Source organism: Candoia aspera, chromosome 2, assembly GCF_035149785.1.
Source record: "Candoia aspera isolate rCanAsp1 chromosome 2, rCanAsp1.hap2, whole genome shotgun sequence".
NCBI classification, from domain to species: Eukaryota; Metazoa; Chordata; class Lepidosauria; order Squamata; family Boidae; genus Candoia; species Candoia aspera.
The window spans coordinates 111,954,046-112,219,803 of NC_086154.1; the positions used below are offsets into that span (position 1 = coordinate 111,954,046).

Here is a 265,758-nt window from a genome sequence, read left to right on the forward strand (position 1 = left end):
AATTGTTCATCTAAGCTCACCCTAAATGTCCCTCATGGAGAAATTTCAGTGAAGGACAGTGTGAAATGGGTAATACCTCTCCATGGAAGGAAGGTCTACATACTGCTGGGTAGAGCTATTTAACTGCTTGCCTGGAAGGCTTTGTTGCAATTCTTCCCTTCAACTTTACTCTCACACTCTTTTATGTAATTTTAAAGTCATCTCAGCTTCTTACAACCTATTATTATTTACCATTAATGGAAAGAATATGCAAGAGGAAAGAGGAAATATGCATTTGCTTAGGAATCTTGTAATTCAAAATGGATTTTACAGAGAGAAGAAGGGGGTGTCTTTGCCACTATGCAATTAAGGAGGAGAAAGGGGAAGGGAAGGGAAGGGAAGGGAAGGGAAAGGAAAGGAAGGGAAGGAGAAATCCCTAGCAATCACTTGAATTCCTAGAGAGTTCCTCCCTCCCTCCCTCCGTTCCTTCCTTCCTACAGCTTTGTCTACCTTCCTCTCCACCTGCTTGTTCATCACAAGTTTTCCATACCATGGAGTTATGGTGAACTATTCTAGACTCCTGTTTCAAACTTCAAGCAGCCTTGGCTACTACAGCTGTCATATATGCTAAAACACTGAGATATTTTCCGGGCTCCAGCTGGCTCCTTAGGAACTGGGCCAGGGGCCTTATCTGCATGTAAATACATGGAGATCTGCTTTTGACACACACACATATTCCTCGTGGCAGAGGAAGACCAGGAATCTATAACACGGTGGCTAGGAAGGATCAGAAAGTAACAAGACTTTCCCCTTGTTCTCATTGCTGCATGGTTTCCTGTTAACTGTGGGAAAATACCTATTGGCTTATGATCAGCCATCAAATCAACAGGTCAGCAAGGAAAAATGGCTGGAGGTTTTGGTAGGTTTGTGGGGTTGATAGGAAATTGACTTCTGTCTCTCCCAGTAATTCCTCTGCACGCCACTGGTTTCCATTGCTAAAAACATCAGGGGCTGCTCCAGACTGCTCCCACTGCTCCTTCGTTGACTGGTGGAGAAAGTGAATTAAGCTCTCAGTACATGACAACCGAAGTCAAGGCCCAGCTTTGCCCTGTAGTTTGCCTCTAAAAGTATAGAAAGAATAAGAGATTTCAGGAAACAGACTGTTCAACTGCAAGCCAGATTTCTGCTCAGTGTCTCCCAGATGGGACGCTTGATGATCAAATCTTCCACTGTTTTTCTGTTTGTTCAAGCAGCCATGGAGAGACCCCAGCTTGGCATTGCAGGAATATCTAACCATTTCTCCTCATGCTATTGTAATTTTCTAAATCAGCCCTGTAAGCTGCTATTTATCCTATGAAAGGAAACTTACCAACTTCATACAAGTATGTTTGTATTTTTTCCAACAAACAACAAAAACCTTAGTAGAATTTATCGCTGTAACGTTTTGCCTAAACCTCACATTAAACACTGGCAGATGAAGAAAATCCATAACAATGCCACTCAGATTGCATTATACAGATGATGCCTGCAATATAGCAAAGGGCCTAGAGGGAAAAGTGCAGTCATGATCCTGAGTTGACAAAAAGGAAGCTCAACACAATGATTGTCCTTCGTGGAAGGGCCCCTTTTTGTGATCCTTAGGCTGGCAGTTGAGATTCCGATTAGCAGTAGCTCATAGGTTCATTGCAGAACATCATCCGGGAAGATTATCTCCTATTCATCTCCAGAAATTCAGGTTGAAAACACTTGCATTGCACAGTGCTGTCCCAGGCTTCTGCAGCTGTAGCAACAGGCTGTTCTTCAAATGCTACCATCCGACTAATAATCCACAGTAAAGGTTTTTTGTTTTGTTCTGTGATAATCTTGGAAGATTTGGGACAATTTTTTTAATGGGGGGCACCTGGGTCATTGTTGTGTGATGGTACCGAACCCCTGGAAACTTTACCACATTTACTAAGAGAAAAATAATACCGTAGCCACTAATCAGCAAATCTCTAAAGAACATTTTATTGCTGCTTGTGTTGCAAGCCATGCACAAGTTAAATGCTAAGCCAAAAAAGAAGTTCGTGGAAGTGTCGATGCAAACATGCACCAAAGTTTCTCACCAAAGTTCTACAAAGAATCAGCTTCCAGTTACTGCCTGAAATACAGAGTTCTGCTATAAGCAACTCAGGATTCACAGACGTCTCTCCTGGTATGGAATTCTTTGCACATTTATAAGTGCTTAGAATTGGAACCTGTGAGGTTGATAGGTTTTGACGGTTGGTCCCTAAAAGTTGGTTGGTTTTTATAATATAGACTGCTATTACATTCTGTGATGATGCTGGTGTTTAATGCTTTTTATTTCAAAGAAAAGTTGACACATTTTGAGAACAGGGATAGGTTTTGTTCAGTAGCTTCCGACTTTTCGTGACTTCATGGACCAGCCCACGCCAGAGCTTCCTGTCGGTCATCAACACCCCCAGCTCCCCCATGGACAAGTCCGTCACCTCTAGAATATCATCCATCCACCTTGCCCTTGGTCAGCCCCTCTTCCTTTTGCCCTCCACTCTCCCTAGCATCAGCATCTTCTCCAGGGTGTCCTGTCTTCTCATTGTGTGGCCAAAGTATTTCAGTTTTGCCTTTAATATCATTCCCTCCAGGGAGCAGTCTGGCTTTATGGAGGCAGACAGACTGAGCAACAGAGAGAAAGCAGTAGCATTGTTTTGGAAAGTATAGTTCCATTCGTTTGATGTAGTTTGGATGGCATCAATCACTTGAGCCATTGGCTTTCACACCTTTGCCACCAATGAGCTGCAAAGTCTTTAATAAAATAAAGTCTCACAGCATAAGCAGTTGGGCGATCCAGATCGATGACATAAGTAATGTGTCAGAAAAGTGAGTAAATGTGTTCAATATCTAGCACAGATTGAAAAGGACAGAATCAACCTGTTTAGAACTCTGTGCCGAGTTTTACTGTGTCTTGCTACAAAAGTAAATCAACTTTTATTCCTGTTTGATGGTAGTCTTTTCAACAGGAAGGAAACAGGAAGAAATAATCCTACAAACCAAGAATGGGGACATTTTACAGCCTCACAGCCATACCTCTCCAGTTCCAGAGCATAAAGTAAAAAGGCCTTCAGTGTTGAGAGTGTCTGCTTTCAGTGCAGCCAACAGAAGTGACAGGCCTAATTCCTCAGGTGTCTTGAGGGAGACTTTTGTAGTATGGTGTGACACAGCCCTGGCCTAGCCTCCCCCTCACAGCTCTTCAGCCTTGTTACATTGGTATATGCATGACTGGCATCAAGCCTGACATCATTGCATGGCAACCTTGGGCAGTTGCCAAGACCTAGTCACCAAGTTTGTCTTTGACAATGTCCAGGATTTCAGCTGACTCAGAGATGCCTGGAAGAAAGAGGTGGCCTGCCAACATGAGTTCTCAGCCTGGTCAGTGTAAGGCTCCCAGGGTCAGAACTCCCAAGGCTCAAACTCAGCAGAAGCTGCCCAGGCACCCAACATGGCACAGCTAGTTCAGAATCTTTCTTACGGACTAGAATGAAGCTATTTGAAGCAGCTGGTGTAATGGAATGTGAGAATGACCTTGGAAGATGGGGTGGGGGAAGATATGCTGCCAAGGGAACAATCTGATAAAAGAGGGGGGAGTCTGCAACTGAGTTACGGGCAGAGAAAGGAACTTAGAAGGGACCTGCCATAACTGGTTAGGCAGTAAATAGGGAGAGTGGGAGATTTGTACTTTCAGACTTGCAAGATTCTGTTAATGTAGCCTAACAATAAAGTAGAAGTAGCTCATCTGGTTGTGTTTCCTGTCTGGTTTACCTGGGGGGTGCTGACATCTGGTTCTCTGTCAACATGGAGCAAATGCTGTTTCTTTCTCCTGCCTTTCTCATGATTGAATTGCTGTTTGGCCCAACACTTTCAGCCTTGGAGCTAGGCAACTCTTAGTTGTTGACCTAACCATCGTTTCTACTCTGAGCAACTCTAGCTCCCAGAGTAATCCTCTGCCCCTGGAACTGCACAGTCTAGCTTACCCATTCTAGTATCTTGCTGAAGGCCACCCAAAAACTTCTTGGCAAGCATATGTGCAACTTTTTTTCTTGGTCCATCAGTATTATGTGCCCCTACATATCAATGCTTACGAGTAGCAACAGTCCATAGCTGGAAAGATAGATAAGACTTAAGTATTTGCCTCTGATTGGATTGCTCATAAAATTATCAGAGATGGTTACAGCTAAGTTTCTACCAAATGTAGGTCCAAAACAAACCATGTTCCAAGACAGATAGTTGCCTTTACCATCATCCAAGATTGTCCTGACTCTTGTGTCCTGGATTATATTCTTGTGGCACTGTTTCTGTTTCAGACTATGGGACCTGGATAGCAGTAGGTGGAAGAGAGAGACAGTGGGAACTGAATGAATGTACTATAACACTTGCAAAAGTTTGTGAGAGGGAAAAATGTCACCGAACACAGATGCTGCTTAATGCATCAGCCTGTGCTCCATCTGCTCAGTACCTCTGGGATCATGTGATTGTACAAGTTTAGAGAGGACATAGTATTTGTGCCAGAATGTGAAGTTCTAGATCCTAATGGCATCTTTTAGCTCAAGTTTCTCTGAACTTTGACAATTTCTGTGGCTGAGCTTGCCTAGGTGAAGAGTACCATGCTTTGCTCCCCTTTCACCATGGAGTGCTTCTGTCAGGCCCAGCCCAAGAACAATGCAGAGCCAGTCCATTCAAACTCCAGTTCTTTATTTGCTCTTACTGTACAGACAGAACCTTGCCAGACTGAAGCTGCTCTACCTAACCTAAGGGGAAATAACCTGGGAGACTCTAGGGTGGGGCTATCCTGCACCTCTTCGTTTCCCCACCATTGCCTCCCAGACTGTGCCTCCTCTTATCTCCTCCACCTCCTTGGAATGTGCTCCCGCCTTCCTGACAACTGGCGGCACTGCTGAAATCCACCACATCTTCTCCCCCCATATTCCTTAGTGTAGAGCCTCATAACACATCAACAGCCACAGTGCTGGCCTCTCACTGACTCATCATTACCTCAAGCACTTAAATAATTTCAGAATTCCATTCAACCACTTCTGGTGGAATTGTTCAAAACAAGGAAGGCAGGATGTGTTGTAAAATTCCATCTGTTGTAACAGTGATAGGGGTTTGTACTAACAGGCTAGTTTCCAAATCACAGAGCATAGTTAATATGAAAAACAGTACAAATGTAATAGCCCTTGGTATAAACTTGATCATGTAGCTTTTTCATATATACAGTAAATAAACTTACAGAATGTTATGAAGTACAGCAAATTATATTATCAAAAATTTATATTGGACTCTAGGTATGTTGGAACTATTATGATCTGTATTACAAAAGAGAGAAGCAGAAGTGGCCACAGCAGACCATAATGTGCAGTGATATCATGATGCAAATGCCTTGATTATGTACTTGCATCCTAATATTTGATTCATGTATGTAAGTTACATCTGGAAGATGACATCCACATGCATATTTTGTCATCACACATACACCCCCAGATGCTCATAGAGTGAAGGTTTTTTGGTACAAATTTATAAGGATTGAATGAAAAGTAATGCCTCCAATAATATAAGTCAACAACAGATGCAGTACTGACATGTTAGAAGCCTTGACATGTCCTTTAGCATCTGTTATTTCACTTCGGTTGGCAGAAAGTTGCTATGAGAAAAGGGTGTGTTGCTATTGTTCATGAAATGGAAGCCTTCAGTGAATACTCATCAGTGCACTTTAAGCAGTGTGCCATGATTCAGTTTTTGACTATCAAAGGTGTCCTTCCAACTGAAATACACCATTGAATGCAGGTTGTTTATGGTGATGACTGTGTTGATATGAATTCTGTGCATCATTGGGCCAAAAAATGTAAAGATGGTAAACCGGGAAGAGCTGATTTTCTATGATCAAGGACAAAGTGGATGACCTATGACAGCAACCAATGAGTTTCATATGAGATAGGTTGATGAACTGATTAAAGACAATCAGCCGATCACTCAAAGGCAAATTACTGTCAAACTTGGCCTTTCACAGGAGTGCATGGGTCAGTTTATTGATCAGATTATTGATCTTCATTATTGTTGTTCAATATCAGAAGGTTTGTGCAAGATGGGTTCCTTGCATGCTATGGGCAAAGATAAAAGTTTTAAGAGTTGAAATTTTGCAATAATTGTTGTCACACTATGAAAATGAAGGTGAGAAATTTCTTCACAGAATCATGACAGGCAATGAAACAGGCTTACCATTATGACCCAGAAATGAAGCATCAGTGTATGAAATATCATCATGAATACCACTGGATACCTTCACCACTGGAAAAAAATTCAAAATTCAGACTTCAGCAGGAAAACTCATGGTTTGGGGGATGCAGATGGTGTTATTCTTGAACCTGGCACTAATATCAACTCAGAGCACTACACTGCAATACTCAAAAGTCTGAAACAATGATTAAGCAGAGTTTGGAAGCACAAGAAGGAAATTTTGATACAACATAACAGTGCTTGGCCTCACACATCATGAGCCACCCAAGAGGCAAATGTGAAGTTGGATGTTCCCATTTTACCTTATCTGCCATATAGTCCAGCCTTGGTGTTTCCACTTTTTCCCAAAATTGAAGGAAGACATTTGTGGGCATCTGTTTAACTCAAAAGAAGAGGTGGAAAGGATTGTCTTGACCTGGTTGAAGAGACGAAGTGTGGAGTTCTTTCATGACGGCATTATTTAGCTTTCCCATTGTTGGCAGAAGTGTGTAGTAAATGGTGATATATGGAGAAGTAAATACAAGTAACAAAAGAGCTCCTTTCAAAGATTATTTTCCTAATTCATTTATTAAAATATTCCAATTTAGTTTAAAGTTGTAGAGGTGGAGGCATTATTTTTCATTTAACCCTTGTATATTCCCCAAGATTTGCTGGCAAAGACAGGAAGCAGGAGATAAAACGTCTGTTTTACAAAACTGCAATACAAACTGAGGTGGATATGGGTGTGACTGGTTGGTAGGAGCAAGATGTATGACTTGCTTGCTGGAGAAGGTCAGTTATGAAGAAACAGAAAGACATTGGCACTCAAACCCACCGGGAACATGTTTTTAGCTACTCTTTTCTGTAATTCCTTAACTAAAATATGCATAAAAATACATTCCTTATACTTACTTAGTTCTTTCTGAAATATCACTGGAGTCTTCTAATTTTCAGTTTTTATATGATCTCCATGTCTTGCTACTGGAATACATGTTTAATTTTAAAGTCATTTTCTGAACTTGGTTCTTTTCCTTAACTGATTCCCTTTGCACCTGGTTTGAAAGAATGAGTATGCTGGTAATTCTGCTGAACTGTGTCACTTTGGGTATGTTCCACCCTTGTGAAGACATGGGCTGTGACTCCCCACGCTGCAAGATTCTTCAGGTAAAGCTTGTTTTCTTTATCTTTTTGCCAGTTTGTCAAAGCATGATACAAGAGAGAGGCCTTGGCTTAGTGGGAAGAGGAGCGCATGCTTTGTTTGCAACAGGCTTCAAGTTCAATCTCTAACATCTCTAGCTTTCTTTTTCTTTTTTTTTTCTTAAAGGACCAAATAGGACATGATATGAGGGACTGAGACACTAGCAATTGCAAGTCTGAGTGAGAATGGCTCTCATGGCAAATGTTTTGACCTGGTTTAAGACCTTATATCCCTTGTCCTACATTCCATGAATGTAGGCAAGTTCCTATTAGAGGCAATTCTTTCTGGTCTGTTTGCCATATGAGTAAATGAACTAAGATGAGTTTCTTACTTACCATTTCTTGAGCTATCCATATGCATAGTTTTCATGATATATATCTAGGCAAAGATGTAAATGCTAAATTTACTGCAGAAACGATCAGGAATTAGAATATTCAGAGCCAAACATTCATTTGGGATCGGGGGATCCACCTCAGATCCAAACATTACTTGGGGTGAGGGATCCACTGAGAACTGAAATTTGAATTCTAAAGAAGAAGCAAAACCCCCAATTCCCATTGTTAAAAAAATAGGGGAGTTGTTTTTGGCATAAAGTGGGGCAAACAATCTGTCAGATGAGGATAATTTGTAGTCTAGTTTGTTCAGATTTTCGCTTCTTACCCAAATAAATCTGACTGTGACTGGGGACTCACTTCATTCACTTTTGGCCCTGGAGAGGAAGAAATGTCCAGCCACTTTTTAATATAGCTGTGCACTTTCATCCCACTTCTGTTCTGGGAATGAAATAATTTCCTTGCCCGTCATTCTTTTACAGTTCAGCAATGTGAGAAGTCTTATCTTCAGGAGCATGTATGAGTGTGAGGGATGATGGCCTTAGAACAGATTCGGTCAGATCTCTTGGAAAATGAACTGCCACCAACTGAAGTCTCAGGTTTTTGTCACACATCCTGCTTCTTTATCTTCCAGGGTTTTGATGATTTTATCTTTGCCTTCTTTGCGGTGGAAATGATAATCAAGATGATTGCCTTGGGGATTTTTGGGAAGAAGTGCTACCTGGGAGACACATGGAATCGTCTGGACTTTTTTATAGTTCTAGCTGGGTAAGTCAGAAATTAATTCTCAAACAAAATGCAGGAACAGCTGAGAAACAGATGATTATGTACATATTGCTTAGTTATTAAATGTAACCAAACAGGATAAATGTAGAAAGTTTCAGCATAATATTGTGCCTATCAAAAGCTGTATAGAGTTTGAGTTGCTTAGTTCTACTTTTTAATGTTTCAAGCTATACTCTGGCAACCTTTCTTTACCAGGCCCCCTCCAGATGTGTTGGGAATTGCAGTTCCCCGAGTGCAGCCAACAGCAGTATTGGCTGAAACTTCTCAGTGCTACAATCCTCATACACACAGAGGAAGATTATACCATGCAAAGAGCAAAAAATGCGACAGAGGTCTATTATTTATTTTGCCCCTATTCAGAATTACATGATAGATGTCAGTGAACATTTCCATAGCATTTGGAGTACTTTCTTTCAGCTACTGAAAGACATTAAAGACACTATAAATAATCTCATTAGTGATTTATGGAGTGTTTTATAAATCCCAGCCAAGAGGTGCTATGTTACATTATTTTATTTCTTGTGTGCAAAGTTGGAATTTTCAGGGGCTCCTGCACAAGTAGCCTTGGAGTCATTCTCCTCTCCTTTTGATGCAAAAGGCTCAGGAGATACTGATACAGACATGTGAAGGTGGAAGATGGAAGGTGAGGGCACTGTTAGGGTTCACGGGGAAAACGAGGAGAGTTCTAGCTCCGTACCAGGTCAGTTTCCTTCTATGCTGTACTCATATCCTTCTCCAGGAGTATTTTCACACCTGCAAAGAGCATTAATGAAAAGGTGGTGCGTTTAGGTACGTGTTCTGTCCCTCCCATAATGATCCACATACCCATGGAAAAAATAAACAAAGTTTGCAAACTGCAGAGGCAGATGTACTAGGAGACAAAAAGGGTCAGAAGGTTTGGATGTCCAGTTCAGGCCCCACTTGTCTGAAAGCAGAAGGATTAGGCAGGGGTCCATGTTTGTTAGCTCAGGGCCTGCTCCTGACTTTGTGTGCCATGTTTAAAGCTGCCTTCCAAAAGTGGGAGGACCAGACACATTCAGAGAAGGGTTTCTGGAGTGAATGGAATGCTTTAAGCAGCAATAAGGCTCGAAGCTCCTATTTTACCCCTTAAAATGTCTCAACCCTCCGCCATGCAAAAAAGAAAAAGGACTAGAGTTTTGACCTCACTGCTCAGAGGGGGGGGGGCACAGAAGGAGTCCTGGTGGACCTTAGCCTTTCATTCCCGGTACAGGGGGTGAGCCGGTCATGCTAGTCCAGAAGTTTTAAAAGGTCTCATTCATCCAGTCTGTTGCAATTCATTGTTACTGCTCCTTTGGGTTCCTGTAGAGGACTTTCCAATGACTTGTGCTCCATGATGTTTACTTGGGAGAGGACATTATTTGGTGACTTGATTTGCCAGTATAAAGTTCCAGATGTGATTCCAAGTAGCAATTGATGGGAGAGGTTTTGCCCGAGATCCCCCAAATCTGCTGCCAGAGGAGATTATTCTGCTCTAAAGGATAGGCCAGTGATCTTTCTATGTAATGTTTCTGATGGCCTAGAGTTAACCCTGAATTTTCTGCAGGAAATCCCATGGGGCCAGCCCCATTAAAACACAGAGCGATGCCATTCCCTTCTTTATATTCACAGAGACCACCTTGTGTATCCTGAAATCTCCAGGAATCTGTATGTAGGGAGCATCGTCCCTGGGCAGCCATTCTCCATTATCCCACCCCCAGTCTAGAAGAGCAAGCGAATAAGGATTGTAGGCAAAGGAATGAAAGCAGCAACAGATTCCCCCAGCTCCTCCCTGCCCCCACTGTGCCCCTCGCATGCAGCGAACAGGCACTGGGAATGGTGCCCCTTGCCATCTTCTGTGGGCCTCCTGGCTTCCCATGGCACTCACAGCGTTAACATTTGCAGACGGCAGCAGCCGAGGAAGGCCACTGTGAAGGCTGACAGCCGCAAACCCTGCTTTCCTTTGTTCTCTGCCAGCCTGTACGCTGCTTTCCATACTGTAAGGCCTCTGCAACTTTGGGCGGACTTAGCTGGCATCCTGCTCGAGCCTTTGCTCTGGCTCCAGAAATATGGGTAGTCTCAGTTTCATGCCGATTGTCCAAATGGATGAGGTTTCAGCAAGTTTGTTTAAAGCATGAAGGCTGCATTCCAAAAAGGGGATATTTCAATCAAAATGTGCGTGATTGCCCTTTTGTTTTGAGGGAACACAACCAAGTTTTTGCCTTTCATGAAGTGTTTTTTTTTCTTCTTCCTTCCAGAGGCACCTGGTTTAAATTAAAGGCTCTTTCTTTCTAGCGCCCGAGAATCTCCTGGCTGAGGTTTCCAATCCATATGAAAAGTTCCTGGCCTTCAGCCAAGAGGGTTAAATTTCCTTGACACATAAAGGGCTTGGAGGCACTCTCTCTTCACCTTCCTATTCACAAAGAATGCCTGGAGTCTCTTAGACTTCTGCCCCTACTCCCACCCACACCCTCTTGTATATAATTAACTGGAATTTCCTGAAATGGACTAAAGGGTTCTAGAAATAAACCACAATGGCCACATTTTTCGGGTTAGGAAGTCAGCAGCAAAAGTTCACCCTGCTCATAGAAGCAGCCGCTGCAGTTTTTTAGGGGAATGCTGGGTTCTTATTAAATCCTCATGACGGTCATCCTCCTCCTCCACCTCCTCCTCCTCCTCAGCAGCACTTAGCCTTTCTTTAATTTCAGCTCTAGAGTTCAAAGCAGTGAACAAATGCATAGGGGGCACAACATTGTGGTTGCGAGGATTCCTCCCAAATCCTCAGAGATGGCCTTCTGAGTCCCCCCCAAACTGTGTTTCATGTGGCAGAAGAGGAAAACTGTAGAATACATGGGGTCACAGCAATCGTATTAGCTGTAAAACTGTTTTAAGTCAAACAAAATTTTGGTTTCATATGAATTCAATGATTTGTCGCTTTTTAAAATGGCTGGCTTGCCTTTGAACAGTCCATTATAGCCCTCAGCTCCCCAGAGTTGCACAACTTTGCTTTAGGGAGGAAGATTTAAGTCCAATGAGACTTGCTTACAGCCATGTGGAGTGATGGGTGGGTGTGGGTGTGAAGAAGTCTCAGCTCAGACTTGTAACCATCCTGGTATATAAGGTCTAGCGGCACCTTAGCCAGCTCCATTATTCCAGCTCTCCAACATCTGGAAGCTTTCTCTAACTTGATGCTGTCCAGAAGTATTGAAGATGTAGCCAGCCTAGCAGAAGTACAGCTGGGGTTCTGGGACTTGCTGTCTCCACAACCTGGAGGCTACCAGGTTGGAGAAGGCTGATGGATGATACAAAAATCTGCATTGGGTTTGCTCCTGGCTGCTGGTTTGAGGAAGCCCTTGGCATGCAATCCAATCTCAGTTATTTTCACTAGTTGCAAGGAACTTTGGACAGGATTTACTGAGAAAGGGACTACATCAAGGACAAGGAACAATCATAGTTTAACTCTTAAGTTATATAGATAATTATAGTCATCCAGTTTTCATCGGAAGAGTATCAGAGAAGGGGGTCCAGCAGTGATGATGGCAGCAGTGGTGACCCTTGATAGCTGCTAGAGGATGCTTCTTTGTGATTTCAAGCCTGCTGGGGATTCAGAGTTTCACTATAGGACTCAGCTGAACAAACAAAGTCTTGAAAAGTTCCTGTTAGGTAAATGTGGATTTTGAACCAGTTGTATCTAAGTTGGTCTTCTTCATCAGCCAAGGGCTTCTAGTAATAGCAGATAATCTGATCTTACTTTTCCTACTCTTCCTAGAAACTCTGGATATTGGCACAGTACAGTCAAGTCCACGTTTAAAATCTGTGATTCTTCTGGCATAAGTGTGTAACTCAAATTTAGTTAAATCCTTACACACTCAAAATGTAAATTTTACATCTGCATAATACCATTCACCTAGAACTGACTGTCAAACTGGAAGTATAGGAAGAAAAATAAATCAAAGTCCTTAAATACATCTGGCATTTGTTTATGGTTTGGGAGGAGAGGGGATCGCACTTTATTCTACAAGGATTTTTAAAAAGATCATCCTAATGTGATGAACTGTCAGTCCCAGGATATAGAGCTGGCGTGGCTGTTGGCTATTCTACAACCTGGACTCCAACACATCAGATGTGCACCAGATTAAGGATAGCCATATTCTTGTCCCCTCCCTTTTTTTCCCCAAGATATGTAGTTCTACATCTCCCTCCAGAGAGTGATTTTCTGGCTTTTTTCGGGAAAGGAGTTGCTGCATCTTCATCCATTGGTGTTACCTTTTCGAGGTAGTCCAGACAAGAAACACAACTACGAGTACTAGCTCTATCTTTACTGTAAGGTTACATTAACAGAATCTTGCAAGACTGAAAGTATTTCTCCCCTCCTTTCCTTTTACTCTCTAGGAAACTAGGGAGGGTCCCTTCTGAAGTGCTTCCCACACCCCTTTTCCTCCTGTGGGCTCAAATACCTTTAGCCTGTAGCTCTTCTTCCTGTCTCCCAAGGTCATTCCCACATGCCATTACAGTTGGCTCGGAGATGGGCAGAATATGTACCAACAAAACCGAGTGCCCCTTAACATCCTTGTAAAAGAAAAATAATCATTTGTTTAGCAGGGCAAACCCTGATCAGAATTTGGGAAGGAATCTACTTCTGCTGAGCCCAAACCCAATTAAATAGTAGTTACTATTCAGAGATGATTCTGTATTTCAGGGCCAACATTCACTGGACACAAATAGAATGTGAACAACAGAGCTATCAATTCAGTCACACATTACCCCCAAGGGCTCAGTTATTACATCATGGTAACTATGAGAATCCTGTTTAACAACCCTGCATTGTCCTTGGGGGAACTCTGAGGAACGTGGAGCAGGGTTTTGTGCATCAGATTCCTCTCTGGTATCTAGGCTGCATTGCCCTTTTTCTCACCAGCACGTTCTGAGAGTCGCGTGCAAAGAAGACAGCATGTAATTCTGAACATGTGTGAAGCTTGCTGAATTGAAACCTAGCCTAGGCTTCCCTCCTAGGCTTTTGCTTGGCCAATTTAGCACAGTCTAATAACATCTGTAATGCTTTGTTCATGCCACGCTTTGGGGGCCTATTCAGATGTGTTGAAACCCCCTTCTGAACATGCCTTTCAGAGGCCAGTCTGGACAAGATCTTCCACAAAGTGATCCTTGGTTTACGCTGCAGAGGGATTTTAACTTGCAGTAGGAAAGCATATGCCAATTGCTAGCCATAGCTGAAAATTTCAGTGAACAGCCAGTGGGAGAGGAACAGAGTGTGGTGCTGTCTGGATATGCTGGCAATGTTGGAAAATGAAGTCAGGAGGGACTTGGAGCAAGGGAAAAAGGGCTGAAGCTTTTAGAGTTGTCATTATACCATATGGCTTAAGTTGCTTCCCCCAAAAGCTAGAGGCATTTTTTTTCGTTCTTCTGCTTCAGATTGTTTCTGTATGGAACTGTTTCTCCTTTCTCCATGTATATGTTTGAAGGACTAGTGGCAAGTCTCCCCTCTCCATTGTTAAAGCAGAGAGATTTAAGGATAATCAGTCTGGAGTGTGCACACATTCATTCTGCTTTTGTTTTAGCCAAAGGGGTTGCAAGAATGTGTATTGTTTCAAAAACTTATAAAAATTATCTAAGCAGAGATTTACCAAAGATAAGCAATGTAATCTTGCAGACACTGATAGATTTAGACATTTTTATTGATTTATTTTTATTTATTTGTCAAATTTATATGGCCGCCCATCTCACACGAAATGACTCTGGGCAACGTACAATAAAACCAGCAATTAAAATGTTCTACAGAACCAATTAAAACAATAAATATAGAGGAAACAAAAAATAAAATAAAGACATTTCCCTTAGTGCCATTTAACTCCCTGTCCTACCTAACTTTAATTTAAAAGAAAAAAGAAAATTTTAGGAAGGTGTGCTTGGACTGGTAGCGAGCACCCTGAAATGCTAGAGGGATGGACGGGAGGTATTTTGCAGGGTGGCACATGTGGTTTTGGTGATTGGCTATGCCTCACCATGACAGTCATTTTAGGACCCAGTACATATGCTCAGAATTCCAAATATTTCTTTATTCATTAGATTTATCCCCATTTTCCTCTAGGAGCTCAAGGCAATGCACATACTTCCAATATTTTTTCCCCATAACAACCCCATGAGGTAAGTTGGGCTAAGAGAGTGTGAGTGGCTCAAAGTCGATCAATAAGCTTCCATGGCTGAAAGCAGACTGAACTTGGTTCTCCCTGGTCCTAATCCAGCACCTTAACCACCATGCTGGCTGTCATCATTCTCAAATGGTTGCTTGCCCCTGGTAGATACTATGGGAGGATAGGCTATCTGAAATCACATATATAATGAAATATTGATGGAGGGCTTAACAAATCTGCTCTCTGAACCTGCTGCTTGGTGGGTCATAATGGTCATGTCTTTTGAAGGCATGTGTGTGCCTGCAGAAAAGACATTTCTACCAGGGGGCAATCCCGTTGTCTGGATAGTGCCTGGAAAGAGCCTTGAAATGGCCGTGCTGAACCTCTGAGAGACAGGGCTACCTCAGCCTTTCAGCCATGGACACCAAGGGACATGCATGGAGGAGCAGAACCTCTTCAGATCATTTGGAAAATGTTAATGCTAATCACTGAAACTGTACAACATTGCCCTAAGCAATGTTATGCTAGTTACATAACAATAACTAATGACTGTTCATGCGTTTTTTTGGGAAGGCTTCCTTACTTTGAGCACATGGGTAGTGTTTCTGTTTTAAAGGTGCCACTACTTTGGAATTTGATCAGCAAGTCAGGATTACAACCACATCAGCATTTGTTATGAACCTTTTCTCTCTCATTGAATGTCTGCATTATTCCCATTGGGACCCAGTATAAAGCAATCTAGCTAACAAAGATTAACATTTTCAATATGAAATGAAATATCCTCTCCTACTCCCCAAGCTCATTGACTTTCTCTTTTGTTTCATTACTGAGGAAGACATACAGTATGTCCCTTTTCCCTTCATTAGGTTGCATAGCTTTCCTTTCTACAAAGAGAGCTGAATGATGTTCAGCTCTCTCTGTAGAAAGGTTCTACTTTTTATCTATCTATCTATCTATCTATCTATCTATCTATCTATCTATCTATCTATCTATCTATCTATCTATCTATCTATGAAACAAGGCTATTTAATGGGGTGAAAGTGGTAGTAAATTGCTTTAAAAATGGCCTCTAATAGGTCTGGGTGAGGATGGGGGCAGTCCTTTGGCAGCACCATCCATTATGATGTTCTGCTTATCCTTTCAGAGGACATCTGGTTCCTTCTACACAAGTCTCCTGGACAAGGCCTTACCTTTACATTTCCCTCTGCTACTTTTGAGGAACCTCAAGATTCACTGTAATTGTATGATGCAAGTACTAACACCCTGCCCAAAAGCGTTATTTTGCCATTTGCCCTTCTGATTACAGTTGGGCTTATGGGAGCTGAAAAAGAAGAGCCTCATACTATCTTTCTGAAACTACAGCTCAGCCTAGAACAGGGCTGGACATAGATATGAGAAGTTTTAATGACTCATGTAATTATGGGTCATTATTTCAATGGGCATTCTTGAAAATTGATACTGAAGGGGTAATTGAGGGTTAACCAGGGGTTAGGTGACAGATCTTTGTCACCCCAAAAATAATATAAGTGAGGCATTTCAAAATGTAAGAACCTGAGATATTTAGGGCAAATACGCTTGTCTCAAGATACCAAAAATGAAGGAAAGAAAGGTTCATCTTACATTTGATAGATAATGATGCATTCTGATGAAATTCCTCTTTGCAGTGTTAAATGTTGCTTCTCCAACCAGTACTGATTTTATCCCTTCCCATGAAGAAAGACATACTCACAGATACACACAGTTGTAGAAGAAAGGATATGTTCTGGATAAGTGATTGAATGAAGGCACAAAGCAGTAGTCCCCTTCTCACTAAATTCTGGGGGAGCTAGGTATTCCTGATGGGAGGATCACATATAAGGACATTCAAATTGGACAAGATCCGATACCAATAATTTCCGCACTATTACCTGGGCAGAGCAATCTTCAGTACATCCTAGAGCAGTCATATGAGGTGATTTTTGGCCAGTAATCTGAGTGTTTATGTTACACCTTGGTGCACATGCATATGCTCGCACACCAACTGCAGAATATGCAGAGGAGTTCTTTGGCAGACGTATTAATGAAGCAAGTGTGTCCAAAAGGAATGGATCTGAAAAGGAGCTGGTATAAAGTTCTGCTGCATCAAAAAGAAATCCAACAATAGTAAGGAAATTAACAAAAAGTCAATCATGGGTGCTTAAGAAACTGTCTAGTTTTTGAATCACGTTGTGCTGCTATGACCATTTCAAACCTCAACCCAGAAAGAAGAAGATGCTTCAGCAAACCATTGATTAAATTAGTTGCAAGTTCTACTTCTGTACCTACTTACTCTAAAAAACAACAACAACAACTCTGGATGTTCATTTCTTAAGGCAAAGATGGGCCACCTGTGGCCCTAGAACCTCCTCCAATTGGGCCATTAAATTTTGTTAGCATGATAATAGTTGAAAATCTGCAGCCAAGGTATCCTAAAGGGGGCCAATCTCTGTCCCTCATTTTGAGGAAGACACACCCTGAATCCCAATAACGTTATAACTTTATTAATCAGCTATAGCCTTTCAAAATAAGGACCATGTGCTACAAATGTCTGCTCTTTCTATGGGCTTTTGACTTTCTCACCTTGTGACATATTACATGTATTTATTTGAAGGATTTTTATACCATTTCTCACCATTGAAAAGAATCTCAAAGTGGTTTGCAAGTCCAATGAAAAACGCTGAAAAACAGTCCTTTAAAAATTGGATGTTGAAGTGAGTTAATGCCCGGGAAGGGCCAGTCTAAACAGGGGACTTTAAAAAGACATCTAAAGGACATCAGTGATGGGACCCTCAGAGGGCATGCCACAGGTAGGACAGATGTGACCTCTTCATGTTGAGACTTAGAGATGGAGCAGGACATTTCCCAAAGAACATGGGTGTTTGGGCGGCTAATATACTTGGAGTAATCTTAATATGTTTAGGGCTTTGTAAACCAATATTGACACCTTCAATTTGGTAGTTTTTCACCGTAGGTAAACAGTTTAGCACTCCATTCAGTAGCTTCTTTGCTGTCTTCTGCATTAACTGTAGCCATTGGAGCACTCCCAAGGACAGCACTGCATAGGATATATTGCGCTACTCCAGTACTGATGTTACCAGAGAATGAATCATTGTGGCTGAGGGATCCCTGCCCAGGAATGAATGCAGTTAACCTATCAGTCTAAGCTGATGATTGTGTCAACCCTATAAGGTAGACCAGACTAAGAACAGACACTGTGTAGACCTAAAGCTACTTTTCTTAGAATAGCTATAGTAACAGAATCTTGAGAGTCTGAATGTGCTTCCCTTCCTCCCTCTTTTATCTTAATGTGAATTGGGGTGGGGAGGGGAGGCTGTCTGAGTTATTTTCATAAACCACTTTCTTGGTCTGAGTTCAAACCTTGTTTATCTGATTGTTGCCTTGGTAATGGATCTTCCCTCTATCCTTCAAGGCCATCCTCTACACTCACTACTGATAGATATTCCTACCACAGAGATCACCTGGGCTTCCACAGTTAACAATAATGGATGCTGGAGCAGCCCCAAATGGTGAGCCTCTTTCTTTAGGGAAAGCATAAGCAGCCAATTCTCATTCCAGATGTAGGAATCACTTTCCCACAGGACTTCTGTCCTATCAGGATTCACCTTCAGCTTATTAGCCTTTTTCTATTCCACTAATGTGCTCAGGCACTGCTTGAAGTTGTACCTAACCTTCTCTTGATTCAGAAGTTAAGAAATAGAGCTGGGTATCATCAGCATACAGATAATCCTTGAGTTACAACCACTTCTTCAGTGACCATTCAAAATTATGACAGTGCTGAATGAGGGGAATTTATGATCAGTCTGTGAAGTTGTGGCTATCGCAGCATCCCTGTAGTCACATGATTGTGATTCAGGCACTTGGCAACCAGCTCGCACTTACAGTGGTTGCAGTGTCCTGCAGTCACATGATCGCCATTTCTGACTTTCCCTGCTGGCTTCCTACAAGCAAAGTCAATGGGGAAGCCAGCAGGGAAGGTCACAGATCACTCCTGCTCCTGCCACTTTTTCTCCCAGGGAGCCCTGCTACAGAGTATGAGATCCCCCCACCCACCTACACTCACTCTGTACCACACCGCAGCACCCCCCTACCCACCCACACTTGCACCATACTGCAGCACATGCACACACACACACACTCCATAGCATTCACCCACCCACTGGTTGTTTGTGAGCCACCTAAGGAAAGGCTTGACATGACTAGGACTTGCAACTTTTTAAATCTCTTGTTATTTTAATTAAATTGTAAACTGCCCAGAGTTGCTTGCGAGATGGGCAATGTAGAAATATGAGAAATAAATAAATAAATAAATTTCCTTACAGCTTCCCCATTGACTTTGCTTGTTGGAAGCTGGCAGGAAGTTGCAAGTCCCAGTCATGTGAAGTCCTTGCTTAATGACCCGCAATCCTCACTTAACATTGGCAACAGGGACTGCCGGGATTGCTATCACTAAACGATGCGGTCGCTTGATGTCACGCTTTAAGGCCACATTGCTTAGTGATGGAAATTCCAGTCCCAATTGCCATCATAACCCAAGGACTGTTTGTACTGATGAAAGTCCTTTCTAAATTCCAGAATAAACACACCCAGCAGCTTAATGCCAATTTTAAACAGCATTGTAGACAAAATGGTACATTGAGTTGAGCAGGACTGCCAAGGAACCAACCTCCAGTGTCCTAATCCTATTCTCTAGAATCCACCTTACAGATAAGAGTGGAATCATGTGATAGTTCCTCCAGTCCCAAAATCATGAAGCCAGTTCAAAGGAAACCATGATCAAGAGTATTAAAAGCTGCTGTGAGATCAAGTAAGGGTCCCAGAATCAGATTCCTTTTGGCCCTGCTCCTCATTAAGGTCATCCATCATGGTGGCCAAGGCTCATCCAGTAACCAGACTGGAATGTACATTGGAGCAGATTTAGCTAATATCTTTCTTACTGTTGGATAGTTTTTTGTTGGATTTGTTTTTAATCTATTTTACTGTTGTTGCTTTGGCAACTGAGATGGTCAAGACATTGATTAAAAATTCTTAGAAATAATGGCTATACGTTGCAGCTACCTAGATTGCATTTTAAAATAAAGAAAAAAATCCTAATTGTAAGATTGGTACAACAGTGGAACAGTCTACCTATAGCAATTGTGGGTTCTCTATCTCTGGAGTTTTCACGAAGGGGCTGGACAGCCACTTCTTGAGGATGGATTAATTGGGTTTCCTGGACATTACTGAAGGTTTAACAAGATGATCTTCATAGTCCCTTCCAACACCTTGATTGTATGATTCTGTGATGACAACAATCCCCAAGAACATCGGTAGTTGAACAGCCATCACTATCTTATTTGCCATGTCCCAAAAGCAATAGCAGTCTTTTGACCCTCTCCCTTTACCTCCTTGTCCATGTTATCTGCTTCATATCACCTCTTCCCATTCTTCTCTATGCTCATCACTCACTATTTTCAGTGATTGGTGTTCTAGTAAGTGGGAGGTTTAAACATATTAGCCAAGAGAAGCTCGATTGAAAATAATGGATTACGGAATGATGGAACTAGGTAATTAAGTTTTTGGTGCATCAGACTTTGTGTGTCCTGTGGCTGGTTAATTACCTGTGCAAATATCTCTGGCCAACTACTTACACAGTTACCCAGCATGTAATGGTAGGTGTGCTAATTTTGCATGCAAATTGCATAAGTGCATTCATTTTTCTGTTATTTCTGGAACTCTGTTCTTCAGTGCAAGCCAATGAGTCTGAGCTGGCCAACTGTTTGATGAGATGTGCAACAACTGAGATAGAAAGAAGAATGAGCAAACAAGCAAACTGTATGTGTAAATAACAATTGTAACTCAGTTTCCCAGATTACTGTGAGCCCCAATGTAACTGAAGCATACAATATGTTCCCTTTACCCATTCTGATTCTTAATACAGAGCTACTAGTTGTAATTTGGTGGTGCCTGATTGTTTTTCAGGTTTTTTTTTAATTGTATGGCATAGCAGTTCAGTGTTCATGTTGCTTTTTCTTGCTGGGAGATCCTTGTGAGGTCCAGCAGCCAGATGTGTAGACAAGTGTGACAAGTAGCTGTGACAAGTCATGTTGCCACGGGTGCACCACGAGGAGGCCAGTCTACATTGCACTGAGTTGGGCTGAGAGAATGTGACTGACCCAAGGTCACCCAGCTGGCTTTCATGCCTAAGGCAGGACTAGAACTCCCAGGCTCCTGGTTTCTAGCCCAGAACCTTAACCACTAGACCAAACTGGTCAGTTTTCTGTGCATTTAGCTTTGAATCATCATTTCAACAGTTCACCTGAGTCTAGACTTTAATGCTGGTTAGCATTAGAAGCTTCAGCAAAACACTGGTTAATATTGGATGCTTCAGTGAAAGGATGGGAGCAATTGGGCAGAGAATGATTTCCTTTGATTTCTGCCTTTCTGCCTTCCCATCCTGTGCTTCTCATGTGCAAAGATGTGTTCCTGAATGTCAGAAGAGTCACAGTTGCATTTTAGCTCATGGCTACTGTTCACTAGAACATTCATGTGAAGCATTAGGAGATTATGGAATTTCATTTGTCTTTGGAGATGTCTATAATTAGTTTTAAAATATAGTGTCCAAAGCAAAATATACTATACAATATCTTAAATTGGATTTATAGAGGATTGTTCCATGCAATGTCCATTCTGAAAATATATATACACAGCAGCCCAATTTTTCATGCCTCTAAAGGTTGTTTATAGCAGAACTGAACTGGAAAATCTGGAGCACATCTTAATTCCAGAAGGGGACATCACAGCATAGCATAGCTTAATGCTCTGTATGATGAAGATCCCCTGGATTCAGGATTGAGCTGGAGAACAGCCTTGCCTGAGACCCTGAATGGCCTCTGCCAGTCAGTGTAGAAACCATCAAGCTGGACCGGCTGGATATAACACAGATTCGGATATGCTATCTTTGCTTGGTTGTAAACCTCTTGTGTTTGGTAAGCCTTATTCACAATTAAAGACATCTGATGGTATTCTCTGAAAACATGGGATTATAGCATTGACCTTTCTAGAAGGGGAGACCAAAATATACCCCAGAAAACTAAATAAAAAAATAAATAAATTCATATGCTCAGAAAATGGATTGCTGAAAGTCAGCTGCTCTGAGGAAGGTATCTCATTTATAACCTGTACGGGGAAATCTCCAGCCTCTCTTTCATGACGGTTTAAACTGGACTTTTCCAAGCAGCATCCCCAGCACCTGCCACTGCCTCAACAGAAAAGGAGGCCTATGGGTTTGCATCCAAAGCACTCTGAAGGAATAAATCAGTGCTAGGCTTAGATTCCAGTCCAATTTCTTCCCATTTTATCACTCATACCCTACAAGGGTATAAATGATACTTCAGCTCAGGGAGCCATCTTGTGGCTAATTCACACAAAACAAGTCAATGTATATTCAGCATTAGCCTCTCCCACTTTAATCGATATAGAGCAGTGTTTCTCAACTTCAGCAACTTTCAGATGAGTGGACTTCAACTCCCAGAATCCCCCAGCCAGAATGGCTGGCTAGGGAATTCTGGGAGTTGAAGTCCACTCACCTGGAAATTGCTGAGGTTGAGAAACACTGGTACAGAGTGACTACTTTGCCTAGGGGAAAGAAAGAGGCCAGGGTCACAGGATTCCAGCTAGTGGGAGTGCTAAATATTTGTTAAAGGGCCGTTACTCCTTCTTACTTTGTATCTTCTTGATGCATCTTCTCAGTCTGAAAAATGCAGGTATGTACTGTTAATAATTGAAAAATAATGTTAAATAGGTATGGAAATAATCAAGAATGGGGATTGCAACTAGAGTTTTTTAAGAGTCCCCCAATACCCCAGTCCTTCCAAATCCTTTCAGTCTCCCTATAGAGATATATCCCCCTCTTTTGGGGGGGGGCAGCTTTGCCAACTGCCAGAGGCCACTGCAGGAAGATTTGGGGGTTACAGGATTATAGTGGCAACTTTTTCATCAGTGTGGAGGTATCAAACCCTCTTCTGGGTTCACATCTTTTTACCTTCTCCCTAGAGCAGTTATTGTACACACTTCCACTCACTTCCACTGAGTCGCTTCCACTCAGCACAAAGTGAACTGTTCTAATTCGCCTTTGTGTGCGACTTTTTAGCGATGCTTTCAGAGTTTTCTTGGCAAGATTTCAGAAATGGTTTGCCATGGCCTCCTTCCTAGGGTTGAGAGAGAGGGAATGACCCAAGGTGACCCAGCTGGCTTTGTGCCTAAGGGGGAACTAGAACTCACGGTCTCCCGGTTTCTAGCCTGGTGCCTTCGCCACTACACCAAATGTGCTGTTCTGAAATCTTGCCAAAAAACCCTGCAGGGACTAGTCCAGCATTCGCCAGGAGTCAACACTGAATTGAAGGCACATCGTCATCATCATTGCAGAGTTTACATCTTCCTTTGGACTCTCTAAGAAGGGAGTCTACAGCTCATGGGTTGCTTTTACTTGCTGCAAACTTCCTGCATTTGGTGTTCTGGCCTATGTTCAAAGCGGGGGCAGGGGGGAGAACAGTATTTCCCTTGCCTCCCTCAAAGATTATGTGCTATGATAAGCAAATAATTAGGAGGAGTCTGGTAGTACCTTTTCTGACTAACACGTTTTATTAAAAGGCTTAAGCTTTTGTGAGCTGCAGCACACTTCATCAGATGCCTAGGGTGACTAGACTGATGCAGGATTTAAACTGGGGTGAAGCTGGGGGCAGAGGGAAGACAGAAGGTGGGATGCTTGTGCAGATGCAGGTTGTATGTGAGACAGATAATAAATACCTTATTAATGAACAATTGCAATGTGTTAAAAACCCATTGGGTTCGTTGAGACCTTCAGAGATAATCTGAAAACTTTTGATGCCTGAGTCTCGATGAGTTGAGAAATCTCTTGCTCAGTTGTGCTGATAAAAGTGAACTCTTACAAGTAACAAGAATAAAAGGATGTTCACATAGGAATCAGACCTATGACAACCCAGATGTTTACTTTGCCCCCAGATTTATACCATCACAGGCCCCAACAACTTTACACACAAGATTAGAGCCACCTTGACATGCTCTTCCTCCAATATGATATATGTCATAATCTGCCAGTAATGCTTCTTTGGATTCTACATAGGACAAACAGGTCAAACTTTGTGCAAAAGAATGGAGAGAAGTTTGACATAAAGACTCAAAACAGGGAGCTTCTCAACCTCCCCGGCCACTCAGTTGCAGACCCCAAAGTGGCAAAATACCTCAAAGGTAGTTGTGATCTCTGTCATGTGCAATTTACACCTGCATAACCACCCAGTCTTCCTGTCTTTCCACCTTTCCCATCCTAATTTAAATTCTACATTAGTCTAGCCACTCCATTGCACTTGACGAAGTAAGCTGTACTCACAAAAACATACCCCTTTTAATAAAATGTGCTAGTTAGAAAATCTGCCACTAAACTCCTCCTGATTTGGGGCCACCATAGACTAATATGGTTCTCCTCCTACAATACTATAACAGAATGTTTGCCATGCCATGATTTTCCTTTGATTCTTTTATTATACGTTGCTGTTCTTCATCAAGCACTGGTATGTGCTTGATGGTATAATACATAGAAATGGGACATCCCTGAGCCCTGAATATGAGTGGTGGCTGTCCTGTGGCTTTCTGATGAACCCCTTTCAACCTCCCTTCTGCCATGCACAGGTGCCAGGTCCTTGTCATGAAAAGATTCTGATTTTCCTGGAGCTTGACAGACGTTTACTGGGCTGTTATAGAAAAGTGGGAACATAGGAAGCCACATTATTCCAAGTCATGCTATTGGTCCATCTAGTTCAGCATTGCCTACACTGACTGGCAGCAGCTCTTCAGGCGCCTTTCTCAGCTCTACTTGGAGATCCTGGAGAATAAACATGGGGCTTTCTTTATGCTAAGCAGATACTTTTGCACTAAGCTATGGTAGCTTTAATCTACTAGTTGTGTTTGTAGCTATGCTCTTTAATAGTGCATGCATTGTTGGCTGAATTTTTAAAGCAGGATTTGGGTGTTAGAAGAATACAGCTTCGGTGCTTCAGATGTTAGAAGACTGCAGCTTCCATCAACCTGGCCCTGTTAGCTGGAACTGTTGAGAGACCATCAGACCATCTCAGGGCAGTCTTTGGCGTGAGATCCATTTCTCATTGCAGTGGTCCAGAACTGCTATTAAATTTAATAGCACAGCTCTATCTTCACATAACTTTTAAAATATCCTTACTACGTACTAGATAGCAGGAACTATGCTTGAGCAGAGGAAGCATGGTAAATTACACAGAGTTTTTGGGTATATTTCATGAGGTAAAATGGAGATTATGATATGAAGGCAGATATAGTTGTGCCTTCTGACAGATTCTAGGACTACAAGGTGAAAGTGGTTCAGATGGTCCTCAGGGCTGCACCATAAATTACATTTTCACTTACATGGCAGTAAGAAAAATTATACGCCATCATATCTAAAGTACTGTGCAAATGTATGTGCAATTTTTAAGTTCTCCTAAGAAATGATTTCATAAACCATTTTCCTTACTGGAGCACCAGAAAAAAATATCAGCAATTACATCTGTACAGCTTTTCCAACTAAAATGTACTCTGATATATAGCTTATTCTAGTCATTATAGATCCTTGAATGCTTGTTGCTAATGTAGGCAGGCAGGTGGGCAGCCGCTGAACTGAATGAGAAGGAGAAAGGAAGGAATAGTCTCCCCAAGTGGCTTCTTTCTTTGAGTTTGTACAGTTGGAAGGTCAGGACACTCTTTACAGTGCTGCAGAAGTTTCACTGTTCTCAGTCCTTAGCTTTCCAAGAGGCTTGAAAAAGAATGATAGGAGCTGGAAGGTGATTAAACTGCTAGATTGGTACTGTGAAGATCCAGGTTTAAGTCCCCACTCAGCCATTGAATTCGTGTCTTTGGACTAGTGACTTTGTTTTGAGGATAAAATTAGGGAAGACCTCCCTGTGAGATGCTTGGAGCTCTCAGAGAAATTACAAAACATAAATGATATTATTGTTATTGTTATTTCATTCTGCATTATCAGTGCACTTGGAGCTTTATAGAAGAGCTTTAGTATACCCTTTTAAGACAGGGAGTGGGCCACATAATCACAGGAGTGAGAGGAGGGGTGGAAAGAATGGAGACAAATGAAGCCCATGGACTGTGGCGTGAACCATCAGACACCCACATTGGGGGACCATGAGAATGGATCTGAGGAAAGGAAGAGAAATGGTACCACCTGCACATCCAGGAAGGGTGTTCTCTGGAGCCAGAAGAAAGGAAAGGAGTGTTGAATTGAGCAGGAGATTTTTGTTTTGTGGGTGGCTGAGTTGGAAGGAAAGGAGGTCACAAGGAAAGAAAGAAGTAGTAATCACGAACAAGAGCTAAAAGATGGAAAACTGTGGATCATTTTGCAGAGGAGGACAGAACACCAGATGGAGAAGGGAATGAGAAGCCAGGAAAAGGATCTGAAGCAAGGAGGGAAACTAAGTGGTTTGGACAGTGGAATTTTGGACAGAAGTGCAGATGTATGCAAACTGAGTAGTGAAAGGGTGCCCCACTGAACTGCATCACGAGAATCTCTGCTGCAGGCTGACGGCAAAGAGCGGCTATGTGAAAATGACTCCATGGCATAATTCGTATTTCTACAAATACCTTGCCCCAATAGAGTCCCATAAGTAGAGACTTGTTTATGTAGATCGTATGCCTTGGATCTCCTCTGAATAGGTACAAATCTGAAAGTTTTAGTTAGTTTATATTGTTTTTATGCTATGTGGACAAGTTCCTCCATTCTGAGAAGTACAATACACGCTGGGAAAATTCTCTCCTTGCCTACAGAATAACCAAAATAAAGATGACGGAACACTTTACAGAATAGCTTTGATTCACAAATTTTAATCTGGTATTCAAATGACTCATAAATGAATTCCTCCAGGAATGTTCCTTGATGGAAAGAAATCCAACAGTGTTTTGTTTTATTTTATTTTTTAAATATCACCATATATATATTTGATTTGGATGTTTCATCTATTTTTTTCCTGCAGAATTCTGATATGTTTCCTTTATTTATGATATATACACATATATATATATATATGCATGTATACATATTTTGCAGCATGCTGGAATACTCTCTGGACTTGCAGAATGTCAGTTTCTCAGCTGTTCGGACTGTCAGGGTACTCCGGCCCTTGAGAGCCATTAACAGAGTTCCTAGTAAGTTGAATTTCTTTTCTCCTTTTCCCCCCTCCCTTTGCTACTAGTTCATTATTTCTGATAATGAGGAATCAGGAGAACAAATTGGACATATGACATATTTTCCAAAATCCCACTGAACATGCTGCCCTCTGTCTCTTCACTACATCAATTGTCAGGGTATCTGCCAGATCATTATGAATGAATAATCCAGTTTGCTCTCTTTTAATGAACTATCCCTCCATTTGAGCCATCTCCTCAAAAATGAGGGAATTATTGATCAGGCAGATGAAGAGTTCGTATTTTGTCTTGAAAAGTGTTTGCCTTTCTTGTGCTTTGCTTCTCTTGCTGAACTGTTTTTCTGGTAATATGTTCCACATGAATCAATTAATGAGATTGTTTAACTTTTGCCATTCGTTCTCTTGATCTGGAGACATTAGTGGCATGTGATAGAGAAGAGTGGATGCGTTATTAGACACAATATAGGTATGAGGACATGGATGGATATAGTTATGGAAGCGTGCTTTCTTCCACTAGCATGAAATAACTTATAGAGTATGATAAACAAATCCTCTTCCTTGAGTTGCCAGATGCTCCTTGCTTTAAGGCAGTGGGTCTTCCTTCCAACATCACAGATCGTTGGACATTACATTCTATCCATTTCAGAACCAGTTGTTTTTCTCTGCATCTGGCTTCTAATTCCTGTCTTCAGCTATGCACTGACAGCTTTTTACCTCATCCCCAGCCATTGTTTTTAATGTGATCCTTTTCATCTTTGACCTTCTGGGAAGAATAGGTTCTCCAGAAATAATGAAGAGGATCACGTGATTTGCTTTCCACTTAACCCTATCAAAATAGCACGCAAAAGAATGGAATACAGTTATTTGTTTTAGGGAATTGGTTTATCGGGGAAGAAAAGGAGAGACTTGCAAATTGTTGGCCGCCTTCTCCTGGCCTATAGATTAAGTGTTCATCCTACGGCCTCTTACTAGCATTTGTTCTTTTTCCTTAGCGATGGAAGATTTTACTCCCAGTTCTAGATTTGAATGGCTAAACATCACACACACACACACACACACACACACACACACACAGAGGAGTGTTTCAATTAGGAAAAATATTTTTCAAGGGCAGATACCCATTTAATAATAAATAATGATAGTAGAGCCAGCAGTACGGAAACAGGGTAGTCAGATTAGGACTGGGGAGACACAGGTTCTACTGTAGCCTTGGCCACAGGACCTCGCTGGATGACTTTGGGCTGATCATACAGTCTCAGCCCAAGCTATCTCACAAAGTTGCTGTTGTGGGGAAAAATTGCAAGAGCAAGTGCTATGCATGCCTTCCTGAACTGCTGGAGAGAAGGTGGATAATGAAAATAAACAAACCTGAATGTATTGTACCCCTATAATGCCCATGCCTATAAGAGAACTCCACAGGCTTTTGATTTAATATATGCATTATGATGGCTTGTGTTTTGGACTCCTTTGTATCTCCGAAAGTTAAAAGTTGATTATAGCACCTTGGTTGCAAACTACTGGTCAGAAGTTTTAGGAAATTAGTTTCTATTTTCTATTTCAGGGATTCTCCAATTGTGGGTTCTTAACCCCCCACCTCCACCCCTACCCCTGCCCCCCCAGAGGGATCATGAGCAACTTGGCAGGGATCACAGATTTGTGTTTGTTTGTTTTTTGTTTAGCTGATCACAGTGGAAGTGCTGTCAGAACTTGCTCCTCCTTTGACTGGGCAAGCTCGAAGTGAGCTCACCTGGGTAAAGCAGGTAGCAAAGCCTGGAGTGAGTCTTCAGGGATGCCTCACTTGTGGGTCTGTCAGAATCGCTGCCGAGCACAGTATAACTGTGGGTGGCAAATGGCTTCTTGCCAGCCGGTGACTCCCAAAGTGGCATGTAGCAGCACTTCTGTAGTCCTTTGAGTCTCTGCACAAGTGTCTGGTTAGTGAGGTTCACTCATTTGTCATAAATCTCTAGATTTTCAAAATGCACCTGCTGTTTAAAAAAATCAGTTTAAAAAATGGACATCTTTTTTGGGTGGTAAATGGTAAGTTAAATATGACCAATCTGATCAAAGTAATGTTAAATCAAGAAAGTACGATGAATGTTACATATCTTCTACTAAGCTGTATATTATTTCTTACACCACCCTAAACCCAATGAAATCATTCGTTTTGAGAGGTCACAATAATTTATTTATTGTTGTAGTGGAGAACCCCTGCTCTATGTCATATACCTTAGGGTTTTGTTTTGTTTTTTCTTTTTCCTAAACAAAAGCAAGAAGCGGTTGTTTGTGTTAGTTATGTCAGTGCAATCATACTAGCTGAAAAGTCCAAAGCATCTGAAATCTGATGCATCCGATTGAGCAGAGTGCCTAAATAAAATTTAGGCACTCTAAATTTTCATCCTGCCCCTGAATTTAATAGCACATGTAGGTGCAAAGCTCTGTAGCACAGAAGAAGACCCATCTGGTTGAATTAGTCTGTTACCTTGACAACATGAGAAATTCTGACCTGGATCCATCTGTCAGAACCTGGAAGTTCCTGGGCTGTATTTGTTTTTCTAATCTTGTTAAATTAAACTTAATCTACCAGGATGTTCCCTGTTATTGTTGCAGCTTCTTTTATTGTTTTATGACACAAGAACCACAGCTGAATTCCCCCCCTCCACACTATCAAGCAGAATAGATACATGGCTGAATTTATCTGCCTCTGCATAATGGGGGATATAATTTGCTTCATACATTCGCAAATCCTGGGTAATTGATCTTTGATCCCACAGGGCAAAGCTGAGACTGCCCTGAAAACAAAGAAGTAAGGTGAGGAAAAGTCTGAAATGTAGAGACTTAATGCAGGTCATTGAGCGATGTGTGTGAGAGGCTGTTTTGTTACCGGGTGGAGGAAGTAGAAAAAAGAAATGATCTTAAAAAAAGTTGCTGCACATGGAATAGAATCAGGATGGGTTAGGAAATGTTAATGTATTGCGGAAGAAGGAGATAAAGAGGTTGTGTGAGCGCACAGGTGGGGGAGCATGGAACTTTTAAGACTGCTCCTTTGTCAGGACCCCATAATTCTTACTGATTTATGGGCAGTAGGAATACGAAGACTGAGCTTCCCAGCATAAAGATAGGCAGTGAGGTAGAACCTGTTGAAGTTTTGTCTGTAAATGCTCAAGGACCAAGATGTTGACAAGAAGCCAAGCAAGTAGGCAGGCAATGGTGGCTGAGTTAAAAGACTGGACAGAATGCAGAAGGAAAAGCTGGAAGAAAGACCTTATTCACATATACATGTTTGTGTACACAGACAGATACAGTAGTTTCCTTACTAGGGTAAAACAGAATGAAAAAAACATGATGTAATGTACACACACACACACACACACAAATAGAAATATACCTGCACAAACACACATACTTGTGAAGAGCCCAGCCTAATGGCACTGGATCTGCTTTCTATACTTTGGTGCTGGCCTGAAGGTGGCTGAGACTGAGAGTCATGTGCGTAGAGCAATGTTCCATGTCATTTTTATACTGTCTGAAGTATGACTTTTAATGACTGGACAGCCTGTAAAGTCAGCATATAAAAGAAGTCCACCAGGGAGAAGATTGGGCACTATGTCTACAGAAGAATCCATGATGAGCTGAATGCAAAGACCACTGATGCATGGTTTTCCCAAGAAGAAAGCAAATCTGGAGGTTAATTTGGGGATGGAGGCACTTTTCTTAAATGTTTGAAGTGAGGAAGGTGTCTGTTCTGCTTTTGTTTAAGCTATGGAAAGCCCTGGAAACTTAACAGCAGTGCTGATCCCTTTACTAACCACAAAGTGTTCCCAGAATAACTCTATGATGAAATGACACTGTATGGTTTAATGGTAATTCCACAAAGTGCCAATAAAGGGAAGAAGGGGATTCTACAAATTAAAAAAAACTTAGAAGAAGATGCCAAATTAGAATGAAATAAATTGTTGAAAATCTACACACCCATAGTACAAAGCTTCCAAATAATTAGAACAAGGCGTTTGGACATAATCATGGGTACAGCAACTTCTGTAGGCCTCTAACTTACCTTTGAACTGCAAACTCTGGTCTAATGGGAGAGAGGACATAAAATAATATGCTACCATCTTTTAGGAGCAGGGATGATTATGTCATCTGATGAATGTCCAGGATGATCAATGAGCTTTGGTTACAGATGGGTCAGAATGCCATGAATTCTCATTTCGATAGGAACTTGCCAAGTCTGCATCTTCTGAATGAATATATGGACCTGAATGTAATATCTACATTTCTCAGAACTTTGCATTCATATGAAATGCATATATTAAGTGTGCACAAAAATATGTGAAATGGGTTTTTTAAAGTACATGAAAAATCTTTATATTAAGGAAATCTGCTTACTAAAAATACAATATGAGACAATGTTGCATACAAAATGTGTAATTTATAGACAGACCTTCCTAGAAAAGGTAGGATACTGATGGAGAAGGTTGAATTGATTTAAAAGTGGAAAAATTAAAAACTGAAGAAACTGAACTTGATTGATCTATCCTTAAGTGAAAAATGAATGAGAAGTTAACAAAATGTTTGCAATAAGCAAACAAAGTCAAAAACAAATAACATTATAAAACGAAGTCAGGTTCCCTTGCATTACAGCTAGTTAAAGATTTGTGTCAAAGCTCAATAGGTTTACAGGTTGAATTCAGTGGAGTTTTCTGCCAATAAATGCACAGAACTGCAGTCATGCTCCATAAATTTAAGTATGACATTAATTGGTGGTTTGCTTGTTTCAGATATCTTTGTTTTATACTATAGCTATTAATCAAGTGTAAGAAGATTTTTTTTTTTAAGAAACAGCAATAAAGCTTTATTTTAATATATAAAAAAGGATACTTCTATCAGAGTTCATCTATTTTGAGGTGTAACTGGATTTCCTTGAGTCTTTGACTGGGAGGGGGCGGGGGGGCTAGTCATGGTAAGCTCCTGCACTTCAGAACTCTCCACCATGCTGGTTGTACACTTTCCTTTTTAAGAGGTAAGGAAGATGGGTTGTTTTCCTACCTGTTTTAGGGTGATATCTCTCCATATGTGTCCAGTGGCTGATATCAGTTGCTGAGCCCACAGGACCACACCAACTGTGATTCTGTGACTTTTACGATCACCATGCCTGATTAGACTAATGTTGCTTAATTAGAATATGCTGTGGACACACTAGGATGGAGGAAAAACTCCAGAGGGATTTCTTCTGCCTTTCCATCTTGACATCTTCAAGTTATGCAACTCCCAGAACTCCCAGCCTGCTCTGGGAACTGCTGCCCTGACACATCTAGAAGAGCCCAGATTGGAGAAAACTCCTGTGGCATATATGGTTATCAGATCTAATGTCCTTCTCTTAGAACCAGGATGAGCTAACTCAGTGGGACTTCTTACCCTAAAACACAGCTTTTCTTTGCTTCCTTAGGTATGCGCATCCTGGTTACCCTGCTTTTGGACACGCTTCCTATGTTGGGGAATGTCCTCCTTCTCTGCTTCTTTGTCTTCTTCATCTTTGGTATTGTTGGAGTCCAGCTTTGGGCAGGGCTGCTTAGGAACCGCTGCTTTCTACCCGAAAACTTCAGTCTGTAAGTATGAATGAGGTATGCTTGCACAGGTTTTTTGTACATGCTGAGTGGTTTCACTGAATTAAAATACTGGTTCCCGTAAGTATTGCAGTACTCATACATACTGTACGGTATGAGTATATCTGCCAGCTTTTATGACAAAAGTAGAAATTCTCAAGTTGTGTACTAGGAAAGTCATAACAAGCAACATGAACATCTAAAATCCTCAGCAACATCACACTTTTTTCCAGAGTGTGTCCTGTTGCCATGGCTGACAGCTACCCAGTAGCAGTGATGGAAATGTCCTCTTTCAGATATCTCCATCAGCAGTCACAGTACACCAAGGAGGGAGAATCAGTTACTGAATTGCAACTCTCAGCAGCCAAAGCAATGACAGCCATTGTGTCCTATCCTCCCAATGGAATAAGGGGAATTTCCAGCCACTGACTAAGTGGAGGAGGGATAGCTGGAGAGCAGCAGAGGATGAGATTTGGGGCAGGAAAGGACTTGACACAATTCAACCAGAGATAACAGGGGTGGGGTCCAGATCTTATGCAGATTCAGTTCCTCGTCCCTGCTATGGAGTAAGAATAATCCAAGAAAAATAAGAATAAGTAATCATTAATAATGCTGGCACCAAATAATGAAACCCAGCTTTGAAGTAATACAGACCTCTCCCTTGATTTATGATTGCATATATTATGTCATGCCTGCTCAACATAGCTAAAACTGTGTATACAGACAAAATGTTTAATACACATATAGCTATGCATTCAAAATGTATTTGTGTAGTGTTTTTGGAGAACTCAGAGTTTTACTTACATTGGTCCTGATCCAGAAAAATCAATCATGTTTATGTTGCATTGGGGTCAGTGCTACTTATATGTAACTGCTAGTCATGCAGTAGGGTTGTTATGGTTATCATAACTTTCAAGACTGAATGTGGGGGTACCCAATATATAGAATATCTTGTTAATATCTGAACAGTCTAATCAGATTTCAGAATAGAAACGTACATTCGAGGCTTGTGAAGATTCTTCAAGTGCCCCTCTAATTCTTGGGTTATGAACACCGCTTAATCAGAAACTGATAATAAAGTAGTAAAGTTTGTAAGACCTTTCTTCAAATGTTTGGACATTTTCTCCCCTTTAAGTTTGCTTGCTCGGAAGAGATAGTTAAATTTCAATAACGTAAAAATCACTCTAAATAAACTGGCAACAAAGTAAACCAAATTCTGATCAATTCCACACATGCCCAATGCAGTTACTGGTCTGAGTGAAAGATCAGGAGGAGTCTGACAGCACCTTTTCTGACTAACAAATTCTATCAAAAGGCACAAGCTTCTTTGAGCTGCTGCTCAGATGCACAGAGTGGCTTAACCTATGTAGGATTTCACTTGGGATGAAGCAGGCGGAAGGGAGGGGAAGACAGGTTGATTATGCAGATGCAAATTAAGATGAGACAGATTACAAGTAACTAATCAATTAACCATTGTAATGTGTTAAACATCGATCGTGTTTGTTGAGACCTTTTGAGATCGCCTAAAACCTTTCCATGTACTGTATGGGAGTTCAGAAGTCTCTCACTCAATCATGCTGTTAGTCTCATTTTTATAAAATGGTCACTTTGAGGTCTGCAATAGAGTGCCCTGGTTGATATTATCTGATATTACTTTCTCCTTGTTTTGAGTCCTGATGTCCATTAATTTTTTGGACAAAGATCCTCCCATTTGTCCTAACTATCTGTTTGGGGCTATAATAGACTAACGTGGCCCTCCTTGTACATGGTCTGAATGAAGAGTTTAACTGACTGGAGGGTGAGGGGTGGCTAAGCTTCAAAAGGCATTCAAAGCAATTCTTCAGGAATGAACCCGGCTAAGCTTGTCCTATATTTAGCTTTGCAAATTTCTCTATGAGCCTGAGTGCATTAGGAAAGTGGAACATGGCTTTTTTCCCCCTAACTAAAATAACAGTGTGAAAGCATCTTCAAGATGAATTAATTTATTATGGCATTAACTTTGGTGAACCATAGTCCGCTTTATATTGGCCATGTAGCCCATCAGTTTCCATGAAATACGAAGTTGGGGAAGCAGCAGAAATGGGCCCCTGGGCTGCCAAGCAGTTTGAAATTGCAAGTTGTCCACCCCTGACTTCAAGCCAGTTTATTTAAGGGTATGACTGTTTCTACTTTTTCTTTCCTCACTGACGTACTCTAGTAATTATGCAAATAATAAGGTGGGTTGTTTTTAGATTCTGCCTCCCTCTAAAGTGCTGTATGTTTTTCATAATTCACAAAGAAATAACAGCTGCTATATGGAACTGAACCTGTACATTTATCCTATCTAGTGCCATATCCTACCTCAGATGACAACCGGCACAAATTGTTTGTGGTGAAGAGATACCTTGGAGTGGTGTATTATCTGACATCATTTTTGAACTTCTAAACATCAGTAGTTTAGAGAAATTAAAAAAAACTGCACTTCCAGGCAATCAGAGTGCTCCCATCTACAATTAATTTCTCTGACTGCTTGCTTTGAACTCAATTATTCTATTGGCCCCTGTAACATCTCTGAGCCATTAGTTCCTTGTGTGGCTCTGTTGACTCCATGAATGCCATCTTTGCTCTGTTCCGGTTTCATATTGTTGTTTTCTAAGAATAGCACTGCGATTTCCCACTTTCTTTTAGCATTGTGAAAACAACACTCCATCTTTACTTCATCCCTGGCTGGTGTGATTTTGGTTCTGTAAGCAGCCCTGTGTCTCTTTCTTCCAGGCCTTACATGGTGGAACTGGAATCCTATTATCAGACAGAGAATGAAGATGAAAGCCCTTTCATCTGCTCACAGCCCCGAGAAAACGGAATGCGGTATTGCCGCAGTATTCCAACCCGGAGGGAGGAAGGCCTGGAGTGCACCCTGGACTATTATTCCTACAATGACACCACTAACACCTCTTGTGTCAACTGGAACCAATATTACACAAACTGTTCTGCCGGGGAGCACAACCCTTTCAAAGGAGCTATCAATTTTGATAACATTGGATATGCCTGGATTGCAATATTTCAGGTGAATCAAAAGGACTCAAATGGTGGTCTTGTGCAGCTGCAGTAACCAGTAAAATGAAGTTGGTGTTTGTTTTTGTTCATAAATAACTTAATTCTTAAATCTGAACCGAATAATAATTGAGTAGTTGAGAATCTGTGATTCTTGTTTTTCCTATAGTAAATATAGGCTCTGTGGGCACCAAATGTGCATGTGGTTTTCTGTTCTTCTCCACTGAATTATGTCAATTTATTGTCATTGTGTGTGTGTGTTTTTTTTAATGCAAAGGTGGGCAACTGGGAGCCATAGATTAGTCAGTGCATCCCTTGGTCTTGTTTAATGTGGCCCTTTGCAAGTTATCCGTTTAGACCTTGGGTAAGAAGTTTAGACCCTTCCCCATGGCTGCTACTTTGGAGAAGAAGGAAAAGAAGCAAGGAAGGAAAAGGGGAAAGAATAAGAAAGAAAGGGATGGTACTTATAGGCATTCCATCTTCCTTTGGCCCTGGCCCATTCTACTACTTGATTCAGCCTTGCCTGCCAAGTAGTACTGAACAGATTATATCTGAGGGAGTGTGACCCTCAATAGACAAAATATCTTGTGGGTGACCTAGAAGTTTCATAGATATCTTCTTAGATGTCTACAGTTCCTTGTCCTTCACAGCCCTACATCCATCCAGATGAGCTAACCAATGGCTTCCTTTTCTTTTGCCTTATCACAGGTCATCACCCTGGAGGGCTGGGTAGATATCATGTACTTCGTCATGGATGCTCATTCCTTCTACAACTTCATATATTTCATTCTCCTGATCATTGTGAGTTCTGTCTCCAGTTGTGTCACTCAGAGGCATTAAACTCAGATTTCCACTGAGGAAGAGCCATGTTGGTGTGCATGGAAGGACTGATAAGACAGGATATATTATTAGAACCTGCAAAACACAGTAGCCAGACAGAAAAGGAAACCATATTCCATGTGCTTCTTGTATTTATAAGATGGCAGTGAAATCAGTTAGAGGAAGACCTTGTCAGTGATACTGACTTCCTCACTATTTACTACTCATGCTCTCTGTTCTACATTTTTCTTTTAATAAGCAAATGCTGAAAAAAAGAACCAACTTTAAAAGTTAACATATAACTGGCATTAGATGATGCTTGAATTTTATCTACCACGACAAAGACAAATGCAAATAATTTGATCTTATATTGGCTCTTATGTTAAAGAAACCTGCTGACCATGATATTGTTCTTGTTCTTGTTTTGTTCTTGTTCTTGTTTCTACTCTTTCCTTGTAATATACATAACAGACTTAATAACAGCTGCTTATATTTTGTCTCTTTCTGCCTTGCCCCAGTATATGTCAAGATTATACGAAACTTGTACGTATGTCAGGGGGAAAGGTGGGGAACAGAGTTATGGCAACTAACATTCAGGTAGGCTAGGAGAAAGTTTTTTTTAAACAAAAAACTCCCAGATACACTCACATTAAGCTACATGGGTAGTGACTATTTAGGATCTGTTTAGAATTGTAGTTTTTTAATCACTCCAACAATAGTAAATTGTTAAGATCATCTGTGGTTCTCTAAGTAGACATGGATTAGAATATATAGTTGAAGCTGTGGGGCCCCATGTGATCTCTTTCGGCATCTGGAAACCACCAAAAGTTGTTACCAAGGGGAACATTATTAAATGCATGACTTTACATATAAATCAAATGAAATCACATTTAATGTTTGTTGTATCCCACCAATTAACATTTTGGAGTATGGCCCCAGCAAAGATGCAGATATAAATGATGGTGGGTATGATGGTGGGTAAAAATACAAACTGTAAATAAAACAACAGAAAAATTAATAATTTTTAAAATACTGGCTTGAGGACTTTGAGATAATTATTTACAGAGCATTAGAGAACATTGCAATAATTTGTACTCTGTAATGAGGAAGAGTAAATGTGAAACAGGTGTCAAGAATGTAGATGCTTTGCTTTGTTTCAAGCCATGATTAAGGCCACTGAAAGTCTGCTTTCAGAAAGCAGAGTTTAGGTAAATGCTGCCAGGGAGGGAAAGCCAGTGTCCAGGACTAGAGGTAATACTAGATTAAATCTGGGGACCTTGGATTCAACTCTTTCGTAGCTATGTTGAGCTATGTCAAATTCAGAGAGTGTGTGATGAGCCACAGGAGTAAGGCAGAAACTGTAATGTTTAAGCAAACTGAAATCCTAAAGCCAATCTTTTTTCAGGGTCTGGATCATATTTATTTAATATTTATAAGAAGTATACTTTCCAGTAACCTTCAATGGTATTCTACAAAAAAGCCATTTAGACATAAGCAAACAAACTCAGTCCCCCCAAATCAGAAGCAAATAGGATTAAAACTGTGTTTCAGAAAGCTCGGCGAAATAAAGAAGATTCTGGTCAGAGACCGAAAGACCACAACATTGGTGCCAGGTGAAGCATGATGTAGAGAGTGTTCCATAGCTCCACCACTGAGACAGGGTTGTATTGTTTTGTTTTGGTAGCCATCTGCTGGTTCTTAGCTGGCAAAGGCTCCATCAGAGGCCCTCAGCTGAAGATCTTAAGGTATAAGCAGTTACATATGAAGATAAAGGTTCCTTCATACCTCTGGGTCCTAAACCATGAATGCTATAAGGCCGAAAGTAGTACTTGGAACCTGAGCAAAGAAATGGAGTGAAGGCCAGGAGCAGTTGGTCCAACACAGACATAATATCGTCATGTCCAGGCTGAATTAAAAATGCAGAACTTACACTCTGCACTAACTGTAGTTTCAGTAGTCTTCAATATGCTTCAAAGGGTTAGTGCATTATAGTAGTCTTACCTAGGGTTTACCAGAGTACGAATAAGTGAAGCTGGTCTTATATACGTCAGAGTAGCCAACTGAACTTTAACAGCCTTGAAGCTGGTGGATCTTTGGTAGCTGATTGAATTGAAGGTTATTTTTTTCCAAGCACAAATCTTCCAAAGTCCTCTTTAGCAAGTTTATTAAGATGAAAGCAGGAACATTCCGACCATTTCAGCAACTGAGCTCTTTTGAATTAGGAATTAATGTACGGTGCTTATGTCTACATTAGGTGGGGATATTTTGAATCTTTTTCTCACCGCCTCATAATATACTAGAGAAGAGGTGGCTCTTTTCTCTGATAAAAGGGAAGTCTGCAGTTGTGAATGAGGTACACAATGGTTGCTTGAATCCTTATCAGTCCAAGAACCCATTTTTACACCAATACTGCCTGGCCATGCAGTCCTAAGGAAAAGTAACCTAGGCTCTTGTTCCTTTTTTTGCCACCAAAAGGTTTTTGTCTGCCAATGAGTTTTGCACACCAATCGATTATGTCCACTTACTTTGTCTCAGTTACCTCTGCTAATGTGTGTCCCCATGCTATAATCACAACAAGAATATTGCACCAATTGATTACGTCTGCAGTGGGCAAAATCTTTTCAGACATGAGATTTTGACACAAGTAGCAGGCACAAAAGGAACAAGAGCTGCAACTTCCATGAATGGGCAACCCCCTGGCATCCTCTGAGTTAAGCAGAACAGGGCATCCCTGCGGGGGCAAGACAAGGCAAACAATGAAATGAGCATGATGATATAAGCTCTGTCCCTTTTCTATACATGCTTTGTGACATTTGTTTTGTCATTCTGACAAAACTGGTGGATTCTGCAGATGCTTCTGAAAAGCCTCAGAAAGGAGGAGAAAGATGCCTTCCCCCTCTCCAACCCCAGTGGAACATCTCTGAGGTCATCCAGAAAGAAGGCCATATAATGGTAGATGAATCAGCAACTTCTGCCTTCTGAGATGGCTTGAGCAAACCCTCAGTTTGCAGAGTTAAGGTAGCCAAGAGAAAAGAATCAGGTATTGGCTGCTTTTTGAGAACTTCAGACTGAACAGCCGTCATGATCTACATAAAATGCAGCCTAATGAAGAGCCCATTTCAGGGTAAAATTCTGTATCTTCAACTGCAGGCAGCTGCTGCGTGCTGAGTGCCAGCTAACCAAGGAAAAGATTTCTTCTGAAAGCAGCCAGTGACTCCATAAGGGAAATATCTGCCTTGAAAACACTTCAAGTGAATATATTTAGGGGAGAAAAAAACCCTGCTTAATTGTGATCATTACAAGCACAGACTACCAGGAAACCTTTTAAAGTTAAAATGATATTTTTTTGAGCTGCAGGGTCATTGGTGGAGCTGAGGAAGGGGGGTCCCTGAGGTGAGGAAGCGTGAATGTCATGATGTGGAAGGAAGGAACGAAGGGAGGGAGGGAGGGAGGGAATGTCCCCGGGTGCCTCATGTAGACAGTGATGGCTGTCATCTTGCAGTGAGTTTGCAGCTTGTTTTAAACTGCACAAAGTTGGTCTTTGTTGAGAGCCATTTCTGTATTATAATTTTTAGGCGTAGATGTGCTCCCCACATGACTCCTGAGCTTGAGAAGTTCATGACAAACTCAGAATGTGTAAAGCATAAATTATTGAGGAATCACTGCAACACTTACTAAGATCCAGGGGGAAGATTGCTAATCACTGAGTCCTCTAGGCTTGCTGTGTCTCCTTCTTGTCACTGCCAGTTCATCTGTAAATTCCACATTGGAGGTCATTAGGAAAGAAATTGAAGCTGACATTAATCCCTGTATTGTCATTGCACAGCCACAGTTGGACCGCTGTGCCTGGTTCTATTCCCAGTGGCTCAGAAAGAAGCATGAAGAGCTAGAAAAGGTGCAGATAAGGGCAACCAAAATTGTCTTGGGGCTGGAGTTAATTCTTTTATGTGAAAGGGTTACAACAAATGGGGGACAGGATTAGTATATTAAAAAGGCAAATCCATGGAGACATGTACAAAGTTATGGAGGGTATGAGATTAGTGGCCAAGTAATTTTTCTCACCCTCTCAAAATATAAGAACCAATGGTCATTCAGTGAAATTAAAAGATCATAGATTTAGGAGGACATCTTCAGCCACCACATGGTTAAACTATGTCCTGGGTGGGGTGGCACTGTCCCAGACAGACCCCATATGCGATCTGGAGGTCCTCTTCAACTCATGGCTCCTGCTGGAAGAGCAAGTAGCAGCCATGGCTAAGAGGGTCTTTGCACACCTTGGGTTGTGTGCCAGTTGTGCCCACTCCTGGACTGGGAGGCTCTGCTCACTGTTACTCATGCCCTCGTGACCTCCCACTTGGACTACTACAACACAACTGGTTGTGTGCCAGTTGTGTTTCCGGGTGCAATTCAAGGTGCTGCTTGTCACCTTTAAAGCCCTTCATGGCTTGGGACCGGGTTACCCGAGGGACCATCTTCTCTCAGTTGTTTCTAGCTGTCCAATCTGGTCCAGCAGGATGGGCATGCTCCGGGTCCCATCAGCCAAGGAATGTCAGCTGGCGGGGACCAGGAGACGAGCCTTTTCTGCCATAGTGCCTACCCCCTGGAACATCCTCCCTCCTGAGATTAGGACAGCCCCAACCCTGCTGGCCTTTCAGAAGGCCTTGAAGACCTGGCTATGTGCCCAGGCCCGGGGCCCCGAGTGTATGAAGGGCCCCATTTCCTGGTTGTGCTGACACCGACGGATAATAATATCTCTTGGCTGCTATTTGTATTTAATTTCTTTTGTACTGTGTTTAACTGTTTTAATTTTTTTTTTTGATTGCTCACTGCCCAGAGTCACTGGTTTGAGATGGGTGGCTATACAAATTGAATGAATGAATGAATGAATGAATGAATGAATGAATGAATAAATGTAAAAAAAAAATTTAAATGCTATCTTAGGAAGGAATGTAGTGGCAGTATGTCTCTCAATACTAGCTGTTGGAAACGCCTGAGAAAGTATTGCTACAGGCTCGGGGATAGGCAATCTGATGTCGTTCAGAACATCTGGATTTCAGGTTTGTTTGCCAGTAGTAAAAGTCTGTAGGAACGATAGCCTCAAACATCTTCTTTATTTTTTATTTTTTTATTTATTCAATTTCTATAGCCGCCCATCTCAACCAGTGACTCTGGGCGGCTCAGAGTCTTGAAACCACCAAATCGCCTACCAATGAAATAGTCCTTTGGCCTGATCCAGCAGGACTCTTAACTTCATTCTTGCAATCTAGGAGAAAATCTGCCTGGATTGATGTGGCAGAATGAGGGAATGACACCCAGAGCCATAGAACTATAGAAATATAGGCCAGTATAACTATTTCTGATTAGAGGCTTCTCTGCTGTGACAAGAGCAAGATGTCTATAATATGATATATTTAAGGAACAAAGCATCTTTGCCATATGCCTTTTACTGCTTCTTGCCTTCTCCCACATTGCCCAAGCCTTTAAAATGGCACAAAAACCCAAGGAACTTTTTCATGTCCAGCACATTTATCCTTCTCTTGCTATAACCATCTCCTTCATGCGGTATTTTATTCTTTTTACATCTCCTTAAATTGTAAAGGCAATTTGTCATGTGGCTCAGAGGAACTGCTGTTTAAGAAATATGAGCCAAAACAATGTTTGCTTGGAGGCATGCAGAACTAGTTATTCAGTTCTTTGGATTCCAGCCAATTTTTGAAAATATAATTTAGAGGATGTGTTTAGATTTCAAAACTGGCATTTGTTTAATATAGGTTGGGGTTTCTGGAAGCAGGGTATGCATAATCTGCTCTTTATCCTTAGAGGAGTCTATGGGAGCTTTTTTCAAGCCTAACTGTGGCATAGGGTTGGAGGGGGTGATTCAAAGGCTCAGTTACTCCTTCAAGCACTGCAGACCTTCCCAATTCCCCTCTTCCAATGTGTAAAGTTGTGTGAAAATATTGGTCAGGTATATCCATGCGCTTCTGAAAATCTTGCCAAGAAAACTACAGGGACTAGTCCAGGCAGTTGCCAGGAGTCAAGACTGACTTGAAGGCACCCAAATAAATGAATAAATAAATGGAATATGAAAACATGTATAAATATCGATATTTAGCATCATGTATCATTCGAATGAGTGTGCAACACACACATGCCCTGCTACCAAATTTCCCCAGGGGAAATGCAGCAGCCAGGATGGAAAAGGCTGCCTATTCTTTTCTTTTTTTTAAAGGATTTACTTATCTATTTCCATTCCATAAGTTGAAATTAGAGTCGATTGAACTCAGTAGGACAACCTGGCCATGTTGCAAACCTGCATTCATTTACTTGGAAGCTAGCCCTACTGAATTCAAGATCTCCCAAATAAATGTGTAGAATTGCACCATTATTTGGGAGTTTCTCCACACTTTTATCCCAAAAGAGTGATCTCAGGTGGTCTTCCATCCAGCTCCTGACCATATCCAGGCCAGCTTAGTAGCTTCAATGTTTGTTGCATGATAGGCCTTCAGACCTTTGTCCCTGGGATGAAATGTCAAGGTGTTTGGTGCCAGATTCTTTTCCCCCCTTGTGCCATAAAATAATATGACATTGGTTTGGGGTCTACATTTGTTTTGAAAATAAAATGTTTTTTTTTCCATCTCTACATATTTTCTGTCAGATAGGGTTCTCTGTGTTAATAGGGCTAATCACACACCTACTTCCCTTTTAGGTGGGCTCTTTCTTCATGATAAATCTCTGCCTTGTGGTCATAGCAACCCAGTTCTCAGAGACCAAGCAGCGAGAGAGCCAGCTAATGAAGGAGCAGCGAATCCGCTACCTCTCCAATGCAAGTACGTTGGCCAGCTTTTCGGAGCCAGGAAGCTGTTATGATGAACTTCTCAAATATCTCGTCTATGTCCTTCGTAAGGCCAGCAAGCAAGTGATGGAAGCCTGTCAGACCACAGGGGTAAAGATGGGCTTTCTCGCCAGCCCAGGCAGTAAGAACAGTGCAGAGAGACAACCGTGCAAACATCGTCCACGGAAAAGGTCGTCAGTGCATCACCTCATTCACCACCACCACCACCACCACCACCACTATCACCTGGGCAATGGAAGCCTACGGGCACCACGAGCCAGTCCTGAAATCAGTGATGTTGAAACCAGCTCCCTTCACAATGGTGCCAACCGACTGATGCTTCCTTCAGTAGTCAATCCTTCTCACGTGGCGTCTGGCAACACGGAATCTGTTCACAGTATCTACCATGCAGATTGTCATTTTGAGCCAATTCATTGCCAGTCATCTCTCTCTCAGCCTGGTCTCAGTCTGCCAGGACCCGAGGTGCTTCCCAGGACTGTTGTTGGCAGCAAGGTTTACCCAACTGTACACCCAAGTAGCTCCCACGAGCTCCTCAAAGATAAGGGTTTAGCGGAGTCCACATTGAACCCTGGGGTTAGCACACTGATGAACCTTAACATCCCTCCAGGGCCTTATAGTCCAATGCAGAAGCTACTGGAAACACAGAGCACTGGTAAGTATTAAGTCTGGATGTTGGCATTCAGTCAAGCTTGGGTGGGAGGCAGAGGGGTCATCCTTGTGTCTCCTTTTTCTCTATCTTGTCCTTAGCAATTCCACTGAGCTATATGTCAGTGACAACAGATGTGATTTGCTTGTGGAATCCCAGGGTTAAGAGTTGTAAGAATTCCTGCCTGAAACTTTGGAAAGCCATTGTCAATCAGTGTTGACAGCATGGAATCTGATGGACAGACATTTTGAAACAAGGGTCTAATGTAGTGACTGAGCTCACACCTCACATTACACCATGGTTTTTCACTTAGGTTTGTTGGAGCCACTCTGGCTGGGATATTTGAAACCAGTGAGAAATTAACATAAAAAGCATTAAAGGCATATACTTTTGGCCTGCCCAGATCTGGAAGATCAAGTGTTGCTTTCAAATGTTGTCTATCAAGTGGGCAAGTCTACAGGCTTCCTGTTTCCACCTTCTTTCCTATTTGTATCCATATCCCTTCGAAACAATTGAAAGGCGTGCCAGTAGTTGACCCTTTTGGGAGGCCATGGGCTTCTTCCTGTGCAGGTTGACTTGGGATCACCCTGATCCAGTCCTGTTGACTATCAGGGGCAATTCTGAGTAAACATGCACAGGACCAGCCTGCATCTTCTGTAAGCTGTAAGAGGCTCCCATCTGGAAATGGGGAGTTTCAGTCGTCATCTGAACTCCTGCAAATACTTATCTATTCAGAAGCGTGAACGTTCCCCTGTAACAACACTGTTACTGTAACCTAAGGGTGGCCTCTAGAGAGTCCACATTTCACTTTCCGAGATTGCTTGGTGTGCTTGCAGTGCTTTTTGAAATGCTCTCGGCATGAGAAACTTTCTGGGAATCATGCAGGGCCAGCTTGCCAAAACCTTACGGTTTGTGTCCAAGAGAAGGTCAGGCTAGGTGATCCAAGGTTCCCTGCTGGCTTTAGAATGAGATAGGAGCTCTGGCCAGATTTGGAATGAGTTCTGAGGACAGACTCCTCACCTCACCATAGCCAACTTCACTGGAGACCCTTCTTGTTGTATTGGAAAGCCCATCTGTCAGCTGGGATCAGTTATCGCAAGAAATCATTTCAGGATGGTGAGTTGGAAGGGAAGCTGTTAGCGCTGAAGTGTCAGCAAGCAGCAAGAGCACTTCGGCTGTGGCGCTGTCTCTAATTACAACTCCTAATATTACGTGTGCCAGAGAGTTGATTGCTTTCTCTTTCACCTTAATGGCCAAAGGGGTAATGAAGCAGCTGCAAATGCTGGCCAGTGGGCAGCGCTCACTGGTGAGTTCTAGGTGTGCATGTGTGTGTGCGCGTGTGTGTCTGGCTCAACCTCAGATTTATACATCCGTAGAGTTTTCAACAAATCAAGGTAGGGAACTTAGCAACGATCAAGTACTTTCTTCCCTGAAAAAAGTTGCTGCTGACATGAAGTGAAAAAACAAAACCTGAGGCTATTTGAGCAACCGCGAGAAGAATTGTTCTTTTCTTTTGCATGGGATTAAAGGGATGGAGCTAAATAGTACTGATGGTGATTTCCCTGAATAAATATTTGGGGTGTCCCCCTTCCCCACCCCAGCTTGTTCTGTCAAAGGTCATCTTCAATTGGTATGGCACAAGGCACAACATTGTGTTGTTTTGAAAGTCTTTTATATTGTCTGACAAGGGATGTTAATTCTGATCTTGCTCAATGGAAAACTCCTTGTGTAGTTATATAGCACTGACGCTTCTGCTTGAATGAAAGGTGGTGTAAATTAAGCTGTGCAGCCTTTTAGGCTTTAATATTTTGTGGGGACATTGCAACTCACATGCCAATCCTCTAACAGATGCAAATGTTTCCCAAGGAGTGGTTTGAATGACGTCACTGAAAACCTAACTGTATTTTGTAATATTTACAGTCACTTACAAATGTATACTTTGATCATAGATGGAGATTTACAGTTTACACTGTTTTGGCAGCTTTTCCCATTGGTTTCTAGGCGTGCTCTTGAAAGTTTCCAAGAATTCCTATGCAGGTTTGCATTTTCCCAGGTAGAATTCAGGGGTGTCTGCAGAGGTATGGCCAGAACAGTCAAGATGACAGCCACAATGGTGCAATCAAAGCTCTGCCTGTTTTTTATGTGTGCCACACCATTGTGGCTGCCATCTTGACTGTTTTTGACACACCCTGCAGATACCCCTGGCACAATAGATAAGGAAGAGAGAAGGGCTCCTAAATCATGCCTTGCCTATCCGAGTCAAGAATCTCCTTGACCCATATTACTTGGAGAGGAAGCAGAGAAGAACCCCATTCAGACATTTGTTTAACAACAGATTGATCAGTCCAGATCAGTACAATAAATTTGACCAACCTTAATTGGTTAACTCTTTACTTGGTAAAATCAGAGACCTCAAATTTCAAAATAAAACCTCATTTTCTGAAGGACTTGTGCCCTTCAATTCTCCTCTCATTAGATTGGACGGACCTTAGATTAGTTCTCCTCTCATTAGATTGGACGGGAATGGTGCCGCAGAACAAAAAACATGTTAATATTTTAAAAATGGTCCACTTTTATCTATCTAATCATGATTCTAGCTCTATTTTGCCTAGCCTTGAGAAAGGTTTTGAGTCAGGTTCAGGAGATATTTCTTTCTGTCTTTATTATGCATTCATTACATTTATGTACTCCAAAACAGCCTCTCTGCTCCATTCTCAGTACAGACCTTAAAAGCATAAAATATTAGAACGTAGTTATTGCATGGTATTCATAAATTTTTGATCCTGCATTTTCACTGCTAAAACTGTTCCAAAGTGTGAAAAACTTTTAGAATAGCAATAAAAACTTTAAAAATGGAAAGCAACTAGAGAATGAAAGCAAAGTAAAATCCACAGTGGCAGAAAGCTCTAAAAGGTAGGATCACAGCTTTCAAAAACTGAAGGACTGAATATTAGGGAGGATATTAACAGTCTTCACATGGTTCCGAAAAGAACACAGTGGAGACAGCCGATGCTTTCTGGAATTCCAGAGTTCAGATTATGGGCTGGCAAAATTGTTGCAGCCACTATCGTGCTTGATAACACCACCACCACCACCACTGTGCTGCTGCTGTTACTGCAGCAAGAAAAGGGGGTTGAGCTGCAAGCAAGCTATAGGCCATCCACCCTGCACTCTGTGTCACCAGTATTAGGGTTCAAATGTAGCGCTTGCCAAAGTTAAATATCCTTGTACAAAGTATGGATGAGTACATCTATCTGACTGGATCTCAGTCAGTTTCTGATACTGAAAATCTTTCATTCATTTTTTCCCGTTTCAGTATCTTTGCCCTTGATTTCAAAAGTGTCTGTGAAGATTCAGAAATGTTTTCAAGCATACGTCTACTACATGCATTTTTGTACTAATTGTTAGATTGATATCCTGGCCTTTCTCTCAAGATGGCATACATAGCACACAAACACACACACACACACACACACACACCTATTTTTCCCCAGAACAACAATCCTGTGGAGGAGATTGTGCTTAGAAAGAATAACCGGCCCACAGCTGCCCAGTCAGCTCCCATGGTTTGTAGTTGGGTTTCTAAGGCCCAGGTCTAACATTTTAATCACCATATCACACTGGATCTTGCATATGGCTCCATTCTTTTCCTATGCTCTCTTTTTTCTTTGCACTGTTTTGTTCTCAAAAGTATTGCACATAATCTGAAGAAGAGTAAATACTGATGGCAAATTACATTTCAGTTTGTGTGGAGTAGCCTTCCCTAACCTGATGGTCTTTGGAGGTGTTAGGTCAGTGTTTCACAACCTCAGCAACTTTAAGATGTGGGGACTACAACTCCCATGCTGGCTGGGGAATTCTGGGGGTTGGAGTTCCCACACCTTCTGCTGAGAGAGAAACCCTATGTTAGACTTCAGCTACCATAAGCTGTCATAAAAGTGTGAACCAAAGTAATATTTCCCCATTCTCAAAGAAAAGCCACATCTGGGTCTTGTCAATATCACATTGTTTATCTGCTCCAAAATGGGAACTCCAAGATGCTGATCAACTAAGATTGAATATTTGTCCTCATTTTAGGTCCCTGTCAAAGTTCCTGCAAGATTTCCAACAAGGGGGGGAAACCTGATAATATTTGCAACCCAGAAAGTTGTCCCTATTGCACAAAAACTTTGGCTAACCATCTAGAGCAGAAGGATCACGAAGCAGGAGACTCGGACAGTGATGGAGTGTATGAATTCACCCAGGACGCTCACTACGGTGACCAGAGAGACCCTCAGTGCTGGAAAGCTCAGGGAAGAAACACAGTAAAACTTCTAGCCTTCTGGAAGGTGGTTTGTGAGACGTTTCGGAAGATTGTGGATAGCAAATACTTTGGCCGCGGGATCATGATCGCTATCTTGATCAATACCCTCAGCATGGGGATTGAATATCACGAGCAGGTAAGCGGAACCTTATCTCTATTTTAGTCCTTTCGGCTCAATTTTCCCTACGGCCAAATGGCCCAGCAGCTGGCCTTGTTAGCTCCATCTTGCTTCTGCTCTTAGCCCCTTGAAGATTCATTTGGCATTGATTAATGTTGACCCCTCGCTTTGTGCCTTGCTCTGCTTAGCTAGGTTGATCCTGCTTGTCATTAGATGAAACTGCAATGCATTTCAAGGGCAGCAACGGTGGCAGGTCTTCAGGAAACACTTCTCAGTGTGCCGGCTAATGTGGAGAGCCGCACCCGAGTATGGAGCTCGTTTGTTGGTTTGAAACCGAGTAAAGTACAGAAGCTTGGAACTTTAAAGTTAAGGAGGGGGTTAACTTGGAGGTTGGCAGGGCTGGCCCTACCATTGGTCATGTGGTGGCAACCATCTCAGGCAGCAGAAACTCTGGGGCGGCAACCCAGTGGAACAGGGAGCTACCCAGCCCCCTAAATTAGCCTGCTTCTCTCAGCTGCAGTAGATGTTTTTTTTTTTTAATAGCTGCTCTATAAATGGGTATTTATGTTAAATCATTTGATATTTCTTTTTGTGATAGCTACTTTATAAATAAAATACCATGAAATAGGCAAACTATAGGCAAACTGTATCATGAAATAAGTACTGTACCAGCATGCTTTTTACAAAACCAAATGCCATCTTTTTCTTGCAGTTGGGATGATGTTATCCTTTATGTAGACATGCTGGTTGCTCAGATCAGCCCTGTTAAGGAGGGAGGGTCTGTGTTTAGGAGTATGTTTTAAAAAGAGTTAACGGGATTAAAAGAGCATCAGAACAGTTCCCAGTGTTTAGTTGACCTTGGCAGATTTCTTAGATCTGGCTAGGATTTGAATGGGAGGCCACCAGAAAATCCCAGGACTGTAATCTAGATTGGAAAATTGAAAGAAGATCCTGGAATAAGGCTCTAGCAAGCTAGTTCTGTACTGAGATAAGATAGATGAGGTGAGATGAGATGAGATGAGGTGAGGTGAGATGAGCAACATAGATATATCTGAAAGTCAAGTGCAACTCAAGAGAGACTAACAGGATTGGAACCAAAAAACACCCGCACCCTGCTTGCACTGAATTGCCAAGTGATCCATGGTCAGCATATATGATTGCAGATTTGAGGCTTGGCATAATGTTTCAACTGTCAGAGTCCTGTGTTATTTCAGCTTCTGATGATGAATCAATAATTTTGCTTCCAGTTCAATCAAGTCTGACCTTCTCTTCCCTTTCGTTCCTACCTTTCTTCCTCGACTGTCAAATTTATTTTGACTCCAATTTCCTGTTTAGAACCTGACAATAATTACATTTAATTGTAGAGAGGCTGATGCAAAGTTTAAATGCATGTTTCTATTGGTCCCAGTATAGAAAATAAATAGAGGTCCATAAGATGGCTAGAGGTATCACCAAAATGGTAATCTTTTCCTAAAGAACTCATGTGAGTATATATCCTACCTGCTCAAACAAGTCAGGTACGTGTTAGAAAGAGGTTTTACCTGTAGAGTTGGTTAAAGATCATCAAGTCAATCAGAGTGGACATCTGGCCTCACACCACGATATGTGCTGGAGTCCTCGTTGACATGCCTGGGAGCATCTCCTGATCTCGGGCTGACAACTACTGTACCCCATTCACTGTTCACAGGAACAGCTTGAGAAAGCCACAGATCCCCACAGTTTTGCGAGGGAAGAACCTAAGGCATTTCAGACTTTAGTTAACAGCAAGCAAGCAATATTACACTCAATACTGAGGTGCAGACAATCCTGGCTGCTGAAGAAATAAGCCTGGTTAGGTTAGGTATTGGTTGCAAACACGGGCATTTACCCTTAGATTGTATGGCATATGTTTAAACTAACTTTGATGTAACCTAAGCAAGTAAGAGAGTCAGTCTGATGTAGTGGTTAAAGCACCAGGCTAGAAACCAGGAGACTCTGAGTTCTAGTCCTGCTTGAGACACAAAGCCAGCTGGGTGACCTTTGGCCAGTTGCTCTCTCTCAGACCTAGGAAGCAGGCAAGGGCAAACAACTTCTGAAATCTTGCCAAGAAAACTGCAGGGACTTGCCCAGGCAGTCGCCGGGAGTCAACACCAACTCAAAGGCTCCCCCCTCCAAAGCAAATAAGCATGGACGAAGCAGCCCAAAGGGGCAAAATGTATGGTGTCTGTAAATGGGTGTAATTCAACCCTGCCTTTGTGTGTGTGTTTGTGGGTGTGTTTTGAACAATTTTCTTGGGCCATTGGAATCTGATTGGAAGACTGGTATGGAGGTGGGCCCAACTCTTTCAGGGTTAATCACTTTTCCATTCAAAATCTCTCCCCTAGAACTTGTATGCAAGGATGTATGTATCTATCTTTTCTTCTGTGGGGAGTAGAAGAGCAGTTTGGGGAGGGGGACAACAATGGAGATTAAATAGGAAAAAGGCTGGTTGTGAAAAGGTTGTGTGCTTTGCCACATGCTCTTCATAGCCAGTCCTCCACCCAAATTCACATTTTCCTGATACGGTATTCTCCCCATTAAAATACACACACACTCACCCACTCCTGCATGTAATTACATAGCTTGCTCCCATATTGCTATGCTTTGTTACTACAGACAACACTTCATAGACTGTTGGAGCTTCTGCCTTTTAAATCACTTCCTTGCTCTATAATTTCCAGAGAATTTTCCAGCTGTAAATCTCTGGGCATCTCACTGGGAACAAGAGACACTGAAAATGTTGAGACTACTTTGCATTGAACATACAGTATATAGCTAGCTAACAGATGTGTTGGATGATGGCACCCAGCACAAAGTGGAGCAGTTTAGGAAAGGCTGATGTATGGGACCAAGCTACCTTGAAAGCCTCACTGTTGCTGCTTTTCTACCTTGGCTTTGTTTCTTTTTGCTGTTGAGTACGCTTCCTTTTCTTTTTGTATTCAGCCCTTAGCAGCACAGTAGCAGCTGCAAACTCAATTTGGCAGCTGTTAATGCAGGTTACAGTGTCATCCCAGTGTATTAATATATCAGTGGCTATACATTATGAGATCAAGGCTCGTTTGTATGCTCAGTGTGTCCCTTCAAGCCTGTGTGCTTCTGAAAACTACATGCAATGGGACTGACCAGCTTTTGTTTTTTGTTATGACCTTAAAACAGAGTGACACTGTTCAACTCATCCGGGTTGGATCTATGGCATGTTGTTTGACCTCCATATGTTCCTCTTACTCAAAATATGTCTCCAGAGCCAAAAGAAGGATGAATTGGGTGCTTTTGAAATTCACTGTCCTTCTAAGAGAGACACTAAGCAGATCATTTCTCTGGAACCTGGGGGAAAATGAGGAAACTTTAAGTAAAGTTCACTTTTGACATTTTTGACCATTTGAAGTCCAGGTGGCAATGTCATTCCTGTATACAGTATGCTAGATTTGGGGAGACATGCTGGCATGTTCCAAAGTGAGGCAGCAGTCTCTATAGATGTATTTGCCTCAGGGTCCCACTGAGGTTCCACTGAGATAGGTTGGAAGCATCCTGAAGGACTAATTTGCCTTCTGGTCAATGAATGTTTGGAGCTGAGCTGTGCCCACTGTGGCACCATTTTGTGAATAAGTAAGTTTTCATAGCATCATTTTATCAGTATGTTCACAACATACTCTTAGGATCCCCCCAAGTGTTGCGTATGTTCTAAGTGGTGGAACTTTTAGTACTTCTGTCCTTAGGAATGTAGGCAAAAGAGGATCACATGGCCAGCACAAAGGTCTTGAAAGATTTCATATCTGGAATTATGCAAGAAGGCGATGTTAACTGAGGACTGTATGGGTGCTATCTTTCTTTTAAAAAAATAATCAGTCTAGAGAATGCATGTCCCAGTTCTTTTCCGGACTCTCAGAATGAATAGTGATTGAATCCTGCTTTTATTAATTCATGTAACAAAGGGGCAGTAAAGCATAAGGAAATGTTTTCTGGTAAACTCCTGGAGCTTACAATATGTTGTCTCCTAATCTGAGTGTTAGGGTATTCGAGCTAAGAATTGTTGGTTCTGGCTTTTTTGCTGAGATTATCTGTTGTGAATGTGACCTTCCCACCTACCCACCTTACCACAGTGTAAGAAGAAACAAATCAACTTAACTAACTGTATCTTCAGTGACAGAATACTTTAAAAGCAATAAACTCAAAAAGATGTTATTAACTGTTGTATTAGTGAATCTTGCCTCTTTAATGCGTGTTTACAGACTTAGCATTTCCAAACAGACTGAAACTTGGTTTTCAGCTACACTAAGCTAAAGAATTCACTGTTGGAAATTTTAACAGTATCCCACAACATTTATAAAATCAAACAGTAGAAAGGAAACCAAACAGGACAGCTTACAAAAAAATAAAGGAAGGATACATTTTTCAACTGTGTCATTTGGAATTTCTCTCATCTTTCTCTATGATTACTGGAGTGGTTAATGGGATTTACATCATAAGGCCAGGAGATTTCTCACCACCAGCAACTCATGTGCATTGTGGAATAAAAGCAGGACTTCTAAGCTGTGGGATGAGGATTGATGGGTTGAATGAGGTGCTCATTCTTGATATGGCATGGATGGAAATATAGATGGTCACCATGAATAATACTTATAAACCCCTTTTCCTATGTGGTTCATTTCTTCATGGATTTATGAAGTCCAGTTCTGATTCTGAATTAATCTTTTAAATACGTTTAATTCATAGGAAAATTTTTCATTTTAGAAGATATTTTATTTTCAGAGCTATATTTCCAGTTGTATTATTTGCTCAAACAATATGTTTTAAATGTGTTTTCAAGTATATCTGAAGATGAAAACATCTTCAGAAAGCATCAGAATATTCAGGAACTTTTAAAAACTAGTAGATAGTTGGATTTTGATCTGCCAGATAACCAGATCAGCACTAGATAAGGAATTCAGATGGTTGTTCCTGTAGACTTCATTTCTCAAACCTGTTTTCTTTTTATCAACCAGTCACCTTAGCATGAAGTTATTTTTTTTAAAAATGTGAAATTATTACTATAAGTTCTAGGATTTTATTAGGGAACAGGCAGGGATGCATAAAAGCTCTAAAACTACATCCAGAGTGATCGTAAATAATATATGAATGCCAATATAAGGCGAGTGAGGTAGTCCAGGACATGCTGTAGGAAATACTCCAAGTCAAGGGAAGCCTAGTGATTTTTGCACCTCAGACCGAAAGTAGTCCTGGCAATAAAAATAGAACAATAAATTGAATACCTGACAGTTTCCTGGCATTTCATAGTACCCCAAATCATCTTGAGATATCTCTAGCATTCTGGCTAATGGCTGGTTTAACCCTGATACTAATCTTTATACCCTGAACATCTTGATATACTTTTCCAACTTTCATTCCTGAGAACAAAAAGGAGAATGTTGTACATTTTTAGGAGATTCATTACATCCTCATGACAACCAACCATTAAATACTTTGCCCATTATTTCTGAATATGTGTCACTAATGAGTCATTCTCACGAACATCCTTGTTATAAAAAAATAAAATAAGGAAATCTCAGCATATTCGTTTTTTAGGAAGATCAGCTATTCTTTCAAAAGAAGAAGCTGTCATAATTATTTAAGGCATCATATGAGCTGCCTTAGCCTGCCTTCCATAATAACGAGCAATTGGAATTTTTGTTATTAATAGAACTCAGTGGCCTATTCTCCCCATCATTTCAGATGTGGTGCCTTTTTTAAAAAATGAGGAGCTAACTTGCTGAGAAATTTCAAGAAACCTGTTAGCAGAAGAGATATAAATATACTTGGTTTTCAGCCATATTGAACCATCATGCCCAAGCCTACCTTGTGAAGAGTAAAGCTGTTCTCCCTTTCACACATCACCTTGTAAAGAGAATCAGTCTCAGTGCTATCCCAGCGCTAACATTTTAGCCTACAAAATGTTCAGCTGCCCTGCTTCCCTCGGGGGCAAAGGATTTTGGCCTCACCAATTATTTTGAGTAGAGGGCCTCCTAGCATGCTGAAAATCAATAGATCTGAAGACACAATTATCTCAACTAGAGCTAAAATTGGCCTCCAGGAGCAGATGAAACACTGGAGAAGTAGAAGAGTTCCCACATAGTAATGGAAAGAAACTGTAAAAGCAGCAAATAAACCAAGCCCTTCCAAATAAATTTCAAATAAGGAAGCAAAGAAATAATTAGGGCTGTGATGGAATGGCCTGCAGTGGAGTCCTGTGTAAATAGCCAAGGGGAATAAAAACAACAGTGATCTGATTTTAGGAGAGGGGAGACAGAAGATACAAATGTAGGGTCTAAAGAAAGCCATGGTGTGAGAAGGTCTTGTTAAAAAACAGAGTAAATAAAGATTGATCAATCAATAGACAGACATAGTGATATTCATTCTGAAAGAACCTGTGCACGAGAAAGAATTTTTAAGAGATTTCTAAATGTATGTTGAAGAAAATGTCTTTTTGCTACAGTTAGAAGCAAGTGCTGGTTCCCTAGCTCCAGTTTCCTATAATAAAGAAAAAATGTATTTTCATTAGCTCTCATTGAGACTTTCATTTGTAATTCATATCAGTTCCCTCTTGTGCTGTTATACTGACAAACACACAATCGACTAAGATAGGAATCTCAAACATGAGTATGCAGTCAAGGTAAATTCATTATTTTCTCATGAAGGAGCATTAGTTCTACACTACTAAGTATGTCCAGTTTGTGCTGTCCCCAAGCATGAAGAAGACAGAAATGGATAAGAATAAGGACATTTGGATGTGGCAGAAGCTATGGAATGGCCTGCTCTGGTGGGACCATTGGAAGACAGGTACTGAAAATCTAGAAGAGGAAGTAATTCGGGAGGAGAATTAAAGAAAAAAACCTACCCAGATTGAATGAACCTCTCAGATGGTAGTTAATGTGTATGCTCTGTTTGCAAAATTACAGGTGTAACCTTTTCAGCCACTTTTTAAACTCATTTAAGAATGTCAAAACTTAATCCTTGATGCATTGAATGGTAGGGGTCCTGAGCAGGTGACTGTACCAAATGTTGTAAAGTTTTTACTAAGTAACATTTAAACTTAATGACCACTGCAGCATGAAAATACCAACATCTGTGCCATAGTGTGTAAGGAAAATGTGCTTGCAAAATAAATTGGAAGCAAGAATGTCAACAAGAGAATTCAAAAGAATGTTTTATATGAAAGAGCAAGATGTCCTTGTGGATGAAGTACTTCAAGGATAGGAAAGTGGATTATGGGGTAAGAGTTTTTAGACTGTAGTGGAGCAGATGTGAGAACTTACTGGCTCCTTTGATCTAATCACTTCCTCTGATTGGTTGTTTTATTTGTGCCTCTACTTCCTGTGAAGCTAGCAGTTAACTGGAGAAGAAGGAAGGTTACTTTGTCTAAGGCAATGTTTCTTGACCTTGGCAACTTTAAGATGTGTGGACTTCAACTCCCTGAATTCCCCAGCCAGACTCTTCCTCCTGCCTCCCAAGGTCATTCCCACAAACCATTACAGCACAGCTGTAGTACAGCTTAAGAACGGCATGCTGTAGGCAGTTCAGGTTGTAGTCCATACAAAGCACTGAAGCAGACTGCTTGTCATTACCTCTTAAATAGAATGTGGATTAATCTGAAAAAGGTCAACCTGTAGACCTTTTGGAATCTTCTGGACCATGGTTTCTAAAATTCACTAAACTGACTGGTTCAGAGATGAAGGCAAATGTAGATCTTGATGAAGAGGCATGCTACAGAGGACTTCCTTTTTTCTCATTGTGCCTAGCACATTTACTTAATGTAGATAACTTTGGGTGTGTCCAAGATTTCCATGCTCGCAATAATTCTGGAACATGGCTTTTCTGGAAGGCCTTTGGGAATTAATTATCACTAGCAACCCCATACTCAACAAATTTTAGCTTATTACGTTTAATGTTTACATTTAAACTGGAGAATTAGGTGTGGGATTCACTATTTTAATTATTGTTTTTATTGATTTTGAATCATGTTTCATATAATCATGTTGTCGTCATTAGTTCTGGATGGGGTGGCACTGCCCCATTCAAATCTAGTGCAGAACCTGGGGGTCCTCCTGGACTCACGACTCCTGCTCAAAGAGCAGGTGGCAGTCGTGGCCAGGAGGGCCTTTGCACAACTTTGTGTTGTGTGCCAGTTACGCCCTTTCCTGGATCGAGATGCCATCCGAACAGTCACTCATGCCCTGGTCATCTCCCACATAGACTGCTGCAATGCGTTTTACATGGGGCTACCCTTGAAGTGTATCTGGAAGCTTCAGCTGGTCCAGAATGTGGACGCACGGGCAGTTATGGGTGCCCCAAGATCAGCACATGTGACACCACTCCTGCGCGAGCTGCATTGGGTGCCAGTTTGCTTCCGGGTCCAATTCAAGGTGTTGGTTATGACCTTTAAAGCCCTACATGGCATGGGGCCAGGCTACCTGAGAGACCGTCTCATCCCCGTAACATTGACCCGTCCCACCCGGTCACACAGATAAGGCATGCTACGGACCCCGCCGGTAAGGGAATTCCACTTGGCAGGGTCCAGGAGGCAGGCCTTTGGAACATTCTGCCCCCAGAGGTGAGGCAGGCACCTTTGCTCCCAGCATTCTGGAAATATTTGAAGACCTGGCTCTGCTGCCTTGCCTGGGATGGGAAGGGCAATAGCTCTTCCTGGGGGTGGCTGGTGTTGTAGAGTCCTCCATACTGAATGTAATCTTCATCACTTAGATTTTATATTTATATTTATTATTTTTATTATGTTGGTTGTTCATTTTGTAATTTATGGGCTGATGGTTTTAAATGGTCAATTTTATTGTAAACTGCCCAGAGTCCCCCTTTTTGGGGGGAGATGGGCGGTGATAGAAATTTGAATAATAAATAAATAAATAAATAAATAAGTCTTTTAAGATACCTACAGACTGCTTGGGGCAATTCCCATAAATAAAAAATAAATAAATTCACCAACCATTGGTTCATGTGGAGCTCTGTTGTCATGAAGGTCATTCCAGAATTTAAGCTGGAGCTATAAATCAGTATTTATAGTTAATATTTCATAGGACATGATATCTTTATGAAAATTCGAATGCATAGGTACTGTTTATATGCAGATTCAGTGGTCTTGCAGACTGCAAACTACTTTCTGCTTGCCTCTTCTCTACTTTTATCTTGCCCTTTCATGAACCTTTGTGAGGTTCATGGGACACAGGACGGATAACATATGGACATGTGAACTCTCTTCCCCTGGAGATACCTGCAGCCCCTACCTTGTGCATTTCTGTAAGTAAGCGAAGACTGAATTGTTTCAAGGAGCCTTTGGTCCCTTAGTAGTCTACTAATGGGACCATTCCTCCTCTATATTTAATACTGGGGTTTTAGGATTATGCATTTTTATTTTGTGTATGGTTGTACATCTCCTAAAGTCCTCTAGTATCGGGGCGGATTGTAAGAATTGTGAATAAATAAATAAATAAATAAGTTAACAAACCATCTTCTAGAAGAAGGCCTAATTTTCAGTGTATGAATTTGAGGTCATTCTTTTAATATAGGGCAATGTTCTTCTGCAAATTGATCAAACATTTGACATAATTTTTGTATCTTCCCTGTCTTCCTGACTAATTCATGGTGGCATTTATGTGAATTAGGTCAGATAGATAGATTAAGCTGATACAGGAGAGAGCGAGCACAGAAGCCTCACAACATTTAATTTGTTTGTTGTATAAACAGAGATAATTCTTATTAAAGATATGCTGTTGGAGCCTAATAGAATGAAATCAGTGTTAATGTGGTAGCTGTGGTAATGATTGCCCATGATGTTGGCTAACTTTCAAAACCCCACTTCCTGTTTTGTTTTGGAAAATTAGTTTAATGAATACGAATCTAATGAGGGCATGTCAGCACATTTCAAAAGCAGTTCTTCCAAATTAATGACATTTGAAATTTAAGAGACATAAAGCATGCTTGTAATAGCAAAAGATCAGAGGGGATATCTGTATGGATGATACCCAGATTAAGTGAGGGGGCTTTTCCATTAAGGGAAAACTGGAATTCATCCTTTGGAAAAGAGATTAGGTATTCCTAACAAAGAATTTGTAGTATCAGTATGTGTGATATTAATGGAACTAAACCACAACTATCTTGGGAAATGGGAGTTATACTTCTTAAAAATGTGTATGTTATGTTATGGTGAGCATTTTTAGCCAAAATACATATATTCTAGCGTAGCCTTGTCAAGCTTTAGTTGAAGTTTGGATGTCCTCACATTTGGTGGGTGTACCTCTGGGTAAACATACAAAGTGTTTGTAGAGAATAATTTGTCACAATCCATGCTGTGAATGAGCTGTGCACTGAGACATACACAGTAGCTTGTTCCTCTTCTTTTGTTCTTCCCCCCAGAATAGGGGAGGCATTCTAATGCCCTCAGGCATCTTTAACTATAATTTCCATCTGCCCCAAGGATCATAACTATAACTATGGAAATTATAGTCCAAAACATCTGATTGCTTCTCCCTAGAAGAGCAACCAAGAACAATTTCTGTAACATAACTTCTGAACCAAGGATTCCAGCTTGATGGTTGTTTCACAAGTCATGGCTTGTTCTTGGGTTGTGATCCCTGCTTGTAGTTCATAGTTTATTTTGGCCCAGAGCCCCAGTATTTCCAGTTCCAATAACCTGCAAAACAAAATATTGGAAATATAGCTGCTTTTCAAATTCTCACTCCCATATTTAAGAGACATGTTGCATAAAATCAGCCTCCCTTGGCCACCTCGCTACTTCCGTTGCCACCTCTCATAGACGGATTGGCAGCTAAGAGGCTGGTGGTCTGATTCTCTCTTGCAAGCAATTTGTCCTGTCTCCTCTTCCCCACTGTCTGTCACCCCACATTTTCTACTTTGTTCCATAGCTCCCTGTTGATCTTTTCTAGAGAGAAAGAGCACCATGGAACAGATCTTAAAAAGTACATAATAGCTGTGTCATGCGCTGCCTACCTCTGAATAACGTTCAGACACTGGTTTGCGAATCAGGCTCTGGTTTATTGCAGGGCAGGTACAGCGTTGGTAGAAAAAAGCTGAGAGTGACAGGAGCGCGCCGGTGCGGGGTTTAAATACCCCGCGCCGGTCAGCGCCCCCTCGCTCACGGTCACGTCACCCCCCTTTGTCCCATGCGTTGCCCTGCCGGTGGGTGAGGGTTTCCGGGGTCGCCCATCATCAGGTTTCCATTCTTCTGCTGATTGCTTTCAGCTGGGCGATCCCCGTTGTATTGCCGCTGATGGCTTGGGTGGCTCCGTGATCCGTTTAGCTATTGTTTGTTGGCCGTTAGTCGTTGTGGGTTGATGGCTGCTTAACTTGTACCCCTTCACCTATTTCCTTGTCATTGTCATGTGTGCCATTGCGCTGATGACTTTAGCTCAACGGCACTCATGACATACTGCCCCCTTTTCGAATAGTGTTCTCCCCCGGTTTTCTGGGTTTTCCCCGTGGAGCTGTCAAAACGCCACATTTTTTTTTTTTTTTTTCAAAGTTCCCGCCGGAGTAGTTGTCGCCCCTCCCTTTGCTCCTCCCTCTACCACGTGCCTTCCCAGGGTGTGTCCATGGTGCGCATGCTCGGGTCCTGACCTGGCGTGCGCATGCTCCAGCCACACCCTGTTTGTTTGGCTCAGTTCGGCGAGGCGAGAGGCGTGGCTGGTCGGGTGCTTCTCAGCTCCAGGTAGGGCCCTTCTTTTCTTATTTAGAGTGCGTCGCCTTTGTTGTGTCTCCTGGGCGTTGCCCCCAGGTTGCCCTGTTGACTTGCTTGCCACTCCCCCGCGGCCGGGGGGCGGGGGGAGGGTGCTGGCGATCGTTTGTCACCACCCCGTGGGCCCGGGGCGGGGGGAGTGAGTCCCGGGGGGGGGAAGGTCCACCCAAGTCGCGGGCTTGGGGGGGGCCCTTTCCCTTGGGGCACGGGAGGCGGGGGGGGGCCTGCGGGGGGGGGTTTGGTTTTGCTGACCTTGGTTGCGGTTTGTCGGGGTATGCCCGGTGAAATGCTCTGGTCAGGTCAGGCGCGTTAACGTTGTGCGCCGCCACCCATTCCGGGTGGGGGAAGTGTTTCCACCTGACCAGATAGTGTAGAGTTCCTCGTTGCTTGCGGGAGTCGAGAATGTCCCTTATCTCGAAGTGGTGTTGCCCGTCGATCATTAGCGGTGCGGGCTGTGGCGTGCTTGGGTGCCATCGGGAGGTGGTTGCCGGTTTTAGGAGGCTGGTGTGGAACACCGGGTGGAGTCTCCGGAGGTTGTGTGGCAGGTCCAGGCGTATTGCTACCGGGTTCACTATTTGCGTGACTCGGAACGGCCCGATGTACTTAGGCCCCAGTTTTTTCGAGGGTTGGGTTGACTTTAGGAACTTGGTGGATAGATAGGCCATATCCCCCGCCTGGAACGTCGGTTGTTGGCGCCGGTGCTTGTCGGCCTGCTCTTTGTAGGCAGCCTGTGCCTCCTTCAGCGCCGCCGTGATTACTGGCCATGCTTCCGCGATCTTCCGTCCCCAGTCGCTAGCGTCCACCTGGGGTTCCGGGGGTTGAGGTAGCTCCGGTATGGGGACGAAGTCGCGCCCCGAGACTACTTCGAACGGAGTTTTCCCCGTGCTCGTGTGGACGGCGTTGTTGTATGCGACTTCGGCGAATGGGAGCAGTTCAGCCCAGTCGTCTTGGTGGTAGTTAGTATATGATCGTATAAATTGCTCTAAGGTGGCATTACCTCAGTGGCTCCGTCCGTCTGAGGGTGCCAAGCCGTAGATAGGGCCTGTTGGGTCCCCGTCAGCTTCAGGAAGGCCCGCCAGAATTTGGAGGTGAACTGTGTGCCCCTGTCGGTCACCACACGTGCGGGACATCCGTGTAGCCTGTACACGTGGATGAGGAAGAGTTTGGCTAGCTGTTGTGAGGATGGGACCGACGTGCAGGGGATGAAGTGGGCCTGCTTTGAGAAGTAGTCCTTCACCACCCAAATGGCCGTTTTCTTCTGGCTGGGTGGGAGGTCCACTATAAAATCCATAGAGATTTCCTCCCATGGGCGGGAGGGTTCTGCCACCCGTTGCAATAGCCCCGCGGGTTTGCCTGGTGCCCGTTTGACCCTAGCGCACGTTGGGCAGGACGCCACGTAGGTTTTTACGTCTCGCCTGAGCGCGGGCCACCAGAATTGACGCCGTGTTAGGTGTAGGGTCTTGAGGAACCCAAAGTGTCCCGCTTGCTTGGCGTCGTGTGACCTATGCAAGATCGCCTGGCGTTGCGAGTCCGGGACGTAGATTCTGCCTTCCCCCCATGCCAGGTCTTGCGCCATCGTTACCTTGTCGGGGTTTGCCAGGAACCAGGGGTCGGTTTTGAGGGCGGCGGCGAGGTCCGTGCGCATTCCCCCTGGTAGTTGCGGTTGGCTTCTTTCCGTCGCCGGTTGTCCCGCCGTCGGCTGCGCCGTAGAGTCGAGCTGCCTCCGTGCGCCGCTTCGGGTGGTCACGGCCATCCCCAGTTGCGAGGCGGATAGGACCGTCCCAATGGTGTCTGGGGCGGGCTCTTCGTCTTGAGGCAGTCGGGAGAGGGCGTCGGCCAGGAAGTTCTTCTTGCCCGGCATGAACTTCAGCTGGAAATCAAAGCGGCTGAAGAATTGGGCCCATCGGACCTGTTTTGGGCTAAGGCGTCTAGGCGTTCGTAGGGCCTCGAGGTTCCGGTGGTCCGTCCAGACCTCGAATGGTTGGGTGGCTCCCTCGAGTAGGTGTCGCCATGTCTCTAGTGCCGATTTCACCGCGAAGGCTTCTTTCTCCCAGACGTGCCATCGCCTCTCTGTCTCGGAGAACTTCCTTGACAGGTAGGCGCATGGTTTCAGGAGTCCCGTGGGGTCTTTCTGTAGCAGGATGGCTCCCAGGGAGAAGTCTGAGGCGTCGGCTTGGACCACGAACGGCCGTTCTGGGTCCGGGTGCGCGAGGATTGGCTCCGTAGTGAACAGCGCTTTCAGCTTGTCGAATGCGGTCTGGCACGCGGGAGTCCAATTCAGCACTGTGCCTGGGTTCTTGGCGCGTCGGGTGTCCCCCACCCCTTTGGTTTTGAGGAGGTCCGTTAAGGGGAGGGCTATCTCAGCGAACCCCCGGGCGAATGACCTGTAGAAATTCGCGAATCCCAGGAAGCTCTGTAGTTGCCGTCTGTTGCGGGGCCGCTCCCAGTTTAGCACCGCTTCGACTTTTGCGGGGTCCATTTCGATGCCGTCCCCGGAGATTCGATACCCCAGATAGTCTAGGCGCTCTTTGTGAAACTCGCACTTTGTAGGCTCTGCATAGAGCTGCGCCCTTCTGAGCTTGTCGAGGACTTGCCTGACTAGGGTTACATGTTCCTCGTGCGTTTTTGTGTAAATAAGGACGTCGTCGATGTAGACCAGGACCCCTTTAAACAGATGTTCATGCAGTACCTCATTGATGAGCTGCATGAACACCCCAGGGGCCCCCGCGAGTCCGAAGGGCAGTACCTTGTACTGGAAAGCGCCTAGGGGGCAGTTGAACGCCGTCTTCCATTCGTCCCCCTCCCTGATTCGGATGCGATAGTACGCCTCACGAAGGTCCAATTTGGAAAAGACTTTGCCCGTGGACAGGTGGGCGAGCATGTCCTTCACCAGGGGTAAGGGGTATTTGTTGGACAGGGAAGCCGCGTTTAGGCCCCGGTAGTCGGTGCAGAGCCGTAGGGTCCCGTCTTTCTTCTCCCGGAATAAGACGGGGGCTCCGACCGGTGAGCATGCTGGCTCTATGAATCCCCTGTCTAGGTTTTTATCGATGAACTCCCGGAGGGTTGCCATCTCCTTCGGGGTCATCGAATAGATCTTTGGTCTAGGTAAGGGGACGTCGGGCAGTAGGTCGATCCGGCAATCCGTCTTGCGGTGGGGGGGTAGTTGGTCAGCCTCTGCCTCTCCGAAGACCTCGGAGAAGTCGGCGTATTGTTCTGGTAGGTCTGCTGTGGTAGCGGCGTTGTCTTGTGTGGTCGCCTCCGCTCGTCCTACCGTGGGGTTGCTTTTGCCAGCTGGTACTGGTGCTCGATACTCGCCGTCGCCGAATGTGAAGGTGCGGGTCGCCCAGTTGATCCGCGGGTTGTTTGTCGCGAGCCATGGCATCCCCAGGACTGCAATGGGCCGTCCGATGTGCGTGACTACGAACGATGTGCGCTCGGTGTGAGTGCCCATTTGCAGGGTGACCGGCTCGGTTTGTAGCGTGGCTGGTTTCCCTCCCGCTGTAGAGCCGTCCAGCTGGTGGAATGCCAGCGGCGTGGGGAGGGGGAAGCAGCGGAGGTCGAGTTTGGCGACTAGGTCGGGGTGGATGAGGTTTTTTGAGCACCCCGAGTCCACTAGTGCCGCGGCCGTGGTGGCTCCGTTGCCGGCAGAGAGTTGAATTGCTGCCAATATTACGGAGCTTTTGTCGTTTCGTTGAGGTGGTCCGCGTTGCTGTCCCACCGCCTGCCTCGCCACGCGTCTCAGAGCAAGCGGGGCGCATTTCCCACCGGCTGGTCGGGGTCGGTATTGTCCTCTTCCCCCCAGTAAGCGTCCCAGCCCTCTTCCGGTGTCGCTGTGGCCACGGTCATTCGGCGGTGAGGAGGCGGCCCCGGGTTGGGTGGTTTGGGGCTAATTTTCGGGGTGGGCTTGGGCGCGCTGGTCGGCGGTCGGTTGGCGAAGCAATCCGCCGTCTTGTGCCCTAATTTGCCACACCTCCCGCAGGGCTCCCGGTTGAACTTCTTTTTTGGGTATATGGGGCCGGCCATCCCCCCGTGTGGTGCGGGTACCTTTTTCCCGGCATAGTTTGTGTCTTCCGTGGTTGTCATGAGGAAGGTGCGGTGCGCGTGTTCGGCTTTCCCCGCGAGGTGGATCCACCCGTGTAACGTTTCTGGGTCGTCGCGGTAGAGGGCCCATTGGAGAACGTCGCGGTTGAGCCCCCTTTTGAAGATTTCCAGCAGGGTGGTCTCGGACCAGTCGCTGACCTTCCCCGCGAGGGCTTTGAACTCCAGGGCGTAGTCAGGGACCGTGCGTGTGCCCTGTTTAAGTCTTTGGAGTGTGCTTTTCGCCCGTACTTTGGCTAGGGGGTCTTCGAAGTAGTTTTTCATCTCTTTGATGAAAGCAGGGAAGGTGGCGAGGGCGGGGGAGCTGGACTCGTACAGTTGGACGTACCAGTCCGCCGCCCTGTCTTGGAGTTTGATCGCCACGGCGGCGATCTTGTCGGCCTCGGAGTCATAGGAGTGTCCGTGCCTCCCCATGAACTCCCTAGCGTTGGTCACGAAAAACGAGAGTTTTGTGGGGGTCCCATCGAAGAAGATGGGGAAGTCCTTTGGGGCCCGGGCGTTTTGTGCGGCCCCGCCTCTCGCTTCCCGGGGTGTGGTGTTGGCCGCCTGTGCCGTCTGCTGGCTCTCCGCTGGCCCGTGTGGGTTCGGTGCTTCGCTCGGGGTGTGGGCTTGTGCGGGGACGTCGTTGGGTGGCGCGGGGGGCATAAGCGCCTGGAGCATGGTCCGGAGTTCCGTCGGTTGAGCCCGCATGGCCGCGAGTTCAGCTCGTGCCTCCTCGTCCACAGCCCGCGCCGCCGCTGGGGCCGGTTCCGTTGGCGCGTCCTCGGGGGTGGGTTGCCGGCGGGGTTCATCGTCCCTCTGCCGCGGGTCCGCTTCCTCCGCCGTCTGATGGGTGTCTCCGTCGTCCTCCTCCGTGTTGAGCGCCGTGGGGCTGTCGCTCCACGCCCGTTGCTGGGGTGCGATGTGGAGCGCGGGGTCCTCCGCTGGTTTCGGAAGTCGTGCTGCTCCCTCCCGCGGTCGGGTTGCCTCCGTCGCCATCTCCCCTTGGGGTTGGAGCTGAGGCTCGGGTCGGGTGGGGTGGGCGTCCATGGCTCCGGGAGTCCGCGGTGCCTCTGGCCTTGGTCGGTCCTCCTCTGTCTCTTGCCGCGCGGCTCGCCCTCCTTGCCCGCGCCGTTCCGGCCTCATCTTGCTGGTCTTCTCGCCGTCTACTCCTCCCGCGGCTCGTTGTCGTCCGGTGGGGCTCGGCGAGGCTGAGTTTATGACTCTCAGCTTTATGTCATGCGCTGCCTACCTCTGAATAACGTTCAGACACTGGTTTGCGAATCAGGCTCTGGTTTATTGCAGGGCAGGTACAGCGTTGGTAGAAAAAAGCTGAGAGTGACAGGAGCGCGCCGGTGCGGGGTTTAAATACCCCGCGCCGGTCAGCGCCCCCTCGCTCACGGTCACGTCACCCCCCTTTGTCCCATGCGTTGCCCTGCCGGTGGGTGAGGGTTTCCGGGGTCGCCCATCATCAGGTTTCCATTCTTCTGCTGATTGCTTTCAGCTGGGCGATCCCCGTTGTATTGCCGCTGATGGCTTGGGTGGCTCCGTGATCCGTTTAGCTATTGTTTGTTGGCCGTTAGTCGTTGTGGGTTGATGGCTGCTTAACTTGTACCCCTTCACCTATTTCCTTGTCATTGTCATGTGTGCCATTGCGCTGATGACTTTAGCTCAACGGCACTCATGACAAGCTGGGCTTCATAGCTATCATGTTGTTTCTTGATGACCGTAGACCTTTCTTGCACTGAAGTCACTCAGCATTTAGAATAGCTTTATATGCATAAGAAGTTCAGTTTCACCAGAATTCACCCAGGAGGCTACACTGAAGGGGAAACGGGGGAGGGGGGAGAATCTGATTTCTTCTCAGATATATTTTCAATGATTAATGAGGAGATAAGTCTAATATAGTTTAGATTAACTAGACCCAGATGGCACTAAAGATCAAGTACTTACTAAGTGTGACCAAATGGAAATGTACCGTTTTGTTCAGCTTAAGCGACTTCCAGCTCTACAAAAAGGAACAGGAGTGAGGGGTGGGAGCTGGTGCTGCAGTTTTGTTATTTTGCTAGGCTATTATTATCAGTTGTGAGGAAAGCTCAAGAACTGAAGCTCTTAAATCCCTGCTGCTGCTTTCAAGAGCTGCTGTAGTGCAGAATGGCACAGCCCTGGAGAGACAAGACATGTCACCTGCCTCTTAGCAATGGAAATGCCTACAATAGTGGTGCACATTGATCAAGTTACTGCGGGCACAGTTAAAAACAAAACTGAACAGGAACTGGACCGACTTTTCACTCTGTTCCTGCAGAATAAGGAGCACACACATAAGCACTGGTCTGAGCTGACATAAAAGAAGTATGCCCAAGCCAGGAGGACAAATAGATGCCATAGGCATAAATGAAACTTGAGACAAGATTGAAACATGACCCTGCAAGTCACAATAGACTCCACAGGAAGGGAGGGAGTGCTAAACTGTACATAAAGCATGTGTCTGCGCAAAAATTCATGAACTGGAACATGAAAATCCTGCTGAGAGTGTTTGGCTAAGAATAAAGTGGAATGAAACAAAAATACCCGGTAGGCGTTTACTCTAAACCACCTGGATAGGCAGAAGAGAGATGAGGCCTTTGTGTTTCAGAGGACCAAACTTTCAAAGAGGCACACAACCGTGACAGTGGGAGATTTCGGTACCCTGATGGAAATGTAACTCACCTTGTCCTCTCTTGCTGACAACTTCATTAGTCAGAACATACAAGAGGGATTAGGCATGGGGGGTGGGGAGTGGGGTTTGTCTGCTGTCCCAGGCCTAATCCTTTCCAAGAAGGAAGGCTTGGTTGAAGAAGCAAAAGGGACTGGAACCATGGGGGAAAGTGACCACGTTGTCCTTTCTGATGTCAAAGGTGGAATAGAAAAGCAGCACATTTGTATATTGGTTTTCAGAAGGGGATGGGGATGGGGGTGGGGGTGGGGGTTTGGATGAACTCAGATGGAAGTTAGATCAGATGTAATGGCTTAAAATCCTGAAGGGGAAAAAAAACCTCTGGGAAGGTTGGGAATTCCTACAAAATAAGATATGAAAGGCACGGGAGCATCCATTGAGAGAGGGCAAAAGGCCAAGATGGTGAGGATGACTGCACAATCAAAGCATTGCCCCTTTATACATTGGGGATGTTGCATGCATATACAAAGGGGTGGGGCTTTGTGCAATCATGCCTGCCATCTTGGCCTCTTGCCCCCCCACCACCCCTCTGCCAGACACCCCTATAAAGGCGCAAGTGAACAATTCCTACTCAAAGGAAAAATGGGAAGCATCTGAAGAGACCAATGTGGAGATAGACAGAGATTCCTATAATGATGAAAAGGAAAGGGGATGTGTATAGGCAATCAAAGGAGGTATGCATAACCAAGGAAGGATACAAGGCAATTGCCAAGATTTGTAGGGATTGTGCCAAAAAGGCTAAAGCTCGAGCTAAACCTGAGGCTTGCAAGAAATTCCCAAAAGAACAACCAAAGTCTTTCTTTAGAAAGATCAGAAGCCAAAGGAAAGCGAAGCAAAAAGGCTGTAATTCTGTTGTAAGGGAAAGGGGGTGAATCAGTAATGAATTATGGCAAAAAGACAGAAGTGCTTAACTCATATTTTTTTGTCTGTTTTATCTCCTAAAGGAAATGAAGCTCTAACCAGTAGTGGAAGAGGGAGCTATAGCTCAGGACAGACAAGGAGCGGGTAAAAGAACACATAGCTGATTTAAATGAATTCATCTCTAGGGCCAAAAAAATTACACCCGAGGCCACTGAAGTGGTGACTGCAGAACCCTGTGAGAACTCTTGGGGGAGTGGTGAGGTCTCAGACGACTGGAGGAGAGCAAATGTTGTTCCCATCTTCAAAAAGGGAAGAAGGACCTGGGATATTGCAGATGTCTCAGGTTGCTGTCTATACTGGGCAAGGTTCTCAAGATGATTAAACTGAATGGGGTAGCACTTCTCTATTCAGGACAGTTTTAGAATTTGAGGTGTGCTTGGACTCCCAGCATCTGCTTGAAGAGCAGGTGACAGTTATGGCCAGGAGGGCTTTTATACCAGTTGCACCTGTTTTTAGATTGGAGGCCCTCCAGTCAGTCACTCCTGCTTTTTACATATAAGTATTGCAATGCACTCTATATGGGGCTGCCCTCGGAGACCACTCAGAAGTTGCAGCTGGTCCCGAACGCAGTGGCACTGGCAGTTACAGGCATGCCACAGTAGGCCCATGTAACACTTCTGCTTCATGTGCTGTACTGGTGACCAATATGCTTCATGGTGCTGGTTCTTGCGTATAAAGCCTTTCATGCCTGGTTATCTGAGGGACCATCTTTCTTCCATAGTTTCTGCCCATCCTGTACAATCAGCCAGAGCTGGCATGCTTCTGGAACAGCCTCCTTCAGAGATCCCTGAGTAAGAGTATGTTGTTTTGCTACTCTTAAACTAAGCCCTGTGAGGAACAGTTAAAGAACTGGGTATGTTTAGTCTTCCGAAGAATGATTGGTATGATAACAATCTTCAGATGTCTAAAAGGTTATCATATAGAGGAGGAAGTGGGCTTGTTCCCTGTGGCCCCAGAGGGCAGGACCAGGACCAGTGGGCTGAAACTACAAGAAAGTAGATATTAAGAATAATTTTCTGATGGTAAGAGCTATCAGCTAGTGGAATAGGCTCCCTCGTGAAATTATATGTTCTCCTTCACTAGAGATCTTGAGGCTGGATACTCATCTATTTGAAATGCTTTAGCAGATCCTGCATTGTGCAGGAGGTTAGACTAGATCTCTGAGGCCCTTCTGGGGTTATGATTCTATGATTCTAGAATTCAGTGGAAACAACCTAATAGGATCCCCCAAATGGGTTCAGTTGGGGCATAGAAGGGTCTGCTCAACAATTCCCTTAAAGAATGTCAAAGAAATTTACACAAACAACAACAACAACAACAAAAACAATGTATGCTTAAGAAAAAAAGCGTATATTGGGGTAGTTACATTTGTTTTAATATTTGTTTAGGAAAAGTTGTGTACAAATGGAATACGGCCTATAAATCTATATATGTTAAAGTAATTTGTGATAAAGCTCTGTAGCCTTGGAAGGTGGTGAACAAGGATGGGATTTTGCAAACTGATGTTCAAAATGGATGGGATGGAATCATACATGAAAACCTGTGATAGGGACATGAAGTCTACCTGCCTTGGCTGTGGCTTTTCTAAAGAAGGGTAAAGAAAGTTAGTCAATTCTGCAAAGGAGAAAAGTGTGCATATTTTAAAAATAAGCTGAAATGGCAGGTGTATAAACGGCCACTCCTTGTCAACAGCAGCTCCTGTTAACACAACTCGCTGGTACTGAGCAACAGGAGCCTCAGATCCTCCCTTCTTTCCCCATCTGCTCAGGAAGAAATTTGGTGGCCCATTTTAAATGTGGTTGCTTCCTCTGAGGACTTTGGGAGGAGATATCCAGAGCTGAGCTTGGAAAGGTTTTATTTCATTTCAGAGCAGATTATTGTCAAAACACATCCTGTCATTTTCAGAGATTGTATTCTAAAAAAAGGGTTGAAAAATGAAAGAAATCAGAGGGGTCAGCACCAGAGAGAGAAAGAAGATGAAAGAAAGGCCCTAGTGGAAATCCTCTGAAAGCATGAATAATTATGCTTTTTAAAAGGGCATCTTTAACTGATTCTGTTAAAAGGAAAAACAGAACCATAGAGAAGATTGTCTACGTAATTAGATAGAGTAAGCCTTTCACGAGACATGCTTGCCCCTCTAGAAGAGTTGAGATTTCAACTCCCAGAATTCTCAGTCAACACATCTTGAGGATACCAGATTAGGGAAGACAGCAAGAGGCCTATTAGTAGAAATCCATTACCTCACAGAGAGGGAATTTAGAGAGAGTAAGTGCGGGAACTGTGGATTTGGTTTCTATTTATAAAAAGGCAAGACTCATTTTATAGCACCTACAGTGTTCCATATATTGAAGAAAAGACAAGCTTTTCTACAAATGCTCGGCCATTTGCCTGAACCTTTTCGTAGGACAGCGAAGAATCTGGCAGAGCTCCCAAACCTTCTGAAGAGGGCTGAAGTACAGCAGGAATGACAATGCGCACAGGGTTTGTGGTAATCTGAAGAGGAAAACATATTTAGCAGTTGCTTGGTGGGAGAAAAATAGCCACAGCAAAGGAAAAAATGGCAAATAAAACAAAATAATAACAATAGATGATGGTATGGATAATGATGATTAAGGCTACCAGACCAAATCCAGACAGTCACTAGAGTTGGCTACAAAATACTCTGTATTACCTTCTAACGGTTGTCCAAATGTGTGCAACCCAAATAGCATAATAGATTTCATCGGGGGGTGTGTGTGTGTGTTTCGCAATGGGGAATAAAATAGAAGTAAAACAATAAACTTCTTATTTGTCCCAGTTTGGGTAGGAAAAAAAATGAAGAAAATAGTTAAAGCTCAGTTGCAACATCCTGTTGTAAACAGAAACTTGCATAGTGGTAAGTGGTAGCTCCTTCTTCCCTCACTCCCAGTGGTTGGATGACTACTCCCTCAGCATGGAAACTGCTCCAACCAGCTATGGCCAGGTCTGGCATCTGGAGATGCAGGATTGCTTCCCTTCAACGTAATGGCTAGACATGGCTTTTTATCACACAGTCCTGATTGAAGGAACAGATGATTAATTTAATGCCAGCAACCCAACAGTAACAGGCTATCAGGATCCTTTAAGGAGTGTAGATGAGAACAGCTATAGTGTTATTGCACCCCGTGCAGCTTTGCATTCAGGTGGGAACATTAAGCAAGCTTAGCATGATCAGAAGAGGCCAGATGGACAGCTGCAAAGACTGAGGTTTATTCTGTTTAACCTTACAGCTGTAATAGATATTTTCATAATAATTTGCCACACTGCTATAGCCTAAATACTGTATTGATGCTTGTTTGTTTTAAAAGTTGATATGGCCATTCAATTCACAAAAATGCAACTTTGAGCAGTGTACAACCATAAAAGCAAATCAAAATGCACCCACCCCACCAGTCAATAACAAGAACAATCAGACCATAACAACATGTACTCCGTCTCCCAGGGCAAGCTAATCATCTAACAACCTCTCTCCAACACCTGAGGGAACATCCAGGTTTTCAAAGCCTTTTCGAAGACTAACAGGGTTGGGGTCAATTGAATCTTGGTGGGGGTAAGAGATCCTTCCACAGGGGAGGTGCCACAACCAAAACGGCATGTCTCCTAGGTCCCATCAGATGGCATTGTTTCAGGGAAGGGAAATGGAGTGTGCCTGTTCTGTTGGAGCTTGTTGGATGGGTACAAACAACTGGGGACAGGCTGTCCTGAAAATAACCTAGTTTGGTACCATGAAAGGCTTTATAAGTTATAACCAGCACCTTAAATTGCACCTGGAAGCTTATTGGGAGCCAGTGCAGCTCACAAAGGAGAAGTGATACATGGGTGTACTGAGGGGCACCTATAGCTGCCTGCACTGCTGCATTCTAAATCATTTGCAGCTTCCAGATGATCTTCAAGGGCAGCCCCATGTAGAGCACATTACAATAGTCCAACTGAAAGGTAATCAAGATGTTAGTGACCACAAGCAGGGCCTCCCAACTCAGGTACCGACACAATTGGTGCATTAGACTGAGTTGTGCAAAGGATCTTATGGCCATGTTGCCTCTCCAGTCCTCTTTCTGCAGCCCTGATTCTATATAGAAGCCCGGCTGCAATTTTTCTAAGATTTGAGATTTCTGGTTCTAACTCTAGTAAAAGATTCATTCTTAATTTACTTCACTGAAACAAAGCAAAGCATAGCAAAATAAAAATAAAACAGAACAGCAGCGGCAAATTTCTTGAAGGTCAGGAAGTGGGGAAGGTCAGGAAGCTCTCTGCGTGGGGAAAAATACTTGAATTATTTTTGCACTGGGCTGGGTTTTTTTATGAGGGCTTGAATTATGTCTGTAGGAGAACAGCTTTTTCCTTTGGCACATTTATTTAAAAACCAAATCAGGATCCTCCAGCATTCTTCTATTTCCATGGACTTGACTCACATACTCCACCAATTCTCCTTGGTGCTCTTACTCAACATCTGCAGGACTGCCTGTCTCTGAACTTCTCTGCTCAGCCCACAAGATCCAGCAGAGTGGGCATGCTCCAGGTTCCTTCCATGAAACAATGTCACCTAGCAGGCCCTATGCAAAGCACCTGCCCTTTAGAACAGGATTCTCTCCCCACCCCCGCAGCAAGGATTCAGATGGCCCCAACCTTGTTGGCATTCTGTAAGGCCTTGAAAACCTGGTTTTTATTCTGGGCATTGGGCCAGAGTATTGGATAAGCCCATCCTGCAATGACTTTAGTATTGGGACACGTTGTGGCTTGGCCTGGGTTATGCTGCTTAGTGTGTTTGGTTATCGGATTTTCTGTTTTTACCTATAGGTAAGTCACCCAGAGTAATTATTTGCGAGTTGGGTGACTGTATAAATAATTTAAATAAATAAATGATTTTGTTTCAATTGTTTCAATAGTTTATCCAGAACATTTTCATGGATTGGCAACAAGTCTAGTAGCAGAGAAAGAGAAGACTGTGTTCTTTCTTTTCTTTATTGGTACTGTTAACTTTTTTGAATTCATTTTTAAATCAAGTATCTTTAAATGATGAGTCAGTAAATGCTGTTTGGTGATTGCTGAGGAATAGCTGAAGTCACCCTTTTTTCCCTCCCCATTCCTTCTTTTCTATATTTTCCCCGGAATCCTTTGTTACCATGGAAATGGTTTCATATCCACTTGGGGTTTTTCACTTTAAAAAAAAAAAAGAATAACTAGGAAGTTTTGGATGCAGAGCAGGCATCACCATTTGGGCCTCTGGGGGCTTTCTGTCTCATCTCTTGGATCATGATGGGTGTAGTTTTGTTAATGTTAAAGGGATAAGAAGCTAAAACATTTGGGGATTTTTCACTCTTCGTTGAAGCATATTGGGAAGAAAGGAAGATCTGGAGCTTTGTAATAAAGACAGTTTAGGCTGCCTGATTCCAGTCATTCTCATCTATATGCTATGTAAATAGAAATGTTAAATAGTGGAGGAATTCATAAATCCCCAGATGTACATTTATTATGTGACCATTCAGTTCTAGAAAGCATTTGGATTTTTTTTTTTAAAAGATGCCACCTCAGATAACATCAAAACATCAAGAAAGAGGTCTTAGTTAAGATTACAGTACCTTTTTCTTGCCAACCTTGGTTGATCTTGACAATAGCTAAGCAGAGCTGGATCTGGTTAGCATTTGGAAGTGAAATCACCTGAATATCCCAGAATTGTAGGCTAAACTAGGAAGTAGGAAAAAAAAATGTGAAAAAGTAGCAGTGGCAAAACACTTCTGTAACATAGCCAACAAAGTTATACTGACACTTCCCTGAAGACTTCAAGAGTCAAATTCAACAGAAACAAGAATTTCTCTTTACCCCTTTTTCGAAGTTAAGCATGGGTGGCATGATACCATAATAGTGATACCGATATCGAATATCAGTCTTACATAAGCTGGTGAGGCCCTGATGTGTTAGGATCAAAACCCAGAATGGTAAAGGAAATCATGGAAATTAGGGTTCCAATGCATCTAGAAACTGCACCCTGCATTACAGCCATGCTAGCACTTTTAGGACCAGCTGTTAAGCCCTTGTAGTCCATTTATAAAGCTGCCTCCTTAGAAAAGGAAAAGTTTTTTTAACCAATTCGTATCCAATTGCATCTCTGTCTAATGCTATGTGTAGGAATGCTGGCTATTCCTAACATCACAGTGCCAGCTCTCATCCGAGGCCTATGGACAGTGCTGGTATAAAGATACATTTTGATATCATTGTAAAGTAGTTGCATCCCACCCTGTTTCAGTATATGCAGTAGTGCATATGATGGGTCTGTAGTGATTTAAATTAGTTCTATATTCTCAGAAGTAAATATGCTAGTGGAGTGTAGAGGCTGTCCCTTTATTATTATGCAGTTTTTTAAAATTTATCTGTGCTACCAGATATCTGTGGGAATTCCAGGGAACATCTCAGATATTCTTGCATGCTCAAATAAAGTATGTGAACTAGTTTCTCCTGCCCCCCCAAGAAAAAAATCAGTTGCTTCAACGGATGTGTATTATAGAAGTAGGCTGGGATGTAAGTGTTGAGTTGTATTAATTGTAGAGAACAGCATTCCACTGAGTGTAATGCAATGCAGACAGACATCTGCAGTAGAAGGCAAAATCAGATGCTTATTCTCTCTCCGCTCCCCCACTGCCCAGCGTGCACATGAGTTTTCTGTTTCGCTGCCAATTTCTAATTTTCCTTGGAAAGAAAACAAATAGGATAGAATTGGACGTAAAGATGGCATGGAATAATAGTTCACAATAACAGCACGGTAATATCTTCTTTGCATCTGAAATAGAGCCAAGTGGATTACGGCAGCACCTCAACCATGCACACGTAACAGAATATGAGTGGGAAGAGTGTCTCTCTCTGGTGAGGAAAAAATATCTTTTGGCAATCTCGATTTTCTCTTTTTAAAAGTTCCTTCGTTTGAGTGACTATGTCGACAGAAAAGCCTGACAATCAAATGCAGCAATTCTTGAAGACATCTGCACTTTAATTTGGCATGAGCCAGAAGCAATGGCTTTATGGATGAGCTATGCCATTAGTTTCAATTGAGTCTAATTTAGAAGCCAGAAGTGGTGGATTTAATTTTATGTTTAATTTAGTCATCTACTGTGAGGCTGCTAAAAGGAGGTTCTTGAAATGGGGCAATACATGAGATCACGGTGTTGGCTAAAATCAGGAATACTGTGGTATTGATCCAGAATTATTCCAGGTGATTTCATTGTTCTGTGTTAAAGCCATGGTAAAATTGAGGAATAAATTAAAAGAAACATATTGGATACAAATATTGGGGAAGACAATGCTAATTCACTCAGAGTGCCAATCATAATGAAAAGTCTGTTCAACTAATAAAAAGCTGTGTCAATTTTTTTTAAAAAAATTATTGATTCTGTGAGGCTTGACCAATGTTATGAGTTTCCTGTGGTTCACTGTGTGTTTCAACCAGGAGTTCACCTGCTATGTGTAAACAGAAGACATCTGAAAATTACTGCAGCTGCTGTAAGAAGAGCCAGTTTAGTCTAGTGGTTAAGGCGCTGGGCTGGAATCCAGGAGTCTGTGAGTTCTAGTCCCACCTTAGGCATGAGAGCCGGTTGGGTGACCTTGGGCCAGTCTCTCCCTCTCAGCCCAACTCACCTCATAGGGTTGCTGTTGTGGGGAAAATAGGAGGACTGAGTATTCGGTATGTTCCCCACCTTGAGTTATTTACAAAAATAATAAAGGCAGGATAAAAAAAAATCTAAAAAAAAAAGGTTGTGGTCGCATGATTCAGAGAAGTAAGGGCTCTTGGGCAAACATCAGCCCCAAACAAGTCAAACAATGGGGAGGTAAATGGGTGCCAACAACTTGTCCCTGGGGGTAGAAAGATCTATGCTGGTGAGAAACATCCTCAGCTCTAGCTACTTCATTGGCTGCTGTATTCATGCCCTAATGTCCTGTATAGTTTTTCAATGATCTAATATCAGACAAGGATGAGGAGAGAAACCATATGGCAGCCTTCACTTTATTTCCCTCAAATATATCAGCTGTGTCTAAATAAGGTACCAACACTCAAAAAACTACAAGAGCTTTGTTAATCTCCCCCCCTCCCCCCGCCTGAAACCGCTAGGCAGAATTATGCAGTTTGGCTTTATATATGTTTTACTTACTACTCCTGAATTGCTCCCTGTTTCAATTATTTAATGATTGAAAAATAGCTTTAATTCTGTTCTCCATATTGTCTCGTAGCAGACAAAACAGGGGCAGGACAGAGGCTTCTGTGTGTTCAGAACTGAGATGGGCAGCCATTATTCTTTGCCCTGGATGGGTGGCTATAACTGAGATCAGAAACTCTTATCAGAGACTCCTGCATTCAGGCTGTTATCGCCATCTTGACGATCTTGGCAAATTAAGCGCATCCTTCCTGGCTGAAAATTTAGCCTAGTTTTTGGACTCTGCATGTTCATAACATTTTGCTAATGAAGAGTTCTGGAAAATGTATTTACTCTTTTGCTTGGTTCTTTTAAATGCCTAAAGCAGTATATACAATTGTGAATAATAAATAAATGCAGCTAGATTCATTTTTGGCACTTAAATTTGAGTTACCTGCCAGCAGAGCAGAAACCAGAAAGCTAATGAATTTTAGGTCAAAGTAAGACCATTTGAGGGGCTGAATTTTGACCAAAGAGTTTTCCACCCCAAAGGAGCCTTCTGCAGAGCACTCATTTTCTTATGGGTCATTTTTCATAGTAAAAGCAACAGAGGGCAATAATGAGTGAACCAAAGGGGGAACACCTTTGAAATCTTCTCCTTTTTGGGTTTAAGACAAGCAAGGGAAAATTAAAGGGTTTCTAACTGTTGCTTCTCCTTTGAGATGAGTATTATTAAAACCCCTGGCTTGTTTCTGGATTTGAGCACAGTAAACTTCACTGATGTCTCTAATTTGAACCTCAGGACAACATTTACTTGTGAATCTGGAAAGGCCATTCTGTAAACTGTAAGGTCCCCTTTGTTCACAGAGGGCCCTGGGATCTTCTTACTGACAAAAGGAGGTGGGGCAATAATGCAACCCCACTCCCCCATCACTTTTCATGCTACTCCAGAGTTTCTTAACTCTCCAAGGCAATTTCTCAGGAAGTTACAAGGGGAAGAGAGTGTCCTGTTCACATCATGCACCAAACCAGTTCTCAATAAAACTCTTCATTAAGAACTATTTGCAATCAATACGTCCTTAGAATAAGGAGACGGGAGTAATCAAGATCAAGCAATGTAGCAAGGCCACTCTAGGTATTAACTGGGAAGAAGGCTGGAACCAATTGGAACACGAATATTGGAGACAGCAGATCTCAAACTGGAATCAAGCTGGAACAACACAACACCGGAAGGCTGGCTCAAGGGAACTGGAGGCCAGGCTACGATCAACAAACAGGAATACACTGAATCTCGGGCATGAAATTCAAACTCTTTTTTTTTGTTAACTGTATTGATTAGTCAAAGGACCATATGAGAAAGTTGGGCATCAGCCACTATAAGATATAAAATATAAAATATGATGCCATAAAACAACTAAAATACAATAAAACTAGCTAAAATATACTATGGTGTGATAAAATACGATAAAATACAGTAGGGTAAAATGGAGATAAAATTGTAAGATAAAAATGCAAGATGTAATAAAACAGGTAATAAAATACAGAAACAATGTGAGTTTAAATGAATTCATCACCTTTACATGCTACCCCAACGCATTCTATAAATTGTGTTCTCAGTTGTACAGCCCTAACTATAAACTTAACAGTTCTATTGACCACATACGTATTTGTGCCCTGGAGGAAGTAGCATAATCTTTTGTTACAGTCCCAATATGTGGTTCTATCAATTAATGTCTGAACGTATTGAACCCTTACTGGGGCATATAGTTGGCAGTTAAATAGGACATGTGCAATATCTTCTACTTCAGATGCTCCACAAACACATGTCCTCTCAAGGTAAGGCACTTGGTGGAATCGTCCGTATTTGACCATAGAATCTAGTTGCTCAAATCTTGCTCTAGTTAGAGCTATCCTATGGTATTGAGTCAGACCCATTGTCAGGTATTTTTCTATTTGAAAGGACAGTTTATTCTTGGCCAGCCATTTCGATGACCTATTGTGTGCAAGTGACTCAATGTGTTTGGGCATTAACATCCAAGACTCTTTGTTTGAATATTGCCTTGGCCTGGTCTCCGGCTGAAAGTAGGTATTGTGATGAAAAGCCGAGGAATGCAATGGTTTGGAGGAGTTGATTGATCCATGTGGTGGGTTGAGGTGTGCCCATCTGTTCTTCAAGGCACATTTTTGGTAGTCTATCATGTTCCATTGGGAGAATCCGCCACCATTAGTTGAAAACTTTGGTTACTGATAGACTATAAATGGAATGGGTGCCTGTTTCAGCTCTTACTGCTCTTGGTCCCCAGAATGGTTCCTAAAAAGCATGCTTGATTTTGTTCAAGTAAGGAGGCCTTTGATAGGCCCCACAATTTGGCTCCATATGTTAGCACGGGTACAAGTTTTGCCTTGTGGACCTTCAGAATGGAGAGCAGAGAGCAAGGGTGGTTGTAGCTAAGTAGTTTGATTAGTGTTTTAGAACTTGCTGTGGCCTTTGCAGAACTTTGTTTGTAATGATTAACCCAAGGCCCTGTGTCTATAAAAACCACCCCTAGATATGAAAAAGAGTCTATTTGTTTTATAGGCTCCCCATCCAAGTGCCAATTGTATTTGGCCCGTCTTTTCCCAAAAATCACCACTTTGGATTTGGACTTATTAATATTCAAAAAGTTTGCGGCTCAGTAAGCACCAAATTTCCCCATCAATCTTCTCAGGCCTACTTGGGAATGTGCCATCAAAACCATGTCATCTGCATACAAGAGGATATTGATATTGCTGAGGATCTTTGGCATGTGAACATTCGTAGAACGAAGGAATCCTGGAATGTCGTTAACATAGAGATTAAACAACATCGGGGCCAAGATACTTCCTTGTCTGACACCTTTGTGGGTGGGTATGCTCTGTGTAAGAGAGCCATTGACTCCAGTATGGACTTTCAGGTGTGTATTTATATAGAGGGCCTTTATCAAATATAAAAGTCTGGGTTCCATATTTAACCTGGCCAGCTTTTTCCATAAGGTATCTCTATTTATGGAATCAAATGCCGCACTAAGATCAATAAAAGATGTAAACAGGTGCCTTCCATCAGTTGTATATTTAGTGATGAGATGGTGTAAAATGAAGCAATTGTCTATTGTGGAGTGCCCATGTCTAAACCCAGCCTGTTCTTCCACTAGTATATTTTTCTCGATTGCCCAGTCCTCTACTTTTCTCAGGAGGTGTTTTGCATAGATCTTAGCTGTTATGTCAATAAGGCTTATGGGTCTGTAATTTTTAGGGTCTTCCTTGTCTCCTTTTTTGTGTATGGGAACTATGATGGAAAGTTCCCATCCTGCTGGAATATGGCCAGTGTTGTCTATGTATGTAAAGAGTCCTGCCAGTAGTGGGGCCCACCAGTCAGTCTGTGTCCTGAAAAGTTCTGGTGGTAGGAAGTCTTCGCCAGGTGCCTTACAGGATTTCAGCGACTGAATGATGTGTTTAATTTCTATCACTGTCACTGGTAGTCAAGGAGGAAGATTATCAAGGGTCAGAGGCTCAGTGGTCATCTTTTCTGGATAGTCCTGCTTGGAACTGGCAAATAGTGTAGTGTAGAAATCCTCCCAGACTGAAGCTGAAATGGGGATATCAAGTAGGAGCTTACGCTCCTTCAACATGCCAGATACGGTATTCCAAAATATGACTGGGTTAGACCCTTTCGCTGACTCTTCTAGCTCAGACCAAACTTTAGCTGTATATTGAGCCTTCTTAGTGGCTGTTAGTTTCTTATAATTGCGTCTGAGCTTTAGCATCTTGGCGTGGTTGTTTGGTGTGGGCTTTCTTTGAACCAAACGCATGGCTGCTCTTAGGGTCTTCCTTGAGCGAGAGCAATCAAGGTCGAACCAGTTAGATCTTACGGGCTGTCAGTTCCTAACTGGCAGTTTGTCTATTAAGAAGTTTCTTAATGTGCTGCACAAATTGGCATATCCAGGAAGGATTCTATTTGGGTCTTGAGTAGGTGTAACAACCATTTTCACCCAAGACTGGGCCCTCTCGGATATCATAAAATTGGAAATTGCCTTAGTATCCACCTTAGACCATTTAAGCCTCCTTTTCTTGCCTCACTTCAAGGTTAGCGAGTAACCTCTTGTCGTGTGTTATTGACGATCGTAAATCGGAATTGCCGTAGAATTTAACTGCAATCGGTTGATGATCGCTGTCCTCCCTCACGTGAACTTGAATGTCTGAGAATAAGTTCGTTTTGTCTGTTGAGACATATATATTCATAGTCTGAACAGGACATTCACTAAGAAGATCTTCCCATACTCTTGTAAAATTATGACACCTAAGTAAATTATAGATGCCACCTATGACAAAATGTTGCAATGTAGGTAGCTCCAGCTAACCATGACTTCTATCAGGTTATTGCATTCCATTTCTCTCTCCCACTCTCCATTCCCATCTTTCCAGGTTTCTTTCCCCAAGAAGGTTTTTTTTTTAATTTGGTGATCACTGAGCAGGTGGTCCAGCAAGATTCTGAGAGGTCTAAAAGGACCAAGAGAAGCATACTACCCCCATTCAGGTTCCAACACAGGTCATTCAAGACAGTGCCCAATGCTGTCTCAATTTCAAAGCCAGACCTGAACCTTGACTGAAAAGAGTCCAGATAATACAAGCGTGGTGCAAGTTGGTCTGCCACCACTTTTTCAACAAACTTCCCCTAAAAGGGAGGTTGGAAACCTGACAATAATTATTTAAGACCATAGATCCAGGGATGCGCTTTTCGGATGAGGGTGCACCATAGTCTCTTTCAAGACTTCTGTTAACTGCTCCTCCCACAAAGAATAATTTCCCAAATTCCATGACAGCAAAACCATATAAGACAAGACAATTATTCTTTCTTAGCGTAGGAACATTTTCTGTGTTCTTGTTTATGCAAATATCTCAAGTCTGAATACATCTCAGGACTAAGCTATTTATAGAAAGAGACTCTTGAAGTCAAGAATTCAAAGTGATACTGATAGGAAACTGCATTGTTCTGTATAATATGGATGGAACATACCTCACAGACAAAATAATTGTAGTGCTTCATTTCTATAGTGAATTGGTATGCAAATTTTTCCCTTTCCTTTCCTTTCCTTTCCTTTCCTTTCCTTTCCTTTCCTTTCCTTTCCTTTCGTACTATCTCATGCTGTTGCATTACTCTAGCACTAAATATATATATATCAGCTTTACTAGCTAAAAACTGTCTTTCTTGAAACTCCCTTTTCTTTTGTTACATTCCTTTTGAGTTTCACTTGAACCTTGTTCTAACCTTCAGTTGCTTATAAAAAAGTGGCATGAAATATTTTCAAGACAGAAGTTCAACATCTGAATCAAGTCAATTCAGTGATAAAAGGCAAAAGCTCGATTTGAACCATGCCTTATTTATTTATTTGGCCACTCTAATCACCAAAGCAATTCTAGGCAGCATGCAACAATGTAATAAAAGTAGATTAAAAATGAATCCAGCAAAAAAAATGAAGAAAAGAATATTGATGAATATGTTGAAGAAAGCTCAGCAACAGGTTAGTGTAACACATGAATGGGTAAAGTATGGCTTAAGATTTTTAGCAAAACAAAATCAAAAATAGTGGGCTGAAGTAAAGAGTCATGGAAAAGTAAAGGTAATGATGCCCTCAAATGGAGCTCCTCTCTTGGTGTCTTTGTGGACATAGTATCAGTAACAATAAAAGCAGCATCTGAATGGATAGGAGTCTAGTGGCTGAATGTATGTTTGCATATAAAAAGCTCCCATGTTCTGTCAGTAGCTGAAAGTATTTGATAGCAGAGGATGCAAGAGATGATTTCTTCAGACACTGAAGAGCCAGTATCAGACACAGTCTGCAGTGGGACTGATTTTGTTTCCAAGGCACTGCTGTGCCAATATTTTTCCCAGATGCAACTGCTGCTTGGTGGGCACAAGTTAATCAGTTCAACATGAGAAATAATGTGTTTATTTGGAAAGACTGCCTTTGTTTTATTAGTTGTGTTTATAGTGTGATCATGTCACAAGCCATCTATAGAACTGCAGTTGAAGGAGAAATAGAATCACTGTCAATCATTTCAGGTTGCTGGGCTTTTGTTTTATTCTTTCAAAAAAGTTTGTTGACTACCCAGCACCATTACAGCTCTGTGGATTACTCTGTGCCAGCAGTTCACTGTGCAGTGGAATTCAGCAAGTTTCGAGTTTTGGATTCCTCTCCATTTTTGCTGCCATTTCATAACTGAAAAAGCTACCATCAGTGTAGGGAAAGCTGTAATATACAGGTGGAAATAACATTAGGTAGTTTGATGAGTATGCTCTGTTCTCATCCTGGCAAAAAGAAAAGAAAAGAAAAGAGGAAATTGGAAAGGCAGTGAAAGCCTTCCAGACATCTTTCCACTGGCTGGTAGGACTGAAAAAGAAGGTTGATGGATGACTGATTGACTAATCCTGGCTCATGGCTCCTGCCCTGCTGGTACACAGGGGAAGCCAATTGGTTGGGAGAGGGGTTGATCCAGTACTGTCATGCAAACATGGCCTTTGGGAATGTATAGAAGTTACATTATTGTTCTTATGATATATATTTTTCTTGGCTAGTCAGATTGTGTTTGTCAACTCCTGAGCATCACAGTTGGAGGAGAATGTAGGCAATGAGAGTAAGTCTAGAGAAAGGTATTCAAGATGACAATGCATTTGGAAACCTAGTGGTATATGTAACAGTGGAATATTTTAAGACTGGAGTGGAGAGGATCGTTTTCAAATATCTGAAGGGCTATTACGCTGTGTTGTTTCTGAGGGCAGGACTGGAACTGATGGGTAGAAATTGCATTTCGGCTTATCCTTAGGAAGCCCCTGCTAAGAGTATGAGGTTTTCAAAAGCAGAACTGGTGGACTGAAAGAATGGTGGGTTGTTTTTCACTGAAAGTATTTAAGAAAAAAACTGTAGGCATATTACAATCACATCACACATTGTTGATTTTGCATTGGGAAGCAGGTTTGACTAGATTACTTCCAAGGACTTTTCCAACTCTTTGGTCTCATTAATTCCTTCAGTAGGTGATAGCATCTGATCTAGAGTCAGAAGTCCCTAGATTGCTCAGGGGATTACATTTATTTAAAACACCTATCAGGTGAGGAGGGAGGGAGGGGATTGAGTGGTAGTGGGCTTCCAGACCCTAAAGGTATCTTGCTTTTTGAATAGTTAAAAATTGGTCCAATTTGCAGTAATTGTAGGGCAGTGTAACTGTAAAATAGACTTAGAGGATTAGGAGAAAATGAATTTGTCATGAGTTGCCCAAAGAATAGCAGTTAACATGGTTTCACTGTTCAAATTTAATTTCCTTGAATTTGAAGCTATCCCAATTAAGAAATTTTTGATTTGACAAAGCAGAAATAATAGTAGGCATTTCCAGATGATTATATTCAAAAGATTAAGATTAACATTGCTATTCTCTATAGACCTGCCAGTAAGGTAGGCAACTATAGACATACTCATATTTCCTTTTTCAGAATTATTGAACTGATCAAGGTGAAGGCTTTGTTGGTCAGCATGTGTTTCTTAGTTTTTTCTGGCTATTCTCTGCAACTCCATTAAGTGTTTAAAATTTCAAATGTAAAGTTTTTATTCTTGAAGTTTGACCTATTTTCCTTCCAAAATGAAGTATAGGAATTATCTTAATCCTGGAGCCTTTATCAACACTTCAGAATTTCCTGATGCAAGAGCCATCAGCCAATGGAAAACAGTGCCATATGAAGGGGTTTGTTCTCTTTCCCTGGAGGTCTTCACACAGAAGCTGAATAGTCATCTATAACAATGCTTTAGGAGATAATGCACTGAGCAGATAATTGGACTGGATGACCTTTGAGGTTCCTTCCAGCTGTATCATTCTATAATTCTTTATACTTTGGTAGTTATTTCCCAGTCCAAATCCAAGTGGGTTATTCATTGCCTTTTTGAGTCTTAGATTTCTATTAGTGCAAGTTTCTAGAAGTATAATCTACCATGCTGGTCCAATGCAGGTTGGTAGATAGATGTTTTTCAACTTCCCAGTCTAGGCTGAGAGAGAGTCACTAGCCCAAAGTCACTCAGTTGGCTTCCGTGGCTAAGTCAGGACTAGAACCATGGGTCTCCCCACTCCTAGTCCAGTACCTTAAACTACCATACTGGCTATCAGGAAAACTTTACAGTAATCTAAATAATCCAAATAAGATATTATCAATTATTATTCTTTTGTATTATTCTAGACACAGAGTTTTTATTTAGTTCTCAGATCAAATCGGGGGAGGGGGACATGGAAATGTTCCACATCAGGGCTGGACAACCATTGAAGGATCAGCAAGCACAACTCAGCTCCTGAGCTGCAGAGGATACTGGGTGACATCCTTGAAAGCAAAATAGCAATGAAGCAATACTTCAGCCCAGTTTTTGGCACAGGGTTGTGTTGGTTTAAGGTAGGAATGACTGCAGGAAAACCAGAAAAATAAGCCAAAGTAATTTCAGCAATATGTCAGGGACCTGGGGACTAAATACTGTATGTCCCACAAGCTAGGATATGTGCCCATCTCTGCTGTGCATGCTGACATAATGCAGTGGGACTGTTCTTCAGCTTTTGCATTCTGGAAGAAGGTTCTGACCTTTGTTAGAAGAATTAAAGTTGCACGTTATCAATTAATCCAGCTCAGATACCTTTACATTATATTGCCCACTGTTCTATTTCGGATAGTCTAGAAAGCTATTATTTTACTGCCTGCTGGTGTGTGCTAAATTCATGGAAGCTTCAAAATGGCAGATGGCACTTATTGTTTTCCTCTGAGGAGGAAAAAAACCAGCAATGTTGCTGGTGACAATTTTAAATGAAAAGTGTTGCTGAGAGAAAGGTCAATCCCACTTACTTCAGCAGCACCATTTGGAATGAAATTCCTTCTCATATCCTATATCCCCTCCTGCCATCAACCAGTTGGACTTAAGGAAATACATGGATTTCTGTTATTTGATGAATTATTCAGTAATTAATTCCCAAACTGATTGGAATAAAATCATGGGAAGAGGCTGTGGCCCTGTTCTTTCTGTTTTGTCTTGGTTCCCAAGATAAAACAGAAGCCTCCACAAGTCTCCAGTGATAACCCGTGCAGTTTCTTCAACCAGATGGCCTTCTACCTGGCTAACTTCTTCCCACACAATTTGGATTTTTCTGCAGGGTAAACTATGGATTAGGTTTATTGTCACATTTAATTTAGGCCTCCAATCTCCAACTTGAACATTAAAAGCTGCTTACAAGTTTTGCTTACCTGAAGCTCCTTTAGCCAAGTGGTCAGGAAAGTAAAAACTCACTTTTCAACCATAAAAGTATGTAGCTGTTTTTGTCTGCTAATCACAATTCTGCATTTATGTCTTGTGTATTTTCTTTATTTTCATTATCTTTTGCTCTTGTTAACCCGTAACTCAAGGTCAAAATATAGACGTATGATTTCCATTATAAAATTTAAACAAAAAAACAAAAGAAGTCGACTTGGCAGAAGAGTTCTGTTTGAAATTGAGATTTATTACCAGATATTGAATTATGGAGGACTTTTTCCTGAAGTTGAACAGGATTGACCCAGTCTGCTTTTTCCACTTAATCGTCTCACGATGTCTGCCGTGTAAATAGCTTCTTGAAGTTGCTTGCTCTTTCTTTGTGATCTGTTCCACTGAAATCTGCAGTGCAGAGATGAATGTTTTAGAGGATGGACAGGCTTACCTTATAGTGATTATTGTTCACTTACATTTCTAGATTGTCTCTATAATGTGTGCAGCTGTCTTGTAGTTCAGGCTCTGTGTTTCTCAGGTTCCAATTCTGGATTTCAGGCTGAGTCAGGGGTGGTACCTGAACTGGTTGCCAGGAAGCAGAGGAGTCAGTACTCCTGTGGGCTGTTAGCCAAGATTTTGAAGATGGGAGGGTCTCAGGAATCTGTACTTATTTTTCTCAAGGAATTTTTTTCTCTGGGATGTATAAACACAGCATGGCCCTTATTGTCTGCTCAGATCACCTGATCCAGTAGGGTTATTAGCATATGTAATCAGAGCAGTGAGAAGAAGCCAAAAAATTACTCATGAATTGCTCCTACCCTTGGTACAGAGGCTGGCATGTTTTCCCTTACTTGAGCCTTAGCAAATTTGGGAATGAGGACAAATTTAGAACTTAAATCCATCCCAACCTGTATTATATCTGCTCATTTGCTTCATCACAGTTAACTGCAGTTTGGGGGGAGAGATTGATTGGGGAATTATTATGTGGGAGGGACAAATAAACTTTTCTCCACTGGCCTTCCTGTCTAGTCCAACTGGCTCTTTGCATAACATAGTCTTTGAGTCTCAGTGTCAGATCTGATCTCTGATCTCAGACATGGTACACATCCATCTTACTCAGTTATTTATTTGAAGCACCACTTGAACATACCTGAGTGTTTTCCACAATTTTTGGAACAAACCTTTCAGCATACAGCAGTTGCATTTATTGCAGGCAAATGGGTGAATAAAATTACATAAATTCATTTTCTCAGAGGGACAAATCATTATTTGTTGATTTAAAAAATCTGAATCCCACAATTCCACAAGGTGGAAATGTGTATGAATAGGAAGAACCCAACAGCAAATAATACTGGGCAAAATGTAATGAAATATGATGTGCAGGTACTGCCTGTGGCTACAGTAAAGGTGAACCACCATTCCCATATTATGAGCCAGATCAAGACAAAGAAATCATTGGGGATAAAAAATAAATCTTATTTCATTTCATTTAAATGCAAATAAACTGATTATATATAGGTATTATAAGGATGTTGGATATTTAATAACTTCCCCATTAATTTAACCCATTAAAAGCTCCAGTTTAGCTGCAACTTTAGAAGGCTTTTGGGGAGCAATTTGCTATATACCTTTGGGCTACGAGATTAGGCCTTGTAAATTAATATGCATCTGGGCTTTGGAGTTCCACTATATTATTGGTAAGGCTTCAGTCAGGAGAGCTGAAGTACTGGGACAAAAGGTTTCACCTACAAAGGCGACAACTTGAGCTCTGAAGGGAATAAGGTTAGACTTTTGTCCAAGAACTAGAAAGCGCTGTGTTCCACCTCGCTTTGCACTTCTCTTTATTTTTCCCCCTCCTCCCCATCCTTAGTGATAGAAGCTTAAAGGGATTGTCCAGGAGTAGGATTAGGGTGGGATGTCTTTCTATGATCACAGTGACGGACTGTGCTACTGAATTGAGGTTCAATAAATCTCTGCTACTGAACTAAGGTGGGTACTGCAAGTGTGCAATCTGCCTTTCCCAACCTTTTGACCCTGGAGGAACCCCTGAGATATTTTTCAGGCCTTGGGGAACCCCTGCGCATTCAGGCTCAAATATAGGCCACAAGTTACAAAATTATTATATTTGTTTCATGTGTTGGCCTGTCTATATGCATTAACATTGTTCTTAAACTGAAAACAAAGAATGAAACTTACCTATTTAATGTGAAGTAGCCCGAATTTGAAATAATTTTTTAAATAAATTGTGATCTCCCAGGGAACTCCTAGGGACCTCTTGCGGAACCCTAGGGCTCTGTGAAACCCTGATTGAGAAACCTTGCTGTACAGTATTTTCATCCTCCCTAAAAGTTTTATTGTTCTTGAGGTTAGGGACCTAACGAACTGTGCACCTGCAAAGGTCAGATTGTATAATGTAAGGCTGTAGTTTATTTTTTTTAAAAGAGCCAGTTTGGTGTAGTGGTTAAGTCCAGGCCTAGAAACCGGGAGACTGAGAGTTCTAGTCCCGCCTGAGGCATGAAAGCCGGCTGGGTGACCTTGGACCAGCCACTCTCTCTCAGCCCAACTCACCTCACAGGGTTGCTGTTGTGGGGAAAACAGGAGGAGGAAGGGGTATTTGGTATGTTCCCTGCCTTGAGTTACATATAAAAATAATCTAAAAAAAAAATCTCTGTAACCAAGGCCCAGCTAGATGGCAGCACATAGCCAAAGTTGGGTGATCTAAAAAAAAAAAATAGCCTTGGAACTGGTTACTATTGGATGGAGACCACCAGTAAATCACAGGACTGTAAGGACCAGGCTTTTTTTTTTTAATCCATGTAAATTAATCTACAAAGTAATTTAAAAAATCTTACTGGCAAACCACATCTGTATTGTTTCCAAGAGAATTAAATGATTGTGCCCATATAGCCACCAGTCGTCAAGGTCAATGCAAAGGAGAGACTAACTTACTTTTTACATCTGGAACAAATGGCTTTCTTACAAACCACCACCAGTCTGGAAGATAATTCTTTTGGAATCTCAAAAATCATCTGTAAAATTAGTACCAATACCGGTTAATACCAGTTGTAGATTAGTGTTCTCCAAATGTCATAAATTCAAAGAGTTCTATCGTGTTTCTGAGAAGCTCTTCTGAAAATGGAAGTGTCATTATTATAGAATTATATTATTGTGATTTTTGCTGAAGAGTTTGCTGCAGTGTCTGGGCTTTGCACAGGCTGGAGTACAAGCAAAGAAATGCCCATGTCTTAAGAATGACACAGCCCATAGCAGGTACCTCTGTTTGTGTATTGTCTGTTTCATAAATAAAGGGTTGCTTTCCAATCATGCCATCTACACTCTGGAGCAGTCTCCCTCAGCCTTTCCCAACCTTTTGACCCTGGAGGAACCCTTGAAATATTTTTCAGGCCTCGGGGAACCCCTGCACATTTGGGCTCAAATATAGGCCAGAAGTTACAAAATTATTATATTTGTTTCATGGGTAGGCCTGTCTATATGCATTAACAGTGTTCTTAAACTGAAAATAAAGAATGAAACTTACCTCTTTAATGTGAAGTTGCCCAACTTTGAAATAATGTTTTAAATAAACTGTGATCTCCCAGGGAACCCCTAATGACCTCTCGCAGAGCCCTAGGGCTCCATGCAACCCTGGCTGAAGAACTCTGCAGTAGAAGGTGGGCTGGCTCCCTTGGTGATGGCCTTCCAGAAATCAGCCAAGACTGAATGTTGCCAGAGGGCCTTTGCTTGCCATCTGTAATTTATACTGTTTTATCTTGCATTGGAATGGCTATTTTGGTTTGGATATATTAGAAATGATGTTGCTTGAAGCTATGGGTTAATTTTTTCTTATGATGGACATTTTATCGCATTTATGTTAATTTTTCTTACATAGATAGTGCAATTATGTGATGTTGAACCCAGTGTGACTCAAGGTGATTCTGCAGCAATAATAATAATACTAACGTAAACGACTGTGAAAAATATCTCATCAGCTAACTTGTGGGGCAAGGGAGGGAAAGGTGAGATCTTCTGATGATGTTAACTTATTTCATAATCAAACTCCAAGATGTGTGAAGGCAAAATAGAAAAGGGAATATTTTGAGCACCATTTTTTCAATAGAAAGGAAGGATACAAATTTAATAAATAAATTCATGAAATGCTCTCCAGCCATCACCACAATAGCACTCATAGTGAGGAACGGTTGGTGTCAGCTGACTGACAAGCCTGTTTTCTCTCTCTGTATTTCCTCAGAAGTCAACCTTACTCATCTGTATAGGACCTGTCCCTAGAGAAGCATGTATATAGAGGATTGCAGCCTTCTGTTAAGAATCTTGATATGAAAGCAGCTGAATCCGAACACTAATAGAAAACTGTCATTTTCCAGGATGCTGCAAGTATCACAGCTTGGGTGTTTGCAAGCCATACAATTTATTTCATTAGTGCCAAAGTGGAGGTTGAGCATAAGAGATTTGGAATATGAAATGAGACAGAACCTAATGGGAGAGGGGGAGAAAGTAAGGCAATCCATGTATAATGGGATGAAAATAAAGCTAGACCAAATTTCACCTGGCAGTTGTTTCCAGAAAAAAGCTACAGTGGCATAATTACAAGCTCTAAATAGAAATGGTCATATTTTTTAAAAAAAATATCTATTCTGTTTTATTGTTAAATATAATTTCTTCCCACCCATCCTCCTCAGAGCATTCTTATTTCATTTTAGTAGTTAATTACATGCATCTTTTCAGTTTTATGAATAGCATGAAACTCATGCTGAATTCCAGGTTGGAAAGCATATTAATAAAGATTTATAGCTGACAGATAGAAAATGCATGTCAGATTTCTCCTGGTCCAGCCCTTGTGGCCTTGTGTACTTTGCATTTGAATCTGCTGAAAAGGTTGCTGCTTGAGGTAGGCAGGCTCCCAGAAAATCCTGTTGACAGGGTAAGATACGAATGCTGCTGCCCTTCTCTGGTTTTGATGAGGCACAGAGACCACCATGGGATGAGAAAAGGGTTTTTCCTTAAATATGTTCTCATGTAAATAAGTAAGATGAACAGGAACTGGAGCATAGCGTCAGATGCACACCAGTGGCAAATCTTTTTGTCCAAACAGAATCAGAGCTACTGAACACTGTCATATGTTTATTGGAGTTGGATAAAGCTTTGTACATAGATTAACTGAGGTCAGAATTTAGGTTATAAACTAGAAATTACCATAGATTGTTTCTGAGGGGAAGAGGGCTCTTTCACCATTTTCTGGACACTGATAGCTAGAAATAACTGATCTGATTTTACTTTCAAATTAAGGGGGGAAAAGTCTTGATTTCTGGAGGTTAAGCAACTGTGCCATAAATAAAGATGATTTGCCAATAGACTCTGGGAGGGGAGTGAGTTCTGTAAGATTCCTACATACCAAAGTAGCTAAAGGAAGAAGAAAATTCAGAGTATTTCCTTGGGTTTGGTTATTTTGATTTCTCAGCAAATGCAATTAAATTGATTCCCCTGCAAAATATCTGTTAGACTGGGACAATTGAATTGATGCAGCCTGGAAACTTGCAGTAAGGTAACTGCATTTTGAATCTAACTGGTTGTAGATCACACTTTTCTCCTGCTGAAATGAAAAGATTATTATTACCTGGGGATTTAAAATACGTGTGGATATGCATACACTTTGACATTTTGCCATTACCCTTTGTGGGCTAGAGGAAAAGGGACAGAACAGTATGATAGCAAATACATTGGCCTAGTTTAGCCTCACTGAATATACTTTTGGATGCAAGTTAGCATAATTTAGTCCTAGGAATTATGTAAATCACAGCTATTCTGTAGTTGCTATAAAGTATTGTTTCATCTAGAAGGCAAAGCAGGCACTGTAGTTGCATGTGGCCCTTTAGATAATTCTGTTGTGCTGTTTCTTCTGAACATTTTGTTCTGAGACATTGGTTTCAAAGCATGTACTGCAGTGAAAATAGGGTAATGAGGAGCATGGTGAAGCAGCAGCATTATCCCAGCACTTTGTTGCTATAGTTTATCTCAAATCTTTTATAAAGTCTGTACTATTAAACAGAATCACATAATGGGAAAAAACCAGCAGTGATGGAAGCTTTGGGTGTTTAGAATCAGGGTTTCCAACAAAGTACCTGCAGGCACTAATATGCTTGCAGACATTCTGCTAACCCCCACCAGGGCCCGTGCCTGTTCTTCCTTTTTCCCTTTTCAGATTACTTTAACTAAAAAAAAAAAAAAAAGGAAGCTAGCCTGCTACATAAATGGATGACCCTTGAATCAAACCTTTATTTCTAAGAATGCTTTTGAGCCCTGTACATATGGCCGTGGCATAGGTGTTGTGGGGGAGGGCAAGGTGTGGCTAATGACAAAAATGTGTATTGTGATGTCATGACACAACTCCGCCCTTATATACTTGCATGTGATGATGTAACGCAATTTTAAAAGGCCAGAGCTCATATTTCATCATTTTGGCATCATTATGGTTTAGAAACAAGTACATATGCTCAGGGACATTCTCAGAAAACAGCTTAGAGTTTTGGCTAGAAGTGTGCCCTCCTGTCTGGAAAAAGAATGAGGTAAGCCTAGGTGGTAACGGGAAGAAAACTTGCTTGTTACTATATAAATGTTTTATAAGCGGTCATACCCACAATAACAGAATACACTTTCAAAATCCCTAAGGTGCCCATTGGACCCAAACCATTGGGTTGCACTAACTTAGAATGTGTACTTTTATTGCAGTGAAGAGTTATTTAGTGAAGCAAAACAGAGTAACATTCAGCACCACAATATATTCAGAAATTTATGTCATTCTTAGCATCAATATAATCACAGAACCATAGAACATATAAACTGCCTCTATGAATTGAGCTTGACCAGTGCAAAAATGATTTCTCTCCAGGAATTAAAAAAAATGGCATGTGCCAGTCTGAGTGGCATTTCAAACAGAAACTGCATGATAAATTAGTGGGATACTAGATTAAAAGGAAGATTTGCATTTCTATTGTATGAACTTTCTGTATTTGCTTCAGAAATAATATGGGCTCCAGGTTGAAAATAGCTACAAGCCAACTCCCTTGGTGTCAGCAAGATTATAAATAAGATACTTTCTCTTTCAAAGTACATGTTTTAATAAGGCCATTTGAAATTGTGCTTCTGTGCAGCTTGCCTGCTGCATGGATGTGCAAGAAAAAATAAATATTTGTCCTAATAAAGGCTACCTTCCTTCTTACTTCCAAGCCCCAGAGGAGATCATAATCACAGAGAATTGAACAGGAAGATGCTTAGAGTCTGTTTCCAAACTGCACCATCTGCAGTTTTGTCAGAAAACTGTACAAACAAAAAAGCCTAGCTTAGGGCTTGTGTCACGTTTTGTTCTTCTCCTGAGCAGCCTTCTGCTTAAGAAACACTTATGTAGCTCCCCCACATATGCATATCTGCCTATGGTAACAGTGAGAATGGTTTGCCTAGAGGCTGGGAAACCCATGCGGGCACTTGGAGTTGAGAAAAACACAGGAGAGAGACAGCCAGGAGTGCGGTACTGTAACCCAAAAGTGATGTGGAAATAGGGCTTTTAGGAACACGTGGTGTTCCTTTCCAGTCTCCCAAGTCCAAAGAGGCAAGGGACAGGGACAGGTGTTCTGAATATGAATGAATGAAGCAAAATCTAGCTGGGCAGCAGAGAACCATGCTTCTCTAGCTCACGAAACACTTCCAAAACCTGCCACTCACCCAGCCCTTCTGGAATATTTGATGGGGCTCAGAATTTGAGAGAAACTATCTAACATAAGGCTCTACATCCAACTGCAAACAAGTAGCCAGATTCCAGCATATCAAGGTTACTGCTGGCTTTGTCTGAACTGGAGGGAGGAAAATAAAATATTCACACGTCCCCCAGATCTGCATTATATAACTGTGCATCTTTTGCCCAGACCTTTATTAAAGAGCCAGGAAATCATCTGTAGCCCTTTGCCTTGTCGTACTTCAGGGCTTTTGCTCTTAGATGCAAAATAAGCCACCAAGAGTCATTTAGGTTCAATATATAAATAAAACAAACTCTCCTGAGAAATGGGAAATAATCTTGCACTCAGTCTTCTGGCTTAAACTCCATTGGTAGCATTTAAGCAACCTGATTTAATGCCCAGAAAAGGATTGTAGCTCTGATAGGGACTTGCAATAGCTAAATGCTGTTTGCCTCTGCCTTCCCTTCCTGGCATAGGAAGTGGTGCTCACTGCTGTGGCATGTGCATTTCCAGCTGCAGCAACAGCTGAAATAGCACTACTGGCTCAACCCTCCAAGGCATGGCAGCATCATAGGGTTACAGTGGCCTTGAAGGTCCTCTGCTCTTACCGTTCACTTGATGACCAGGTTTTCAATATCAAGTCATTCCCAACAGGAAGAACTGACGTACCTGAAAAATGCAGGATGATCCTCCAGAGTAGAGATAGCTGAGGAGCCCAGACCCAGAGTAACCCAGGTTTAAGTGATGCCAGCCCATATAGCATACAAGGCAGACAAACCCTATTCAAATGAACTAAGAGGCCTCAAGTATATTGAGAAGATCCTGACTATGAGTTCAGACTTACCTTTATCTAGGGTGTGCTTTGATGTTGCCTTTGCTCCAGTGAACTTTAGGAGGACTTTGACACAACAGCCTCTGACAAATGTCAGCTTCATTCACTGTCAGTTACATTCCAGGGGTACAAAGAGGGCAGAAGGTTTGGCTGTCCAGCTTTTTGTGGTGAAATGTTGCACCTGAGGCAAGCAGGTGAAAGGTATAGTTTATAGGAACACTTGAAAACCAACCAAGAGATGCAGATGTGCACAGAAGGTGTTTTGAAGCTGGACTTCGCTGTCTAATGTTCCTGTTCCCCAAAGCTCTGCAGCAACCTGGAGTGCTGAAACGCCATCAGTAAAGTTGACCCAGTTCAGCATTATGAATTATGTTCAAATAAATTCAGTAGGACTCAAGCCTCATACTAACATAGGGTATTTTTCTTTTTAAAAAGTGTGTTGGTAAGAACCTAAATGCAACTGGAAAGCTGCAAATCTGAACCATTTAAACTATAAAACATCAACTAAACCCAACGGGAATAGGCAATTTGCGGTCTGTTGATGTCAGCTTTCCTCTGTCTGCTGGGTTTGGCCTGGGGAGCTCGGACCGCACCACGGTATTGATCAGTACATTCGGGACAGTTCATTCCCCTTTTAACCATAGCAGTTTGCTTTGCTGTGAAAAAGAAATGTTGTGTTTGGCAGCTCCCACTATAGCAGCCATTTTGTGGAGCCATTTTGTTGACTACATTCTGCAGAAATGAAACCTTCCTTTTTTATTTTCCTGCGCTGCTTGGCAAAACCTCCTTTGGAGTCCTTGGTGCTCCCTGAGCCTTGTTGTTTTCTTGCAGACGTTTCATTGCCAGACTAGGCAACATCTTCAGTGTGAGAAGGGAGTGGGGTTTGTGCATGTTTTTGCTCTCCTCAGCTATCACTCAATTTCTGGAAAGTAAAAAAAAAAAAACATGCTGGTTTTAAAGTTTGATAAGATTAGAAACGGTACTGCTTTACTACTGCAGATTGGAAGAAAGAGGATATGATCTAGTAACCAAATTCCTCATTTTATCTACTGTGCACTGAGCCTTAGGGTTGGTTCTGACAATGGAAAAGAACGCCTCGGCACCACAAAAACAGGCAACGGATGGCCCAAGAGATTTTTCTGTTTTGTCTAGCTGTCTTATATATTTATGGATGTTATAACTTACACGAACAGAAGTTTCACAGCACACATCTTATTCATCTTGGCAATTTTGTTTGTCCTTGATTTTGTTTTTTTCCAGCCAGAAGAACTCACCAATGCACTGGAAATAAGCAATATTGTGTTTACTAGCCTCTTTGCCCTAGAAATGCTTCTGAAGCTTCTTGTGTATGGCCCTTTTGGTTACATCAAAAATCCCTACAATATCTTTGATGGAATCATTGTAGTGATCAGGTAATTAAAACCAAGTTTTCTTTATTACCATAAGTAGTTGCGGTCTGTAACATTTAATCCATTCATTTATTCCAGTACCACCCTATTTCAAACTGATTTCTTCCAACTGGATTGTGGAATAAAGCTGTGGGAACTTTTTTTAAAAAATGGGTTGAAATGTTTTTTTAATATATTAGTTCTTTTGCTCATGTGCTGTATATAGTATGTTCTCTCGAATTACTGACAATTCTGAGAGTTCCAATTCGTTTGAAGGATGCCCAGTCAAGATAAGCTACTTTATGGCAATAAGTATTGTCATAGTTACATGCAATCACATTTATCAGCTTCCTTTTCTGAGGAGGAGTTATAGCCTCTAGTACAGAGGACTATTCAGTGTAATCCACCCACTGCTATTCTCTTCCTTCCATATAGCACTCGCTATAAATAATAGGCCTGCCTAAAGCACATACCTGTTTACTTTTATATCTAGCTGGCCACTTACACATCTCTTTACAAAAGGATGAAAGATGAGATTTGTACCTGCTAGTGTATGAAAAGAGATCCAACTTTGAACAATGATTATAATTGAAGTAGAAAAAAATATGGCTCACCACAGTGAAGAGTATGAGTTGCATGTCTGCTCAGGCTGCTGTCCAAATGCTAACCACTGTTGATGGGTACCATAAGACTATTGCCTTCTCATTTCGTAATTCTTTATTTTTAAAGCAGCTTTGGTTCTCCAAGTAAAGGGCTGCTTCAGTGAAGAACTCTACTTTGTAAATCAGGACATATCGATAGCTTATTAATATTCATTCCCTGAAGAAAATGCAGGGCAAATTATAGGTGGCTTCTATTTGCAGAATTCCAATCGAAGAAATCCATTAACAATGTTCCCCATGCAACATTTATCCTCAGAGCACCTCTGTGCCTGCTTTTCTACTTTGGTGCACTTTTAGGACACATAACAAAATCTGTTTGAGTGCATGTAGGAATTAAAAAATACAACAACTATGAATGCCTTTGTTTTTTTCAGAAAGTCTTAAACCATGCAAAACATTGAAATGTATGCAGTTCTTGACTGGAAGTATTATTATTGTAAGCTTCTGTCCTTTGGAAGTTTCCTCAGCGATCATAGGATTCAGATCTTTCTCTCAAACATTTCCAACTCTTCATCTAATCTAAATATTCCCAGTTAAAGAACATGAGAAGAAAAAGCCCTGTCAGTGAGTGGATGGCCATATACAACACCTTGCTGGGCTCTGTTTCTCCTCCCAGCTAATTTATTTTTAAAAAATTCCTTCTGGTTGAAACCAATGGCAGAAAATTAACCAACACCACCCAACTAATTCTTGATTTGGGGGATAAGCGGAAAGCCAGTCTGATTTCTGTTCTGGTGGACCTCCCATAATACCTCCAGCATTACTCTTTTGTGTCTCTTTCAATGTCAGCGTTCCAGTGTAATAAAGAATTGCCTTCAGACACTCTGAGAGGAGAATTGCTATGCAAGGAGATATTTAAATTTAGAGGCAAAGTTCTGAATCTGATGAATCCCGTGGTCACTGGAACAAACTTCCAAGGACAAGAGACTTGCAATAATAATACTTTCTCTCAAACGCTAATTTATTATGTTAATATTAAATATATATTCTCTTTTTTTCTTAGTGTGTGGGAGATAGTTGGACAGCAAGGTGGAGGCTTATCTGTTTTACGAACCTTCCGTCTTATGCGAGTTCTAAAGCTGGTCCGGTTTATGCCTGCTCTTCAGCGCCAGTTAGTGGTCCTCATGAAAACCATGGACAATGTGGCCACCTTCTGCATGTTACTGATGCTTTTCATCTTTATCTTCAGGTAAGTTCGTAATAAAAACTCCTACCTGAGCATTGAGACTATCATCAGAGGCTCTGCTTTGAGTGCTTTCACATGCTAAATTTTAGCAGGTGAGAGTAGACCTTTTTAGTGACGTCTCCAACTATGGAGTGCCTTCTCCAGAGTGGCCTGCCAACTTCCAACTTTTATTTTATTTCAGTGTCAGGCAAAGACCTTTATAAAAAAAGAAAATTAGAAGTATCAGGCCTTTTAATTTTCTTATATTTCTTAGATTATTTTGAGCTTCTTAGTCACTTCTCTTTTTAAACTATTGTTTTAATTGATTATTGTTTTATTGTATATTACTTTGCATTTATTTAGTTTCTCGTTTATTACTTAAGAGCTTTTCCTGTAGGACAACTAACACATTTTAGATATGAGTAGATAAAATAAACAATCATTCCTGATTTCAGGTTTGTTTATATTGCAATTTCTGACTTTAAGATGAAATTACCCACATTTAAAAGGGGGAGTAATTTCTGCTACAGCTATTCCTTTTTTCATCTATGTAGCTCACTATTACTACATTAGAGGTGGTCAGAATTTGAAGACAGATAAACATTTTTTGGAAGCACTCAGATTTATTTATTTATTTATATTTTATTTTCTATCCCACCTTTATTATTCTTATAAATAACTCAAGGCGGTGAACATACCAAATACTCCTTCCTCCTCCTATTTTCCCCACAACAACAACCCTGTGAGGTGAATTGGGCTGAGAGAGAGGGACTGGCCCAAGGTCACCCAGCCGGCTTTCATGCCTCAGGCGGGACTAGAACTCATGGTCTCCTGGTTTCTAGCCCAGTGCCTTAAAGAGTCTGAACGTTTTGGATGTCTTCATAATATAGGAGGCTTGGCTTTGTTACCCCATATCCTGTATGTTTTTACACTTTATATAAGCCACAATACAAGCTGCATACTGTATATTTGCCATACCAAAGTTGATAGAAAATAACTGATTAAAACTGAGCTTCCTTTTTCTTTAGTGTGAGGGAGCAGAGGGGTAAGGAACTTGCTCCAAATGTTCCTTAGTTCTAAATTCTAGCTCTTTAATCTCTCTTTTAACCTATTTCTCCTTGTTATTCAGTATCCTTGGGATGCATCTCTTTGGGTGTAAGTTTGCTTCAGAGAGAGATGGAGACACTCTCCCTGACAGGAAGAATTTTGATTCCTTGCTCTGGGCCATTGTTACTGTTTTCCAGGTAATACATCAATTATGGCCCATAATTCTTTATTCTGTAAATGCCTGTCACGTGAAGCAATTTACAGCTGGGATTTTTGAAAACAGCGTAGTGAACATCAATTGCTTCTTCATAGACACATGTCAATAATGGTGTAATGAAAAGCAAGTAACAGATTTAGTAATTAAGGCATTAAATAATAAATAAAGCCCTAGTATAACTTGGCCTTACAATTTCTACCTACATGCCTATGTTCTAAAATAAAATATGACCATTTAAAGAAAGGTCATCTAGCAGCACAAGTTAAGGTATCTGTAATTCTAACCCAGAATATTGAACTTCCTTGAACAAAATGGAGTTAGCATTCTCCAAATTGTGAAAGACTGAGATCTGATTTGAACAAATTGTTACAGTCAGGAATGATGGCAAAAAGAGCTAATTATTTAAATAAAATATGGAAACATTGAGATAGATAGACAGACACATATACAGAGACAGTTACTGCAGCCCTTTTCAAGTTTTTCTTTGTGTTTAATATTGCTGGTGATGCCACCTAGGCTTGAAAACTGAGGCAGCAACCAGTCAGGAGAATGTTAAGGACAATCAGCCACATCTGGCCAGAAGCAGTGAGTATTATATATTATTCAGCCAGCTGTGAACCTTCTTTCTTTGTCACTGAAAAATTCATTGCAGTCCAGAAGGGTAAGGCAATGTGTGCACAGTTCTGACACAGAGTCTCACTGGTGAGAGACCTCATGAGGTGGAGAAGGCCTAACAAGTTCTAAGTGTAACAAGTTCTACCATTTTCAAAAATTACCTGTGTGCATGATGCTTAGCATTGAGGAATGAAACAGTTTTACCTGGACCATAGGTTGGTAGGAAGGTGAGTGCACTTTAAGGTTGTCTCGCATCAAATGGTTCCTCTTTTCGTTCCAGATCCTGACTCAGGAAGACTGGAATAAAGTCCTCTACAATGGCATGGCTTCTACCTCTTCCTGGGCTGCTCTCTACTTCATTGCCCTCATGACATTTGGGAATTACGTTCTCTTTAATTTGTTGGTTGCTATCTTGGTGGAAGGCTTTCAGACGGAGGTAAAGCCTTGAAGAACTTCTTTGATTTCTCTTTGTTAAAGAGAGTGTGGAGGGTTCGGAACCCATGTTTGTATAATGATTAGAATTTCCAAAAGAAGCAGTTGCTTCAGTAAAAGCCAGGCCCTTTAGTTGGTATCAAAGACTCAGATTCAAGTGTTGTGAAAGAGCGCATGATCATGCAAACACATTGCCTTTGAACCAAGCTTTGTTGCATTTAGGAGCCAAATTCAAAGCTGCCCCATAAATATGCATGAGACGAGTGATCCTATTGTCCCATTTGCTGCTATCTCTTTGTGGACATTTTCCTGCCTCCATAAAAGCAACACTTTAGCGTCTTTTATTTATTCCATTTTTGCCCACCCCCTTTGGATTGATTTACCAGAGGCTACATCTTTCATTAAGTAGAGTCCACCTCTGCCACCATTGCCAGGCAGCTGAAAGAAAGACATTTGAACTGTACTTGGGATGGTATCCACCTTTCACAGCAGCCTAGAAATATTTTACATAAATAAGATCAATAAACTTGGCCTCAGTAATTTTATTGGCAAGCCAGTATGTCTGCATCTTGCAAAAGCTAGCCATCAGGCGGTTCCTCCTGCAGACTCAGGGAGGTGGCAAGTAAGCCAGCCTTAAAGCAATAAAATACAAAATGCTGTGTTGCAGGTCTCAAGGTGGCAGTGTTCAACACAAGCCCCCAGGCATGGGTAGCGTGGTTGGGATTATGCAGTAGCATCTAGGAGTGGGCTTCTAAATCAAAGTGATATTGATAGTGTGGTTCTGTTGCCTGCTTCTCTTTCTAGCCTACTCATTTGCAGTATAAAAAAAACATTTTAGAAAACCTCCAGGCTTTGTATTTATTTTCATCCAGTCTGGTATAGGGAGAAGATTTATGGAAGCCTCTTAGGGCAAAGCAGCCATGATCTCTCTGCTTAATCCTATTTTACTTGCTGACTTCATTTAAGTTCTTTGTACTTGGCCCTGTGCTTGGGCCTCCATGTCCTAGTATTTTTTCTCTGAAATAATGCCAGAAGGAAGGGCTACTGTGCCAATCCCTCTGAGCAGCCAGTGGTTTCTTTCCAAAGATCAGGTGGGGCTTCACACCTCAAGAAGCAGAGCCACAACTGCCTTTCGGCTTTTGTCAAATGATTAACGGGGTGAATCTTAGCACATCTATCAACCTGCCTGGTTCTCTTGCTGCCAGTGATTGCTTTGCTCTGAACGTCTGGACACTAATATGATTCCCCAAGTCTAAACCAGAAAGTTGTTGTATTCAGAATGTCCCCTGATGTGAATTGGCATGGCTTTGTGATGAGCTCAAATGTCACTATAAACAAATGTAGGATCTTTGCTTATTTTGATTGGTGTTGCATGTCAATCCTTGAAAAAGGACTGAAATCAAATTGGGGGGCTGGGTGTGTCAGCCCTTCAAGGTAGACCAGAACAGGCATGGTGGGGATTCCAAGAATGTTCTTCTGTGTAAGGTAGAATAACAGAATCTTGAAATCCTGTCAGGGTTTTTCTCTGTCGCATCTGATATCAAACAAAATCAAGGTGGGATTATTTTGAGTTTCTTTTTCATGTCTTCCTCTTTCTCCAGACTGAGTAATATTTTCTGAAACTTCCCCCACCAGCCCACCCACCCCTTAATGGTTCGTTCATTCCTTCTCATTCTCAAGGCCAGATCTACATTCCTTCATAAGATCATACATTCCATATAATATGCACTGCAAAGAAATAATGGTCTTTCCAAAGAGGAAAAAAAATAGAAGAAAAGTTTCCTTTTGTCTGCCACAGTAATCTTTTTAAAGTCAATGAAAATTTTATTTTTCAAGTCCCTTCCTACCCAATTCTCCTCTACAGACTCATCTCAGGGCTGCTGACAGTTTTATCTTTGTGCCTTCAAGTGTCTTTTCTTGACTCTGGAAACACTTTTGTTAATTTTAGTATAAGAATGTACTGGACCTTTCTGTTGCTAAGCAGCAGACATATATACAAAATACTGGGCCTATTCTTATTATGCATGTGCCCATGTGTGCAATACACAGCTTTTTAAAACTTGAGCCTAGCTGATGCTTCATATTACATGTGCAGAGGACACATTTCCTACAACATCTGAGTGGATCTTTATTTTCATTGGGCCTTCTGAATGTTATTCTTTTGTATCGCATGTTATAAGATATGCAAGAGGGGCTCAATTTGATAAAGACTATATAATACAAAAAATAGTTGACTGAGTGAGCTGTTAGGTTTGTGCCCTGGAGACTTTATCTAAGAAAGAAACATAGGATCGCAGTGAGAGAGCTTTCTGTCAGCAATAAAGCTTCTCTCCTGGGGGACTACATGATAACATTATCTGTGGAACAAATTTTTTTATTGGTGATCCTTTCATGTTCCCTACAGATTCTGTGCTTGTCTCTGAGAATTCTTAGTTTATCTCCTGTTCCTCCTTTGTGTTGTTTTTACTCCTAGCACAAAGCAAGTAGTAAGGAAGGATGGCAGGTGTCAGCATCCCCAATATGATGCTTTCCAGATTATGTTGGACTTCAGCTGCTGTGGTCTCCAGCCAGCACCATGCTGGTTATGGAATTCTGGGAGCTAAGGCCAGACTTATCTGTCTGGGCAGCACTAGACTGGGGGAAGTCAGCTGAAACAATATTAAGCAACGGGATGTCGGAGATGGAAGCAGGAAAATGATTTGGTTGAACTTTACTCAACACTGGTAACATTTTTTTTGTAGAATGACCCTGGTCATACCTTGGGCTTCAACGTAGTTCTGACATTTTACTTTTTCTGGCACATAAACATATTTCCACACATCAGTTTAAAAGCACATGAAATGCATTTCACAGTTGCAATCAGACAATCACATTTTAGATGGACTCCGCTTCTTCACTCCTCCCTTTCTGCAAATTAGCAACCAACCAGAAAGTCTTCCGTAAACAACAGCTTCCCACTTTGTCGTTAACAGGTAGGTAGCACTGTAGGGAAGGAGCATAGCAGGAAGGTAGTACAGTATATCTGCACTATTATGTGTTGTTGTTGCTGATCCTGCTGCTGTTCTAAAGCTTATCTGTAGATTACTGGTTTGGATTACACAGAAAATTAATATTACAGTAGTTGAAGAGTTCCTAGTTTGCTTGCTGATTTACTGGATGATCAGAAGGATTATCTGCAAGAGGCTTTTATCTCAGCTTGTAACCTGAGCCATGGTTGCCCAAATTATCATAATAGGTCTTAGTTTTTGCTGCTTAAGTCCAAGTTTAACCAACTGCTTTTTCAATGGTTCTAAGGCCCAAGGCATATTAGGCTTCCTTTGCACCTAGAGCTCATCTTTTTCACCAGGCCTTCAATTGTTTTTATACATATATATTAGTAATTATTGGTCATCTTGAATTGAATAGAAAGGTAAGAGATAAATTGAATGAATAAATAAATAAAATATGGGCAGCAGCTCACTAGAAATGAATTCTACTGCCACATCCATCATCAGTCATCTCTGGAAAGAGATAATTAAGTGTCTGTGTAACACAGTGAAAGAACAAAATTATCAAAACTGTCCCTTTGCACAGCAAAATATGGTTGACTTAACAAGTATGGTTATTGGCTTTGGTGTTCCAAAATGCTTTTTTTGTTCATCTGAAAAATGCAAACTTGAAGAACAGCCAGAATAATGAATCCAATTCCTTAAATCAAAGAGGGGATCAAAATTCTCTGTTTCTCCAAACAGAAAATGTTTTCATTATGAATACACACACACACACACACACACACAGTATTTTGTATTTGTTTAGGAACTGAAAGCCCATAAGGCTCCTTCCCCAACCAGATGCTGGTTAGAAATTCCAAGAACTGTAATCTTACATATCTGAAGGACATCAGGTTGGAAAAGGCTGCCAGAGCTCTTATTTTTAAAAGTAATTGCCAGATGGGAGACTATTAAATAACTGCAACTGTATTTGATTTTTTAAACTCCTGTAGTATGATGTGCTGTATAAAAATGGGGTTTTACCAATAATTCTGCCAAATACAGTTGGAGTATACTTAAAGTAAAACCCAACTTCAAATGATTTATCATCTTTGAGCCTCAAGAGTTTGTCCTAATATAAAATGTTTTTATGATCTTGAATTATTGCTGTGTTTTTTTCAATCAAAAAGTACTTAAACATTCCTTATTAGTAACAAAGCATGTGGAATCTCCATTTGAATGATCAGTAAGCAGGTACTTTGCTTTGTCTGTACTTCTGCAACCTCAGCAAAGGGTAATATTTGGCCAACATTGCCTGGCTCAGAAGCTAAGCAAAACTGGGCTTAGTTTATACTTGGATGCAAGACCAGCAGGGAATCCCAGGGCTGCAGCCTAGATTTAGACATTTTAAAAAGTCCCTGAAGAGAGCAATGGCAAACCACTCCTGTACTGTTGCAAGGTTGCATCTGGGTAGTCATCACGTTCTGAGCTTGTCTTAAGGCATCTTTACCATAGGTAAACAACTAGCAGCAGCAACTGCATAGGGAGGAACTAGGATATGTGATTGGACATATTCTTGACCAATCTCTAAGCTATGGAGAACATGTTGCTCAAACACTAGAACTCTGTAAAGATTCTCTTGTCCCTTTTTGTCATATCCCTTTGGTCATTAAAACTAGAGAGAAACTGGATACAAACTAATAAACAAAACTACCTTATGTTGGTGATATGTTAACCTTGAAATAGCACAGAGATACTCACCAGGGTGTTGTCTTGCCCTTGCTGGAATATTTAAGATGATATTATTATTATTATTATTATTATTATTATTATTATTATTATTATTATTATTGCCTTCACATCAGTGTTGATTCCTGGCGAATACCTGCAGAAGTACCCACAGTTTTCCTGGTAAGATTTTGGTTCGGAAGTGGTTTGCCCTTGCCTGCTTCCTAGGGCTGAGAGGGAGTGACTGGCCTAAGGTCACCCAGCTGACTTTGTTCCTAAGGCGGGACTAGAACTCACAGTCTCCTGGTTTCTAGCCTGATGCCTTAACCACTACACCAAAGTGGCTCTTGTTTATTATTTAAACCTACAATTTTTGTCGGTTTAAGTAATAGACTTTAATCAGGTTAAAGTCTGTTAAAGATAAAGACTCCCATTCAGGTTTTTTGGCAACAGTATAGAATTGGTTTGCCATTGCCTTTTCCAGTTTTTTATTTTTTTATTTTTTTACTTCCCAGATTAGCCTAGATCCCTGGAATGTCCCAGTAGTCTCCCATGCATCAGAATGCCTAGCTTTCTGGGATCATCCAAAGTCAGGCAGATGCTGACTGAGAGAGAGAGACACTAGGAAAACTCATCAAAGACAGACGGGACCTAAAATCAAGCATGCTTTATGGAGGCTCATATGTGAGAAGATTCTGTCCTGGAAAAGGCCATTCTAGAATTGAGGCAGCTACTGACAGCATAAAAATGCAAAAATATCTGATTCATTTAGTTTATCTGGGCATACCACCAGAGACCTTGGGGAAAATTCTACTTGCTGGGTGGTATTGATTCATGAACACATGCGTTGCATCCAGGATCCCAAGAATTACTTTAGGCATGGCCATAGAATTTTTTACTTGCTTTAACTCTGGAGAACTGGCACACAACCTTCACTCTTACCACAGCATATTCTTCAAAGTCACCTTGCTTTAAAGGAAATTTAGCATAGATGCTGCAGTTTTTCTTTCTGAAAAAAACATGTTCTTTTCTTTGGGAGATAGATGACAGACAGACAGACAGACAGACAGACAGACAGATATAATGTTCAAGACTCCTACTGTTTTAACAGTTTGTTCACATATTAGCCATAAATATCTGTCAGCAGAGTTCTTAATTTAAAGGTCTGGATTATGTGTCCATAAATAGATTCTCAAGAGCTTGAATCAATGTGATTCAGAGCTGAATTGGCTACATCAGACAACCCAAGGGTGGTGTAACCTGTTCACCTGCTTCTCCGTGATACAAAATTTACTGCAATGAGTACCTTTCCCTTCTTTTCCCTTCCTGTTCTTACTCCTTTCTTATCAATATATTTGTTACCCTTTTATTCACTCTCTCAGTTTTGATGTTAAGATTTATACAATTTGAAAAATCCTCCTTCCTTCCTTCCTTCCTTCCTTCCTTCCTTCCTTCCTTCCTTCCTTCCTTCCTTCCTTCCTTCCTTCCCCTCACCCTCCTTCCTCATTTTTACTTCAGGAAATCACCAAACGGGAAGCAGCGAGTAGGCAGTTAAGCTGTATTCAGCTGCCTGTCGACTCGTCAGTGGTACGTAAGACCTGGCATGAACACCACAAACTTTGTTTGGTAGTTCTCTCTCCCTCAATCTCTCACTCTCTCTCCCTGCTGTCTCTTTCTGTGTGTGTGTGTTGTGAGCAGTCACATCATTGCCACTGTTCTCACTGAAAGATGTTTGGTTATGAGTTTGTTCTCATTGTCAAGTTGACTTTGATTTTAAGTCTCTTCCTTCTTTGAGGGAATTAAGAGGGTGTCTCTCCCATAAGTGAAAACCTCTTCTAGACTCCTACTTGTTACAATTCTTGTTTATAAATTTCAGTGTCCCTGCCAGCATCTCCAAAGGGAGAAGATCTTAAAGTGAACTTCCCACCACCAAAAAGGCTAGCAGTGTGCCTTGGCCATTGCCTTTCAGCTCACAGATGAGCAGAAACACATGCTGCTTGCTGTAATTTTGTGTGTAGTTCTTGGATTTGACTGAACCAGGATAATTATTTGTTGCTTGCATCTACCATATTAATATACATCCCTGAACACTGACTTTAATGGATATAGGTTTATCTTTCTAATTATTGGAGACAGAGCATTATTATTTCAGCTGGCTCAGTTATATTATTACCAACAGCAAAGGAGCATGAACTTAGGCCCAGAGACAATTCAGGTCAGCAAGAAATTTGCCTGTATGCCCAAAGTGAATTCTAAGAAAATATAAACAGTATTGTTGGCAAGTCATAATCTCTATTGTAGACCTGCCATACAAATTGTCACTTAACCCTTTTGCATGCAAAGGCTGACTCTCTTTTTAAAAAAGAGGAAAAGGGAGGGAGAGAAAGAGAGAGAGAGAGAGAGACACTAGGAAAACTAATCAAAGACAGACGGGACCTAAAATCAAGCATGCTTTATGGAGGCTCATATGTGAGAAGATTCTGTCCTGAAAAAGGCCATTCTAGAATTGAGGCAGCTACTGACAGCATAAAAATACAAAAATATCTGATTCATTTAGTTTATCTGGGCATACCACCAGAGACCTTGGGGAAAATTTTCTTGACAGTACATAGGGGAGGGCAGAAAAAGTAATATGTAGGAGAGGTCAGAGAAGAGGAACTCTCCCTTCTTAACGGATTTATAAAATGTTGGTAGAATATTGTTAAATCCTTTTAAAAATGAAACAAGCAAAAGACAACACACTCATGCATGTGTCAGACATTGACATCATGCAGATCTACTACCCTGCCTTAGATTTATGAAATCAAGCACATCACAAATTCTGCCCTCCTTGCCATTGCTTAGTCCTACTATAAGTCTGTCCTTCCCTATTTTTTTCAGTTTCTGTCTGATATTGGAAGTGGTGGCTTCTATTTAGATCCAGGGTTGTTTCTTTGGACAACCCAGACTTCTCCAACCTGGTGCTTTCCAGAGGTATTGGAACTACAGCATCTTCTGGCCCACATGATCTACACTTCTGGAGAGCACCAGAGTCAGGACAGCCGTTACAGCCATAGGTCGCCTTCCCTACATACTGGTCTGTTTCCTGCAGTTCATGGCACATCTCATGCTTTTCATGAACAAACTATACCTTTGCTCACCTAATGCCTTTTTCATTCAGAAAGGCAAACTAGGAGTGAAAAAACAGGTAATTTCTTCGGGAGCCTAGGTGGGTAAGGCTTGCCTGTGCTCAACTTAGTGCTTAGTGTTTTCAAGTTGCTTTGGGGTTCTATGGCAGGATGCTGGATTCTAAAGAAAATAAAACAGGTTTGGTGCTGAAGGGTGGGAGGATAAAATAATGCCCTGGTACTTGCATTAAATCTCACATTAGCCAAACTGTCACCTAACAACTAAAAAAACCTGTTTGGAACACAGAAATTTCTAAAAAATGGAAAAAAGCATATTGAATTCCATTTCTGCCAATTGCAATGTTATTGGAAGGCTCTTAATGCAGACTCCCTTTTTATTTTAAAGTAAGGATGATTTCACTAACCAGTGTCTTCAATGCTTTTTTGAGCTCTTTAGTGAGCTTTAGCTTCAAACATTTGTGGACATATTGCTTGCAGTGTGCACCAAGCATCACTTTACATGATGCTTAATATAATATACATATATTACATTTGCATGTTCAACAAAACTGTAAAGTCACAGGTCTGCACAGGCATTTTTCTCACATTCACATGATCCTTTTTAAGTCAGATTTGAATTGCAGGAAAAGTTGGTTGACAAAACATGGTTGTCTATGTGGTCATCCTAAATTCTCCAAGCTTAAAGCAAATCCCATTGGACTATGCAGATTTTGAAGCATATGAACAGAGATGATCTGTTGGGATATTTAATTAAGATTGCAATTTATTTTAAGTTAATCATTTATTATTTTAAAAATGAGCTCAAATTCATTGTCTGAATAAAGAGAAATAGGCAGCTATTTTACAAGAGCTTTATTAATTCTGGGGATCATTTCTCAAGGGACCATTCCCATTATGACTCTTAAGCAACACAAAATAAATAAAGGCCATCCCTTACACTGCACTAAATTATTTTGTTATAAGGGATCTGTTAATCATGAAAGATTGAAATGCTACGCTTAAATTAATATGCATTTGGGCAACCACTAAGAGAAAGTTACTTTATCTTTTTATATTATGCTTCTTACAGTATTTTATGAAGAAACATGAGTAAGACCTAACAAAATTACTAATGAATCAATCCATGAATTGCAGATGTGAATCAATTACTGCTTCTAGCCTTATTTTAGCATTAAAAGAAGCAGATGATTTCTAATACGTTTATTGGGAAAATATCCAAAGGAGATGACATCAGCTTAACTCTGGGTCACAACAAAAATCTGGTTACAAATTCATCTTAACTGAGTGTTCTGTATTCTTCAGAGACATTTTTTTTACTGCTCCCACCCACTATGAAGCCAGGCAATCAAAGATTTCTCAGAACAGCTTGACTTAAACATTCAGAAACAAACAGAAACAGAAGGAGCCTGAGGAGGTGCATGCTGGCCTCATTGCCTTGATCCTGACCTTCAAGCTTTGATGGGGAAGATCTGAGAGGATCTGCTGGAATCATGTTTGAATAAATGCCATTATAGTTCCCTAGATTGTCAAGTGCAAGGAAGGACCCTGTCAGGTAGAGAACCCTCCTCAAACCTTCATCAGCAGCTAGAGCCAAATGGAGAAGAGCTGGGGCCATCCTGCAGAGCTTATGTTCCTTCCCTGTTTTGAGTTTTCAAAGGCCTGAATAGGGATGGAAAGGTGCAGGGTTTCATATTTATGCATTAGCTGTGCTTAGGTGCAAGATAGATTTTTGAAAAACTCCATAGCTTGACTGGAGAGAAATGCCTTGCAGATATGTTTATCTACATAGATGCACAAGCACACATTTAACTGGAAAAATAAAGGTCACTTATATTGATGATGTGACCTGGACACTTTAATCAGACAAAATTTTTCAACTAATTTCAAAAGTTTGCTGTTGAACCTTATCCTCCCAACCAAGCCCATTCCACTTTTCAAGTGTTTCTCAAGCATCAAATGCCATCACAGTGAGCTAAAGCTTTCTAGTACAGCAGCATGGATTTTGTTGTATTTTGCTGGGTTAATTGCCTTTCTTTCCTGATCTGATAAGGTTTTTATTTTGTATTATCACCTATTGATTTCCTCTGTTGACTGTCTTTGTGAAGCTACCTTGGGTCAGAATTGCCAGAAAAACAGCCTTCAGTCTTTCTGGGCTATTCTGTCCCTGGCTCATATAATAGGTTATTACATTACATTAAGCCATAGTTGCTTAATTGTGGTTTTCTCAATAAGCCACAGTTGACTGGGCTCAAATATCATAGTTAGCCATTAACCATGGCTTATAAGCTACAGTGTCTCTATTCACAAAGCACATTAAACCAAAACCAAACCTCACTGTGGCTTGGTGCAATGTCCTAATATATCACTGTTGTCATTAGATTGGCCCAGAAATGGGCTCCAAAATGGTACTAATGCCTGATCTAAAAATCTGGCCAAGAAAGGAAATGATGATGACAAATAAAGACAAGTACCATTGAACATTAAAGAAATTCTAGGGTAACTCTCTAATAGGGAAAGCTCTTATGAACTGCATTATCATTTGATAGAAGAGCCTTGCCAGTATGGTAAATACCCATTATTTTCAGGCTATTGATTCTGATCTTACTGTCAGAAGCCGTGCATCACTTTTGAGGGCAGCCCGTCCATTTATTCTCATAGCTGCATGAATTAAATCAAGGACAGGCCTAGCCCCAGAATACCCCCCTCCCCGATCATACCACTAGAATAAATGCCTATTTCAGACTTTATCCCTCTCAGCCAGATCTCTGGTTAAGCAATTTAGAGAGGTGGAAGTCAGGCTGTTATATGAGACTGCAGTGGCTCCATGGATTGAAAAAATAGTCAGTCCCTGCCTTGTTCCTTCCAACTGTTCAGATTAATGGTTCTGTATTTTATAGGAATCGATCTGAAAAGTATATACCATATATTTTGATTCAAGGCTGCGTGCAATTGGCTATAATTTCTGTCTTCCATTTACCACCCCCACCAACCTCATTTAGCCAATATAAACACCAAGAAGTACTTTCAAATTTCTGATTAAAATTTGGGCTATTGTGATTGGGCTAAAATATTTGAGTGCTTGAGAATCAGGATGTGTTAGAAGTTCCTTTGAAGACCTCAGAAAATATGTTAGAAGGGGAGGGGATAAACCCTGGCAGTTAACTATACTTTGGGGCTGAGTTTCTAGCAGGATGAGAGGGTTAAACCAATTGTTTTTGTTCTCTGAAGTCTTTAGCTGCTTTAGCTGCCCTTTCCGAAAATGTATTGCGTAGTGAAACAGATATGGAATTAAATATTTGCATGCCTCATGTTGTGGAAGGTGGTGTCCTACTGTGGCAACAATTTCAGTGGAACAGTGAATCTTGTGGGGCAGGGGGAGAAAGAATCCTTTTCTTCAGATGGGGAATGGCCAGCTGACTTTTCCTCTTTTTCTTGCTGGCTAAGACGCTTTGTTTTTCTCTAGGGGGATGCTACTAAGTCTGATTCTGAGGGGGAACTTTCCCCCCATAGTCTGGAAGAAGAGTGTGGACTTAAGAAAAAATTTTCAAATCCAGCCTGTAAGTAACAATATTAATTGCTGCTGGTTTTCCTGCAAAGAAATGGGGCAGGAAGGTGGGCAACCATTCATGGGGTTGGCTCATGCCTTAGACCCCCTCCCACCTGATCAGAATTTTTAACCTCTTGGATTTTATACTTATTTATATTGTATTTTATATTTGTAAATTGTTTTTATAAGATCTTGGTTGTTTATTATTGTAGTCTTAAATTTGTTGTAAACTGCCCAGAGTCCCTCTTTTGGGGGAGATGGGTGGTAGCAAAATTTTGAATAATAAATAAATGTGTCCATTTGTTGTGTAAAACTTCATATATATGTTTATATATCTATGAGAAGCCCTTATATCTTGCATTGTTTTCTTTTTCTTTTTCTTTTTTGTTACTGTTTTATTATTTTCCTCTTGGTTCTGTTTTATTAAATAAATAAAGCAGGAAAAAGGGAAATGTATTATCTCACTTTACTATGCCTTTGATTATTGATTATATGCTGTTGTCAACTCTTAGCAACCACATAGTTTTTCTCCATGACTGTCTGTCTACAACCTTCAGGTCTTCCAACAGTACACTCATTGCCACAGTAACTGAGTCCGTCTACCTTGCTGCTTGTCATCCTCTTCTTCTCTTTCCTTCCACCTTTCCCAGCATTAGAGGAGCCTTCTCCAGAGAGCTGGGTCTTTGCACAATGCGTCTGAATTAGTATGCCTTAGGAGTACATAAATGGGCTACAAAAATCTGATTGATCATAAGATGGCAGCAAAGGGCTGCAGAAACCTCTACATTTGCTACCTTCTAGCGACCCCTTCCTCATTCTTGGTAGCACATATACAGTGGCCATAGTAATAATAATGGATTCTGGTGCCTGTGTGTGTGCGTATGTGTCTGTCTGTGTGTGTATAGCTTCAGTCAATATAAAATGATTTGATTAGAGAGAATATGATGTAAGAAATGTCTTGAGAAAGATTGTCTTCACTGGAGGATCTCCACAATGTTAATTGGGTGGAGAATGGGGGCAGCTCAAGCTGTAAATAATTTTGAATATATGTATGGTTCATCATATGGTGTTAAACTCATGTTTGGGACAAACATCTCTCTATGATGAAGACTGAAGGGGAAAGGTTGGTCTAAGTGCACATTAAGAGTGAGAAATCTATGGCCTTCATAGGTTAAATCCTGTTAAATCCTGACTCTTAAGATAGACAATGGTAGTTGCAGTTCAGCAACAGCTGGAAGGCCACTTCTGGCACACCACTGCTAGATGTGATTGTCGTCCATCTTGCAAACTTTTCAGGATGCCATTAAAGGGCAATCTGAGAGGAAGCTGGCCTTGTCAGTATCTTAAAGCAAGAGTAGGAAAACAGAGGAGCGCTATATGTAATTCATTAGTAGACAGTAAAAGGACCCAGAGAACTTGGAAAATGAAAATTTGCGAGTCTCCTGTTAGAAGATTGGGAGACATAAGAAAGAGGAAAGATCAAGAGACATATGAAAGCTGTCCTGGCCACATGGATTCATATGTCTCTGCCTATATAGGGCATGGTATGAATGCCTTTTTTCTTATTTTTTCAGTGATGGCTCTTTGTGACCACCCAGAGCTAAAGAAGAGCTTGACTCCCCCACTTATCATTCACACAGCTGCTACACCCATGCCCCTGCCAAAAAGTGCCATCTATGGAGAAGTGGCTCAGGACTATGATTCCCGAAGAGCTAGTGGCATCTCCATGGATCCTAATACATTTGATCTCAAATCTCTGGTATGTGGCTCGCCTTCTCCCTTGTATCCTTTGCTTCTTGCCTTTGCTCCCAGTTTGCCAGCATTTTTTAATTAATTTATTCCACCAGTTGGATGTCTTGGGACGTTGTTAGCTGAGTTCAGGCCCCAAATGTTTATTGCTTCTAGCATTCAATTGATATCCTTTGTGTTCTCACTTGCTTCACTTCAGGTCAGTGCCCGGAGCTCTCCACACAGTCCATGGAGTGCAGGAAGTAGCTGGAACAGCCGCAGGTCAAGCTGGAACAGCATTGGGCGGGCCCCTAGCTTGAAATGCCGTACCAATCAGAGCAGTGAGCATAAATCACTTCTGTCGGGGGATGGAAAGCAGAGTTCGGAGGAAGGGGAAAGCTCAGATGAAGAACAATCCAGCCGGACTGGGAGCATTAACGGCTCTATACCTCACCGCATGGAGTCGCTAGAAACCAAAGGCTCCTTTGACTTCCAAGATACCCTGCAGGTGCCTTCTCTTTATCGGACCAGCAGCATCCATAGTAGCCACAGCTCTGCAACAGGGCGTCAAGACTACAATGGCAAAACAACCTCAAGAGTCCTGATTCAGCAGCTTCATTTGGATGATCCACTCCCAGAATGTGATGATTTGGATGATGAGGGCAACCTAGTAAGTAAGAGCCAGCTTTCTTGATGGCTTTTTGCTTATGTTTTGATTCTTTTCTGTAGAAGAGAGTGAAATACTCTGATCCTTGTTAATTTGTAGAAGCATAACGTATCATTCCAATATACTCTTATCCAATGGGCACTGACACATTTATTCATTAATAAATAACGGAAGCGTGTAAGCTAGAGAAATCACAGCGGTCATAACTTTAACATGCCCATAAGAGATTATGTCATGTCATCATATCATATCATATATCATATCATATCATCATAACACAAGGCAGAGCTGGCACAAATCCTTAAACTTAAGTGGTCATTTGGCCAAAAATATCTGTAACATCTATATGACTCCAGCTTTCCATCCCTTTTTCTTCACTCTAGCTGTCTACTCATTATCACATGACTTGCAGATGTCATCTTCTCCAAGCAATATCTCCCATGAGTTCCAGAACTTTGTCTTTGACATAGCCTACTATGCAATCACAAAAGAATTCCAGTTTGGACCCACATCAGTGAGATGCTGGTGATTCACATTTCCTCTCTGACCTTTTCAGTCTTACTGTGTGCTAGATATTCTGGACTTCAATCCCCACAGTCTCCAGCCAGCATGGCTAAAACATTATGGAGTATTAATTCAATTCATATGCAATATATCAACTTAGGGAAAAACTGTTGTAGAGGAGAAGAGGATGAGATAGAACCTTCAACGCACTGGTGTATGATGATAGCTAGTTACCCAAAGCTGGTATCCAAATGTTATGGATAAAGATGTAAATTATAAATCATCTGGGTCATATAAATCATGTGGATAGATTTCATGCCACCATCCTTATGCAAAGGAGCATGATAATCATGGAAGTATCTGTGTGCTCAAGATGATCCATGATATATTCAGTTCCAAACATTGCTGATTTGGAGTGGGGATATTTCAGTATGCGCCATCCTATGAATGTTTGTGAGGATTCTTCTTGGATATATTTGGCAGATGGTAAATAAGTGCTATGGCTTGCAAGAAAGAGGGTACTCAGCTGGATATCTGAGATTCATATATACAGACACACACGTACACTACATGCCCAAACACCCACAATACATAGATGCATTACAGACAAAGAAAATGTGCTGTTGTGTATCACATTTTAACAAACGTATTCCCATCATTTTCTGTTGCTCTTTTCTGCTTTCAGCTGAAGGTAAGGAGGAAGGAGAAAGGCATATCAGCCAATGCATTGACCTAGCAGAGCACAACAATTATCTGCCTTAACTCCAGTTGGGAGATTGAAGGAGAAGGTATCCTTGGTCAGGATATAATTTATGGCTAGCCCTGGTTACTGTGTGGCCTGAGCAAAGGACAAGATAATCCCACTCTAGAAAAGCTCCCTATATTGGTTGTTGAATCTTATTTTGTCACAGGACAACATCTTCTACAACAGCTGAAGTTTAAGGCTAGCCTAGGGCCACAGGTTCAAGCTGAGCTGACCATGTCACTCTACTTGAGAGTACTGCTGGTCCTGATTTTGTCCACCACAAATCTTGTCTGTTTGGGCATTAGAGGTATGGAGAGAATGCCCAGCGTTTTCCCTCGATCTTCCTTTTCACGTCCGAACAGGAAGGAGGACAGCAAACTCAAGCTCCATTAGCCCAAGGATCTGTGATATTCATACAGTAGTTAGCTAGCTAGATGATGTTAGAGGCACCAGCAGTAACTTGTTTGCTTTCAGCAAGGTGTTCTTCACACACACACACACACACACACACACACAAAGATAGGGGGGTATTAGCCTTTTTTCAAATATAGGGCTATATAGTCTCCTTAATTTCAAGTGGGTGATTTCTGCTTCCATTAATTGTCATTAAGATTCCTAAGTAAGAGTGGAAATTGGCCTGTTTGTCTCATGGGGCCACACTAATCTTTGTATTAATTTCAGTATAAAAAGACAGTACTCTCATTAATGATGGTTTTTTCTGGGCCAGTAAGAAGCCATTTAGGAAATGCTAGTTAACATCAGTAGGTATGGTACTAAAAACAAGAGAAAAAAGTCATTGGCAGTTTGGAGCTGATTAAATGGGTAAGGCTGTATTAGCTCTACTTGACAGCAGAATCCTGCAGTTTGTAGTGGGACCCAAGTAAATTCTAGCACTGCTCAATCCAACAGAAATGGTTATAAAGAAGCAAGCTACAAGACCAAAACCTGGAGCTCCAACTCAATCAAGGGCAATTAAAGAGATTATACATGGCACCCATTAGGAAGGATGTGGTCTTTGGGCACCCAGAAGATGTGGAATGTAACTACTCAAATAATCTGCAGAAATCCTCCCATGTGTAGCCTTGGCTCCTGGAAGGGCAAACAAGAACTATTGACACTACATTTCTCAAAAATCCAGGGGAAAAACATGATGTGAATGTCCACTCCTATTAAAAACAAATTCTAGCAAAGTAGCTATGTAAGTCTAAAGGAACAAAAATAGCAAGTCTTCTGGCTCCTTAAGGAATAGCAAATTTATTATGAGCTTCTTACAGGCAAGAGCCTAGTTCAAGCTGCAGCAATAAAGAAAATGTCTGTATATAACTATCTCTGTATAGTACAACATGCCCACGCACACACACACACCCAGTTGGTGGAGGAAATATTTGCAAAATGGGATTGTAATATGAATGCACAGCTACATCAAGGAGAGATGCTATGTGTGAGTCAACATACTGAAGTAAATAAAATTCAATCACAAAGGGTCAAGTCAAGACTATCAGCCATTCTAAGCTGTAGTTCAATTTGCATGACACCATCATGTTAGGCAATGATAGTGAATTAATCAGCCTCAACAACAATTAAAGCTTGATGAAATTGTATCCAATCTGTCAAACTCCAATTCTGCAACGTCATGTTTAAAAAATGGTGAAGTGAGCAAGAATACCAACCTTGAGCTGAGAAAGTGAATGGGCTGGAAGGCTGAGGGCCAAGCTAGATATAACATTAATTATGCAAATGCATGTTCATGTTTTTGTTAGGTAAATATAGACTAAGGGGAATATCAAGGAAGGACTCAATTGGTAATTAAAGTTCAGTAAAAGGCACCATTCAAAGACTGTTCAGGCCTCCCTTCATTTCCTGTTTATATTGCAAGATTAAAACATAAACTGTATTTATACACTATGTGCCACATCTAGTTTGGCCCTGAAATATTCAATAGCTGATTTCTCAGTATTGTCATTTTTAATATCTAACTTGTCTTCATCCATTTTAATACTGTAGCTGAGAAAGTTCTGTTTGCCCTCCATGGACTATTATAAATGGGCATTTGTGATAGTTGATAGCATTCATCATTTTGGAGTTTGATCTGGGGTGAACCTTGATTTTGCAGCTGATATTTAGGCTTGCACATTGCCCAACTAATTAAGACAGGGCTCGCACTATGGTTTGATTAATAAATTCGAGGAGTATTGATTGATTGATTACGTGCCATCAAGTTGTTGTTTACTGTTAGTGACCATATAGATGTCAGGCTCTGCCTGCTACCCAGTAAAAACACAGACGCTAGTGTAGGCTTAGGTTCTGGTTTTATATGAGTATAGAATGCATGCCCTTAGAAAAGCTGAGAGTGAGTGGAGCGCGCCGGAACGGGATTTAAATAGCCCACGCCAGTCAGCGCTCCACCCCTTCTTACTCCGGGTGTGCCCCGAGCCCCGTTGGTTCCGTTGCCGGTAGGTGAGGGGTCGTGGAGCCCCTCCTGTGCCTCGGGCATTTCCTTGACTGTTTTCCCAGCCGGTGATGGTTCATTGCCGGGCGATCAGGTTCATAATCTTTTTGACAGCTCAGGCGCGCCTCATGGTCTGGTCTTGTCAATTACCTTCTTTGCAACATTGTATCTCTCTCTTCTGCACCTCTGGCTAGAGTCGATACTTTGTTGCCAGCACCTGTTGCTCTCTTTTGTTAGCTAGTTGCCTTTTCCCTTAATCCGCCCGGTACCCATTTCCCTGTATTGTTATGTGAGCTGTTGCAATGTCACAAGCATCGCAACAGTGATCATGACATATTGCCCCCCTTCAGGAAGGTTAAGCCACGAGTTTGTAGGGGTAGGTGGTGTGGAAGGTGCGGATCAGGTCGGGAGCCTGGACGTCACGGGCAGCGACCCACTCAGGGTGTGGAAAGTGTTTCCACTTTACGAGATATTGGAGGGAGCCCCGCCGCTTGCGGGAGTCAAGCACCTCCTTTACTTCGAAGTGTTGCTGCCCGTCTATCATCACTGGTGGGGGGGGCATGCGTGGGTGCCACCGGGAGGGATCACTTGCCGGCTTGAGTAAGCTGCAGTGAAATACCGGGTGCAGTCTCTTTAGATTATGGGGCAGGTCCAAGCGCACCGTGACTGGGTTCACTATTTGTGTCACCTGGAATGGTCCAATAAACTTGGGGGCCAGCTTCTTCAACAGTTGTGGCAATTTTATGAATCTGGTGGATAGATAGACCATATCCCCCACCTGAAATGTTGGTTGCTGGTGCCGGTGTTTGTCTGCTTGTGATTTGTACACTGTTTGTGCCTCTTTAAGCGCGTCCTTGATGACCGGCCAGGAATCTGCGATTTTCTCACCCCAATCACAGGCGGCCACTGTTGGGGACGAAGGCTGAGGTAGTTCAGGGATGGGGACGAACTCCTGACCCGACACCACCACAAAGGGGTTTTTTCCGGTGCTTTGGTGTATCGCATTGTTGTATGCGACCTCTGCAAATGGGAGGAGGTCTACCCAGTCGTCTTGGTGATAGTTTGTGTAGGAGCGGAGGAATTGCTCCAGTGTGGCATTAAGGATCTCTGTGGATCCGTCCGTCTGGGGATGCCAGGAGGTTGGCAGGGCTTGCTGGGTACCTATCAGTTTCAAAAAAGCCCGCCAAAACCTCGAGGTAAATTGTGTGCCCCTATCGGTCACCAAGCGGGAGGGGCATCCATGTAGGCGGTACATGTGGACTAGGAACAGTTTCGCCAGCTGTTGGGCTGACAGGATCGAGGCGCAGGGGATGAAATGCGTTTGTTTTGAAAAGTAGTCTTTTACCACCCAAATGACCGTTTTCTTTTGGCTGGGTGGTAAGTCGACTATGAAGTCCATTGAGATTTCATCCCAAGGGCGGGAGGGTTCAGCTACGGGTTGCAGCAGCCCCTGGGGTTTGCCAGCCGGTCGCTTGGCCATAGCGCACGCTGGGCAGGATGCCACATATGTCTTGACGTCCTTCCTCAGCGAGGGCCACCAAAACTGTCTCCGAGTCAGGTGTAGGGTTTTCAGGAACCCGAAGTGACCAGCCTGTTTGCTGTCATGCAATCTGTTGAGGATCGCCTGCCATTGTGAGTCGGGTACATATAGCCTTCCCTCTGCCCATGCGAGGTCCTGGTCCATGGTGACCTTGTTGGGGTTGGCGAGGAGCCAGGGGTCAGATTTCAATGCTGTTATGAAATCTGCCCGTAGCCCCCCTGGTATTAGAGGTTGCCTGCGTCTAGGGGCGGGTTGCGTCGTAGTTGTTTGTGAGGGGGGGCAGGCTGTCCCCGAGCGCGACCCCGGGTGACCGCTGCCATACCCAGCTGGGAATCGGAAAGCACCGTCCCTACGATGTCGGAGATAGGCTCTGCATCCTGGGGCAGTCGGGAGAGTGCGTCTGCCAGGAAGTTCTTTTTGCCTGGTATGAACTTCAGCTGGAAGTTGAACCGGCTGAAGAACTGAGCGCATCGTATTTGCTTGGGACTGAGGCGCCGGGGCATACGGAGCGCCTCAAGGTTGCAGTGGTCTGTCCAGACCTCAAACGGGCAAGTCGTCCCTTCCAAAAGGTGACGCCAAGCCTCCAGTGCTGCTTTAACCGCAAACGCTTCTTTTTCCCATACGTGCCAGCGCCTCTCTGTCTCCGAGAATTTCCTCAAGAGGTAGGCGCATGGCTTCAGGATTCCCGCGGAATGCTTTTGCAGCAGGATGGCGCCTATTGAGAAGTCAGAGGCATCCACCTGCACCACAAAAGGTCGTTCGGGGTCCGGGTGAGCTAGGATTGGCTCCGCTGTGAACAGTGCTTTTAGCCTGTCAAACGCGGTTTGACAGGCAGGAGTCCAATTAAGTACGGCCCCCGGGTTTTTGACCTTGCACGTCTCCCCGACGCCCTTGGTCTTGAGCAAATTGGTTAAGGGTAGGGCGATTTCCGTGAACCCCCTCGCGAAGGACCTATAGAAATTCGCAAACCCGAGGAAGCTTTGAAGCTGGCGCCTGGTGCGTGGGCGTCCCCAGCTCAAAACTGCCTGGACCTTTGCGGGGTCCATTTCTACGCCTTTGTCAGAGATTCTGTACCCTAGGTAGTCCAAGCGCGATTTGTGGAATTCGCACTTGGACAGCTTAGCGTAGAGTTTGGCTTTCCGTAGCTTAGTGAGGACTTGCCTCACCAACCTCTCATGTTCCCTCTGCGTCCTCGTGTAGATGAGGACATCATCCAGGTAAACCAGTACGCCCTTGAATAGGTGTTCATGCAGTACCTCGTTGATGAGTTGCATGAAGACCCCCGGGGCCCCCACAATACCTTGTATTGGAAGGAGCCCAAGGGGCAGTTGAATGCCATTTTCCACTCGTCCCCCTCCCTGATGCGGATTCTGTAATACGCCTCGTGGAGGTCGAGTTTGGAAAACACCCTTCCCTTTGACAGGTGTGCTAGCATGTCCTTTACGAGGGGTAGGGGGTATTTGTTGGATAGGGAAGCGGAATTTAATCTGCAGTAAGTGGTGCATAGTCTCAGGGTGCCGTCCTTCTTTTCCTGAAATAGGACAGGTGCTCCAACCGGCGAGTTTGCTGGTTCTATGAAGCCCCTGGAGAGGTTTTTATCCAAGAATTCCCGCAGTGCCGCTAATTCTCTCTGGGTCATGGGGTAGATCTTGGGCTTGGGTAATGGGACGTCTGGGAGCAGTTCAATTGTGCAGTCCGTCTTGCGGTGGGGGGGTAATTGGTCCGCCTCCTCTTCTCCGAAGACATCTGCAAAGTCTGCATATTGCTCCGGCAGTCCTTCTGCGGGGGGGGGGGGTGTTGTGGGTGTAGTCGACGACTTCTGCCCTCCCCACCGTCGGAGCAGATGGTTTGTCCGGTGTTGGTGCCTGGTAGACCCCGTCTTTGAACTTCATGGAGCGTGTCCTCCAGTCTATGTGTGGGTTGTTGCGTGCTAGCCAGGGGATCCCCAGCACTATTATGGGTTTCCCTATCTGGGTCACCACAAAGTTTATTGATTCCTTGTGGGTGCCCATTGTCAGGGTGACCATTCCGGTCCTCTGGGTGGCTGGTCTCCCCCCCCCCCCCCCCGCTGTAGAACTGTCTAGTTGATGGAACGCCAGTGGTTTAGGGAGGGGGGAACAGGGCAGTTTTAGTGCGGTGACAATGTCCGGGTGGATCAGATTTCTGGAGCACCCAGAATCCACCAGAGCTTCAACCGTAATGGCTCTAGGGCCGTAAGAGAGTTCAATTGTCCCTGCCAGGATGGAGCAATCGTCACTCACCCTGGGGTTGTTGTGCCCCTTCTTCACCACCTGCCCAGCAGCGCTGCTTAGAGCAGGTGGGGAGCGTTTTCCGCCGGCTGTTCTTGGGCATCAATCGTGTCCCCTGTGAGGTAGGCGTCCGCGTCCTCATCCGGGGTTGCTAAAGCTCCTGTCAGCCGTCTGGGGGGGTTGGATGGCTTGTGCGGCGTCTTTGGTGTGGGTCTGGGCGGGCGATCCGTTGTTCTGTTTGTGAACCGCCGCTCGGTGGCCTGTTTTCCCGCACCTGGTACACTGCCTGTGGGCAAGCCTCCATTGTTGGTCTGCGTGCCAGATTGGGCCCGACTGTGGGACTGGTCCTCTTGTGCTGGGCGGGATTTTGTCATCTGTAGTTGTGAGCAGGAACGTGCGCTGAGCGTGCTCCGCTTTTCCGGCTAGGCAAATCCACCCGTGAAGGGAGGCTGGGTCATCCCTGTAGAATGCCCATTGAAGCACCTCCCGGTTGAGGCCACGCTTGAACATGTCGATCAGGGTGGCCTCAGACCATTCCGTGATTTTGCCTGCGAGGACCTTGAACTCGAGGGCGTAGTCAGCCACCAGTTTTCTTCCCTGGCATAGCGCTTGAAGTGTGCACTTGGCCCTTTCTTTCGCCAGGGGGTCCTCAAAGTAATGCTTCAACTCGGCGAGGAAGTCATGGAAATCGGCCAAGGCTGGGGCTCCGGACTCGGACATCTGCACGTACCAGTCCGCAGCCCTGTCTTGGAGCTTGGTGGCCACCGCCGAGATTTTAGCGGCTTCTGTGTTGAAGCAATGGCCGTATTGGGCCATGTAGTCCCTCGCATTTGTTAGAAAGAAGGACAGTTTCGTAGGGTTCCCGTCAAATTGTACGGGGAAGTCTTTGGCGAACCTCCCAATTTGCGGGTCCCCTACCTGTGGGTGGTGAGGGATGGCTCCCACTGGCCTGGGGCCGCAAATCCCTGCGACAGAGTCTCGTGCTTGGCCCCTTCCGCTCGGGGTTGTTGGCGGGGTGGGTATGTTGCCCCGATCCCCTCTTACCCCCTGTGCCGCCTCAGTCTTGGAGCGCTCGCTGACGATTGTTGCTAGGGACTGGAGCATATGTTCCAGGTCTCGTATCTTGGCTTTCAGGGTCGTGTCCTAGTCTGCCAATGTCGGGGACAGGAGCAGGTGCTCAAGGTATCGTACCCTGGCTTCCAGGGCCGTGACCCTGCCTGGCGTGCCCTGGTCGTCCGACGTCGGTGCTGCCAGATGCTGTCTGGTCTGTAGTCTTGCGCCTTCCTGCTCGGGTGTTTGGGGGTAGCGGAGCCTCCAGGTGGAGTAGGGTGTTCCCGTCCAGGGTCCTGCTCTGCCGGCCCAAGCGAGGAGTTGCTGGTCCCCGGCTTCGTCTTCCGTCGGGGTTCTCCCGTCTGGGTTGGAGCTCCAGGTCTGGAACTGGGGTGCAGTGTGGGCAGGGAGGGTGTCCGTGTCCCCTTTCGGGTACACTGCCTCCAGCTGCTGTCAGGTTGCCTCTGCCTCTTGCGGGCCGTCCTTCATGCCTCTGGTGCGAAGTGCTGGCTCCATCGCTGTCCCCGGTTCCAGTTTTCACCAGTTGGTCTCTCCCGCAGAAAAATTTTCGTCCGGTGGAGCTTGGCGATTTTGGTTTGGTGACTCTCAGCTTTATGTCAGGCTCTGCCTGCTACTCAGTAAAAACACAGACGCTAGTGTAGGCTTAGGTTCTGGTTTTATTTGAGTATAGAATGCATGCCCTTAGAAAAGCTGAGAGTGAGTGGAGCGCGCCGGAACGGGATTTAAATAGCCCACGCCAGTCAGCGCTCCACCCCTTCTTACTCCAGGTGCTCCCCGAGCCCCGTCGGTTCCATCTTCGGTAGGTGAGGGGTTGTGGAGCCCCTCCTGTGCCTCGGGCGTTTCCTTGACTGTTTTCCCGGCCAGTGATGGTTCATTGCCGGGCGATCAGGTTCATAATCTTCTTGACAGCTCGGGCGCGCCTCGTGGTCTGGTCTTGTCAATTACCTTCTTTGCAACATTGTATCTCTCTCTTCTGCGCCTCCGGCTAGAGTCGATACTTTGTTGCCAGCACCTGTTGCTCTCTTTTGTTAGCTAGTTGCCTTTTCCCTTAATCCGCCCGGTACCCATTTCCCTGTATTGTTATGTGAGCCGTTGCGATGTCACAAGCATCGTAACGGTGATCATGACAATAGATAGATTTTCTTCATGATGATCTGTCCCTAGCCCAGTCCTTCAGCTCTTCCAACAGTGCCCCCATCAGCACTGTAAGTAAGTCTATCCACCTTGCTGCTGGTCATCCTCTTCTTCTCTTTCCTTCCACCTTTCCATGCATTACAGCCTTCTCCAGAGAGCTGGGTCTTCGCAAAATGTGTCCGAAGTAGGATAATTTGAGCCTGGTCGTTTGTGCCACAAGTGAGAACTCTGGGTTGATTTGTTCAATCATCCATTTGTTTGTTTACTTGGCTGTCCACAGTATTCTCAGGAGTCTTCTCCAACACCAAAGCTCAAAAGCATCAACACTCTTCCTATCTTGTTTCTTCAAAGTCCAATTTTCACTTCCATAGAGTATCATAGGATATACCATGGCTTGCACAGTTCAGATCTTTGTAGGTATAGACACATCACTGCATTTGAAAATCTTTTCCAAGGCCTTTAGGGCTGCTTTACCAAGTGCTAGTCTGTGGTGTATTTCTTGATTGCTTGTTCCTTTACTGCTAATAGTTGATCCTAAAAGGCTGAAGCTATCCACCACTTCAATATCTTCATTGCCAATTCTAAGGCTGGTTGTCCTACCTGTTGTCATTCATTTGGTTTCTTTATATTTAATGTTATTCCCATTTTTCACTGTGCTCCTTGACTTTTATTACTAGGGCTTGCAGATCCTTTGCATTTCAGCTATCAGGGTGGTGTGATCAGCATAGCACAGGTTATAGATGTTTCTTCCACCAATTTCAAAACCACACTCATCTTCTTCCAATCCAACTACCCTTAATATATATTTGGCATATAGGCTGAATAAATAAGGAAAGAGTATACAGCCTTGTCTCACTCCTTTGCCAACCTGAAGCCAGTCTGTTTTGCCACATGGCATCCGTACTGTGGCTTCCTGACCTGTATATAAGTTTCACATGAGGACAATGAGATGTTCTAGGATTCTCATTTTTTTTACTTGAATTCTAATTCTCATTTTGGAGAAGTCAGACCCTAGAGTAATACTTACAAGAGCTTATAACGGAAGGCAGGAGCAGCAGGGCAATAATTGGGGTAAAACAAAGGGGATTGTAATTCTTGAGTCTCTTAAATATATGAACCTTTATTAGTGCATCCTTCTTGTCAATAGGAATTAAAACCATTTGTGGTTGGTTGGTTGGTTGGTTGGTTTGATTGATTGATTGATTGATTGATTGGATATTCTTGCTCAAAAATCATCATAGTGGTGCCCAAAGAGTGAAAAGAACAGTGGAAGCACATAAAAGTCAATAGTAAAACCATTGTTGAAAACAGAACAGCAAAACAATAAATTTAAAAGGCCAAGTAAAAAAGATATGTCTTAAGATCTTTTCTAGAAACAATGAATAAGAGATGGAGAGCAATTGTAATTTTTAAATATACTACGGTTTGAGAACAATACAGGAAAGAATGAGTGGTGCTTTCCTCAAATGACCTCTCCTATTATCTAAATAGCAACATATGTTCATAATAAGACAGATAGTCCCTTAATTTGTAATGCTATAAGCCATTAAAACTGTCAAGATTAAAACCAATATCTTGAATAGAGCCTGGAAATCAATTAGTAACCAGTGCGGATCTTTCAGTATTGATATAATATGATCTCCCTATAGCACAATGAGGTGCCATGTTTTGCACATCTGAACCACCTGGATGCTCTTCAGAGTTAGTCCTTGTAAGGACATGGCAGTTATCTAGATATGATCAGACTAGAGTGGTTGTTGTTTTTTTCAGATCAGATCAACTCAGTTAAAATTAAGCTAGGCACTAAGTATAGCTGTGCAAATGCATTCCTTGCTCTTTCACTCTCCCAGAAAATCAGGATTAGGAAAATATCAAGGAATATTCTCAAGCTATGAACTCGATCTTTTAGGATTGCAATCTTCTCCTGGAACAGTTGGAATTCCAAATTTTCATGCCTGTCTTTCTCCTGACCAGTAGCCCTTCTGTTTTGTCTAGATAATTTCTAGTCAGAGAAATTTAAATGCACTTACTCAGTGGACACTCTAAAGGGCTTTTGAAAAAAAAAATCCCTATTGTCATTTACAGGTAGTCCTCAGCTTATATCCATTCATTCAATGACCGTTCAAACTTGTGATGGTGCTGAATGAGGGGAACTTATGACTGTTCCTCAGAGTTCCAGCCACTGCAGCATTCCCACTGTCATGTGATTGTGAGCCGGGTGCTCAGCACCCGGCTCACAATTATGTCATAGCGAGCTACAGTTACATGATTGTGATTTCTTACGTTCCCTGCCAGCTTCCCACAGGTAAAGTTAATGGGAAGCTGGCAGGAAGTCAGAAGTTGTGGTCACGTGTGGTCCTTGCTTAACAGTAGCAACTGAGAAATATCATCGCTAAGTAGCGCAGTCATGTGACATCATGCTTTACAACCGCATCGCTTAGCAACAGCAATTCCAGGACCAATTGCCATAATTAACTGAGGAATACCTGTATAGTAAAATGTGTGTGTGTGTGCACGCGCACGCCCCTTCGGGTCGATTTTAACTCCTGGCAACTGCCTGGACAAGTCCTTGCAGTTTTCTTGGCAAGGTTTTTCAGAATTAGTTTGCCATTGCCTGCTTCCTAGGGCTAAGAGAGAGTGGCTGGCCCAAGGTCACCCAGCTGGCTTCGTGCCTAAAGCAGGACTAGAACTCATGATCTCCTGGTTTCTAGCCTGATGCCTTAGCCACTAGACCAAAGTGGATCTCATATAAGTAAAATCCCAGTTGATATTAAAGGAAATGAAGCACATGTTTTGTTGTTGTTTATTCGTTTAGTCGTTTCCGACTCTTTGTGACTTCATGGACCAGCCCACGCCAGAGCTTCCTGTCGGTTGTCAACACCCCCAGCTCCCCCAGGGATGAGTCCGTCACCTCTAGAATATCATCCATCCATCTTGCCCTTGGTCGGCCCCTCTTCCTTTTGCCTTCCACTCTCCCTAGCATCAGCATCTTCTCCAGGGTGTCCTGTCTTCTCATTATGTGGCCAAAGTATTTTAGTTTTGCCTTTAATATCATTCCCTCAAGTGAGCAGTCTGGCTTCATTTCCTGGAGGATGGACTGGTTTGATCTTCTTGCAGTCCAAGGCACTCTCAGAATTTTCCTCCAACACCACAGTTCAAAAGCATCTATCTTCCTTCTCTCAGCCTTCCTTATGGTCCATCTCTCACAGCCATAGGGCTGTGGTGTTCTCACAGGGAACACCATTGCTTTAACTATGTGGGCCTTTGTTGTCAGTGTGATGTCTCTGCTCTTAACTATTTTATCGAGATTTGAAGCACATGTACCATCTGCCAAATGTTGGTTTTGGGGGTACGTATATTCAGTCTGGAACTACATGGGCTTGGCTTGCATTACTAAATTGCAAATTCTCTTCATAATGTTTACTATCTCAAATGTATTTATTGCTATGTTTTCTTCTCCTGCATCTTTATTCATGCTGACCAGGTGTGTCTTCTGAAGTAGATGTGGTTTGAATAAAATAATTGAGCCATCACTTTGAACATAATGTGAACTCTAGAAGCAATCAAGCTGATTGTAAGCAAGCTAGCACCTCTAGTCTTCTCTTCTCTTCTCTTCATAGGGAGAGAAACGCAAATTGCATTGCAGCACTCTTGTTCCACTTGATGTTTTTCAGATATGTTGGATACCAATGTCTATAATCCCCAACCAACACGGGCAGTGACTATTGTTTATGAGTGATAGAACATGTAGTCCAATACATCCAGAGAACTCCAGGTTGAGAGAGCTCAGCTTGAAGGGCTTTAAAAAACATGCAAAATAGGGAATCTGAACATCTACCAAGATGTTGGTCATAAATAAACATTTGTCTGAATATATTTCCATCATCTCTTATAGACAAACCAAATGAAGAGTGGTAGGTGGAAAATGGGATTGTTCTCCCTCTGCCTTTGTTATCTCATTTAGCCTTTTAATGGCTGGATTAGGAAAAATTAAATACACCCAACTACAGTATCTCTGGCATTAAAATTGGCCAAAAAAAATATAAAAGGGCATTCTAGACCACTGACTAATTTTAACTTAACTATATGGAGTCTTCAGATAAAAAATAAGTCATGCGTTGAATAAAAGGTCTGTTTGGAACCCTTTCCAATTACAAAATTATCAAGACCAAGCTATAGTTATTTCTTGATGTCCCCAGGGAAGCCTTCTGACGAAAACTTCATGTGGCCCCAACATCTTTAAATAATCTTGCCTTGTTAAGTTGATGGGCATTTGGGAATCAGGTGTTCCACAGTAGGTGCAGGCCCTCTGTGGGCAGGGCAGAAGTTGAACAATGCCCTATGGCAACCAAGGATTTAGTCACTGAACAAAATATACATTTTGTTATGGAGCAAAGAAGCAAAGAGCAAGGATATATTTATCAGTGTAATCTGAACTGTTTGTTCTTAGTTTGGTGGACAGGTAGTGTTCTTGTACTAGAACACTGTACACCCCCACGCATTTTCATCACAGTAGTATCTGGGGCTAATAAGGTACTTTTCTGAGCTCATGGCAAATCAGATTGTATGTACCTGTTCAGTTCCATTAAACTCATAGTATTTACTGCCAAGTATCCACAAGAATCACAGTTTTGCTTATTTTTAAGAAATGTTGGGATTCATTTGTGGGGGTTTTGCTTTGTTCCTGATCCTGGTATGTGAGGATGTCATGGTCCATGCCATCCCCCACCTGATGACTTTCATGTGTATTTGCAGTGGACCAATCTCCTGCTATAGAAGTCCCTAAATAGTAATGACTTTGTAAGGAAAAAACAAAGGAATAGGAGTAAGTTTATGTGGTGAAATACTACATAAGTAACAGTATTGTGATAAACAGCTATCACTGGGATATAGGTAAATTGCTTTCTTATAGTCTAGCTGTGTTCTCCAATCTGATGCCCTCCAGCCATTACGCTTCCAGATTATAAGAGTTTAAATCTGCCATCACTGAAAGGCACTGGGTGGTGGAAATCAAATTGTTAAGGGAAAAAACATGCAAAATCTGTTCTATAGTCTGTGTGGTCAACAGATCTAAATATCTACATAAAAAGGGAGTTCCCATCTCATTAGATGGAACTGATCAATAAATGATTTCTATTAGTTTAACCTACGTATCCAAACATAGCAGCTGCCCCAGGGACTTCTGGTATTGTCTGGAGATGGTTCAAGGAGAGAGAGAGAGAGAAAAAGAGAGAGAGAATGTAATCATATTCTTTAACCTGACTTTTAAAGTAGTGACCTTCTTTTAAAATAACCACAGTACAGTATGAATTTTTGTATTGGGATTTGTCCTGCTGTAACATAGATTTTTTTTTAATGAAGTCCCTCCAGCTTTGAGGGCCCCAGAGCAAAATACATGAATTGCAATTAATTCTGGGTTTGTTTGCATTTAGTGTACATACACAGTATCTTACTAATAATGATTTATCCACCTGCCAGGGAAAACTTATGCACATGTTTTGATCATACAAGTCATTGACTTTGGCTGTTGTCCACCATAAGGCCTTACACTATTGTCTTTCTAGTCATCTGACTCTCTTTCAGCAGGGAAAGGTCTATCTGTGCATGATAGGCTTACTGAATATTCTGTTGCATCCCAGTAGTGCAAATTCCAGACTTGACTATGCAGAAAGCACTGAACCCAAATTGTCATGCATCAAGTAACTGGAATCATCATCCTTAGAGATCAGATTTAATGTGGAATTCCACAAAGAATCTGAAGATTCCCTTTTTATACAATCTATATAATTGAGCAGTTGCTATTCATTCATTAGAAATCGCATTTCTGCACACAGCAGCAGTAAGGACCAAAATTTATTGCACAGAAGATTTTTCCTGTTTGCCTAATTATCTAGCTTGAGCTACTGCTATCTTAATGTGTGGAACAGGTACATCCTGCTTCCCCACCATGCAGGTGGTAGACAGCTGGGGAGAAATATCATGTGATCAGGCCATAGATCTGACTTTAATTGGTGATCTGTTCATAAATTCCCAATGACTAGAAACATATTTAATTTTAAATGTAATCATTTGCTTCAAACAATGCGTACTCTCTGAGGTCTGAATAATAAGCAACAAGAGAGCTGTCAGGCTTTTCAGAGCTGAAACAAAGAATGGTTTTCTAGCTTGTGGCTAATATTTTAATGCTCAGAATTTTATAATTTTAAGTTTGCATTTGCCATCTTGGGAACTTCTTTGATTTGTTTTTTCTCACTTGGCTTAATTTGCTTTCTAGCAGACTGTGATTTTACATCATAGTGACTTGACCCATATAATAGCATGAGCAAATTCAAGCTTAGTTGGAGTTTTTTCTCTGATGCTTTTGGGCAATGTCTGTCTGTGAGAATACCCCTTTGTAAACCCCTCCTTGGAGTTGTAACCAGATCACATATTTTCATTCAGCTACATTTGGCTCCTGAGACTCTGCCAGAGGTATTGAATGAGCCACATGTATGAGCGCACACCAGAAGGCTGGGCTTCATAATATAAAGAGCGTTTTGAGGTGAAAGAGTAATTTAATAGTTTTCATTTTGGAGTATTTTTTTAACACATCATCCCAGTAGTTCCTTCTGTGACCATGCAGGTAGCAGCAGAAACCCTACACTCACCCCTCACCCACCCCGTACCCCTGAAGACAATCTGGCTTGTTTTTTCTTGGGGCAAAGCCATTGTGGCTTTTCAAGCAAACCACCACTCCAAAATGTGTGGCTTAATGTGATATGGAAACATAACTTGTTTTTTCATCCTGTCAGGGTAACCCTGTTTTTCAGAGTGATGCTATTTTGAGGAGGAACGGACTCCCTTACCTACAGTATGTGGTATGGTGGATGGCCACACTGCAGGACTTCCCAGGCAGTAAATGTGAAGGAAGCTGCTTCATTATATGCCATGGGGAAGATACTATATTCACAGTGGTCACCTGCAATTGTTTCTGCAGCAACAATTCTGTCATTGTGCCTGTAGCTGAGATGTACAAGGTGTTGAGCATGCATACTTTACATATAGATCCTTCCCTGTATGGAGCTGAAAGAGAGACACCTTATTTACCCCACTGTGTTCTCATAACAATCCTATAAAGGATTGAAAGGTAGCAACCAGCCCAAAGTCACACAACAAATCTCATGGATGCCCAGTACTCTTGAGGCATATTCCAAGACCCTACCTTGTTTTCAGCCAGGACTTCAAATATTATGTGGCTTCTGAATGCACAAGTGATAAAATATATACCATGTGGACCAGCCTTCTGAAAATAGTTGGAGCTTTGCCACATCAATTTTATCCCACATCACAGAGTGGAACTCCTGAGAATATGGTTGCTGCTGATTGTGCTACTCCTCTTTCTCCAAACTTTTTGCTTTATCCCATTTTTGCTTCAGAATACTGTCTGAACATACTGTGTTTTGCTGCTTCAAGAGACAGAGTGACAGTTGTGTTCATTATAAACAGCTTTGTGTATTTCTTTTATAGTACAGCTGCTAGGTTGGAGTGGTTTTTAAGCAGGTCCAGTACACAGTGGTGCACGTCAATACAATATATTTCTCTAAACCTGTGCTGGTCCCCCAGCCACCTCCTTCTTCATATTACTTCTGTCGGTGGAGCAGCCTGTCTGTCTTCTTTGCTCTAATCTATGCCTGAGCAACTCAGCAGTAGCTGAACCTCCACACAGATGGTTTTTTGTTTGTTGTCCTTGGTTTACAACCTAGGTATCCCTTTCAGAGATGATCTTCAACCTGAAGGCCAGCAAAATGTATTCAGGACTGATGGGGGAAGAATGGAAATTAAAGAACCATATGAACTCTTCACTAATCTGCCATCTGGTTTTCAGATCCTGGTTTTCAATGTAGAATGAGCACATGACTGATTTCTCAATGACTTTCTTTCTCTCTCTTTCTCTTTAAGAGTAAAAAGGATCGTATGAAGGCTTGGATAAGGGCACGCCTCCCTTCCTGGTGCAAGGAAAGAGATTCCTGGTCTGTCTACATCTTTGCTCCTCAGTCTAAGTAAGGCAACCCATGCTTAATTGGTGGAAATGTGCTGGAACATGCTGGGCTTAATGTTTGAAGAGCATAGCAATCACAAAATTCCTGCAGAACTCTCAGAGGCCAAAAGGTCAAACAGACCTTCTCAGCTAAAAGGTTGGAACTGGTATTCACAGAGGCTGCCTGTGTCTAGCACTTCTGAGAAGGCAATTAATACATGTTGTAATCTGAAAACCATGACCAAGAAGGATTTAGGGGGAAAACCATATCCCAGTGACAAGGCACATATTGGCATGCAGAAAGTACTGGGATCTATGATATTTCCAGTTTAAGGAAGCATCTGCTATGAAGTGATGAAGGAATGATCCTGAAGAACTGCTGCCAAGTTACAGAAGCACCTATTTTTCCAGACAGTTATGTCATAGTATAGAAATAATATATCATAGCAGCAGCAGCAGCAACTAGTAAATTATTTCTAGTTTTGCTTGGCTGCTTATCTCTTTTTATCTCACCTACCATCCATGGCCCCTAAATTCCTTGCTTAGCATGCCAAACCTGCCCTTCTCTTCTAAAGACCTCTCACCAATGATATCAATACATTATATGAAGGTAATTTAGTATTGCTATATAAAGTCATTACTTTTTCTATGACACTTTGGAAAGAATCAAAAACTTTCCAGGTCCTGGGGGACTTGTCTATTGCTAAAACCTCCCAGTTTCAGACAGTAGAAACTGAGTTTTCAGAACTAATTATTTGGTCCAAAGTATTAGCAAAAGCACAGAATCAATCCCAAGCATCTCTAGCTAGAGCTGGAAATATTCCTATCTGAAATCATGGAGAGCAGCAGGCAGTCAACATGGACAAAGTATACATAACCAAACTTACAGATTCAACCATAGTTTCAACTGGGAAACTGTGAGCATCCTAGACCAAGCTAAATGCAAAAATACTAGGGAATTCCTGGAAGCTTGGCATTCAGACAAATCAGCCATCAATAGATGCATAGAGATAAACCACATTTACACACCATTCAAGAGAGACAATGAAAAGGCTAAGAAGGAAACAAAAAGGACCAGGACACATCCTCTCCAGCAGCCAACACCCAGATAAGCAGGGATTAACACCAGACAAGCAAACAAGCAGAAGACAATCCCCTAATCAAGGTACTACCAAAGAGAAAACCACACCCCACCGACACTGGCAGGGCAAGCTATTGTGTATAAACAGGGAGCAAACCCCACACTCACTTGCACTGATGATGTTGCCTAGTCTGGTAACGAAACATCTGCAAGCAAACCACCAAGCTCAGAGAGCACCAAGGACTCCGGAGCTCAGCCCTGAGCTACAGATGTTCTCTTCTTATAGCCAAACTTAGCAAAAGACAGATTTTAAACTTTTCCTGGGGAAGAAATACTTTTTTGAAAATTTCTGCTTGAATTTCACTTTATGTTAATATACACACTTCCTCTCTCTCTCTTTCTCTCTCACTCTCACTGTCTCACACACATATATATAGTCATAAAAATTAATCTTAACACCAAATGGATCCCAAACATATCCTCATGATGAGCTAATGTCAGATTAAATTGGGCACAATATTTCTGACAGAGTAGCTTTAGCAATTCTGTGTCCCAAGATCACTCTAAAGTGTTTTGATGCCCTTTGGACTACATAGGTATTGCGCGGGGGAGGGTACATTCCTGCATCACATGAGGCTTCCATCAATGTGCCTCAAAGTAATACAAATTTAACAATTTTTTGAAACACTAAATTGCCCTATGACTTCATGAAATGTTATATTTAAAAGAAATATAAGATCCAGTTAAATGAGTAACCCATTACTCCCACCCCCACCCCCAGTTAAAGCAGGTGGACCCAAATTAGGATAAACTATACTGAGAGAGAGTAGGGACTATTTTCCTAGTTGTAGTTTCCTTCCCCAAAGTTGCTGTTTGCCTCACATAAAAAATTGTCCAGGTTGCTATGACGCTGACTTTTTCCCCAGTTCTTTTAGCCCAGCTTTTGCCAAGCTGGTGTCTTCCAGCTGTATTGGGAGTACAGCTCCCAGAATTCCAAGTTAGTATGAGTCCCATCACATCTGGAAGACACCAGCTTGAGCAGGGCTGGTTTAACTTTATAGGCTACTAGGGAAAAAGGAACTTTAATCAAAGCTTTAATTTGGCCTTTTTCAACCTGTTTCCCTCCCAATGTGTTGAGACTCTGTTCTCAGAATTCTCATCAAATATTGCCAACAGTTTCAAGAGTGGCTCACTCTTAAAACAAGTGAGAATATTCTTCCTCTAAGGATCAAATCCCTTCCCCATCTTTTTATAAGTGTGATTAATCTGATCATCTAGTTCTGCCAGCGTTAAAGGGAAGGCTGGTCAAGATCTTTGAGTTTTGAGTTCTCCATCCTCCAGTTCCCTCTTGTTTCCCTGTCTAACCACTCTTCCTTTTCTCCTTCTCCCAGAATATTCACTCTTTATTGTTTCTCCTCCCTTCCCCACTTTTGACCAAAGTACTTTTCTTTCCTTCCTGCCTGCCTGCCTTCCTCTAGGTTATTTGCAAAAGAAAACTATAATTATGTCCAGCACCTTTTCATAATTTTTTGAAGGTCAGGATAGTGATGAATATGGGCTGAAAGACTCTGGATCTTTGCCAGTGGTTGAATCTAATGACACCCTTCCTACCCATGCCTTTAACTGCAAGATGGCAAGCAAGAACTGATGGCTTGTGATGAACCATAGTGGGCAGCATCTTATATAAAAGAACCATGTTGCCCATCAGGAGTGGATGAATGATTCCAGTAGATCCAAGGCAAAACCCCAGAAGAAACTAATTATCTGCCCCCAGCCTCCAGTGGAGTCCAACTGCAAGGAAGCTAGGCCAGAATGGTGAATCATGTAGAGAACACTGGGCAGCCTGCTTTCCATATGCTTATTTTAACCCATAAGAGTCATTCATTCATTCATTCATTCCTCATGACATGCGAGGAGTAGGTTACACAATTTGGGAAACATGAGGTACCGCATATCAAGAGCAATTTTGAAGTTATGATTTTCTTTAGACAATTTGTGTGGAGGAGGTAGCAGGGGAGGACATGGACAGATAAGAATTGTCCCTGTCTGGAAAGTTCTGTTTCCAAACTATTAATTGTAGCCGCAGCTTTTTTCTAATGGGAAAGAAAAGGTAGTCAGATATGAATAGGAGAAGAAGATGATTGTTTCTCTGTTTTGGACAGATTTCATTTTACAGCAGCTTCCAGTGACTTCTCTTCCTCTTTCCTTTAGATTCCGTCTGATATGCAATAAAATCATTTCCCACAAGATGTTTGATCACATTGTCTTGGTTATAATTTTTCTGAACTGTATCACCATCGCAATGGAGCGTCCTAAAATTGAGCCCCTCAGTGCTGTGAGTAGTCACTAAACTGCATCACCTCCCAATTAATGTAGCCATCTTGTTGTGCACGCTGTGTTTATGTGGGACTTTTATCAATATTTGTTCTTTCTATTGGTTTCTTTTATCAACAGGAGGTGGAATTCAGAGGGCATGAAAGGGAATAAATGGAGTGAAATTAAATTACTCTGATGTGTACTAAGAGATAGTCCAGGCAAAAGATTGGAGCAGATGTATGTGGCAGCTGTCTCAGCATACCTTTTCTGTTTGATTACTATCAAGGCTTGATCACCCTGCCTCCCTTATCCCATTGAGTTGCAAGTTTCTTATAGTTTTTAGAAATATGGGATGTATAGGCCTGTGCTTTTAAAATAATACAATAAGAAGGATTAGTGTACAAATACTTAAAGGTGTAGTTTGGTGTAGTGATTAAGGCATCAAGCTAGAAACCAGGAGACCATGAGTTCTAGTCCCACCTTAGGCACAAAGCCAGCTTGGTGACCTTGAGCCAGACACTCTCTCTCAGCCCTAGGCAGCAGGCAATGGCAAACCACTTCTGAAAAACCTTGCCAAGAAAACTGCAGGGACTTGTCCAGACAGTTGCCAGGAGTCAACACTGACTCAAAAACATACAGACACATTTACAGGGAAAAGTATACATTGTCTTTTCAACCCAAAGTGCAACATGCAAGTTTTTTCTTGGAAACTGCATAGGATGCATAATCCAATACAGCTGATAAAGAAGTGAGTTCAGATACCCTTATCTTCTTTAGGAGAATAGAGAGGGTTAGAGATTTAAACCTGATGTGAACCTGGCATTTTTTTCCCCTTGCAAATACAGAGCTTTAAGCAGGTATTATGGGGTCAGAGAAGCAAGCATGCAGGCAGTGCTAGTATCCAAGCAACATCAGTATCTTGACTTGCTAAGTAGGCTCTCCAGCTAAATCCAAGCAACAATATTCAATTCAGTGGCAAAACCGGCTTCAGTCCCCGTCCTGGCGGAATTTGTTGATCAGCCATTGCGCCCTAGCATCTTAGTTGTGCATCTGTCCATTATGGATGCACAGCTAGCCTCCAAGTGAGATTTAAGTGGAAATTCTATTGTGAGTGCTGTTTTCACTCCCTGCCGTTAGACTAGGGGTGTTGGCTACAAATGAAGATCAGGGCTCATCTGTTTGTAATTGTCTGGTTTGGGGTAACGGTGGGGGTGGCTTTTAAGTGTGTGTGTTATTAATTCCAGCAAGCAATGCTCCTTTCCCAACAGCGGAAAAGAAGGAAGGGTTTTCACTATACTTGCTTTTGCCCTGGCCAAAATTATCTTGATTCCACTTTGCTGTATCTAAGAGCAGCATCCGTATGTTGAAGGCATCAAGGTTTCCTCTTCTTTGGCAGAGGGAGGGGGGTACATCCTTTTTCTCAGAGCAGAAATAGTTTATTTGATATAATGATGCCATCTGTCATAATTTTCTTCAATAAATATGAAAAACCCTTTTTTCCCTCTTTCTTGGTATAATGCTGGTTTTTGGTTCTTTGTCGGCACTGGCATTCCAGTGTGTCAAGGGAAGAGAAAGAAGGGATGATTCCTTTTTTCCATTCTTTTTCTTCACTTGTCTCCATCTCAATTCTGAGATGAACAAAGACTTTATTTTAGTTCTCTGTCAGGTTTGTTTTGCTAGATTTGCATAATTTCTTTTCCAAGCCAGATCTTCCAAGTGGTCTATCAGTCAAGGAACAACTGGATAGCACTCATTAATCTGATTATTCTGTGATTTTCAGTTTATTGTTGCCTAGAAATGCATGTTTACTTGGACATATGCCCCACTAAGTTCAGTGGGGCTTACTTCCTTGTAAGTTTGCTTAGGGGTGCATATTTAGTAATAGGCAAAACATGCACAGAGAGAAAATGTGTTCATCTCAGACAACATATGGTAGTTGGGTGTTTATGAATAAAGAAAAACTGATGTTAAATGCAGATTTGGCAAGTTGAATGAGTGGTTATTGTGGTACTCTGGGGTCCTTTGAAATTTGCAAGTGAAACATCAGTGTCAGCTGCTGAAATGCTTTATATGTAGAGAACCAGCCACTAAAATTTCTGCTTTTTGAGCTTAAGTTGTAGAGCTAGTAACAAGAATGGGTACAGGTAATAAGTTTATCTGGAGTAGGCAGTTTTCTGCAAGGATTCAAACCTTGAAGAAATAGATTTTAGAGGTGTTGTTGTTATTATTATTATTAACATTAACCATGAAGGTACAACCATGAGCAATGTTTAGTCAGTCAGTCAGATTTTAGTAGTCACAAAGTTTCTAACTGGTGCTATTAGGATAAGGAAGCAATTTGATTTTAATTTATATAGGGTCACTGAGTATTATGATTAAGACAGTTTTATAATCTTGGATATTTTAAAATAATACTGTGATTTTGTTGTGGTCTATAGATTGTTTAAATAAACTGACTGAGCAATGTTTAAGAAACTGTGCTGCGTCCTTATGCTCACTCTGCTTTGTGGAGAAGTACTCTAACTCTTGATACCAATAGTTCAAACTGCTTTTCCAACTGGGAGCAGTGTATTAAAATGGAATTATTTGCAGTTAGTTCTTAGAAGCAGGCACAATAAGGTTAAAAAATGTTATGCTTGCTTGCTTAAGAGTAAGCCTTCTTGCAATGAATGGAACTTGTTTTTCAATACAAATGTATGTATTCAGGGTCTTGAATCCTTTGCTGTTGACCCATACTGTTGTCGGCTGTACTATAGACCATTTCTAGCAGAAAGATGTTTCATTGATTTCTAAAAACATGCCTTCGTAGCTTAGCAACTTAATTTGAGTTGTTGCCTAACCCTATATCAAGGGTGGGACACTTTTTTTGTTGACAGTGTCATGCCTTTCGGGGATAGTCTAGCAAGGGACATCCCTACTCTTTCTTTCTCTCTCCCCCTCCCTCTACTTCCTACCCTCTGAACTCTTCTTTCTTGCCCTGCATATTGCTTAAGGGCTGACAACTCTTGCTGGGCACCTGCACTAATTTTTTGGAAAAGGCTTCTGAGCTAGAGTTAGGCTAAAAGCCATCAATGGCTGTAGATTTTCCATCTCTGACTAAAAGCTTAGCTTGAGATTATACCCTGAACTCTCCTCTTGGAGATCTCCCCTTCCATGCTGCCAGATGTCAGCAGCTTCATTGCTGAAACTTGATGGTATACTGTAATTGCCTGATGGTTTGAAACAGAAATACATGAAAATTGTTATTGTAAAATAGGTGTAATGCTGTAGAATAAATAAAGGAACTTCCCCCCAAACAGAAAAAGATAGAAAAGCCCAGCCTGACTTGGTGTCATTGCTCAATGCAATGCAGTCCTCTTATCCCTAAGAAATATTGAATTGTATCTTTATCCCCAGGAGGTTGCCTGTCTCTTTGTGAGCCACATGGCATGAGAGAAATTTAAGGTTCTGCTTCATCTTTCCTTTTGCATTTGCTTGCAGAACTTGTATTAACTAGCACATATGTTCAGCATGCTGTTCATTAGCCAAATAAGAGCTCAGTTCAGGAAAATAGGAAAGCATGAGAAAGAAACTCATCGATGGAAAATATTTGTAGCTCAGGGTTGAACTGTGGAGTCCTTGGTGCTCTCTGAGCCTTGTTTTATCTATCTATCTATCTATCTATCTATCAAATTTGTCACCGCCCATCTCCTCTGAACGGAGGGACTCTGGGCAGTTTACAGCATAAAACAATAACTATACAATAAAATTCCAATAAAAAATATAGACTAAAAACAATTTTAAAAACTACCAAGTGTAATAAAATCCCGATGGCCGTGGTCTCATTCAGTCCTTGAGTAGGAGGGGCACTTCAAGGCACTAGCCAACCCCAAGTATGATTATTCTCCTCCCTGCCCCAAGCCCGATGGCAGAGCCAGGTCTTCAATTCCCTCCGGAACGCTAGGAGCGATGGGGCTAATCTCACCTCCGGGGGCAAGAAGTTCCAAAGGGCGGGTGCTACTGCAGAGAAGGCTCACCTCCTGGACCCCGCCAGATGGAATTCTCTTGCAGACGGGGTCTGCAGCATGCCCTCTCTGCATGACCGGGAGGGATGGGCTGATGAAGCGGGGAAGAGGTGGTCCCTCAGTAACCCGGTCCCATGCCATGTAGGGCTTTAAAGGTGATAACCAACACCTTGAATTGGACCCGGAAGCAAACTGGTATCCAGTGCAGCTCGCAAAGCAAAGGTGTTATATGCAACCTTCTAGGGGCACCAAAAATAGCCCACGTGGCCGCATTTTGCACCAGCTGTAGCTTCTGGATACACTTCAAGGGTAGCCCCATGTAGAGTGCATTGCAATAGTCTATATGGGAGATAACAAGGGCATGAGTGACTGTCCGAAGGGCCTCCCAATCCAGGAAAGGGCGTAACTGGTGTATAACATGCAGCTGTGCAAAGGCCCTCCTGGCCATGGCTGCCACCTGCTCTTCGAGCAGGAGCTGTGAGTCCACGAGGACCCCCAAGTTACACACCAGGTCTGTCTGGGGCAGTGCAACCCCATCCAGAACCTAAGATGATAAAGTCCTGGGTACGGCGGAGTGCACTGAACTGCATTGAAGATGTTGCCTAGTCTGGCAATGAAACATTTGCAAGAAAACAGCAAGGCTCAGAGACCACCAAGGACTCCAGACAAACTTACAATTGCCCTGACCTGACTTTTATAACAAATCTTACATGAGAAATTTAGGTGGGACATTTTTAAGCTAACAGTCATTATTAACTTTAAAATACCTATTTTTCTCTCTATAGCCCCAATTGCACATTGTTAAGGAAGTTATTGGGGTACTGGTGCACACATTTTAAAATTAGCAACAACTGCCCGCTGTCTAGATTGGGTGAATTCAGTCAGCCATTGTTCTCCTATAGGAACTGCCAAGGAGCAAGAAAAGTTGTGTTGGTCTAGAAATAGTCTTTTAATTGCATTGGTTCTGGATTTTCAAAATGATACCAGTCAATACAGAATACCAGTGATGTAGATTCTCAAGGAGACATGCAGCATGTAAGCATGCTGTGATCTCGAATGAATATATTTGATTTCTGAGAATTATCCCCAATCCTGAGCAAGACCTAGATTTAGAGGCAAAAGCTAAAGAGATAAAGATGAATATGGGCAGGTGTAAAAGACCGTGAACTAAAGCAGGAGTAGTTCACTCTGCAGGTGATTGGAATAGTGATGAAGTCCAAAATCAAGAGGATTAAGTGAGAGCCAAGATGATTGGATGGAGAAAGAATTGCCACCGATACTGAGATCAGGACAAACATTGTGGCTTGGCACAGAACAAAAGACAAGTTACAGATGTAAACAAACAGGGAGAGTTAGGAATAAGCAACCATTGATGTACAGGAAACGACTAGCACTAGTGAGATAAGAGAGAAGCTGGATCTGAATTCTAGGCTGGTAGAGGATAGTAGAAATCCTCTAAAGAGAGCTTGCAAATGGAGCTATTTAAAGGAGCCGGGTTGTGCATCAACTTCTTCTTATGATTCTGTTCTTGCATTGAAACCAAACTGATATTATTTGAAATTCCATTGTCCTGAATCATTGTTCTTCTGCTTTCCAGGGATGTGGATTGTTTAACTGTCTTAAGCTATCTCAAATCAACCAGCCTATCACTGCAGGGGGAAGGGGGTGGGGTGGGACACTCCCCTAAGCAAAGTAAAATCTCTTCTGAGAATCCTTTTCTATTTTCAGTAGAACATTTTTTTAGTGTCCTCCTTATTTCTTCTGGCATGAATTGAGATTGCAAAAGGGTTAGTCTAAAGCAGTGTTTCTCAAACTTGGCAACTTGAAGAAGTGTGGACTTCAACTCCCAGAATTCCCCAACCAGCATGTGGCTGGGGAATTCTGGGAGTTGAAGTCCACACTTCTTCAAGTTGCCAAGTTCGAGAAACACTGGTCTAAAGCACAATTTATTTAAAGATTAGGAAGTATGGTTTTAATTACTTTTGTTAACTTGTGTTGTTAGAGCCATTCAATTTATCCATAGTAATGTCCAGAAGATTTCAAGGCAGCTAATAATTTTGGTTAAGGTAGCCAATCTGATGCCCTCCATACATTATGGACTACAATGTCCATAATCCCAGGCCAGCAGGAATTATGGGCATTATCATTCAAAATAGTACAAAGACACCAGATTCCTTACCTCTGGGATGAACTGTGGATTATCAGGATGTCTTTGGCTCTTCATTTCAGTAAAATGGGAAGAATAACGAGAGAGAGATTACTATGATAATGAATTTGGCAGATGTATTGTAAGAAACCTTGCATATTTATAGCAATGTGCAATGTAAAAGTTATACTAATTGGAAGCTCACCACCTGTACAATCAAGCTATTCCTTGTGTCATAAATAGCTTTTGGTGCTGCTTTCCTCCTGAAAAACTGAAAATCTTGAGTGGAGCTAATCACACACTAATAGTGAGGTAATTAAGAGGTAAATATAAAACTTATTTCAAGGTGAAAGGCAGCTGTTCTCTTAGGGTGGGTTGCTGGAATAGAGAAGGGTTTGGCCTCCTGTTCAGAACTAGCTAAACAGATATATAATTGTTTTGAAACTCACATTGCATCTGCTTATATTTTTGCTTCAGCTGTATAATTCCCATGCAGTTTGTAAATTAATATAGTACTATTGTTCTTTTATTTACTGATAAAAGGAGCAACATTGGCAAGGATTCTCACTACAGTAGTATTTCTGAACCTCCCTCTGCTTTTGAATAAAGGTAGAAAACACATTTGACTTTAGTCAAAAGAACGGTGCTTGTTCATCTTAATTAATGTGAATCTGGAAATTATTATTATCCTTCTTGGCCCACACAGTCAGCACAGGAGAAAGTAGGGTCCACATCAGTTGCACCGTGACATATAGCAGGGTAAGGCCTAAGTTTTCAAGAGTTGTTTCTTCCCGTCCCGTAAGATTAGAAAGGATGATATTGTGTTTACGCCTTCCACTTTCTTGTACGTCCCTCTATGTATGCTGAATTTCTCGGGACAGCTAGAATGACATCACAGTTCACAACAGGAGCAAGGCAGGAAATTATAAAAATAAGGAGCTCTACCCCATCCCAACATCTGGCAGCTGTCCAGGGTGCTAAGAGAGATAAAGGATTAGAAAAGGAAAAGTCTGACCTTGTACGTATTTGGGGTGTTGTTTCCTGGAGTTCGATAAGTAAGATCGTTAAATTTCATCTCTCTCTCTCTCTCCATCTCTCTCTCTCTCTCAACAGGAACGGATTTTCCTCACTCTCTCCAACTATATTTTCACAGCAATCTTCTTGGCTGAAATGACCATAAAGGTAAATAATCCAACCTTATGCAACTTCACTGCCACTGAATTTATCCCACCTATCCACATTGTATGTCAGTATGAACATGGATTTTCCCAGGTACATGTGAAAGCCTTGTGTGTGATTGAAACTCATAAGCATCAGTGAGCGCTTGGCCCATATTCCCAGGGTTATATGCTAGACTCATGTTTTTACTGGTGAATTGCAATTTGTTTTATAATAAGGTAAATTATTTCTGTGCTTTTAATGTCAGTGTAGGTTGTAGATTATTCTGTACACTGCATCTGCAAGAGTGCAAATGAAAGATTCCAATAAGAAAATACTTCTTTTCACCAAAAGTGTTGTTGTTGTTTATTTGTTCAGTCGCTTCCGACTCTTCGTGACTTCATGGACCAGCCCATGCCAGAGCTTCCTGTCGGTCGTCAACACCCCCAGTTCCCCCAGGGACGAGTCCGTCACCTCTAGAATATCATCCATCCACCTTGCCCTTGGTCGGCCCCTCTTCCTTTTGCCCTCCACTCTCCCTAGCATCAGCATCTTCTCCAGGGTGTCCTGTCTTCTCATTATGTGGCCAAAGTATTTCAGTTTTGCCTTTAATATCATTCCCTCAAGTGAGCAGTCTGGCTTTATTTCCTGGAGGATGGACCGGTTTGATCTTCTTGCAGTCCAAGGCACTCTCAGAATTTTCCTCCAACACCACAGTTCAAAAGCATCGATCTTCCTTCTCTCAGCCTTCCTTATGGTCCAGCTCTCACAGCCATATGTTACTACAGGGAACACCATTGCTTTAACTATGCGGGCCTTTGTTGTCAGTGTGATGTCTCTGCTCTTAACTATTTTATCGAGATTTGGCATTGCTCTTCTCCCAAGGATTAAGCGTCTTCTGATTTCCTGACTGCAGTCAGCACCTGCAGTAATCTTTGCACCTAGAAATACAAAGTATTTCACTGCATCTACGTTTTCTCCCTCTATTTGCCAGTTATCAGTCAAGCTGATTTCCATAATCTTGGTTTTGTTGAGGTTTAGCTGCAAGCCAGCTTTTGCACTTTCTTCTTTCACCTTCATCATAAGGCTCCTCAGTTCCTCTTCACTTTCAGCCATCACACCCAAAGTGTATATACTCCATATTCTTCCCAGAACTTAAGTGCACACCTAAAATTAAACTGATCTTTCAAGTGTGGACATTATAGAAAGAATATCAAACATATACTGTTTTATAAAGTGCCTCATCACAGTATCATCATTTCTACAACTATACCTACTTTGATACCAACAGGGTGCATGATGTTATCATGATAGATTTAAATAAGAAAATTACTTGCCCAGAGGATTTGCATTATATTATTTATGGCAGGCAAGGAATAAGCAGAAGAGAGAGATGTAGACAGCAGTAAATGGGAATCTCTTTGCCTCATCTATCCCATCTCTTATTCCAGCCATTTGAGCTTAGTTACAGAGGGACTTGGAGACATGGCAGCTGTACCTATTCATTTAAACTCAGACAATAATTCTCAGAAAAGCCTGTCTCAGTTTCTGAAACTGAGTCTGGAGGTGAATCTCTCCAAGTAAAATAACACCAATTCTGGATTAAGATTGTAATATACAGTAGCTGATGTTTTCTTGAGATGGCAAATATACACACACACACACACACACATACGCACACATACACATACACAAACCATACATGGACGAGACAAGAGAACCTGGAACTGATGGAATGCTACTACAACAGCAGACCTAATGAGAGGGGAGATATGAAACATATGAGGTAACTATGGATGGACAGAAGACCTACATCCCCACTAACTGAGAAACAGCTAGTCACCCAACGCTTCAACGTAGTGAAGAAGCAGCAGCTCTCACAACTTGAGATAGACCAACTACACATTACATCCAGGACTCAAGAAGACCCAGAAGAACAACTGGAGGTGCAGCCAACACCTGAAGCTGGAACGTCATGGCCACCCACTCCATTACAGAGCACAGCAGCCAATATGAGGCATAAGATCATGGACAAGCTAGCTACAGTCAACCCTCAAGACCAGTTACCAAGGCTCAGTGGAGAAGTACCATCGGATAGAAGATGCCATTAGAGCCCTCATGACAATCCCTACTACCACCATAACTCAAACCAATGAACTGGTATATGCTACAGCTGCTGTAATCCTGGAGATGCTTGGCTACACAATCAAGAAGAACAGCATTACATACCCCCCCTGAAAAATGAGGTTGGAGGCTAAGATCAAGGCAACTTGGAGAGAAGTTAGTCAGCTGATGGAACTACAGAAGGGTGTGGAGATTAAGGATAAAACTCAGCTACTGAAAAAATACAAGGGCCTGACTCCATCTGAAGCCCTGGAGACTGCTAAACAAAGGCTCACAGCACTGGCTGCCATGCTAAGGAGATGCAGAGAAGCAGAGGCCAAGAAGATAAATGCCTTGTTCTCCAAAGAACCATCCAAGGTGTACTCCCAACTGCAGTGCAGCAACACAGTAACAGCAGAGCCACCAACAGCAGAAACTGAACAGTACTGGAAGAACATATGGGAGAAAGAGAAGACACATAACACCAGTGCAAAGTGGCTGCAGGAGCTGAGAGCAGACCACAGCACTCCCCCAGAACAGGAACCAGTCACCATCACAGTAGCAGACAACCAACAGCAGGTCAAGAACATGAAGAGCTGGACAGCACCTGGCCCAGACATGATCCACACCTACTGGCTAAAGAAACTAATAGCAGCACATGAACGCCCCAACAGCACAGATGAACCAGCTGGCTCCCACCTAGACTGGCTAACACAAGGTAGGACAGTGCTGATCATGAAAGACCCCCACGAGGGAACAGCACCATCCAACTACCGGCCAATAACCTGACTCCCCACAACATGGAAAGTCCTATCAGGCATCATAGCTGCCAAGCTGCAGGACCATATGGGCCAGTACATGAGCACAGCTCAGAAGGGCATTGGGAACAACACCAGAGGCTCAAAACACCCATTGCTCATAGATAGAGCAGTCACCCGAGACTCAAGGTCTAGACAGACCAATCTGAGCACAGCCTGGATTGACTGCAGGAAAGCCTGACATGGATCTACAGAGAGGACATTGGGGTGTCATTCAGACTAGAGAACTGTGGCCAGATGGTGGTAAAGAGAGGGAAGGTAGTTAAGACTGATGGGGTGGAACTACCAGCAGGCCACATAGCAGACATACAGACCAGCTACAAGTACCTTGGTATCACACAGTCCATGGGAACCATGATGAGGAAGCAAGGAAGACAGCAAATCCAAGTACCGCCAAGGGATAAGACAGGTCCTGAAGAGCCAGCTCAATGGGAAGAACAAGATCCATGCCATCATCCACACCCTGTGAGTCATCAGATACCCTGCTGGTGTAGTGAGCTGGCCAAAGGAGGACATGGACGCTGCCAAAGTGAAGGCCCAGAAGCTCCTCACAGTGTACGGAGGCTTCCACTCCAAGTCCAACACCCAGAGACTGTACACCAGCTGAAAAGAGGGTGGGCGGGGTCTGGTGAGTGTCAAAGCCACTGTCCTGGATGAGACCCAGAGCATCCAGGAGTACATCAGTAAGATGGCACCTAAAGATGAGCTGCTGAGAGAATGCCTGAGGCAGCAGCAAACATGGAAGGAAGATCAAGCAGAGGAAGTGCCTTGGCAAGACAAGACCCTGCATGGGATGTACCATTGACAGATAGCTGAGATGGCTGACCTTAGGAAATCCTACCAGTGGCTGGAAAGGGCTGAACTAAAAGACAGCACTGAGGGACTGATCATAGCAGCACAAGAACAGGCACTAAGCACCAGATCCATAGAAGCAGGGGTCTATCACACTAGGCAGGACCCAAGGTGCAGGCTGTGCAGAGAGGCCTCAGAGACAGCCCAACACATAGTGGCAGGGTGTAAGATGCAGGCAGGAGCAGCATACACTGAACAGCACAACCAAGTAGCTGGCATTGTGTACAGGAACATCTGCACAGCATATGGGCTAGACCCTCCCAAGTCCAGGTGGGAGATTCCACAGAAGGTCGTGGAGAATGACAGGGCTAAGATCCTGTGGGACTTCCAGATCCAGAGGGACAGGCAGGTACTGGCCAATCAACCAGACACCGTGGTAGTAGACAAGGACCAGAAGACAGTGGTGGTGATGGATGTAGCGGTGCCAAGTGACAGCAACATCAGGAAGAAGGAGTATGCTAAGCTGGAGAAGTACCAGGGCCTGAAGGAGGAACTAGACAGGGTGTGGAAAGTGAAGGCCAAAGTGGTCCCAGTGGTGGTAGGGGCACTCGGGGCTGTGACTCCCAAGCTGGGAAAGGGACTCCAACAGATCCCAGAAGCAACATCAGAGCTGTCTGTCCAGAAGAGTGCAGTGCTAGGAACAGCTGAGATACTGCACAGAACCTTCCTACTCCCCTGAGGAGGGATTATTTATTTATTTGTTTGTTTATTTTTATTTCCTGATGGTATTTCATTTCCAGAAAGGCTATAATGTTTGCTTTGAATGGTTTTTGTAACATCTTGTGGAGAACAGAATATTCATTTCTGATTTCAGAGAAAAAAAATCAGTGGAAGAAGGTGGACTGTTGGCAGATGTAGAATGCTAGAGTAGCTAGGCTGTTGAAACTAGACTGTAGGTGCCATGCATTTGGTGGATTTGTGCGTTGCTTTTGTTCCCTTCTTTCTCCCTCTCTCTGTGTTCTTACAATGTCTTTGAAGTCACAAAGGTTTTTAATCACAAAGCGGTTGGTCATTGTTGACCTCTTGCAGCAAACACAACAAAGGGTTTTAATGGCAAAGCCCAAAAAAAGTTACTAAAGGGTAATCTTTAATGGATTAGAATCCATTTCTTCACAAAATGAATAGCAGAAAATGTTATTCTAAGTTAGACACACGTTGGGGGAAGGAGTTGTAAGAAGCAAGATCAGAGGGTAATGAAATGTAAAAACTGAAGTCTGCCGCAGTCATAGTAGACGACGGTGTGTACCCACCATCCGTTACGTGTACCTTTAATCACATCAATCACTGAATTCAGATTCTCTATAACAATTTAGCGTGCATGGACTTTATGAAGATTATGTTTATTCCAGGTCTTGTTTTCAGCATCGCAGTTGTGATCTACTTTGAGAGACTTGCCATTTAAACTTGCTTGCTTGCATAAGGCAAGACCAGAGGGGTACATTTTCTAAAGAGCCTTGTTCACATTTTTTAATTCCTTGAGAAGACAAAGGGAAAAAAAGATCATCCTTCTTCCAACAGAGTCTAAGGAGAAAAAGCAATTTCAGCAAAGTGTGTGTGTGTACTCACGAAACTAACAACTCTTTAACGTTTAAGATTTGGAACATCTCTGTGGCCCCTTCATTCTGAAGTTTTGTGTCTAGGATAATATATGGTCATCACATCCTTGGTGCTTCTCTCTGTAGTCACTGATAAAAATAATCATGTATACCATTTTTTAATGAAATTGCTATACATTATGGTAGATACTTTGGTGCAGTTAGGTTTTGAATTGCAGTAAAAATACATCAGCTGTTAAAGGGACAATCTGGAATGTTTCTGCGGAGTTATTTTTATGAACCTTACACCATAACACTTTGTAGAATCTGCTTAGTTATGTTTCTATAACTGGGAAGTCAGTGCATTTGCAATCACGTATGTGTAAATCATGCAGATAAACACGTTGATGGTGTGGTGACTAAATTAGTTTTGTTTTGTTGCAATCTGCAATCCTGGCAGGTGGTGGCTCTGGGCTTGTGCTTTGGAGAGAAGGCCTACTTGCGGAGCAGTTGGAATGTGCTGGACGGGGTGCTGGTTCTCATCTCTGTGGTTGACATTCTGGTTTCAATGGTTTCTGACAGTGGAACAAAAATCCTTGGAATGCTAAGAGTTTTAAGGCTGCTGCGAACTCTGAGGCCGTTAAGGTAAGAAGAACCTGTGGGTGATGCTGAATGGCCAACCGGCATAAACTGGGTAAGGAGAAATTAATGAACTGTGTGATGGATGCAAAACATGAATCAAGGACATTTTAATCGGGTTTTTTTTGAACAAATACTAGTGGTCTGCCATGCATATAGCACCAAGCTGTCATCTGTGGTTCCCATACCATGAAAAGCAGAAACTAAACATGCCACCTTATGCTTAGTGTGATAGGCAAGCCAGGCCAAACATGAAGGATGTTAGAGAACTGTGAGTGGAGAAGGATCCTGATAATGCAGAACAGTAACTGGATAAAAAGGCAATTACTGAGCAAGACCTTGGACACTTGTCAGAGATGGTTGACACACACTCTACCACTTCAGCATATTGTTGGTGCAACTAACTTATTGCTCATGTTAAATAATACATGGAATTTATCTGCACTGACAGTGAGTGCACAGGATCAGATCTATGGCTTTTTTTGGCCTGTTTTGTGTTAGTTGGGTGTACATCATTGTGAGTCAGATGCTTACACTTTATGACGGAATTCATATAAAGTAAACAGCAAAGTCAATTTCAACTCTTGAGAGGCAGATTTTAGGTACTGTAGAGAACATGCCTGAAGGGCTATTCAATAATTGTTAGTCCCCAATATATGTTATCCTAATGTCTTTTATATTATCACATAGTTACTGTATCTATGGCCCCTTTGAGCCTAATTCACCAAAAAGATCTGCTGGCCTGAAGAAAGTAATGGGTGAGCAGGGAGTGCCTAGGTTTTACCCACTGAATCCTCTGCAGTCCGAAAATTGCATAACTGAAATGTGTTGAGCTTCTCATGTTACATTGCCAAAAGCAATCTGGTTTTATGAGTTAACAAAGCTTCCAAAAGATATAGAAGAGAGAATGAGAGTCATACATATTTTCTTTCAAGGCTAGGGCAGGATTGGCTTGAGACCCAGTTCATATGGGCAGCAATCCACAGGGGAAGTTAAATATATGAACTCTGTAGTTTTCCGCAATAAACGATTTGCACTGGTAGCTTTCCACATAGTTCCAGCTGATTTTTGAAATGGCAACCCAGGCCTTGGCTTCCAGATGTGGGATTCACTGGTTGAATAGATGGCTGGCTGGAGATTTAGGAGCAGCTGTCCACATGCATACATTGCCCGTGCCAGTTGCTTTGTATAAAAACTGTGCCTAGATTGGGAAAAAGTTTCATTTGAGAGGAACTTTGACTGAAACAAAGTGTCTTCTATAGAACAGCTTACCCCCAGGTATCCACTCTTCCTCCACCTTTACTGGGCTTCCGAAGGGCTGTAAGGACTTGGGACTTCAGGAAGGCATTTGGGGATGCGGAGTTTAGCCTACCCCATGGGTGGCCCTGTCATGGTTGGTCCTTAATGCATTGGACCATTTTAACCTGCTCTGTTGGCGTTCTGTAGGCTGCTTAGACCCTGTGGGAATTTAGCAACATAGAAGCCTCAAGAAGGAAGGAAATAAATAGAGTACATGTGATCATTGTGAAACAGTGTTGATGTATTACTCCAAATACATTTTGCATTTTCTGAATTTCCTTGCAGAGGAGTTTAAAGTGGCTGCCATCAGAAATAGTGTAACAGTAATCCACATCATTAAAATCATGAAATACCTGATGCAAGTATTATTATGAACAACATAAGGGAAAAAGGTTTAGAAGAGAGTCTCCATTTGCCATCAATTACACAAATGGTCTGAAAAACGCGCCTCTCTTTCTATATTTAAACATGCATTTTATCAGCAGGAGTCCTAATGGGAGAACTATTTAGAAATTAGAACTGCATATAGTAGTTTATATGTTTAATTCCAATATTTTCCTATTATTAAATAAGCTAAGTCGGTATAAACTTGCATAATTTAACTATATAGTAACTCATAATGACTATAAATGTAAATCTAGTTCTGATTTTATAAGAAGTATGTTTTTACGGGGTTTTTTCTCTCTCTCGCTCTCTTATTTTCCTTTGTTTCTGCTCATAATTTTAAAGAAAGACTCAATGATTTAAATAGCAGTAAGGTCCAAAGCTTGCTCAAAGGGCAAGAGAACAGATTACTGAAATGGTACTTAGGCAAATTCATTATTTCAAATTGTTGTTATAGATCTTTCAGAAAGATATTGGTTATAGACAGAAGGATACACAGGGGAAAGAGAGATAGATAATTATTTTTCCTTTCTCTCAGAGGGCATTTATTCCAGAGCAGTGACCTTAATGAGGACATTCACTACCAGTGGCCATAGCACCTTGGGAAACACTGTTAACAATGTTTCTACAGGCTCCCTGGGTAGTGGCATTCCCTGCAGCCAAAGCCATCCTTTTAGCAGCAATGCATTTGTACCGTGCTTGGTGAGCTACCTTCGCACACATGGACACCCCTGTCAAGAAATGCCCCTTCTTCCTCTCTTGCTATTAGCCTTGTGAGGTAGTCCAGACAGGAAGCATGACCAGATGAACTAATTCTACTTTATTGTAAGGTTATTTTAACAGAACCTTGCAAGTCTGAAAGTATATTTCTCCCCTGTCGCCTTTACAGCCAGGAAACTAGGGAGGGTCCTTCTGAGATATTTGCCCCACCCACACTCCTTCTTGTGGGCTCAGCTGCCTCTTATCCGACTGTTCCCCTGGCTGTGGCTCTTCCCCCTGCCTCCCAAGGTCATTCCCACACACCATTAGAGTTGCTGCTCTATGAGACTGCCTAGTCTGCCTGGCCATTGGCTCTCTTTCATTTTTCCAGAAGAATGCCATGGATATTTCCCTACCTAAGTCAGTGTAAGGTTATAGGCACAATCAGATTCAAAGTATAGGTTTTGCTCCAGTCTTCCCATTCTGTCTCTTCAGTCCCAAGTGTAAAATGACATATTCTTAATCTGCATAATCTTTATGCCACATTAGCCAGATGAGTCCCCTTTTCAAAGAAAAGAACGAATGTTTAGGTATAGGTGGCCATAAAGATTAGTTGGGTTTTCAGCCAAAGTTTTCATCTCTGATGTTGTCCCTTCTTTAAATGATAAAAGCTTTATGGTTGAGGGTTATATGAGACATATAGGAACAGAACTCTAACTTCTACTTTTCCTCTTGTCCAGAGAAAAAGTCTCTGGGGATAAATCATTTATCTTGACTGCCTTTATGAAACTGACATACTTTCTTCTGGAGACATAAGTGTTGATCAGTAGTTCAGTTATTACGGCTTGTGGAAACAATATGTGTCACCACCCTGAAAAGTCCCTTAAGAAGAAGGGAAGGGAATTATAACAACTGTTTATCAAAAATTCCCTGAAAGGCAAAAGTATTTGCTAGTCCCTTGCATGTATGAATTGGTCACAATCAAAGAAATTCTACCTAAAGCATCCGAACTGCAGTGGCTGGGGTCAACTGCAAGAGAAATCTATCCAGAATAATTTAGGTAGGTTGAATGCCCTGACTTTGGCTTCCAAAATGTATGAATTATTCAGTTTTCATAACATGAGGGTACAAGAGTCATTTTGTAGTTCTTTTCTATCATATTCTTACTGCACTCATCTCACCTGTCTTTGTGGCAAATGGATATGGCTCCCGTGGATAAGATGGCTTGCTTGTCCAAGTTACCATTAACATGCTGGAAATACGGTTTCTTCCCTTGTTGGCGATCCTTCACAAACATGATCCAGCAGTGCTGTGCATCTGAGAAGAACGCATTGATTATCTTTAATGATGCCTGGAGTCCACAAGCAAAATCATGCTGCCATCTTTCAGCGATTAGGAATTAGCTGTTTTCTGCAAAAGGTCCTTACATTTTTATTTCCTGGAGACATAAGAACTGCATTATCACTGAAGCTGATGAAACGGTGTAGAGAAGGCCAAACTGTGTGTACTGTGCACCAAAGAAATCTAAATGTGGTTTCAGTGCTTAGAATAAATGATGCAAGTTGCATAATGCATATTGCAATCATTTGCAGATGATTATTTGTCAGGATACACTTTGCTTCAAGGAATCTGCTATCCTCCTCCACTCCCCCCCAAAATATAGAAGGTGGAATTTATGGAGGAAGGGAGCAGGAGGCAGGGAACAGAAGTCATGGGAAGGGGACAAAGAATTCATACTGGCTCTGAAGACCACTGGAAACCCTATCTAGCTCATCCAAAGCTTTCATCAAAACTGCCTACATATTTCCAAAACTGTTTCTCCAGCACAAAGGATAACACAGGTTTTTTTTCTCCTTCTGGTAGGAGACAGTTTAAACAAGAACTTGGGTTTTTTTAGCCCAAAGGGCGCCACTTCATACATGCACCCTGTGATGTGGTGGCCACAGAGGATGCAAACCAGATGGGCATTGCTCCACATGGTATGCCGTCTGTGTGAAGTATTGCCCTTGTGATCCAAGCCAGCTTTAACCACACCATTAAAACCCTCGCTTTCATGGAAGTTGTGCAAGCATCATTAATACTGGCCAAAGTCATGTGGTTGTGACTTTACACAGGGCTTCCCATCCAAGGCAGGGCACATGGTGGTTTGCATCCTTGATGGCTACCCACATATCTTACCTTCTACCTGAATTAGGCAATAGCCTTCAAAACAGACACTTTAAATTTGTGCATCTCATGGTTGATGAAATTATATAAAGATGATCCATTTGCTTCCTTTTTTTAAAAGAAGAGAATCCAGTATTCTATTATTAACACAAAGTGATCCTCTGTATAATTGTTTTGCTATAATTGCTCAGGAAAAGTAATGGAGATGAGAAAGTGTGATATTTCTATTATTACAGATGGGGGCTATGCTGGATTTTTTAACTTAAAGACAGCGGAAGAGTGATAACATTGCAAATTTTAATGAGTTTATTTCTACTGCTTCAGGACATACACTACATGCCTTAAACTGTTCAGTGAAATACTGCAGGTTGTGCCTAGCATGGTTAATTGAACCAAGAGAACTACTCAGATGCCTGAAGATTAATTTTTTTTACCAGTCCCAGCCAAAGTAGTTTCCCTTTGACAAACAGTTGACATTCTTGCCCATCTGGAGAGAACCAGACCAGGAAAGGCTGAAATTATACATATATTATATCCTGAAAAGGGGTGAACGGCCCCTCATGTTCCACCAAGATTTGCCGTAATAGAGGAAGGCTGGTAAAGGTGAGGAAGCATGCCCAGAAAATACCACTTCTGCAGTTGAAACACTAAGAAAGACAAAGAGAAGTGTAGGACTGTTCAAACTGGGAGGCATTTTAAAGGAAGGAAATTCAAGACAAAGGGAGGCCTTCTCTGTGTTGAATTAAGGGTGACAGCCTTTAAATACTTAAACCTGGGGAGATGGGATAGGGGCACAACTACCTTGATCTGCAGAATCCTGCTCCTTTGTAGTTAACTACAAGTGGCCAAGGGAAGCATGGAGGAAAGTATGCTACTAGAACGCTGCCAGTCCCAGCCCTCAACAAAGGATCAAATATGAAGCAGCACATATGCTTGGGGAAGGGGTGATATGCAATTTGAGGAAAATCTTTCAGGAGCTTTTACTGTTTTCAAAGAGAAAAGGGTTCTTAATATACTTATTAAGAATACCAGGCTGGGAAAAACTAATGTAGACAGTATTGAGCAACCAATGTTCTAACTCAGTATTAAAGCAATTCCATATGTTCATAATTTCAAGGAATGTTTAGAGGCTACCTCCATATTATAAGCTGCCTTTCCCTCTGTTCTTTTTTGCCCTTCCACTTCAGATTTCCTTTTGTCTGTGCTGAGAAACTGGTTGAGAAAGAATAGATGAACAAAATTCACAAATCAGGATAGAAAATGCCTGAGTCCACCTCTTCAGGGCAGCTTCCCACAATGCTGTCCCATCAGTTCCAGTGTCTAGAACTTGGGTCTTAAGATGCATCTCAATCTCTTGCTGCATAAAAACACTAAGTTACAATGAAAGCAAAATACCTTATTGATTAGAACCAACCCATACTCAAGAAACAAGAAGTTACAAGTTACCTGCTACATAAATTGTACACATGAGGCTCTTCGATAACAAAATGCATGATCTGGATTCTCAAAAAACAAACCCTTTTCCAGAACAAAGTTTTCCCTCCCTCCAAGCAATTCCCCCAATAATCCTGCTTGCCTTCCTCACTATCTCAAAACATTCTCCCTTTCAACAAGATGTAGACCAGGTATGATGCAGTCCACTGGTCAGGTTATGACTGGTCTTATAAGCCTTAACTTCCCACTTGCTATTATTCCATAATTCATGTTAATATTAATCAACTGTTACTGGGACTGCACAGGTGTTAACATCAGCCAGTTTCCCATTAATCCCCTGTATATTCAGTCCTTAATTTAATGTCCGGTTTTGTGGTTTTGATTTTTTATTTGGGGTATTCTCTTCTATTAACTTGGCCTTTATCTTTTATAATGTCATGATGGTGATCAAGGCAAGTGTCTAGGGGAAGAGTAGAAATAACAGCTATTTTGAACCCCAATTGTTGAGCAAGCATCTTTCTAGGATGGTATTCCTTGCATTTCTGAAAACGCCTGACAAACCTGTTACTATCTATAAGAAGTTATATCAAATCCACAACCCTATCTTTTTATACAATTAATCTATAATTTTGAATAAGATTAGTTATGACTTCTTTAGGTTATGTATTATTGTATTAGTCTATTATGAGTGCAGACATACCTACACTAAATACTAGTGTATTAGTGACTCATATACATCCTGACTATAAAAATGTGAGTGCATTGAAATAATTGTTAAGGCTGTTTTTCTAATCTGTTTTTCTGTAGCCCTCCATACAGGCTAAAACTCCATTTCCCATGATACCCAACTGCTTGAGAGTTATGATCCAAACATTTACAGAATGTGGCAGGTAGCAGAAGGCTGGTTCAGGGACAGGGTGGCTATCACAAAGCAAGCAAACTTCCTCTTAGTCACTAGAAGTATCCATTGTGAATGTGCTTCTTCCTGACCTTAAGATGCCTTAATACAGTAATTCTAGCTGCTTGGTTTTCCTGTCCTTCTGCCTTCCCTATTGATTGCAATATTCACACTGTCCAACTATAGGACTTTAATCCACAGTGATGAAAATATTGCTGCATTCAGTAGGGTCCTCCATGGTTAAAGATAAAGCAATAAATATGGCAGCAGTGAGTTAGTAAAAGGACAGTTTAGAAGGGTATGTCATAACTAAGATCAGACAGTCAAGACGAAATCAAATATAAGTCTGGAGAGAGAGAGTTGTGAATGGATGTGAGGAATTTTATTCATTTTTGGTGACCAACTTGTAGAACTCATCTGTATTCATTTCCATGGAGAATGCAAAATCTGATTTTTAGTGGTCCCACAGAGAGAGGGAAGGTGGAATCTGAACCTCTGTGATATTTACCTCTGCTGTTTCTGAGGAGAAGCGTTCAGCTTTACCTGGGAAAAGGCCCAGGCTCAGAACATTTCTAATGAAACAAATCTTTGAGAGGAAGTGATATAGCAATCAACCCATTTTGAAATCATGCTAAGCCACCCATCTTGGGCTTGGACTTTCTCTCTTTCAGTATGGCTACAACGAAGAATTCAAAAAGTTTGGGTCCTCAATTACATTAAACACAGGTTTTCATGTCAATCAAGCATACACAGTTGCTGTTTGTTAGCTCAGGTAATAGCACAAGCTTCAAATATGTAGAAAGGAAGTGAAATGTTCCAAACCTTTCTTCACATTTGTGTGGGAGGAGAAGAGGGGAGCATTTAAGCCTAAAGCTTGTTTCAATTTATTCAAGTCACGCTAAACTGTGTGTTGAAACTTCCCAAGAATTGAGTAAGATGGGCCAATGATGTGATTAAGAATCCAGGTAGCTTCATACAATACTCTTGTACTCACAGGAGCTGAATGACCTTTCTGAAGCGAAGTATGTTTGATCTATACCCATCCAAATTTGCTTTATGGATATGGAATTCATTATTACACATATGGAAGCACATTTACAAAAGATGGTTCTGGTGATTTGTAGAATGATTATTAAAAATATGCTGTTGGGTATATTAGTGCATAAAGAAGGGAGGAGGAAATATCCTATTGCATGTTAAATAATTATAGGTATTCATAATTGTGCTTTGAAAAAACGGATTGGTTCTTCTTGCCCAAATATGTTCATACAAATCTATTTGACTCAGAAAACTTGAAATAGTAATTCCAAAGGACATTTACCCAATGTTAGTGGCTTAATTTAGCAGGTAATGGATCAGCCAAAAAAAATCAGAATTAACAAATAACACTGAAAATATAAATCTGATTGGATTAATGCTGCTACATATTTAGGTGAAATAAGGTCATGCCACAACTATGCAAGAATTAAAGCATTTAAGGTCAATTAAATTAAGAAAGCCTTTCTAGTGGGATCAACCAAAGTCTGTTTTCCTGAGAATGCAAATAATGACAAGAAAGGATGACAAAAAGTACTATATTAATTTCAGCTTTAATGAGAGGTGAAATGTAGCAAAATACACATTATTAGAGCTTTAGAGAAGGAGCAAAATAAATGATGGAAAGAGATTTCTCCTAATGGGCAGCAATGCTCAGAAATCCCAATTAGGAAATAGCTCCTCTAGTGATAGTGGTTGGATTAAAACCATCAATTCAGGCTTTTGGCAGAAGTAAACCTTTGTACACAGGAAAGAAGAGACTTGACTGTTGAATTAGAATACGAAGCCAAACAGTGGATTGTCCATGAGGTCAAACAGATTACTGTTACCTCTCAGTGAAGGAACTAGTAAAACTATGGTTGTGGGGGTTTCATTCGTTTATTCAGTTTTACTGTGTATAAGAAAAGAGATGTGATAGTCCGCATTACAGGAAAATGAGCTGAAGTAGATTGTCAGCCCTTCGAGGTAGTCCAGACTGGAAACCAAAACCATGAGTACTAATACTACCTTTTTTGTAAGGTTACAGTAACAGAATCTTGCAAGTTGGAAAGCGCTTCCCCCTCCCCTGCCTTTACTTTCCAGGGAGCCAGGGAGGGTCCCTTCTGAGATGCTTTCTCCACCCCCATCCCTCCTTTGGACTCAGATTTCTCTTACCAGTCTAGGCTGCAGCTCTTCCTCCTGTCTCCCAAGGTTATTCTCTCAGCCCATTACATAGACATATCCAAATAAAATAAATCTAAGGAGGTTCACCACTGTGTGAAATAGATTAGGCTACTGCCTGCAATTTTTGTCCTTTGATGTAGAATTTTTCTCATATTTTGACATTTTTGTTGGCAGTAGCCTTAAGGGGAAAGAATACAAGTTGCGTGTACTTCTCTTAACAATTTCTAGATTCTATTGTTTTAAAATGTCTGTAGGCAAAATGTCCTTTTTTTTAAGGTCAGCATCTGGCAAAATCTGTAAATTCAACTGTTAAGAAATGTCTGCAGCTGCAAAGTTCTTATATTACCCTGAAATCAGTTACTTTGGATATTTTGCCACTGTCCTACTTGCTGTTCAAAGAAGAGTTAAGGGATCAGACAGACAGACTTATATCCTATCTTTCCTCCAGTATTTCAAGGAGGACAGTATTCCCTCCTCCAATTTTATCTCACATCAGCCCTGTGGGATGGGTTCAGCTGATTGATGGTGGTTGGCCAATGTAACCCTTTGAGGTCTTATGGCTGAAGGTGGGTTTCATTGGTCCAACATCTTAACCACTACGTTGTATGGGCTGCTTTTCTTAAGAACTGTCTCAAGGCTACTTTTTGAGGTAACCTGAACAGTCAGTGTTCCACAATACCCATTCCATTTATGATAGCAAACACTTTAAATCAGTGTTTTTCAAACTAGGCAACTTTAAGATGTGTAGACTTCAACTCCCAGAATACCTCAGCCAACATTAAAGTTGCCAGGTTTGAAAAACACTGATTTAAATGATAGTGGCAATGATTTATAGTAGCAGAAACACCACAACACAAGACATCTCCAGTGTTAATCATGAATAAGCTCAGTGTTCTTTATAGAAAGTTTTAGCTTTCTTTATCTTTCACTTTATCTTTCACAGTGTTCTTTATCTTTTACTTTTTTGTACAGGCTCCTGCAGGACTTATTGTAATCCCATGAAATAGAGTTTTTATGCCATGGGGGGAGGTGAAAAAAACCAAACACCTTAAGGAGAAATACCACCTTTCCAAGCCATTGTAAACTGATAATTCTGTGCATTACATTTAGCCTGCTGTGGTGATTATCATTGTGGGATAAATGTATTGCCTAAAAGTACAGACAGTCTTCCTCTTTTGGGTCTCATTTAAGTCTGTTGAATAGAATAGGTGCCAGTCAGCAGAACTCTCTCATTGGCACATTGGCAGCTCCATTTTTGCTTTCCAATGTTTAGATTAGCCCTTTGTGGATAGTTTGAAGGCCGAAGGGGTTTGCTAGTCTCATGTCCTAGGATTCTGTTAATGTGCCACTTTTGCCTTTCAGGGTCATCAGTCGAGCCCAAGGACTGAAGCTGGTTGTGGAAACCCTGATGTCCTCCCTGAAACCCATTGGAAACATTGTTGTGATTTGCTGCGCTTTTTTCATCATTTTTGGCATCTTGGGAGTCCAGGTAGGTTCTGTGTAGAGCTCCCTGAAAGAAACAGAACTTTGCTCTACCCATTCAGTGCACAGACTTTGAGACTTTCATACACACCGATCCTTTCATGGCTCTCATGAGAGATGGACCCTACAAGTGCTGATGCAACAAAGAAAGAAGAAAAGAAGCCCATACTTCAGTGTCCTCGAGCTGCTTCACACAGAACACTTGTTAGAGATCAGTATAAAATATTGGATCACAACAATGGACAGCAGGTTCAGCAGTGTGGCACTTGTGACACCCATACATAAAGTCTGTAGAACCCCCACATTAGATCATGTTTAGAAGGGCAAGCTTTCAAGAGATCACCAAATCCCAGGAGATTTCTATGCGTTTTCATGAGATCTTGCAAGATAACCAAGAAAGCCTGTGCAAGATTTCAGTATGCTCGTGAGTTTAAGTTCTTTGAGATGAGATTGTCAAAATGTCAGACCATTCGGCAATATCATAAGGTTTTAGCCATGTGCATGTGTGTCTATGTCTGTGGTGAGATTGGTTTACATTATCCTACAAGATCATGCAATGGTTTCCATGGATGCCAGGAGCCTGACAAGGTGGCCAGCCCCTCTTGTAAGGCAGAAATTCAGCAAATGTGTTCACAAAGTATCACTGTAAACTTCAGGAACCCAGACTATGTAGCTAATCCTCTGTGACACGTATCCATGTGGTGGATAGCTAGCTGCATAGCATGCACAGCAACTCCTAGGAAAACTAATACAGTATTTATCTAATAAGAAGACTTTTTCCCCCCAAGAATTACCAGCAGTTGAAAGAGGTAGGTCTGTCTTGCATTCATCGATAGCAGTAGCAGAAATCATTTAAAACAAAGATACTAGCATGAGGGGCAGATCACTACAGGTCTGAAGCCTGAAGATTAACCGCTGCTAGGGAAAGGCCCTTTGTCTGATGTATGTAACCTTATGGTAATCCCTAAATAGGATTTCTGTCTCTTTTCTTTCCTTCTCTATGAGTTACCATTCCTTCCCAGGGCCTCCTCCCCATCTAGTTTTGTTGTCCCCCACCTTCCCTTCCCTTCCCTTCCCTTCCCTGTCCAGTTACCCCTTTCTCTTTCTCCATTCTTTTTTTTCTTTATTTTTGCTATTTCTCCTGGAAGAAGGGAAAACAGTAAGAGTGAGTGTAGCTGTGTGTTTCTGTATGTAAGAGTGGTTTGAATATATCAGAGCATAGTTGATATATGCAAATGTGGATCAGGTAATCTTGTAAGTTTGGTTTATTTTACAGGCAATTAAATTTAATTAGTTACTTAATTACTTCTTTGCAATGTGGTTTCTCCCAGGTATATATGCACACATACACATACATATATACATACGTCAGTGTGTTGTTTGCATATATTAACTGTAGCGGGAGGTAAGCTTGTTCAACTTTTTTTTATAATGCCAGTGGTTTGGTTTTTGATTGCACGGTTCACAGTAACTTAATAATGTGCCCATCTTCAGCATTTGTAAGCCTTTCATTTATCCCTATTTGCTACCACTTCCTCCTTCCCAGTCCTGTTATGCTGTCTCATTGTGGGGATGGGAGTTCCTGGGAGGGATGAGTGACGACGGTGGAGAACATATACCAAGAGTATGTACTCCCAGCTGGATCACTCAAGATATGAAGGTCATGCCAGCTGACCAATTAAAGCAAGCAGGAACTTATATAGGGCAGCAGCAATGTAGGAAGATGCTGAATTATCACTTTAATGACAATGGCAAAGGCTGTATTTCATACTGTGCAGGAAAAGATAAACTACTCCTATATTTTACAGAGAAAACAACATGGATAGACAGTATAAAATGACTGACAACATAGTGCCAGATGATAGGCCCATCAGCTCAGATGGCACTTAACATGCTACTGAGGAAGACCTGAGGATCTTTTGAAGTACTAGTGATGTTTATGACATGGCCTTCTGGTCATTTCATTGCTGATTTTGCCATGCAGGGGGAAAAAAACTGAAACTGCAAAGACAGAATTACAGTGGAAACATGGAATGTAAGAAGCATGAACATGGGAAAACTCAGCATAGTAAAAGACAAAATGAGTTTACATATTGACATCTTAGGCATCAACAGATTGAAATGGGCTGGAATTGAACACTTTTAATCAAAAGATCAAACTAAGACAGCATGTGCAGCAACCAACCTTAAAATTGACAGTGATGTGGGGGATTTGATTGAGTATGTGCCATCAAGTTGGTGTCGACTCTTAGTGACCACATAAATATTCTCCAGGAGGATTGGTCCTGACCCTGCTCCTTTAAGTCTTCCAGTGATTTCCTGGTGACACTCTATGAAAGCAAAAGTTGGACTTTGAAGAAGCAAGATAGAACGAATATTGATGCTTTTGAACTTTGATGTTGGAGAAGACTTTGGAGAATACCATGGCTAGCCAAGAAAACTAACTAATGGATCTTTGAACAAATCAATCTAGAGTTCTCAGACAAAGAACAAATGATCAGGCTCAAATTATCGTATTTTGGACACATTATGCAAATACCCAACTCCTTTGAGAATCTCACAGTGCTGGGAAAGATGGAAGGAAAGGGAAGAATGATCATCAGCGAGGGGAATGGACCCTGTTACAATGGCAATGGGTGCACCATTGGGAGACCAGAAGGGCCAGGTTGGGGACAGATCATTCTGGAGAAGGTCTATGTGATCTCAAAGACTCAACACCATCTTGATAGCACATAATCAATCAATCAGTCCCACTTACAGATACAGGAATTGTCTATTGGACATTCCATTGCTTGCTTGGAACTGTTTCCAAACACTGTATGTTGATTCCTGTGTTCAATCTTAGCTTCAACTGCTTAGGCTAAACAACAGCAATTTAGTATCATAGACACTATGATAAGAAGTGCTTGCTGTAAGAAAGTAGAACTTGATGCCTTAGTGCCTAACCATGATTATGTTACAGGTGCTCATCCACTGTTGGTGCTTTCTACACTGCTACCATTTGCAACCTCAAGTTAGTTCTTCTAGGTAAAAAGATAAAATGCCACATTATATGTGATCTGTCAGTGTGGGCTGATCCCTGTTAGTTGGATTGCTCAGAGGTTTGGCATTTATTTTAGAGTTCAGATAAAGAGGTGATATTTTAAAAGCTGATGGGAATAGAGCCTTGCCACAGGGAAGCAAGGCATGACCATGCTATGACCTGCTGTCACTCAGTAAAACAGTGAAGGCATCTCAACCTAGGCTAATACAGGCCACTGTATTCCCATCCATCATAATAGCTGTCATGCTCTGCCACTTTATGTTAGCCATTGAGGATGTGACAAAATTAATCCTCTAGGATTCCGATAGTTTCCACCTGGCTGATAATTATATCTGACATTGTTGAAGTCAAGACCTAAGGGTTTGTATAGCTTGATTCAACACAGAGTGATGTTGGTGCTTTAGCTGCTATGTATGTGAAGAATTTTGGCTGATATCTTTGTTCAAATGGGACAAGCAGCACCTTTCAAAACTCTCCTTTCTGTGTCACTTTTTCAGGTGTGCACACCTTGTCTCTTATTTAATCTAGCAACTGTTACATCCTGCTTGTCAAAAGTAGGACTACCCTCCAGTTAAAAAAAGGAAGCCACTCTCTTTATACATGGCTGTGGTTTTGCTAGCACGCCTTGCTAAGTTTCTGTCTTGGTGGCAGTAGAACAACAGCTGTGGGAACCATAGCGGTGTCAGTAATATGTTGAGGCTTTGGTCTACCCTTTTGGAAGTGGTGCATCAGTTCTTCCCCTTGCTGCATTTCTGGGGGGAAAATCTTAAGTTCCATTTATCTGTACAGGGTTTGGATATCTGAACTCATGAACTTAATAGCTACTTGATCTCCTTGCTGTTCTTGGTGAATTAATGTGTACATCTTTTAAGGGACATATATTGTGGCTGTAGTGACTTAAGACTTTAATTAAATGCTTTGTAAGATACCACAAATCTAAGGAGAGGCAAAATGTAAATATTTTCACTTTTAAAAAAAGTAAATTCCAGGATTTTTTGGCAGTTGCCGAGATGAAGTTCTCTTAAAGGGTTGGGGGGAATGACCTGTGAATATATTATTTATCTGTTATATTCATTTACTATAGTTTCTCTGCCACTCAGTTCCCAGTGGCTATGAGCAGTTTACATCAAGCAACAACAGATTTAAAAACCATTATAATCTCACAAAAACTTCCCATGACCGTGCCATCTAAGGTGGGTAGGTAAATCTCCATTGTCCCTAAATGATTTCCTGAAGAGCCATGTCTTTGCAGCTTGTTGGAAGTCCAACAGAGTGGGGGTAGTCGAAACCCAGATGACCTCTTCTAGCAGCTCATATAGATACTAAAGAGTAGGGGAGAATGGGCTGAGCCCTCTGGGATCCCACACTGGAGTAGCTGAGAATTCAGCCTGTTCCTCCCATCACTAACTAGAATCAGCCACCTAGGAAAAAGGGGAACCACTGCACCACAGTGTCTCCCACTCCTAGTCCTCTCAATTGGTCCAGAAGGATAGCGTAGTTGATGGCAATGAAGGCTACCAAGAGATTCAGTAAAGATCCAGCCTTGCTTCCCATCCCAGTCCTGCTAAAGATCATCCAACAGGGTGACCGCTATGATCTCCATCCCAGACCCAGGCATGAATCCTGATTAACAAGGGTCTAAATAATCTGTAGCTATATGCTGACCACCTTTTTAAAACATTCCCTGTAATGTACTATTTAAAAATGGAAAGTTGGAGACAGGGAATAGTTGTCTAAAATACCTGAGTTGGGTGACAGTTTCTTAAGGAGGGGGCACACCACTGCCTCTTTCAAGGTGAGAGATAAATGCCTCTCCCTCAAGGACGTATCCACCACCAACCAAACCTAGTTTCTTATTACTTCTTTGGTGGCTTTCACCAGCTAGACTAATAAGGCAATCGACATATAGCTTCTACTGCTCATACAGTCAAAGGAGAGAGAAAAATCTTTTCAATTGCTACTAATCATGACAGTTATATTTTAGCATCAGTTTTTAAGGCAACGGGCTTCTGCATACCAATTGCTAAGAAACAAGAACAGGAGAAGGCTGCTGCCCTCATGTCCTGCTTGTCAGCTCCCAGGGTAGATAGTTGGCCCCTGGGAAGATATAATCATTAAAAAAGGGGGCACACAAATAGGAGGGTGTCCTTTAAGCACAGTCTTACCCATTGCCTCTAGCCAACTAGGGATTGTCTTTAGGCTTATTTGTGTTACAAGTTTCCATTAAGGTTGAACTGCAGAAAATTTCACCTGGAACATAAATTAGCATAGAGGCTAATTCCAAGGCAAGATATAGGATAAATATTGGTAATAAATAAGGTGAAAGTATATGTGTTCTAGCATTGCTGTCTCACTCAGGTTGTCCTTTCAACAGAATGCGGAGACCCTATTGATGAAGGGATAATATTCTTGAACAATTGTTACAGAACACCAAGCTTTGCATTGACTTGGGTCTTCAGAAAGCTCCTGATTTCCGAGTATATTTGTAGTGTTTCAATCTGAAAACCCTACCTTACAAGAACACTGGATAGCTTGTTTTGTATAGCCATGCAGGCTGTATAGGAGTTGAGGTCTAACTGCTTTGAAGCTGGGAAAGGTTAAGTCAGGACCTCCTTAGTGATGAATTCACTTTGTTTATTTATTTTAAGTATATTAATGCTACCTTTTAATGGAATAGCTATATAGGATGGCTCACACTAAAGCATTAAAATGTTTGTGAAAACCAGCAAACAAATGAAAAATAATAGCACAACCTGTATAAATCAAGAAAAGTAGCAGCTTAAAAACAGCAATGGTACAGCATTCCTTTCATAAAACTGGATGGCTAAAAGCTTTGGGGCTAGTGCCAAGAGTCAAGTGAGATGCAGATGGGCCTCTCTGAAGGAAGAGTTTAAAAATCAGACAATTGCAAATGGTATGCTGTGGAAGCCTACAGAGAAAGACCTCCCAGTATTATTTCAATGACTGAGTGTTCTCTCATTTTTCACAGCTGTTCAAGGGGAAGTTTTTTGTCTGCCAAGGGGAAGACACGAGGAACATTACCAACAAGTCAGACTGTGCAGAAGCCAACTATAAATGGATCCGGCACAAGTATAATTTTGATAATCTTGGCCAGGTATTGATGGAATGGTAATCTGCTGCAGTGCTCCCTTATGTGCTTCGATTCAAAGCAGATGTGAAATAGCCTTGTATATATTGCAGCCACCATAGCAAATCATCTACTTCCTAGTCATACTGTCTACATTTAAAGGTCCCCACCTGGTATATATTCCTATCACAATTAAGATTGGCACACACTCTTTCTTTGGACATATAATGACTGTACAACAGTGTAATGAATCTCATTATCTAGCTTTAAAAAAAAAAGTTTGTCTCGACTGAAACGATGAACCCAGCATATCTACTCTCTCAGATCATTCACTATTGTCCCTGGAAATCATATTTTAGCAGTGTGGTAAGGGTTAAATAAAAATGGATGGATGAAGACTGGGGGTAAGGCTGTTTCAGCTTTTTGAAGTAACCCTCATTGTTGGATCAGAATTTGACACCTTTATTTCCTGGTAAGAGACTTTGGGCTTATTATTGTCAACTAGGCTGAATAACAAAGAAAGCACAAATTCAAGCATGAACCAAGAGACAGGCAGAGTAATAACATATACCCTTTTTTGTCTTCCTAGCCAAAATGCTTTGTCTTCTTTTGTTTTTCTAGGCTTTAATGTCTTTGTTTGTTCTGGCCTCTAAAGATGGGTGGGTGGACATCATGTATGATGGATTGGATGCTGTAGGAGTAGATCAACAGGTAGGTGTTTTGGTATTACATTGCTAGAAGCCCAAAAAGTAGGCGTGTTTGTTTTGGAGATTACCTTTTTAAAAAAAACTATGTCCATTGCAAATGTTTGGAGTACCTAAAATTTATCTTGGACAGGGTTAAATTCTAATCCTGATAAATCCTGATGGCTTCTCCCTTTATTTTGTAGCCAGTCATGAACTATAACCCTTGGATGCTCCTCTACTTTATCTCCTTCCTGCTGATTGTTGCCTTCTTTGTCCTCAACATGTTTGTGGGAGTTGTGGTGGAGAATTTCCATAAGTGTCGCCAGCATCAGGAAGAAGAAGAAGCCAAGAGACGAGAAGAGAAGAGGCTCCGACGCCTGGAGAAAAAGAGAAGGAGTAAGGAGAAACAGATGGCTGGTCGGTAGTCTTTCCACATCTTTCTGAGTCCTGCTTGACCTTTGACAGTCTTCCCTATCTCCCTGCCTAGCATCTGAGACTTAGATTCCCCTCAGAAGCATGTCTGGCTACAAAATTTGCATGAAGGATATAGCTCTGGTACAGGCTAAGCAAAAAGCCATAGAAATACGTCAATGGCTGCATGGTTTTCAATTATTTTATATGCTAGGCAGTTTACAACACAGTGATTTAAATATAATTTTTCCATTGCATAAGCATAGCTTTACCCAAATAGTGTCAAATGCAAAGACCAACAGTTCCAGAATGGGCCGATTATCTGAGGCGTATTTTGCACTGTTGCTAATAGTTAGTTTCACTATTTGGTTTATTACAGCCTTGTAATGTCAAAATGAAATCACTTTTGCTAATTTCTAGGCCAATTTCCATATGGATGGACAAAATTATATAGAATATTCAAGGATGTAATAATAATAAAGCCATTTTGTTTTAGAATTGCTTGAAAATATAATGCATTTACTTGAGAAATACAGATTCTTTTCTTAAAAATAAAAAAAGAAAATATCAAAATAGAAATTAACCAAATGAAATTAACTAATTTGGAGTAAATCTACTGTAACACAAACTTGGTGAACTACTTAGAATAATGCTTAGATCCTTTGATAACCACATTAGACTTATGTGAAATCTGAGAAACTTCACATGTTCTCTTTCTTACTTCAGTTTTTGTTTATTTGGAAAAGCAGGAAGTAATGGTCAGGTCAGAGGTCACAGGTCAGAGGAACTCTCCTTCATCTTGCATGCTTTCTATTGTCCTAGGATTCTATTGTCCTGTTACCATTCCATGTACAGTATTCATTCATGGTGTTTCTTGTTACAGACGTCTTAATATGTTCTCAAAGCTTTTTCCCATTTTCACTTTTATTATATCCTTTTTAGAGCAACATCAGTACATCTATGGGAATGTCTCTTTGGTTTTGATATGGTTGTTTAACCTGCCTAAAGGTTGTCACACTTTCTGCTTTGTTTTCTATCTATCTGCTTGTTTCATATACTAACTAATAAGGCCATAAACAAATTAATCACATCTAATCCTTCTTTATCATACAGTTAAGCCCTTTCTAAAACTTGAATTTTAACTCCCTTTAACCAATCATAAGGATTCCAGATTGAGCATTCAAAACTAAGCTGTGCTGCCACTCTGGTTCCTTATGTTGAGTTCTGTGAAACTTCATGTCTTAAAAGAAGAGAGATCTGTTATGAACTATGATGCTATGAGGTGCTCCAGAGATCCTTTTCACAACTGGCATGACACAAGTATGCTGACCTGTGTATCAAGAAATGTACATACATAAGGGTTATCAATTTCTCTAACATTAAAGCCACACATTTACTTTCTCTGCTAAAATCCATGGGATTCGGGTTTAGAATGCATGTATTATGCAAAAGTGAAGGGGCTGGTTGCAGACAGTCTTAATAATGTATCATGTCAGTAAAATACACTTCTGCAACTGTGTTTCTACTTTCACAGTAGCCGCACATCTTTTAGGAAGTAAAGCTTCCATTACAGTATAAATGTGGTAAAGGACATAATATGCACCAAATCTTTGGATTTTTTTGCATAGAGGGAGCATAGAATTCTTCCCCATATTACCCAACTCCACCAGCAATCCCTTTGGTTTTCCAGATGCAAGTTTTTGCCATTTTTCTGAATGGCACAGTTTAAGAATCGTTGATCTTTCTGAAAAGGAGTTCCTGAAAGGAATGAAAGTTCTGAATACTTTTGAAATGAATATTTCAAAAGTATTCAGAACTTTCATTCCTTTCAGGAATAGTCCCTGTGACAGGTTTCGGCACAGAAAGACTGTATCTGGCATGCTGCTTTGTGCCTGGCCCCCCTTGTGCATTTTTAAAGACCTACCTTTTCTCCTCCGTTGTACCCTGCCTTCAGTTTCTCGTTGAGTCCAGTCCAGGCACCTTATTTGCCATTTGATACATTGCCCCACAGTACACTTTACGTGCCCGTTTTTCTGCCAGAAAATTCACTTCCTGTTAATTGCTTATTGTCTAACCTTTCTCTAAATTACTTTGGCGTATCTACAGCACTAGGTCTCCATCTTTTCGTCCATGCTCTTGTTCCTTGGAAGCAGAAATATACCAAGTGGTAATGTTTCCATCCATCTGATGTTGCATCAGTGGTGTTGCATTGTTGCTCCCAGGAAAAGCCAGAATTAGGGTTTCAGGAATTACATGGGATATCTAAGGACAAAAATACAAGTGGTCCAGAAATAAATTTTATAAACCATAATAATTAGAGTGTTCGCCCACACAGAAGAAGGCAACTAGAGCTAAAGCAGATTTACAGATTTAAGAATGATTACTCCACTGTTGAGAGAATGATTTATAGTTCTTTTCTTATTGTTACAATAATATGATAGTATCTGGAGTCTCAAATATTATCAGTAATATTTAAAAGTAGTTCTACTTATAGACATAATAATATGGGACATAAATTAATCTAAATATATATTATTGTAAATAAACTCTTCACAAGGTAAGTTGGAAAAATAAACCTATAGTTAAGGGGAATGAATAGCAACATATAATGCTTAGCTATAACATGCTTTGTTGGCTTTTGCCTCAGCATGATGTGCTAACTCACACATTATGAGTGATGTGCTACAGTATGTGCAGACTAGGTCATTATAGGTTAAGAAATCATAGTTTTTGAAAAATCTTGGTTTAGCATTATGTGTGAGCAGAATCAACATTATGTAGTCCAGCTTAATTAATAAAGGTATTTAGTATAAACTATAACAACACTACAGACTCCATTTGTAAACCTAACAATTATGATTCTCACTAATGAGTCTCATTAGAAAAAGCTACAACAGATGTGGTGAACATATAATTGCTTTTTTCCTCCCCACACAAACTTATTGAAAACTCTTTTACTAAATACAGGTTTTCATTATCAATTAATAATTCTTTGAAAATTAATTTCACATTAAGAGGGATCATTCATTTTAAAGAAAGCTCTTTCATAATCTAATGGTGCTTTTCAAAATAAACAAAATGCTAATATACCTTATGTTTTAACATCATACTGAAACCAATGGGGGAAGGAATAACCTGGCATAACATTTTCTTCTTCCTTAAAAAAAGTCATAGACTCCTTTTATGGATAGCAGGATAGACATTGTCCAAACCATGGCTTAGTGCAAGAATGAGCCACCATTTGATAGCCAAGGGCCACATCACCTTTTACAGGGGCCAAGGGTTGCAAAATTGCCAAGATTACATCACACACATACATGGGACATGGGGACATTCCAGGTTACATTAACTGTGACATACCTACTATATGGCTTACACATCTATTTTCATGTGCTTCCCACTTCCATGTGGCAGAAAACCTGCAGTCCATTTTCAGCTGTCATGATCAGAGAAGGCTCTGAGGGCTGCAAAAAGGGAGCTTGAGGGCCACAGGTACTTCACCCGAGTTTAGTGCCTTCTGTGAATCTAGCCAGTAATCCTGTAGGAACTTCCATATAAACAATACCAAAGAAAATGCTGCTTCTATTTATGTGCATAGTAAACATCTTCTCTGATTTACAGATTCCTATAAAATTGTATTGGTTTGTGAAAGATGACATTTTTCCCTTAACAGTAATTGTTTACCATTATCTCACAGTGGAGAAAATTATTCTGTTCTATGCCACATAATATTAATTCCAAGGCTCATAATGCAGAGATCATGCAAAGATTAACCTATTCTGTGTTTCCAAGGGCTTGTATTACTGGAATGGAAGCACCCCATATGCACATCTAATTAAAGATATATACCATCCCCAAATTTCACTCAAGGTAGACAAATCTGTCAAGTTTTGTTATGTTCATAATCCCATTTTTCCAGCCATAACTTCATCTGGTCTCTTTTCTGCATTAGTCTGCAACAAAAAGGTGCAGAAAAAACTTGCATATGTAAAAATTTCACGTGCATTTTTATACACATCTTTCTTAATGTACAAAATGTTTGGAAATAATTACCTTTAATATAATGGTTTTGGGTATACCCCTTTTCCTAATACAGTATATGGATTTTTGCACAGATTTTTTTTCTCTCTCTGTTTTTTGAGTTGCAAAGTACTTCACAAAATTTGGAAGAAGTGTGTATACTAATGTATACTTTTCCACTAATTTGAATGTAGGGTCAGGAATTATGAATTGGGTAAAAATTTGCTTTCTGGTTTGGGGAACTGATAGGAAGAGGGGAATACCTGCTTCAGAAAGAAAGAAAAAACCTTCAAGATGAGTTGTTGCGTTACTCTAAAGAATTTCTAAAGCCCTGTTTTATGCTTAATACCTAACAGAATTATTATTAATTCATACTCACTGACATAAGCTATCTTGAAGATTTTAATCTGAATATCAAGGTAAACAATACTAATGAGGCTGCAGTGGTGTGGGGGCAGGAATGGAGAAAGAGAAGGACGCATCCTGATCATGTAGTGCAGGCTTCCTCAGGTTGACTGAAGGAGGCTGACTGAGGCACCATACTATAAAGGATAGTCCATCATATGTTTGGCTTAAAAGCTCAAGTGGGTCACAGCACAGAAAGAAACTCTGGCTGTTTCCATGGGGTGGAGCCATGTTTGCACATTGCTTCCCTATATACTCCACTGGACATCCCATAGGAAGTGTCTTGGGCCACTGGAGCTCTTGGTTTGCCTTGCCACAGCAGGGAGGGATGCTGAACGTGGGATGAAGGATTTGCCTCCTGTCCTCTCAGGTGATTTAATGCCCTTTCATTCTTCTAGATCTAATGCTGGATGATGTAATAATGGACAGCTCAGCCAGTGCAGTGCCAGGTACTGGGATGTCCTTGCTGTCTTTGTCTCACGTGAATTGCCATGCTGTGTGACTTAACGGCTGGCCACTGTTGCCGTGAGCCGTCTCACTAGACTGTGTGTAGTGGAAGGTCTTTCTTCGCTCGCTCTGTACTCTGCATGTTTGGTTTTGTTTTGTTTTGTTTTCATTTAAACATCTGCAGGCTTGGCCTATCACTGACACAATTAATTTGGGATATTCATACGTTGACTTGGTTTTGGGTTCAATTTTATTTCTCATCCAAAACATTGTCTGGCTTTTCCCCTCCGCTGCTGCTGCTTTCAGAAAGAGATTTTTGGATGATGCCTGGGTCTCTACTTTAGAGCTGTTCTGTATGCATCACTCAGCCCTGTAATGTCCTGCCTCTGAACAGCCTGGCCCTTTACACAACTCTGGCTGCAGAGGGCTCTGCCTCTCCTCGGGGGCTATAACCAGCCATCATTTATAGCTTGCAATGCCCGTGCCTTTCCTCCAGGTTCTCTGCACGTTCCCCTTCTTTTGGGCTCTTCTCTCCCTTTGGAGAGAAGCAGAGAGAGCAAAGGAGAAAGAAACACTTACTGCTTCTCAGCTACCCCTCTTGCCAAACTTTAAGGAAATTTAAAATGATTCCTTCTCCAGGTTTCCTAGAGAATTTAGAAAAGAAGAGAATCCTAAACTTGATCAAATTTTCATGCGTGGAAACCGGATAAGGATGATGATAATGATGGTGATGATTAATATTATTTTTGCATTGTTCATAAGAAAGGCAGCCGCCAGGCTAACCACTGGTGACTCCTTTTAGGCATTTCTGAACACAGTCTTCTTCCCACATTAGAAGAAGGCAGTTTATATTTGCTTAAATTCTTCTAGCATAGCAATGATAGAATAAATCCAGCATGGAAGATGTTAATGCACTCACTCTACCTCTAATTGCATCAGGCCCGATGCCTTTTCCTCTATGTGTCATGGGTATATATTCAAATTTAGCTTAGGGTGAATTTGATTTACCTTGTGACCACCAGTCCTCTTAATTATTTATGAGGCTGCAAGAACTGTATCTGTACGTGGGATAAGTGTAAGGCATGGGAAGAAGGACTGTGCAGAAGCTAAATGGTGTTGCCAAAGCCACGTGCTTCATAGTTACAATAAAAGGCTACATGTGTTATTGCTCATACTTCACAGTATGACATGGTATAGAGGAAGGATCCATTTGGGCTGTTTGTTAGTAATGTCTCTGTCCCAGCCCATGTGCTAGAATAAAGATGGGTGGCATGAATACAGTCTGGATGTCTAAGCAGGGGTGCCAGCTGGGGTGGGCATACTCACGAAGTAAATTCCCTCCCTCTGGCAGTGGAGTAGGGGGAGGGGGCAACTGAGCCTTGCCCCTGCCTTCTAGCCACATCTGCATCCCACCCAACATATTTGGAGAGGGAATTCAGACAGGGAGAGTGTAAAATGATCCCATTGGATGGCAGTGGGAGGAGGGTGACAATTGAGTGGCTTTAATCCTCACACTTTAGAAAATAAGCCCTATTAAGTCCCCCTGGCCACCAACTCCTAAACTAGGTGGGTTCATAAAGGCAAACCCCCTCTCTTAATCATGAAAGAAAGCTTGCTTTATAATACAGTTTGAAGTTTGGAAGAGCGAGACAGCCTCTGTCTTTTGAGTCTTTGTAGAATTTTAAATTTAACGCAGGTTTTTTCCCACTTCATATAAATTTGCTAACAATTTCTTGCTGTTCTTGTAAAGTTTTTTTTTCTTCTGAAATTGGAATTGGTGCCATTTGAAACATAATTTTGGAATTATGTCTTTGTTTTAATTTTTTTAATTAAAAATAAAAGGCAAATCCCAAGATTCCTTAAGAGGATTCTACAAGCGTGGAAACTGATACCCACATCCTCTACTGTGGAGTTGGCCTTAATGGCTCCTTTGCTTACACGAAAAGATGTGGCAGAAATAGATAATAATGCAGCTGATCATCAAGGAGGACAAGTTCAGAAGTAATCAGTGGCACTGCTGAAGTTACTGGCTTGAGCAATCTACTGCTGAGAGCAGAACACAGGAGAGGGTTTCTCTCTCTGGTCCACTTGTAAGGCCTTGTCTTAGAATCCAGTTCACGTAGCTAGTGTTAGCCCTTCAGAGTAGTCCAGACAAGAAGCACAACCATGAGTACTAACTCCATCTTTATTGTAAGGTTACATTAACAGAATCTTGCAAGACTGAGAGTATTCCACCATCACCCCTTTCCTTTTATACTCAGGAAAACTAGGGAGGGTCCCTTCCTGAACACTTCCCATGCCCTCTCTCCTTCTATGGCTGAGAAAACTTTTACATGCCAGTTGTCCAGTCTGCAGCATTTCCTCCTGTCTCCCAAGTTCATTCCCACATACCATTACAGCTAGTTTGCACCTAGGGCAGAATCCAAGCCACAGTATGATCAAACCACTAGCAATCTGAATAGCCAGCCCCCAGTCACGCTCACTCTTTGCATTCTTTATGCTGCTACCACAAACAGGATTCCAGTTAGCAGGACTGAAGAGTTATATTCTGCTTGCAGCTATACTATCTTGCAACCTCTTGTTTCTTAAAGCATTAAGTTAAAGCATTAATAAACTCTTGGTATAAAATGGAAGGGTGGTTTTGTTGTAGACTGGACAATATTTATGCCTATGTTATTCTTGATGGAAATATATTCCTCTAAGATTAGTGAAAGTTACTTTTGTAATATACTTCCATCAAGCAAGTAAGTATATACAATAGAAGACGATCCCATATCTAAGCTGGGCCCAAGCTTACCTAGGAACTTGTACCAGGGAATGTTGTTCCTGTTGGAAGTCCTGGCAAATCCAGCATGCCTCATTAGCATATAGATGGTTGCTCTAGGATGCAATTCTCCATGCTATTGAGGAAACTGTTGCTGATCCCACTTCCTCCCTCTCTCTCCTCTCTTCCTTCTTCACCATTGGGAGCTAAGCACACAACTGTGTGCTGCTCCATATCTCCGAGCGCCATACGGTGGGCCTGGAATTCCCACTTTCTTCCATGCAGCTGTTGGCAGCTATAGGGCAAAGAGATCACCAAGTATAGGTAAAGAACAGAAGAAACAAGGAACTTCATCTTTCCACCAAAGATGAATGTAACTGGACCAAAGAATAAAGTCAGTAAGACTCTTTTTTTACTTTTACTTTGAACCTACTCTGTCTAAGCGTGTAATTCTTATGCTTGGGGGGGCTGAGTGTGTAAGATCAATAACCTGTGCTTCTCTAAAGCTATCTAAGATAATGTTCTTTTTCTGTACACAGCTTCCTCCGCTGTGTTAAACTCTGCTCCATTATGCGGTTCTAGCAGGCCACTAAATGGCTTCAGTTCCATACTGCAACAACAAAATCTATACATACTGTATATAATGTCAGGGAAATATAAAATGTCAGGGAAAAATAAAATCTTCCTATTGTTTCCAACCCAAGAGAAAAACGCTATTGTTGTCTGACACTTGTCTTATCAATTAACACACATCTCAATACAGGTAGTCCTCGCTTAATGACTGCCCTGTTTAGTGACCATTTGAAGTTACAACAGTGCTGAAAAAGTAACTTTACAACTGGTCCTCACACTTACTACCATCACAGTATCCCCATGGTGATGTGATCAAGATTTAGGCACTTCACAACTGGCAGTTTTTACAACTATAACAGTGTCCCACAGTCACATGATCACCATCTGCATGCTTCGCAGCCAGCTTCCAACAAGCAAAATCAATGAAGAAGCCAGCAGTAAAATCACAAGTTGTGGTCACATGTCTCACTTAACAACCATGGGTGACTTGCTTAACGACTGTAGTGGAAATGAGGTTGTAAGTCGATCATGGTCATGCGGTGTCTTACGTACTGACTGTGTCACTTAGCGCTGGAGTTGCTAGTACCAATTGTGGTCATTAAGCAAGGAGTACCTGTAAAAGGTAGTGCATGTGATCTCTGCAAATTCTATCATTCTGATCCAGCATAACCAATGATTTCACACAACAGCAGACATTATCATTATTATTAATATTATTTTGATGTATTACAGCCTCCCACTCCAAAAGATTCTTGGTGTCTTACAACATCTAATATGCAGTTAAAACCACCACAACAAATACAAATAACAGCCCAGACAAAAACAGCCATCACAGTCAAAAAATACGACAGGGGCTCCACTAACACACCAACCCTAGGCCTGGGAACAGAGCCGGACATAGCATCGGGCCTTGTCCAATTAAGCATACCGCCTTTAAGTTAGAAAGATAATTAAAAACACACGCACAGGCAAAAACAATTTCTCTGTGGTTCAGCTTAAGGCTTTACCTTTATTCAGAATTCAGTAACTGGTTTTCTTGATGGCTTCCAGAAGATCCTTGCAATCAGCATCATCTGAAACCAGACTTAATGCATTTTGTCTGAAAGCCTTTCTTCAGAAGCTTTTCTGCCCCAGTGACCATGCAAGAAGGCCCTCCTGATCCTAGCTGAACATCTGGTCAGCTGTAAATGGAAAGAAGACACTCTCAAGAGTTACAACTTTGGAAAGCCAAGACCTAGGACATGAATTTGACAAATGAGCTGAACAACCTAAAGCCAGTTAGCAGGGAACCGTTTCCAAGTTGGTCAATTGCTTGATGGTGCTGGGGGCGAAATGGATGCAGTGCCTCTTTAAGGGTGGTGCCCTTTCTCACAGTACTGGAGGTGCCAAGTTCATCTGAGATGCCGCCCTAAAGAAAATACCTGGGTTTTTTTTTAACAATGAAAAAGAATAAGCCAAGAAGATAATTATCCATATATTATATCTTAATTAAAATTGACCCAGCTTGTTTTACTGAATCCTAAATCTCCTCCACGTTTCCATTTTTTACATTTCATTTCAGTGTATTTGTGTATCCATATTCTCTGTATGGGCTGGGAGGCTAATCTCGGGTCTCCTTTTGGACAAATACTGGGAGAACATCTCCCAGATGTGCAATTTCAGTGTGGTTAAATAATCATTGTTATGGTTAGGTATCTATTTGGGTGTTTCATTATGTTTTGAATGTGTTGGGTTTATCCAAAAAGGGCCATTCTCCATGGCAGGCCCAGAAATAATCTCATAGTTCTCAGCTTTTGTATGTATTATTTTTTCAAAGCTCTGTTTTATGTTTTCTTTTTATGTTGTCTGAGACTGATATTAGTGTTATCAAATGAAATCTGCAGTGTGTGTTAGTGTGAAAGGATGGAGCATCTAAGTGCATGTGATGCAAGGAAACAAGTAATGCTACATCGCCTTGTGCAAACTTTCCATAATCTAATGAGTAATTTGTATGTGAAAACGCAGGTTGGCTATTCTTGCTTTTGCATTTTACAAGCTGTACATTGTGGGAAAGTATGTCCTATATTTGTGTAGTCTTTCTGTTGGTTGCTGGTTTGGAGTGGATATTTTATTTTTGAAGATGCTGCCTATTCTAACTAAAAACCTCAATGGGAATAATTTAACCATTTTCCACTTTGTTGTTTTTTTTTAATGCCATTCACTAAAAAGACTAATAAAGCTTTAAATGTCAACATTCCTTCCATGCACATCACCTTGAACTTAATATTCCCTGGACAGTTTGTAAATCCAGCTGCTTAGTGATGTTGCTTCCCTGACCTCTCCTCTCTTCCGTGAAAGCTTGAGGGAGCATTCAACTCCCTGCCCGTGAAACATTAAGCAACTCCAGCCATTTCAGGTGCCATTCAAAATGATACATCAATGCCAATGCTATTAGACAGCTGGTTACAGCTGCCACACTAGATCTCTTCAGAACATCATTCTAGAAAATCTGTGGGGGGAAAAAAAGTAAGTTTTGCCAGCTTCAGGCTACATCCTACATACTTGGTGAATAAAAGAGTGCTTTCCATAGTTTGTTTATTCCAGTCACAAGGAAGTTAAGGTAGTAGTGGCATGGACATCACTGTTCTGACATTTCTGGCATATTATCAGACCATGATAATATCATCACATTTTTAAATGTCTCTCTGGTGTGAACATTAAATAGAAAAATAGTATACACTGAAAGGGAGGGAGGGAGGGAGGGGAGGGAATTAGCATATAATTTTCCAAGTGATTTGAGAAGGAAGATTGAAATTACCTACTAGGAACATAAACAGATATCTGAAAACCAACTACATGTAAATGCATTACATGAATAGATGCTTTGCTATTTATAGATAAGCAACTTTATTTGTTCTGATTCTACTTTTTGACTGAATCAGGGTGAGTTTAAATCAATGTATGTCCACTCCTTTTCCACAGGGCCATAACAAAGCAGCTTGATTTAAACCTGTTTTTATCATCTGCCAATGTCTGGTGTTTCACTGTGGGCTTTTTTGCTGTATCTCCTAGTTGATGCACATTTTTATTCATTTTTCCTTCCTTCCTTCCTTCCTTCCTTCCTTCCTTCCTTCCTTCCTTCCTTCCTTCCTTCCTTCCTTCCTTTTCTCTCCTATACACACACACATAAACACACACATACCTCACTGGTTTCTCAGTGACAGGATGTTATCTCAATTTTTCTAGAATCTTCCAAACTAATTGCAGCACTCCTGTCATCCTTGATCCCAATGTATTGTAGCAGTATTTGTGGTATTGTGTTATTTGGTGTGATTCATCACTTGAACAGGTGTCTGTATTTCCCAAGATATATATTTACAGGTACAAACAATGCTGTTTCGAAGGGGGGCATGGATTTAAGGTATTTAAAGGCTCCTGAGTACCAACGTTTACAAACAGTCATAAATCTGGCTTCTTTATATCTCCTAAAGAGAAATAATATTGGTATTTGAAAATAGGGTTCTCTGCCCACCTAAAATCAGGAGCTGTTAATTTAAAGCCCACAGGAAGCATGGTGTCACTATGTATGGTTCTTTTCAAGGTAAAAGGTATAATTTCCACTAATATGCATGACTGGAATGCCAAGTATGACAAAGCTCGTGGTTAGCAAGATTTAGAAGCAGGGCTGACTAAATGCCATATTAATAACTGGCAGGTACATAAACATTTATAAATATGGCATTACCAACTTATCAAAATAATTTTAATAATAACTTAAAAAAAACAGGTAATAGTGCCCTTGAATTGCTGGGTAGGATTTTGGTTACAAATACATGGTGAAGACAGATCAAAAGAAGCAGGGGGGGTGGGGGGGCTGTTGGAGTTTGCAGCCTTTTTCCCATTTAAAAGTACAATTTTTTTCCTCCAGACCTGATTGCTGGGTATGAAAGGAAAAACCCAAAGCTGGCAGGATCAGTCTCAGCTGCCAGCGTCCGAGTCATCGTTCATATACCTCCCTCTACGTTGTGCAGAATTGTTTTGCAACTGCTTCTAAACATTTTCCTTTTTTTTAATGTTTAAAAAAAGTAAATGGAAAAAACAATAAAAAGACACATGGCATTTTGGGAAAAAAGGAGAAAGAAAACAAAACAAGGTAAACTTCTCACCTGAGAAGGCATAAGGGAGAGCCAAGGCTGTCAGTGATCTGGAATTCAGCTGGACAAAATATATAAAGGTGTAACCTGTGAAGCTGAATTCACACTGCAGGTGAATAACCTCCCTGTGCTTTTATTTAAATACGATGACTGTCTTCACCCACAGCATAGGGAATGGGAAATGAGCAGCCCTGCTTATAAGATTATGCTGCCACGTGCTTTGTTGTTATGCAGGTAACATTTTGCAATCTCAGTATAAATCCCTGCTATATATTAACAGCCTCTTTTGTTATTGTTTGCAATTCATCTGTCAATCATAGGTGAACCCTTGGATGCCAGTGTAATTATTCATAAATAAATCCTCCCAAAGAAAAGCAGAAATGTGACATTTTTTCCCTGCCTGAATGTGAATTATGGATAAGCATTGAATAATAAGAGATCAGCAAATTAGAATGGGCCTTCGCTTTGAAATTATAACTTGGTTCATAGCCAGGGCCCCAGTTCATAACTTAATTTTATTCAGACATTTTAGTTAATTTCCTCTTCATAGTTTTGCATAATGCCATTGAGATATCTCAGTTTTTATGGATATTTATGCAGAATGTTAGAGCTCTGATGAAAGTTGTGATTCAGCCAGCTACCAACTTGTCTAGTTTTTGTTGTTGTTGTTGTTGTTAGAAATGTATTGAGCATACAAATTCATCTTGTATGTCTCAATTTCCATATTATACCATGGCATTCAGGGTCAGATGGCGTATAGACTGGCAGCAAGTTATCTCTGCTCTCTGATTTTGAAATACTGCTCTCTGATTTTGAAATCCTAATATTTAGGATCATTTGACCAAAACTCAGAGTACAATACAACACTTTTCTTCTCTTCAATTCCAAAAAGTAGGGTCTCCAGAAGATATTTCTTTTAACTTAAGCAAGCAAGAGGTATACAGTGTAATTTCTGCCTGCAAAAATAAACCCAAGCTCAGTTCCTTGCATAGCCAAATAATAATTTTGCATAGGAGGAACAGGTTTGCACTATCAGTGCTACGTTCCTGACATCATGTGATTTGGGCAGAACTTCTCATGCATCATGCACATTTGATTCTTTCATATCAAATAAGGTGGAAAGATAACACAAACGGGGTATTTATGTGGAGGGCTCTTTTTATGAGGAGCTGTCACACACTTGAGGTTTGCAGACAGGGACAAGACCGTCCTTCCACCATGCAAAAGGACCAACGAGTCGAATCAGGGCCTGAGACGGAATTAAAACATCAACATATGATACCTGAGAAGCAGGCTGGATGCCCCCTGCATGCAAAACTGCTAACTACTAAATTTAGCTTTTCTTTATAGTCACAAATACCCATACTCCCCCCACCCCAAATGAAATCTTGTATTTGTTCAGTGTTGCTAAATACCATACTATTCAATTCCCTTGCCTCAATCATTTTCATAACCAGTTGATCATTTAATTGCAGGCATAATGCTATCTCTGACATCTTCAAGACAGTCCTTTTCATTTAATGTTGCATTATAATGCCTCTTTGAAAATTGCCCTGAATTATAGACTTGACATTTCCTCATTAGAGATTAGGTGTATAATGAGTTTATCTGCTGGAACATTCAGGGTCTAAAGAGAAAGTGCCATCCCTGATGCAGCCAAACATCAGAGATTAGCAGGAACGACTGCATTTTAGCAATCACACTTAAATGGAAGATCGTTTATTTGTGAGCATTCACCCATATATTTCATAAACTGTTTTCCTGGAATTGAGAATTTAAGGTGTTTCAACTTTTTTCCCCTCTACTCCTCTAGCACGTACTTTGAAATGCACTGTGAGGTGTTTGCTTTTTTCAGATATTTCTACAAATGTGTGTATACTTATCCCTTTTAAGTTTCTGTATTTCACTGTAAAATGCTACCCTGCAAAGTATCCTTTTATCTGCTCACCGTCTTAAGTGCACTAAGTTCTTGGCCATACCGTAGAGCACAAGCTTAACATATTAAGGTCATCCAGACACTGTAAAACCGAAGATGTATGTCATAAACATGCAAGCATTCCATCACATCATTTCTATCCTAAATAGATCATGAATGAACTTTTCACACAAGAGTACTATCCTCCAACTTTCCTTATCAAAAGGCTTTGCATATTGTCTCCAAGTTGCCCCAGACTTTGATCTTTTCCCAAGACTTTTATGCTGCCCATAGGATTTTCAATATCCCATGCTAGTATGCTTCAAGCCACGGTTACTTTGTAGAATAATATCGGTCACATGCTTCCAAGTCTGGTAGTTTTTGTTTTTCTTCTACAGCAATTATAATGAACGTGTAATGTATTTAAACAATAATCTTTTTACTAAAATGATCTTAAAGCCTGAAATGATTTTGTTCTTTACTCACCTTATGTCTAATCCCAGAAGCCTCGCTGTTGTGCATGCTTTATTGCAATTGCTCAAACAGGTACATGAACTTACTGTCTTTTTGTGTATTAATTATAGTAGTTTACAAACACCTTTTGTCCTACCCCACTCCTGTGAAAAAAATCTCACTTGAATGGATTTGAAAGCCGGTGCTGAACCTAGCTTTGGGAAAAGGGGAAATTTTTCTGAACTGCCTCTTTACTTTTTCCTTTTCAGAAGCACAGTGTAAACCGTACTACTCTGATTATTCTCGCTTCCGACTTCTGATTCACCAAATGTGCACCACCCATTATCTGGACTTATTCATCACAGGTGTGATTGGGCTCAATGTCATCACCATGGCCATGGAGCATTACCAGCAGCCCGAGGTAGGATAGAAAAGTATTGGTCAATGGTGGATATTATCATCATTCCCAGATGGAATTAGAATTGCATCTCTGTTAACTAAAATAGAACAGTTAGAACAGGAACAGAAATTCACTACCACACCGAGCGGCATGTTGATAGATCTGCGCTTTCTTCACGTGTGGTGGCGCTAGGGATCCAGTCCTGTGGACAGATTCCGTTTCTTGTTTCTGATTGAACCCATTACACACACACACCTGAGCATTATTTGAATAAGTACATTGGATCTTAGTCAAGTACGATTGATTTGAATACCTTTTTTAACATACTCTTTCACAAAGCCCACATTTCTCTCTCTCTCTCTCTCTTTCTCTCTGTGTATATACATACATACACACACACATACAGTATATACATATACAAAATCATACAGCATCTGTACTTTTAAATGCATTTTGGTATTTTTTTTCGAGAGTTGTATCATAGTAATCGAGGATGACATCAATTCATAGCAGAATTCATGAAGATCAAATAACCTGCATTCCTATGGGCTCAGGGAAACCCATAGGAGGCATGGTTTCCAACATATGTTCATTTGGATTGGGGACATGCAATATGTTTCATATATTACAGTCAAAATGAGTTACAATGCCTACAAGATTGCTTTCCATGAAGAATTTTCATTACGTATAAAATAATCCTGAAAATTGAAAATTCTGTGTAATTTATTTCAGTCCCAAAGCTTTTCAGTCCTCAGAGCCTTCTTTCCATTAATTGTTCACATTTTCAGATACATCATCTACATAATCTGTTAGAAAAATGAATAAAATATTCTGGAAAATTAAATAGAGGATTAGCTCAGGTAACAGGCCTTCTTGGGTTTGCATCTTAAACCTCCTTGATGGATAAATCTCAATGGGAAACTCTTTCTAAAGGTCTCCTTTAAAATTTTATAAGAGTTGGAAGGTGCCATTTAGGCCACCAAGTCCACCCGCTTACTCTGAACAGGAACCCAGATTAAGCATCCAACCAGATGGTTCTCTGGCCTCTGCTTATACAGCTCCAATGAAGGGCAGCCTTCTCTGTAACATTGGCTCCATTGATGAATCACAGAATTTGTCCCTTTGATTTAAATTGCTGCTAAGATAGAAGTTGTCAAGATACCGAATGTTGGTTGTGCCAACCTTAGTGCTTGAGAAAAATGTTTCCCAAGGAAGAGCTAAATTGGATGACCTTTTACTCATTCAGACTGCTGTTTCCACCATTTGGCTTAGACTCAAGACACCCAGCAAGTAAAGCCAATTTGCAGGTTCTTAACCACATAATAGCTAGTATTTCTGCACTATATGTTTGAATACTGTATGTTTATTTTGCCTGGGTCATCATGGAGACTTGCATACAGAAGGTTCTGTGCAATTCTTCCAAAGTTCTTGTGCCAGTGTGAAGCTTCAGGCACAAGATATGTTAATCTATTTAGTTCTGTGGAGGTTTTGCTGTTTTCTGAGCACTTTTCTTCTTACAGCTATTCATTATCAGACTAGGTAACATGTTAATGAAACATCTGCAAGAAGAAAACCAAGCGCAGAGAACATCAAGAACTCTGAGATACATATATTCTCTACTATTGCAGCAATTTATTTTTGTCTGATGATGACTAACACTGCCAGAGTTTTATCTTCTTGTATTTAATTTATGGGCTGTTTATGTGTGAAAAGCACTTCCAATTTTAATGTATAGAAAATGGCCACAACAAGCCTCAACGCCTTCTCTTTTTATTGCATACTGCATTGCATCCACTTTTCCAGAGATTTTGCCCTTTCCGTCCAGACACACCTCAGTTCACAATCCACTCTAGATGTAATGCATCTGACTGCACAAATGCACCATGGGGATTAAATGGCCTGGGAAATGTAAAGAAAAGAAATACCCGTGACACTCATGATCCCCCTCAACATTTCTACACCATCACATTCCCTTCACCCAGTCCCTCTCCAGACCCTCAGATCTAAGGTCACAACAGCCTCCACCATTACTGTTAGCAGAACTAGCCAGCACTTCATCCAGTTGGCTGAGGAAGCGCCAAAATTGGTCTCCTGACATTTCCTCACCCTCTGACTGTGCATTGCCACACTTGTTTTTGTGACGAAGCAAAAAAATAAAATGTAATGTCTGACTGTCCACCCCAAGACTTGATATGAGGACCCTAAGACAGCTTGCCAGCTAGTGGATGGAAGATTTTTTTTTTTAAGAGAAACCTTTTGTGGGGGCGTTTTTTTTGTTGTTGGTGGTGGTGGTGGTGGCAATGGTGGTGGGAATTAATAATATCCAAGGCTGTTTCTGGAATCTGGTTGGACTAATATAAGCGAAGTATAAATGTTGATTTTACTGTTGTTGTTAATCTCTAGAATCCTGAAATCTTTAACCTCATTTAACCCCATGACTGCATGAAGTAACAGCCCAGTCCAGTGCTGTAGCCTCAACTATTTATTTTTCAGCAGGACCAAAAACTAAGGGCCTCTCTTTCTTTCTGCTGTGATGATTCATTTTTTTGGCTGAGCAACTACTCCCTGCTCCATCAGCAGGCACACTCTTCCATTTAGGATCACATTCAAATGATAAGAACAACTGCTTACAGCGTACTTCCAAATCACTTACTTATGACAGTTAGATGGAAGTGGCTGCCAATTTGCATCCTGGGGTTATTTTTAATTCCTACTGCTTTGAGAAGGAATAAATGCCATAGAAAAAGAAAGGTGAAGTAGACATGGAAGTCCAACAGTACTTAAAAGTCTGATATAAAACAAATGATGAGAAAACTGAGGAGTGTGTGACCTCGGTGCTGGTTCATCTTGTACATGTTGCAAGATGCTTGTACCATGCTCCAGTAAATTTCATGCTGAAATAGGTTGTTAACTGTGTCTGAACAGTGACTGGCTTTGCTCGGTGGTATGCACTGATTATGAATCACAAAAGCATGCAATCATTGTTGCTTTTTTCACAAATGTTAAGCTAATTCTGTCAGCCAGTCTTGGCATCTCGATATAGTAATAGTTGTCATACCAATACAGTGACCCAAGTAAGTTGGATGTAAATTGAACCATGCAACTGAATGTACATTTTGTCTCTAAATACTACATAACTTTCACTGAAACATGCAACCCCAGCTGCACATATCTCAGTAGAGCATTTGTACCTGTATCTGTGTTTGGATACACTTTGAGCTTTATGATCCAGTAAGTAGTAGCATAAACTTCCTTCCTCCTGAGGATTCCCTTAGTTGGAGCAAGGAATCTGATCATAAAGTAGTTCCATTGTCTGTTGGACAGGATCAGGCCGGTTGCTTTGGAAATAGACCAATACAGTTTCTATCTGTTAAATAGAATATTAGCACTAATATTAGCATTTCATTGGCAGGATATCACCATATAAACAAATCTGACGGGCCATTTAGAACCATGGTACTACTACTCTGGTTCACTTTTCTTGATTGGTTGGGACACACAGAGAATAGGAAGAAAAGCGTTTAAGAAATTGAGCAAACATAAGAAGATCAGGCAAAGCAGTGGACAGGGAAAAGATACCTTCATAAACACAAGCCCCTTTATGCTTGAAAAAAGTTCAAAAATTTACCCCATTTTCTTAACCTAATGATTTAAAGGGGGTACTCTGACATTACTGTGTCAGTTAGGAAGAAGCTGGTTGAAAGGAGAACTCTGGAAGGATTTGATAGATTGTCTCCTTCCCAGAAAAGCCACACATGTCATTATTGGTTGAGAGGAGTATAGATGTGATGAATGGGTCTCTTTTGTTGAGATCATGCAAGAATTCTCACACAAGTTGAAGAACTGGCATGAAAAGCATATCCAACTCATGAAGTGGTTAAAAAAAGATTGCTGGCCAAACAGAAAATCCTGTTCGGCATCAAATAGGCAGCAAAGCCTATCATCATCAAATTCTGGGTTGTATTTTATTTCTGGCTGTTAAGAAAGCAAAGGAGTCCTGCTAAAGTAGCCATTTTGGGAAGAGGCAAGAGCCAGCCTTCCCCAAACTGGTACCATCCAGATATGCTAGATGTCAGCAGTTCTCAACTTGCATTTCCTTGGCTATGCTGACTGGGATTATAGGAGTTACAGTCCAACTCATTTGGACAGCAACAGGTTGGGGAGAGGCTGGTGCTGACAGTTGCTAAAGACATGGAGCTATGAACAAGTCTTGATCTGGTATGAGTATCTCAGAGTATGTGGGATAGCTGCTCAGAAAGCAAAAAGGAAAGGTGAAGACAGGAATTAATTGGATGGCATCTGTGAGACTGGGCAGCTGCAGGGGGCAAGATGAGCTTAGTGCCAGGGTAGCTAAGATCTCAAATCCAGAAGTCAATCCAAAGGGGGCTAAAGTAAAAAGAAACAAGATGTCAAATATGTATTAAGGGGTGATGCAAGGCGCAGCAGTTCAGACACAAAGAGAGCCCAACCTCTGTCCAGTTTAGCGGGCACTTTCTGCTTCCAGTTAAACTTGGCAATCGGTGCAGGCGTATAAGACCTGCTCTATAAAGATGCTGCTGTGAACTTTGAAATGGGAACTAGGAAAAGCAAAGCACTGTGTGTAGCTCTGCTGTTTCCTGAGTTTTATTCTAGAAGGCTTGAAAGTCAGATGGAGGAATGGAACTTGTTTATTTCCAGCAGAGGTCAATTCTAGCTGTTTGCCTCAGAGGCAGAGCCCTGCTGAATTGGAGCACCACCCTCTTAATATGCCTGACAAAATCACACCTAAAATCATAGTGGACTTAGCAACCTGGGCAACCATCATTGGCATGTTTCTCACCCTAAGGCTCTGGATCCATGATACACTGGAAAGAAGAAAAAGGCATGCAGAATATTCAGGTTTTTTACATGGATGTGTATTTTTCTCAGATTTCTGACAATTACACCCACCACCCCAAATGTCCTCACTCTTTTTAAACAAGCATCATGATTGCAAGGAAGATAAAAATTGGAGTTGGGACACTTGCCTCTGTTTCCATGATGCTTTATCTTTTCCATATCGTATCTATAGATCTTTTCACTCCAGTGTATCTTCTTTCCCCAATACCTATCTTTTTTTTCTCTAAATCTGGAATCAGGATTAAATATTTATCAAATACTTCCATTAGTCAATTGGAATTTTATCTCATAAAAATCTCTACTCGCTGTATGTTCTTGGTAGCAATATTTATAAAAGGCAGCACTGATGTATTAGTAATAGATTCTGTCTTTTGGAGAACTAAGGCACAGGAAATTTGTATTTGCCCAGCCTAAATAGTTTTCTTTAAACTTATTTGCTTGCTTGCTTATACTTGGGTTTATATGCCACTCTAACCAAGGGAGACTCAGAGCAGTCCACAAAACCCTCTCCAGTAAGAGGATTAATAAGAATACATCAAAATGGCAAAAGAAATAACAAGACAAAACAACAAATGACAGTTGCAATGAACTTTGCACCAAAGGGATAAACTTACATCAACACATATTTGTAGCAAGGGCCTCTTTCTGCCCAACAGTTCCCCACCCCAAACCTTTTGGAATAGCCAGACCTTTACAGTTTTCTGGAATATTAACAAGGAAGGGTCTAGTCTAATTTGGGGGAGAGGGAAGGATGCTGTTCTAAAGAAGTGGGGCTGCTACTGAGAAGACTGTTCTCTGGGACTCCTGCAGATGACATTCTCTTAAAGAAGGGATGGGAAAAGAGTCTACTGTTCCAGATCTCTTGGTTGGGCAAAAACCAACAGGAGTAGGCAGTCCTGATGATATCCAGGTCCCAAGCTTGTTGTTGTTGTTGTTGTTGTGCAACTTTCCTGAAAAGTTTCAAGGGCTGACTTTTGCCCTTATCATCTCTCTGCTTGGAATGGCAGCAACCTTTCAAAAGCGAACACTATCCAGGAGTGTGACGTACTTACAATAGCCTCTTCTTCATTCCGCCATTCACAAAACAGAGGATAGAATGGATTCAACTGAAAATGAAATTTGACTGTCAGAGGCAGCCAAATCCTCCTTAAGTTATGCAGTAACCTACAATTTGTCTCTTCATTTTCAGATTCTTGATGAAGCTCTGAAGATATGCAATTACATTTTCACAGTCATCTTTGTCATGGAATCAGTTTTCAAGCTCATTGCATTTGGGTTTCGTCGGTTCTTTCAAGATAGGTAATAATGATCCAGAATAACATTGCAAGATTTTTTTTCAAAAAGTCCCATTCCTAATGTTTTACAGTTCTTTTTGTTGTCTAAAGATATGGATGTCGATGACCTATTGCGCCATTCTTAATGCTGATACGCTAATTAACAGAAAAATTAGTTGAAAACCTAAATAGTATTCTTTCCTTTGGCAGTTAAAAAAAGAGAAAACCTTCTGGAAAAATATGAGCACCCTTATAGTAATTTTCTTTTTCCTTTTTAATTGTACCTCAAAATCTTTCTAAAGTGGATCCTCATCATACTAGGATCAGTCTTGATCTATATATTAGAAAGATTAATTTTATTTATCTATTTACCGTGTTTGACAATAAACTGCTAATGACTTAATAAAGAATGTGGAAATACATGGGCAAAACTCATAGAAAGATGACAAGTTTATTTCCCATTGAAACTAGCTGAGTTAGCTACGATCTGTAGAAGTGTTTCATTGATATTTCATCTCTCCCAATTCAACTGAAATTATACAGAAGTATAAGAGAAAGTGGATGCCTATCTTTCTTAATTTCTCCTTCCAAGGACTGTTTTGCTAAACTCCTTATAGTAACCTCAATAAGGTAGTTGTCCCTAAACTCATGTCTCACAGATGTATTTTGCTCCAACACATCTGGAGGCAAAAGTCTATGGTTTGCAGCAGATGTAACTCTCTTATTAATGTGAACCAATCCTGTTCCCATCACACCTCTTTTATATCTTGGTCCTCACTGTAGTCCTCATAGGCCCCAGTGAAAATGCTGACTCCTCCCTTGTTGCCTTCTAGACCTGATGCCTTTATTCCTTTACGTTTTTAAAATGAGAAATGAGCATACTGCAATGCAAAATACTGGCTTCAAACATAATCTTTATTTCCAAAAATGCATTCATCCTGGAGGCACTCTTTTTAAAGAAATGATAGGAGACTGCAGTTTGGTGTGCCTACCTATTCAGTAAAATGTCAAAGGCAAGCTGAGGTGATAGATACTATTTGGTGAGCTTAGAGGGGATGGTGAAGAGCAACCTCACCAAAGATGGTCATGTTTGCCATGGTAGCTATTTTGTGCTCATAACTTGGTCTCAAAATTCTAAATGTGCCCATCCATGCCAACTGGGACCTTGGATCTTATTTGCCAGCGAGCATGTAGAACAGTCAGCTGTTAGTGCCACTGTCATATCTCTTGAGATGTTCTGCAGTCCCAGATAATGCATTTAGGTATAGAGTAGTAGCAGCAAAGCAAAGGGTTCCATAGCAGTAGCTATTTGGCATTATTTTAGTGAGCTGAATGAACTGTGAAGAACTCTCTCAGACACACATGTGCACATACTGTATACACACACTTAGTGAGCATGTGGAATAAACTCAGATCATATAGAATTAATGTGATACCTCTACCTCAAGAACATCTTGTTCTTCATTTGTACTTGAGCCCCATCTTTGACATATAACCTTAAAAATCTTCCTTGCATTCTGCCCCATAATAGTGATAAAACATTAGGGCAAATCTTTTTAAAAAAGACTTGGGACAAACTAAGTTCAGTTAGAGCTTGAATAAAATATTTAGAGAAATGTAGCTTGAATAAAGCATTTTAAAAAATAAGTCAATGTTATCTTTTTATCCTTTCTGTTGCCCTGCAGATTAATTCATTTTTTGCCTTCTCCATTCTAGGTTGTGGTGTATTCAGACTTGACTAAATTTGTATTCCAATAATACATCTTTTGTTTAATTTGTTTCATCTCAAAAATTGCTAAAGGTGGAGGGTCAGTTCATGAATGCCTGAAATGATTAGAATTCCTTTGTCACATAACCCCTTCCTTTGCCAGCAAATAATTTAACAGATTTTTCCATTTGATTTTTGTTTCACCTTCAGATGGAATCAATTAGACCTAGCAATAGTACTCTTGTCCATCATGGGGATCACGCTGGAAGAGATTGAGGTGAATGCATCACTGCCCATCAACCCTACCATCATCCGCATTATGAGGGTCCTAAGGATTGCTCGAGGTCAGTCGCCCATTGTTTCTAAGGCTCTCCGCCCATAAAGCTTTGGGCCAAATAGGAACTGATCATTCCTGGCATACTAGAGTCTTCCACATGTGTCAGGCTCAGTCCAAGAACGACAAAGAATCAGTCCAGCCAAACTCCAGTTCTTTATTTGCTAATGGGGTACAGATAGAATCTTGCCAGACTAAAGCAACTCTACCTAACCTAAGGGGAAATAACCTGGGAAAGTGCTAGGGCGGGGCTGCTCTGAATCTCTTGGTTTTCCCATAACTGCCCCCTGGACTATGTCTCCTCTTACCTCTTTTCCCTTCTTGGAATGTGCTCCCTCCTTCCTAAGAACCAGCGGCACTGCCGAAATCCCCCACAACATGGCACGTATACAACTTAAGCATCCATTGCAAGGCTAATGCTAACCTTGGTCTATTATTTTGCCTTATTGATCGAGTTAATAACTCCACTGTAGCTAACCCATTGTCTAGTAATAAATACTTGTTTTGCATGGAGAGAGTACTATATTTGGTCTCTCGCAGCCCCAGTACTGATTATGGGCTAGATGAATAAGTGGTTTCACTCAACAGAAGGAGCTTCCTCCATTTCTGTATTCCTGAGGTATCACACAGTTCTCCCTTTCCCCCATTGTATGGACATAGTTAAGCTGAGACAACCTGACTGACCCAAGATCACTGAGCTTCATGGCTGAGCAGGGATTTGTATCTGGGTCTCTCCAATCCTAGACTAGCATCCTTATGTCTTCTCAAAAGCAGGTTTCTGTTACTGCTGTGAACACTTGGTTGGGTGTCAGACATTACAAATAGTAATGGATTAAAAGTGTTTGGTCCCAACTACCCTGATTAATTTCTGCCTCTGTATTCCAGTGAAGGGAATTATACATGGTATTCTCTGCTCCAGGCAACAAAGTATTAAAGGAGTTGATTATGGAACAAATGGGGCTGGTGACATTAGGCTATAAAGTCCTTAGCTTGGAAGATCACAGGCTCACTCTTGCTGTGTCCTAGAATCAAAGAGTACAACTGTGATTTCTTCCTCCGTCTTCGTACCATTTAAATCAGTGGGCATATACTTGGCTTCTTATTTCCTCAGATCAAAGGTGAATTCTCATAAACTGTAGATTAGATAAATTTCTGACCTTTGCAAGCTGGTTTGCTTCACTCAGTAGCAGTAGTCACTGCCAGGAAGAAAAAAAAAAGTCACTTTTGCATTCCTGTTATAATGTTGGCATCACCTCAATTAGTGACTGAAAGAAATGGAACTTTACCTTTGGGTCTCTGGATAGGTTATAGCTTTCACACATCTTAGGCGCTATGTTCTGAGAATAGACTACCACATTGAACAGCTTTCCGAGTGTGGAGTTTGGGAACTGAAGTTCAACATATTTGAAGTATTCTAGGCTGAAGAAGGCTCCATAAAACATGGTCTTGCATTTTAACCTTTAATGGAGGACGTTAGGACATTATTGGGGTATTTCTTGGGAATATTGAAATTTACATTTCTTTTCCATGCATCATTATTGTGGCAATGATATCATAAACCTTTCATTTTCTGTAGTGTTAAAATTGCTGAAGATGGCTGTAGGGATGAGAGCTCTCCTGGATACAGTCATGCAAGCACTGCCTCAGGTAACCGTTGAGTCTCATCATCCAGACTTCAGTTACATTTCCCTAATTGTCTAATTATCTTGGGAAGTCCAAGAATTTTGTACAAGGCTCCTATATTTGTGTCTTCTTGATGGCTAGAACTTTGTTGTGGATTGGCTGAAAGCACTTATTTTTCCCCTCCTAATGGCTGGCTAGAGGGACGCGGTGGCGCTGCGGGTTAAACCGCTGAGCTGTCGATCGGAAGGTCGGCGGTTCGAAACCGCGCGGCGGGGTGAGCTCCCGTTGCTCGTCCCAGCTCCTGCACACCAAGCAGTTCGAAAACATGCAAATGTGAGTAGATTAATTGGTACCGCTTCGGCGGGAAGGTAACGGCGTTCCGTGAGTCATGCTGGCCACATGACCCGGAAGTGTCCTATGGACAACGCCGGCTCCAAGGCTTTGAAACGGAGATGAGCACCGCCCCCTAGAGTCGGACACGACTGGACTTTACGTCAAGGGAAACCTTTACCTTTACCTTTAACGGCTGGCTAACTTCAGTTAGAATTCTTTTTCCAATATGTCTCTCAGTATAGTTTGCCTCCTGCTTAGTCTTGTTATCCCTTTGCTAATCATCACAGATTTGCTTCCTCCTATCAAGTTGGGGGCTTGGCCTTTTCAAGAAAATTGTGTCAGATATAAGCATTCATTTCTGCCCATATATACATACCCCAAAGTAAATCAATATCTTGGTGCAATGAGAAAAAAGAAGGGGGGGGGAGCCAGGATTGTGCAAACTCAGAAACCATCTATCAGTCTAAAAACAATTAAAGAAAAAAAGAAAAACAAACAGCTTGCCTTAATGAAGTAGAGGGGATGGAATGGAGGAGGAAAATGGCAATACATTTGTCCAGCCATGAGCAAGAGACAGTGTGAGAAAGTTAGTGCCAATTCAAGAGAGACCTTTGCTTTCCCATGAAAAGACTCCAGACCGGAAAGCTAATTAGTTGAGGTCTCATGACAACATTTGCTGTATTTCTGGGTATGACTCACACAAATCAAATAGTGTAAAATTATTCCCATTTGGAATTTAAAGGCTTGAATAGAAATGAAAGTCTGAAAATGTAAGCACTCAACTGCTTTTTTAAAAAATGTTTTCTGATCTTCAGAGTGAAGACCAGTTCATTCAGAAATGCTAGTTTTCCAGACCCTGAACCAGCTCCCTCACCCTGGTTCCCTTCAGATGTATTAATTCTCAAAATTCCCAGGCAGCCTGGCCATTTGGTGTCACCATCCAATGCATCTGAAAAGTGCCAGGTGTAGAAGACGAGATTTCTTGCTAGTGCTGTATAACGGGCCAGGTGGTAGTCGGATTTTGTGCTTATGCACCATGCAGCATATGCAGCGTCCCAAAGCTACAACTCTTGACAGAGCAGAAACATATGCTCAGCTTTTAAACTCTCAAACACTTTCCCATTTTTTCACTGGAGCAAGTTACCCAGTGGAAGAGGTAAACTGCCTTACATTTGAAACTGGTTTGTTTCTTCAGATGGGCATTTGGGATCAGGAGAAGCTTTCCAAATCATGTGTCTCAACCCAAGTCCTTCTCTCATTACCAACACTATGGACATATTAAAGCATTTGTATTTGTTCACGTACGTAAGAAATCTTGGCAGTAGACTAGTAACCAGATGAGATTTGGTGAAGAAGAAAAAGGAAAGGAGACGTATTTAGGGACAGGGACCTGCAGACCTCTGGCATCCCTCACTGTTGGCTGTGTTTACTGATAAAGCTAATTCAGCAGTAACTGGAGAGGGGCATGGTCTCAGATTTGGGAGAGTAATGAATGTAGCATGTACATTCCTCGTTGTGAGAGTTACTTGGGCGATACAACTTCAGTGAGCATTTTTCCCCTCCATTTCTTATCTCTTTGCAGGTGGGGAATCTAGGTCTTCTCTTCATGTTGTTGTTTTTCATATTTGCAGCTCTTGGGGTGGAGCTGTTTGGAGATCTTGGTAAGTTCTCTGCACTACCTAATCTATAGAATTGTTTGCAGTAGAATAAAGCTGTTTTTGCAAAAAAAAAAAAAAGGGGGGGGGGAACCCCCTTTATGACTAAATGGTCTTTTTTTTTTTATTGCTCATATAGAATGTGATGACACTCATCCCTGTGAGGGTTTAGGGAGGCATGCAACATTTCGCAACTTTGGAATGGCTTTCCTCACACTCTTTCGTGTATCCACAGGAGACAATTGGAATGGGATAATGAAGGTAAAATTGTCATCAGAATAAAAGCTGAATAGAAGAACACAACATACGTTTTCAGGCTCTGAAAAGCTGACACAATTACTGTTTTGAATATTTCCATGCTTTGAATTTTAAGTATAAGTTAGATACCGGGGACAGTGTTCAGGGTGTATATACGCATTACAAATTATATACTTATGGGAATTGTTTCTTCTAATTTCTGCAACAGCAGGCATCATTTCCCCTCCCGCTCCCCCCAATTCTTGATTAAGCCTTCCCTTTTTCTGCATTATTCATGGAATGACCTTAGCCAGTCAGGGACCACATTATGATTGTGACATTATCAAGATCATGGATGGGCAACCCACAGAACCATGCAGCCCCTCATTGACATTTGCAGCTCTCAGAATCCTTTTATAGTTTGCAACTGAGGTTTGGCAGCATAGTTTACTCTGAAAATCAGAGGTGGACCACCATTTTATACCTGTTTCTCTTTAATCCAAATTTATTGTCTTACCAAAACACCCTCTTTTGTACTTCTAATTTTATGTTAAAAAATTTTTCCTGGAGTTTGTTTGTTTTGAAACTTTTTAAAACCACCTCCATTTTAAAAGACTCTAGGTTATGCACATTGTTGTTTTGTACCCACATGCTACTTTTCAGCTAAAGTAAAAGTTCATCACTTGGCCAGTAAAAAGTCCTGCACTAATCAAAATGGACAAACTTAATATGAGTAAAACCAGAGCAAAGGTAATTAGTTTATGAGTTAGGTAAATGTTTTCAAACAATGCCAATGACCAAACTCAGTGCATTATTGATGTTATTGGCATTTCCCAGGCCCTGATCACCCCTACAAATGCTCAGGTGGATTATGCCTATTCAGTTGGAATCACGAAATCATTCTGTCTTGGCCAATGCAAAAACACTCATCTACCAACTTCCACATGGGGTCTGGCCTACTTCTACAAAAATCATATAGAAGCTAGGATCCAAGTGGCATAAACTGCCAATTCCAATAAATAGTTGCCTGAAGCTCTCAGCCACAACCATTTCCACTTCACTTCCCTCTGTTCCCTCCCAGGACACATTGCGGGACTGCGATGAGGAATCCACCTGTTACAACACCGTCATCTCGCCTATCTACTTCGTCTCTTTTGTGCTGACAGCCCAGTTTGTCCTGGTGAATGTGGTGATTGCTGTCCTGATGAAGCACCTGGAGGAGAGTAACAAGGAAGCTAAAGAAGAAGCAGAACTGGAGCTGGAGCTGGAAATGGAAATGAAGACAATCACACCGGGCCAGCACCCACCTTCTGACTCCTTCATGTGGACAAGCAGTAACACAGGAGAACGGCCTGAGAGTCCTGGAGGATACACCAACCCCATGCAAATCCAAGTGGATTCTCAGCTGTCAGCGGTTCATCCTATGGTGAGAACCTCAGGTGGTGGGTGAAGCAGGGAGTGGTCTTCACTTGTCTCCAGTAGCATATACACTCAAATCCAAGTTTGAGTGGTCCCAGTGATTTATCAGGGAGTTGTATTCCTTTCTCTCTGCCAAATTCCCAAGTGTCTAGAATAACAACCTTACGCAGCAAAAGCAAACCAGACAAATCCGATGTCCATGCAAAGTTATTAATCCATTGCAAAGGGTGTTATGCAGCCCCTTAACCAGCCAAATTATAAAGGAGGCCCTGAGATCTCAGACACAGCTTTCATTACTGTCGGTACTGGGGAGAAGGGCCATTGGGGGTTTGTCACAAAGAGGCCCTTGCAGTGATTGCTAAAGGCTGCTCAGTGGAATCATGAATATATCTAGCGTGTCAGATGTCAGGACACCTGTGCAGATGGAATGCCCGTCCACCATCCCATCTGTAGGTCTGGGATACAGTTTCCTTATTGCAGTAGGTGGCTGGTTTTGGCTATCAAAGAGCAACATTCAGTTTCATCGTTCAAACCTTTCAGCCATTGCTCACGTGAGTGTAGCACCAACGCCAGAGTTGGAAACATCAGTGTCAGTGGAGAGGAGGAATCTCCTATTTCATGTTTGGAAGCTGCCCCTTCCTTCTCATTAATTGATCATAAATCCAGTACCTGCAGAAATATTGCCCATTGCAAACTGCTGTAATGTTTTTATTCTTTACTGAAATAGGTTGTTAACTGTGTCTGACAAAAACTAGTAGAAGGTTAGAATTTCTAAAAACTCTCCGAAACTCTCTAAAATGGCCAATTCTTTTTTTCCCCATAAAAACCTATCAGAGAAGGAAAGGCGTCTCTTCCATTTTATTTTTTAAAATGCTTGCTTTTGCAAATAATATTTGCCTCTTACACCTTTGCAAATCATATCTCGACACCCTTGAGTGATACTCTGATAGTTAATGGTACTCTTTCTCCATTCCGGTGTTCATTTAATCAAAATCTATGCATTCCAAGAAATGATTGAGTACATGATGAAAGAGGAATACAGCTCCTATAATATAACCCTGCAAAGTCATGTGATCAGCATGCTCCTTTGCTTGCACATCCCATAAAATATATGCATTGTTGCATTAGGTTATAGCTGTGGGAATTCATGGCATCATACACATTGGCTGTTTCCTGCCTAGAAAGTAGTACTGCTGCTGAGTTATTACTCCTCTTGTTACTTCAGAAGCTTTATACTATATATTAATCATCAACATTTGAGACAACATTTCTGAAATTGGGAGCCTGGCAAATGGAAATTGGGAGTCATATTTTTTTCAGAGATTCCTGAGCTTTCAGAATCCTGTGTGCACTACAGGCACAACATTCTCAGGTTTCACTCCTGAACTATTAGAAAACAAGCGTCACCAGATTTAGGGCAAGCATTCATAGGATGATTTTTTTTAATCCGTTCAATCGGCTATGCTGTACATAATTTAAGCGAGAGCATTTGGATTTCAGCTTGATTAGACTTGTTGACTTTGACAGCTCATTGGATAAAGCTCTGCTATTTGAGAGACTTATGAAAAGTTCTGATTGTAGCATGTGCTCTGTGGAAGGAACTGCCCCGAAACTGTTCCGAGTACAGCCATTTTTTTTATACCATCTTAATTATGAGACAAATAAAGACTATAAGGCTGATTTCAGATAGTATATCCACTTCTACAAAACAATGGTGAAGCATTATGCGATCGTTCTTATTCAGGCCTTCCACGGGTAATTGAATTGAAGTTTCCATTAGCCCTCTCTGTACTAATATGTGACCCTGGAAAGTTAGACTCTTCCCACTGAAATATATCACAATACTTCCAAATAGCTTTTCTTCCTCTTGAAAAATCACCCAATGAAAAGTAGCTCTGAGAACTAATACTAATATTCCCCATGTTCATGTGTAGCCACATTTATATTTTCTCTTTCTAGAATTCCCTCCCACCTCCTTCTAGACTAGGACCATATAAACCCCCCAATCTCTTGTTTTTATCAGCATCCCTCCCACACAACAGTTTCCTGCCATGACCACAATTCCTAGTCTAGTGCTGAACTCCAAATGCTTTGGAATTACAGTACCAGATGAGGTGAAAAGAAAAGCCTATACAGAGATCTTGTAAATCACCCTTCACTTGTAACTAAAAGAACAGAAATTGCCACCAAATGGGGAAATGTCAGTGTAATTTAGATTTTCAAACCAGCTTGGTGTCTTTTTGCATCCTGCATTACTCAAATATCAGCCAGGATCAGGTAAGTACTGCCCACATCTATGTCTGGGAATGGGATTAAGAGCAGGATGACCATTTTACTGGCCATATGAGATTTACTACTTGCCAGTATTTCAAGACAATTACTTCTGGCTCAAGCAGGATATAGGGAAGAATAGCTCACAGCTGCAACAACTAAGTACTTATTTTCCAAGGACTGAAAGGAAGCATTTACACACCTGCACCAGCAGATAGTGGTTGTGGAAAACCAGTGTTGTTCAGTCTCTTCCTGTTTTTGAAAAGTTTGCCTTGCATTCATTCTCTGGAGGCTAAGTCAAAGGTCTGATTTTTAGAGATTGAGAGCACTTAAGTCACAGACATGGCAAGCCAGCTCTGAAAATCACATTGTTCTCAAGCGGTTACAGTGATGCTATTGCGTGATGCCAATGCTTCATGCTGGCTTCCATTCCCACCTCCATTTGAAACTGTGCACATTGTTGTTTATTTCTGCTGCAATTGCTCCTTGTCATGTTGGTATGATGGCCCTGCAAAAAAGCCATATTTCTGTCAATTAGTAAGTAGCTGCCAGTTGCTGCTCTGGATGAATGCAATGTGTCCCACTGGCCTTACAGTGTGTTTAGTTTTAGTCTTGTGTGTAGCAATGTCTTAGAAAAGTTCTGACTGTGGTATTTCTGCACTGTTCTTTTTCCCCTCTCTGTCTCTGTCTTCTCTTCCTGGCCATTTCAACAACTACTGTTGTGTTTGAAAACATTTTTTTCTGTCTCTCTCTTCTTTCTTCTTCTGTCTCCTACATGTTCTCTCTCTCTCTCTCTCTCTCCCCCCCCCCCGACCCTCCTTTTCTCTTCCCCCTACCCCATCCCTCTCTCTTTGGCCTGGCTTATTCTTCTGCATGCTATTTGGCACTCCTCCCAGGAAAGACACTTGTTTGATACCATATCACTGCTGATCCAGGAATCTCTGGAAGGAGAGTTGAAGCTGATGGACAACTTGTCAGGCTCTGTATGCCATCATTATGCCCTTCCAACTACTGACACTTACAACCCTGAGAAACAGGTTAATATTATTAATTTCCAAAAGGATTTCTTATTTGATATAAAGTAGGCTTAGCTAAGAGTGCAATCTGGTATGCATGCACCTGTAAGTTTCTCCCATTAAACTCAGCATTGCTTATTTCTGAATAAACCTTCTAAGGATTGCACTGTCAAATAAAATTGTGGGCAGATGGATTTCTTTTTGTTGAAAATGGGTATTATTTCCAACCCAGTCTTATTAGTGTTTAGTCAGAAGCCCTGCTGAATTTGGTAAGGTTTAATTCCATCACTATGCATAGTTATGTAACCATAACTAAATTCAAGCCAAAGGTTTAGTAAATGAAAAGCCATGCTGAAGCTTTCTTTCTGCATGTCTAGGATCTTTTATTCCATGCAAAAGAAAAAGTGCAATGCATGGCTTTTTCTCTCCTTTTGCAGGGGGCAAAACAGTTTTGGCAAAACAATACACAAGGGAGGATGAGATCATCTTACTTTGGAGGGGTAGTTCCTTAAGTTTAATTTCAGTAATTTTAAAAAATGCATATATATATAGGACCAGTGAGTTCTCCACATGTTGCAGTCTTTAGAAAATGAACATCTGACAAAGCTGCAGAATTTAAACTTATAGGCAGATCCTTCTTCTTCCCCCACAAATTTGTAAAGGAATCCCATATATACCTCTAAAATAATCTATTTGTTCCCCTTTAAATTTTCCCTCCCATCTTCATGAACATGGGAATTTAAAGGGGAAAAAACAGTGCTACCACACAGTGCCTGGAGGTTATAATCCTATGAAAAGCAATTTCCTGCAAAATAAACTAGTATAGAATTGAACTGGACAGCTTCCCTATAACGGTAGAGATAAGATGTTGATCTTTCAATTCATCTACATGGAAGCCTATGCTGAAAGTTGTGGGCTAGGTTACATGTCCACAAAGTAAGAACTGGCCTGCTTGTAACTAGAGATCAAGATAAGTGGGGATGGCCAAGAAAATGTACAGAGAATCTTGTCACTTTGTTCAGTATATTCATTGCGACAAAAAAGTTGATGTAACTTAACATTTTGGGCAATTCAATATTTAATTTCTGTATCAAAAGGAAGCTATTTTTTTTCAAATCCATTTCTGGTTTAGCTAAAATAATCTAACTACAGTAAAGCAATAACTTCATATTAAAATGCAGTAGAGCAAACAAATCCAAAATAAATAGAAGCTATGTGTTATTTAGGCTTACTGAGATTTTACAAAATTGTTGTAAGCTTTGCTTCTTCATCCAACAAGCTTTGGGAGAGCCTTCATAGCAAAATATTCATCAGAATTTGGTAAGATTCAACATTCATGTCCGAAGGCTTCCCAGTGGTCCATCTTTTCCCTACTGTTTTTCCCACTAACCCAGTTTCCTGATTAAAGGTTTTGAAACTCAAACATTTGCAGCAATCCTGTGCAAGCCCAGTTGTCCTAATAAATATATTATTTTATTTTTAAAACATTCTTAATTCATATACTCATTTATATCTGCTATGCTATGTAAGACCACCAATGAAGTTTCTCTCTGGAGCAGGGGCAGGCATAGGATTCTTGAATTCCTTTCTTGTAACCATTAGAACTCCCTTTGATCATAATTGTTGAAAACAGTTCCCAATCATTTTGAAATCAGAAAGCATGACCACTAAAACTCTGACGCAGAAATGTCACATTTAAATGCCAGCCCTCTCCCACAACCTCTCCTCAAAATTTAGTCTTTCTCAGATGGATCTATCTGCTTTGAGACCCTTGGTACATCAAACATTTAAAGGGCAGCCTGGCCCACAAAAAGGTTGTCCATCTCTGATTTATAACCTGGGTTCATGGCATTCAGGCCATACAATTACCAGGCATTTGAGTTAAGAAGAACTCTTTAATGTGTCAAGGGACCACATGGAATCTTGAATCGTTAAGTATTTTGTGTATCCCTAGGACTTCATTTTTAATTGATCCTCGGAAAATTGCAAGCATATTTATGAATCTAAATGTGTGGGAGCTTAGATGAAAATAATAAAGGCTGCATCTTATTAAAACATCAAGCAATAGGTCATTATTAATCACTATTAAAAAGCTTCAACTAGCAGAGGTTCCTCTTCAAAAGTTCTTTATTGTATTGTAATATATGTAAAATGTAGCCAATTTACTGATGTAAAAGTTAAAAGCCAGATAGTTCATTCATTAAAAGGCCTTACTTAACTAGCATAGGTTTTAAATATGTACAGATATTTGCTCTGTGGCTTTGTAGGTAAAATTGAAATACAGTTGTATTAAATATCTGCCGTATTTTCTCCATTTTCTGGAATTTAGTTTGGGGACAGTCCCCAACCTGACTGATGTGACAATCAGTCTTTGGGTGACATGATTTTTTTCTGTCATCCCATGCTGAGTTTCAGCATTGTTGCTGTTAAATGTACTAGCTGCATTCAAGCTGACCAGCACTCCTTGAGGCCTCTATGAATTGGCACTTGGCAATAGCATACAACAGCTTGAAGGCTCCAGAGGCATTCAGTCAGTTACTAATAGTGAACCTCCCCTTGCTTCAGCACAGGTTAATCACCAGCAGTTCCACTTATTGCTATAGTCTGGCTAACATTAGCAAAGGTAGAATGAAAACCTGCTGGAATTTGGTATGTGCCTATAGAAAGTAAAATCTTTCTAGTAAAACATGGATGATTTATCCTGGATATTGCTGACATCCACCCCATACACATATACACTGGCGTGACTGGAATCATATTTTTTCATTTTCTTTGTGGTAATTAGCAGTGTAAATTCCTGTTACTGCAATCAGGAATGAATCCCCCCATAACTAGGAAGACTTGTGTTAGGATGCTGCATATGGATAAGGATCATGCCCACTTCATATGCAATTAGGAGTGGCATGTAGTCTTTTAATGTTGGGCTGATACAGCTGCTGTGGGAAGGAGGGGTTTGGTCCACATGCCCTTGTTACAATATTGTCAATACAAAAAAATCATGATTCATTCCCCCTATTGGCTCTAATAAAGGGGCACAAATTTTCAAAATAAAGCATAAATATTCACTTGCTTTCCTTCCTGTTTAATTAATTTTTCTTCTGCACCACACCTTATTCCCTTGCAATGGTATTATAAGAAAAAAGGACAGAACTCTTAGAATTCACTTACCTTTCAATGCCTTGTGGCATCCAGTTGGCTCAGATTCGTATCCCCTTATTAGTGAAAGCAATGAAATAATAGTGACCATGAATCTTCTGTTGGTGCCTGCAATCAAAATAATTAGCCGTCTGTTGCATGATGCAGCAATAGTTACCAGAGGCTGAAATGGTCAATCTGGGTAGAAATGTCACAGTTGCTCACATTGAGCCCACTACAGCATCTCCTCAAGAAAACGTAAGGCATCAGGGTACCATGATACCACCTTCCATGTATGAGCCATCAGCTGAGAAATGTATTTATTTTATTCATATCATTACTCCTGCAACAAGAGTTAGTTTGCTTAATGAAACACCAATATGCTAATATGATTCCCTAGTAGTTCTGCATGCTGATTAAAGATATTGTAGCATATTAATTATGAGAGCCACTTTGGTCTAGTGGTTAAGGCACCAGGCTAGAAACCGGGAGACCCTGAGTTCTAGTCCCACCTAAGGCACAAAGCCAGCTGGGTGGCCTTGGACCAGCCACTCTCTCTCAGCCCTAGGAAGCAGGCAATGGCAAACCACTTCTGAAAACCGTTGCCAAGAAAACAGCAGGGACTAGTCCGGGCAGTCTCCGAGAATCCAACATGATTGAACAGATTAAAAAAAGCATATTAATTATGGTTTGATTAATCACTGAATTAAATTTAATAATAATACTCCTGAAGCACGTCTTAGATTTTCTCTTAAATGATGCACACAGGTATCATAAAAGGTATAATCACAGAAGAGTACTTCCTTCCTAGGTGAGAAAAAGTGCTTTTTATCAACTCCAACTACTGAAATCAGCCAGCAAATTAATCATTTAAACATCACTAACTTAGGTAACATTAGTTAAGGTTTCTTATTAGATGCCTTTTCAAAGTTTATCAGCTCACAAAATAGCAGAAAATTATAATATTTCTTGGTCCTTAGGAGAAGGAAAATGTATAAGTATGATTCAGCAATTTACAATATAGGGGAATCTATATGACCCCGGCTCCATTTATCTGTGCCCGTAGATTGGCCTGCACTATAGAGAAAAGATACTTATAGTAATTCAAGGGTGATTGCTCTGAAATGTACTAACCCAGTCAACTCTCATTCTTACCAGCTGAAGTAGCAAGTACTAATGTTGGTCTGGAAGCTTCATTTCCAAGAATAATTTAAGATAGCTACTTTTCGTAGACCAGAGGGGAATTGAGAGGAATTCTTCAAGATAGCTGTTGTATTGTCCATTTCCAGAATGTCTGTCCTAAGTGACAGTAAGGAATTACTATTTTAATTTTTATTGATTGTATCAAGAAAATCTGTCTTGTTCAAGTTGGTGTAGTATTTGGTTCTCAATCTTAGGTCCATTTGCTACCAAATCAGAATTTATAGGAAACCCTTATAACGTATAGTATATTTGAGTTAACAATTCTAGTCTTAGACTCCAAGTTCTCCTTACAGCAATTACTGCTGAGTGAAACTTAGCAACCTTCTTACATATTTCAGGAAAATGGTCCATTAACAGAAAATAAACATTTTCCTCTGTCCAGTTGATCCAGTCAGCCAGTTAACAGCTGTATTAATGTAGAGGGCCAAGACTGATACCTGGAACAATACAAGACATGTAGAATTCATACTGTTGATCCTTTCAGACAGGGATAGAGACAGTCTTGCAGAAGAATGTTATTCTACCTGCAGCCCAGAATCATGGATGACATAGCATTAAGTCTAGCTTGTGAAAAAGCTACTGTATATGGAACAGACAAAATATTAGTAAAGCAATTAACTTGCTTAAACAGCCTCCTGCACAGACTGTCCTTATAATAGTATGGTGCTAGAATTCTGTGCCTCTGTAGATTAGATTGAAGTACACAGAGCTTATTTCTGATGTCATTTTGCTGTATCTTTGTTGAATAAAAAGTTGAAGTGAAAAGCCACAGTAATTTAAATCTATAACTATATTTTTCCAAGGGGAAATGAACTTGCCCGTAAGAATTAAGGGTGCAGGAGAGTCTTCTATGCGATTCACTTTTAGCCAATATTTTAGCTGACAAGTTCTCATACATGCCTCTATGAGGGAGGCCTAATTCCAGTGCAGGAAAGCATTTGGAATGCAGCGATGGACGTGAAACATCACTGTTATAAATTTAGTCTGGACTATTTCTAATGCTCTGTGTGCACCATAAAGCGTTAGGCTTAGTAGCTTTGCCTTAAAGAGTTTTGCTGCTTCAGGGCCAAAATTATTGCCTCTGTTGCTGGAGGGTTTTTTGCACATGCACATTTGGTTCTTCCACATTAAAGAGGATTTGGAAGAGAACTCCTACATATCTGAAATCCTTCACTTACTCAGTGGTGATGTTATTTATCTTCCAATTATGCATACATCTGCTGCATCTCTTGGTAAAGACTATAATTTTAGTTTTGGTATAATTGATATTTAACTTTTGTTACTGTATATTGCTAATACTTGCAAACTCTGCCTTAGGTCTACCTGGGATAAGGATAAAATAACTGCATTATCATTATATAGACACAGGCTAATTCACTAATAGTGGAAGATGTAACTCATTTTTGGTTAAACTTGAGTAATAGAATTGATATAAAGATTAAATAATTGGAGCAAGTATACTGTATATCTCTGCTTGATTCCTTTTTGGATAGTTATAGGGGTGGACATACAATTTGGAGTGATGCATCTGACCTGCATATAGGTATTTTCATTTTGCATAATAATTAGTTGTAATAATCTATAGTCTACTGTAGAAGAAGCTAACTTAGCTCATAGTTTCTGACCTAGTATTGAATCAAATGCCACCTTCAAATCAATGAAGATGGTGTAAAAAGCACCTTGAGACTTTAACTATATGTACCAGATCAAAATGTTTAATGGTATTTGAATCTTAATCCATAACTACATTCCTTTATGCTTTCTGATTGTTTGATTATATTGCTAGTTTTCCTTGACCCTTGCTGAGATTCCCCATAAAGCCAACTAATTTAATCCTGCTCTTCATACTGTATTTTGAAAGATTCATTATCATTGAATCTTCCACACTCAAAGTGACTATATTAACTATCTGACATAAAAAGTGAATTGCTGAGTGAGAGGAAAAGTATAGAACAGACTTCTACCTTGAATTATTATTGGATATGCACATGGCTCAGATTTAGGAATATTTCCTGCAAAAGAAAAAAAGACAATGGTCGCAGCATCCAACAGTCACATGATCACCATTTGCAACCTTCACTGCCAGCTTTCAACAAGCAAAGTCAATGGGGAAGCTGGCAGGAGGTCACAAATGGCGATCATGTGACATCACACTTAACTACTGCTGGGATTCGCTTAAGGACCGCAACTGGAACTGCTGGAACGGCCATTATAAGTCAGTGCAGTCGTGTGATGTTGCGCTTTATGACTGCATCACTTAGCAATAGAGTTCCCGGTCCAATTACTGTCATTAACTGAGGACTACCTGTGTGTGTGTGTGCACACACACACACACACACACACACACACACACCATGCGTGTGTCAATGTGAAATACTTATCTCATTAAGGCTGTTAGAGAAAACTGAACAAATATCCCTGAGCTTTGATATCCTAACATTTTTTGATACCATAAATCAAGATGTTTGGCTTATTTACTTGAAATAATCTGTCTTGAAACATTAATTTTTCTCAAACAGTTATTGGGAGGCATTTTTTAAACCTAAGGAAATAAGTAAATTTAAGACCTAGATTTTTTAGATATGCACTAAATAGCTGAACAGTACTTAGTCAGCCCTTCAAGGTAGATCAGGGCAGGAAACAGACTCCATAAGAAATACTGGAACTCCACTTCATTGATATAGGCTATACAGTAGTACCAATCCTGAAAGCCTGACAGCATTTTCCCTTCCCTCCCTCTTATACTGAAGAGAATCAAGGCAGTGTCACTTCAAGTTTCTTTATAACCTCTTCTTCCTTTCCTGGGTTAATCTATGTTTTGCTAATTGCTGCATTCTTCTCCAAGGTCACTTCTGTGGTTCTCTACATGCTCTGTCCTTAACCATGCTGTTTGTGTGATTAAAGGAGTGTGTAATCTATATCCCCTTGACCTTGAGACTTGGAATGGAGAGATCATCTTTATTTTTGTTGTTTTTCTTGAAATTGCTCATCTCCTGGCAAAAAAGGGATTGGCAAAATATTACTCTTCATAGAAAACATGGTGCTTGATATATGAATTCCACTTTTGAGTACTAATTTCACCGACCCGTTGTACATGAAACTAAAGGATCATGGAAATCATAATTGCTAGCTCATTTTAGCTCTCCTATCTGATGTTTATGTTCTGTGACATAAAATCAAAAAGAAAGATTACATTGAACACTTGACATTTAAATTCAGAGACTAGGTCCAGTGGTTGTGGTTAGAGTTCCTCTGCTGCATAACAAAGGCCATGTTGAGCCTGGTACAGTAAAGCTTTCAGAAGATTTGATAAGGCAGGGGTTGGCAACTCTTTCAGACCTGATCTTGTGTGATGCCAGCTGCCTCTCCTCCACAAAAAAAACAAGCCAAAATCTCACAAGATCACTAATTTAGAGAGTCTTGCAAGTTTTAAATTTAAATTGCTTTAAAATTGTTTAAAAAATCATTTTAATTGGGGTGAGTAGCACAATTCGAGGAATAACTATTATGCTGGCACCAAGAGGGTCTGCATTGCCAAGCCCTGTGATAATGCCCAGAGTTCCTTCTGTTCAAAAATGGGGGAATCGTAGCCTCTTTAGGTGCAACCAGACTTAATTATATAGTTCCTTGGTCCCCAGTTTGGTAAATTCATTAAAGCAAACAAACAAACTGAAACATCTGATAAGAGTGACTGCCAGAAAGACAATACTGCCCTAGTGTTTTGAAATTTGGAGCTATAGAATTATGATATTTCTGAAAATATGTATCATTTAAGTGTAACTAGAATAGCTTTTAAAATTAATTCTGGAGTTGCTGGCACTTTGATCTCTCAAAGATTGTATTAATCGATGCATTTTAGTGTGCAGTTTGTGATTTTGCTTATTTGTAAGCCTGTTTAAAATCATTACCAAAAAAAGGGAAGAAAAAAAAAGCTTAGTTGCTTTTCCTTATGGTCTTATCTACATAATAATGAGCGACAAATGCACTTATTAGGAGGGGAAAGACCTCAGTGTTTAGATGATAATGATTATGGTAATAGCTTTCTTTTTCTCAAAGACATTCACATGTGTCCTGGTTTCTTATGTTTGATCATCTCTCCCTTGTTTAGATCCCTCTAGCTGAGATGGAGGCTTTGTCTCTGACGTCAGATATTCTCTCTGAAAATTCCTGGTCCTTAGCTCTGACGGATGACTCTTTACCTGATGATAATAACACACTCTTACTTAATGCCCTGGAGAGCAATGTACATACACTGGTCACTGTATTTTATGATGTTTACAGGGTTCTAAATACTGTTATCAAGAGGGTAGTAACAGCTATGGCATTTTCAGATGAGCAGTTCTTAACCTTTTATTTGCACAAAGAAATCTATTTCATTGGGATTGCCCTCGATACTACCTCTGAGTAGTATCCTCAGTAGTATCTCTACTCTTCATAATATGTATTATTCACTAAGAAAATCAGTTTCTCTTGAGAAGTAAATCAAGCAACATCAAGGTGATTGCATTGCTTACAAACACATGGAAAATGCCATGACATAAGGATCCCACCTTTGCAAACACTGTTCTACAAACAGATGTCTGTAAACTGCCCTATACAGTTTTCTCAATTTACACTCTAAGATTTGAATCAAGAACAGTTCCGCTTCCATTGAAGACATTTTAGAATGAAGAATGGCTTTTTAAAAAAATTATGAAACGCGCTTACCAGTATTTTGAGCCCTGCTTTAACCATCTCTTCCTGAAACATTAGATATTAATAGCTGCTTAATAGCAATCAAATGCTTTATTTCTGCTGTACAACAGACATAACTCCTTCCCAACATTGAGTGGATCCATTCTTACTTTTCTCCTGTTCACATATCTACCTTTAGCTGTGTGTTGTGTTGATGAATTTTCTATCATTCTAATAGATTGCCATAACAGTTATTGCCTATGTGGGACACATCTCTTTTAAACCGTGACAGTATTTCCCATCATGCTTCATGGCATCATTTGCAAAAGACTTCAGTGAAAGTTTTTGAATGGTGAATAGCAAGGGGAGCATTCTACCATCTATCAGGATAAATCATAAAATGGGATTCTGGCTCTGGCAAACTCTAAAGTCCCACAGATTAGTTGCATCAACTTACATGTCAGTCAATTCACTTGGTGAAAATATTAAGACCTCTTACTTCAGACAAACTATATCTGTAGAAGCTTGTAAACCAATTTTAAAAATCATTCAGGAATGCATACCTTCAATATTAACAATAAGTTAAATAATATAAAAATGAAAATATAATACAACTTTCAGCACTATCATACAGCTCAGAAAAGGTATGTTTTTAAAAATGTGGCCCTATATTTTCAAAAAATATTTTGGAAAAGTTCAGTATATTACAAAATTCATCAAATAATTTTTTGTTTTAGTGCCAGTGTCAGATATATCAGAACTGTAAAATGAGTTTTACTTCTTCTTACGGGTATAACTGTACCAACTGATTTTCACAGTGTATTAGATTAGCAAATGTTACATGTGGCCTATAATATTTAGACTTAATCTGATGTCTTACCCAAGTATGTTTTTTCAGTATGATTTAGTTGTAAAAAAGTGAGTTCTTCATAAAACCGGTACTAATTAAGATTGGTGCTTAAATACAACAATGGAAAACATTCTCCATTGCTCTTCATCTAAGCTATTATCATGTCTTTCTTACTCCAACCAGACCAAAGAGCTTTAATATTGTTCTTTTTATTATTAACATTTTATTTATGTTAACTAATTCATTAATTTCCACTGAAACTTTCACTCTTGTTGTTTCAACTTGCACAATATCCAATTATTTTACAGTTCCATAATTTAACAAAGTTAAATCTCTAAGAACACACATGTGTGTATTCACATTTTTCAAAAAATCAGTAAGTGCTAAATATATTGGGTTGGTTCCAGACTAAATCATATCATACATCACTGAAATTAAGGGGTCTTGAGTTAGTAATGACTAATTCATCCTATTAGTAGTAGTACATCTATTCTTAAGCATCATCAAGGTATTTCAAAAAGAAGAGTATTCTAGATGCTTCAAACCAAACAACAACCTGCAACTATTCCATCTTTCCTATCTTAACAGATTTCTATTTCTGCTAAGAGAAATGAAGCCATGGGAAAAGTAGGAATGGTTGTGAAGGCAGAGTGTTGAAAACCTTGTTTGGAAGTAACCTAGGTCTGAATCAGGCTAAAAGTATTATAAGAGGAGCAGATGTATGCACAAAAGTAAAGATAGTAAAAGTAAAAAAAAAATACTATATGTAGCCAAGAGATGGAGTTGCTGGTATAGAAGTATCCTAAGCATGATGAATGTCAATTTTATCTTGTCAAATGAATTTCCCCAAATTGCACATATATTCATTGAAACCATCTGAGTGGGGCCCAGTATTTGCCATGAAAGGAAATATATCATTGCAGTAGGGAGAGAAAAATTATTGAATTTGTGTACAGCATTGATTCAATGGACTTTGATTGAATTAGGATATCAACCCATTTAAGAGATTAAAAGAAGACTTGATAGTGGTGTACAATATAGTTAATTGTGTTCATCTGAAACATTAGCCATAGATGAATCTAATACCTAAATCTTCAAATTCATTCTTTGTAAGAGAAATTATAAATTATTGGTTAAATCTACAGCATAAGATCATGTACACTACTTATATTTTGTTTTACTGTGAATTGGATTAGAAAATCCTTACAAGATTTTCTAATAGATAATTTTTCAGCTATTATGAAAATTAGAATGAGACCAGAGACTTTTGTAACAGTACATTTTTACTATTTAGATCTTTTATTTTAAAATGTATTTTCCTTATTCTTGAAAATACATCATCAAAGTCCCTTTGTAATTCTGCTTGTATATACAGCCAATTTATTCCATAAATTCACATAGCTCCCTGTTTGTTAAGAAAATTAACTAGGATTATGTACAGATTCCTGCAAAAGCCTCCTTTGATTGGGAAGGGAGTGAAAAGACTTTTATTATTCATTTAAAGGACTAAAGTTTTGCAAAGCATGCAACTGTTACCAAGCCCTGAGGCATGATGCTTGTTCAATTCTGAAATAGTCATGGTTTATAGTTGCAATGTTGTTTCTCTGTTTCCCTGTATTGTATATTTTGTTCTGAATGTCGTTCATCCTATGTGTGGTACTTGAGTAATAGTACAAACGTAGGATTATTGCTTCCTGGTCAACTCATTTGCGCAATTTCATTTTGTTATTCTAGAAGTTGTACAGCCTAGTAGAATGCATGCTCACCACATCTCATGTCTGTTGCAGTGGTTGTCACCACAGTTCCAGCAAGCACATTATTTTCCACTTCTGTGACATTCTCTTTCTCTTTTTTCTTTTTTTAGACTGATCTTCCTTCCATTAATGACCCCCTGATTCTCTCATCAAACCAGGATCTGCTGAGAGTAGGGAAGACTTCGGTGGGCCGCACCCACTCTCTGCCAAACGATAGCTATATGTTTCAGGCTCCAGATACTGGCACCTATGATGCTTCCTCGGGAGAGAAAAACACACCGCATCAAAGATCTCAGTCAGGTACAAAACATTTGCCTCAAAAAAAACAACAACCAACCTTTAAATGTGCAAATGTGGTTTCCCAGGTAGATCTTTATGGAGGTGTGTGTTTGCTGTTTCTTAGCCTTTTAGCCCTCAGACGTAATTTGCAGTCTTTATCAAGCTGTATGGAAGAGGCAAGGGTCTAGTGCTGTAACCAAAATCCTGGATGAGAAACTGACAGCTAACTGCCTTTGCTGAATGGAACAGGCATTACACATAAATCCATACAAGTCACCCTGACTGACTGACTGACTGACTGACTGACTGACTGACTGACTGACTTTGGAAACAGATGAGGAGGACAAGAAGCAGGAGTGCTTAATTTCCTGTTCCTTCTCTGCTATAAACTCTTCCCCTACAAAGTTCTATAGGAAATAGCATGGCAGTAATTTAGGCCAGAGGAGAGTTCAAGACCACTGGCCCACATTGCTTTGCCACTCCAAACTGGCCCATCCTGAAACAGCTTTTCCCATGAATCGCACACCCGTGTAATGTATAGTAAGGCCTTTATCCTCAAAAGAACCTGGCCTTTTTTAGGGATGGCTACTTGCTCAAAATCTTTTGATTATTAAACTTGTCCTTCACTGCTGCAAGTACACTCATCAAGGCATTTCATGTCGTTACTTGTTTTCTCCATTGTGAAATATCTTAGGTGTACACTTTTTTAAAATGTGAAAATTGGAACTCAAACTTGCTAGATTAATTTACAGCAGATGCTAGGACATCTCCAAAAAACCTAAGTCTCCCATATGACATTTTCACCCCTCTTCCTAGCACAATGAAAGCTGTGAATGTTGCTGTTGCACTGCTGCAAATTCTATCTGACCAAGCGAAGAAGGGTGGAATGGGTGAGGAAGAAGAATATACAACAGAATGAGATTGCATCTCAGAAAATATTACAGGTTGAGGGCAGGGAGTGATGCAGGACTGTTATTTTGTGTGGCAGCCCTTTATTAGCCACTATAGCTTGTTTCAGACGGAGTAGTGTTCTCCCTTAGCAGTAATGTGAAGTGATGGGAGAGGATCTGTACAGTATTCGTTTTTCTAAAGAGTTGAAACTGCACCATCACCTCTCCACTCTCCACAATGAAAAGCAATTTTATTGAAGTCCCAACAAGAAGCAGCAAGACTTTTGTAACAAGAATTCTAGGGGTTGGAATGAAACTAGTGTCTCTCCATAACCTTCTCTCAGAAAACATGTTTCAGGATCAAGTAGAATTTATTTTCAAGTGCCATCACCCAGCACTTGAGAATACTGTTCTGAATGGTACAATATGTGAAGAGATTAGTAGAAAGGTATTGAAATTTGCATACTAATGAGAACATTTGCTGTTTAGCAGCAGGAATAAAAATGCACAAACTATAGCTATTAAGTAAAACAAGTGTACCTTGACACTTTAGCTTAGCATAAAGTAATGTAAAATCACATGCAATATTCAAAGTAGCTTAACTTAAGAGTTTATAAATTATCCACATCTAGAATGCCAAAAACAAGGAATCAAGCTTGATTTCAGGGCAGCACAACAACAAAATCTTGGGGGGGGAAAACCCACTAGAGCCTTATGCAATATCAGCCTGACTGGTAATACAATAGAAAACTGAACAGTTTTATAGCAAAGATGGACTACCATGTAGGCATAGTATCTATTAAAAAAATATATCAGAATATCCATAATTTATATTTGTATGTGAATATGAATGACATTTATAAACCAACCAATAATCACAGTTCCCTGGGCAGTGTACAAATTTCTTAACAATACAAGATAAAACAAAAAGCAGCAACATGCACATATAAAACAATAAAACAATAATAAATACAGCAGGTAAAGTCCCAGCAGAACCTACACCAAAACAATATTCTGTTTTCCTAAAACGCTTGGGACATGGCATCCTAAACTCTAAACTGGTTTCCTTCAACGCCTAGAAACATAAAAGTGTCCAAGGATCCATGTGAGGACCCTAAGCGCAAAAGAGATCCCTGTCACCCATGGCATCATATGCCTTTTAGCTGCTCCCAAGACAGAATAGCTCTTTTTCCTCACAGTCAACATTATAAAATCACTTAGTTGGCCCCCCTTGAAATACAGTGGGAGATGGGTTTCTTCCAGAAAGAAGTGCTTTAAATATCTTTCACTATTTTAAAAATAAGCCAGAGTTTATATACTTGGGTATTTATTTATTTTCAGAAGCAGCCCATTTTGTTTATGTCACTAAAGATTTGTAAGGACAGTGAACTATCACTGGGTGCAAGAGTAAGTAGCCACAAAGACTGAAATTATTTCCTTCCCATCCAATCCATTGCTAGTTTATATGCAAAAGGATTGCTAGAGGACAATTTGCCTAGTCTCAAAATGGCACCGCTGTGGGGTGGCAAGTACAAGACATCCATCCCCAGGACACCCCGGGCTGATGCTCAGTCTGGCCATCTCCTCTTAACCCAGGATGTTTTCTACCATTATTTGGCCCTTTTTTCCAAGCAGAAGGTACACTTCTAAACAAAGCCCTGAGTCTATCCACCATGTTTCTTCTTTAAGAATGCTTGTGGGAACTTCTTAGGCTAGAGGCTACAGTCTCTGTGATGCATCCTTCTCAGCCCAAACTCCAGAAAGCCACCTTCAGAGCAGAGAAGGTCTCCGGGAAGTAATAGAAATGGTGCCTGGAAAGGGCTCTGTATGTTCTTAAGGTGCCTCAGCACCCAGGCCATCAACACAAGTGCTTCCTATGGCAGAGAAAAATGCCCCAGGAGAGCAGGAAAGCAGTGCTATGTGCTCATTAAACACAGAACCAAAATACTTGAGTAGGAGTCTCTGTGTGTGTGTGTGCATGCACACGCACCTTCAAGTCAGGTTTTGACTGCTGGCGACTGCCTGGACTAGTCCCTGCAGTTTTCTTGGCAAGGTTTCTCAGAAGAGGTTTGCCTCCTTCCTAGGGCTGAGAGAGACTGACTAGTCCAAGGTCACCCAGCTGGCTTTGTGCCTAAGGCAGGACTAGAATTGTGGCCACCTAGTTTTTAGCTTGGTGCCTTAACCATTACACCAAACTGGCTCTCTGGGACTACTCTGTATGAAAAGAATGGTGAGGGTGGGCACACATGCATGTGCATGCCTATAGGCAAAAGAGGAAGCATTCAGTTTTGGGAGCCCACACCTGTAGTAGGAAGCAAGTAATACAGTTCAGATGTGATTAACCATTGAGAACAGGCAAACAAAAGGAAATGGCCTTCAGAGAAAACATGAGATGGCTGCACTTTTCACCTGGAATCAAATCTGTATAGGTTAAAATGGGGGGAGGGAGGTGGATCTGTGAATGGTAGGCTTCTAACTAGACTGTGCAGTCTTTGTGAATATTTTCTCCAGACTTTTTTCTCTCTGTTTATAAAGGCAATTTCATGTCCTTGGCCAAAAAGAAAGCAGACATATGTATTTCATAACCCAGAAGTGAATCAGGGGCTCTTTGAATTATTCCTCAAGTAGGAAATCAAAGCATATGAAGCCGAAAGCAGACTATTTCATGATTACAAATGATAATGTATTGTTAATTTTAATTGTTTGTAATACCTTTACACATCTGCAATGTGCAAAAACTTATTCTTTGGTTCCATTCAAGGTATGGAGCTGTAGTTGGCAGAACACTCTAGAATTTACGAAACAAAAAAGAAAGTAGCTGAAAATTATGTGCGAAATGATTACACTTTTTTGCCATTTGTCAGCCTAATACAGTACAGTAATGAAGAAATGGGTAACCCACAACCCTCACACTAATTTCACATGGGCTTCAACCCTAATTTCACAGATGTTCTGCCAGTGATGAAGCCTGACCTCTGACCAAGACAGAGCCACCTCTGGTTTGACATACTTAGCACTTGTGAAAGAGTTGCTTTTCAGAACTGAATGCAGTGGCCTCTGTTTATTAATATGCAATTCTCTAAAGTGCTATGCGGTTACTTAAGGCCATATATCACCAGTAAGTTAATAAGATTAACATAATATTTCAAGCTGGAAAAGAACGTTATGTTGAAGTAAACTTGGCCTTTGCAAAAGTTATTTGTTTCAATAATCCTGCATAATAGGTCTGATATTCTGGGAAACAGTCCAGGACAAATGAGGTTCTTTCTGTGGGAGATGGCCTAGATAAAATGAATTACTTTTTCTAATTGGTTTTTTTTTACAAAAAGACCATGCTGGATCTTGTAGGTAAACATTTTACAAGGTTCCGTGCATTACAATGTTACAATCCTAGATCCGAGAATGTGAAGGTAACCAGAGAATGTGGTAGGAGCACCTGCAAGAAACCTGTAGGCACTCGCCCTTCAGGCCTGCCTTTCTTCTGTAAATCAGAAACTGGGCAAATGAGCATGATATTGCCCCATCTCATAACTCTTCCCATAACACGTTACTTACTGGAGGTGGCAGAGGCGATTTCACTTGCAACCAAAAGAACTTAGCAGATCATGTAGAACTGGATGTTGCTTTGAACTCTCCATGAACCCAGAAAAACCAGAGGCATAACTCAATCGGGAGTTTACAAAAATCAGCACTGTTCTGCTTTAGAAAAGCCCTGGTTTGGAAGAATATGGAATATTTGAAAATAAAACCCTAATCTATGACCAAAAAGCTTTGATCTGGAGCAAAAAAGGCATGTTAGAAAAGGAAGGTCTTGGTTGTTCATCTCCAACCAACCACCACCACATATATCTTGGATCACACCTTCTAAGTGTCTCATGGCCAGCACGTCTATGCTCTGCCGGCTGCTCCCCCTCTGAACCCCTTTCCAATTTTCAGTGATTTCTACACTTGGGCACTGATATGGTGAAAGTTCAGGGGCATCTTCAGTGAGAGGAATCTGTGGCAGAACACCTCTGCTGCCTGTTTTCTGAAAGAAAGGGCAACCATGCTGGGGAAGCACCACCACTCCTCATCCCCCTCTTGTGGCTGCCATCCAGACTGTGCCAGATTGTTAACTAGCATCATTGTATATCTGACCTCTTTCGGGGTCCATTTTCTGTGTCTGAACTCTATCTGATTCTGAATATAGACTCAAGCATATCAATTATGCAGTTGCTTAATCAAGATCTAGTCACAATTGTTTGTTTTCCCTTTGTAAGAATATGTTAGCAGAAACAGAGTTTAGAATGTTGTGACAGTTCCTTCACGTCACTGTTGATAAAATGGTGATTTGGTTTTAATAATCCATTCCTCTTATCAAAACCAGGATTCTAAGAGAGAGAGAGAATGATGTTGTTAGGTTATAGGCTTTGAATTATCAGAGTAGACATTATTTTATTTCTTCTCATATGCACTCCAGAAAAAAAAAACCCTACTCTGAAAGGTCTTCCCATCTCCTCCAGAGCAAATTTATGGAAATGCATAGGAGGTATATGAAGGAATCAATGGCAAGCACATTGCCTCGGTTGCAATAACATAAAGTACCTGCAAGCTTTACCACAGAGATGCGATCTGTATTCAGTTGTGGTGTACTCTCTTTAGACCACTCTTAGCTTGCTTTCTGTTCCAGAATTTCCAGCTTTTCTAGAGTTTGAAGCCTGTCCACATAGCTCCTTTACTACTGATACAACCAGCCGCCACTGCTCTTGTCTTGAATTCAAGGCAAATCCAAGACTTAACCGTATCAGTAAGTCCCAAAATAGAGACCTGGGTTTGATACTTTAGAAAGAATCTGAATGTGATTTAATTAGAAACAGAATTAAGAAACAGAATGTGTTACATGCTAGCCCTTAACTTTCCTATCCTTTCTTCAGGGTCAACGACGTCAGTGCAGTCTCAGCCTGCAAGTACTGATGCTGTTCTACACATTGCAAGCGAGCGATTCCACCCCTTCAAGCCCCAATATAATCTTGACTGGGAAAGCAAACCCAAAGTTGCTCCCCCTGTGCATTCTCCATGTGCAGAACGGTTACTTCGCAGACAGGTAAGCTGTGCTAGCATGGTGGTCCTCTCAAGCTCGAGGGCAGCAGGGTTTATCTCATGCAGTTGCAAAATTATATGAGAAGCAGAAAAAACAAAAAGGCTGAAATCATGTGTCCAGTCTCCACTGTCTCTGATGGGTGGAACATATGTCTAGTGCAGTGATTCTCAACCTTGGCAACTTTAAGATGTGTGGACTTCAGCTCCCAGAATTCCCCAGCCAGCATGGCCAGCAGACCACACCCAAACTTACTCATATGCTGTTTCAGTCTGCTGACCATACAGTTCCCTCTCCTGATCTCCCCTAGTTATGTAGTTGAGCCCCTTATAGATCACCTACCTGCATAACTGCATCAAGCCATCACGTATTATTTTTAAAACACGTATTTTTCCATGCTTATTCACTATTCTTTACTTCATATGAATTTTTTCAGGCCTATTGCCCCAAACATTTTATTTCACCAGGCTTTCAGCTTGACAGTGGAACTCTCTTGAAACATCTAGAAGTTTATCTGTATTTTTTAAAATTTGCCCAAAAGTTCAGCCCTAGATTGAAAACATGTAATCCTAAATGCAGAAGATCACTCTTCATTTTCTCCAAATAGCATATTATACAAGTTTAAGATTACTTCAGAGCCCAGTTTATTCAAGCCATTACTTTCCTTTTCCCTGCTAACTAAATAATGCAACTATTTTCCGAGGTGCACTGTTTACATTCATATGGAGTATTAAACTGACAGGCTAAATTCCTAATGTCTAGTAGGCCAATGCTGAGCTAGCATGCTGGCCCAGGGTATATTAACAAGGAATTGAATTGATTTCATGGTTCCAGCCTCTGAATGGGCTTCTTGTTATTAAAAAGATAACAGTCCAAACTTTTTAAATCAGCACCACAAAGATGAGGGGTCTCATTAGCTGCCTACTTGGCCGTTATAATTAGCAGCCAAGGACTTAATGTTACTAAGACTCTATTAGATATAAGGCTACATTTTCACAAGGTATTTCAGGGCAGAATTGATCAGGAGTAGTGCTGCAAATAGTGTAGCACACTGTATCTTGTGTGTTCCTGAACTAGGAAGGCCATCCAACAGCCATGTCATTCTGTCTTTACTATGGACAGAATCAACACTTATTGATTATTGATCTGGACCCTTTTCTGCCCCCTTGTCACACCCTCCCCACCCCCCACGTGACATTAGGGAGCTTCTCAAGGAGAAGGATGTTCTAAGAGAGGTTCAGTTGAGTGATTATTCCATATCACAAAACAAGGTCTGTTCGGGGCTAAATCAAAATTCCTCTGGATTAGTTAAGTAGATCATTCGTGTAGATTAGAGTTGATACAACGTGCTTATTCCCACACATGATCTAGTTAAGCATGTGAAGTTACATGCAGTACTTCTCTTCCTCTATTCAACAAGTCTATTGCTTGGCTGCATTTTTGGTGCTTTTCCAGTAGTGATTGATATAGTCTACTGTACTGAAAAGCTAAAAATCCCCAGAGCAATGAGTTCATTGCTGTTGTGACATACATCCTGTTTTCCCAAGGTAATGCCACCCTAATCGTCCCTGGCTTGCAGAAGACAAATATGTCAACAACAAGAAGCTAGGCTGAGAAGCCTCCTGTAGAATTGGTGGAAAACTCATTTCAGCCAACCACACATTTTTTTATACATGCTATTTCAGGGTTGAAGGTCTGCAAGGGAGCATGGAGTGATACAGTGATGTGCCTGGAGGGCAGGGTGCCAATTTATTAAGGTTTTTTTAATAAAAAGAAATGCAGAAAAAAGCATGCTATTCAAAACTGCTATTTTACTTCTGAATTTTGGTGAAGTAATCTTGAAAGCTCTGGAGCTACAAGAATGACTATGAGGAGGCTGCAGGCAGCCCAGGATTGGCCTATCTCTAACTTAGGGAGAACAAGGTTTACGGGTCATAACCCATCAGTAGGAGCCTCCCTCTGCCGTTCTGGCCAGCCCATTTCTTCTGTGCACCATGGATATAAACCAGGAGAGGGCAGTCTGTAGACTGGTTCAGAAGAGTGCAATCTTTTTTTTTAGTTTTTTTTAAAATACTTTACTAGAAAGCAGAATAACATAAACAACATAATACACACAAATACATATAACAATGAACAGAGAGAAAAGAAGGACAAAAAGAAAAAGGACAAAAAGAAAAGAAAACAGCAAAGCTTATTAAAAAGTGGTTTCCGACTATCTAAACTGTGATTTTGGATCTATAGTTGTGTTCTCTTAACTTCTTCTCTATTTTCAATCTATGTCACCCCTATTTTTATTTGATTAAGTGTTTAGTTACTAAATCCTATATACATATTGTTATTTTTTGCATTGTCCTTATATAATCGAGAAAAGGTCGCCATTCATTCTTAAAATCGTCCATATTTTTATCACTTAACAGGTCCGTTAGTTTTGCCATCTGGGCCAAGTCCATTATCTTAAGAGAACAGTGTAATCTTCAGTTTTGAAAACTATATATGAAATTGTCCTGCCCTCAGCATTGTGGAAGCATCTGATAGAGACCTAAATAAATTTTATGTATTCCTATCTTTCATGAATATTTACTATGAATTCATTTCATGTCTGCTAACTGTTTTGTTCTTACTCTAATTTTTCCTGAACCCAAGTTTTAAATACAGACCCTGACATGCCACATAAATTTAAATGCAACTCTCAGGATAGAAAACTTGATTGCAAACAATGAAGGGATATTTGTGCCAAAGACACAAATCCACAGATACTTCTATTTAAATAAACGTATAGCCAAGCAGCAGACCTTTGAAATTGTGAATCTTGCTGCTGAAATGAGTCTCTCAATATGTCTCTTGACTATTTAAATTTAATTGCTGATTTCAGTAATTCCCAGTAACTTAGCTAGCCTTTCTTTGTAAATAATCTTATTGTATCACTAATTGTAAAGTATTCCAAGTAGGATATTTATACATGAGGTATTGGTGATACAATAAAATTGTATTTCACATTTTTACTATGTGTAGTGTTTCTTGTTCTTTTTTTCTCCCCCCTCTCTCTCTCTTCTTCTTTCCTTCTCACTTCTTTATTTCTCATTATTTCTTTGTTGACCTGAATTTTGTTTACTATCTCCTTGGCTCATTCTGTTATTCAGATGGATTGTCCATCACTACAGTACTTGCTTCTTTTGAGTTCTTGTAAGCTCCTGCTTGTGTCATCAGTAATGGAATTTAGGTTCCTTCTCTTCTGTGGACCTCTTTTTTGATTGCCTTTGATCTAGCCAAACATCTTAGGATTTTGTGTCCAAAATATCTAAGGTTTAGTTTCAATATCAGTTCTTTCAATGAACTGTCTGGTGTTACATCATCCAGTGTTGAATGATTTGTTCTTTTTGTGGTCCAAGATATTCTCAACAATTTTCTCCAGCACCACAATTCATTTTTTCTTCATTTAGTCTTTCTAATGATTCAGCTATCACAGCCATATGTTTCAACTGGGAAAACCCTAGTCTTGACAATATATACCTTTCTTGTCAGTGTGATGTTTCTGCACTTTAATATGGTCTAAAACTGTCATAGTCTCTCGCGAGTAAAAGGTCTTTATTTCTTCACTATAGTCGCTATCCTTGTAAATTTTTGAGGCTAGAAAAGTAAAATCTTTACCTACCTCATTTTTTTTCTCTGCATGTTTGCATTGATTGTATTGCCTGTTGACATATTCTTTTTTTAAAAAAATATTGAGCAGAAGCCCAGCTTTTGCACTCTTATTTCATTTTCAAGAATAGTCTCCTTACATCTTCCTCACTTGTTGTTTTTTCTGCCATCAATTTTAATTCCAATTCCTATTTCTTCTAGTGCAGCATTTATACACACACACACACACACACACACACATATTTTTACTGAAAGTTTTAAGAAATAAAAGAAAAAGCTAAAAGTTCTAAAAGAAAAAAGTAGAAAAATAAAGATATGAATAAAGATATAAAGAAGTGATTTCCAATCTTCTTCGCAGCAGTTATTAGTACAATTATATTTTAACTTCTCTCTCTAAAGTTACATCATGACTATCTTCTTTCTACAATCTATCGTGTCTAATTATCAAAACCATAAATAAAAGTCCATAAGGGGTTTCCAGTCACTGATAAATGTAGACATTGTCTTTTCTCTAATCAAACAAATCAATTTAGCCATTTCAGCAATTTCTGTCATCTTCACCAACCATTCCTCCATTGTAGATATTGCCAAATCTTTCCATCTTTGTCTATACAATAAACTTACTGCAGTTATCACTTATAAAAACAGTGTTCCATGGCTCTTTTCTAGCTGTTTATCCATCAGTCCCAGGAAGGAAAGTTCTGATTTCAGTTGAATATTAATCTTTAAAATCCTCTGAATCACTGCACATAATTGAGCCCAAAATTTTCTAGCTTGTTTACACATCCACCAAGCATGATAAAATGACACTTCTTGTTGTCCACATTTCCAACTTAAATTTGAAGTACATTTATACATTCTAGATAATTTTTGTGGAGTCATATACCAATGGTACATCATTTCATAAATATTCTCTTTAAGATTATAACATAATATAAATTTCAATCCTTTCAACCACATATTTTCCCATTGTTCCATTTGTAGTCCAGCATTTCTCTTGATGCAGTGTACATATAAGTGAAATGAACAAGGTCACCATGTACAACGTCAGCACACTTCTTTCCCAATTCTGAACCAGGTATTTGCTCCATATTGCACTGTAACTGTTGCTTCCTGGCCATCATACCATTTCTTCATTGGGCAGATGAGGTCGCCCAGTATATCTATTGTCTTAAAGGCCATCCACAATTTGTTGGGGTTTATTTATAGACAAGGGTTCTGTATATAATCCAGGCAGCAAACATAGAGGTCTTTTGGGGATTCCTTGGTGTTTTCATTGCCTGCTGGATGTCAGCAGTGTGATCTTCCTCTGAATCCAGCTGGTACATCAGGCAGTTCTTCTTTTATAGTTCCAGAATCTCCTGCCATTCAACCTCCCTTCCTTTTCTTGGTGCAGGCCTGGCAATTAGTGAAGAATTCCTCAGTGAAAGTTAGTCTGTTGATTTTCAAGAACAGAAAAGCCTTGTTCCCTGTGTAGGGAGTTGTTCTCTGCCTGTGCACTGCAAGAGTGTTTTTCTTCCAAAGAATACTATGTCAGCTCAGTGCAGGAATTCACACCTACTGCATCCTTTAAAAGTGAAATTCTCGAAATGCTAGGCACTAGCCCAGCTGCAGACATGCTGAGTTCAAGTCCATGGCAGTTCTAGCTCCAGAATTGACAAGGGGCAGATTGGCCACGTTGAGCACTAAGGGAGCTAGAAGCCCTGTAGACAAGCCATCTCCCTGGTACCAGCAGTCCCAGTAGGAACCTACCCTCTTGACATCTTCCTGCAGTTCTAAAGACCCCTCTGTATTTCCATTGCTTTTCTGAGGGCAGACAGGTTATTTCGAAATATTATTGGCAGTGGAAAAAACAAAAGCCTTCTAAGAATACTGACAAATCTTCTGCGAATATACTAAAACTCACCTTTGTAGTAAATCTAATAAATGTTCTTTACTCACCCTAACAGCAGACTCAGTGGACACATAAAAGTGCCATTTCAACAAATAAAAATATTGTGTAGCATTTTAGTTTCAAAACATTGTAACAACATGCTTTTATTTATCTTTTTGCATAGTCAAGCCAGACATTGCTCTTTATCTGTTAGCAATGCTGACAAAAATGTAAAAGCTTTAATTAAAAATGATTTTTTTTAAAAATAAATTTAACAACAACCCCCTGCCCTCATCATCATATTTCCATCTTCTTCCATGAACTGGAGCCTGTTTTATACAAAAAGCTTTCCTGGGGCTGATTTTGTGCCTTGAAAAACCAAGAATTAAAGGACGCAATCTACTATGCTAGGCAAACCTATCATGTAATATACTACACTGAGCATTGATTTGCATGTTTTATTCAGCATCAATGCTACTTAAGCTCCTGAATGCGTAAAGGAGGCATTTCTTTTTTATATAAAGCTTTATTAATTTTCAAGATATAATTAAAACACAAAATACAGAATAGAGAACAGATAGAATACAAGTCTAAAAAAGAAGGAAGGGAAACTAAAACAGTGCAAGAATAGACAGGAAAACATAAAGACAGGTGACTTCCGACATTCTCCAACACAGATATAAAAGCACGTAAAAGTTAATCTCTTGCTATTAATTAAACATTTGGTAACATTATTTCTCTAAAATCAAACCATTTAATCATCAAAACCCAAAATCAGAACTTCATTTTTTTCCATTACAAGCAAATAGTCCAAAAGCGGCTTCCAAATAGTAACAAATCCAGTTACAGTATTTTCTCTTATCAGTCCTGTCAGTTTATAGTCCTTTGCTTCTATAAAACAGATCCACAGTTCAACTTTCGGTTGTTTTTGCTGAAAATGTAAAATATAAAACCAAGTTCAAATGCTCAACAGTTAAGTTTCAAAAATAATGTAAAAGTTACCAAGAGAAATCTCATCTCTGTGTTGGAAAAAGCCTCTTTTAAACAAAGAAAAGGCAAATAAATTGGTGCATTAAGAAATGGGGTGGCCAGTCTAGAGTCCGTTTAAACGGCCGCAGCACGGCTTGGGAAGGGATGACACTCCCACCTCCCAGCTGATCACTCACCGCGCGATCTATAAACTCTGTTTACGATCTTATGGCTATGATCACCCATCCAGAGGACACAGGGGATAATTCTCCTTTATCCAGGGAACACTTTTGGGCTCCAGGAGATACTGCCCGAGCCCTAAAATGCCATCCTGCCAGATCTATTTGCGAAGCTAAATCGCGAAGAGACGCTGTTCAAAATGCCATTCCCACCAGAAGCCTAAAGGAGGCATTTCCTGCTTAAGTTCTGTTTAAAATCAGTTGTCCCCTGACCTCTTCTCCAGGCACCTCTTGGCTCTGAGCCAAAGGTGCTAGAGAGACTATTCTGAAGTCAGTTCTACCATAGTTCTTTTGAGTGTACAAAGGAAAGGGGAAGGGAATTTAGGCTGAGCACGTCTAAAAAATAGCCATGTTGCCAGCTAATCCCAAAGCAGAATGTCACGAATTGGAGAGTGAAACAAAATGTACAACCTAAACCTCATGTGCAAAATAAATAATGTGACTGCAGGGTATTATGAGAGCAGATCTGGTAAAGAAACCTTGAAACTCCAGCTTACTGGAGTTTTTAATCTATCACATACAAAGCTACACTTCAATTATCATCTTTCATATTCCTTCACAGATGGCAATACGGAATGACTCTTCAGATACTCATAGTTCAGAAAGCAGAGAGAACATCCATGCTGAGGTGAGTGAGCTCTCCGATTCAAATTTGTCAGCTCCATCAACTGAGGACCTTTCTATCACTTTGACATCCTCAGAAGCAAGAGAGTCTGCCAGCTGGGTCCGATCCAGTGTTCATACTCAGCAACATTCCCGCAATCAATATAACATCTCCAAGCATGTTCCAGATTTGTGTGCCTGTACAGACTCTCTTCAAGAACTACCTGGGGACCCAACGGACCAAGAAGTATCAGAAATAAACAGCTGTTTTACTTCAGGAACTTGTTCAGCCATGAGTGCCTCTTCAGTGGTTCAGCCTGAGACCCCTAAGAGAAATGTAGGCAACAGTGGCAATGTTCCCTTGAAGGACCTGAAGAAGTGCTACAGTGTAGATACACAAGGTCTTCTTAAAAAACCATCGTCTTGGTTAGATGATCAAAGGAGACATTCCATAGAAATTTGTTCAATGGAAAACAGCCCCCAGCATCATTCCACATCTAGTTCTTCTGGCTTCATCAGTCAGGTCTTCAGTGAAATGGAAGGCTTGCAAGGCACAAGGCCAAAGAAAAAAATGAGCCCCCCATGTATATCCATAGACCCTCCTGAGGAACAGGGGTTGCTACTACGGAGGTCTTGCACTGTGTCCCCTTCCAGTGCAGATGTTTGCTTGAGAAGACGTGCACCATCTTGGGACTCCAAGGACTCAGTGGATGCTGGGGAATCCGCCCTCCCAGACAGTCTATCAATAACTCCAACTCCAAAGAAAGACTTGTTGACACTCCCTAGTTTTTCCTTTGATCAACCAGATGTGGACCCTTGAGATGGTTTCTTTTCTGTTACTGGTGCCAAATGTTCTTTTCCTCCCTCATGTAATAAATTAAACCTCTCTATTCTAAAATGGCACTGATTTTTTAAAAATCCAAAGTTTAAAGAGCCAGCTGGTAGAAGAATGGTTAAGCTATATCACGCTTACCTAAGCATAAGTTCTGCTTGGGTAAAAGCAATACATTGTTCAGAGTCTATATGTATAGTCTATTTTATTAAATTAATTGAACCTAGTATTGCAGTAAGTAGTACATTTTGTGGCTTAAAAACCTGGTTCATTTTCTTTGGTTTTATGTATCTCAGATAATTCCTGAGAATATGTTGGGTTTTTTAAAAATGAATATTTTAATCTTTAAAATTACATACTTAATCCTCCCCTTCTTTCTTTATTATTTCTTTTCTTTTTTCTTTTGCAAAGCACAAGATGTAGCCATTAGTGCATTACTGAGAAATTGGGCCCCATAATAGACCATAAATAAGAATAATTGCAATTACAAGGTATTTCACTCACTGACCCATCCACTATTTTCGGTAGAGGCTAGCCATATCTATTTCCAAACTGAATTTCACTACAGTGTAAAGCAAAAGGAAATACACAAATCAGTGAACAGAGTATAAACAGACAGATTTGCAAAGATGTCCATTCAACTGCCTTTCACTAATATACAAACGTATATTTTGTTATTGCTTTCCATAATAATCCCAAAAATCTTACAGAGCAGGAATACCTAGGATGAGATACACTCTCCTCTCCCACTGCCCACCTCTGGTAGGTTGAGCGTGTGCCTTGAAAGAGAAAGAAAAAGTGTGATACTCCAGTAGGTCCCACTTATGTCCTGCCCCTAAGAGTCTTACTTCACTCCCTGTTTTGGTAGAAGAACCTAAGCTAGTGGCAACTGCAGCTGCTTACAAATCCATCTCAGTTGTAACATTTCATGCCCATGTGTCCAAGGCGAGTGGATACTTCCTTACTTGTGAGTGACGTCAGTCCTTAAGGATCACTTGTGTTTATCCTCATGCAGTGCAACCACTGCTCTGTGGACAAGCCGATGCTCTCCTGAGACTCAGTCTCTGTTGTGGCAGCTATACAGTATCTAACAACAGGAATACATTCTTTTACGCTTGATAGGTAGTATAAACAGGTACAGTCTGCTTATTTCAGTGACACCTGTTGCTATGAAAAGGATGGAGGATCAGAGACATACACAGGAAAATGAGTGATTTGTATGGGTGAAAACCGGATTTACCACAGATATGGCAGGTGAAGTTTCCTACTATTTATTCACATCCTAACAGACATGTTAAATGCTAAATATGCCACGCTACTTTTAAAGGCACAACATGGACCACTGAAGAGACCATCCTGATCAATGTGTAGGTCAACTGTTCCAATTCCCAACAGAGTGACTGAGAATACTGTTGTCATTTAGTGTGTCCTATTGGAGCCTCACAAAGGAATCCTATAAGCTAAATGCTGAACATTTTACAAAGTAGCTTCATATTTTGCAGTAGGAGAATTATGTTAAGGGAACATAATTGGCTTCTAATCAGTCAAACATAGGCACAGCCCAGACTGATTTCATTAATTGGAAACTTAATGATCAGACATTTAGAATTATTACTCCTTCTCCTCTTCCTCCTCATCACTATCTCCATCATCATCATACAAATTGTGGAAACGAAATTTCTTTCCAGTGCAGGGGGCATCATATATCTAAACAGGACTGGCAGTTACAAAATTGGATGCATTATTTTTTACTGAAATTGATGCTGATTCGCAATGTTCCAGTCTTCTCATACATTCTTGCTCCACTGGCCTTTCTTAAGAGAGAGACACCCCAATTTTATTTTGATATTCAAATTATTCTTTGAAGAAAAATCCTAGAAAGGTTCAGCTCCTTGTTTTTCCCAGTTAAGTCAACACGTTTTATTTATCAGATTATAGTCCTGGAGACTGTAGAGAGCCTCTGATGGCTTTATATATGCTGAGATGGATTCTGCTGCCTTATTACCACTTATAAACCCACATTTACCATGCTGACTTGATTAGAAATAGCTTCCATGCAAGTTAATTCCACTTGGCATTAACCTAACTTGGCATTAACTATGCCAAGTCACTAGACATCTTTTCTTCATTTCAGTGGAGTGCCAGGACACAGTTTTCAGTGCCAGAGGTTAACCTTGGAATAGAAGAAGAACAAGTAGATTAAAAATGCCCCAAGAATTTCCTTTTTATCATTCTAAATAAGCAGCAGAAATTCCCCATTGGGGTAAGGCTTTCGAATCAAAAGTCTTTCTTTCTAGAGTGCTATGATTCACAGCATTGTTTTCCAAGAAATTAAGCATTGGAGATAACCATCTGACTTCTACAGATGCCACCATGGAAGCAGCAGATTTTGCACAATAGTATTATGGTGTTTTGCATTGTGTGCTTTTACATCCTTTTTTTTAAACTTGTGCCCTAGTAGTAAAGCTAATCCAAAAATGCTGCTTCCCTGTTCATTTACATTTGCATGATACACCCTTTGTCAGATAAGGTGGGACAGAATCATTTCCCCAAACCTCCTCAAAGGCTTCTCAACTGAGTGACAAGCACACCTGGGCTTTCCATGTTAAAGATTAACCTTTTCACTAGGAAGATCTTACTAGAAGACCTAGTTAGAACTCTGTGAAGTTCTAACTCACTCATTACAGCCACCAGCCATCTGTTGTACCAACCTAACTTGGCAAATATAAGATGCAGCAGAAAGTTAGTTTTTGCATATATCTTTGGTTTCTTGTGTTCAATAAAAAAACAAGATTCTTCTGATAAATAAGTATTGTGCACATTCAGAGATCCTCAGATTTGTGCTGGCCCAATTTGGGGTGCCTTTTCAGAGTCCAAATATGAACTTGTCAGTATTGATAAAAACAAGTTGTGCTTTTCTATGGATTACATTTTCTCCTTATTCATTCTTAAAAGAGCCAACCTTGCTTTTCAAACCACATGAATATTTTTGCTAAAATTGTTTAATTGATTTCAGCTTAATCTGTCTCTCTGTAAAACGTATTTGCCATTGCAGCCTTAATAAATGCTTTAAACCCAGTTAATAGATATTCTAGGTCATGCGGCCATATAGTCCACATTTTGTTAAACAGAAAATAAACCAAATATAAAGATTGACTAAAAAAAAGTGCCTAATCATATTTTAGAACCCAGTTTGAACACTCATAATATAAGGATATAATCTTAAACACTGAGAAATGTCTCTCTGATTATAAAATCAACTCACAATGGACACATTCCTAAGAACACATTCCAAATGGATTTTGACAACTGGTAATTGTTTAAATCACTCTGAGGTACAGGGGCATTGTTTGTCTAAGTCTTTATTTTTTTCTGAGTGAAAAAAATACTTTGATGTAATGCTCCATACCAATAGATTCTTACTTTAGTACCATCCTGCTTGTAGAAAATTAAGAATATACAAATGCTCTCATTATTCCAGTCCACTGAATAGGAAATGAAATCCAACTAAAATCAGACTAGTCTTTTTGGAACCCATTAACCATTTTAATACAGAGCCAGTTAGTGCCATCCTTACAGCTCCTTGTGATTTTCTCATATGGAAGGGAATAACAACAACAGTAACGACGATAGGAAAAAGCACAACATGGTGACCAAAATGATTTCATTTTTGACCTCCAAGTGACTTGTTTTTTTCTATACATCAAAGCCAGCTGCAGATAACTAAGCTTATGCATAGTGAAGGGACTGTGCCCCCTTGTTTTGTCACTCTCCCTCATGTAGCCACGCTCCTCTAAACATCTGTCCGTTCATCCGTCATGTTTACCCCGGGGCCTGTGTACTAGAGCATCCAATTTGGCTTCCGTATAGATGGAACCCAGCTCAATCTGGCAGGCGAAGACCATAAAGTTAATGAGACAGAGCAATGCATAAACATCAGAAGTGGGCAGTGTGATCTTGTTCCAGGTCTCTTGCATAGCCACAAAGACCTGAATCAGCTCTTCTGCTAACAACTGAATTTGTTCAGGCAACCAAACGGCCTGCAGAATCTACAGTGGTAAAATGTACACTAATTGCCTAGCGATAATAAAATCTATCATGTCCACGCCTACAGTCTCTAACCTCTGGGTAATGTAAAGTGCAATATTCTAGGAAGAAATTGAAGTGCAAAATGTAGCCTGCATTGAAACTATAACAACTCAAATAAAAAAGGATTAAAGACAGTATATCTTCAGTGCTTGGGGAAGCATTGTTCGAATCTCCATAAAACAAAGGGGTTGCTTCACTGAATTATATTTAATAAAGACAAATCAATACATAACTTACTGTAAGCTAATGCATTCAGGAAAATAAAGCATGCATACTTTGTGATACAAATATTTTCTACTTGCCCTTTTGAAAAATCCAACTGAAGTACTACAATGTGTGCAATAATCTTCATGGAATTTTAAATGACTTTGGTTTGGGACTTTTTTTAAATAACATTAGACTTTTTTATAAAAGCAAAACTCAGTGGTTCTGAAGAGATATACACCGGTTCTGTAGAATGGTTCTGTTCATAGTTTTTATATTTTTTTGTAGAAATCTCCAGAGCAATGTCCATGCTTGCCAAGCATCTTAGTAATAGAAGTGAACTGAGGTCTTGCCTTTTAATATGAAGATTTGGGAGCAAGATTGGTTCTGTGTTAAGGTTTTGTTTTGGTTTTTTCCTGCTTTTACAAATGTAAATTAAAACTTAACGTATTGCCCAGTTCTAAACACATTACAAGGAGGCCGGGCAGAGGACTAGTTGATCGCAGATGCAAACCCGGCTCTCGGACAATTGTCTCTCATTATGGAAGAGATTTTTCCAAAGGAGTACAGCTCAGGCCAGGCAGGGGGAGGGAAAAGGATTTGCCAATGGCTTCAGTCAAATGTGGCTTGCACCCATGGCATGAATTGAATTCTGGAATTAAGGTAGCTGTGTATTACTCTGTCCTTGATCAAGATAAGCAGTACTATAAATTTCAGTTTGTCCATGTGATTTGAAAAGTAAGCTACAAACTTACCTACACTTTCTATGACTTGAGTGAGCTGTCTGTTCTATGTTGTATAGCTTAAAATAATTGATCCCAGCTGCACTGTGTAGCTTTATGCACATATGTAGTACAAATAGGCTAAATTAAGAGTGAGGAAGACAACTAGGAAAAGGATTCATGCGTGGGCTATACAGGTGAGACCAATTTAAGGTTCTCTGAACTCTGCAAAGGTTAACAAATTGGTATATTGGAAGGCTTGGTTACAAAATCCAGCTGAATGAGTAACCTTAAAAGAGATACTGCAGCTTTTATTATTATTTTTATTGGAAGGAACGTTTTGTTATACTAATAGTTTTGGTAATATGCTAATTTATGAATGTTTAAGACAGTGACTATTTGATTTAAAAGTCCATTTTAATCAGATAAAAATCCTAAATAAATCAACAGCCCTACTGAGATGTAATGTATGCTTCAAATAATTAGGCTAACTCAATGTTGTAATCATTATAGAGGAAACAAAAACTTACGTGATTTGATTATCATTTATGTGAATATGATACGTATTTCTTTCATTAGGACTTTGGTGCATCTGAGTGTGTTTAGAACTGGATCTCTCTCTCTCTCTAATGCTGCAGCTCTACGTTGTATTAATCAAAAAGTTTATTTCTGTTACTAATCCCCCATGGCGAGTTCTATCCAGTTTGTTTCAAAGCACACCAGCACTTTAATATTATGGACTTAGTGTCTGCTGGTAAGAAGAGACAATTCTGTTTTTGCCAGGTTATAATAATTTATGAGGGTAAAGATTTGCTACCGCATCAGAGGGGAAAAAGACAATGTAAATTCCATATTTGCAAACATTGCACATAGTATTTCTATCACTTTTAGAGAGATTACAGGTTATTTAAACTGTAGATAATTTGGAAAGAAAAAGACAATAAATACTTTTTTGGCTTCTGTAGAATGTACTCAACTGAAAAAGAAAAGAAGTTTTACAGGGGTAAAGATGCCCCCATCTCCCCTTCTGTGCCCCACTGACTATAATAACCCATGTAGAATCTTTCACAAAAATTACTAGAGTAGCCACAGTACCAATGTCCATAAACAATCTAGTAACTATTTTAGAACTTTGTATTTAATAGTCAACTTATATCGTATCAGGTATAGAGACCGAAAACTGGGTGTATGGTCAGGGCAACAAAAGGTGAAATGAATGGGGAGTATTGAATTAAAATGTCTTTTTTAATGAGTGTAAATCTTTACAAATGACAAAGACAAATGTGTACTATTAAAAGATTTTGAAAATAAAAGATATGCAGATTATTTTATTCCTATCATCTCTATCTATCTATCTATCTATCTATCATCTATCAACAGAATAAGTATCCATAGCATCAGTTTGTTTACTAAATGTTTCTTTAACCTGGTGCCTCACAGATGCATTGGGAATATAATTCTCCAAATTTTCTAGCCAACAGGGCTATCAGATATAGGTGATGTGAATTCCAAGAGCTATCCTTCCCGAATATTTGAAGAGAACTAGCTTGATTTATATCACTCTACAAATAACATACGGGAACAAAGGCATTCACTTTACACAGCTGAATCACTGACTTCAATCATACAAAGATTTGGAGCCAACTCAACAAAATTCCTATGATACGTAGGAATTTGTCAGGTATTCAGTGCATGAACCTGCTATAGATAAACAAAACAGTTTAATTCCTGTCAGCCCCAATAAGAAATTATACTAGGATATGAAGAAGAGACAAGGCCTTCTGTTCCCCATACTTGGTTGTCCAAGTTCGTTCCATCTCTAGTGATGAAAGGGGCTCCACCAGGGATTTTTGGATTGCCCATGCCGGTTCCCATCTTTCCTTGCTGTCTTAAGTCACAGATGGGAAAACCTGTTTGCTTCCAGATATTGCTGAACAACCATTCCCAGAATCCTTTAGTAGGCTGGTTTGGGCTGCTGGGATTTGTAAAATAGCAAAATTTGGAAGCCACAAGTTTCTCAACCTTTGAGCTAAGTAGGCTGGAGAGAAGGTGATAGTAAAGATAGTCAATATCCATAGGTCCAAATCAAGCTGAATCTTGTTTGCTGTACTCCGTAACAGCTGGAAAACAGGGTTCTGTTCTTGATTCTTGTTTTTAAGCAAAATCAGACATCGTCGTTCATTTCTTTATGGAACGAGAAAATCTCAGAATTGCTACCTATTCAGCATTGTCTGTAAAAGTGAATATGTTTTGAATGCTGTTTGTTCTTATTTTTGTACTGGGTGGGAAAAAAAATCACCATTACTGTATTTACCCCAAAGCAAAAACTTTTTCCCAAATAATTTTTCATTAAAATAGGATAGAAAATGTCCACAACAGCAACATTTCCCAACCCCACTTTGAAATGAACCTGCAGTTGACTTCACTCCTGCTGACCTCGGAAAACACACAGAAAATGCTGAGTCAATACACATTGCCTTTCCCCGCAGCTAACTGGAGAGTGCAAAGAAAAACCTCCCTCAGGAACTGACCTACCACAAGTTGTGGAGTGAAAAAACAAAAATCCTTTACCTTCACTCCACACAAAAAATGAAATAAATTGTTAGGCCCCCTATTGTTCGTATTTTTCAGTACATGTATTTTGATGCATTTTTCAGTGGTTTGCAAAACAATTTGACTGCTGTGATGGGAAGCTATGTGAGGGCCAGTCAGTTAAACCGATAAAGAAATGCATTGAAATAGTCTAAAGTCATCATGTTTGCCTTGCTACCGTTCCTCAGTTGTACTTAAAACCTCCCGTGAGTTAAGAAAATGAAAGAATCCCATGCTGGCAATTCTCCAACCAGGTGCTTTTCATAGTAGCTATAATTATAGTTGCATGTTGTGATGGTGGCTCAGTCAGGGAACTGGGGGAAATAATTTCTAAAAACATAGAAGAGACATGCTCTAGAAACAATATGTTTAGGGATGGGGCAGGGGAGAGTAATGGCTGGCTTGAGCCCAGGAACCAGGAAGTGGGATGAAGCAAGAGCAACCAACAATGGGAAAAAGAGCTGCCCACAAGTTCTACAGACCCACAGCAATTCAAAGGAAAATAACAGCTTTGCTGTGGTTTCAACCAAACCAGATCAGAGTCAGAAAATAATTCCCCAAAACAGATGAAGTTACGAAATTAATCAAGTTTAGCGCCAAGCACTAGTGTGAAAGAACTCTTAGATTTGCTGACAGTACGATGGAGGCAAACAAAGAGGGTGTTTTTTGTCTAGTCTTTTATTGGGGTGGGGGCGGGTTATCTGAAATTCATGGATAATTTCCTTTGGAGCAAAGGGAATATTCCCCACAGGCACAGCAGACTGAAGGACCGTTTAGTATAACTGTATAGTATAATCTTTATCCATTCATTCATTTGATAGAAATTATACGCCACCTCAGTCTGAACAACTCTGGATGGGGTACATGAGCAATCCAACAAATGAATATCGCCATACATAAAAATAGTCTTTACTCAATATAGTTATAAGAGAAAAGCTATCACAAACAATAAAAAACAGATGTGCCAGTAACATGGTAGGGCTCCCAAGCTCTCTGAAATAAAACTACTTTGAGGGCTATTCTGAGCACTAGCAGCCAATTGTGCCTCCAGGGAGAACGGTTTTCATAAATCAGGAGAGACCACCAAGAAAGCCCACCTCCTGGTCTAGGTCCCCTTGACTTTCTGGCAAGAGAGGGGAAACCTGACGCAGGCCCTCCTTTGATGCTGGTGGATGGAATCAGGCTTGGCAAGGTGTTCCTCATATATGGGTCCCGTCCACTAAAGAGTTCCATCTGACAGGACCTGTGTATTGGGGAACACCTTGCCAAGCCTGATTCTACCCACCAGCATCAAAGGAGGGCCTGCCTCAAGTTTCCCCTCTCTTGCCAAGAGAGTTCCATCTGACGGGGCCCAGGTAGAGAGCCTTTTCTGCCATAGTACCCGCCATCTGGAACATCATTCCCTCCAAGGTGAGATTAGCCCCCACCCTACTAGACTTCTGGAAATCTCTTAAAGCATGGTTTTTCCAGCAGGCTCAGGGACCCCATGGAAATAGGAAGCGCAGACTGTGTGTAAGATACTGGCCCGTTCTTCCATGGTCTTACTTATATTTTATTTATTTTCTATCCCACCTTTATTATTTTTATAAATAACTCAAGGCGGCAAACATACCTAATACTCCTTCCTCCTCCTATTTTCCCAAAAACAGCAACCCTGTGAAGTGATCTGGGCTGAGAGCGCGCGACTGGCCCAAGGTCACCCAGCCGGCTTTCATACCGAAGGCGGGACTAGAACTCACAAACTCCTGGTTTCTAGCCCAGTGCCTGAACCACTAGACCAAACTGGCTCTCAGTTTAATTAAACATAAATATAATTTATATATAATAATTACAAACAATAAACAAACATAAACAATTATGTTTGTTTTTAATTGTGGTTTTAGATTTGTTTTTAACTGTTTGTTTTATTGTATGCTGCCCAGAGTCATGTTTGTGAGGTGGGCGGCTATTTAAATTTCATAAATATATACCCTTGTATCATCCATATATAGCTTTATAGGGGACAACAGGCCCAGAAGCCTCCTGGCAGCGACTGCAGCAACAGCAATATTGTCTTCTCCTACACTAACCTGTGTCCCCAACTAATCTGATAGCTGCATTCTGTACCAGCTGTGGCTTCCAAGATGCCTGCAAAGGCAGCCCCACATAAAGCACGTTGCATAGAATTGTGAATGATAGTTACCATGGCATCCTGGTCCAGGTAGAGCTGCCATTGGTGTACCAGCCAAAGCTGGGCAAAGCCCCCAAACCACAATCTCCATCTCCTATCTAGCAGGAGCCAGGAGTCCAGGAAGACCCTCAAGCTATGGAACAACTTGTTCTGGAAGAATGCAGCCACATGAATAGTGACTCCTGGGCAGGTGATAACAATGTCTCAGATATTTACAGATGTACAGTAACCCCCTTCAGCAAAGGATTGTTACCTTGTCGTGGTGCTGGAGCTTGAGCACCTCAATGATGCCATGAGCTAAACCGTGAAGGGCCACCCAAGATGGGAAGGTCATGACAGAGAGGTCAGACTAAATGCAATCCCTGGGGAAGGTAATGGCAACCCACCCCAGTATTCTTGCCGTGGAAACTAAATGGATCAGTACAACCAGAGATATGTCGGTATACCATCGGAAGATGAGACCCCCAGGTCGGAAGATGGTCAAAATGCTACTGGGGAGGAACAGAGGATGAGCTCAACTAGCCCCAGACGTGATGACACAGCTAGCTCAAAGCCGAAAGGACGGCTAGCGGCCGACGGTGCTGGTGGTGAACGGCGAATCCGATGTTCTAAGGATCAACACGCCATTGGAACCTGGAATGTAAGATCTATGAGCCAGGGCAAATTGGATGTGGTTCTTGGTGAGATGTCAAGATTAACGATAGACATTCTGGGCATCAGTGAACTGAAATGGACTGGAATGGGCCACTTCACATCAATTGACCACCAGATCTACTACTGTGGACAAGAGGACCACAGAAGAAATGGAGTAGCCTTCATAATTAATAGTCAAGTGGCTAAAGCAGTGCTTGGATACAACCCAAAAAACACAAGAATGATCTCAATTCGAATTCAGGGCAAGCCATCTAACATCACAGTGATCCAAATATACGCCCCAACCACAAATGCTGAAGCTGAAGTAGAGCAGTTCTATGAGGATCTGCAGCACCTACTAGACAACACGCCTAAAAGAGATGTTATTTTCATCACAGGAGACTGGAATGCTAAGGTGGGCAGTCAAATGACACCTGGAATTACAGGTAAGCATGGCCTGGGAGAACAAAACGAAGCAGGACATAGGCTGATAGAATTTTGCCAAGACAACTCACTCTGCATAACAAACACTCTCCTCCAACAACCTAAGAGACGGCTTTATACATGGACTTCACCAGATGGACAACACCAAAACCAGATTGACTACATCCTTTGCAGCCAAAGGTGGTGGACATCTGTACAGTCGGTAAAACAAGACCCGGAGCTGACTGTAGTTCAGATCACGAACTTCTTCTTGCACAATTTAGGATCAGACTAAAGAGATTAGGGAAGACCCACAGCTCAGCTAGATATGAGCTCACTAATATTCCTAAGGAATATGCAGTGGAGGTGAAGAATAGATTTAAGGGACTGGACTTAGTAGATAGGGTCTCAGAAGAACTATGGACAGAAGTCTGCAACATTGTTCAAGAGGCGGCAACAAAATACATCCCAAAGAAAGAGAAAACCAAGAAGGCAAAGTGGCTGTCTGCTGAGACACTAGAAGTAGCCCAAGAAAGAAGGAAAGCAAAAGGCAACAGTGATAGGGGGAGATATGCCCAATTAAATGCAAAATTCCAGAGGTTAGCCAGAAGAGATAAGGAATTATTTTTAAACAAGCAATGCATGGAAGTGGAAGAAGACAATAGAATAGGAAGGACAAGAGACCTCTTCCAGAAAATTAGAAACATTGGAGGTAAATTCCAGGCAAAAATGGGTATGATCAAAATCAAAGATGGCAAGGACCTAACAGAAGAAGAAGAGATCAAGAAAAGGTGGCAAGAATATACAGAAGACCTGTATAGGAAGGATAACAATATCGGGGATAGCTTTGACGGTGTGGTCAGTGAGCTAGAGCCAGACATCCTGAAGAGTGAGGTTGAGTGGGCCTTAAGAAGCATTGCTAATAACAAGGCAGCAGGAGATGACGGCATCCCAGCTGAACTGTTCAAAATCTTGCAAGATGATGCTGTCAAGGTAATGCATGCTATATGCCAGCAAATTTGGAAAACACAAGAATGGCCATTAGAGTGGAAAAAATCAACTTATATCCCCATACCAAAAAAGGGAAACACTAAAGAATGTTCAAACTATCGAACAGTGGCACTCATTTCACATGCCAGTAAGGTAATGCTCAAGATCCTGCAAGGTAGACTTCAGCAACTCATGGAGCGAGAATTGCCAGATGTACAAGCTGGGTTTAGAAAAGGCAGAGGAACTAGGGACCAAATTGCCAATATCCGCTGGATAATGGAAGAAGCCAGGGAGTTTCAGAAAAACATCTATTTCTGTTTTATTGACTATTCTAAAGCCTTTGACTGTGTGGACCATAACAAATTGTGGCAAGTTCTTAGTGGTATGGGGATACCAAGTCATCTTGTCTGCCTCGTGAAGAATCTGTATAACGACCAAGTAGCAACAGTAAGAACAGACCACGGAACAACGGACTGGTTTAAGATTGGGAAAGGAGTATGGGAGGGCTGTATACTCTCACCCTACCTATTCAACTTGTATGCAGAACACATCATGCGACATGCTGGGCTTGAGGAATCCAAGGCTGGAGTTATAATCTCTGGAAGAAACATTAACAATCTCAGATATGCAGATGATACCACTTTGATGGCTGAAAGCGAAGAGGAACTGAGGAGCCTTATGATGAAGGTGAAAGAAGAAAGTGCAAAAGCTGGCTTGCAGCTAAACCTCAAAAAAACCAAGATTATGGCAACCAGCTTGATTGATAACTGGCAACTAGAGGGAGAAAATGTAGAAGCAGTGAAAGACTTTGTATTTCTAGGTGCGAAGATTACTGCAGATGCTGACTGCAGTCAGGAAATCAGAAGACGCTTAATCCTTGGGAGAAGAGCAATGACAAATCTGGATAAAATAGTTAAGAGCAGAGACATCACACTGACAACAAAGGTCCGCATAGTTATAGCAATGGTGTTCCCCGTAGTAAAATATGGCTGCGAGAGCTGGACCATAAGGAAGGCTGAGAGAAGGAAGATCGATGCTTTGGAACTGTGGTGTTGGAGGAAAATTCTGAGAGCGCCTTGGACTGCAAGAAGATCAAACCAGTCCATCCTCCAGTAAATAAAGCCAGACTGCTCACTTGAGGGAATGATATTCAAGGCAAAACTGAAATACTTTGGCCAAATAATGAGAAGACAGGACACCCTGGAGAAGATGCTGATGCTAGGGAGAGTAGAGGGCAAAAGGAAGAGGGGCCGACCAAGGGCAAGGTGGATGGATGATATTCTAGAGGTGACGGATTCGTCCCTGGGGGAGCTGGGGGTGTTGACGACCGACAGGAAGCTCTGGCGTGGGCTGGTCCATGAAGTCACGAAGAGTCGGAAGCGACTAAACGAATAAACAACAACATACAGTAACCCCATATTTCTGGGGTTTTATCTGAGCCTGTTTCTCTGCATTCTGACCAGCTTCCAGAGCACATACATCATGCAGTCATTCCCAAGCTTGCAGTCTAGATTCATTGAAGGTGAATGGTATACAAGGGCATTAAATACTTTGGGTTTCTTGAGTCCTCAACCCACTTTTGAGATCTCTTAGATTACGTACATTTAGCCATTTAGCACAACTCCAGCATTATTGTTCTACAATTGCCAAGAAAGAGCACTGAAATAATAGTTTCATATAATACCTAATGTAGTACTGTATCATTCAACAATGTGCTTCCACATAATGAAAATACTTTATGTAATCCTTATTCAAATAAGCCCAGTTCAGCAAGTTTTGTAAAGACTGTTCATTTGTTGCTTCCTGTTCTGTATTGCTAAGGGAATTTCCATTAAATGGTAGTTCCTGTTTGGTAAGGTTTTCATAAGTAAGCTTGTACATATTTTTAACCTTTACCTTTGTTACAGTAAGACCAGGTGTATTACAGTATATTTTGCTTACTGTTGGCACCCTAGACATTTGACTGTTGTCTTAATGCAATGAGCCTACTAAAAAGCTCTTCTCACTTTCTTCCCAAGACCTTTAAACCTGCAGGATTCGTGGATGTGGGTCAGTACAGGGTATTTTCTGTACCATCACAGACTCAAAAGTCCTGCTATTCTGAACCCAGAATGACATGGCCAGGGCTAGCTTATAGGAACAATTTGAAATGTTCTGGGTATATTGTTTGTGATGTCAATAAGCCCAATTTATCCCCATAATCAAATGAAGTGAAGGAGGGCACCTTCGAATATGTATCATTCTTTAATATCACCCGCTCTTGGATTAAGAAAGCACTGTGATTTCTTGTTGAGAAAATAATATTTTTGGTCAATGGTTTAAGAACTACAAACTTTCAAGAGGTCTGTTTCATAAACCCAAGGAATTCTAAAAGGCCCAACTTAGAAGAGTGTTAAAACTTTGTTGCCATTCCAAAATATGATGTCAATTCCCCTTAATTTGTATGGAATGGGTAGAACCAAAGAAAAGGAAACATCTTCATATGATTATCTTCACATCTAATTTATCTTGGCTTTGTCAATACAGAGAGCATAACTCTGGTTGCATTCTTGGCTGCTTCTGCCATTTGATCTCCAAGATTTCTCTTTGTAGGATAGGAGCTACAACAAATTAGCAGCAGTTTTGTTCATTGAAAATAGCTGTCTCACATCTAGAGAACCGAATTCCTTTTTCAAAGGTAACAGCCTCTGCAGAAATGCCTCTAGTCACATTTCACTGGTGCAAGATCTGGCAAGCTAACAGCCTCAGCCAGGCATTTTTCTCTCATCCCTGCCTACCTAACATTCTTTTCAAGTACAGATAGTAAATAGCTCTGGTCTCACCATACAACTTGATAGAATCTCAAGAGATCAGTAAGTGAGAACAACTCTTCCTGGTTCTATGCAGAAAACCTCCCACCCACAACCATCAGCAAACACACATGGATCACACAAGAAAGACTCTGTTGTGGTCTTGTCTTTCTTGTTCTTCTCCTGCCCCCTTCATGCAATCTCTAAACAGTGCTGTTGTATGACTAGACTCTGCCTGCTTCAGACTGTGCATGCAACTGCCTGTGAGCATCCAGGCTGCATGCAGAGCTCATAAACTATGTCTGTGCAGCCAATGACGAGCACACCTTGATCAAAGGGGTGGCCCCTGCACGCAGAGGCTGAATGCAGCGATCATATGAAATAAGCCTTGAAAGGAGGAGAAGACTGATTCGCTATTGCATTCTGCCTTGTTCCACACAATGTGGCCTAAGGCTTCCCTTCACCATCCCACAAGTGAAGTGTTACATACACTTGCATGGTGTGACAGCACAAACTGGGCCAATCCCAGGGGGCCTTCTCACCCTCTGCTCCAGTAGCTGGCTGGTCATGGGCCAAAACGTTGCAATAATATATAGGTGCATCTCCTTTCCCTCTGGGAGTATAGGTTGCATTGCTGCCATCCAGAGGGCTTCATTATAGTAAAAATGGGGAAAGTATTCATTTCAAGGGAAGTGATAAAACCAATTATTACAGTTCTGCTGGTATGAAGAGAGTACTGTTTTAACTTACATTGCTTAGTTCTGTGATCTGCAAGTACAAATCTGTGTAATCCTGTTCTCCTTTCCTGTATCAGTGAACACAGAGATTCTGCACATTCCCAGCTCAGTTTTAGAGGTTAGAAGGCTGACTTGTTTGCTGTCACAGATGGGTATAATCCTACTCTCACCAATTCCTCCAACAGAGATGAGCAAGTGAATGTGATTTGTATCATTCATAGTATAGTGTCTTTCATAAGCTTTTAATACGGAGTAGAAGGATAGTGCCTCAATAGTTGAGCATACACCTTCCCACGGCAACCACTCGGATTGGGGGAGAGGGAAAACACCAAAGACATGAACAGAAACTAAAAGATGGAAGAATGGATGTTTTACCTTTCTACCTAGCTATTCTTTTTTTCTTCCTATGACTCGTCAGCTGGAGGAACATTGATTGGCTCATGACAGTTAATAGCAAAGATGAAGGCAAGTCAACTTCAGATTGCTTCTGAGGAATTGAGAAGTGAAAATGGGTGGTGTGGAAGTATCAAAGTAAACAGATGAGAATTTTGGTAAAATAAACAAACATACCATATTTAGGACTAATGTTGCAGATAAAGTAAAACTGTCTCCACTTGCGGCATTCAGAGGAGAAGATACACATTTGCACATGGACAGTGATACTCTCGTGCAATGGACTAGCTCTTTCTCCATCCTCTTAACAGAATAAGGACATTTTTCTAGCATCCAAAATAAAATCTAGGATGCACCAAGGGCTCTACTTGAGAAACCATGTTGAGATTTTTAGGAAATCCAGAGTCCAACTCAGGTTTCCTGACTTCTGAAAATGCCTTTCCCCTTATTTCCCTCTTTAACTTGCTTATAAAGTTGATGCCCTGCCATATCCTGAATTTTCCTGAAAAGAAGAGAGGTTGTTCCCCCTCACCCTGTTCATGTAATTAATTGACAAGAGGCAGAAATTAGTGATTTAGAGAACAAACTGTATCTTGTCCCCTTCTTTGCTGTTGGTCCTTTTGAGATTCACCTCCTGCCCATCTCTGGTGCCATCTGCTGGCTAATCACAGCTCTTTGGGTAAAGTGGAGTGCTACACAAGTGCAAAAGTATGGGTTGTATTATCCTAATCGCAATCTTGATGACTGAGATGAATCTAATTACTGCTTCCCACATAAGCAGAACCTTTCGGATGGCACCTCCTTCCTGTTGCCCAAAGCAGGCAGCCACACAAAGACATTTTAATATATTCACTCTGTGCTTCCTGGAAAATGTATCTAGAATCCTCTCCATTCAGTATGCATTCACATCTATTTTTTTCACTTGTCAATAATTCATTCCTCTTCAGTTTTCAAATTCCTTGCTTTGCGCAGATACTTGCACAAGACTTCTTAACTCCCAGATAATCCAAGCCTTTCAGGTGATAGGATCATGAGAAAGAGACCAATTTCTAGCTGCACTGGAGAGAGAGAGAGATCACTAAACTGCCAATTTAATAATTTAGAAGCTCTTCTGCTATTAATCCCTGCCAATGCAAACTACAGAGTAAGTGGCTGTAGCATTTGCTTGCTTCCAAGCTTTCTACAGAGGAAAATCTAGAGTATGACTTAGGGAACTGGTATGGTATTATAATTTCCCTGGCATCAACATTATGCTTCTTGAAGCATCCATAACACTACATCAGCTCAGCTCAGCATAGCTAGTTGATCAGGGGCAGGGATGGAAAGAAAGGCAATTCCTCTCCTTACTTTTCCTAATCAGGAGCTAACTGGGCTTAGGATCCAATGGTTTCCCCATCACAGGATCACTCCATCACTATTAGTCTGTCAGGGCTTTGATAGTGTATTCAAATAAAATAAAAACTTTTACCTGGAATTTTACTGGAATGTAATATATATGTGTGTGTGTGCGCGTGCGCGCAAGTGAGCGCGCACCTATGAGTCAATTTTGACTCCTGGCGACTGCCTGGACAAGTCCCTGCAGTTTTATTGCAAGATTTCTGTGATGGTATGTGGGAATGACCTTGGGAGACAGAGGGAAGAACCACAGCCAGGGGAGCAATCGGACAAGAGGCAGCAGAGCCTGCAGAAGGAATGTGAGTGTGGCAAACATCTCAGAAGGGACCCTCCCTAGTTCCTTGGGCTGTAAAAGCAATGGGGGGGGGGATGTACTTTTGGAGTTGCAAGATTGATCAGCCTTGTGAGGTAGTCCAGACAGGAAGTTTGACCAGATGAACTAGCTCTACTTTATTGTAAGGTTACATTAATCGAATCTTGCAAGTCTGAAAGTACATTTCTCCCCCGTCGCCTGCTGCTGCACCCTTCCGACTTTCCAACCAGAAAAGCACTCTCCTTTCTGTGAGGGAGTCTTACCAGATATACAATATATACTTTTTGAAGAATTTAATATTGTTTACAAAGTTGAAGTATCAACATGCCCATATATGCAGGCACAGCAGTAAATTTTAAAATAAAAGTGACTTTCTTGCATATTCCCAAGTTTGGCTCCCTACAGCCATTATTATTAATGGCATTCCAGCACTGTAGTGGTTATAACATTTTCCCATCAGGCAGAAAGTCATTGGTTCAAAACCCAGCAGAAATATGACTTATTGTTTTTAAGTCCTTTTTTTTCTCCCTCTCTCTCAGTGATTCGGTCTACTGTTGCTGGTTTTTTAACCAGTCTGCTGATGCACACTATCGTTCATGGTTTTTGCTATCACTTGAAGTAAAAGAGTTTCACCCCATCTCCCAAATAGCCCAAGGGATGTATCACAACATTTATCTGGGGCAGGAAAGGCAAGGCAAGGCAAGGCAAGGCAAGGCAAGGCAAGGCAAGGCAAGGCAAGGCAAGGCAAGGCAAGGCAAGGAAAAAGTTTCAGTGGTACACCAGTGGACTTATTAAAAAAAAAAAAAAAGCCCAGTGGAAAAGTGGGTAGCCCAGGAAAATAAAGAAAAGGGATGCCAGTAGGATTCAAGAAAATGTTCTAACCATTATGCTACTTCAGTACTATAGGTAATAGTAGTTGTAGCAGAAGTTACAGAGTCAGACCTGGGTAAATGCAATAAAGGATTTTTTTTTCCTAACTTGCACTGCAGCAATGGTGACAATGCAGCCAGATGAGAAGTTCGCCTAGAAGAGCATAAAAGTGTAGCAGGCAAACCAAATTGCACCTTGAGCTGCCCTAATTCAGGAAACTCCCATCATGGAGCAGGAAATTATGGGTAGAGGCCACTTTTGCAATAGGCTGAGGCAAGTAGAGAATTACGTTGCCCATACAGCATTTGCATGGCAGGAATGTACTCAGGGTTAACAATTTGGCATTGCAAAAATGTCCCTACAGTTGGCGTTTCCTTCAAAAAGCAATACTCTTGCTGAGTAATGGTTTGCAAGAAAGGAGGAGGGAGTCAAAAGACTAAGGCAGGATCCCTACTAACAATTTATAGCATCTTCTACAGTTATCCAACTATCACTGGGCTGATGTATAACAATAATGAGAACAAGTTTTATATTGCTCCTGTGACAGATGGGTGACATTAAGAGATGCTGTAAGTCACTGGTGGGGACATTTCTTCCATTCCAAAACAGCTGACCTAATCACAGACTTGTTGTTTGAAGAGGCTGCTTTGCATGCAGCCCCAGAAACAGGAACAGAGGACCCCTGTGTGAGATTTCTCATCCAGACAGTGACACCCATACACCGGGGTTCACAGTTTCTCTTCAGCCCTTAAATCTGGCTTCCAGCAGCCATCAGTGCTTCTTGTCAACACACCTTTAGCAAAATGGGAAAAACCTGTAGAAATTAAGCATTTCCATTTGTTAATCATAACTGGATTGATTCGTTCATTCACATTAAAGCTTTAGTCCTTCCATGAAGGACAGTTTAAAAGGAACACTAATGAAGCCACATTATTCACTTGTTGCTTTTTTAATGCACATTAATATATAACACTATGGCTGTTTTCAGGTCCTCAGAAAATCAGCTTGATAATGCTCATTACAAGCAAGCTGTAAATCAGTGGAAATCTGCACAATCTGTCTTTTGTTGTGCCACTAAGTCTGGCACGCTAAACATGACCACCTCTCCACACTGAGGATGTTTTAAGATAATGAAGCACACTTTGAGGGGAAAAATAGGGAATCTCTTAAATGGAAACACAGGGTTTCCAGTCCACCCAAAACTGTTCTGGCATACTCCCCGTTGAAATGATTGAGAATTGTACTGGATAGTAAACCTTTTTTTTCCTTTACTGACAAATCTTTCTTTAATCTCTTTCTTTCTGCTACCTTGGGCCTTGGTAACATATCTCAGTGTCTGCAAAACAAATGCTTTGCTGCAGGGAAAAATTAGGCCAATTAGAACCAAATGCAGATTTTCCTAAACAGACTACAGTAAATAATAAACTGGCCCTAAAGTCATTGAGTGAATTCTGCCACATCCAAGGGAACTTCTTTCCTGATCAATTAAGTCAGTGGGGGCTGGAACTAGGGATGGCTCCTTTCCGAACCATCTTTGTCTTCCTCCTTAAGCCACACCCAAGAGCAGAGCTGCCCACGCACTGTGGAGTGGTGATGGATTCTACTCCTGCACCTCAAATCCCACACTTCAGAGGAGACCAGGAAACAGCTGCTGGTTCAACAGAGAAGTAACAGAAGGAACCAGTGGAGCTCACCCTGACCTTATCAGCCCTCCAGCTCTCCCATTAACACTTCCTGTTTCTCAGACTAAACTTGCTTTGGGAATCCCCTTGCCAACAGCAAATAAGTTTAGTAGTGCAACTTGGTTGCCTCTTCCTGGAATGTGTGTGGATGTCTGTGGGTAAAATCTTTGTGCCAGACCAAAACATATATCCTTTAAGTCCTCATGTTCTAATATATATTTTCTGGGCTGTTTCAAACAGCGCCTTCTGCCCTTCACTACTCAGACAGGTGGTAAGACCAATGGGGAAAGAATGCCGTCCTGCTGGAGGAGATGCTGATCGCTGGAGGGCAGCAGGGGAATGAACAAAAGTTAGGCTTTTGGTGGAATCTCACCTCTGCTTTCCTAGATCGACCTAAGTATATGATGATTCCACCGGCTCCCTCAGCCCTTTATTTAAACCCTAAATGCTCTGATATTTGAGCCGGATGGGAACCTAAGTTGCTTCTGAACTTGATAAAATGTGGAAAATTCAGTTCTTTTGGGTGCATGCAAAGCAAATAAATTATGTAACCCGATAGTTCCAGAGCTCTTTTACTGTATGATTGCCAAAGTCAATGTACACTGTAACTGGCAACCATTCAGAGGGCGTGAGTAGAATATCTTTTGTTAACTAACTCCAGACATTGTACAATGCAACCAAAATCGCCCTGGAGCTGCACCTGGAGAATGAAGGGTTTTAAAGGTTTACTGCCATAATGCAGATAGGTTTTTTTCAAAGATTTCCTACATTACACTGAAAAGTGTTCCCATTACCTAAATCAGAAATCAGTGTAAGAATGTACTAGTGCAATGAACAGGTAGGAAATGTGTCTCTGTGTGTGTGTCTCTGTGTGTGTATTTTAAGGTGAACATAATGGCGTCTTTTCTGAACCTAGCTCTTTAACCTATTTCTACTTTCACAGTATCTGCTCTAGAAAGAAAGATTTATTTACTTATTTACTATTGCGTATAGGTTACTTATATCATCTGTGCTCGAAGTGGCTTCCAACAACAACAAAAAACCCTTAACAACATTAAAATAAAAGCCACCATAAGCCAAACAGAAACAAAGCAACATCATGCTAACAAGCAGTCACAATATCCAAATCCATAGCATGGAGTCATCTGCATCACCAATCTATTCCAAAACTCTTTGGAATGGCTTCCCCCCCCCCCCAAAAAAAAAGTTTGGGAGCCAATCTATACTCAGGAAAAATGCTGTTCCAAAGAAAGGGAGCAGATCTACTGCTGTCCTGAACCTGGTGCATTCGAACTATATTGGACTACATTTCCCAGAATTCCTGCCCACTGTGGCCAAAAGCTAGAGCAGTGCTTCTTAACCTTGGCAACTTTAAGCTTGTGGACTTCAACTCCCAGAATTCCCCAATTAGCATGCTGGCTGGGGAATTCTGGGAGTTGAAGTCCACACAGCTTAAAGTTGTCAAGGTTGAGAAACACTGAGCTAAAGTAAATGAACAGCAGGGAAATTTGTGTGTGTGCTTTAAGGTGAACATAATGGCATCTTTTTGGCCCTTCCTTCTTTCACAATATTCTTTCACAATATCTGCTCTAGAAAGAAAGATTTACTTACATATTACAGATTTGCTGGCCAGCACATCTAGAGGTCACTAGATTGAGGGAAACAATCTAGAGCAGTTATATTTGAAACCGCTCATCCTATGCACATTTACTTCAGTTGCATGCCAGACTGCTTCCAGTTGGACCTTTTCATGTGCATGGATCATTATAGTGATAAATACTGACATTACAATTGGAGAGAATTTGTTTAGGCAATAAGACTAGGAAGAGAGGACCATATCTCTAAAGGTAAGGATGCTCCATAACACTATTGGTTCCCATAGCTTTAAAACTTATTTTGATTCCTCTGGTCTTCTGCTTGTTTTGCTGAACAACCAGGTGAGTGTACATCTGTATGCATATTGTTTAAGAATGATTTGCATTTCACAGGAATTCCACTCCATTTATTTACATAGCTTTACATCCCTCCTTTCCTCCAGAAGCTCAAGGCAGAATAAATAGAACTTCAAAATACTATACCTTTGCTATTTTGAAATTAGCTTTTCACCCTGTTTCTTCCTGTTTTTTTTCAGGTTCCATATCACCATAAAAAGAACATTTTCCTACATAAGTACAGACATGGGCGATCCCCATCTCTTGGTCCAGATGAGACTGGCCACCACCCAGGACCCCTCCAGGGTCAATGGACTGATTAAGATAGTCTGTCCCAGATGCCTTATGGACCCAGACAGACCCCAGCAGGCACTTGGGGAATTTCCCAACAATCTCCATGGCTTGCCTGATTGGCCTCTGCCAGCAGGTGGTGACTCAAGCTCTTGAAGAAACTGCTCCCATGCAGCCTCTTTCTGGCTGCTGATTCCAATAGGGTCTTGGTTAACTGAGATGAAGCAGCAGAAGAGATGCCTAGAGCACCAGGGAGGAGGACCAAAAGCACACCTACCCAAGTACAAGCACAAACCCAAGTTCCGGCCTACACCATGGCAGTAAGGGAGGAGAATCTTAAGTCCTTCTCCTCCCTTATAGCGTCAACAGGCTGTTGGCCAGCTGTCTTGTTTAGGGTTATAAACTCCAAAACAAACTTGTGAGGAGAGATGAACAAATAGACTTGACCAGGCTGCCCAGTATTTTGTCAACAAAGATGCTCAGATATCCCTTACCCTTGACCCATCATGGGCAGAGTTTAATATGCTGAGTAGAGTGATGTTTAGCAATGTTCGCTGGGCCTGTAGACTCTGATGAGGTGGATAGGCTGCTTTCTAGAATGTCCTCTCCCAATTGTGGGCTTGATCTGTGTCCAACCTGGCTTTTTCAGGGGGCAGGTAGGAATGTGACAAACTAGACCTGTGAGACGGTGCCTCCTGAAGCCTGAAGGAGGCTGTAGTACATCCTGTCCTTAAAAGTCTCCAACCCGCCACTTTGGCAAAGGTTGTTGAGATGGTGGTGGGGAGGCACCTACAGAGCACCTTAGAAGAAACAGATCATCTGGATCTTTTTAGGTCATGATTGTGCATAAGACAGAAACAGCACTGGTCACACTGGTTGATTATTTTTGTCAAGACTTAGATTTGGGTGATGCCTACTTTCTAGTCCTATTAGACATCTTGGTGGCATCCCTACCTGTGGTATCCTTCTTGACCACTTGGGAAGGTTGGGTCTTGACAGCACTATTCTGCACTAGTTCCATTCCTTCCTTCTTTAGAGGACAGTGTCCATAGTTATAGGGAAGAGAGTTGGCCTGATGGCCACTTCCACATGGGGTGTTGCAAGTTCTATCCTCTCTCCTCTGTTATTTAATATACTCATGAAGCCACTGGGAGAAGTCATCAACTGGATCAGGGTTCTGTATCATCAGCATGCTGATGGCAACCAGCTTTACAGTGAACTGGTGTTGCTGTGGAAGTCTTGTCCCAGGGTTTGGAGACTGTGAGGAGAAACAGGCTGAAGTTGAACCAAAGCAAGATAGAGTTGCTGTTTGTTCATCGAAGTTCCCAGTTGTCTCTCAAATGGCAAGCACTACCCCTAAGGGAAAAGGCCTGTGACTTGGGGGTCCTCCTGGATTCACAGCTACCACTGGATGGGCAGGCAGAAGTTGTGGTCAGAGGGGCCTTTGCCCAGCTTGTAGCCCTACCTAGAACACAAGACTGCAATAGTAAGTTTTGCCTTTATCATCATGGGTACAGATTCTGCAATGCCCTCTGTACAGTGCTCCCTCTGAAGGTCATCCAGAAGCTACAACCAGTACAGGATGATACAGCCTGATTGTTGGCAGGTGCTCACTGCCAGGACCATATACCCCAGGGCTTAAGACCCTTCCCTGGTTGCCAGTAAGTTTACAAGTGCAATTCAAGGAGCTGGTTTTGATCTGTAAAACTCTCTGTGGCTGACACCAAGGTACCTTCAGGACCACCTCCTCCAACCAGAACCTGTCCAACACCATAGAAAACATTCCTAGTAATTTTAGGCATTTTAGGCAGAGGAGAGGGCCATGACAAGGAGATAGTGCTGTTTTGATACAGCACTGATGTTGTGGAACAGTTCCCCCTGCCTTCCTGCAGTAGACATTACTTTTGTCCTCCACAATGATGGCCACCCAGAAAACAATTAAGACTGAATTATTCTGGAAGCACTTTAGGATCAGAACATATTACTGCTGTGTTATTAAATGTTGGGTTGTACTGTTATATGATTATTATAATACGACACATTAATTTATTATGATGGCAGGACTGGGGTGTGATCATTGTTATTGCCAATGTTTTTGCTTTTTACCATGAATGCTTTAAAGTTTGTATTTATTGGTTGAACAGTAAAAACCCAGAAGCTTTTTGCAGCGCTGCTCTGGATACAGGTTCAGTTCTGAGTACAATTTAGGTGTTGATGCTAACCTATGAAGCCCTTCATGATTCGGCACTTGAGTACCCTCAAGACTGCTTCCTCTGATCAGAGACAACACTATGGAACGGGCTCCCCACTGAAATCAGAGTGCCCCCCTCCCTGGTACCTTTCAGGATGTTATTAAAACCAGAGCCTTTGTAAAGAACCTTCCAGCAACATCACCTGCCCCTCTTGCTGCCCTTATTATTTTTCTCTCCCACTTTGGATTTTGGAGGGTGTTTTGGGGGGGGGGTAACTTGGATTGTATGTTATTTTAATACTGTTATTGTTTTTACTGTCACATTGTAACTGCTGAGAGTGGTGAAACTGCAGCAGGATAAAAACAGAATAAATAATTTGCCCACCTGTGCAAAGACAAGATGGTTGCAAGAAGATGGTTGCATGTGACTGCTGTACTGCATTTCAGGAAAGAATAGGAAAGCAATGACATTCTGCAAAAGGAGATAGCCAGTTAGGTTATTCCTGGGCTATCTAAGTGATATTCCTAAATATTCCCAATCTCCCTTCTAAACTCCTGGAAAAACATCAGAAAACCTGGGAAAGAACTTCAGCTAGCTGTCACCCATGAGGCTGATGTTGATTACTTAATCCTAATTTTTGTGTGGTAAAGCAGGCAGGAGCACCAAGCTCTGTCCTCGCACACCACACCTTCACTTTAATTCGCAAGGAGCTCCCTCCCAGGTGGTCCAAAATCTGCTAGGTTCTATTTCCAGGTAAGCAATAATCTGCCTGAGGGCTTGTCTCCTTTGAGCAGTAGGTCAGCCTCTCCAGAAAGTGCCCAGAGAAAAGCAACGGTTGAAATTTCACATGAACAAGATCAAGATTTCACCTACTCTTCAACGCTTTAGTAAAGGGCCAGCTGCACTTGAATTATCCTGCTTTTCTCTCTGGGGGTTGTTTACCTGAGTTCTGACACAGGTTATTGAGAGAAGGACTGTTATTTCAAGGAGCTTCTCCTGAACAATGGTTTATTCTCAGTCACGTCATTCGTTTAGCCAACCTTTTGAGACACGAATCAGGAACCAAAAGGACTTTCAAGAGCTCTTAGCAGCATTCATTTTTGCTTGCCAAGGCTAGTGTATCTGAGGGGTTTAGTAGAAAGCTTGACCAGTTGTAACTCCCTCTAGTTGACGATTTTGTAGGAACAGGAACTAGAGCAGCGTTTCTCAACCCTGGCAACCTTAAGATGTGTGGACTTCAACTCCCAGAATTCCCCAGCCAGCCAAGTCCATATTTCTTAAAGTTACCAAGGTTGAGAAGCACTGAACTAGAGGGTTAGTGGAGGGCTAACTACATCTTTCCATTTAAAAGAGAGAGAGAGTCCTATAGTAGCCTCATGAGAACTTTATGTACTCTGTCTCTCATCTTGTTATTTTGTACCAGCTTTCTCCACAACTGCGTTGGGTAGATGGGAGATGGGGTCCAACAGGAGGGGGATATTCAACTTGGAAGGCCAGGAGGAAAAGCTTAAAGTTTAAACTGGAAGGTGGATAGGCAAACAGGGCCTGAATTCTTTGCACTGCAGTGAGCAATAATCCATGATTGTGTTTAAGACTCTGTTGTCGTCTGCAGTAAAATCCTTACACAGCCAAGTTACGTTTGGGAGACGTCTGCCAAGTCAAACCAAGTGCTGAATAAGGGGTTAAGTGTGAGGAGAGCTGTGATTTACTGCTGAGCCCTGGTGTGAAGATTAATAGTGCCAACCTCACTTGTGCCACTGCAGATTTTTCCAGTGTTTTCCTCCAAAAAATGGGGGGGATTAAAAGGCAGGATGGCTTTATGGTGGTTGGGGGGACTTGGGAAAAGACTACCCCCCCAACTGGGTTAACTGGGTCACTGGTAATCATGTTGCTGGATTTTCCTGGTGAGTTGGTTAACGGGGAATCAGCTGTGGTGTGCAAATAGACCCCTTAAGTTCCTACATCAGACTAAGCATGTGGGCATCCACAGGAATTTATTCTGGTTGATGGGGAGGGGAGAACCTGCCATACAGGATGTGATTATAATTACATATTTGAGATGCCTTGCTGCCACACAGCTGCCCATTTTTCTTGTACAAGTGCTTTATTTCTTGGTTTGTCTACAGTGACAGAATTACGATATACAGTAGCAGTCTTAAGAATATATTGGATATTTTTGACTTTTCATAAATGTGATCATTTACATTGTGATGTATCATGAAAATGGTCTCATGTTCTCCTGCAGGGATACAAGCAGCTTCTTATTCCCAAGTCTGTATAAGTTTTAGTTTATGTTTGGTGTGTCCTTTGAACTGCAAAAATTGAACTGAGAATTATGCTTAAATTAACCATAAGTGCACCCACCACGTGAACACTGCCTGTGGGACATTGCTGCAGCTGTCCATTGTACTACTAGGCTGCCAATGAAATCCATTCTTGCCAGGCAGCTGAGATCAAGCCCGCCCTTCTAGGCCTGTGTAAGTGGAGGAAAGGTAACTTAGATGCCTTTCACAGCTGAAACAAAGGAAACCCTTCAAACAGCAGCAGGAGTTGCTCTATCGATTTACAAGTGCTCATTCATCCAGTTAATCTTCTTTCACAATAGCAAGAACTACTACAGACCAGAGGTGTGTTGTACCTGCTGTGAGTTTAATTAACCTCTTAAGACAGTTAGGACAAGAAAGCAATCTATCAAATGACAGTGAGACTGGCACCTACCTATTCAAGGATCTGATCAGGTTTTCTCTTTGCAGATGCAGCTTCAGTCTTATTGGAGGCAGCTGCTCATACCAGAGCCCCAGTGCAATTGGTGAGCTTTTTTAAAAGATGCCCCTGATAAAGGAGGAAGGATAAATGGAGGTTGGCTTCTGGAAACCTCAAATACCAAAGATACCCACCGGAATGGGTCCCCTTGCTTGGAACTTTTTTAAAACCCTAAGAAGCTTGGCATTTCAACAGTCCTCTCAGCCCTCCAATTTTGCCATACATCAGATATCACCTGCATGCACAAAACAGCAGCCACTACCTTTGCACCTTTGCCTAAAGTTAGGTTTGCTCCAGCCAGGGCTTGCATTACTGGGGACCACCTCTAAAATTCCTCAGCACAATAATGCTAGTTTTCCAATGGTCAGGCACAGATGTAGCCTTCACACATCTTTAAAAAGTCCACTGCCAAGCCATGTATTCAAGAATAGCTTTTTCTAAGCTGATGCTCACAAAAGTCATCGTCCTCATTCATTCCTGAATTTCCAAATGGCCCAGTCACTTTTTTCTGTACTTCTTTGGTTTTGTTCCCACCCAATAGATTTTAGATCACATTCATTCAGAAAACTGCTCAATTTTCCACCAAACTTTCACTGGAATGTAAGGTGAAACTACCATGCTATGGAATTGTGAGGTCGCTAAAGAGTGCTCCTAAATAACTCAGGGCTTGGGCAGCTACAATACTCTCTTCTCTGCCACGAGGCCACAAACTCTGTTTGCAGCAAGCATCTCACTCCTATAGGGAAAGTGGGTGTCTCTCTGTGCTTGAAGGAGGCTGCCAAGCACAGAAAAAGGAATGCCCCAAAAGCCCACTTTCTTTTGCTCGGCAAAATGCTGGCAGCAATAAGGAGGATGTGACTAATGGTTCCTTATGGTTAATAACATAGTGATGCAGCTATCTCGCATAACCCAGGCCCCTTTTGTGACAACTTTTTGGCCAACAAAAGGAAGGAGCCTAAAAAATCTTATCGACCACTATCAACTTCCTTGGCAATCTTGGTTATACCAGACAAGCCATTAACCAAATCAGACAATGAACTCTATTCATTTTTCCCCTGTGATTTTAGTTTTCTACTCCATCGGTTCCTTATGCTTTAAACTTTCTCATCTTTAAAAATCTTTTCTTTCATTAGAGTAAAGGAGGAATTAGGAGCATTAAGCTGATTTTGCCAATCAAGTCTCCAATCAATTGTATTTTTGGCAAAGTAGAAACAGTTGCCAGATCCTTTTTAGTGGAAAATACTTATTGTCTGGAGCTAAACAGCCTGATTTTCTCTATTGCACTTCAACTCATGGCGGTCATATTGGCCATGCAGGTGATCCGAGGAGGAGGTATTGGATCTTACAGTGGGGCGCCCTTGTCCCACTAACAAGGGGAATAGTTAGGAAGCTGCTGCTTGTCTTGCTAAAGAGAACCTGCCATTGAAAGGAGAAGCTGCTCCATCTCAGCTTGTCAAATGCACAGTTTTGAAACTCAGCAAAGCACAAACCAAGCCAGGAATGGGGCTTCTGTCATCTCTGAGGAAGGCAATTAATGCTGCCACTCCTCTGTTAAGATTTGTAAACTGCAAACATTGTCTAAGGCTGGGTTTTTCAGCTGGGGGTTCCCAGGAAGATCACAATTTATTTAAAAAATATTTCAAATTCAGGCAACTTCACATTAAAGAGGAAAGTTTCATTCTTTATGTTTAGTTTAAGAACACTGTTACTGTAATGGAAACATACAGGCCTACACAGGAAACAAATATAATAATTTTGTAACTTCTGGCCTATATTTGAGCCTGAATGTGCAGGGGTTCCCTGAGGCCTGAAACATATTTCAAGGCTTCCTCCAGGGCAGGGTCAGAACATTGAGAAATGCTGGTCTAAGGGATAAAGTCATAGAAGTAGTCACCAGATAAGATCTGTACTGTATGGATTTAAACTTTCCTATTTGAAACCAAAGGGAAGGATGGGTTGTACTGTATATACATGTAGAGAGAGACACACCTTCTGTACTTCCTTTTTTTCAGGGTTGAATGCAAAAGGGACTCACATTGAGACACTGAATCACTTATTGTTCCAGTATTAAAAGCTTATCAGGTTCTCCTGGAGTAAAGCCTTTCACTTAGGAAAATAATTGACAGGCCTGCCTATCACTGGTAGGCACTAACTGTGCTGAGGAATCTTACTCTTCCCCTTTTCTCAGCCCAGGAAAGAGAAAATAAATGGCTCCTTTTCTTCTTCCTATATAACAACTTACAAATGATTCCCAAACTCCTGAAGTAAGAACCCGGTTTTGGTTTTCTTATTTGCTAAATTTCCTGAGGAAGATATAAAAACGGCCCTCAACCATCCAGCAAGAAAGAGAAGAACAGTCCCAGCTCAGTGGAGCAGTCTCTCTTCTCCCTCCACCTCCCTTTTGTTTTCATCCAGAGAAGAACACGGCAATTAACACCTCTCCTCTTTCTCTGTCTCCATTTCTTCTTCTTCAGAGGTAAGTGAGGAACCTTGCATCCTTCATGCTCTCTCTCTCTTTTATTTTTATCCAGAAGAGAAGGGACTGTTGTTCAAATGAGCAAATCTTTTCTCTCTCACTTTCCATCTTCTACACCCAACAGAAGCTATTCATACAAATTCCATACCAACCAACCCAACAGTCAAGGACAGGTAACTCCTTTTTCCTCCTTTCCAAAATGATCTAGAAACTAAGTAACCTCCTCTCCATATATAACCTTTTCTTAAATTTTCTTTATGAACTCAACTACTCCCACTTACTTCTTTGAAGGCTTATTTTAGCCACTTGCCTTGCCGCTTTCTGTCATTGTAGTGCAACCAATCACTGTTGCTTAAAATCTCTCTCTTAATCTCTCTCTGTTGCCAACTACTCAAGATTACTACATTAGCCTTAAGACTGCTAGCTGTTTCAGGTCTCTGGGTTAGCTTGCAAAATATTAACTAGAACCTTTCAATATCAAGTGATAATTTGATTGCCCTGTATGCCATTAGACTTAAACCGTATTGATGGGTTATTAATTATACTTTAATTTTTGGACTTCTGAAACAGCTAAGTCCTGTTTAATAACCACTTGTCAGCCCCTCAAGGTAGGCCAGGTCAGGAAATCCACAAGGACTACTGGAACTTCATTTTATTGTTATAGAGTATAATAACATGATCTTGAAAGCCACCACGAGTTTTCCTCTTATACTATACAGAATCAAGGTGGGGTTATCTTATGCTCCCTCCTTTCCAATGTCATTTATTGACTCTTACCTGCTAACAGCTCTTGCATAACTTTGCCAACTTTATCTCCGTTTTCCTCTATACTTTAATGTTAAGGTCCCAACGGTACTGATTCTGTAGGAAACCTCAGTTCATTACACTACTTTCATACGTACCCACAATAAATTAGATGACATGGGTTCATACAATTCAACATACATTCTAACCCATCCTTCTTTCCTGAAATTTATAACCCTACATTTCCTTGCATGAATTCCAGAACTCCAGTCTAAAAGATCAGGCAAAAGTTTAAGAAGGGAGCTCCTTCCAAGCTGTAGCTGCATTGAAGGCTCCTCTCACTGAAGCCACATGGGGAATATGCTTCAGTCTGAGCCACGTGGAAGGCTGCTGCCAGCATGGAACACCTTGCTTCATTAACCTAGCAGGAAAAAAATGACCAGCTTGGGCAAACTAGAAGCTGCTCAGCAGCACAGCTGACACTTGGAACAGAACAGACATTCTATTCAACTTCCTTTTCATGACCACCAGCAGCTAAAATGTATTATGAAATCTACTTGCAGTTGTAAAGCCTTTATACAGACACATTCTTTACTAAATACTGAGGAACAGAATACTGGTCAGATCTGATACCTCAAAGTACAATCTCTGATTACATAATACAGAGGGAGAAATATGCTCTCCACATATTCAGGATTTCAATTTCTATCAACCTCACCTGTTCAGTGGCAAGAGATAGTAGGCACTGTGATCCCAAACTTCTGGAGGGGCCCAGATTGCCTACGCAAGGTGTAATACTGTATGAACAATTGTGTATGATTTATTTTATTATTTAAATTGTGTATGATATTCAGAGTTCAACACTCATCAGCTACAAAGTCACCACACCTCTCTGAGACAATGGATATAAATTGCTTTGAATGCCAAAGAGAACCATTAACTAGATTATTGAAAATACCATGGGCTGCCAGAAGAACAAACCAATCCGTTTTAGAAGAAATACAACCAGAATGTTCCCTAGAGGCAAAGATAATAGGCTTAGACTCTCATACTTTGGGCACATCGTCAGGAAAGACCAATCACTTGAAAAGGACATCATGTTTGGTAAAGTCGAGGGCCAGCGGAAAAGAGGAAGACCTTCCCTGCGATGGATCGATACAGTTACAGCAACGATGGATGCAAACATTGGAACAGTCAGGCATGTGGCGCAAGACCGAACAGCATTTCGTTCTCTTATACGTAGGGTCGCCATGAGTCGTAAGCGACTCGACGGCAACTAACAACAACAAGAACAATGCCTCCCAAATGCCCCATTTGGGCTTCCTATGTCTGAAACAAGATTGTTCACATTTACTCGTGAAAGTAGTGCAATTTTCCCTGATAGCCAGACTGGATTGGGATTCACTGAGTGGTAGCTCTGGAACTTTTAGAAAACACTAGGAAGAGAAAGCTGCTTTTGTGGGATATTATATGAAAAGAAATACACATCAGTAGCCACCAGTATTCTTTAGTGTGGCCTGAACAGAACATGAAGCCATATAGAGATTATTCCCTAAAAAAAACTTTCTTTACTCCTCCTGCAGCAAAGCATCCAAGGCAGAAATTCAACACTCAGGTTGTTTGGCTACCTAGGCTAGATCCATCCCTATTTTTCAGGTTAATAATAAAATGGCCATCTAGAGCTGCCCAACTGGTTTGTTGTTGTTTATTCGTTTAGTCGCTTCCGACTCTTTGTGACTTCTTATCAAGGTAACTCTGGTTCACCTTACCTCAAAAACTCAAGTATGCAATGTGTATCACCAGGTGTTTCCTGGGCAGGGAACAGTCTGAACACTTGCTGAAAGATGGAATCACTTTTGAACTACAGCCCTCCCACGGAGTACACAGTTGGCTTGCCACCAGGATGCGTACGTAGAAGCGGGTTGACAAGTACTCAAAGTTGCGCACTCTCTCTTTCCCTGTGGAAAACTCATTTGTCGCTCCCTCCGGCAACTGACTGATGTTTCATTGGGTTGGGTCTAAAGGAAATTTAATCTAGAGAATCATAAATTCATCTTAAGCATTTTATTAAATAATAGGTTATAATGATGGCACTTCCAGAAAAAGTCCACATTTCCCCCAACAGTTGTTTTGAGGGTTCTCTTACAAGATTTGATTCTTTCTACGAGACCCTAAGGGTGCTGTACTTTTCAGACTTAAATGTAGCTTATCCCCCCCCCACCTTTTTTTTTCCTAAAACAGCTTTTTAAATCCAAGTTTTATTCTCATTTTTATTGAGTCAAAGTCCATTAGATGAAGAACTATATACTTAATTTTAATGCAGAGCCATCTTCTCACCTCTTGTTAAACTGTACTTGGACTCTGCAACTATAAATTAGATTGTCTTTTGGTAACTCTCTGTACTAACATTTTACAATTAATGATCTTTTTTCTATTACACCATCACCAACCACAAGATCATCTATAGCAGAGCAAATAGTGACTCTTATTGATAAGGCCACTACAGCACCCATGAATACTGGCTGAAATGCTGATGTTTTACCTAAAACTCTGAGATTCTTTTTTCAAAAGTCTTTGCCCATTTGCCACTAATAGCAAGGTGATCTGCAGACAATAGCAAATTGTAACCTCTTTGCTATGATCATTTTCAGCAGCTGAACACCCTCCAGGCAGTTGGCATCCCTACCTCCAGCCCTATAGCTCTCTTGAGGCCTTTCCTGCCTCTCCAGTGCAAGGACAGAGAACCACGTCCCTGTGGGTGATGCCATCCTTTATGGCTCTAAACCCCCAATACCCTTTCCTGTTGCACAATTCATTTATTATGGGGAAGACTCTAGATTAGAATTTGTGTGTCTGTTTTTAAAACTAATGTTCTGAGATCTACCAGGTCCGATCTGCCCATGAATTTTTGGTCCTCTATCAGAAGCAAGTTCACAAGTGTTTTCATACAAAAACAAACAAACAAACCCTCCGTTCTTTTTTCCTTCCAAGTGTTTCCTACCATTAGAAACCCTTGCTGATCTACTGCAATTCTTCTCCAAAATCTGTTAGTTTGTCTTCATCTACCTTCTGTTTCAGTTATCACACTGCTAATTTCTTCATGTATTGGGAACGTTAATTGAATTCCATCATTTAATGAAAAAAAAGCAATAGAATGCATGCAGTACATAGTTACCTCTGTATATTAGTATTAAATTATTTTTGTTAATACTTCAGGGTGTAAATGCAGTATGTATGCATTTATATTAAATGCAAATAAAGATAAATTAAGCATAAACATTAAGGATCAAGCCCAAACATGATCACACTGGATATCATAATAAAGACATTCCAAATATAATATCTGAAAGCTGCGTACTTCATGTGGTATGGGGCAGCCATGGTGATCCAATGAGATATTTTTATACTACTTTAAGACGTGTAGCTCCTGAGGGACAAAAATAACAGAGAAAAAGGCCTCTGGAAATCTGTATTTCAGAGATGCAGCATTCATAACTGGCTTCTTGTGAAGTGATCATTTTTAATGCCGTTTCCTGGAGCAACATGTTTAATTTTTCAGAACTGTGATGGTTTTTCAGAACAGTGAAATTAATTTCCGTGAAATGCTGCAGTAGTTGCTGGCTGCTGGACACAAGTCTTATGGAATTGTTTAAAAAGTGTTATCTGCTCCCACATAGTATTTCTCATTCTACTTGGTCCTGGTCTACAGCAGGTGGCAGCACCGAGCTGATCTTGGCTGATCCTGAAGAAAACAGGGTCAGGCTGAAGTAAGTACCTGGATGGGAGACCACTAGAAAATCCAAGGGCTGCAGGCTAAACCAAGACATCCCCCCTCCCCCAAGAAAGCGGGAAGAAGACAATGGCAACCCCAGTCCATATCCTGCCAGTTGTGTGCCTGTGGAGCTACTAGGAGTCGAGGTTGTATTCACTTTTTATCTAGCTCTGAAAACTAAGGTAAGAGTAAAGATGAGTGGAAACTTTAAATAAAAAAAGTGATTCTTCAGGTAGCTTCCAACCTGATGATATTTCATACAGACTTTTGTTTTGAAATTTATCCCAACAGGAACTCATTGATGTTCTTTTACAATAAATTTAGTATATATTCCATTCAGGTACACACAGTTTTATGGACAGAAATGTATATTAAATGCTTGGGGTCCCTAATATATTCATCAGATCATACATTGGGACATACATACAAATTTCAGTGGCAGAAGTAAAAGTTAAATACTAGGGTAATTTGAGAGGGCGAAATGTTGGAGTATATAATCCTACTTGTAACTTCCCTTTGGTATTTTTTATGTACACTAGCTCTGGAATTGATTTCATGGGAATCTTTCTGCTGGTATCTATAAATGTGTAATTTCTCTAAAGATTAAAGACGTCCCAGAAACTTGTCCTTTGTGCCTGTTATTAGCTGGGTTTGGATGTATTCCCTATACAGAAAATATTCTAGTCTGCAATCAGGATACTTAATTAACCGTTGGTTTTAAACCACTCCCAAGCCGGAAATAATATATAGAATAAAGTATGATTACTTTAAAATGCATCTACTCTAAATTAGAAGTCTGTTACACTGCAAAAAAAGCACTGATTTTATCTATTATCTAAATTATATATCACATAATTTAACATGAGTTGGCTCTGGAGTTGCCTTTCTCTAAATGCAAAGCTTCTTCGCCAAGAAGCAAAAATTACTGCAGTCCAGTGCATCTTGTGTGGAAGTAATTTTCACTGTACTCCCCTTCCTCTGCAGCCCCCATCGTCAAGCCATGTTACACTAAATGGGGAAAACAGGAAGAAAGGTCGGGGTATGTTTAAAAAGTGTCAATGGGTTGTCATTTTGGAAATGCAGAATTAAAACAGGTATTCCTATTATGACTCAGGAGATTATAATATGGAATAAAGACTATGGTTAGAAGGTGAACCACTTTTTAAATTTAATTCAGTTGAGTTTAACAATTTAATTGGATTTGCTTCATTTTATTTTTAAAGGTGAAATTTGTAAAAACCTACATCACCAACAGAAAAAAGAATAGCAATTATATAACAAATATAATTTGTCGTGGTCAGATCACGCCCTGGTGGCCCTGAGATTCTCTTATGCCACCCCCCTCCGCAGGAGGCAGGACCCATTCAATGGTCCGCTCCTGGTGACTGATGGACCCGGTAGGGTTTCAGAGGGAACTGGGGGTTATACCCAGTGATCGGCTGCATGGTCCAGTGGAGGCCCTGGCTGCCGCCTGGAATAGGGAGGCGGCCGGGGCCTTGGACAGGATCGCCCCTGCGCAGCCCTTCTTGTCCCATCAAACCTGGCACTCCCCATGGTTTACGGAGGAGCTGAGGGTTCTGAAGAGGATTAAGAGACACCTAGAGCACTGCTGGAGGAAGACAAAGACCAAATCTGACCAAACACAAGCTAGAGCCACCATTAAGGCCTACCGTGTGGAGATAAAAGTGGCAAAGCGTCAATGCTCCTCCACTCTTATTGCGTCCGCAGAATGCTGCCCAACGGCCCTGTTTAAGATCACTCGATCCCTTTTGGGGAAGGTGGGCTCAGTGACCCACCTACAGGGCCGTGCAGAGGAATTTGCTGAGCATCTGCAGGACAAAATCCCTCAGATCCGCTCCAAGTTAGACTCCAGGTATGAGGCTTGGTCTGGAGAGATACCAGGGGAATGGGCTTACCCACTTATCTGGGAGCAGTTTGATACTGTTGGACCTGAGGAAGTGGACAGGATCCTACGGACAGTAAATGCCACCACATGCCACCTAGACCCGTGCCCCTCCTGGCTAGTAAAAGCAGCCCGGGAGGTCACATGTGGTTGGGTCCATGTGACGGTTAATACATCCTTGAGAGAGGGGGTGTTCCTGGCTACCTTTAAGGAGACATTGGTGCACCCCCTCCTCAAGAAGCCATCGCTGGACCCTACTGTTCTGGACAATTTTCGTCCAGTCTCCTACCTTGCCTTTTTGGGGAAGGTGGTTGAGAAAGTGGTGGCTTTGCAGCTCCAGAGGGTCCTGGAGGAAATGGATTATCTAGACCCCTTTCAGTCAGGTTTCAGACCTGGTTATGGGACAGAAACGGCATTGGTTGCACTTATGGATGATCTCTGGGGGGAGCGGGATGGAGGCAGTGCATCCATCCTCGCTCTCCTTGATCTCTCAGCGGCTTTCGATACCATCGACTATGGTATCCTTTTGGGGCGGCTCAGGGAGTTGGGGGTCGGTGGCGTAGTCTTACGCTGGTTCACCTCCTTCCTCCAGGGCCGGTCCCAATCGGTGTTGATAGGGGAGGAGAGATCGGCCCCACGGCCCCTTCTTTGTGGGGTGCCACAGGGATCAGTACTCTCCCCTCTCCTAACATCTACATGGAACCGCTGGGTGAGATCATCCGTCACCATGGGATGAGGTATCATCAGTATGCTGATGATACTCAATTATATATCTCCATCCCGGGTGAAGTAAGTGATGCCATGACCACCCTCTCCGAGTGTCTGGGGGCTGTGGGGGCCTGGATGGGGAACAACAGGCTTCAACTGAACCCTGGTAAGACCGAGTGGCTGTGGGTTAATGGTTCTTCTGTATCCGGGACATTAACATCTCTGGTTCTGGATGGGGTTGCACTGCCCCAGACAGACCCAGTGCGTAACTTGGGGGCCCTCCTGGACTCACGGCTCCTGCTTGAAGAGCAGGTGGCAGCAAGGGCCAGGAGAGCCTTTGTGCAGCTACATGCTATGCACCAGTTACACCCCTTCCTGGATCGGGAGGCCCTTCGAAAAGTCATTCATACCCTTGTTATCTCTCATATAGACTATTGCAATGCACTCTGCATGGGGCTACCCATGAAAAGTATCTGGAAGCTTCGGCTGGTCCAGAATGCAGCCATGCGAGCTGTTTTTGGTGCCCCTAGAAGGGCACATATAACACCGCTGCTGCGCGAGCTGCACTGGGTACCAGTTTGCTTCCGGGTCCAATTCAAGGTGTTGGTTATCACCTTTAAAGCCCTACATGGCATGGGGCCAGGTTACCTGAGGGACTGCCTCACCCCCAGTACATCAGCCCGTCCCACCCGATCATGCAGAGAAGGCATGCTGCGTACCCCGTCTGTAAGATAACTCTGTTTGGCAGGGTCCAGGAAGCGGGCCTTCCCTGCAGTAGCTCCCGCCCTGTGGAACATGCTGCCCCCGGAGGTGAGACTGGCCCCATCGCTCCTGGCCTTTCGGCGGAGTCTGAAAACCTGGTTCTGCTGCCTCGCTTGGGGTGGAGAAGGGAATAGATCTACATGGGGATGGCTGCTATAGACCACTCCTCCCACACTTGGACTGTTTTAGATTCTTTCGCCACTTGGACTTTTTATCTTTACTCTTATTTATATTATTTATTATTGTAATTTTATACTGCATATTTTATGATTGTTGTTTTAATTGGTTATTGTAAACCGCCCAGAGTCCCCCGATGGGAGGGGACAAATTGGATAAATAAATAAATAAAATAAAATTATACAGTGGGGGGGAAAAACCCTCGATATATTATAGTGATTAAAGTAAACTAAACGTGACAAAAGAAAGAATGCTAAGAGAAAAAAGATCCCTATAAGAACTATAGATACTGTAACAATATAAAGTTAATTCGGTTCTTAAGTTTATAATTAAATCTAGACCATATACAGTAGTAACATACAAGTAGTCTTTGCTTAACAGCTATTCATTTAGCAACCATCTGGAGTTATGACAGCAATGAAACAATTTGCAACCGTTCCTCGCACTTACAACCATTGCAGCATCCCCAAGGTCACATGATCGCAATTTGGGTGCTTGGCAACCATCGCACATTTACAATGGTTGCAGTGTCCTGTGGTCAAGCGATCAGCATTTTCAACCTTCCCAGCCAGCTTCTGATAAGCAAAATCTACTGGGAACCATGTGATTCGCTTAATGACCATGTGGTTTGCTTAATGACCATGTGATTCGCTTAACAACCTCCGCACAAATGGTCGTAAAATCAGGTCCAGATTCATTTAACAACAGCATCACTTAGTGATCTAAATTCCAGTCTCAATTGTGGTTGTTAAGCAAGGACTACCTATATTGCATCAACATTTTTAGAACACTGAAGACTTTTCAGAAATAGACATCCATAACCTGGATTCAATCCTTAAAATCAGAAGAATAAGTTTTTTTTCCAGTTTCATAAAATTATCCTCTTTGTCATAACAATTCCATGTTTTGGAAATTTAGTTCAACATCACACTGAGATCCTTAACTACTTCTTCCCACAGTTGTACTGATGTATATAGTACTTTGAAACCAAAACAAGACTTTAACTAGACAAGACCAAATCATATGAATTAAAGAACCTTCAAAATTCTTAAAATGCAAACATTAAAAAACCTAATGTTTATTTCTTTTTAAACATTCTTTGAGGGGTCCAATAAACACAAAATAATATTTTCTGGTGAATTAATTTCATTTCTGAATCATAAGTATATTTCTTAATATCAAGACCCATTGATTATCTAGAATTGGATATTTTAATTCTTCATTCCACAGTTCAGATAAATAACTAATTATTTTACATTATATTTATTTACCTGTTGTCCTCAACATATGACAATTGGGAATGGGATTTCCATCGCTAAGTGATGCGGTCATAAAGCATGACCACATCACTTAGTGACAGCAATCCCTGCAGTCCTGGTTGTCATCATCAACCGAATCCCACAGTCATTAGGCAAGGCAGTTGCAAGTCCCAAGCTGGCAGGCAGGTAAGTGGCTGCTGCTGGGTGGGGGAGGGCGCAAGGGGGGTGCAACAGCGGATCAGGGAGAGTGCATGAGATTGAAAGGGGGTGCATGAGAGGCGTGGCACAGATTGGGGAGGGTGCGAGGGAGTGCGTGAGTTGCCAGCACAGCACGAGCACGGAGGGGCTGGGGGAGGTTAGGGTTGGGGGAGACTCACCCCAGCAAGTTGTGTGACTTTCCCTGCTGACTTCCCCACTGAATTTTTGGGGAAGCCAACAGGGAAGGTTGCAAACGGCGATCATGTGATTGCAGGGCATTGCAGCCAGTCGTAAGTGCAAACCGGTTGCCAAGCATCCAGAACATGATCACATGACTGTGCGGGTCCTAGAACAACCCGAACTCTGAAGACTGGTTGTAAGCACCATTCGTTCAGCACTGTTATAACTTCAAACGGTCGCTGAACGAATGGTTGTAGGTTAAAAGACTGAAATTAGCAAAACAAAAGTTCTTGCCACAACATACGCAATCACTAGGTAGGAATGTGTAAGTCAAGCAGTCCTCAGAACTCAACTTTCCTTACTAATTCAGCTTCTGGACAATCTTTGGATTTCCTACTGGACATCAGTATTATCATCACAAAATATTGTCTGAATGCTGGAAGACAGCCAACTGTCTTATTATTAAATTTGAATAATAAATAAATAAACTCATTTGCAATTGAAACAGAATGCTAAATGTAACTTTGGAAAGCTTAATAAAATATAAATTATTACAAGAATACTTATTGCCAAAAGCAACTATTTGTGAATTGCTTATTTGAACATCATGGCAGTGGTCTGCAGTTTCTTTATTACTGAGCAAATATTGAAGGTTAATATTCCATGTGAGAGAGAGAGAGAATTTCATTATGATTTTCCACATTAATCTTCCTATCATTAAGATAATGTTGTCTTTGAAGACTGACATCCTTTGTCCCTTGACTATTCTAATGGACATTCTCATGAAAATGACTTCAGATGTTTTCAGATTCAGGCTGGGTTCACACTAAACCATGGTTTCACATAACCATGGTTTCTTCGAGTTTTATTGAAAAAGCCACAATTGCATTTTTACAGCACTGTACTGTATCTGATATGCTGTAGTTTTACAAAGCACAACAAGGTTGACACAATACACTAGTCACAAACAAGCAAATGAGTAAATACAGTTTTCCTATAATTGACACCTCTGTTTTTCCTGTCTTTCCATTAAAACATCAAATGAAGAAACTCATCAACTGTTCCAGGTAGATTCCAACTGTTCATATAATTTGGTTGTGTTCAAACTAAAGCATAGTTTCCTTAACCATGGCTTATTGCATAAACCACAGCTGGCTTTAACATTTTAATTATAAACCATGATTTACAAATCACACTGGGTTCTCACAACACACCAAGTTCAAACTAGCAAATCCTATTTTAGCTTAGCACATTCTGTGAATCCATCAACAGAATCCTGCCTGCAATGTCCTCTAAATTTAACACCTCTGGTAATTCACAAATAAAACTATGTGAATGGCATACTGCAACACACCGAACCAAAGCTAGACAACTAGATTTTATCCAGGAATGTTATACAACTGCCGATATTTGGTCACTTGGTTCAATGTATTGTGAAAACCAAAAAATGGTTAATTCTGTAACCAGATTAAGCATACTTAATCATACAGAGACCACCCAGAGTTGCTCTCTGAGTGAGATGGGTGGGGAATAAATTTGATATATAAATAAATATATATAAATAAAATACTGGGTGAACAGGGCAACAAAGGACTGTGCTTTTTCACCAAAGATTAATTCAACCATGGTTTATTCAATTATCCCAATATTCTGGATCCACAAGACACAATGAACCATATACTAACCACACAACGTTCTACCCAATCTTTTTTTTCAAACTTGAGGGGGTTCCATGAAACACAAGGGGCAAAATACACTAAAAAAAAACGTTTCTATCATTAGAGCTTTGCCTCTAGATCAGGGGGCCTGGGATTTTTTTTTTAAGTAACAGGTTGCAGGGCCTGAAAATGTTTGGAAACCCCTGCTCTAGACCAGCAGTTCTCAACTGGAGGACATATGGCCCCTTGGGGGCCCTAGGATGCTTTAATGGGGCCACAGGTAAAAAACACATTGAGGCATACTGATGAAATGGCTGATGATTTTGAAAAACGACTTGTCTCCCAGTTAAAAGTTAAGAAGTTTGCTGTGCAAATTGATGAATCATGTTTACCAGATAACACAGTCATACTGATGGCTTAAGTTAGATATTTGGACAATGATTAGAGAAGAAATGCTTTTCACTCAAAACAGACCCTAAAGGCAAAACAATTTTTGAAGTAGTCAAGAGTTATTTCAATGAGAATGATATCCCTCTCAAAAACATTATGGCTTGCACTACTGATGATGCTACTTCCGTGACAGGTAGATATAGAGGATTTATTTCTGAAAGGTGCTGTGCCAGAAGTATTTTGTGTTCACTGCATGGTTCACTGGCAACATTTGATTTCAAAAAAATTGGCAGGACACTTGCATGATTCTCTAAGTGTTGTAATAAAGATAGTCAGCTACATAAACTTGAATGCACTTCAAGATCGTGACTTGACAGCTTTATTAAGACAATGAGGAAGACTTTAAACTCTCATTATTGCAAATAAAAGTCCCTTGGTTATCAAAGAGTTACCGCCTTTGTCATTTTGTTGCTTTTCTGAAAAAGTTGTGGCCTTTTTCAGTAGTAAACAAATCAAAAAAGAGATCATCTCCACCAAATGCGACATGTTTTACCTGTGGGCTTGTTTTGAAAAGCTTTATTTATTCATGTTCTATCTTGCCTTTATTATTTTTATAAATAATTCAAGGCGGTGAACATACCTAATTCCCCTTCCTCCTCCTGTTTTCCCCACAACATCAACCCTGTGAGGTGGGTTGGGCTGAGAGAGAGTGGCTGGCCCAAAGTCACCCAGCCGGCTTTCATGCCTCAGGCGGGACTAGAACTCTCAGGATCCTGGTTTCTAGCCCAGAGCCTGAACCGCTAGACCAAATCGGCTCACTTCAATTTGTTAAACAATCAATTGCAGGGAAGAAACTATGACCTTTTATCATGCAAAGAGATTATTAAGGGATTTCTTGGAAAACTGAAGATGTACCCAAACAATGTTGGATGTTGGGAATTTCCCGTTCTTTTTTTTTGGTGGCAATTAATCTTGAGTTGAAAGATGACCTACTCCTGCATATTGATCATTTGAAGCAGCTATATAACAATTTAGTAGTTTGTTTCCATGACCTGCTGGACACAGATTTTCCAGCCTGGATCCATGTGGAAGAACCACTCATTGAACTACAGAGCGATGCAGAAGCCCAAGCAAGTTCTAAAGGAGACCAATATCATTTATGGGTAAACAGCGATTTCCAAAAAGTTTCCACTGCTTTGGAAGAACGGAAAACTGTTTTTCACGGCACT

The 265,758-nt window shown here is 41.2% G+C and overlaps 1 protein-coding gene across 1 annotated transcript; it reads left to right on the forward strand.

Annotated features, from left to right (window-relative positions):
- The first annotated feature begins 7,311 nt into the window (after positions 1-7,311).
- Positions 7,312-223,349, forward strand: CACNA1G (calcium voltage-gated channel subunit alpha1 G). The gene is made up of 33 exons (XM_063293237.1): positions 7,312-7,410; positions 8,411-8,544; positions 26,869-26,966; positions 32,412-32,571; positions 35,323-35,614; positions 36,310-36,402; positions 43,127-43,925; positions 47,997-48,358; positions 95,066-95,217; positions 96,859-97,044; positions 98,150-98,264; positions 99,180-99,335; positions 110,620-110,713; positions 112,278-112,462; positions 112,652-113,101; positions 130,729-130,829; positions 134,100-134,223; positions 141,468-141,536; positions 147,281-147,465; positions 157,901-158,027; positions 164,053-164,178; positions 164,773-164,862; positions 165,041-165,233; positions 180,228-180,379; positions 186,426-186,535; positions 188,429-188,562; positions 190,129-190,199; positions 192,091-192,169; positions 192,303-192,424; positions 193,482-193,826; positions 208,833-209,022; positions 214,805-214,974; positions 222,251-223,349. Exons 1-33 carry the CDS (start codon positions 7,312-7,314, stop codon positions 223,109-223,111), a joined length of 6,624 nt encoding a protein of 2,207 aa, XP_063149307.1. The 3' UTR covers positions 223,112-223,349.
- The last annotated feature ends 42,409 nt before the right edge of the window (positions 223,350-265,758 follow it).

Excerpts from the sequence above, each read along its gene's own strand:
- CACNA1G (XM_063293237.1), top strand. The coding sequence starts at position 7,312 with ATGAGTATGCTGGTAATTCTGCTGAACTGTGTCACTTTGGGTATGTTC. Across the intron at positions 164,179-164,772 it reads ATTTTGATAATCTTGGCCAG|GCTTTAATGTCTTTGTTTGT; the intron begins GTATTGATGGAA and ends TTGTTTTTCTAG. Across the intron at positions 165,234-180,227 it reads CCTGGAGAAAAAGAGAAGGA|AAGCACAGTGTAAACCGTAC; the intron begins GTAAGGAGAAAC and ends TTTCCTTTTCAG.